This window comes from Lissotriton vulgaris, chromosome 6, assembly GCF_964263255.1.
Source record: "Lissotriton vulgaris chromosome 6, aLisVul1.2, whole genome shotgun sequence".
Taxonomy (NCBI): Eukaryota; Metazoa; Chordata; class Amphibia; order Caudata; family Salamandridae; genus Lissotriton; species Lissotriton vulgaris.
In genome coordinates this window covers 223,356,566-223,624,552 of record NC_141694.1, presented here as the reverse complement: position 1 = coordinate 223,624,552, position 267,987 = coordinate 223,356,566, and the positions used below count along the sequence as shown (strand labels likewise).

The 267,987-nt window shown below is 44.0% G+C and overlaps 1 protein-coding gene across 1 annotated transcript; it reads left to right on the top strand.

Moving 5' to 3' along the window:
- Positions 1-25,376: 25,376 nt before the first annotated feature.
- On the top strand, positions 25,377-201,789 carry LOC147707050 (WD repeat and coiled-coil-containing protein-like). Its single transcript, XM_086926267.1, has 3 exons — positions 25,377-27,342; positions 167,698-167,818; positions 200,548-201,789. Exons 1-3 carry the CDS (start codon positions 25,450-25,452, stop codon positions 200,739-200,741), a joined length of 2,208 nt encoding a protein of 735 aa, XP_086782393.1. The 5' UTR covers positions 25,377-25,449; the 3' UTR covers positions 200,742-201,789.
- The last annotated feature ends 66,198 nt before the right edge of the window (positions 201,790-267,987 follow it).

Sequence of the window (267,987 nt, the reverse complement as noted above, 5' to 3'; positions counted from 1 at the left end):
CCCCCTGGAGCCCCAAAACCCATACCCGCCCTGAACCTTAAATTACCCCTGGCACCCCAGAAGCCATACCCATGCTGAACCATAAATTCCCCCTTGCCCCCCAAAACCCAAACCCACCCTGAACCATAAATTCCCATCTGGCACCCCATAACCCATACCCACTATGAACCCTAAAATAGCCCCCTGACATCCCAAACTCACACCTGCCCTAAACCCTAAAATTACCCCTGGCACTATAAAGCACATACCCACGCTGAACCCTAAAATTAATCCCATGGCACCCCAAAACCCACACCTACCCTGTACCTTAAAATTACCCCTGGCACCCCAAACCCCATACCCATGCTGAACCATAAATTCCCCCCGGCACCCCATAACCCATACCCACCCTGAACCCTAAAATTACCCCTGGCACACCAAAACACATACCCATGCTGAACCCTAAAATGTCCCCTGGCACCCCATACCCACCCTGAACCCTAAAATAGCCCCCTGACATCTGAAAAACCACACCTGCCCTAAACCCTAAAATTACCCCTGGCACCCCAAAACCCATACCCATGCTGAACCATAAATTCCCCCGGCACCCCATAACCCATACCCACCCTGAACCATAAATTCCCCCCTGGCACCCCATAACCCATACCCACCCTGAACCCTAAAATTGCCCCCTGACACCCCAAAACCCACACCTGCCCTGAACCCTAAAATTACCCCTGGCACACCAAAACACATACCCACGCTGAACCCTAAAATGTCCCCTGGCACCCCAAAACCCATACCTACCGTGAACCCTAAAATTGCCCCCTGGAATCCCAAAACCCATACCCGCTCAGAACCCTAAAATTACCCCCTGGCACCCCAATCCGTAACCCACCCTGAACCATAAAATTACTCACTGGCACCCTAAAACCCACACCCACCCTGAACTCTAAAATTACCCACTAGCACCCCAAAAAAAAATAAACACTACAAACTTACACTACATTTGCATATTTGGAGGGGACTGTCCTCTTTGACGTTTCTATGTATGTAAGTCAAGAACAACATTCACAGTAACCTAGATATGCAGGCAATAGGTAATGCTGTGCTGAAAAATGCATTAAAGTTACTGGAACTTACACAAAAAACTGCTGCCTGCTCTTCTGATACTATACTGTGGAGTCGGGCTGATCAGCAGCACTGTGTCCTGGCATCCAGCCCCTCCCGAAAGTCTCACTGTGTAGATCAATGTGGGTCAAATGCACAGACAGCAGGGGGAAAGGGATGGCCAGTGCAGGTGAAGCTTTTCCTTTGTAAATTAATTCCTGCTGGCTGTGCACTTGTATGGAATACACATCTATACAAGTGCACAGACAGCACACCCTGTGCTAAGATGCCAGCAGAAATTCCTTTACAAAGGAAAAGCATCACCTTAACTGGCCATGCCTTCCCCCTGCTGTGCACATCTTCACACCCCATGCTCACAACCCATCAAGTGCTTAGGTGAAATCCCTGCCTTCAGGCAAGGATTTCACCTCTGCGCCACTCCAAAAGGAAACACAAGAGGTCAGGGCAGGGGGGTCGCTTCACTCGCTGAAACTTTTCAGAGGCTCGCTGTCTGGCTCGGGCTGCTGGGCCTCTCAGAAATCATTAAAACAATCACATTCTCGGATCGGATGCGCAGCCTTCCTGCACCATTTCAGTGCGTGTCATCTTAGCCCGGGCAGAGGAGGCGACGGGGGGGGCTGAAGCCCGGTGAGCCCAATGGGTGTTGCGCGCCTGGTAAAAATTACTATTCCAACTCCAGAGAGTGCATCAGTAGGGAAAGCCTTGGATAGCGTAGGGGTAAAAATTACTATTCCCACTCTAGTGAGTGCAACAGTAGGGAAAGTGTTGGATAGCGTAGGGGTAAAAATTACTATTTCCACTCCAGTGAGTGCAACAGTAGGGAAAGCGTTGGATAGCGTAGGGATAAAAAATACTATTCCTACTCCAGAGAGTGCAACAGTAAGGAAAGCGTTGGATAGCGTAGGGATAAAAATTACTATTCCCACTCCAGTGAGTGCAACAGTAGGGAAAGCGTTGGATAGTGTGGGGGTAAAAAATACTATTCCAACTCCAGAGAGTGCAACAGTAGGGAAAGCGTTGGGTAGCGTAGGGGTACAAATTACTATTCCCACTCCAGTGAGTGCCACAGTAGGGGAAGCGTTGGATAGCGTAGGGTTAACAACTACTATTCCTACTCCAGAGAGTGCAACAGTAGGGAAAGCGTTGGATAGCGTAGGGTTAAAAATTACTATTCCCACTCCAGTGAGTGCAATAGTAGGGAAAGTAAATACTTCATATATAAATATAAATAACATAAATATTAATACCAATTACAAAATAATTACAATATTTTACAATTTTATAAAATATATTAATTAAAATTACAAATATAAATTAACTAATAATAAAAATTACCTACTAATACTAATTATTTACCAATTACCAATAAATTAATTTACAATATAAAAATAAATAAAAAGAAGACACAAAAAAATATTTAAAAAATGTAATTACTTACAATTAAATTACTTCCCAAGCTATTCCCCAATAAACACACACCCACTACAGAAAATAATGTAATAAAAGTAACATTTTATCTGTTATTCAATTACAATAAATTACAAATTATATTTTAATTAATTACCAATTAATAATTAAATAGCAAATAATTCTAAATCAAACACAATAAATAAAATAACATATTTAATTAATTATAATTAAATTACTTCCCACCCTATTCTCCTATAAACCCACAACCTGCTACAGAATTATATTACACAAAAATTTTAAATTAATATTAACTTGCCTTAAATTCGATATTTTTGTTGTCTATATTCTGTCTAGTCGATATCATGTCCATTCTATATTTTTGATTCGATATTATGTCCATTCTATTCGATAATAACATTTTCTAGTCGATATTTTGGTAGTCTATATTCTGTCTAGTCGATATTATGTCTATTCTATATTTTTTACTCGATATTATGTCTAGTCGATTATAAAAACTCGATATTTTGACTCTATACCGTATTTTGGCACTTGTAATCCATAAAATAATCCAATAATTATCACATGCTGTGTACAGTGGGGACTGAGCTAGAAGTTTTCTAAAATTCAGCAAAGAAGGTTCCGCTTGCAGCTTTAGAGGTATTCTATTCCACAGCCTTTCTGCTGCAACAGAAAAAGCTCTGCGACCTACAGTTACATGATGGAAGTGAAGAATATTGAGCAAAACGGCCTTATCTGATATCCAAATGTGACCATGCGCTGCGGGATATTCCCTGTACCCATTATCACAAGCAGCGTTGAACTGCGTGAGATGAGGGGTTGGGTGCAGGGCATGGCCTATGGGCTGGCCCGTGCCCAACTCCCATTGGATGCCAATTCTCCAGCAGACCTCCTTCTCACAGTATATTTTTTAATTTGCAAAAATTATTTTTGCAGTACAACAGAACTACCTTGGTACTGTCGCCCAAGCATCACTGCACAACTGTACACCCAGTGTAGCTTGAACAATGCTGTGATACATCACCCATTGGAGTACCGTGGTATCTCACTGGAGGGTGTGCAATGATTCAGGTAGTACTGTGGTACCCACGGTACCATTTTAAATAAATTGATTGTTTAGGCCCTAGGTGGTTGGGGGAAGGGCAAGTGTCCCTCTGTGTCCCTTCCAAGAGTGCCAGGTGGTCAGGGCGGCCCTTTCCTTTGCCCTTACATGTTTTTTTACATGTTCTGGACATGTGCACTGAGTCCCTGTGTTCTCTAATGGCAGCCACAGCATTTTTCTTCAAGTTGCTAACAGCCAAATCCATCATTTGGATCAGTACCAATCCTGCATGACTAAAAAGGCCAACAGGAGAAAAACCTCTTACGGACAATCAGAGATCCTTATTTCTAAATTTTCAGTACTGTGTAACTTCTGCTGGGCTACCCATCCCAATATCACAATTTTTTTTTTACCGCAACATAACCACCCCAAATCCCATTTAATACTGATATTTCCTGAAAATGGCTGAATAGATTTAATGCACATAACAAAAAGCACGCTTTTTGAGCTCTAGCGTTCTGCCAAATTTGATGTAATTTTATTCAGCTGTTTGAAAATTAACAGGAAAAAAACAACATTTTGGTGACCCCTCATTTTCCTTGACCCCGGCTTGACTTATCACTCCAAAAGAACTGAGAAGGATTAACTACTTTTTGTTGAAAGTTTCATGAAGATTCATCAAATGGCAACAGAGATATTAGAAAAACAATAAACGCTCTTCCTATGGAAACTCTGACCCAACTACGACTACCCAGTGGCGAATGCAACTGTCTAAAAAATATGTGTGTGTGCTGGGGTAACCTTGGAGCTGGATGATTTTGTGATTTTGAGCACTTGCACTTTAAAATGGTGGCTTGCACTATGAGCGTCATGTGATTAAGGCCTCTTTGGGGGCCGAAACGCGTCATGGCGGTGCGTGGTGTTACTTGGAATAAATGATTTCATGCACGCAACTTACCTGGTCCGTGTTCGTCTTTGCCTTGTAAATTGGTATCCTGAAGACGGAGTTCTGTATGAACAGAACTCCGTCTTCAGGATACCTTAAGATGAAGAGAATATAAGAAATCAATACAAACTGATAAAAAAGTGTCATTCCCTTCCTCAATAATATACACTGTAAAAGATCATCATAAGATTAGCCTGTAAAATTCCCCCAAATTTTTTATAAATACAAGTACTTATTACATCATACATATCTTTAAAAACCTTTATATTTGGTCATTTGTAAAATCCTAATATCAGGTCCCTGGTGTTAGGATATTAGAGGGTATGATAGACCTAGTGTGAACATTGCGATATAAAATTACGTTCTGAGCTAGCTGAAAAAGCCCATATTCAATTTGCATACCCAATCTGTCCTATAAAGTCACGTTAAAGAGTGAAAGAACAAGAGGAGTGAAGTGTAAAGAGGGGAATAGTAATTAAAAGTTGAAAATTGAACACAAAAGAAGCAGCTACTGTCTGACTAATCAAGTTGCAGTGAAACAGACAGACATCTGTAATTGCTAATCCATTACTGTCACCTATATTTGATCAGGGAGAAGATTTACAAGCATAGGTACAAATCCTCACTCGAGTTGAGCCCGTTCGGGCTCTTGTTATCAACCTCGAGAATGTATCTGGTTTCTAGTTTCCTGAGTAAGGCCTCACGGTCCCCAGCTCGGCGAAGAGGGGGCACCATGTCGACAACAAAGTAGCTGAGGTGTTCCAAACTACTATTGTGGGTCTCTTTAAAATGCCTAGCCACCGGATACGTAGCATCGTTGTTGCTGATGGCCCTCATGTGCAGGAGAACATGTTTGTGGACCTGCAATTTGGTACTACCAACATATTGCAGGCCACATGTGCACTCCAGCACATACACAGCATAATCAGATTTGCACGTCAGTTTCTTGGAGATCACCCTAGGGACATCCCTAAAAGGGCTCCTGTAAGTCATTTTATTTCTTCCCAACTTACATGCTTTGCAAGAAGCTCATTTAATGAAGCCTTTAGTCACCTGTAGCCAGGAACTGGCGAAGGCTACCTCAGGACTGCTCTTGACGAGTATGCCGCTCATGGAGCGTGCTCTACGAAATGTCAACTCAGGATTTCTAGGTAGAGTGTGTCCTATGACTGGATCACTTTGAACAACTGACCAATTGCTGTTGATAATCATTCGCAATTTGTTGTGTTGGCGGCTGTACTGTGTGATTCATATGGGTGGTTCCAAGATGTCACTAGGACTCCCGGGTACCTCTTCCAGCTTTGGGCTTAGTGCTGCAGTGCGAGGGACATTATTCGCTTTTCTAATAGCTATGTCCAGCATGTTGGCAGAATAGCCCCTGGCTAGGAATCTGAGCTTGCTCTCATTCTGTGCTTTCACATATTCAGAATTCACACTGCAAATACGTCTGATACGCAGCATCTCCCCATAGGGGATGGTGACTGGTGGCATGTAGAACCGTGTAGCTTTGCGGTGTAACCGAGTTTCTAAGCAATTATTGGAAACATATACCTCAACATCCAAAAAGTTTACAGTAACTTTGCTGACATGGGCAGTGAATTCCAGATTGAGACTGTTGACATTTATTTCCTCAATAAACACTAATGCTGCTGACTCCGACCCCTTCCAAATAAGAAAGAGATCGTCGATGTAACGATACCAAGCCACTATATGGATATTTAGAATGTGGTCAAATCCTTCTCTGAGGACTTGCTCCTCCTACAGTCCCATGTGTAGACATGCATAACTGGGGGAAAAGCAAGCCCCCATCGCCACACCCCTCAATTGTTGAAACACCTGACTCTCAAACAAGGAATAATTGTTATGTAAACAGGTCAGGATCATGTCAGATAGCATTTTGTTGTATTTATATATATCCTGTGATCAAGGCCCTACGCGGGCTGAAACGCGTCATGGCGGTGGTGTCGGGCATTTGAAATAAAAATTTGCACCATCCATCTGGGTTCGCCTCGTCTACTTACAGAGCGTGATTGTGTCTGGAGGACGATTCTTGTTCATATATATATATATATATAAATATATGTGCAAAATAGGAAGCAGATCACTCTGGATAATTCCCAAATTTAACTGGAGAGCAGCTCCTATATAAAGCACCCTACAACACCAGTGACACTTTGAATCTGCTCACCTCAAATGTCTGTTTTTCAAGCAAAGTTTTTAAGCATAGGATTAGCACAGTGCCATTTATGCTGAGCTAGAAAGGGACAAAGCCTTTTGCCATTTATTCAGCAAAATATTTAAGCATAGGAGTAGCAAAGTGCTATCCATGCCAAGCTGTAAAATGACAAAAGGCCTTTACCACACCAGGCACAGTATTACAGTTTTGGACTGGTAAAATACCATGCAAGCCAATCTGGAATGTGACCCCTCATTAGAGCTCTGCACAGAGGTATAGCTTTGTACAGACGCAAGGGAATACCCAGTATAAGTCAAAACAATACCCTTTTAGGCAAAGAGTGCTGAATAACTTATGCAAAATAGGCAGCAGAGAACTTGCATAATTTATTTGCCACTCTAAGCCTGAAAAGGGGTAACAAAGGTTACAGGGATGTTATAGTTAGGCTCACATTTCACTCGTACAAAACCAGTGAAAATCAGCAGATATAGTTACATGAGCGAACTATAATTTACAGCCCCGCAAGGCTCTGCGTTTGACCTTACATATTACATCACTCATGACATGGTCATTGACATCGCTGTTGACTTCACTGATGACATCTCAACTAACATCACCAATGACCTCATCCACAGAACCACTCATACACATACTCACACACCCATATAACTACTCACACAGCCATTCACTCACCCATGCAGCTAGTAGCAAAACTACTCAGTCAACCATATATTCACTCACAGACCTTTTCACTCATCCACACAACCATTTATATACTCATTCACACATCTATAGTAACACTCACACACCAACTCATACACCTATACAGCCACTCACATAGACACTTACTGTGCAATACAACCACTCACACACCCACTCACAACCCTATACAACAACTCACATACCCATTCACAGACCCATACAAGTACTCACCCATAGTCACACACACCCACTCACTCAAAAAGTCACTTATACAACCACTCACTAACCTATACAGCCACTTACACAACCACTCACTCACCCACCCATAAACCCTCTGAACACAGCCACTCGCTTATCCATAGAAGCACTCACACAATCAGTTACATACCTATTCACACATTCATACAAGCACTCCCACGTATACTAATTCACCCATACAGTCATTAACACAGAGATACACTTTCCAATACAGCCACTCACACCCAAAGCACTTAACTAAACAGCCACTTAAACATTCACTCACTCACCTATACAGCCACTCCCACAGCCACGCAATCAGCCATGCAGTCACTCAGACACCCACACACTCACTCATACAGTTGTTTACACAGCCACTCACTCGACCATACAGCCACTCACACAGCTACTCACTCACCCATGCAGCCTCTGAGATACCCATTCACTCACCATACAGCTACTCACACAGCCACTTACTCACCCACATAGCTTTTCACCCCCCCACTTATACACCCATTCAGCCACTCACTCATTGGTAGAACAGCTACTATACAAATTTACCTTTTGTTGTTGGCGTAGTATATATGTTTAACAATCATAAACTCTTAGAAAAGACTTAAACTCAATGGATGATGTCATCAGTGATATCATCAGTGATTTCATTTTGTCATAAGTAGTGTCACTGACCATGTCATTTGTGATGAAATATGTGAGGTCATAATCTGGACGCAAACTATAGTTAGCTCAGATAACCGTAACTACTGAACTTCACTGGTTTTGTACGAGTAAAATGTGAACCTAACTATAACGTCCTTGTAACCTTTATTTTTTTCAGTTAATTTTAAGGATTTTACATTTTTACATTTTATTTCTTAACTGTAACTGTAACCTTTGACACCAGAGCTAGAGGGTCAGGGTATTCATACCCTGCCCCCTTTACTTTTTTCTGCATTTGTTTATTGGACTCGAGCCCTAAAATGGCTGCCAACACTTCCTGGTTGAAGTGTTGACAGCAATCAGAGATCTGCAGATCTCTGCATGAGCTTGTTATTATTCGCGGCCAAAGATATACAAATCTGGTTTTCCTTTAATTTCTCGATTACTGCTGAACGGATTTACAGCATATAACTGAAAGTGTGATCTGCTGAACAAAATCTACCTTTCTGCAAATTCGGTGTAATTCTGTCCATCGGTTCGGGCTGTAATCATGTTCAAATCCCCTTATATAAATAAAATGTCCGGGGGATGGGGTCCACTAGGGCCGATAACAGCTCCCCTCCCCTCAAAGACATACACAGCCCTAGGGGATGGGGACACCAAGGTCTAATAGAGCTCAGAGAGAGGGGTGCATAGTCCTGCTCCCCTTTATTTTTAGAAATGGCCCAGGGGGTTGGATCTCCAGGGCCTAACAAGGCTTGGGGAGCGGGCCAGCCAATCTCCTTCTCCTTTAGTTAAAAAACCGTATGGCCCAGTGGGATAGACTCTATGGCTAACCCCCCACTATGCACGACCAAAGGCTGTGTGCAGGGTGGCGTTGGCTGTATGGAGGGGGGGTTGGCTGCAGGGTCAGCACTGATGACATCTCAAATGGCATCACAGATGACATCAGCCAAGCTTCCCTTTCCAGCATATTGCTCTATAAATTACTGTGGCATTAGAGGCCTGACAGTAAGTACAAAATAGCTCAAGAGAATATTAGCCATCATTACTGCCATCCGGATACAACTCCCTTAGGTGTAGAAAGCATGCGTTATGTGCAGCTGGCCCTGGGGGATGGGATCCCCTTGGCCAATAATGGCGCTAGGAGGAGGGCCTTTTGAGACTTTTGGGGAGAGGATCCGCACGACGCCCCTCACTCTTTTTTTGAATTTTTTTTTAGAAGGTGGGCATCCCAGAGAGGCCCAGGGAGTGGGGCTTTGTGGCCTCCTCCCATTTTCTGAAATGTCAGCCCTGTGGTGGGCTCCCAGGGTGGGGGCCCGGGAGGGGGAGCCACGCAGGCCTCTTCCCCTATGAACACAGTCCCCGGGGTAGGCTACCTGGTCGTAATATTAAATAAATGTGGGCCCGCCTGCCATTTTTTTAGTGATCCTGGGAAAGTCTTGCCTTGCATAATTACAGCATTTGACAACCAATGGGGCATAGGGGGTCAAGGTGTCCCTACCCTGCCCCCATATTATTATTTTTTTGTATCTTCAGCACAGGGGACCCAGTCCCAGATTCCTGTAATGGCTGCCAGCGACATTTTACTCATGTTCCTAGCAGCCAATTAGAGCACTTGCTTTTGCTGGAGTCTGACTCCAGCGGGAGCGAGATGGCCCAAGGGAAATAAAGCTCCCTGTCCCAACCAGAACTCTACATTTTTAAACTGCCGCTCCCATGAGAGTCTCTCAGTACTCTTGCGGGCCACACCGTTCAGATACTTATATTTTTTTACCTGTAATTTCTCCAAAACTACTGAACAAATTTACACCAAATCACAAAAAGCACATTCTGCTAACCAAGATCTAGCTTCCTGCTGATTGGTGTAATTCCATTTAGCATTTCTGGGGGCGTAGCTTGCAATGCTTGCAAATTGCCGCACGGTAAAAGTGCTCAGCTGGCTGCACATCAATCCTGCACTGATCCTACGGTGCATTTGGACTGCAACTGGCTGTATCTATTTGTGAACTAACACCTGGTAACTAGTGAGTGGTGAAATCTTGTAACGGTCCCTCACTGTTGACCTGAGCGACTGGTACGATGTGTTGCTGGTGTTGCAGCAGTGCTGCATGTCACGGCGGAGCCGCGTGTCACACCTGGTGGTGATATCAGGGAGAGGTCCAGTGGTGTCTCCTCGCCCCCAACATTGTAGAGACAGATGCGGGCTTGGATGACCCTGTCCCTTGGCTCCCTTTTACCTGCGGCTGATGCCAACCCTGAGACAAGCCGTAATCTGGACTGGAACCAGATACCAGCAGGGGGCATGAAGGCGCGGCCTGCCCAAGGCTTAGATTGGAGGCGTGCGGCCTGGGACATCCTCGTTGTTGTGTGGAGCGGTGAGGGCACCTGAGTGTTAACTGTGCTCTGCGAGTGCCGGGCGCTGAGAGAGGAGGTGCCTGAGGATCATTCCCTCCTGCATGGAGGACCTGAAGTGGTGGCGTCACACTCTCCCGTGACTGGCATGCAGCGGGAACCGATGTAACAAGAGGGAGGCTGTTAACCACTGGCATATATCAGCACACAGTAGGCTCCAAGGACAGAGACCCCACATGCAGTTGTCGCCCTTTTGGAGGCTAGATTGCCACATTTTGATGTCTCCTGGGCCACTCATCATCACTGCCCATTGTACAGAGACGGGGGCTTGGACCGGTGGTGGGTCTCCCCCTCCCTGAGAGTGTTGCGATGATCTGGGAGCCCTGGGAGGTTGTTGTGGACAGTGGACGGTTCCCCCCTTGGTAGAAGGGTGAGAGGCATACTACAGTGCACATCACAGGTACAAAATTACGATGACTTATTGTCGGGATCTATTAGACTTCACTCTGCCTGTGCTGTTGGCTGTTTAACCCCTGGCGGAACCTTTGTGTATAGTGGCTCTTGCAGGGTACTCCTACAGTCTCAGCCTTGTGGAACAGGAGGTGTCGCTTAGTGTGCGCAGCGACGACTTCAGCCCCTGTGGGAGGTCCTTCTGTGCCTGGTGTGTGGCGCCTGGGTGTGTGAAGGATTTGACCTGCACTATCCTACTGGTGGCTTCCAGTACACTTGACTGTGCTGGCGACACCTTCCCTTGAGCAGAGAGTCTATGCGGTGCAAAGGCCTACCGGTCAAGGACGATCATGCCAACTTTTGTTTTGCGATGTACTGCATACCATCAGTTGAAATTTACATAGCGACGGGTTGGAGGTGAACACTTTCCGGCAGTGATGGGCAAAATGGATAAAACACAGTCAAAACTGCAATTTGACCCCAGGAAGATGCCAGGGGCTCAAAATGAAGAGGCTGTCTCCTCCAGTAATCGGGATACCGGCTTGAGTGTAGAAATTGATGAGAATTTGAAACTGATTCTTAAGGCGATGCAACAAAGGGCCATATTTACTAGAAACTGGTGTCGCCCCAAAATTGGTCACGCTGCACGCCGTCAGTTTCAAACCACAGGGATGCTCCGTATTTACAAAAATACGGCCCACCCTTGCATTTCCCCTAATGCTGGCGCTAAAGAATCTGCATAGCATTAGTGCAGGTTCCCTTGAGCAATGTTGCAAGGGTGCCTGCGCTGCTGGGGTGATTGTTTATGTGCATGAAGGGACACCATCTTGGATATAACCAATCTTTACAGGTGATTTTCTGTCTCTATGTGTGCTGCAGAATGCAACACACATGGAAAGAGAAAAATACTAGGAGAAATGAAAAATTTCTCCTCATATCGCCTGATGAAGACCAGGTTTTCCCTGGCAATACTTTTGGCATTGCCCCATGCCTTGTAAATATGGGGCAGCATCAAAAAGCAATGGGTTTTGCGGCAGAACGCCTACTGTAACACCCATTGAAAGCCACTTTCATGCTAAGTGCTGTCATGTAAATTATTTAATTTAATTTTATACTGAATCCTAAAATCTCCTTGCTACCTTTAACACTACCATTCCTTGAACCCTAAACCCCCTTGCTATCCATTAACAATATCTATCCCTGAACCCTAAAAGCCTCCTTTATACCTCTTCTCACTATCCATTTCTGAGCGTTGAAAATCCCTTGCTATCGTTTAACACTACTATCCCTTATCACTACCCATGCCTGAACACTAAAAAACCCTTGCTACCCTTAGCACTACTCATCGATGAAGACTACAAAACCCTTACTACCCTTAGCACTACTCTTCCATGATGAGTAAAAAATCCTTGCTACGCCTTAACCGTACCCATCCCTAATCCCTAAACATCCTGTGCTAAATCTTAACACTACTCAGCCCTGAAAACTAGAAAGCCCTTGATACGCTTAAAACTAACCTTCTCTGAATCCTAAAGAGCCATTGCTACCGCTCAAAACTACCCATCCCAGAATGCGAAAAACCAATTGCTACCCTTGACACACCCATTCCTGAATTATAAAGACTCCTTTATCATCCCTTCCCACTACCATGCCTGAATGCTACAACCCCCTGCTGCCCCTTAACACTACCAATCCCTGAACACTAAAAACTAATTTCTACCCTTTGACACCGTCCATCCCGAAACATAAAAACCTATTACAAAAACCAACACATTACCCAAACCTCAACACGAAAAAAATGCTTATATTTACTTTAAAATATTACAATACATAATAAATAAAATTATAATATTAAGTTAATAGTGCAATGTATTAGGAATATATGTTACACATTAGATAATTGTAAAATAATGTAAATCCTTTTATATTCCTACAGATGTGTATATATAACTAATAATTGGCAAGTGTTATTTTTAGAGGTGTTATTTTCAAAGATTTGAGGTACCACCCTAGTGTAATTACTGGCAGGTCACGTTATAGTCATGGTCGATCCAGTGGTCAAACAGTGCTAAATCTGTGAAAAACATAAGTACAGTGGGGGCCCACATGCCAAGGTTGTTTCATACCAAGGCTGTCTAGTCTTGACTCCACCTCATGCCTCTTTCTTTCATCACTCTACACTTCCGGTCTCTATGTTGCACTCCTACAGGCCCTTTTTAGTTTTTTTGCCTATCAGGCAGGGCAGGGGTTTGGTTGCGGAAGACCTCTCGTAAAATTACTGTGGACTTACAGCCAGCCCATTGCTTACCCTTGGTTGGCTTTATTGTCACTCTGGTTTGCTTGCACCTTATTCAATCGCTTGCCTTACTCTTCTTGTATTTGTTTCTCCCCTGGAATGAAGCCTATTTTTGATCCTTTTGTTTGACTGACATATCCTTCCACGGCTCAGATTTTTCTTTTCCATTCAGCACTCCATGAGAGTGCATTTGTTTTCTAGCGTTCTCCCTCCTATGCTGCTTGCCCCTCCCTGAAATACCAATCCCTCCCATGCTGTGTTGTTCCCCAACCCTCCCAGCTTGTCTAGGAAAGCACAGCAACAGGAATATTTTTTCTGGATATGGCTGAAGAGCGGACTTTATCACCTTCATTCCACATATTGGATGAAAGTACAAGCCTTGGCACATATGGTGCTGGGTGAAGGGCCATCTGCTTTGCAAGATACTTCTCCTGGAGGCCCATAAATCTGCTCCTGGGGCTACTACGGGGAACCAAATGCCTGAATCCTGTGTAAACGTATACAACTAGGGGAGCGCCTAAATCTCTAAACTTCAAAAAAAGCTTACATTTTTGAGAATAATTTGCCTAAATGTATTAGTATCTGGACTTTTTTTAGTTCTCTTTTTTCCTTAATTTGTAGAAGGTTCTCACGAGGTGTGAACCTTGCTCTCTTTGTTGCATGTTTCAATTCTTAAGGTAGCCTCTTTTGGCCATCTCGTCACAGAAGTTCGCTGCATGTCCATTAAAATCTGATACTTCTGTAAAATTTCTCCTCATTCTTAATAGCTGCCCCGATTAGAAAAAAGGCATCTTCTCCTTGGACAGACCTCTCCAACTTACGACCTATCTCCCTCCTGCCTTACCTGGGCAAGGTTACAGAGAGGCACGTGAACACCTATCTTTCTCAACATCTGGAAGCGACGGATGGCCTGGACTATTCACAATCTGGTTTCAGGCCAAACCACAGCACAGAATCAGCCCTTCAGACAGTGACCAATAACATCAAAATGGCACTGGATGAGGGCAGCTCCATGATTCTGGTGCTGTTGGACCTTTCCGCCGCTTTCGATACGGTGTCTCACACGGTGCTTCATGATCGCCTAGGTGAGGTGGGTGTGGAGGGAGAGGCTCTGACATGGATGAAGAGCTTTTTGACTGGTCGTGTCCAAGAAGTTAGGCTGGGCTCCCACAAATCCACGCTAAGGGAGCTCAATAAGGGAGTGCCACAAGGCTCATGCCTTAGTCCTACACTTTTCAATGTGTATGTGGCACCCCTAGCCAACTTAGCTAGATCTTTCGGGTTCACCCCGGTGTCGTATGCTGACGACACCCAACTCCTTTTCCCTTTAAAAACTCTCACATCTGCAATAAAAAGATCTTTTGCAGATGGCATGAGAGCCATTGCAGACTGGATGTCAACTAACTGTCTGCAGTGTAATGTGGGGAAAACGGAGGTCATGTGTTTTGGACAAGCGGCAACATATTGGTCATCTGACTGGTGGCCCGTGGAGCTAGGTCCTGTCCCCACTCCTAAGAGCTCTGTTAGGAACCTGGGAGTGCTCTTCGATCAGCAACTTACCTTTAAGGGACATGTTAATCAGGTTGCTGGCACCTGCTTCCGGGTTATTGGGATGTTGAGACGAGTCTTCCCCTACATACCAGACCATCACAGAAAAACGCTGGTGCAGGCTTTGGTCATCAGCAGGGTGGATTACTGCAATGGGCTGCTCCTCGGAGCTAACGAGGAGCAGCTCAGTAAATTGCAAGTAATCCAAAATACGGCAGCAAGGATTGTCCTGAACGCTCCAGCAAGGACTCCTTCTAATCCCCTGCTGTTGAGACTCCACTGGCTCCCAGTGAGGAAGCGAGTCCAATTCAAAACTCTATGCACCATACACAAGAGCATGATAGGAGAGGGCCCTAAATACATGGCTAAGATCTTTCAGTCCTACATCCCTGGGCGACCTCTGCGCTCCAGTCATCAGCAGCTCTTGCAGACACCAAGAGTAAAAAAGGCCAGACAAGGTGGCCGTGCGTTAGCTTATGCCGGACCAGCACTCTGGAATTCTTTGCCTGCAGAACTCAGATCAATCCCCAGTCATCTGAGTTTCCGAAAGACTTTAAAAACGTATTTGTATCCTGACAAATAACTGCCTTCCAGCTTCTGCACCCTATATTAGACACACTCTCGGATTTAGCACACTCTCGTGGTACAGCAATAGCGCGGAGATACCCCTTCGGGGGTCTAGTCCTGCGCTTTATAAGAATATAAAATAAATAAATAAATATGGGAGATTTAATTTAAGGCTTTTAGGGTGGGCACTTGTATAATGTAGGATTGTATTTTTGTCTGTCTCCTTTTTATGCAAAGATGTACGTAATTGGTTGTCCTCAGGTCTAATCTCGATATCCCAAAAAGTAATTTTTTCATTACTAGCCTGTATTGAAAACTTGATGTCTCTGTGCCGGTTATTGAGCCACTCATTAAAGAAAATCTCCCATATGGGCAGCTATTAAGAATGAGGAAAAATTGTACGGAAGTATCAGATTTTAATGGACATGCAGCAAACTTCTGTGACGAGATGGCAAAAAGAGGCTACCCTAAGACATTATTGAAACATGCAACAAAGAAAGCAAGGTTCACACCTCGTGAGAACCTTCTACAAATTAAGGAATAGAGAGAACTCAAAAAATTAGTTTGCGGGACAACTTAAGGCCCAGATACTAATAAATTTAGGCAAATCATTCTCAAAAATTGGCATCTCCTCCACACCACACACCAACATACTGTGTGCCTTCATCAATTCCACACCACACACCAACATTCTATTGCCCCATACTAGTGATAGCCAAATCTGGTGACTCAGTGCACTCCAGGCATCTATGTTTAACCCCGCTATCACAGGTTTATATCATGGTGGGCAGTGCTTTAAATGGGCTGGTACTCACCGGTACTGAGTACCAGCACTTTTTAGATTGATCACCCTGAGTACCAGCACTTCTCTTCCGCCGAGGAGAGTACCGGAACTCATCAAAGGCAGGCTCATTGGCTGAGAGTGCTGGTGAGCAGGAGTGGAACGTGTCTGGCAGCCAAGGTGCCACTTCCGTAGCAACGATCTGAGCCCCAGCCGAGCTATTTAGCAGGGCTCTTCTGAATAATGTCCGGTGCTCACCATCATGCTGTGCTTGACAGAGCAGGGACCGTAAGATTCATTTTACCTTTCTTATATGCCAACAAAGCTCAAAACTAGCTCTGCCAACCCTGCTTGCTGTTTCTGTTCCCCGGGTCACGTCAGGACCCACATGTACACACTGTTGCGGAGGAGCCATGTCCAGTCAGCACCCATGCTGTGGGCACCCAGGAATTCCCCTGCTGCATTGAGTTAAAGGAGGAAGACGGTGTTCGACAATCGATCACCTGCTCACCTCATCCTGACGTCGACATGATGTGCTATTGCTGTGCCCAGCAGACCCCAACTTCTGCCTCAGACTCACCACACCATCATGAGTCTCATAGTGGGAGCAAATTACACAGGCTGAGCCACTGCAGCTGTTCTCACTGTCTGACTCTCTGAAGAAGAGACAGGCTAGAGATCCACGCGGTGCCAGGCCAGCAACTCCTCTCGGTGGATCGTTCTAATAGCTGTAAAGAGATTCAGGTAAGTCAGATATTCATTTATTAATCTCTGGCAGATGACATTTAAAATGTTTATTACGAAAACGATTAGTGGGCTCCAGCACGGCATAGGGCCTTGCAAATAGGCACACTATAGCTGTTTGTCTCTGCTGAAAATGGGCTATGTTTTGTCTAAAGTGGCAGTTTTGCTGATTTATTAGTAGTGCAAAGTGTTTAACAGACCTTCTTTCACAGTGACACTACGAAGCAGCACCCTTTATTTTCTCAGCACAGTTAGACTTGCTAAGTCAAAGATAAGCCATGTGATTATTGTTCCTGCTGGAGAAAGGTCAGAGTTTTCTCTACTGGCAGTTTTCACTCTCACCATTAAGTAGCATAGAGGGTTAATATGCCTTCTTCAAAAAAGCATATGGTATTGTACTGTATTGTATGTGGATAGCTCAGTGAGTTGCTGTTTTTGTCACAGAGATCCCTTTGTTTCATGTGGTTTGGCCTCACCTGAAGCTGAGGTTGGGATGGAGGGTGCTGATTGTTTTTAGAAATTAAATAATAGCTTCAAAAGCACCTGCTGCAGAGTTTGACTTCCTTGTTACTCAAACGAGTCTGATTTCTTATATTTGTCTATTTTCATTGACTTCATACCATGATTTTGGGCGAAAGAAAGTGCCACTCTAAGTGTTACACATATAGTTGTTGCCTGACTCTCGTAAATCGATTGACTCTATGAAAATGTCACACATAAGCAATCTGAAACATTAAAAGCTATACTCAAATGGGTGTCATTTCTGAAATGTATATAATTTGAAAGCTGACTACCCTATCACCTCTAACTCTCAATGTGATGAATTGGCCAGATATTTTGTGGATAAGTTGGAAAAAATCTAAAAAAGCTTTGCCCTTACTGCCCACTTCGACAGGGGGGAGTGTGTTGAAGATAAAGCACTCAACAGGGGAATCAATACTCTATGCTCCTTTCCTCCAATATCCCTCACTGAAAGGGAGTCTCTGTCAGAAGATCAAATCTGGCTCTTCAGTCGATCCTTTGAGACTTGCTCAGTTTCGCCAATTTCATAATGTCATCCTACCTGTGGCCCGAGAATTGATCAATCTGTCTCTGTCCTCAGCATCTTTACCACCAGCCTGGAAACTTGCCAACAAAATTCCTCTCCTTAAAAAACCTTATTTAAAACCGTCCGATCCGGGCAATTACAGCCCCATCTCTCAGCTCCCCTTCCTAGCTGAAGCCACAGAATCTCATATAAATACCATTCTTACTGAGTTTGTAGAACAAAATAACATTTTGAATGCCTCTCAAAACAGTTTCAGGTCCTGCCACAGCACTGAATCTGCTCTGATGGCGGTGACCGAAGAAATCAGTGGTAGTCTTGATGAGGGAAAGTCGGCGGCCTTGATTCTCCTTGACTTAAGTGCCACATTCGATTCGGTTTCACATGAGATACTAGTTCGCAGGATCCAGGAGATTGAGATTGAGGGCTTGGCCTTAACTTGGTTTCGTTCTTTTTTGGAGGGTAGAACCTTCCAGGTCACTGTGCCTCCTTTCCACTCTCAGGAGTATGTTATTAAATATGGAGTGCCTTAGGGCTCGATCTTGAGCCCTTTGCTCTTCAATATTTATGTACAACCATTGGCGGTGGTAGCTAGGAGTAGAGGGCTGTCATTGGTGTCATACGCTGATGACACTAAACTGGTCATTGCTTTCTCTAAGAAATGTGAATCAAACCTTGGTAAATTCAAGGAGGATATGTTGGCAATTGCCAATTGGATGACAGCAAATTGTTTGCAGTTAAATGCAAGCAAGTCAGAAATTCTTCTGCTGGGGTGAGACAGCGATCTATGGTCAGAGCAGTGGTGGCCGGATAAACTTAAACCAGCTCCTATACCTAAGGAGGCGGTTAAGCACTTGGGCATATGGATTGATAGAAGTTTGTCCTCTAATAATCAATTTAAGTCAGTAGCCAGGGCCTGCTTCGGGCTACTTAGAGGTCTGAAACCTCTGTTGAGTTTCTTTGATCCTACTGTCCATCAGACTATCATACAGGCCACGATTTTGTCTAGACTGGACTATGGTAATTCTTTATATCTAGGAGCCAGCAAGTCCTGTACTCTGCGGCTTCAAAGAATACAAAACGTGGCAGCTCGAACTCTGCTGACTCTTCCTAAATCGTGCTCAGTGTCCAAGTCCTTATCCAAACTACACTGGCTGCTGGTATAGAGAAGAATCCAGTTCAAGACCCTTTGAGTTGCCCACAAAATTTTGTCTCATCGAGCTCCTACTGTCTTACCCAATATGTTAGTGCCGTACACACCGAGTCATTCTCTCGGCTCCGCGGATAAAAGGTTGATCTCTATTCCCCGTGTTTACAGAGCCAGAGCGGGTGGCCGCTCCTTTAAGTTGTTGGCGGCGAAACTTTGGAATTCTCTTCCTTCTGCAATTAGTGGAATTCAGGACCATCTAGAGTTTTGCAAAGCCATAAAAACTTGGCTCATTCCAGGGTAATTACCCTCTCACTTTTTTTTATCTGCTTTAAGAACGCTTACCTGGGTAGCACTGGGACGCCCCGTTGCTGTGGCAGCTATGCACTGTATAAAAACTGTAGCTAATAAATAATAATAATTCCCTCGTCTTCATTGCTTAATTTTGCTTGTGAGAATGTGTCACTCATACTAGTTGAAATGTCACTCATAATTACAATGAAAATATGAAAATGTCACACATAGAAAGCTTGGCAGCTATGGGGTCCATTCAGACGCTGTGCTGTCAACCACATTCACACTATCCTCTGCATTTGTGCAAACACAGGAATCATGGCAGTCCCCTGGCAGTGGCAATTAAAAAAGCCATGGTGAAGAGTATAACATGGCTTTTAACATACCAGAGTATTTTGTGTGTCTGCTTATGTTTGTGTGCTTACTTGCATTTGTATGCCTGTTTTTGTAAGAAAAAAGCAAGAGAGAGAATCAAGACACTCTTAGGATGTATTTTAAACACAATTTGTGTGTACATGTCTTTTCGGCGACAAAGGTTCATAAATGAAGTAGTAGGGAGGGTTGGTGGGTGAGAGTGAGTGGATGGATGAGTGAGCAAGGGTGGATGTATGGATGAGTGAATGGATGGATGGATGAGTGGATGGATGGATGGGTGAAAGAGGGTGGATGATTGGATAAAAGGGTGAATGATGGGTGGATAAGTGAAAGATTGGATGGATGAATGATGGATGAAAGGATGTATGATGGATGAGTGAAAGGAGGGAATGAGTGAAAGGGTGAATGGAATGAAAGGATGGATGGTATAAAGAGTGAAAGGGTTGATGGATGAGTGAAAGGGCGGATAAAGAGATGGATTAGTGAAAGGATGAAGGGATCGGTTTAAAGATGGATGGATGGATAGGTTTTCTTTGAAGGGTGGGCAGACGGAATGGTGAAAACTGAATGATGGAAGAAAAACTGAATATGAATAGACAACAGAATGCAAAGGGTAAATGGTGGACATCAGCAGGTAAAGGGTAGGATGAAAGGATGAATGGACAGATCGATGGAAGAGACAAGAAATATCTTCTGGGGAAAGCCATGATGATTTGCTTCATTTTCTTGGTGCCATAAGAGCTTTGGTTCGAAGTGGGGGTATTTTCACTTTCTTTCTACTCACGTGCTCAAAAATATATAGTATTGTGCTAAACAACAGCAATTAACAGGCATTAAGAAGGTGCTACTATTGAAAAAAAAGGGAATGTTAACATATTATCGCATTTCTCCTTCATTTTGTGTAATGAATTAACCTGCTTTGTTTATATAAACACATTTATCATGTCTTTTGGTGTGTGCTGCAACTATTATAGAAGTCGTTTAGTATCATGTCTTGCCCTTAGCCCCGCCCACTCAATACACTTTTAGCTCATTTTAAGGAGTATCTGCACTTATTTTTTCCCATTTAAAGCACTGATGGTGGGCCCATCAGCATGGTATGCTTCAGAGGCCGATAACACCAACACCAATGAGTTGGGTAACATTAAACATCCTTAAAATGTCTATGGGGCCGAGAGGTCTTCTTGGGAGTGCCCTTTGCACTCTTCAGATATGCACGTTGTTACGGTACAGGGCGCAATACAATTGTGGTTATGTAAAGTTATTTGGCTGCCCCTGCAGTCCTTTATTGAGGAAATGAGCGCAGGCTAACTTAATTGAAACGTATATTTGTAGCTACATAAATGTTTCCACCTAGAATAGAATAACAGTTTTATATGAAGTCAGGTGACTTTAGCAGAGCTTTTGAGGATGAGCAAACTGCTTACTTAAGGGTGAGGAGTGCCGACACTCAGCGCCTCCCCAGTCACACACAGGTTGTGGCGAGGCGCCCCTGGGAGGCCTCTATCTCGTACATATCCATAGGGCTGAGGCTGACTGGCGACCGTGGCGGGAGGGCGTTGCGGGGCCTAGCTTCATCTCTGATTCCAGCCCTTTAAATACGGCTCCCGTCTGCATAAGTGCACATAAAAGCAAAAACACATTGCATAAAGTTCGTGCAGCTGAACAGTTAATTATTCTGACCAATTACCTTGTCCCACAAAACTGTGCTCCTTTGCAACCTGAACTGGCGGCATTAGGCAATCGTGTGTCTTAATGCCATTAAATGGGACTTAGATTGAAAGGCGTGGAAGAAGAGATATTTACTGAGAAAGCTTTCGCCTGTTCCCAGTAGCGTAGCTAGGCCGTTTGCTGCCCACGGCGGCCGAATTTAAGAGCGGGCGCGGGTGCTGGCGAGAAGCGGGTGAGGGTGGAGGGCACGGGGGCAAGACTGGATGGGACCTTCGAAATGAAGATAAATCAGGAACAGCCAATAGGAAATGCTGTAACATTCAAGCTGTTGAGGATCTGCGTGCAAATCTTCACACATAGGGGCAGATTTACGACGAGTTCTGGGGTATCTCTGCAAATCAGCAGGGATGCGCCAGAACAGATGAGACACGTAATTCCCTCCCTGCGTCATTTACAATGCTGCGCACCGTGGTGCAAGGCTAGGGCGATGCGTTTCCTGTGGTGTTTGGGCAGCGCATTGCTGGAGTCGTGTCGCAAGCGCGACGCGGCTCCAGCAATGCTCAGGGGTGCCCTATGCCTAACCTGCTGCGTCACTCCTTACGCCTGCTTCAAGCAGGCGCAGGGTATTGATGCAGCATGGACGTAAAAGTGACTCATTACGAGGCGTTCCTGCAACAGAACGCCCACCCTGCGCTGGAACGCTCACATGAAACCTAACATAGGTTTCATGTGGTGCAGGGCTTTACAACATGACACATCTCCCTAAATGGATCACGTTGTAAATAAGGCGCAAGGTGGCACATGGTGTATGCCGCCTCTGCGTCACAGAAGTGATGCAACGGCGGCGTAAATGTGGGGCATGGGGCTTGTAAATCTGCCGCATAGGGGTATATTTATGAAACCTATGCATCATGCTTGCACAGCGCAAAGCGGTACATGCACGATGCAAACCTCTAAGTCAGATTTATGAAGCCATGCAAAGCCACTGTGCATGGCTTTTACAAATCTGGAGAAGGCAATGCATCTCAAATCGCTGTGTTGCTTCACTCTGCGTCAAGGGAGGCGTTCCATGGGCATTGCGCAACTATCGCTGTTTTTGACACATTCCCAGATTTAGACGGACCTGTAAACCTGGGAATGAGCCAAAAAGATGCACCTCCCCATGAAAGGTGTAACCACGAGAAATATCTTTATATCTCCTCGTTTTTTCCTCTTTCTATGTGAGCTGCATCCTACAGCACACATAGAAAGAGGAGAACGCCTCTAAGGATTGTTTTTTGAGCAGGAAGGTGCCCATTCCTGCACCAAAACAATCCTGCTTACAACACAGGCACCCTTTCACCATGGTGCAAGGGTGCCTGCGCTGGTGCTAGGCTGCCAAAATGGAGCCAGCCCAGGTGGAAAGGACAGGAATGTGCCTTATTGGCTCAAAACAGTGCATTCCTGCCCTTTCACTGTGATGTAGGGCAGCGCAGCAAGGTGACTTGCTGCGCTGCCCTTCGCCACAAATTTCATAAATATGGCCCATAGTCTATCAAGGTACTAACTACTAGGAATTCGGCTAAAGCAAGCATATCTATGCACTGTGTGGGGACCAGGAAAGCCTTCCGCAAATCAGAGCTGGTCTCTGATTCCCTGTAGAGCTGTGGACACAGGAGGGCTAGTTTCTGATACCCTGTAGAGGCTAAAGCACCAAGGCAAGTGTTTGATACCCTGTGGAGTTGTGGAGTATCCAATACCCTGTAGAGGCTAAGGCACACCAAGGACGGACACCTACCCCCTGCGGAGCATAGAACACACCAACGTTATTCTCTGATACACTTTAGTGGCCCCGGCATGCAAACACTAGTCACCTTGTAGAACCTAGGGTACACCAAGGCTAGTATCTGATAGCCTGTAGAGGCTAAGGCACACGAAGTCCAGTCGCCAACACCTTGCAGAGGTTTGGACATACCAACGGTGGTCACCAACACTTAGGAGAACATATTGTAAACCAAGGGTAGTTACCAACACCCTGTAGAGTCTAAGGCACAAAAGCTAAGTCTCAGGTACTATGTGGAGGTTAGGACATACAAAGGCTAGTTCAGAAGAGTCTCTGGCAAACCAAGGCTAGACTCGTAGTACCTCCAGAGGTGCACCAACACCAGTCACTAGCACCCTATAGAAAATAGGGCATGCCAAGGCTTATCTCGGACAACCTATAGAGCCTAGTACACCCAAGGATAGTCTCTGAAACCCTATATAGGCTAGGACAAACAAAGGCTAGTCACCAACACCCTGCACATGCAGGAACACACAATGGCTAGTCATCAACTCCCAGAAGAGCCTACAGCAAACAAAGGCTAGTCTGTAGCAACCTGTAGAGGCTAGGACAACCAAGGCCAGTGTGATATCCTGTAAAATCTAGGACGCACTAAGTCTAGTCACCAACACCAGAAGAACCTACGGGAACCAAGGCTAGTCACTAACAACTTTTAGAGCTTATGACACACCAAGACTAGTAAACACCACACTTCAGAGACGTTGACAGATCAAGTATTCCCTTTAATACCATGTAGAGCCTAGGATATGCCAACTCTAGTCTCTAACAAATTGAGAGTGCAGGAAATGCCAAGCCCAGTCATCTAGACTAGCATGGGATTCAGCATGGCCATCCAGCACTCTACAGAGCCCAGGACACATCAAGGCTAGTCACCAAAAGCCACAGATCAACAGTGGTATATGTTTATGCTCTTTAGTAATACCCTGCCCTCAGCATAGTTTTAAGTTTTCGCCTGCACTTTGCTTGTGAAATCTCTTGTAAAGAATTTTTTTTTAATTGGCTTAGAACCCATCTATTACTTACCTTTACTTACCATTGGTTGGCTCCCACGTCTGTCACCCTCATGTCCTTGCTTCCGATTAGACAATGCCTCCTCCTCGCCCCTGGCTTCCTCTGGTCTTTGAGTCTTCGTCCTGCCATGGAGCAGTGACCAAGTGAAGCTTCCTGTCTGAGGCCAGTGCCTTTCCACTGGCTTCAGACTCCTGCAGATACCCTTATGCAATTTTTCAACATGAGTGCATGTCTCTGCGGTCCCTCTTCTTCATCCCCTCCCTCAGTCGTGTTTCTCCTACAACCGCCCGTCATCTCGCTTGCCATTATTTTCAACCACCCCCTGCACTCCTCCCACTCGCTGTGGTTTTCATTCCACCACCCCACCCTCCTCCTGCTCGTCTCAAGCGGCTGTGCCACATGGCCTACAGGGAAACCAAAGCGATATGACGCGGTCAGTGCTGGCCATGTCATAGTGTAACACTGCTGTGCAACATGTAAACAAAACACTGATAAAGCCAGTAGATTTTGCAAAGGCAAAACCTACTGGCTTTGCCAATGCTCTTTTGTTTGGCTTCTGAGCAACAGAAAAAAAAATCCTTAAATAATGAAAAACATAAAAACACAAGTCAAAGCTTGACCTTTCTCTGTGCAAAGATTGCATTTAAAAGACAAGTGTCATGGTGTAACGCCATGCCACTGATCAGCTAAATAGGATCTCCCTACTTAATCCATTGAAGATTAGGCTGCTGGTGAGCTATTTTAAGCCATTATTTAGCACGAATGCCTAGGAAAAGACTATTTAGTTAATGTTAGGAGTGCAATTAGCTAATCCCTATTAGACGTCCTCATGACATTTCAATTCCCATCAGAAAAAAACAGGCTGGAAGGAGCTTTAGTGGGGATTTGTACTTAGAATAGGAGGTGTAGAAGGCATACTGGTAAGACTCGATTGTACAGACTCATTTCTACTAAAGCGCACTACACCGGAGGTAGCATGCTGCCTGGTGACTTTCTTCGCTTCAATGACTTTATTGTTGGCCTCACTGGATGCTATTGAAACACCATGGAACTGGGGAAGGCAAAGCTGCTACGAACTGGACTTAATGCTCTATACCATGCAATGCACCCTGCTCACGGCTTGGCCTGGACAGATGGCAGGCAAGTGGTGTTGACTGCTGTACACCTTCACAATAGAGAACCAAAGTTTGGAGCCTCGAGCGTTATTGGGCAGTTTGAACATGTGCATGGACTTTCCTGGGGTCCCGTATGGTCCCCCGATATCCCAGCTCTGCTTGCTGTACAGCATAAAAAACATGTCACAGTATGGCAGCTGTTTACCATCCCGTTGGAAAAGAACAAGCTTCTGCTTTCTCAAACCTGCGAACTAGGTGAGCCCTTTCCAGTGCTCCCCCAAGGCTGCGTGTGGCATCCGCAGAAGGATATGTTAGTCGTGTTGACGAAACAAGAAGCCTCGCTCTTGCATTCGGTGCGTTCGGACAACTCCAGCATAAGAGTGGACATTAAGAGTGATGGGTTTATCCACTGCGCTTGTTGGACCAAAGATGGAAATCGCATGGTCGTTGCCGCTGGCACTGCGATTCATTCCTTCATATGGGATGATGATCAGAAAACTCTCAATGCTTGCACTTTTTGTCCCCTGTTTGATGTGGGTGGTTACATATGTGCTATTGAGTCTACCCTGGATTCCCAAGTTGCTGTAGCCACAGAAATTCCTCTAGAAAAGGCCAGTGAATTGAACGCTGGGGTTACATTCGATGTTCCAAATTCTGCTAAGTCAGCATCATTAAACTCACAGGCTTCTCTTCTCTACTTGGGCGAGCGGCTTTCCAGAGACCTGCGAAGAAAGTCAATCGACTCTGAACAATCCATAGCCACTGACTCAGTGTTATCTTCATTATCAGCCCCAGTGGATCTTGCACATATCCTTGCAAATCATCGACGGTCTGATCCGAGTCCTCTTATCCATCTGAAGCGCCAGGACAACTTGAGAAAAAGCAGAGACTCATCATACCTGGTTCTTGTAACTTTTGAGAATAAGGTGACCACCACCAGAAAGGTCCACATCTCCAGTATTCTCATGCCTGACATTGTGACGTTTGACCCAAGGGCTCAGCTTGCAGCAGTGGCTTCCAACACCAGCAACGTCATCTTGGTTTACACTTTAACTTCATCGACCGTGCCAAATATCCAGCAGATCCACCTGGAGAAAAATGAACGAACCAAGGGAGTGTGCTTTCTAACAGACGATAGGTTGCTAGTTTTGGTGGGAAAACAGAAATTCAATGAACCAGCTTTTTTTCCATCGTCAAGTTCAGACAAGTACATTGTCCGCTTGGTTGTCAAAGAACTGATGCATCAAGATGATTCTTCAACCATATCCGATGCCTGCAAGAATCTCCTGATTGATTTTGATCAGGGTGCTAACTTAGCTGGAAAGGGTATGCCTCTTGAGATCGCTTCAAGGGAAGAGGGTCCTGTCAGTAGAGAACACCTGATTCCAAACTGTACCATTAGTAAATCTCCCAGTGGCCGGAGGAGGCTGGTAGACTTAGCTGCATGTAGGAGTGCAAGCTGTGAGCAGAGTACAACGTCGAGTGCTAGCGACTATGATGACATGAAAATATCAACAGATTCCTCCATGGTGGTGGAAACCCTCGACGCCGAACCCGTTAATCGGTTACTGGCCCTGATAAACACTGGAACAGTAAGTAGGGGATGTAGCAGATCCTCTTCACTCAAGATGCCATCTAGAAACAAGAACATGTCTGATGAGGGAGAAAGTCACATTTCTGGCAATCTTGAGAGGCTACGCGGTGGTTTCGCTCAGCTTGAGCAGCGTCTCTCTGAACTGAAAGGCTCCCCTAAAAATGGAAAGAAATGTATTTCAGCGTACCCATCAGCGCTGGAACCCCCATGTGTGTTCATCACTTTTCAGGTAATTTGCATCTGTTTGATTTCATGTTAAAGTAAAGTAATAGGTTGACATTAGAGGTATTGTAGAGGTAACTAACTTCTTTAATTTTCAACTCATACAAGGGGGATTGTGCTTCAACTAATCAGTGGCAGAGACCTGGGGTAGGCATGTCAGAAACTTTGTTAGGTCTGGAGGCCAAAATCTTTGTGGGGCTTCTCCTAGATCTTTGTGGGGCTTCTCCTAGATTTGAGATCCAAGAAGTCTTAATTAGGAAAACTTGTACTCTAAGGAAAACTTGTACTCTAAGGAAAGTAAAAACACAGTGTTTGGTGTCACCTAGTGGTGATGCCGCAATAGCTGGATTAGGATGAACGGCTCAGGATTTCTGTGTTATCATTTATAAGCATGCTGTAGCAGGAGTGTGTGGGCTCCAAATGATCGGGGTCCAAGGTGCGAAGAGCTCCGGTTGCCCTCCCCTTGTGATGGCCCTGCCAGTGAGGTGTACCTTTGTGTATGGCAATGGAGACAACAAGGAGCTCTGTGGTAAAGAGGAACAAACTGGGAAGCCCTGACGTGGTGCTGACAGCCTTATGTGGGAGGACAAGCCCACCTGGGAGAGGAACGTTTTACCACAAGGTGTACAGAGACCACCGGAAAGGGATGGCAGACACCACCAATAGAGGGAGCCAACATGTGTGAGACAGAGCTAGAGAGCGAGAGAAAGAGAACGAGAAAGAAAAGCGATCGAGAGAGAGAGAGAAAGAGAGAGAAAGAGAGAAAGAAAGAAAGAGAGAGAGAAAGGGAGGGAGGGAGAAAGAGATAGAGCGAAAGGAAGACAAAAAGAGAGAGTGGGAGAGAGAAAGATGGAAAGAGAGAAAGAAAGAGAGTGAGAGAGAGAGAGGGAAAGAAAGTGAGAAAGACAGAGAGAGAAAGAAAGAGAGAGAAAGAGTGGGAGGGAGAAAGAGAGAGATAGAGCAAAAGAAAAAGAGAAAAAGGGGAAAAAGAGAGAGATAAAGAAAGAGAGGGAGAGAGAGATGGAAAGAGAGAGAGATAATGAGAGTACAGACAGGCGAAGAGAAAAGTGGAAGCTATCTGAAGCCCAACCAAGAACAGCTGGAAAAGTAACAGAAAATGAGAAATTAATGGAGACTCTACCCATTGAAAAATAAATTAAATGCTAAAAAAAGGCACACATCGAGTCGGCTAGAGTTGAAACTCTGAGTGAAGCCAGGTGTAGAGCAGCTGTCAAGGGAACGGCCAAACGAAGCAGCCAGTTCAGTCTGGGCACACAGTTTAATTTGTTTAACTCTCCTGCTTCAGTTACGTAAAACGTTAAATTAATCTAGTAGCAGAGTAAAAAGATCTACATACCAACAAAGACAGGATCCAATGCCCAATCTCAAAGCACACAGAGAGATATTTCAAATATTTATGAAAAGTATCCATCGTGGTGACCTCAGTGACACAGAAAATCTCTAAAAACCTGGCTATTCATCCAAGCATACAAATAAACTGTTTCCGGCTCGGCAACCCCCTAGTACTCAGCGCCAAGAAACCAACCGGTGTACGAGCGCTTTACAAGTCCTTTTTAACATAACAGATCCAGTTGAAAACTTGAGGTGCTACAATGGAGTGAAAATGTATTGTATTGTAATTTCTTTTACATAGAGCTCAGTTTTCCTGATGAGGCATTGAAGCGCTTTACACCTGGCAGGGCGCTGCTCAACAATCCCAAATTTGTAGTTAATCCAGTGGTTATTGTTGGTTATTAGTATTATTCTTCTGCTCTCAAGAAAAGCGTTCCTTGCTTTTACTCCGGCTTCTATGTGGTAGATTAAATGAATAGGAATTAAGCGTGCTCGTTAGGTGGTGCGGGTATGTGAGTTCATGCAGATGGTGTGTGGGATTAGTAAAGGAGCTAGAGAAGATTAAGTTTTGTTACGTCGCAGAGGTAAGACTTTCAAAGAAGGAGAGATTGTGATTGTTTAGATGAGGAATGGGAAATTTTCAGAAATACAATAATATAGCCTTAGAGCCCTTTGTAGTGGGCTTTACCGGCCAATAAAGGCCCGCTCCACTGATTAATGGCTGGTAGAGCCTGCCACAAATGGCTTTAAGGCTCTTAGAACTCTGCTCCTAGAGGGCAGAAAGTTCTAATTTGTAAAGCAAAGGCTTCACAGAGCCTGAGGGAGTTGAAATCCCTTCAGGCTCGGTGAGCCCTTTTCACAGATATTGCTGTGAACAAACATTAGAATGTTGATGCTCCATGCTTCTACCGGCCATTGGAAGCCCGGAGAACTCCATAGTTTTCAATGGAGCGCTCAACATTCCAATGTTCTAACAGATAATAAAGCAGACAGGTTAGTGACAAGCAGACTGTTCTCAGAGAGAGGAGGTATGTAAAAAAGGGAAGGTAAGAAGAAGGTCATTCAAAAGGAAAAGGAGAGGTGGCAATCGTAAGTTTAAGTCAAGGTGAGTTCTTCATGCAGACCTTTAGGAATATAGAGGAGACTTTTTGAAATAGCATGCAGTCTGTGGATGCAAAACAGTAGAAACCAAACACATTATTTGCATGTGCGAATTTTGAAGTATTTTTTTAAATCTGTTGAAAACAGTCTGTCCATTGGTTCACAGCTAGATCACCATCAAGGACCATCATCAAGGACATATCATCAGCTCAATGGTTGGTAGTGTAAAGAAATGGCTGGATGCATGTGTAGGGAAACAATGAGAGATTTCGGCTGCGTTCACAAGGGAGCAGTAACCTCACGATCTTGGCATCATAGAGAATATGTGGGGTAAATAATGCAAACATCGAAAAGTAAATTCTACAAATGTTGGCGTAGATGTTTTCTGATGGTCAACCTTAAAGTTATGCACACAATTCTAGTTTGAGAAGCAATGGAGATCAATGTAGGTGTCCCTTGATTAGCATGGTACAAGATGGGGTAATGACAGGCCCCCTAGAGAGTGGAAATATGTAGGCTGAATTTCTGTGGCCAGAGGCTGGAGGCCCAGACACTGAAGTGCCCATGTTGTGGATACGCCTGCTTGGAACCAGTCCCAATAGTACCTGCTGAGAAAAGCATCACTTTAAACAAAGGCTGCATCGGGATGGCAGTCCGAGCAGACACTTCAAAGAGACTTTACAACCTGACTATAATGCCACTTATGAGTACATTAACAAACAAGGCAAGATCGTAATATCATCACAACATTTCATTTGTATTGTCTTTTCAATGCTTAACCTGCTGCACATGCGCTAGGAAACACAACACATTCAATAGTAGTTCACAGTGTTGTAAATCCCAGGACACGTACAGCAGATCAGGCACAAAAAAAGCATTGACAGTTTTTACACAAGTTACATGAACTAGAATCTGAACCTCAGAATAATACATTATCTTCTTCAGATTGACACAGAAGAAGTCAACAAGCAGAGGGCAGTGCCAACGTCTGTATCTAGACACTATGATTTACAGGGCACAGCCCCATTTTGATCACACATAAATAGATATATATTAACCCGTTTTAACTTATATCTTCCAACCATGAAGGTTTATTCTTCAAATTGTTAGTCAGTATTCAATCAACAAATTTGGCACTTGTTCAGAAAATATATAAATACAGCCGTAATATTAAGGTGTTCAAGTATTCTAAATTTAAGTATTATGAAGCAAGGGCTAGTAACAAACAATATTTAAAGAATGCACAATATCCAAATATTTGTCCTGTCAAGAATCCCACACTGTCTAGGTTTAAAAAAAATAAACAAATTATTGTTCAGTGCATAGCATACAAAAAAGATTTTTTGTAAATCATACCATTAAATCATTGTTGTAGGAGTATTGCACATAAAAAGCAATAATATACACATATACACATATACAGGACCCCCTTGGATTTCATATCAACATCTCCATATGTTGAAGCATAGGCTGCCATATTTTCAACCCAAGTTGTTTCTTCTGCATTGATTTCAAGCGATACAAACTATATTCCAGATTTAAAAATTGTAGAACTTCTCACGCCATATTTCATATGTTGGTGGCTCCGGTTGAAGCCAAAAAGAAGCAATACAGAGTCTAGCAACAGCGGAAGCCATAAATAAAAGATAACGAAACGGATAGTAGCTCTGGGTGGAATCAGAGTCTTCTCACACACCTAAAAGCATTATCTCTCTAGAGATACACACATTAACCCCTGTGAAATGTGACAACATTTTTGAAATGCCCCTTACAAATTGTCTTTAAACTAAAAAATCAAAAAATACAGGCACAATGTCGGCTTTCTCTGCCGAGCACCTTCTGCCGTCATGACACCACCCCCCCTCCCACTTCATCATTTTCACAGGGGTATAATATAGATTAAACACAGTTTTGTAATGTTGAGTGTGTAAATTCGCTGTCAGCATGACTTTGATAGCTGTATCGATCGATTGCTGTACATAAAAACCAGTCTTCCCAAAGCGTTCACCCCACTTTGCTTCCTGCAACACAATATCATCCCGTTGAGTCTCCACCATTATCCCGTACAATACCCCAATTTTAGCTCTTTTTATCACAGCTTCTATTAAGTCTTTAGACATTATTGGTGTGTGTCTACAATGTTTAACAAGATAATCGCGGATTTGCAAAAATTTGAAAAAATCATTCTTAGGCAGCTTATATTTTTCGACAAGGTCTGTAAAAGTAACAATAACCTCGTCACTATACTGATCCCCTAAACGTCGTATCCCCTTATCCCTCCAAGTAGCCATCTTTGCATCCCAAAAGACTGCAGGGAATATTTCCATGGAATTTAAAGGCATGTAGTAACCTGTACGAGTTATGGATATAATTTTGCGAATCAACTTGCATGCTTTATAAGCGGCAACTACAATTTTAAATCGCGTCCTTTTGAAATAGCTTGGTTCATAAAATTTAAACAGAGCCTCACTCGCCTGATTTCCTATCAACATTTGATATATATATTCGGAACTTCAAATGATCGTACTTCCACCTCCGTCACCAGATATTGCATATTCTGCAACAAACAAATTAAATAACAGAATGTAAAATTCGGTACGCCCCACCCCCCACAATCCAATGGTAATGACATAAACTTTGAAGCGCTGTAAGCTGGTTTCTGGCCCCAAATAAACCTGTCTGCTAGAGATTGTAACTGCAATAATTGATGTTGAGTCAACTCTAGCGGTACTGTCCTAAAATAATACATAGCCCTAGGGAGGTTACACATTTTTAAAACATTACACCGCCCAACCATTGATAAGTGAAGACACTCAACTTTTTCCAAACATCTTTTGGCCGAGGATAGTATATCCGCCCAATTGACTTCTACAATCTCTTGAAGTGCCAGCCAATTCTTTATTCTCAAATATCTTGCCTCTGGCATAACTCGAGCATTACCGAGGCATAACCCCTCCGTACAGACAACCTGGGTATTTAGAGATTTTCAGCTTGTACCCAGCGACTGCCCCGAGGTTTCTCGTCTGATTCTCTATTTCCAACAAAGCTTGCTCCGGATGAGATGTTATTACAACTATGTCATCTGCATAAGCGAGGACGCGAGTTTGGTGCTCCCTCACGACCATTGACTGTATTTTATTTGTTGTTTTCAACAGTTGAAACAATGGGTTAATATAAATAGCGAAAAGTAATGGTGAACATGGGCATCCTTGCCGAGATCAGGCACAAAAAAAGCATTGACAATTTTTACACAAGTTACATGAACTAGAATCTGAACTTGCAGAATAATACATTAACTTCTTCAGATTGACACAGAAGAAGTCAACAAGCAGAGGGCAGTGCCAACGTCTGCATCTAGACACTATGATTTACAGTGCACAGCCCCATATTGATCACACATAAATAAATATATTAACCCGTTTTAACATATATGTTCCAACCATGAAGGTTTATTCTTCAAATTATTAGTCAGTCATCAATCGACAAATGTGGCACTTGTTCAGAAAATATATAAATACAGCCGTAATATTAAGGTGTTCAAGTATTCTAAATTTAAGTATTATGAAGCACGGCTAGTAACAAACAATATGTAAAGAATGCAAAATATCCAAATAATTTGTCCTGTAAAGAATCCCACACTGTCTAGGTTAAAGAATTAGGAGAGGCGAGGATTTTTAAAGAGAAATTGAAGAAGGTGTTAGCATGATGTGAACCTCGGCAGAAATTCGGAGGAAAACGAGAGTATCTAGCATAAAGCTTTCTGCTCAGGGGAAACCCCAACCGAAAAGTCTATTATCTTCAAAGTTAGGGTAAATTCTGCACAAAACTAACTATGGAATACTAATTAAGAGCACAATCGAAGATTTCAGAACATCCATAAGCCGCCCCTACAGTCCTAGACCAATCCGGAGGCGGCATTTGCAGAGAACCGATAGAGTCCCTTAATTCCCACTCTCACGCAAGTAGGGACACATCTGCTTGTCCTTGAGAGCTGTATCTTCCAAACATACCGGGTACAGGAGGCTCCTTTCATCGTCATCTCTTCACCTTTACTGCCATCTTTTTCCTCCCAGGCCTCACTATCAGTCTAATACATAACAATGAACCTTTCTATAATTAACAAGGCACCTTATAACACACATGCAGTAAAAAAAGAAAATCCTACACTAGCAAGCTTAAAATGTGAAGTACTCAGCTATGACGCAGAGTCAATCTAAGTTAACTTGAGAATGAAAAATGAATGCACACTACAATATTATTAATCCTTAGCATGCGATTAAATAGATTATCATTCAGTTTAGCATAATTACAATTGATCTTCGCAACAGCTAAAGGGATGACTTACTACAATCTCTTGGTAAAACAAAGCACAGATTAGTGTATGTTAAACACACATCTGAATATATGAAATACACTTAAATGCATATAAATGATATATAGAATGTGGAGCCTACAACTATGCTGCTCCACTATCCCCCTCTTTTTCTCTACCTCTGTTTCTTTAGCATCAACTTGTTTCTCTCTCTTTTGCATTAACACATCTCTCTGGACCTCCTTCTACATTTCAACTCACTCCCCCCACCTTAACTATTTCTCTCAACCTTTATCTTTATAGATATCGCTACCACAACATCTCTTCCTCTGAAGAGCCTCTAACTCTGTACTAATCTCACCTCTTTTTCACATGTCTCTCAACTCCTTCTTTTTACTCTACACTACATTTCTCTTTCTACCCTTCACCCCTTCTCTACCTTTTATTCTTCTTCAGTACTCCTTTACTTTACCCGTCTTTCTATGCCTCTTTCATTTTACTATCTCTCTACTTTGCATTTCTTTATTTTTCCTCCAGTCTCTTTCCTCACTTCTCTTACATGTCTCTAATTCAACTTTTACATTACCCCTCTCTTTGCCTCACCTTTTTGGAGATTGTACTCCTCTTCCTACATTTCCTTCTCCCTACCTCTCTCTAATGCGCTACCACACTCTAAACCCTTAATCTTTCTCTATCTTTTGTTCTGGCTACCTTGCCTTTCACTGTTTCTCTCCATATCTTGCATATCTTTCTACTTCATCTCTAGCTTGAACCTTTATCACTTATGTTCTCTTGCTGTACTGTTCTTGTTATAATAATAATCCACATTTGTAAAGCACGAACAATCACCCGTAAGTGTCTCCAGGCGCTGGGGGCTGTCGGGAAGATTAAGCAGGCGCTGGGGGCTGTCGGGAAGATTAAGCAAGTTATTCAGAGTCACTGATGCTGGGTTAATCTGCCGCCCGGGATCGAATCGTGATCCCCAGATTCCAGCATCAGTCGCCCTGGCCGCGGCGCCACACCTCTTCCTTCTCTGTCCATCTCCAGCATCATGCTGCATCCCACTGCTCTTATTCAGCAGCATCACAGGCAACTGTCTAGCCAGTGAAGTCCACACATATAAAGAGCAGAAGAGGGATAGAGCAGGGGAAGAGACACTTGGAGAAAGTGTTATATCCTATGTTCCTTCATTGCTAATGCTTTTCTTATGTTTTGCATCCTAGCATCTAGTTGCTAGGTTATAGTAGAATGTTCTGCTCCTGATCTTCAGTTGAAGACTGGAGCTTGTTGGATGTGCACTCTGATGGATCTAATGCTGTACTTGAATCTTTCAATTAAACTTAATTCTTAAGTTTACCTTCTTCTCCTGTGATTCCTTGGATACAACATAAATTGGCGACGAGGTGGTCAAGTCAGCATTATCTACGAACCTACGCTCAAGATTTTAATTTTATTCAGATCTCTTCAGACTCCAGCGCTCATTCAATATTTTTACCTTCCTCCATGAACTCTAGTCTTCTGTCAACTTACTTCAAACTGAGTATTTTCAAGATACAACGTTAACTTCATATAAAAGTAAGCCTTTTACCTTTTTACTTGTGATTTGATTGCACCAGCGCCTGTACTTCCTATTGTGTCTTGATTGCACCAGCGGCTGCCCATTAATTCATATACTAATTCAGCTTTCACCCTAATTTTGACCTTGTTGTTATAAATCTCACAACAACCAGTGAAATGGTCATCTAGTGTATTGGCTATGACTTTTCTCAAGTCGGCTCCTTTAGTGATTTGATTGCACCAGCGCCTGGTTATTTCTTTCTACTGTGTTTTGATTGCACCAGCGCCAGACTTGTTTATTCTACTCTACTTTACTCATAAATTAACTTTCTTCATCTTCTCAGCGGCTGATATCCTAGCTGTCTCTGAAATGTGCCCTTGATTGCACCTGCGGCAGACCTGGCAGTGTATTTTTATTTTACTAAGTGTTGCTGGAAATGCCATATTCCCCATTTCATTTTAACTCATTTCGTCAAATTTTACAAAGTTAATTCCAATATACATTGTCTTCTACCTTGTAGAACTCTCGCTATTTCGAAAATCGCCATTACCGTTTCCCTTGGCGGTTTGTCCAGCACGAGAAAGACGCGCGCTGCATTTCTTCTCCTTCGCCCTTCATTCTCTTCATCAACAAAGCGCGTCATCTCCATTTGACGCTGGGAACTCGTCATCACGCACGCACAACGTAGCGGCCATTTTGTGGTTGCTTGGATACCTCCATCAACATCACGGTCTTCCGCGACTCGAACTTAGGATTAAAAAGGTACTTTATAATTATTCTACTTTTCAACAATACTACCATTTGAACTTGTGTGTTTTCTACGCTGACACACACAGCTGGTTCTTTACATTTAATACAACGCGTGTCTTCCATATTATCCAATGAGAAACTTGTTCGTGTGTCCTCTACGCTGACACACACAGCTGAAACTGCTTATTTAACACTACGTGTATTACCTACGCTGATACACACGGCTTTTAATTAATTTTTCAACATACAATACTTACTCGTGTGTCTTCCACGCTGATACACACAGCTGAAACTACTTATTTAATACTATGTATATTATCTACGCTGATACACACAGCTGATATTTAATTTTTCAACGTGTATCTTCTACGCTGATACACACAGCCAACACTATTGATTGACTTCAATGTATACGCTGTTACACACAGCTGATTTTTTGATTTTCACAATATAGTTTGACTTCAATGTACGTTATTACATTGATACTCACAATTAACACTATTAATTTTACATTTTATTACAGTTAGCATATACTTTCTACTAAATGCGATTTTAATTCTGTTATTTATTAATTCAAGATGGCTCAACAGACTGCAGTTCTCCCTTCTTCATTCCTTCCAGAACCAGGTACTCCTAAAATAAAATGGTCCCATTGGTTTAAAGCCTTTAATAGCTATATAATTGCCATTGATGCTGTGGAATTTCCTGCTGCTAGAAAAAATGCAATGTTATATAGTGCCTTGGGTGCTGAGGGTCAAAGAATCTTTGATCACCAACCCCCTGTTACTAGACCTCCCTCAGATGATTGGAATGAGTACACTGAGGCCATTGTCCGTTTAGAAAAATATTTTAAGGATGAACCAAGTGTAATTGTTGAAAGACATAGATTTTACACACGCAGACAAAGAGAATATGAAAAGATTGATATATTTTTAGCTGAGTTGAGAATTTTGGCTGCAACTTGTGAGTTTGAAGGCCCTATTGATCAGTATCTCAGGGATCAAATTGTTGTAAATTGCTTTAATAACAAAGTTCAGGAAAGAATTTTATGTTGTCGTAACCCTTCCTTGCAAGAAACTTTGGAATTAGCTAGAGGCATAGAAAGATCTGCTTTTGCTTCCAAAGAATTAGGCAATAATAAACCTACACATGTAGATTTAGTAAAATCTACTTCCTCAAAGAATTCTCAACGTAGTCAACCTCCAAAACTTGAATGGAAAAAGTCTGATAAACTTCCCATTTGTTATAGATGTGGATCAAAGTTACACCTTGCTAATTCAACTTCTTGTCCTGCCTTAAAAAAACAATGTACGAATTGTAAAAAGATTGGTCATTTTGCTACAGTCTGCAAGTTTAAATCCAAGACAATGTACCTTGAGGTCTCGGATCCTGATAATCTTAATACATGTGAAGAACAGATTGTAAAAAAAATATTGTTGTCTGTAGACATGATAGATGATCATGAAGATCCATCTATTTATGATCCAATATGTGATCTTAAAATTGGTCAGATTCTTGTTAAGGTCACTGTAGATTCAGGATCGCCTATTACCATCATTGCGGATTTCTTGTTTCTTAAACATTGGGACGAAAATTTACTCCTACCTCCCGATATACGTACAGTTGCATTTAATGGCAAAGTCATTGATTTATTGGGTTTCTTTAATGACAGTTTAACCTTTGAAGACCGTTCTATTGAGGCCAAAATCTACGTTTCAAAAAAAGGTTATAATGTCTTGGGTTGGAGAGATCAAGGTAAATTCCCTTTAGTGTTAAGACCTGGTACCAGAAATCCCATTTCTTTAGACCGTTCCATCAATATTAATGCTCTGGCTACTGAAGAACTTTCTCTACAAAGTATCATAAATAAATACAACAATGTTTTTTCGGACAATCTTGGATCAGTTAAAGGCTATGAACATAAAATTATTTTGAAACCTGATGCTGTTCCAGTAATTCATAAGGTTAGACATGTCCCTCTAAGCATTATGGAAAGACTGAAGGCTCACCTTCAACAACTGAGTAAAGAGGGGGTCATTGAAAACATCAACTCTTCGTTGTGGGTTTCTCCAATTGTAGTCGCACTTAAGAAGAACTGTGATGAACTCAGGCTATGTGTAGACTTAAGAGCTCTAAATAAAAATATTCAGGTAGATTGTTTTCCTCTCCCCCGTATTCAAGATATGTTAGCTCAGCTTAGAGGTACAAAGGTTTTCTCTACCATAGACTTACGAGCAGCCTATCACCAGATAGAGTTGTGTGAAGAATCTAAAGACTTAACTGCTTTCAACACTCCTTTTGGTTTGTTTAGATATCTGAGGTTACCTTTTGGTCTTGCTTCAGCGGCCTCAGTTTTTCAGAAACTAATGTTTCAGTTATTTGGGGAAGTTCGTGATGTCTTTGCCTACCAAGATGACATTTTGATCTCTACTAACACTGTGGAAGAACATCTTGTCAAACTTGATCAAGTTATTGGTATTTTAAGTGACCATGGCATGACTGTAAAAAAACAGAAATGCAAATTTCTCCTTAGTGAGGTTGAATACCTTGGTCATACCATCTCTCACAAAGGCATCGCTCCGAAACATGATCTTTTACAAGGCATTCGTGATTGCGCTCAACCCATTAACAAAGATCAATTAAGATCATTTTTGGGTTTGAGTGAATTTTATTCCAGATTTGTACAGAATTTTGCACATGTTAGTGAGCCTTTGAGGTCACTTACTAGGAATAATGTCAAATTCGTGTGGGATGAAGTACATAGAGTGGCTTTTGAGTCCTTAAAAGAATTGATCATACATGCCCCGGCTCTCAAACCGTTTGATGGGAACTCTCTCTCATTCATTACAGTGGATGCTAGTAATACCGGTCTAGGTGCTGTTCTGAGTCAAGCTGATGGTGGAACTGAAAATGTTGTTGCCTTTGCTTCCCGTCAACTCTCCCCTTCTGAAAGGAACTATAGTACCATCGAAAAAGAAGCTTTAGCTTGTGTTTGGGGAGTTAGACATTTTTCCACATATGTTTGGGGCCGTGAGTTTGTATTAATTTCAGATCATAAGCCATTGATTTTTATTTGGAATGACAAAGGCTTAAGGAATGCCAGCCCTAGATTGAGTCGTCTTCTTTCAAAACTTTATGACTTCAATTTTGTCATGAGACATATCCCTGGTGGAAAGAACTTCACGGCAGATTTTTTGTCCAGGTGTCCTTCAAGTGAATTGAAGTTTTCTCCTGTCCTTGATGACAAAGAAGTAGTAGTCAATCTTTTGGATGGACTAGTCTTAGCAAAGGATGTGATTTCTGAATCCGATTGGATTAAAGAATCTTTGCAGGATTCTTCTTTTCTTACACTTAAAAAATATATTGCTGAAGGTTGGCCTAGAGAAAATCTTATTGATAAGGATCTTCTTCCTTTTTCAAAGGTTAGGGATGAGTTAAGTTTGGAGGGTGATTTCCTTTTGAGAGGTGTCTCCCTCATTCCTCCTGTTTCTATTCGAGACAAGATTATTGAGATTGCTCATAAAGGTCATGGGGGGATCACAAGTACAAAAAAAAGATTGAGACTTCACTATTGGTGGCCAGGGATGGACATCTGTGTGGATACCTTCTTGAATGGCTGTAGTGAGTGTTCCCATGCAGAGAAATCGTTGCGGACTGTTAACAAACCCTTGTGTCCCGTTACTTTCCCTGATAGTCCATGGGAGAAATTAGGTATGGATTTTCTAGGGCCCATTGGTGGTTTAAACCAGGGTTTCAGATTTATACTCACCATTGTAGATTATCACTCCAAATGGGTTGCCTGTGAGTTTATAAAAGAACCTAATACTCATAATGTCATAAAATGTCTTAAGAAACTTTTCCAGTCCGAAGGAATTCCCAAGTTCTTAGTATCGGACAATGGGGTACAATTTGTATCTTATGAAATGAATAGTTTTTTGCATAATTTTGCCATTAAACACCTTACCACTGCTTTGTACTCCCCACAAGGCAACGGCTTAGTGGAGAGAGCGAATCGTGTCCTGAAGGACGCAGTCCAACTAGCTATTTCTTCTAGCCTTTGTGTTCAAGACGTTGTCTACGACAGAGTTTGGTCGTACAACAACACTCCACACTCAACCACTGGGGTGACACCTTTCCTCTTATTAAGAGGGAGACAATCCTTTAATGAGTTATCCCCTGGTTGGGTTGTTAGCAAAACATCTCAAGGTAAAGATGTTGTTGATCTGGATCTTGTCAAAGATAAGGTTGTTTCTGCTCAGCTCAAGTCCAAAGTCAGATATGATCTGGATAAACATGTAAAAGAAATTTCTTTAAGCGTTGGTGACAAGGTTAGAATCCGTAGACCATGTAAGGCCAAAGGCTCAAAGTTTTATCCAGAGACATCTATTGTTCAAATCGGCAAACATGCTGTTAAAGTTACTGGTGGTAAGTGGTGGAGTAAAAGGGCCGTTTCAAAAGTGAAGGGCTCGGACGTTGCTCCTGTTGATGTTTCAGATTCAAACGGTATTCCCAATGTAGTTGACCCTATCACTTTGTCTCCATGTAATCTTCCTTCATGTAGTTCCAATGTGTCTGATGGGGCTCTATCATTCTTTGACAATCCTAATATTCATGAGGAAGATTCCCTTCAATCCACTGCTTTGACCAGTTCTGATGACAATAACTCGACTTCTTTAGATAAAAGTGACGTTGCTTCAGGCCCTTCTGAGGTCTCTGCTTCCTGTTCAAAATCATCCAGGGTTAAGTTTACACCGAAATATTTGAGTGATTACATTACCTGATATGTTGTCCATTTGTAAATTGTTGTTTCTTCTTTTGTTTTATCTCTTTATTTTAATTTGTTTTGTTTTATTGTGGGAAAGGAGGTGTGTTATATCCTATGTTCCTTCATTGCTAATGCTTTTCTTATGTTTTGCATCCTAGCATCTAGTTGCTAGGTTATAGTAGAATGTTCTGCTCCTGATCTTCAGTTGAAGACTGGAGCTTGTTGGATGTGCACTCTGATGGATCTAATGCTGTACTTGAATCTTTCAATTAAACTTAATTCTTAAGTTTACCTTCTTCTCCTGTGATTCCTTGGATACAACAGAAAGCTATTAGATTTCAAGCGATGGAATGGTGCAAATCCTCAGAGCAGCACTTTGATGCTCACGGTTTCAGCACTAATGCCGGTAGTGAAGGGGGGGAGGGGTGCATTTGTGATTGCAATTATTCAGCAACTAAAGCTCCAAATGTATGCATTAGTCCTCCGAATATCTACCAAGGCTCCCTCAGTGCGTTTTTTCTGCATTAGAAGTAAAAGGCTGGTTAGACACTGAATTCCACATAAAATGCTGTTGCAAATAAAGAAATCTAGATCAAATTGCAAAACAAAATGGCTTTATCATTCACTGTTCACACTTGCTTTCTGTCGTATTTGGGTGGTGGACACCAGGCAGCTTGAGCTTCCGCCTGTATTTGCGCATTCCAGTTTCTGAAGGTATAATACATAAGTCAGATTGTTTTGGGATCATGAGGGCTTAAATTAGTGGAAATGGATAATACATTTTAAGTTCTTACAAAATGTATGTTGCCTGGTACCCCACAAATACTTAAGATGTCACTAAGCATAATTTAGCATCATATGATTATTTGGATACCAAGAGGTGGGTTGCCACTAAGAAGGCATGATATTTAGCAGGAACAAGTCTCCAGTTGTAGAACCTTTATGGCTAGAAGATGAGTGGGTAAGTGTGCCGGAACATACAACAGGAGTGGATCCCAGCTGCACACTGTTGCTACCCCGCACTCCACTTGGAGAACCCTGGTCTTGGGGTAGGAGGTCTGAGGGCTGAAGAGATTCAGAGACACTCGAGGGCCAGAGCATCTCAGAGGCCACTTAGATGCTATCCAGGCCCCCTATTGTGGCTGGTAAACCAGTCAATAAGCCTTGCTGATAGGCAGATCAGGCTGGAAGTTTGCACAGGCTGCCGTCAAAGGTGCAGTGAAGGGATTGCAGACTGAGAGGCAAGTTGCTGTGAAGCGAGATCAGGGTAGGAGTGTATTCAGGCTGCAGTGAAGAGAGATCAGGGTGGGAGTGTATTCAGGCTGCAGTGAAGAGAGATCAGGGTGGGAGTGTATTCAGGCTGCAGTGAAGAGAGATCAGGGTGGGAGTGTTTTCAGGCTGCAGTGAAGAGAGATCAGGGTGGGAGTGTATTCAGGCTGCAGTGAAGGGAGATCAGGGTGGGAGTGTATGCAGGCTGCAGTGAAGAGAGATCAGGGTGGGAGTGTATTCAGGCTGCAGTGAAGAGAGATCAGGGTGGGAGTGTATTCAGGCTGCAGTGAAGGGAGATCAGGGTGGGAGTGTATGCAGGCTGCAGTGAAGAGAGATCAGGGTGGGAGTGTATTCAGGCTGCAGTGAAGAGAGATCAGGGTGGGAGTGTATGCAGGCTGCAGTGAAGGGAGATCAGGGTGGGAGTGTATGCAGGCTGCAGTGAAGGGAGATCAGGGTGGGAGTGTATTCAGGCTGCAGTGAAGAGAGATCAGGGTAGGAGTGTATTCAGGCTGCAGTGAAGGGAGATCAGGGTGGGAGTGTATGCAGGCTGCAGTGAAGAGAGATCAGGGTGGGAGTGTATTCAGGCTGCAGTTAAGAGAGATCAGGGTGGGAGTGTATTCAGGCTGCAGTGAAGAGAGATCAGGGTAGGAGTGTATTCAGGCTGCAGTGAAGGGAGATCAGGGTGGGAGTGTATGCCGGCTGCAGTGAAGAGAGATCAGGGTGGGAGTGTATTCAGGCTGCAGTGAAGAGAGATCAGGGTGGGAGTGTATGCAGGCTGCAGTGAAGGGAGATCAGGGTGGGAGTGTATGCAGGCTGCAGTGAAGGGAGATCAGGGTGGGAGTGTATTCAGGCTGCAGTGAAGGGACAACAGGGCGGGAGTGTATTCAGGCTGCAGTGAAGAGAGATCAGGGTGGGAGTGTATTCAGGCTGCAGTGAAGAAAGATCAGGGTGGGAGCTTATTCATGCTGCAGTGAAGAGAGATCAGGGTGGGAGTGTATGCTGGCTGCAGTGAAGGGAGATCAGGGTGGGAGTGTATTCAGGCTGCAGTGAAGGGAGAACAGGGCGGGAGTGTATTCAGGCTGCAGTGAAGAGAGATCAGTGTGGGAGTGTATTCAGGCTGCAGTGAAGAAAGATCAGGGTGGGAGTGTATGCAGGCTGCAGCGAAGGGGGATCAGGGTGGGAGTGTTTTCAGGCTGCAGTGAAGAGAGATCAGGGTGGGAGTGTATTCAGGCTGCAGTGAAGGGAGATCAGGGTGGGAGTGTATGCAGGCTGCAGTGAAGAGAGATCAGGGTGGGAGTGTATTCAGGCTGCAGTGAAGAGAGATCAGGGTGGGAGTGTATGCAGGCTGCAGTGAAGGGAGATCAGGGTGGGAGTGTATGCAGGCTGCAGTGAAGGGAGATCAGGGTGGGAGTGTATTCAGGCTGCAGTGAAGGGACAACAGGGCGGGAGTGTATTCAGGCTGCAGTGAAGAGAGATCAGGGTGGGAGTGTATTCAGGCTGCAGTGAAGAAAGATCAGGGTGGGAGCGTATTCATGCTGCAGTGAAGAGAGATCAGGGTGGGAGTGTATGCAGGCTGCAGTGAAGGGAGATCAGGGTGGGAGTGTATTCAGGCTGCAGTGAAGGGAGAACAGGGCGGGAGTGTATTCAGGCTGCAGTGAAGAGAGATCAGTGTGGGAGTGTATTCAGGCTGCAGTGAAGAAAGATCAGGGTGGGAGTGTATGCAGGCTGCAGCGAAGGGGGATCAGGGTGGGAGTGTTTTCAGGCTGCAGTGAAGAGAGATCAGGGTAGGAGTGTATTCATGCTGCAGTGAAGAGAGATCAGGGTGGGAGTGTATTCAGGCTGTAGTGAAGAGAGATCAGGGTGGGAGTATATGCAGGCTGCAGTGAAGTGAGATCAGTGTGGGAGTGTATTCAGGCTGCAGTGAAGGGAGAACAGGGCGGGAGTGTATTCAGGCTGCAGTGAAGGGAGAACAGGACGGGAGTGTATTCAGTCTGCAGTGAAGGGAGATCAGGGTGGGAGTGTATTCAGGCTGCAGTGAAGAGGGTAATCAACCCTTATCCCGCATTTTTTATCCCGCATACCATTAGTCCGCAAACTATAATCCCGTAATTGCTTTCAGTCCGCATACCATTATACCGCATTTTTTTATAACGCATGTGCTTTTATCACGCATGCCTTTACAACGAATTACGTTGTAAAGGCATGTATGGTAAATGTATTTGCGTTGTAAACCACGACGATGAGAGAGGTAAGTGGGTTTGGGTTAATTTTTAAGGGGGGGGGTCGTGCTGGGGTAGTGATTGTGTAGTGTAGTGTTGTGTTAGTGTAGTGTTGAGTTAGTGGTGGTTGTTTAGTGTAGGGTCGTGCTGGGGAAAGTGTAATAGTGGTTGGGGGTAGTGTTTTGGGGGTAGGGTAGTGTTGTAGTGTTTGCGTAGTATAGGGTCATGCTGGGGGTAGTGTTTTAGGGTTTAGGGTAGTGTTGTAGTGTTTGCGTAGTGTAGGGTCATGCTGGGGGTTGTGTTTTAGGGTTTAGGGTAGTGTTGTAGTGTTTGCGTAGTGTAGGGTCATGCTGGGGGTAGTGTTTTAGGGTTTAGGGTAGTGTTGTAGTGTTTGCGTAGAGTAGGGTCATGCTGGGGGTAGTGTTTTAGGTTTTAGGGTAGTGTTGTAGTGTTTGCGTAATGTAGGGTCATGCTGGGGGTAGTGTTTTAGGGTTTAGGGCAGTGTTGTAGTGTTTGCGTAGTGTAGGGTCATGCTGGGGGTAGTGTTTTAGGGTTTAGGGTAGTGTTTGCGTAGTGTAGGGTCATGCTGGGGGTAGTGTTTTAGGGTTTAGGGTTGTGTTGTAGTGTTTGTGTAGTGTAGGGTCATGCTGGGGGTAGTGTTTTAGGGTTTAGGGTAGTGTTGTAGTGTTTGCGTAGTGTAGGGTCATGCTGGGGGTAGTGTTTTAGGGTTTAGGGTAGTGTTGTAGTGTTTGCGTAGTGTAGGGTCATGCTGGGGGTAGTGTTTTAGGGTTTAGGGTAGTGTTGTAGTGTTTGCGTAGTGTAGGGTCATGCTGGGGGTAGTGTTTTAGGGTGTAGGGTAGTGTTGTAGTGTTTGCGTAGTGTAGGGTCATGTTAGGGGTAGTGTTATAGGGTTTAGGGTAGTGTTGTAGTGTTTGTGTAGTGTAGGGTAATGCTGGGGTGTAGTGGTTTAGTGTAGTATTGTAGTGTTGTGTAGGGTCATGCTGGGGGTAGTGTATTAAGGTACTGTTGTAGTGTTTGTGTAGGGAAGTAAAGTGCTTAATGGTAGTGTTGGGGGGTCGTGCTGGGTAGTGTAAATGTAGTAAAAGGACTGTAGTGTAGGGTAGTGTTTGGTAGTGTATGGTAGGGTAGAGTACTTTCACTTACTTTTAAAACTTTTACAATGAGTATACCTTTAACATGCATGCTTTTACGTTGTAAAGGCATGCGTGCTAAAGGCATATTCGTTCTAAAAGTTTTAGTTCTTTTAGTTTGCGGCCTTATAGTATATGCGGGATGAAAAATGCGGGATGATGGTATGCGGGATGATTGTATGCGGAATTTCGTCATATATTCAGTGAAGAGAGATCAGGGTGGGAGTGTATGCAGGCTGCAGTGAAGGGAGATCAGGGTGGGAGTGTATTCAGGCTGCAGTGAAGGGAGAACAGGGCGGGAGTGTATTCAGGCTGCAGTGAAGAGAGATCAGGGTGGGAGTGTATTCAGGCTGCATCGAAGGGAGATCAGGGTGGGAGTGTATGAAGGCTGCAGCGAAGGGAGATCAGGGTGGGAGTGTTTTCAGGCTGGAGTGAAGAGAGATCAGGGTAGGAGTGTATTCATGCTTCAGTGAAGAGAGATCAGGGCGGAAGTGTATTCAGGCTGCAGTGAAGAGAGATCAGGGTGGGAGTGTATTCAGGCTGCAGTGAAGATAGATCACAGTGGGAGTGTATTCAGGCTGCAGTGAAGAGAGATCAGGGTAGGAGTGTATGCAGGCTGCAGCGAAGGGAGATCAGGGTGGGAGTGTATGCAGGCTGCAGTGAAAAGAGATCAGGGTGGGAGTGTATTCAGGCTGCAGTGAAAAGAGATCAGGGTGGGAGTGTATTCAGGCTGCAGTGAAGGGAGAACGGGGCGGGAGTGTATTCAGGCTGCAGTGAAGGGAGATCAGGGTGGGAGTGTATGCAGGCTGCAATGAAAAGAGATCAGGGTGGGAGTGCATTCATGCTGCAGTGAAGAGAGATCAGGGTGGGAGTGTATTCAGGCTGCAGTGAAGAGAGATCAGGGTGGGGGTGTATTCATGCTGCAGTGAAGAGAGATCAGGGCGGAAGTGTATTCATGCTGCAGTGAAGAGAGATCAGGGTGGGAGTGTATGCAGGCTGTGGGGAAGGGAGATCAGGGTGGGAGTATATTCAGGCTGCAGTTAAGAGAGATCAGGGTGGGAGTGTATACAGGCTGCAGTGAAGAGAGATCAGGGTAGGAGTGTATTCAGGCTGCAGTGAAGGGAGATCAGGGTGGGAGTGTATGCAGGCTGCAGTGAAAAGAGATCAGGGTGGGAGTGTATTCAGGCTGCAGTGAAAGAGAGATCAGGGCGGGAGTGTATTCAGGCTGCAGTGAAGGGAGAACAGGGCGGGAGTGTATTCAGGCTGCAGTGAAGGGAAATCAGGGTGGGAGTGTATGCAGGCTGCAATGAAAAGAGATCAGGGTAATAGTGTATTCATGCTGCAGTGAAGAGAGATCAGGGTAGGAGTGTATGCAGGCTGCAGTGAAAAGAGATCAGGTGGGAGTGTATGCAGGCTGCAATGAAGGGAGATCAGGGTGGGAGTGTATTCAGGCTGCAGTGAAGAGAGATCAGGGTGGGAGTGTATTCAGGCTGCAGTGAAGGGAGATCAGGGTGGGAGTGTATGCAGGCTGCAGTGAAGAGAGATCAGGGTGGGAGTGTATTCAGGCTGCAGTGAAGAGAGATCAGGGTGGGAGTGTATGCAGGCTGCAGTGAAGGGAGATCAGGGTGGGAGTGTATGCAGGCTGCAGTGAAGGGAGATCAGGGTGGGAGTGTATTCAGGCTGCAGTGAAGAGAGATCAGGGTAGGAGTGTATTCAGGCTGCAGTGAAGGGAGATCAGGGTGGGAGTGTATGCAGGCTGCAGTGAAGAGAGATCAGGGTGGGAGTGTATTCAGGCTGCAGTTAAGAGAGATCAGGGTGGGAGTGTATTCAGGCTGCAGTGAAGAGAGATCAGGGTAGGAGTGTATTCAGGCTGCAGTGAAGGGAGATCAGGGTGGGAGTGTATGCAGGCTGCAGTGAAGAGAGATCAGGGTGGGAGTGTATTCAGGCTGCAGTGAAGAGAGATCAGGGTGGGAGTGTATGCAGGCTGCAGTGAAGGGAGATCAGGGTGGGAGTGTATGCAGGCTGCAGTGAAGGGAGATCAGGGTGGGAGTGTATTCAGGCTGCAGTGAAGGGACAACAGGGCGGGAGTGTATTCAGGCTGCAGTGAAGAGAGATCAGGGTGGGAGTGTATTCAGGCTGCAGTGAAGAAAGATCAGGGTGGGAGCGTATTCATGCTGCAGTGAAGAGAGATCAGGGTGGGAGTGTATGCAGGCTGCAGTGAAGGGAGATCAGGGTGGGAGTGTATTCAGGCTGCAGTGAAGGGAGAACAGGGCGGGAGTGTATTCAGGCTGCAGTGAAGAGAGATCAGTGTGGGAGTGTATTCAGGCTGCAGTGAAGAAAGATCAGGGTGGGAGTGTATGCAGGCTGCAGCGAAGGGGGATCAGGGTGGGAGTGTTTTCAGGCTGCAGTGAAGAGAGATCAGGGTGGGAGTGTATTCAGGCTGCAGTGAAGGGAGATCAGGGTGGGAGTGTATGCAGGCTGCAGTGAAGAGAGATCAGGGTGGGAGTGTATTCAGGCTGCAGTGAAGAGAGATCAGGGTGGGAGTGTATGCAGGCTGCAGTGAAGGGAGATCAGGGTGGGAGTGTATGCAGGCTGCAGTGAAGGGAGATCAGGGTGGGAGTGTATTCAGGCTGCAGTGAAGGGACAACAGGGCGGGAGTGTATTCAGGCTGCAGTGAAGAGAGATCAGGGTGGGAGTGTATTCAGGCTGCAGTGAAGAAAGATCAGGGTGGGAGCGTATTCATGCTGCAGTGAAGAGAGATCAGGGTGGGAGTGTATGCAGGCTGCAGTGAAGGGAGATCAGGGTGGGAGTGTATTCAGGCTGCAGTGAAGGGAGAACAGGGCGGGAGTGTATTCAGGCTGCAGTGAAGAGAGATCAGTGTGGGAGTGTATTCAGGCTGCAGTGAAGAAAGATCAGGGTGGGAGTGTATGCAGGCTGCAGCGAAGGGGGATCAGGGTGGGAGTGTTTTCAGGCTGCAGTGAAGAGAGATCAGGGTAGGAGTGTATTCATGCTGCAGTGAAGAGAGATCAGGGTGGGAGTGTATTCAGGCTGTAGTGAAGAGAGATCAGGGTGGGAGTATATGCAGGCTGCAGTGAAGTGAGATCAGTGTGGGAGTGTATTCAGGCTGCAGTGAAGGGAGAACAGGACGGGAGTGTATTCAGTCTGCAGTGAAGGGAGATCAGGGTGGGAGTGTATTCAGGCTGCAGTGAAGAGGGTAATCAACCCTTATCCCGCATTTTTTATCCCGCATACCATTAGTCCGCAAACTATAATCCCGTAATTGCTTTCAGTCCGCATACCATTATACCGCATTTTTTTATAACGCATGTGCTTTTATCACGCATGCCTTTACAACGAATTACGTTGTAAAGGCATGTATGGTAAATGTATTTGCGTTGTAAACCACGACGATGAGAGAGGTAAGTGGGTTTGGGTTAATTTTTAAGGGGGGGGGTCGTGCTGGGGTAGTGATTGTGTAGTGTAGTGTTGTGTTAGTGTAGTGTTGAGTTAGTGGTGGTTGTTTAGTGTAGGGTCGTGCTGGGGAAAGTGTAATAGGGGTTGGGGGTAGTGTTTTGGGGGTAGGGTAGTGTTGTAGTGTTTGCGTAGTATAGGGTCATGCTGGGGGTAGTGTTTTAGGGTTTAGGGTAGTGTTGTAGTGTTTGCGTAGTGTAGGGTCATGCTGGGGGTTGTGTTTTAGGGTTTAGGGTAGTGTTGTAGTGTTTGCGTAGTGTAGGGTCATGCTGGGGGTAGTGTTTTAGGGTTTAGGGTAGTGTTGTAGTGTTTGCGTAGAGTAGGGTCATGCTGGGGGTAGTGTTTTAGGTTTTAGGGTAGTGTTGTAGTGTTTGCGTAATGTAGGGTCATGCTGGGGGTAGTGTTTTAGGGTTTAGGGCAGTGTTGTAGTGTTTGCGTAGTGTAGGGTCATGCTGGGGGTAGTGTTTTAGGGTTTAGGGTAGTGTTTGCGTAGTGTAGGGTCATGCTGGGGGTAGTGTTTTAGGGTTTAGGGTTGTGTTGTAGTGTTTGTGTAGTGTAGGGTCATGCTGGGGGTAGTGTTTTAGGGTTTAGGGTAGTGTTGTAGTGTTTGCGTAGTGTAGGGTCATGCTGGGGGTAGTGTTTTAGGGTTTAGGGTAGTGTTGTAGTGTTTGCGTAGTGTAGGGTCATGCTGGGGGTAGTGTTTTAGGGTTTAGGGTAGTGTTGTAGTGTTTGCGTAGTGTAGGGTCATGCTGGGGGTAGTGTTTTAGGGTGTAGGGTAGTGTTGTAGTGTTTGCGTAGTGTAGGGTCATGTTAGGGGTAGTGTTATAGGGTTTAGGGTAGTGTTGTAGTGTTTGTGTAGTGTAGGGTAATGCTGGGGTGTAGTGGTTTAGTGTAGTATTGTAGTGTTGTGTAGGGTCATGCTGGGGGTAGTGTATTAAGGTACTGTTGTAGTGTTTGTGTAGGGAAGTAAAGTGCTTAATGGTAGTGTTGGGGGGTCGTGCTGGGTAGTGTAAATGTAGTAAAAGGACTGTAGTGTAGGGTAGTGTTTGGTAGTGTATGGTAGGGTAGAGTACTTTCACTTACTTTTAAAACTTTTACAATGAGTATACCTTTAACATGCATGCTTTTACGTTGTAAAGGCATGCGTGCTAAAGGCATATTCGTTCTAAAAGTTTTAGTTCTTTTAGTTTGCGGCCTTATAGTATATGCGGGATGATGGTATGCGGGATGATTGTATGCGGAATTTCGTCATATATTCAGTGAAGAGAGATCAGGGTGGGAGTGTATGCAGGCTGCAGTGAAGGGAGATCAGGGTGGGAGTGTATTCAGGCTGCAGTGAAGGGAGGACAGGGCGGGAGTGTATTCAGGCTGCAGTGAAGAGAGATCAGGGTGGGAGTGTATTCAGGCTGCATCGAAGGGAGATCAGGGTGGGAGTGTATGAAGGCTGCAGCGAAGGGAGATCAGGGTGGGAGTGTTTTCAGGCTGGAGTGAAGAGAGATCAGGGTAGGAGTGTATTCATGCTTCAGTGAAGAGAGATCAGGGCGGAAGTGTATTCAGGCTGCAGTGAAGAGAGATCAGGGTGGGAGTGTATTCAGGCTGCAGTGAAGATAGATCACAGTGGGAGTGTATTCAGGCTGCAGTGAAGAGAGATCAGGGTAGGAGTGTATGCAGGCTGCAGCGAAGGGAGATCAGGGTGGGAGTGTATGCAGGCTGCAGTGAAAAGAGATCAGGGTGGGAGTGTATTCAGGCTGCAGTGAAAAGAGATCAGGGTGGGAGTGTATTCAGGCTGCAGTGAAGGGAGAACGGGGCGGGAGTGTATTCAGGCTGCAGTGAAGGGAGATCAGGGTGGGAGTGTATGCAGGCTGCAATGAAAAGAGATCAGGGTGGGAGTGCATTCATGCTGCAGTGAAGAGAGATCAGGGTGGGAGTGTATTCAGGCTGCAGTGAAGAGAGATCAGGGTGGGGGTGTATTCATGCTGCAGTGAAGAGAGATCAGGGCGGAAGTGTATTCATGCTGCAGTGAAGAGAGATCAGGGTGGGAGTGTATGCAGGCTGTGGGGAAGGGAGATCAGGGTGGGAGTGTATTCAGGCTGCAGTTAAGAGAGATCAGGGTGGGAGTGTATACAGGCTGCAGTGAAGAGAGATCAGGGTAGGAGTGTATTCAGGCTGCAGTGAAGGGAGATCAGGGTGGGAGTGTATGCAGGCTGCAGTGAAAAGAGATCAGGGTGGGAGTGTATTCAGGCTGCAGTGAAAAGAGATCAGGGCGGGAGTGTATTCAGGCTGCAGTGAAGGGAGAACAGGGCGGGAGTGTATTCAGGCTGCAGTGAAGGGAAATCAGGGTGGGAGTGTATGCAGGCTGCAATGAAAAGAGATCAGGGTAATAGTGTATTCATGCTGCAGTGAAGAGAGATCAGGGTAGGAGTGTATGCAGGCTGCAGTGAAAAGAGATCAGGTGGGAGTGTATGCAGGCTGCAATGAAGGGAGATCAGGGTGGGAGTGTATTCAGGCTGCAGTGAAGGGAGAACAGGGTGGGAGTGTATGCAGGCTGCAGTGAAGAGAGATCAGGGTGGGAGTGTATTCAGGCTGCAGTGAAGAGAGATCAGGGTGGGAGTGTATTCAGGCTGCAGTGAAGAGAGATCAGGGTGGGAGTGTATTCAGGCTGCAGTGAAGAGAGATCAGGGTGGGAGTGTTTTCAGGCTGCAGTGAAGAGAGATCAGGGTGGGAGTGTATTCAGGCTGCAGTGAAGGGAGATCAGGGTGGGAGTGTATGCAGGCTGCAGTGAAGAGAGATCAGGGTGGGAGTGTATTCAGGCTGCAGTGAAGAGAGATCAGGGTGGGAGTGTATTCAGGCTGCAGTGAAGGGAGATCAGGGTGGGAGTGTATGCAGGCTGCAGTGAAGAGAGATCAGGGTGGGAGTGTATTCAGGCTGCAGTGAAGAGAGATCAGGGTGGGAGTGTATGCAGGCTGCAGTGAAGGGAGATCAGGGTGGGAGTGTATGCAGGCTGCAGTGAAGGGAGATCAGGGTGGGAGTGTATTTAGGCTGCAGTGAAGAGAGATCAGGGTGGGAGTGTATGCAGGCTGCAGTGAAGGGAGATCAGGGTGGGAGTGTATGCAGGCTGCAGTGAAGGGAGATCAGGGTGGGAGTGTATTCAGGCTGCAGTGAAGGGACAACAGGGCGGGAGTGTATTCAGGCTGCAGTGAAGAGAGATCAGGGTGGGAGTGTATTCAGGCTGCAGTGAAGAAAGATCAGGGTGGTAGCGTATTCATGCTGCAGTGAAGAGAGATCAGGGTGGGAGTGTATGCAGGCTGCAGTGAAGGGAGATCAGGGTGGGAGTGTATTCAGGCTGCAGTGAAGGGAGAACAGGGCGGGAGTGTATTCAGGCTGCAGTGAAGAGAGATCAGTGTGGGAGTGTATTCTGGCTGCAGTGAAGAAAGATCAGGGTGGGAGTGTATGCAGGCTGCAGCGAAGGGGGATCAGGGTGGGAGTGTTTTCAGGCTGCAGTGAAGAGAGATCAGGGTGGGAGTGTATTCAGGCTGCAGTGAAGGGAGATCAGGGTGGGAGTGTATGCAGGCTGCAGTGAAGAGAGATCAGGGTGGGAGTGTATTCAGGCTGCAGTGAAGAGAGATCAGGGTGGGAGTGTATGCAGGCTGCAGTGAAGGGAGATCAGGGTGGGAGTGTATGCAGGCTGCAGTGAAGGGAGATCAGGGTGGGAGTGTATTCAGGCTGCAGTGAAGGGACAACAGGGCGGGAGTGTATTCAGGCTGCAGTGAAGAGAGATCAGGGTGGGAGTGTATTCAGGCTGCAGTGAAGAAAGATCAGGGTGGGAGCGTATTCATGCTGCAGTGAAGAGAGATCAGGGTGGGAGTGTATGCAGGCTGCAGTGAAGGGAGATCAGGGTGGGAGTGTATTCAGGCTGCAGTGAAGGGAGAACAGGGCGGGAGTGTATTCAGGCTGCAGTGAAGAGAGATCAGTGTGGGAGTGTATTCAGGCTGCAGTGAAGAAAGATCAGGGTGGGAGTGTATGCAGGCTGCAGCGAAGGGGGATCAGGGTGGGAGTGTTTTCAGGCTGCAGTGAAGAGAGATCAGGGTAGGAGTGTATTCATGCTGCAGTGAAGAGAGATCAGGGTGGGAGTGTATTCAGGCTGTAGTGAAGAGAGATCAGGGTGGGAGTATATGCAGGCTGCAGTGAAGGGAGATCAGTGTGGGAGTGTATTCAGGCTGCAGTGAAGGGAGAACAGGGCGGGAGTGTATTCAGGCTGCAGTGAAGGGAGAACAGGACGGGAGTGTATTCAGTCTGCAGTGAAGGGAGATCAGGGTGGGAGTGTATTCAGGCTGCAGTGAAGAGGGTAATCAACCCTTATCCCGCATTTTTTATCCCGCATACCATTAGTCCGCAAACTATAATCCCGTAATTGCTTTCAGTCCGCATACCATTATACCGCATTTTTTATAACGCATGTGCTTTTATCACGCATGCCTTTACAACGAATTACGTTGTAAAGGCATGTATGGTAAATGTATTTGCGTTGTAAACCACGACGATGAGAGAGGTAAGTGGGTTTGGGTTAATTTTTAAGGGGGGGGGGTCGTGCTGGGGTAGTGATTGTGTAGTGTAGTGTTGTGTTAGTGTAGTGTTGAGTTAGTGGTGGTTGTTTAGTGTAGGGTCGTGCTGGGGAAAGTGTAATAGGGGTTGGGGGTAGTGTTTTGGGGGTAGGGTAGTGTTGTAGTGTTTGCGTAGTATAGGGTCATGCTGGGGGTAGTGTTTTAGGGTTTAGGGTAGTGTTGTAGTGTTTGCGTAGTGTAGGGTCATGCTGGGGGTTGTGTTTTAGGGTTTAGGGTAGTGTTGTAGTGTTTGCGTAGTGTAGGGTCATGCTGGGGGTAGTGTTTTAGGGTTTAGGGTAGTGTTGTAGTGTTTGCGTAGAGTAGGGTCATGCTGGGGGTAGTGTTTTAGGTTTTAGGGTAGTGTTGTAGTGTTTGCGTAATGTAGGGTCATGCTGGGGGTAGTGTTTTAGGGTTTAGGGCAGTGTTGTAGTGTTTGCGTAGTGTAGGGTCATGCTGGGGGTAGTGTTTTAGGGTTTAGGGTAGTGTTTGCGTAGTGTAGGGTCATGCTGGGGGTAGTGTTTTAGGGTTTAGGGTAGTGTTGTAGTGTTTGCGTAGTGTAGGGTCATGCTGGGGGTAGTGTTTTAGGGTTTAGGGTAGTGTTGTAGTGTTTGCGTAGTGTAGGGTCATGCTGGGGGTAGTGTTTTAGGGTTTAGGGTAGTGTTGTAGTGTTTGCGTAGTGTAGGGTCATGCTGGGGGTAGTGTTTTAGGGTGTAGGGTAGTGTTGTAGTGTTTGCGTAGTGTAGGGTCATGTTAGGGGTAGTGTTATAGGGTTTAGGGTAGTGTTGTAGTGTTTGTGTAGTGTAGGGTAATGCTGGGGTGTAGTGGTTTAGTGTAGTATTGTAGTGTTGTGTAGGGTCATGCTGGGGGTAGTGTATTAAGGTACTGTTGTAGTGTTTGTGTAGGGAAGTAAAGTGCTTAATGGTAGTGTTGGGGGGTCGTGCTGGGTAGTGTAAATGTAGTAAAAGGACTGTAGTGTAGGGTAGTGTTTGGTAGTGTATGGTAGGGTAGAGTACTTTCACTTACTTTTAAAACTTTTACAATGAGTATACCTTTAACATGCATGCTTTTACGTTGTAAAGGCATGCGTGCTAAAGGCATATTCGTTCTAAAAGTTTTAGTTCTTTTAGTTTGCGGCCTTATAGCATATGTGGGATGAAAAATGCGGGATGATGGTATGCGGGATGATTGTATGCGGAATTTCGTCATATATTCAGTGAAGAGAGATCAGGGTGGGAGTGTATGCAGGCTGCAGTGAAGGGAGATCAGGGTGGGAGTGTATTCAGGCTGCAGTGAAGGGAGAACAGGGCGGGAGTGTATTCAGGCTGCAGTGAAGAGAGATCAGGGTGGGAGTGTATTCAGGCTGCATCGAAGGGAGATCAGGGTGGGAGTGTATGAAGGCTGCAGCGAAGGGAGATCAGGGTGGGAGTGTTTTCAGGCTGGAGTGAAGAGAGATCAGGGTAGGAGTGTATTCATGCTTCAGTGAAGAGAGATCAGGGCGGAAGTGTATTCAGGCTGCAGTGAAGAGAGATCAGGGTGGGAGTGTATTCAGGCTGCAGTGAAGATAGATCACAGTGGGAGTGTATTCAGGCTGCAGTGAAGAGAGATCAGGGTAGGAGTGTATGCAGGCTGCAGCGAAGGGAGATCAGGGTGGGAGTGTATGCAGGCTGCAGTGAAAAGAGATCAGGGTGGGAGTGTATTCAGGCTGCAGTGAAAAGAGATCAGGGTGGGAGTGTATTCAGGCTGCAGTGAAGGGAGAACGGGGCGGGAGTGTATTCAGGCTGCAGTGAAGTGAGGAAATATAAATTTTATGGTCAAGTAATGTTCCCTAACGGGTACCCCACCGTCTCCATGTACCAGCTTAAAGTGCATGTAACTTCCCTCCTGTGCCAGCTATGAAGACGCAAATACATTTGCGTCCAACGTTAACATGTCCTCTTTCAGACCCACCCTGAATGGGTTGAATATTCCGTTTCCAAGTATGCTATGCCAACGTCTTTTTGTAGTGTACTTTACACGTTTTTCAGCTCTGGCAAAGTAGGCCCTGAATTCTGCCATCGAGCCTTTTTCCTGCTTTCTGACTCCGAAAACTTCAGCCCAGGCTGTCTCTGTACCCGTGACCTCTGCCTTACTCCCTGTGCGGCTCATGGCGCTTAGCTCAGCCTGCTGCCTGCCAAGACTGTATTCAACCTTCGAATTATCTGTTCCGCTCCTCGAAAATGCATTCCTACCTACTAGTTTAAGTAAACATCCCCCCAGCTGCAGAGCAAAGGGCCCGGCTTCACTGTCTCCGTGTAAGTAATTCATAGCCTCTGTTACCATGGTAGGCCCATGCGCCTCGCATTCTCATGTAGACACTTAGGCGCTTATACACGCGCTCCCAGTTAGTATAGAATAGCTTCTGCCCCAGAGACCTTTCCGTTTAGATAGTATGGTTCCCAAACACCAGATATCAGATATGATAGAGGTACGAGTTGATCTGACATGCCAGACTTCTGTCTCTTTCCGCCAGTGTAAATGTCAAGTCCCCTGCACCCTCCAGTTGTACGTCAATCACACGTCATGCAGCTGCGCGCGCATCCAAGCCTCAGATTTCTGCTGACATTACAAGATTCTGCTTTTGTGCCACCCACTTGTGACACCTATCTATGACGTTTCTAGTACACACCTCTATGTTCACGCCTAGTTCACGCCTTCTAATTACGTATCACTACCACGTGGATGCTGTTATCTTGTTTCTCTCAGCTGTTACGCCTACTGTATTGGTTTCTATAATGCAACTTAAGTATATAAGCTATGTATTGTCAATAAAATATTGCTCTATCCCTTCCTGAACCCTTGTGGTTGCAGGAACATGATATCCAGTTCTAGAACCATTCCTTTTTAAGGAATAAAACCACTAAGAACTCTAACACCACGGACTCTGCCTCTTTCTTTCCGATTGAGTTATTATTGATTAAGTACTTACCTGCATAGAAATTAGGACGGTAAATCAAATATTTACCACATCATTTTGGCGCCCGAATAGGGACCCCTCCCCCACCCCACGCGCCGGTTGGTGCGTTGCAAGCTCTGTCCCCTGCCATCAGTTAGACGGAAACTACGCGTACTGGCAGGATTTCCTGTATCTCCCTCTGGCCCACGGAGGCGACGAAGACTGCGATCAGCACCCAGACGAGGCGGTGAGGAGTGCGGAGGATCCCGACCAGAGCCTAGCCGAAAGAAGCAAGGTCCGAGGTGTCAAGAGGCCCACCAGTTTCCGAAGTATCCACGTGTCGAGTCGAGTCGAGTCCAGTCCGGTCCAGTCGAGTTTTCCGAGGCCTTCTGTTTCCGTGCTTCCCGGTGAGTACCATTGCTGGGACGTATCAAGACGGGTTTGGGTACACAAATTCGGTCTGCACTGTTTTAGACAGTGTATCTGTACTGTTTAGCAGTATATCAGTTATTTCAAGTTCTTGCACTGTTCTTAGCAGTGTATCTGTGCTGTTTAGCAGTACATCCGGTATAGGGGGTAGTCATATATGTCTCAAATGTCTTTCATGTGATTAATGTCGTGGTATGAGTGTGACTGTTTTTAATGTGCATTATTGTGTTCTTGTGTAACTAGCTGTATTCAGTATTAAGTAGCAAGGATTGAGCGTTCAGTACTAAGTAAACAAGATGCCGTTTTTCAACAAGTTAAAGCAGATAGGAACTAGGAAAGGGATACTAGAGGAAGAAATTCCTATCCCCCCTAGGGACACTCCTGGAAATTTTATGTACCACAAGCATGGCTTAGATGCCATATTGTATCTAGATTTATGGGCCGATTATACTAAGCATCTAGACGAAAGACATAGATGGCCTGTCACCGGAACATGGGATGCCGAGTGCATCATGAAGGTAGAAGAAGCACTGTGGAAAAAGAAAGCCAGACAATCTCAGAAGGACGCCATAGAATTTTGGCGTAAGGAATCACATAAGCGTGCTGAAAAAGCACTCCGTAGAGAAGACAGACTTAAGGAATCAGATAAAGCCCAAGAAAACGAATTAGTTACTGAAGGGATCCGAGTAAAATCAGAGCAAATAGACCGCACACGAAACAATCTCGTAAATGGCATGTATCTCGTAGCCGAGGGTTCACCTGAGGCCACTTCAGAAATACCAAAAAATCTGCCGCCACCATTGGTTCCAACTAAAGTAAATCACAGGACTACTAAAGACATATTCCTGAATTCCTATCTAGAGGATGTAGCACCCGCTTACACCAATCTGCCTGTCCGCGTCCCGCCTACTGACGGTGACGGGGGTGGCAACCCGCCTCCAGACCATAACCCGCCATTACCGCAATCAGGTTTCCCCGTTCGACAGCCCATCGTTCCTCCACCTCCACCACTTCCCGCACCTAAAATTGATATACCGAAACCGCTTCTACCTGATCCTACTAAAAGACAAGTTCAAGTACAGATACAGACTCCACAGAGAGATAATGTCCAAGCTTCCGCCTCAGGAGGTGCGACCGGGGGTCACCAGACCCCGCCACCAACACATAGATTACACCTTAGGGATATGCAGAAGCATTTTTTGCTTCAATCACCCCGCCTCGACATACTCAAAGAACCGCTTCAAGTTTGCAGATACGATCCAGTGCCCGGCAAAGATGATAGGATGTTTTTAGCATCACTACGCTTACGACATGCTACAGATTACCTACTGTTTTTCTCAGGAATGAAAGAGCACCTAGATAGGATATATCATTTTGTCCAGACTGGGGAAGACCCTGACAGTATTAAGGAGGCCATGGCGCATCAGAAAGTTGACACTCAAGCATATATACTACGTTTTTTCATAAATTGCTTAATAAGAGAACGAGACAGGCCTGAGACAGAACAGGAGGAATTAGATGGACTCAACAAGTGGGGTCAAAATATATCCGAAGGAAAACATGATAAAGGGGGTTGCATAGCCAGTATGTACAAGAGAATAAGAAAAGCAGTGATAGAAATACACGAAAAAGAGAAAGAAAAAGCTTCCTCCGAGGAGGAGGAAGAACCTGAAGAACCAGAAAAGACCACTGATACGATAGCGTATGTAGGTAAGGGAACTTACCTTAGGAAAGGCATTCGTCCGGAAAGCAAGAGAGTTTTTCTCTCTGGCATAACAAAACCGAATTCTCCGGAACATCAGTTCCAAGAGACTGATAAAAGGCTTCGAGAACGAATGGGGTACCATGTACTCAATTCTATGGATGAACAAGAACTAGCCCGGTCAGCAGTATTATGGGCTGACAATCCGAACATATACAATGATGACACAGTAGCGCAGACATTTCTGAACCTTTCCCCAGACAAGCAGAAATTAGCAGGTGTATACATGATTCAGCACCTCCTCACGTTATACAGAAACCAACATTCTGATCCAGGTCCCTTACACGATACATTAGAAGCACTACTCATGGATAGATGGAAAGGCCTAAGTACCAAGTTAATACAAATAATTCTAGAACAACGACATAGATACAACACTTTCTTAAGTGCCGAATTTGTTCCCGCTCCGCCCCCAGAAAGAAAAATGTATCATATGGAGCGTCTGCATGGCATTGAGAGTCAGAACCCCTTACGAGAAGTACATCCAGTTATGGGTACCGATAATAACTTGAAACGTGTGTATGTACACACGCCCCTGACCAAGTTAGAACTGTTAGAAATGAAGAAACTAGTACCCTGTCATGATAAAGACCCTGCAGGTTTTCACAGAGAACTTAAAGACATGTTACTGATGGGGGATTACACATATGAAGATATCATGAAAATGTTAAAGGTACTGCTGCCCACGGGCATCTACGAGAAACTCAAGGAAAAAGAATGGGAGGTGGGAGACAAAAAGATTGTATGGGCAGAAATAGAAGACGAGGAGGAAAAACGTACCCCAGGGCTAGGCCTTGGGGAGAAAACTAAAGCATTACCAGGTTTGATAGTACAGGTTCTGCCAAGATTACTGACAACTAGAAAGGAAGATTGGGACGCAATCTCGGCCTGTAAACAGAAGCAAGATGAAGATACTAGTGACTTTTATTCAAGATTCGAGAAATGTTTCATTATTAATAGTGGTCTTAAACCAAGTAGCGAGTCGTACCCGCATCTTTTTGTATCCAAATTAGTGGAGATTCCATTGTGTCCGACATCCCGAAGCCGCTGGCCTTGTAGAGAGGCATAACCAGACACTAAAGACCCGCCTTGCTAAAGTTTGTAAAGAGAAAGGGGTCGACTGGATAGTCGCCCTGCCAGTTGCATTGTTCTATATGAGGATGGTCGCCCACTCGAGATCAGGACTATCCCCGTATGAAGTGGTCTTTGGCAGACCACCGAATATGTGGGGGACGCCCATACCTAAGAAAATTACCGATGTTGATTGTAATATGCTGACAGATTACCTTGCCTCCTTGATGTCTGCACTCCAATCATGTCGTTCACAGGTTGCCGCAGCCTTCCCTGACAACACTGATGTAAAGCCGCATGATGTCCGTCCTGGCGACCTGGTCCTAATTAGGAACTTCGACAGGAAAAGTCCGCTGGAGCCCCGCTGGAAAGAGCCGAAGACCGTCCTTCTTACAACGCGGACCGCCATCAAAGTTGAAGGCAGAAAGGGGTGGATCCATACAAGCCATATAAAAAAGTGTAACGAACTGATGCCAGAAAAAGACTCATCCACCCCTTCCAAAGACTGTATCGAACCTAGTGACTTTAAAGTTCCGAAACAAGAGAAAACTCCCCAAGAAGAGTACCGCATGAAACTCCGATCTAGCAAGTCAGACAGTTTAATTGTTTAAGTCCTCCCCTAGGTGAATCGGTTAAATAGTTTCTGACATGTATCCCCTAGATCGAGATAGAGAGAGAGAGAGACAACTCAAGAAACGTACATATTGCAAATCACTCCGTAGTCACTGTATAGTGACATTATTGATTATGTTTTTTCTAAGTCTTCTGATTATTGTTGCTAGTATATTGCTTCCTATATACTACCCTATTTTCAAGCGTGAACAATCTGCTTATAATGTCACTGCTGAACATTCTTTTAGTGAATTACCTCCCCACAAACTTTCTTACAGACTTGCGCTGCGCAACAACACATTCATTAGTATGTTACATCACTCCCATCAGACTAACAATGCTACAAACTGCTGGATATGTGGCCGACTCCCTCCCTACCAGAAATACAAGGGAGTTCTGCCCCTCTTTCCGTACCCGTTCACTCACAATGGCTCCTGCGGTGCATGGTTTAGAATAATTAATTCCTTAGATCCTGATGTCGCTGTTTTCAAAGGGAGCTGGGTTTGGGGAAACTTGAACTTAGTTCTGCTTAATGCCTGTTACCCTGACAAGAAGGGACTTCCCATTAGAATAGGAACTGATCTAGAAAATGAAGTATATGGATTAGGTAATTATACAATTAACCTTATGATTCTTACTGTCGAATCCGAAGCTGCACCAGTTCTCCCTGCTATGTCAGTATTACCAGTCACTGGTGATTTATGTGTCAGTAAGAAAGGTTCAGTACACTTAGGTCATAGTAAATGTACTACTGTGGTCGAATTCAGTGATCAAGGTAAATCTTCCTTTAGAGCTACTCGTCATTCCTACTTTGTTTGTGGTCATACCGCATACGTACGCTTGCCTCCAGATTGGGATGGTACCTGTTACATTGCATTCCTTCTGCCACCTGTTTTTCTAGCTCCTCCTGATTATCACAGAAATACAAATCTAGTAAAGAATAGGCTCCGAAGAGATCTCCCGATTGTCGACTACACTGAAACGGCATGGGAGCAGTACACAGATTTCAATAAAGGATTCTTTTTCTTCACAGGCCCCGTCCAAAATAGTAAACTAATACGCAGATTAACTAGAACACTTGAAGCAGTAGTGAATGAAACTGCCTCCGCCCTAGGTAACTTAACAGAGGAGCAGTCCGCCATGCGGGTTGTTGTTCTTCAGAATCGTCTTGTTATTGACGTCATCTTGGCAGATAGAGGCGGAGCTTGTAAGGTCATCGGGTCAAGTTGCTGTGTTTTCATCCCAGAAAACGCGCCAACGGTATATCAAGCTATTACACGTCTTCATAAAATTGCAAGTCAGATACATCAGAATCCAGGCACCTGGACTTGGTCCGGTTGGTTCTGGACAACGTTGGCCGCTTGGGGATGGAAGATCCTATCCTTCCTAGGCATTGCCCTTGTCATAGTATTCAGTTGCTGCCTGTGCCTACAGTGTGGGCCAGCGATTTGTGGACTGTGTGCCACATCGTGCATTGAACATTCCAGTCTTTTCTCAAAACGTGAAAGAAAGAAAGATGAGCAAATGATGTTACAAGAACAGACTGATCGATTCATGAGGATCGATATATCATGAAGGGTCCGTAGGGAACAAGGAGGGAATGAGGAAATATAAATTTTATGGTCAAGTAATGTTCCCTAACGGGTACCCCACCGTCTCCATGTACCAGCTTAAAGTGCATGTAACTTCCCTCCTGTGCCAGCTATGAAGACGCAAATACATTTGCGTCCAACGTTAACATGTCCTCTTTCAGACCCACCCTGAATGGGTTGAATATTCCGTTTCCAAGTATGCTATGCCAACGTCTTTTTGTAGTGTACTTTACACGTTTTTCAGCTCTGGCAAAGTAGGCCCTGAATTCTGCCATCAAGCCTTTTTCCTGCTTTCTGACTCCGAAAACTTCAGCCCAGGCTGTCTCTGTACCCGTGACCTCTGCCTTACTCCCTGTGCGGCTCATGGCGCTTAGCTCAGCCTGCTGCCTGCCAAGACTGTATTCAACCTTCGAATTATCTGTTCCGCTCCTCGAAAATGCATTCCTACCTACTAGTTTAAGTAAACATCCCCCCAGCTGCAGAGCAAAGGGCCCGGCTTCACTGTCTCCGTGTAAGTAATTCATAGCCTCTGTTACCATGGTAGGCCCATGCCCCTCGCATTCTCATGTAGACACTTAGGCGCTTATACACGCGCTCCCAGTTAGTATAGAATAGCTTCTGCCCCAGAGACCTTTCCGTTTAGATAGTATGGTTCCCAAACACCAGATATCAGATATGATAGAGGTACGAGTTGATCTGACATGCCAGACTTCTGTCTCTTTCCGCCAGTGTAAATGTCAAGTCCCCTGCACCCTCCAGTTGTACGTCAATCACACGTCATGCAGCTGCGCGTGCATCCAAGCCTCAGATTTCTGCTGACATTACAAGATTCTGCTTTTGTGCCACCCACTTGTGACACCTATCTATGACGTTTCTAGTACACACCTCTATGTTCACGCCTAGTTCACGCCTTCTAATTACGTATCACTACCACGTGGATGCTGTTATCTTGTTTCTCTCAGCTGTTACGCCTACTGTATTGGTTTCTATAATGCAACTTAAGTATATAAGCTATGTATTGTCAATAAAATATTGCTCTATCCCTTCCTGAACCCTTGTGGTTGCAGGAACATGATATCCAGTTCTAGAACCATTCCTTTTTAAGGAATAAAACCCCTAAGAACTCTAACACCACGGACTCTGCCTCTTTCTTTCCGATTGAGTTATTATTGATTAAGTACTTACCTGCATAGAAATTAGGACGGTAAATCAAATATTTACCACAGAAGGGAGATCAGGGTGGGAGTGTATGCAGGCTGCAATGAAAAGAGATCAGGGTGGGAGTGCATTCATGCTGCAGTGAAGAGAGATCAGGGTGGGAGTGTATTCAGGCTGCTGTGAAGACAGATCAGGGTGGGGGTGTATTCATGCTGCAGTGAAGAGAGATCAGGGCGGAGGTGTATTCATGCTGCAGTGAAGAGAGATCAGAGTGGGAGTGTATGCAGGCTGTGGGGAAGGGAGATCAGGGTGGGAGTGTATTCAGGCTGCAGTTAAGAGAGATCAGGGTGGGAGTGTATTCAGGCTGCAGTGAAGAGAGATCAGGGTAGGAGTGTATTCAGGCTGCAGTGAAGGGAGATCAGGGTGGGAGTGTATGCAGGCTGCAGTGAAAAGAGATCAGGGTGGGAGTGTATTCAGGCTGCAGTGAAAAGAGATCAGGGCGGGAGTGTATTCAGGCTGCAGTGAAGGGAGAACAGGGCGGGAGTGTATTCAGGCTGCAGTGAAGGGAGATCAGGGTGGGAGTGTATGCAGGCTGCAATGAAAAGAGATCAGGGTAATAGTGTATTCATGCTGCAGTGAAGAGAGATCAGGGTAGGAGTGTATGCAGGCTGCAGTGAAAAGAGATCAGGTGGGAGTGTATGCAGGCTGCAATGAAGGGAGATCAGGGTGGGAGTGTATTCAGGCTGCAGTGAAGGGAGAACAGGGCGGGAGTGTATTCAGGCTGCAGTGAAGAGAGATCAGGGTGGGAGTGTATTCAGGCTGCAGTGAAGAGAGATCAGGGTAGGAGAGTATGCAGGCTGCAGCGAAGGGAGATCAGGGTGGGAGTGTATGAAGGCTGCAGCGAAGGGAGATCAGGGTGGGAGTGTTTTCAGGCTGCAGTGAAGAGAGATCAGGGTAGGAGTGTATTCATGCTGCAGTGAAGAGAGATCAGGGCGGAAGTGTATTCAGGCTGCAGTGAAGAGAGATCAGGGTGGGAGTGTATTCAGGCTGCAGTGAAGAGAGATCAGGGTGGGAGTGTATTCAGGCTGCAGTGAAGAGAGATCAGGGTAGGAGTGTATGCAGGCTGCAGCGAAGGGAGATCAGGGTGGGAGTGTATGCAGGCTGCAGTGAAAAGAGATCAGGGTGGGAGTGTATGCAGGCTGCAGTGAAAAGAGATCAGGGTGGGAGTGTATTCAGGCTGCAGTGAAAAGAGATCAGGGTGGGAGTGTATTCAGGCTGCAGTGATGGGGGAACAGGGCGTGAGTGTATTCAGGCTGCAGTGAAGAGGGATCAGGGTGGGAGAGTATGCAGGCTGCAGTGAAAAGAGATCAGGGTGGGAGTGTATTCAGGCTGCAGTCAAGGGAGAACAGGGCGTGAGTGTATTCAGGCTGCAGTGAAGGGAGATCAGGGTGGGAGTGTATGCAGGCTGCAGTGAAAAGAGATCAGGTGGGAGTGTATGCAGGCTGCAATGAAAAGAGATCAGGGTGGGAGTGTATTCAGACTGCAGTGAAGGGAGATCAGGGTGGGAGTGTATTCAGGCTGCAGTGAAAAGAGATCAGGGTGGGAGTGTATGCAGGCTGCAATGAAAAGAGATCAGGGTGGGCGTGTATTCAGGCTGCAGTGAAGGGAGATCAGGGTTGGAGTGTATTCAGGCTGCAGTTAAGAGAGATCAGGGTGGGAGTGTATTCAGGCTGCAGTGAAGAGAGATCAGAGTGGGAGAGTATGCAGGCTGCAGTGAAAAGAGATCAGGGCAGGAGTGTATTCAGGCTGCAGTGAAGGGAGAACAGGGCGGGAGTGTATTCAGGCTGCAGTGAAGGGAGATCAGGGTGGGAGTGTATGCAGGCTGCAGTGAAAAGAGATCAGGTGGGAGTGTATGCAGGCTGCAATGAAAAGAGATCAGGGTGGGAGAGTATTCAGGCTGCAGTGAAGGGAGATCAGGGTGGGAGTGTATTCAGGCTGCAGTGAAAAGAGATCAGGGTGGGAGTGTATGCAGGCTGCAATCAAAAGAGATCAGGGTGGGCGTGTATTCAGGCTGCAGTGAAGGGAGATCCGGATGGGAGTGTATTCAGGCTGCAGTGAAGGGAGATCAGGGTGGGAGTGTATTCAGGCTGCAGTGAAGGGAGAACAGGGCGGGAGTGTATTCAGGCTGCAGTGAAGGGAGATCAGGGTGGGAGTGTATGTAGGCTGCAGTGAAAAGAGATCAGGTGGGAGTGTATGCAGGCTGCAATGAAAAGAGATCAGGGTGGGAGTGTATTCAGGCTGCAGTGAAGGGAGATCAGGGTGGGAGTGTATTCAGGCTGCAGTGAAAAGAGATCAGGGTGGGAGTGTATTCAGGCTGCAGTGAAGGGGGATCAGGGTGGGAGTGTATTCAGGCTGCAGTGAAGAGAGATCAGGGTGGGAGAGTATGCAGGCTGCAGTGAAAAGAGATCAGGGCGGGAGTGTATTCAGGCTGCAGTGAAGGGAGAACAGGGCGGGAGTGTATTCAGGCTGCAGTGAAGGGAGATCAGGGTGAGAGTGTATGCAGGCTGCAGTGAAAAGAGATCAGGTGGGAGTGTATGCAGGCTGCAATGAAAAGAGATCAGGGTGGGATTGAATTCAGGCAGCAGTGAAGGGAGATCAGGGTGGGAGTGTATTCAGGCTGCAGTGAAAAGAGATCAGGGTGGGAGTGTATGCAGGCTGCAATGAAAAGAGATCAGGGTGGGCGTGTATTCAGGCTGCAGTGAAGGGAGATCAGGATGGGAGTGTATTCAGGCTGCAGTGAAGGGAGATCAGGGTGGGAGTGTATTCAGGCTGCAGTGAAGGGAGATCAGGGTGGGCGTGTATTCAGGCTGCAGTGAACAGAGATCAGGGTGGGAGTGTATGCAGGCTGCAGCGAAGGGAGATCAGGGTGGGAGTGTATGCAGGCTGCAGTGAAGGGAGATTAGACTGGGAGTGTTTACAGATTGCCGTGCAGTGACATCGATTCACAAAAATGCCAGGGATAGTAGAAGTGACATCACTCTCCTTTTGACCCCATGATTACAACACTGGAAGTGTCATCCCATGACCTGATAGCTTGGTGACACTACAGGATGTGAAATAACTAGATCTTTGCACCAGATGACGTAACTGTTCTTGTAAAGATAGCTTGATCTGGGGGAAAGTGATGGCCACTAATATATGTGCTGCACTGAGCCCTGCGAAGTACAAATAAGCTCACTGAGCTATCTGGGATATATCCTACATACTTATTCTTCATGGTGTATTTTTGCAGTCATAATGGCTGATTTGTATTGCAAAATCCACTACTCTCTCTTGTGATTAGTGTATGAAATGTCACAATATAACTCCCTCCTGACAACTGAATATACAATTCTTAGCAAAGTCTTGGCCCATAGAGTACCCCCCATGGTTCCGGATCTAATGCATATATATCAGTGCGGTTTTGTTCCAAGCCAAGGAAATCACTTAATATTCGACGCCTCTATCAAGTGATGGAAGCAACGCAGAATATCTTCCCAGATTTTGGCTGTCTATCCCTAGATCTGCAGCAAGCCTTTGATTCCTTTGACTGGGAATATATGTTTATGCTTCTGCAGGCCTTTAATACATAGCCCCCATGCCTTCATAAATTGGGTTAGACTACTACATGGGGCTCCGACGGCGAGGGCCAAAACAGGTGCACACATTTTTACTGAATACATGATAGGGAACTAGGAAGGTATTCCCATGTTCCCTACTGTTATTTGTGCTGGCCATGGAGCCCTTAGCGCATAAACTTCAGCAAGAGGCAAAGAATGGTGCATCCGAAGTGGACACCAGACACATGCAATCTCCTTATATGCAGGCGACATTCTTTTTATTTCCATAACTTTTGTTTCGATCATAAGCCAATCACTGACCCTGCAGCCATTTGAAGCCTTATCTGACCAACAAGTCAACCATGCCAAGTCTTATGCCTTTTCCTTTCAAGATACAGTCTTACAGGACATGCTGACCATGGGGGAGCAGCCCATCCCAGTTGCCCGAAGCACATTTAGCTATTTAGCCATCCAGGTCTATAGGTCATTGGCATGCGTATTATACAGGGACCTTCTTTAGGCTGTTTCTGCACTCCGAGAGCAGGTAAAGTTCTGGGTCACCCTGCCCCTCTCGGTGACAGGTCACCTTGCCCTTTCATAAATGGTAATGTTGCCCAAATTACTTCCTTATTTTGTTAATCTTCCAGTAATAATCCCATGAGGGTTTTCTGGGGCTCTTGCAGGAGGCGTGTTAGCCCCCAGATATTACAACTATTGCTGGACAGCAGTGGTTTAGGTCCTCAATTTTCAGTCCTATTGCTTTTAAGCCCAACTGCAATGGCTTTCTTATTTGCTGACTGAAATACACCTGCAGGAGAATGATTACACACCCTCGATGCTGCACGCAGGCCATTTGAACAGCCCCCTGCTTCTGGGAGTTGTGCACCCCCTACTTCCAGACGGCCGTACTGTATTGGAGAGCTCCACTTCGCGCCACCCGCGATGTCACATCTTATGCACCCAACGTGCCTATCAGTGGTATACCTACTCCACTATGAGAATGGCATGCTATTATCACATTAGGTCTTTATACAACTCCATGGGCTATCAGAGACTCTTTTTATTACATAAGCCAACATTACACGTTATTTTCGTCTACACTGGTCACCGACAGGAGCAGAGCATACCACACATGCGTTTGTCCAAGCGGTACATGAGATGGGAACTGGTAGGCAGTCAGTTAAATGGCTCTATAAGTGTATACGCTCTCACTTACATTTGTCACTTACACCGCCGAGGGCCACATGGGAAACCCATACTTTACATATCTTGTTGTCCTGTGGCAGAGGACGGAGGTTGATAGCCTTACTTTATGCGGCCATGAAACGTGATTCCTCCCCCCCACCGGTGCCACCAGCGTGGGCGGCCTGGGAGGCGGACTTGGGCGCGCCCCTAGACCAGGGGCAGTGCAAGCGCATGGGGATCTTGACACGGCGGGTGTCCTATAATGCACGCTTTAAGCTTATCCACTTTAACTTTATGCACCGAACCTACCTCACCCCGAAATCGGTGAGTCGTTATTCGGAAGAAAGGAGGGACAATTGCCCCAGATGCGGCGTGGGAGGTGCGTGGTTTCTACACCTGGCCTGGGAATGTCCGTTGGTGGAGAGTTTCTGGACAGGGGTAGTCGGTCGTATAGCGGCTACTACGGGCCTCCAAATTGAACTATCCCCCTTGCACTGTCTGTTGGGATTGGTACCCAAACCTAGAAAAAGGAAACTTCCATTTAAATTGTTACAACTGATGTTGGTGCTGGCTAGGCGTAGGGTAGCCATCACTTGGATGGGACAGAGTTTGTAATTGCAAAATTGAAAAATAAAGTTACAAAAAAAAAAGAAATTATACAGGATATTCCCTACCCACCCCTCCACATTCCCACGCTGTCATACGGATGGCGCATGTAGTTGTCCTGCTCCATGCTGCCTCCTCATTGGGGTGACAGTAGAGAATCCCTCGTCTCCCTTATGGTGCATCCTTATTGGGGCACAATCGAGCACTCCTTGTTGGGACATTATCCTAGACCCAAAACACAAACAAACGAAACATGATTTGTAGACTAGACCTGGTGCTTTTGCTTCTTCCACTCTATTAGTGATTGGATGACGAGAGGAGGTTTGACAATGTAAACCAGCGTCCGCAGCGTCCGCAGTCAAAAGCCTAGGCCTATATGTGGATGACAAACTATCCATGGAAAAACAAGTTACCACGGTAGTGGGTACTTGTATAGGCCTGCTACGACAACTAAGGAAGATCTCTGCCTTACTTTCATTCTCTACCTTGAGACACGTGGTCTCAGCCACAATTCTGGCCAGGCTGGACTACGGGAACTCCCTTTACATAGGCCTACCCCAGCGGCTGCTGGATAAACTACAGGGGGTTATGAATGATGCAGCTAGGCTGATCTATAAAAAACCCAGGACTGCCCACTCTTCCCCCCTGATGCAGGAGCTACATTGGCTCCCGATTCGTCAGAGGATTGTCTTTAAAGGACTGTGCATCGTTCACAAGGCTCTGTATGGCAAAGCACCAGGATATTTGAAATCCCGCGTACTCCCCTATACACCGGGCAGGACTTTGCGCTCGTCGGACGCTACCCTCTTGTCCCAATCCCGCTTCAAACTGACCACGGTGGGGGGTTGTGCTTTTTCCAACACACTCCCAGCCTTGTGGAACAAATTGGCTCCAGAACTTAGGAAGGAAAGCAATTTACTATCCTTCAGGAGAAAATTAAAAGCTGTACTGTTTAGGCAAGCATGGAGCAGACCCTAGGCGCACAATTGGGATCAAGTGAATGCCATACCTCACTATGTAAATCTTGACAAACAGCGCTTAGAGACCCCGGTGGTTATAACGCGCTATATAAGTTAAATAAATAAATAAAATAAATAAATGCTGGTCGGCTGAGAACTCTTTGCTTTGTTTAGAGGAATACTGGGGGCTACATAAGTGGCCCGTAGCCATTGAGTGGGATGCCATGGTAGAAAGCTTCAAAGCATAAGATGAGGACATGGACTAATCCTGTGTGGGGTGGTGTTTGTGGCCCTGGTTGACTCTACTATCGATAAGGTTCCCTCCCCCCGACCTTCTTACATGATGCATATGTGGATGTTAGTCCGTCACTGAGCCAATAAGACCGTCTCTATTTATTACTCATTATTTTCAATTTGTGCAGTGTTAACTGATAGGGCAGATTTGGACTTTCTCTTGTTCTTGTTTGGGGAGATGAGAGGGAGGAGGGTTATTATACAGACATGTACTGCCTCCTGATGCATGTTACATCATTGGGAAGTGAAATGTGTGCCTGTAGTTACACTGGCTAAGCTATGTATATGTTAACTTAACTTCAGATGTACATAACCCCTGTTGCTCTTTAGCTAGAACCATTTGATAATCTTATATATGTCTGGTTCATGTTCCTCAATAACTCAATAAAATATATTTAAAAAAAAACAATTGAAACTCCCATTACGTTCCTCATTCACTCTCTCAGTCCCACCAAATATCTCTTCTTTCGCCCCATGACCCCATCTAGTTGGTTCAGGTTTGTTAGGCATGTTTTAGGTTCCCCCAAATACTCTCATTTTCACGCACATATGATCTACCTTAACAAATGCAGAATGAACAAGACTCTTAAAAACCTGTGTTAGTTTTCTATTATGCTCAATGCCCCCATTGATCAACATGCCAGGGGTCGCAAACGCAATGGCAGCCGTAGCAAAAGTCATGCTTACCATGGCCACTCCTAAATCACATCCATGTTGCAGTGTCGAGAGGCCAGGATGTGAGTATGTTTAAAACATGCAGTGAAGAGTCATCACTGTGAGTGTTTTTTTTATGTTGAAATATCTTTGTATTGATATTTTTGTTGCACATAATGCATATATAATTAGGTTACAGATTCTCGTTCAAGAAGCTTGTGATGTTACATTCTAATAGATCACATTATTAATCTGGTTGCATCATCAGGGCCCAATTGTCACCAAGTGTCTTAAGGAGTTTTGTAAGATATCCTCAATTCGATATTTCAATATGTTATAATTAAACATTTTAAACAACAGTTACACGTAGAACTTTTGAGTAACGGGAGCAGTCAGGGGTTCGTTTTGAGATTTCTCGAGCAGCTGCTAAACACTTCATAATAGCTGGTGTTCTATACTATGGATGGGGGTCTGTCAATCACTACTGTCAAGTCAGGGGGGTGAGGCACTTTCAGAGAGATCGTTCCTTTCCTCCTGTTGTGCTTGTATGCGGGTAGATGAGGGTAGGCATCCTTGTTCTGTGGATTACATGACATCAGAAGGGCCCTCTTCCCCTGGTATCCCACTCCCGCAACACCTCCGACATCAGGTCTGCTATAGGGTGGCGTCTAAAGCCTCTGTTGTCTTCCTCTGTCAGTGCCCGCTCTTCCACCCTTTCTTATGCTGTGACATCTTTTTCCCACTCAGATATTTTGGGACCTATTAAAGATGGCCACCTTAAGGCTATATGCCCTTTTGCCAACACTAAGGCTAGGTCTATAAATATAGTACCCACATTTTTGGTCTCAGGCCTAGCAAACAGACATCTGCTGTAAGGGGAAGGGTGCGGGCCAGTATATCATGTAATAATATCCTCGTGATCTGATGCCAATATCCTTGCAGGGCCGTAATTCCCACATCATGCGTGCAAAACCCGTATCTAGGGTCGCCATCTTGGGCATTGCTTGTCTGTCATTCCTAGCATTTTGTTGAGTCTGTGTGGGGTGACGTGGGGCATATGTAATAGATTGAACTGGTATGTATTTAAAGTTGGAGTTTCTAGAGATCTTTCTTTCTCTGTAATTTCTCTACCAAGCAGGTCCCCCATTTCCTATGTAATGCAAGCAGAGACTGTTGGACATCTCCCTGATAGCCCTGTATAACCATTTTACAAGATGTCTTGCTAAACCAAATGTTACCATCGATTGCAACAGTGCGTGTGTGCCTGGTTCTTGTGTACCTCACCCCAGAGTGTAGTAAGTGATTTCTGTAAACCATGGTAATTCAGAAATTGGCCTGGCAGCAGGTCGTAATGAGTGTTTAGGTCGCTAGTGGAATCAATTCTCCCTCCTGGTAGCAGTCACTGGTTGTCTGGATACCCGCAACAGTTCATTCTCTCAGCTGGGCTTCAGTAAAGAAGGAGGAAGTGTCACCACATGGGAGGCCCACCAAAAGAAGGTCCGGTGCGTATAATGGATTCCCCGTTGCCCGCTGGATACCTCTGTACCAACATTTCAACACTACTTTGAAAAGCGTGGCCTGGGGTTGGATCTCTACCTTGGGACATAAAGGTTTTGCGAGTAGTCTCCCCGTCTGGTCTGTATGTGTCGGGATATCCAAAGTCTCTAATCCTATCCCATCTAACCATTTGACCAACCACTGGAGTTGAGCTGCCAAGCAATAAACTTCGAAGTCCGGTGCTCCCAGTCCTCCCCCTGTTGGGGATCTATGCATATTAGCCAGTGACACCCTATGACGTCCCTCATCCCAAATCAGCTCTCTCAGCAATGTGTCTAGGTCCCTAAACCATTTCTTTGGGATCACTACTGGAAGATTTACAAAATAATATAACAGTCTCTGCAATACCACCATTTCGGATAGAGCCACCCTGGACATAGTGGAAAGTTTAAGGGAGCGCCAAAACAAAATGTTTGGTTTAAGGGAGTGTATTGCTTGCCCTAGGTTACCTTCTAGAAGGTCCTGTTGCTCATGGTACATCTGTATTCCCAAGTATTTAAATGAGCAAGCAAGGAGTCCAGTTGGTGTCAGATGGGAATGTTGGTGGGCAGGGGGTTGAGGGAGTGAGTGGAAAACATGTGTTTTAGATTAGTTCACCCCCAGACCTGTCAGGGTGACATATTCCTTCAGTATGATCAAAGCACTCTTGACCCCTTGGTTGCATTTCATAGGGGTAGGAGTATGTGGTCCGCATTTAGGGATATTATAAACTCCCTCCCATCTAGTAGCAGACAATGCTTCCTTCCCTCCTGCCCAAACCGTGTTTCCAGTGGTTCAATGGCTAAGGCAAACAGGAGGGGGAACAATGGGCAGCCTTGTCTGGTTCCTCTATGAATATTATATGGTGCCAAGATTATTCCACCTGTTCTGACCCTGGCCGTGGGGCAGGTATAGAGCAACCTCACCCATTTGATCCACCCCTCTCCCAGTCCCATATTTTGCATTACGTGCATCAGAAAGTCCCACGAATGGGAATCAAAGGCTTTTTCTAGGTCCACTGCCATTACTACTGCTTTCGGGTTTACAGCAATTTTGCAATGGTACAGTACATAATATAGTCTTTTAAGGTTCCCAGATGTCGATCTTGTTGGAATTAATCCATTTTGGTCAGTGTGGACTAATGCATGCATATGTGGGAGTATTCTTGTGGCTAATATTTTACTTACAATTTTGAAGTCCATGTTTAGCATGGACAGCGGGTGAAAATCTGAGACATGTGGATTTCCTGATTAGATTTTGGGAAGTGGGACCACCAGAGCCTCTCTTGTTGAGGCCTGGAGGCAACCGGATCGTAATGAGTCAGCATACAGCTTCTCCCTTTGGGGGGCTGATAGAGAACTGAAGGTGGAATAAAACTCTGCCGGAAGCCCATCTGGGCCCGGGGTCTCTCCCCAGCTATGTCTTTAATAGCTGTTCAGATCTTGCGGGCACTTATTGATTTCCCAAGATATTTCTGCGTGCCAGTGTCTATTTTATTCAAGTGTAGTGTGTTGAGGTATCTGTCTATGTGTTGGCTTGGCAGCTCTGTTGGCCGCTTATATAGTGTTGTGTAGTATTCTAAAGAAGTGGTATTGATTGTTTTGGGTGAGTATAGCGTGGCCCCGTCCTTACCCTTTAACCTACTGATAGGAGTGCCCCTGTTCTCTGGCCTAATCAGCCATGCAAGCAATTTCCCTGATTTCCCGCCCTTGATATGCTGTCTTTTCTGGTAGTCTTTGAGATCCAGCATGCTCCTTCTATCCTGTGTTATGTTATGTTTACTCCTGGCTCCGGATAGTTATCTCTGAATGTCGTCTTGCTACCCAAGTGTGGTTTCTAAGAAGTTAATCTAATTTTCTAATTTCCTGAGCTCAGTCTCAATATCCTTCCTCGCCCCTATGGTATACCCCATGCATTGGCCTCTGGTGACTGTTTTAAATGCGGCCCATTCGATCAGGGATCAACTTGCAATGCCCTGGTTCACATGGAAGTATTCTGAAATAAAGCTACTTAATGTGTGCTGGAAGCACGCGATAGCTGAGGCTTCAGGTACTGGGGACAGGGACAGGAGTAATGGGCTATGGTTTGATAGGGTGCACCACTAGTACTCAGTATAAGTTACCACCAGGCTTAGGTGCGTAGAGCAGACAAACATATCAAACCTAGTGTGCAGGCGGTATAGTGGGGAGTAGTATAAGTAATCCCCTGTGTATTCATGTTGTAGCCGCCATATGTCGACCTTCTCCCAATGCCCCATCCTGTTGCAGAGACCTTTCACAATTGTGCTCGCTAATGTTCTGTGCAATAGGGGAGGGGACCTGTCAAGGCCTATATCCGCCACGCAGTTATAGTCACCCCCCCAGTAAATGTCATGTGCTGCGACCCGATAGCTTGTGTAGGAATTGCAGTTGGTCCTGGTTAGGGGCGTAGATACTACCCACTGTCACCTCTTTGCCCAGAAGCCTGCCTTTAACAATCACGTATCGACCCTCAGATTCTACAAGTGTCTGTGTTGCCTCAAAGGAAGTCCTGAGACGCATCCAAACTAATTCCCCTCGGGAGTATGCAGAGTATGTTGTCACAAACAATTGCCCCTCCATTGTCTATGGAGGCCATGCCCCTCTTCCGCTGTTAGATGTGTTTCTTGGACCATTACTGTATGTGCTCCTCTACGCCACGTATACCTGTGTATGTTCTGGCATTTTACGGGGCATCCCATGCTCCTGACTTTCTAATATAAGAATTTCATCCCCCTAATACATGTGTTTGTAACCGCCATTAGAATCTTATGTTATAAACTAGTCCCTGTAACAGGTTGAGACTATGCCTAGACCCCCAAGTGCTCATCTTAAACCCAACACCCCTACCCAAGGGCAACAGCGCAACCACTAATAGTCCAAACCTGTAAACAAATGAATACGTTAAGGTAGAACGCTGCCTCCGATACATCAGGCAGAACATTATGCAAGGAGGAGGGGGGGTAATCATGTTAATGTAGTGTCTGGTCCTCATCCCGGTCCATCTCTTCTGTATGTTGTCGATTCCGCTGCTCTCCAAGGATTCTTGGTGCTCCCTACAGCGGTGCTGGCGTGGGTGATCCCATAGGCCTCTGCTCTCCGTTTGAGGCCCAATTTGCAACCTCCATTAGCACCCCAGTTGTGGTTTAGTCTTGGGTTTAGCAGGTCTAAATAATGTCATCTGCAGACCGTGGGATTGATTTGGGCAGTGGCGGGTCACTTCCAATTGAGTCTCCAGGCTCAGAGGCTGCATATTCGGAAGATGCATCTATGTCCCGGTTGCGATTGTGAGGTGATATGAGTTGTGCTACAGTTTGTAGCTCTGCTGGTCTATCCTGTTCAGTTTGGAAGGCTGTGGGTTTCTGTAATGGAGTCTTTCTCAATAGATGCCTTTGCCTCTTCCTGGTAGCGTGAGACAGTGTCTGAGGACCCTGTTTCTTTCTAGGTAGGGGTGTGCCCGCATTATATGCTTCCAGCCAGGACAAGGTCTCTTCCGGGGAATCACAGAAGTGCTGCATTTAAATTTATTTTAAGGTTTGCGAGAAACATTAGAGAGTAATTGATCCCTGCCTCCCATAGGGCTCTTTTGGCTTCCTGGAAAGATGCTTGCTGGGCCTGAACCTTGGCAGTGAAGTCTGGAAATATTAACACTTTGCTGTTGTCTGTTATTTAGGGGCTTGTTGCAATATATTGCCACAATCCCTATAGTGGAGGAGTCTTTGTATCACAGGATGGGGAGGTCTTCCTGGAGCTGGGGAGCGGGCTGGGACTCTGTGTGCCCTCTCTAGGGCGAAATTTGTGAAAGGTTTTCCGGAGATACGACAGAGCATAGCCATTTTTCCAGCTAAGCCACAGCTAAGCCACCATATCTGCTCCCTCTGCATTTTCAGGGACACCTATGAGTCGTATGTTATTTCTTCGGCTGCGACCTGCTGCTTCTTTAGCTCTAAAATTGTCACTCTGGAGGTGAGCTCTTCTCTTTTGATCAGGTTGCATTTCTGTTACTGTGGTCTCCACTTCCCACACTCTGTCAGTAAGTTTGTGGGTTCAGCATGTAGAAGGCCCAAGCCCACGGAGACCACACCAATATCCTGCTGCATGGCTGTTTTAGTATCGGCAATGGCCGCCAGTACTCTGTTTAAGTGCAAATGTAGCGAGTAATCTGCTCCTGTGCTCCCCCCTCACCCGTCTCTCGTGGCACTGGGGCGGTCTCTCTGGTGCTTGGGTGAGTTCCCCCTGGCTTCTGTTTTGGTTTAGGCATCTTATACTTATGCATCAATACTCTGAGCAAGATACAATCCTGGTTCTACTCTAATCATCTCAAACTTAACCCAAAAAAAACTGAAGTCCTCATCTACTCTCCAAAAAACAACAGGCTCCCCATTCAATCCTTAATGCCCTCAACTGATCGCTCTTCTTATCCAAATTAGTGAAATCACTTGGTATCACCATAACATCACAATAACCTAACTCTCAACAACCACATAAAAAACTCAGCTAAAGGAGCTCTCTTCACCCTCCGTCATCTCAAAAAATCAAACCCTTTATTCCCTCTGAAGACTTCAAATGGATTGTCCAGTCACTAGTACTCTCGAAAATTGACTATGGTAACGCTATCCTCACAGGAACACGCAAAATACACCTAGCCCCCCTCAGATCTGTGCTCCACTTAACGGCTAGGCTAATCACCGACTATAAAAGTTTTGACCTCATCTCCCCAGTCCTGAAGACCCTTAGGTGGCTTTCCGTTGAAGGTAGATCCTCCTTCAAGACAGCATACAATACGCATAAATCTCTCCACCAAAATACCCCGGCATACCTCACAAACAAACTCAAAATAGCGGGCTGCTCCAGACTGATGAGAAGCACCAATGCTCTCTTCCTTGTCCCCCCTTTGTTAAAAAAGAATACCACACAATCATGCTCCTTCTCCGGAAATGTCCCAAACATCTGAAATGCTCTCCCCAAGGACCCGCGCTGTAACCCCTCCTACCTCAGCTTTAAAAAAGACCTCAAAGATCACCTTCTCATCAAGTATTGGGGTCAATAATACCTGCCTCTGATCCTACCCTCTACTTTTTCTCATTACTATCTTCTCACCTAACCCCGTTTTTTATTTTTCTCCCTGTTTCCCTCTCTCCCTACCCCCTCTCTCCCCTTTCTTCCTTCTACTTCCTTCAACTCTCTCCTCCAAAAATCTGACTACTTTACCTCCTCTTCTCCAATTTTGATTCTTACCCACCTATTCTTATCTAATCATGCCTCTCCCCCAGTCCAGCCCAGAATCTTTTTTTCTCTCGCCTTCACTCTTTACCGAAATTTACCTGCACTTCTTCTTACTCTGTAAAATAGCCCCTGTAGCTCCTTTACATGTATATTGGCTCTTTGCCCATTTTTGTTTAATCATTTTGTTTTAATTCCGCCTGTCTGTTGAACAACTGTTTCTTTGTTCCTGTAATTTTTTAATAACATGTAAAGCGCTCTGATACCCCGGGTCGAGCCAGCGGTATATAAAACCTTTCAAATAAATAAATATTGTCTCAGTCCAGGTTCTGCAGGCCTCCCCAAAAGCTCTATGTGGCATACCAAGTGAGAGCTGAAGGGGGGTATCTATTGTTCTTGGCTTGCACCTGCCTGCGCACTGCATATGATGAGTTGTTAGACCTAGAGTGGTGACAAGCACCCACTGTTAGGAAGGCCTCGAGTGATTCCATATTGAGGAGGTCTGTGGAATGAGCAACCAATTTGCTTAGGCTTATTGGAGCCCTCTCCTCACAACTACCACTATCTCTCACCCTGCTCCGTACATGCAGTGCTCTGTACCTGTGTTACTTATTGCTCATTCAGGAGAGATGTAGGGCAGAGGAAGGAGTCATCTGTGGGGTCTGATCACGGTTCTTCACCTCTCCCCTTGGGGGCCCTTCAAGTGTGCACAGGTTCGTGTCAGGTGTATTGGGAGCCCACCTCCAGGTCCTCAGTATTACATGGCTTCCTACGGTCCCATTTGAATTTCAGGCGAACGACAGCTAAAATTAGACCATTTTTTGGATTTAAAATTCGCGAGTCACCTGCCTGAATCGGGTCTGGTGGCATGTATGAGTCATCAGTATTTTATTTTTGGCCGTTTTAGATAACACAAACAAAAACAGAGTTTGGAAGTCTGCTTCATACACATTTTTCTCTTGGAGCATTTGTTGAGATGCACAGGGTGTTTCAGAACGGAGGTGATTCGAACCTGCGTTTCTTACAAAGCAGAAGGGACCAGCTTTGCAAGTGTGCTACTGCAAGATTGGATGTCTGATCAATAGCAAAATATACTTAGTTTTTCCCTAACATGGCCAGTCAGTGCTTTGACAGGTAGCAAAGGTGACAAAGAGCTCAAGCGGCCTTGCCTGTCCCCCGCAGATTATGATTCTGCAAAAAAGGAATTGGGAGGTGGGAGATTAGCCTTGAAATCGGTAGTCTCACGTCTGAATCAGGGGGTCTGGCCTGTGTGGGTCAGGCAGTGAGTGCATACATGGAGAATGCAGTTAAAGTGGCACCAGACTGTAAGAGAGCGCAGGCTGCAGTGAAGCGACATCAAGTTGGAAGTGTAAGGGCGTTACAGGTATGAGGCATTAGGCTTAATTTGTATGAAGGCTGCATTGAAGAGAAAGAAGGTCAGAAGGGTGAGTATGCTGCATAAGTGAGTAGACATGTTAAGGGTGTAACCTCAGCCAGAGAAAATAGGCATAATGTGTTAGGATGATGAGCCTGTGTGGGTCCTGCTGTGTAGTGATCTGGCTGTGTTGTGTCTGGCTGCACTCTGGGATGAAGAGAGATCAGATTGAGAGTGTGCCAAGGCTGCAGTGAAGAGAGGCCAGGCCAGGAGTGTGTCTTCAGTTTGTAGTGAATGGAGATCAGGCTCTGCATGCGCTCAGCCTGCAGTGAAGAGAGATTAGGTTGTGAACTTATGGCTTTTGCTGTTAAGAGAGTTCAAGCGGCAAGTGTGTGCTGGCTGCTGCTGTGAAGTGCTTCAGGCTGAAGGTGTGCTGTACTGAAGAGATCAAGCATATATTGGCTGACCAGGCATTGAGGGCCAAAATCTGGGCCTGCCACAGACAGAGAAGTTGCATTAAATGTCGGCATCAACCATGGATGTTTGAGGACTATAATACAGCACCCACCAACACAGAGGAAGTCTACCCTTACACAGCCCACAAATCTATAGTACAAAAAACTACATATCAGTGCTGAAAAGAGTAGGGGGATCCTTGTTCTCTCAGCTATTTAGGGACCAGATCTGGGATCCAGCCAACCCAGGGAAACATGTTGAATTTGTCATGGTGCCCTTTTCTGACACCAGACAGAATTCAGCAGTGCCTGCACGTTGTCTGCATTCAGTTCGGAGCATCAACCCACAAGCATCGATGGTGCTTGTTTGTTTATTTTGACTTCCAGTGAACCCAAAACAAAGGACTGATTTAAAGGACCATCAGCCTTTTGTCCACGTATCACCGTGGTTGGAAACTATCTGGAGCCTATCACAAGAGCCAATGCAATGGAAGAAAACATGGGTAAAAACGTATCACTTCACAAGTATTTTAGAGGAACCATAAGCCAGATGTATCGAAGGGTTTTACCCATTCTGTGTCTAGGGGAAAATGTGTTCATACATATGGCTCTATGACTTGGAAGCAAGTTTTTGACTTTGTCCAACCCCCTATGTAGGAGTTGTGCATGCACCTTAAGAATGTACTATTTTTGGAGGAGCTTCGTGCGCAACCAAGATGGCTGCGTGAGCACAGGGCTCCCGAGACCCTCGCAGCCTCCTGTATATATCCTGTAGCTTATCCTGACTTTCATATATGTCCCCAGAAGACGAACCGCTGGTGAGGCGAATACTGCAACCAGAATCCGGATCGGACCCCGGGAGCCGGAGTTATGACGATTTGAAGATCGCAGCCTGCGCCTCCGTGATGCCCGGCTGTGGAGTTGGCATGGTGCCCGAGTTGTAGTTGAACAACATCGGCCTGAGGTGGCGGAGACAACCGGTTCGGCTCACTTTCACTTTCGTTTTTAGTTTGCTGGGAAGATCAAATACTGCGGTTTCAGCACTGCTGCCCGAGGGACCTCAGAGATCTCCATCTTTCTACCAAAGTCTACCTTTGCCGGGCATGGCCTTCCACTCAGCCCCTTGATTGCTCTTTTATCCCCCCGACCCAGTTCGGAATCATTTTCACTGTCTTCACGATGGCGGGGAAGCCGGAGGGGGACAAGCAGAGATCAAAAGCTACTCGACGGGGCAGCTATACCCAAACTAACATTATGGACCGCTATGCCCAGGCTAAGGTGTCACCTAGTGGACCGGGTAGGTCACTGGAGGGAACGAAAGATCCACTGACCTCAGCGACGGAGCCTATCCTACAAGACATCATGGCCGCCATTGATGGGATCAGATCGTCCCTCGGGGGACAAATGGAGACTCTTGCCCATAAACATGACACTGTGGGGATTGATGTGAATCTGATCCGCACGGACCTAGCGAAAACCAACGAAAAGGTTAAATCGCTGGATATTAAGACTTCTAGCCTGACGGACGACGTCATTGAGATGCAGACGGAGGTTCGCAAACTAAGGGCTTCCAATGATTTCCTTGCACAACGGCTGGAGGATCTTGAAGGGAGGTCTAGGCGGAATAACGTCCGTATTATAGGAGTTCCGGAGAAGGCGGAGGATTCAGCAACTGATCTTTTTGTGGAGAACCTGATCATGAATCACCTTGCACCCAAGGGGCTGAGCAATTTTTTTACTGTGGAATGAGCTCACAGAGTTCCGGGTGGACAACCCAAGACGGGTGTCCCGCCGCGGACTATAATAGCACGCATTTTCAATTTCTACGACAGAGACGCTATCCTGCAGGCTTCGCGTGCAGGCAGTCCCATAAAGTTTGAGAATACTACCATCAGTTTTTATCCGGACTTTACCCAAACCGTGCAGAAACAGAGACTTGGTTTTCTTGGGGTGAAAAGGAGACTCCGAGAGATGGGCCTCAAATATGCCATGCTTTTTCCAGCTAAGTTGCGTATCGAACATGTAGAGTGGACTTATTTTTTCGACAGACCAGACGTCGTGTCCGACTGGCTTGATACTCTTCCGGCCCACCATCCGCAGGACGGGCAGAGTGGTGGCGCGGAGGGTGAATCGATGGACCAGGAATAAGCCTTATCATTGACTGGTTCCTGGGGTATTCTGGAAGCTTCAGACTGTGGTGCACTAATTTGTGTAATGTGACTTTGTGAGGCGCTTCGGGGGGGTGCGGGGCTATTGTGGGGTCGTTTTCTTCCTCTACTTTACTTTCTGTAGATTAGTTTAGATGTTGGGGCGACAGGAACACTGCAAGTTGGGGTGGCTTTCTAGTTTTATGCAGGGTTGCAGGGTGGGGGGTGTTGTAACGGGTTGTTTGGTGGGGAGAGGGGTTGTGTTGTTCTTTCAGTTTCGTTTTCTGCAAGGCAATGTATTGCAAGACTTTCTGAGCGGAGCGCTGGGTTCCTCTTGGGGTTGGACTTTCTTTCTTGTGTGGGATGGGGGGTAGGGGGTTGAGACTTCTGAGTTGGAATGTGAACGGGTTGGGGGATAGGATAAAACATGGGGTGGTACTGCAACAGTTAAAACGTCACTCCCCAGATGTGGTCCTACTACAGGAAACTCACTTGATAGGAAATACATGCTATGCTATGAATAGGAAGGGGTATCGTTTGGCTGCTCATGCAGGGTTTTCCTCGGGTTCCTGAGGGGTGGGTATTCTTATTAAGAGCTCACTCTCGTTAGAGGTGGATGCAACAGTTCTCGATGATAGAGGGAGCTATGTCGTCCTTACTGGTCGTTGGGAGGGTAGGACCTTGTCCCTGGTATCTGTATATGTTCCTCCCGGTTTGCAGTCCACTACCTTCGCAGATCTGGGGCGTGTTCTCCTGGCTCTCCCCGAGGGGTCATTGATATTGGGTGGGGATTTTAATGCGGTTGTGTCTGGTACTTTTGATAGACATCCACCTAGAGACCTTAAGGGGGCGCAGAACTGGCTTTGTGGTCTTATCGATACCTTAGGCCTTGTAGACTGTTGGAGATTGTTGCATCCCACTCAGCGGCAATACACGTTCCACTCCGGTGCCCATGGTAGCCTTTCGAGGATTGACTACGTCCTGGTGCCTGCTGCACAGGTGATTTCTGTTGCTGAGGTTAAACATATGGCCCGAGGAATTTCTGATGACTCTCCTCTGTGGCTTTGAATTGAATTATCTTCGGCGACCGAGGGGCGGGTGGCCGATCAACCCATGGTATCTCCGTAATCCTAAAACTCGTAACAATTTGATAAAGTCACTTGACCTATATTTTTCAGAAAATGAGGGCTCTGTGTCGTCAGCAGTGTTGCTTTGGGAGGCCTTTAAAACAGTTCTCAGTGGTCAAGCCTGTCTTTGATTGCTGGCGTTAAAAAACTGAACAATGAGGCGGTGGTGAATGTCTAAACTGAAATAGCAGACCTTGAGTTGGACCTGGAGCAGGAGGTAACCCGTGCGAAGACACATATGTTAAGATTGAAACAGTCGGAATATAAGGGTCTAGTTACAGATGCAGCTAAGGCCAAGAGTCGAGAGCAACAGGGTCGTCTATACGACGTGGGAGATAAAGCAGGTAAATTGATAGCATGGTTGGACAAGAAGGACAGGGCTAGTCGGGTCGTGCCTGAGATTGAGAGGGTGAGTGGTATACGGGTTGCAGACTCGGTAGAGATTGTTGAGTGCTTCGGTAATCACTTTCGGACGGTATACTCCCCCGTGTCGGATAGGCCGGAGGAGGACTCTCATTTGTTGCTGCGTGACATTGCACTGCCGAGTCTCTCGGATGTTGATAGAGAGCGAATGGATAGCGCACTAACCGCCGATGAGGTTGCCCTTGCGATCCACTCCTTGCGGTCTGGTAAGGCCATGGGTCCTAATGGGCTGCCGATAGAGCTATACAAGTTGCGACCTGATAAGATAGCTCCCTATCTGAGAGATGTTTTTGGAGTCTCGTGAGTGTGGTTCTTTCCCCCGAGACCAGCGACTTGTGACGATTGTTGTCAGACATAAAGAAGGGAAACCAAGGGACAAGTGTGAGTCATATCGTCCTATATCTCTTTTGAAAGCCTAGCCTAAGATTCTCGCAAAGGTGTTGGCCAATCGCTTGATCACTGTCATTAGTGACCTGGTCCATCCAGATCAGTCCGGTTTTATTCCCCATCGTAACACCGCGTTGAATCTCAGGCGTCTACATGGAGTTCTCGCCAGGGCTGGGACGTTGTGCGAGCCGGCCATCTTGGCGTCCTTGGATGCCACGATGGCTTTTGACACCATTGAGTGGCCTTATCTGTGGGCTGCATTAGCTAAATTTGGGTTCGGTCCCGGCTTTATCGGTTGGGTCCGGCTTCTCTATGAAGACCCGCTTGCCCAGATTGTAGTTAATGGTCTAGTTTCGGTACCGTTTAGCCTCGGGCGTGGTACTCGTCAGGGATGCCCCCTATCACCGCTCCTGTTTGCCCTGGCCCTGGAGCCCCTTGCCGCCTGGATCCATTGGGAGCCCTCGATAAGGGGTATTCGGTGGTCCACTGATTATGAAGATCGCATTTCGCTCTAAGCTGACGACATATTGCTATATCTCACCTCACCCAAGAAATCGCTGATGGTTTTCTGTGATGTCCTGGCCTCCTTCGGTAGAAACTCGGGTTTCATTAATAATTGGGCAAAATCATATTTATATGTTCTTTCTGGCGATGTTCCCCTCCTCCCACGTAACTGCCCCATACAGGTGACACAAACGGGATTTAAATATCTGGGTATTTGGGTCTCTATAGACCCTGTAGCCCGGTATGAGCTCAATCTTCTCCCACCTTTAACTCGATTGCGGCAGGATGTCGCGGGATGGCGAAGGCTTCCGCTCTCGCGTTGGGACACGCGGCCCTTTTTAAGATGATGTCTTTGCCTCGCTTCTTATACGCCCTGCAAAATACGCTTGACATAGTCCCTGCTAGTTATTTTCGTAACATCGAGGGTCTCCAGAGGAAATTGATATGGTACGGTCAACCTCGCATTGCGCTGTCCAAACTAACGCTCCCGTGGTACCATGGGGGTATCGCCCTCCCGGACATCAAGCGATATTATTGGGCATCTCAGTTGGGGGCCATTAATCATGGTATGTATGGTCTTGAACTGAATCCCGCGTTTGCTATGGACAAATGGCCGCTGTCGGAGGGAAATTACTATAGGGCACTGTACTCGAAATCAGCAGTCAGGTCGTTGTCAGGGCCTACTAGGACGGCGGTTCGTGTATGGCATGATGCAACTGCTTCTATGGGTTGGAAGGAACGCCTGACTTTAGCGACCCCAATTTTTGACTCAGATAGGCTTGGTACTCTGTGGAAGACAAATGGGTTTGATAGATGGGACCTCATTGGCATTAGCAAGGTGGGAGACCTATGGGTCAAAGGACAAGTGAAATCGTTTGATACGTTAAAGAAGGAGTTTGAATTGGGGAACTCGGAATATTTTCGCTATGCTCAGGTCCTCCATGCTTTGTTGTCTGTCTTTTCGGTGGGGGAGACGATACCCAAGTCGTCCCCGCTAGAGGATAGATTATTAGATGGCCACGTTTCGGATAGTTTGTGAAAAATAAAACACCCAGGCAACATATAAATACTGGCAATGTTCAAGTAACACAAACGTGATAAAAAATAAAAATAGCACACTAAATTAGCATAGAAATCAATTTAATACATTGTATAAAAATATCATAAGATAAATCAATGATATATTGATTAAAAAACAATAAAAAGAGATATTTCACTTTCAGTAATTGATTAACAAATACATATTATTTAGACAGTACAGTGAAAAGATGGTTTTCGTCTACGCGTTTTGACACGTTCAAAGTGTCTTCCTCAGGACACTACCATCTTGTTACTGAAAAAAGACTGATCCAAACATTAACTCCTTATATTAGGACGTGACGTCAGCGATGGGTCAAATGGACAAAAAAGCGTCTGCAAAAACTGTATTCCCTGTATTAGAAGCTGCGTAATCAGCCAGAAGAGCACAAATTGACGAACATTATCTCATGTAATCCGTTAAAAATGGATACAGGTGATGATCTTTAAAAATTCCGCATTGTAAGTGCGGCTGGGACGTTGCCTAAGTGTTGTTGGCAAGCGCTGTATTCGAAGCTACGTACTAAGTCGAAAAAGCACGAATTGACGAACGCTGTAACATGTGATCTGTCAAGGTGGGTACAGCTGATGATCTTGAAATATTCCGCATTGTGAGCGCGGCTCGGCCGTTGCTCAGGGGTTGTTGGCAAATGCTGAGAAAGGTGCGTAGCACTGCTATTGTTACATCCGATTGATGAAGGTCTGACTAGTAGTTGTCTTTTTTAAAAACCGCGCGGTAAACCGGAGCACCGGAGCCTGCCGTCTGCTATCGACTGTTTATACAAGATAGCAGACGTCAGGCTCCGGTGCTCCGGTTTACCGCGCGGTTTTAAAAAAAGACAACTACTAGTCAGACCTTCATCAATCGGATGTAACAATCGCGGATTTTAAAATCACTAACTCATCAGCGCTATATCGAGAGCATAGCAGTGCTACGCACCTTTCTCAGCATTTGCCAACAACCCCTGAGCAACGGCCCAGCCGCGCTCACAATGCGGAATACTTAAAGATCATCAGCTGTACCCACCTTGACGGATCACATGTTACATCGTTCGTCAATTCGTGCTTTTCCGACTTAGTACGTAGCTTCGTATACAGCGCTTGCCAACAACACTTAAGCAATGGCCTAGCCGCGCTTACAATGCGGAATATTTAAAGATCATCACCTGTACCCATTTTTAACGGATTACATGAGATAATGTTCATCAATTTGTGCTCTTCTGGCTGATTACGCAGCTTCTAATACAGGGAATACAGTTTTTGCATACGCTTTTTTGTCCATTTGACCCATCACTGACGTCACGTCCTAATATAAGGAGTTTAATATTTGGATCAGTCTTTTTTCAGTAACAAGATGGTAGTGTCCTGAGGAAGACACTTTGAACGTGTCGAAACGCGTAGACGAAAACCATCTCTTCACTGTACTGTCTAAATAATATGTATTTGTTAATCAATTACTGAAAGTGAAATATCTCTTTTTATTGTTTTTTAATCAATATATCACTGATTTATCTTATATTTTTATACAATGTATTAAATTGATTTCTGTGCTAATGTAGTGTGCTATTTTTATTTTTTATCACGTTTGTGTTACTTGAACATTGCCAGTATTTATATGTTGCCTGGGTGTTTTATTTTTCACAAATTAATTGCCCTGACCCAGGAACCTTATTCCTTATCAGGGGGTCCTTGTTTTTTCACAAACCTTCCGGATAGTACAATCTCCCTTGTGTATAAAAAGCTGATTAATGATAGATCGGATCTTCTGTTGCCCTTGCGCGAACTCTGGGTCCGGGACGGTCTTGAACTAGATGATGAAGATTGGCAGTCGGCGATCTCCTCTCCCAAGGAGGTCGCGATCCCAGCAAGACTTCGGCTGGTTCAACTTAAAATCCTTCATAGGGTGTACGTCACGGGCCCTCGTCTGGTTCGCATGGGCTTCTCTGAGGAGGGTTTGTGTAAGCGAGGATGTGGTCTGGTGGGGACATTTCTACATATTATCTGGGAATGTCCTGACGTGGTGGCTTATTGGAACGGGGTGTATGATGTAATGGAAGAAGTTGCGGGCGCCCCCTCCTACCGGAGGCTAGACGCTGTTTGCTAAAAACGTCTGGGAACCCACAGACTATAACATGGCCCAGACCCGGTGGGCGACCCTGGGGGCCATGATTGCTAAACGTGATATCGCACAACTGTGGGGGTCCCAAAGACCGCCTACGGTTGAGATGTGGAAGGAAAACATGGATTGGTGCATGTTTCGGGAAAAAACGGTGTATCTGGCCTGGGACCGTCCCCGGAAATGGGGAAAAATCTGGGGGCAATGGAATAGGTTTCGAGGTGACATATGTACACCACCTGCTGTTGATGATATCGATATCCCACTTTCCCCCTGACCACACATTCACTGTTTGTAATATCGTCTGCTTATGGTCTCTCCCCTATGCTCCTCCCTCCCTACAACGATTGCTAATTATTTGATGTACTGTCTACCTGACCTCATGTGAACGAAGCGCTATGTATATTGTGTTTGCCTTGCTTGTTTTACTTAATAAAAATAAATATAAAAAAAGAATGCACGATTTAACTGTGTGAATGAGTATTTACACAAATATTGATTTAATTGGCACTTACTTATTTTTTTAACTTAATTATCTACATCACTGCAAATCCCAGAGTAGTGCATCAGAACGCTTTACATCACACACAGAGGCACAATAAATCATGCAAGTATTTAAATCAATGTACAGGAAATAATATGTAATACAATGAGGGACTATAAAGGGTAGGAATCACATATCGTTCATAGGTGGAGACATTATATTTTAAGAGAGAGTGGTCAGGTAAAACAGAGAGCCAGGATACACTCATTGATTTTGGTTTTCTATACTAACAAGTCTTTAGTACTTCCCAAAAGGACCCTTTTTTTAAATTTTAGAATAACAATAGATTGAAGAAAAAAATAACAAGGGCTTAAACCTGTGACTTACAGTTAGCCTGCATTTCCTTAATGTCGGTAAATTGATCACTGTGCTATATTAGAAGGATTGCAATTTATGCACTGCAATTAAAAAAATAATCTCAGTGTCAAAAGCAGTAGCCCACTTATATATCTACATAAAATACATATTTGTGATCTGTGTGTTACACAATGTGCTTTGCAGCAGGTACATTTTCAGTCAAAAATATGACTGGACAAAACACAAAACTGTACAGGGATTGCATTAACCACTGGAGTTATTTTAACACTGTTATAAACCCCTCAAAATTGCTGGACACGCAAAGATTTCTGCAGAAAGTGAATTAGCCCTGTAAGACATTGCAAAATACTGCCTCTTTTTGGCCAATTAAATATGCTAGAACAGATTTACTGTCACATATGTCCTTGTTAACAATTCCTTTGCAGCAGATTTTGTTTAAAATACATTTATACATTGTCTGTCACACTTTGCTTTTCAAGTTCTGCCCCTTGTGACTCCACCCTGTTTTCCACTGCTACATTGTGACCCCCAATTTATAGGCCATAGTAGTACAGTCCCAATCCCAGCACTGCTACATATAAAAAAGACAGAAAAGACCAGCGTTTCAGAGTTTGGTTCTGTGTTAATTTCAAAATTTTTACAGAACAGTGCTCTCCAGATGCCTCAAGTCACATTCCGACCTCTTGTATATACTCTAGTTTATTGTTGTTTCAGTGTCCTTTAAAAATCCTTGCTTGCGAGTGGTCAGCCCTGCATCATTGGCACTTCTTTTGTCTTTGTTTCCTTCAACGGGAGCAGGGACTCAGAAATGTATCATTACGCTTTGGTTGTTTATCTGTTCTTTTTAGGTCGAGCTGGAGAAAGCAATGCAAAGCATTGCGTCCAGCTTGACAACTAATGTTGCCCGCCTCCTGGGAATCTGAGACAGGGGTTGGGCACGCGTGGCGATTGGTGTCTGTGGACGCGCACCTCCAGGCCGGTGCCGTGCACATCTCCTGCCTCAGATTCCCTGATGTGCGCAAACACACACACACACGCACGCACGCAGGCACACACACGTGCGCACGCACACGCACACACACACTCGCACACACACACACACACACGCACACACACACACACAGGACACACACGCACGCACCCCCCACCTCCCCCACACTTACCGGGGTCTTTCCGCGTGTCCCTGTCTCCCTCGGCAACCAACGGGGCTCTCCACGACCACGGGAGCCCCGCTAGCTCACACGCAAATCTTCCGGCTGGCTACAGGAGCGGGGGTAGGCTCCCGTCTGCTTCCTGTTTGCGGCCCCGCCCTGTCCCAAAACAGGTTGCCTGGCTTCTTTTCCAATCCGGGCTGCGGCGGTGAGTTTTTTTCAATACGTGACTTGTTTAACATCAAAATGTCTAGCTCCATGTCAGTTTTTGGGCCTGAGTGTGTTCTTCAATGCATGTATGTCTCCAGTAGATTGAACCTGCAGCTGGAAGGGGTGCCGTAGGAAGTTCAGTTTGGACCTTTTGAGGGTTTTGAGAGTTGCTCAAAATTCCCTGATCGCGCCTTTGGTCTTGGAAGAGTTTGTCCTGCTCTGAGCAGCACCAGTTTCAGATGGTGAACCGCTGGGCGGCCTCTGGCGTCACTACAGGGCTCACCACACCCATCCTCGGGCTCACACGGGCGCCCTTGGGTGGCTGCCAGGGGCCTGCCCTTGGTACACAGATAAGAGGCCTGTGCGTCGGTGGGGATATTCTCAGAGCCTGCCAGGGGTCGGTGCGTCACTCCAGTGCTGGGGGCGGGGCCTGGCTGCCTTGGTGATGATGCTACAATCCCATCCGCTGCTCCAGGTCTAATTCTGGACCTGGGCACAACCGGTTAGTTTACTCTGCCTGTCCACAGCTCTCCAAGATCAAAGGCTGTCGCGTGCCAAGAGGGAAGTGTGTGTGTGTGTGTCTGTCTGTCTGTCTGTTCCCATTTCATAGTCAGTACTGTGCAAGGGAGTGTTTGGTGAGGTAACTTACTAGTGGGCTCTGTGCCAGACGACACCCTGGGTTCCTCCAGACCTGACCCTTTCACCTGCAAACTTTTGTAATCGCATAGTTATCGTCCTGTCTCTTCATCTGAAGTGAACTAAGTCCACAATTCCCAGCATGCAACGGGGTGTGAGTTGGATTTCCCGGACTGGAGCAGGGTGCTCAGTGACCTGCTTTGTTATAACTCCACGTGCCTGCTGCTGCTGGCTGCGTCTTGAATCCACCGGTAACACTGAGCCGTGCATACATTCAACGCGGCCCTAATGACATTGTTTTACTGTAATTTTTTAACGCATGAATCCAGCTACTAACGTTCCCAGGACCGCGTTTTGGGCTGAAACTAGTGTTAGAGCCGAGGTCTTAGGGCAACCACAGCCACTCGGCCACAGCCCGGAACTCTCCAGTTTCTGACGTCAGGAATAGAAGCGCCAGGCCATGGTTTTCTTTGCATTCTGGGACTTATAGTCCTGAAATATTAATAGGGTAAAGAGGACTACAAATCACAGTATGCAGAGACCAAAACCGGGATTGGCGGAGCCAGTCACACAAGGTCACATTTGTAGGCGGTAGTCCCAGAACTAGAAAAGGCGGGTGTGGTGGGTTAGAGCTGTCATTGCAGTGTCAGAAAGGGCAGTGGGGCTGGCAAAGAGTCAGTCAGAGCTCGGGTCTGGTAAAAACCTGCCCTCCCTTCACTTACGTGGGCAGAAAAGAAATGTAGTGTTTGTCGAAGACCTCCAGGCTTATATTCTTACCTTCTGCCTCCCCCATAAACATGCAGAACCCCACCCCCGTCCCACTTTGAAGGATTAAAACCCCAGAATAGACCCCACCCTATCTTCGCTTTCCCTTGATACATGATTCCAGTTCCGGCTTTTACTTTCTCAGTGTCTTTGCTCTGTCATGTGATGTTAATGGCATGTGCATAGCGCACAGTCTGTCCCTGGTACAGCATCGCAGCACTTTCAGGTCTTTCCAAGTAGGTGTCAGGGTTTCGTCCCAGACTGGAGTCTATTGTGGCTGGTGAAGTTGTGAAGTCAGCAGTGTAAATGTGTGTGTTTGTTTGTTCAGTGACTCTGTCTACCACAGTGGGTAATATGTGGGTGAAAGACCTGGGTGTTTGATGGGGGAGAGGAGGGAGAGCAGACCAGACTACCAGAGTTCACCCCCAAAACGGGCCCAGAGAGCCCCTGCCTCAAGGCTTTAACTTTAGTATCAACCTTTATAAGATTAGGAATGGTTTAATCGAATGAAATATGCCATTATTTCTCCTTGTTCCTGTCCCCCCCCTCGTTCCTGTTCCCCTACCCCTTTCTGTTCACCTCTCCGACCCCCTCAGACCCCTCCGTTTCCAAATATCCCCGCTAGTAATCTCCTGTTCCAACTGCTAATCCAGGAGATGCCTGGCCCCCCGCAGCTCTCTAGTTCGCGCTCCAAATCTGGAAAGCAGTGCAAATCGATTCATAGAGGCGGACAGAAACACGCACAATCAAATACAACTCACGATATTCACAGGCAACAATGGCACACAACAAACTACTGAAACCACAAAGGTAGAATAGATAGGACCATGCCCCGGGGCTGTCACCACAGTCAGTGGGCGCTACCCAGAACAGGTCAGCCCCAAACGAACAGGCCGAGAAGTAAAGGCCGTAGTGAATATGCCACTCACGCAAACCCAGAGCAATGGGTACAATCAGATAGCGCAATATCTCCATCTCAACGCAAAGGATCATGATGATCACATGTCTACAAAATCCTCATCAGAGGAAAAAGCTCAGACTAGTAGTGACCGACCATTGGAGAAGCAAACAGCTACAGCAGGAAAGATACTTTTTATCCCTAATTACGAGCCCCAAGGCACACAAGACCTATTAAATCGAGGGAATATTCTCCACCTTACATCCTCCGTCCTAAGCTTAAGCCACCTAACATCTGACGATTTATTATCAATCGAATTCATCACATTAGGGGACAATGTGGACAAGGAAGGCACACTCACCGCCTGGAGGAACATAGAAGTAGTAAAAAAGCATACTCACAGAAACACGCAAATTTGAAGAGTGGGGAAACACGCTGAAAGAAGAAATAAAAAAGGGTTATCCGTCACCCCTACTAAGAAGATGTGGGAAAAGAGATGACTGCAAAACCCGAATTACTCACTCAGTACTGCAAGGTGCCAGGGGGGCTGAAACTCCGACTAATGATCACTGGAGACAGACATTGGGCATTAATGATAATTGAACCCACTGGGAAGCGGGAGAGAGCAAAGGAACACTAATAAAGCTGCTCTCCTGGAACATCGCAGGCGCGAAAAACATCTTAAACCATAGTAGAAAGACAGCAACCTGGGACCAATATGACATAGCACTGCAAGAAACGTGGACAACGGAGCCAATTGATGTACCAGTAAGACTATGCTTCCATGAAAGCGCGACGCGTCCCCAGTGCTACGGGCGCGCAAGGGGGGGGGGTTATTTCAATATATATATCCACAGCACGGAAGATCAGAGCCTCACAAATGGCCATATCAGCACCAGATATGCAAATTATTAAACTAGAGAGCACAATAAAAAGCAATGCCAGAACAATCATCTTGATTAATTTATACACCCACCCGAAAAAATCGGCTAAAAAGGACCTCTTCGACCGTGTTGTCAATGTAGTAACCAACACCCGCCTTGAACAACCAAGTTGGGAGATTATTGTCACGGGCGATTTTAACATCAACCTTCTACATCCACCGGAAGATGAGGACAACATCTCTGTAGCAAACGAACTGTGGGATGTTGAACCCCAGGAGATTATATCTGTCAAGAAGACAGACAAAGTGGGTAGGCAACTGATGTGGGATTTTGAACGCCTTGGCCTACGGGTAATAAACGGAAAAACCTTTCATGACAAACCCCCTGCCGCTACCTATATAGGCCACAATGCAAGCTCCACCTTGGATTACACATTAGTAACACTACCCCTGCTAAGTCTAATTTAAAAATTCCAAATACTCTGCTCACTAGACAGTGATCACTCAATGCAACACATCGAGATGAAACTGAGTCCCTCCAGGCACGTAAAGGCACCAACTATTCCAGGCATAACTTCAACAATCAACCTGAAGTGGTTAAGGTGGTCAAGTAACACCCTACCTCAAATAGCGTTAGACGCTAAGAAATTGTTCAAAACATTAACTGCAGAAAAGGACCTATGTTCAGAAACCTGGTCTGACTTCCTGGAAAGGCTACCAAGGTCCAATAGTAACGCAAAAAAGAATACCTATCCGAAGACCGATATAAAACTCACAAAAACAGCACTCTCTATGAGAAAACAACTTCAGAAGCTCATAAGACGGGCACAAGGACTACGGACAACCCCAAGTATCTGGCAAGAAGTCCGATCGACAAGGAGGCAATACAAGAAGCTGGTTTGGATGGAAAAAAGGAACAAAGCTAACGACTTCTGGGTCAAATTGCTGCACAACATAAAAAATCAGACTCCAGGGCGTTCTGGATGCAAGTCAACTCCATTAGCAGAGCAGCTTAACCTGCAAATATGACATGCATCACCGAAAACGATTGGGCCAAACACATAGTCGATACATTCTCAATAAACCTAATGGCGAACCAGATCACAACGTCAACAACCGAATATGAAACGGCAAGAGCTATGAACCAGGAAAGAACGACTGTTACCAGCACTAATGGCTTGACCACCGGCCAGGAAGACATGAATCAATCAATACGGACAGACGACGATTGCAGAATACTAAAAATAATCAAGAAAGGCAAACAAGAGAGTGGCATTCCGCAGGCAATCTATAAAGAGGACCCCAAGTTCTGGGCATGCAAATTCAACATCCTGTTTCGGTCAATTAGCAACTCAGGTCGGGTCCCGGAAAGCTGGAGGGATGCCATCATCAATCCCATCTATAAAGGCGGAGACCGCAAAAATCCAACTAACTACCGCTTAATAGCCCTGATCGATGCGGAAGCCAAATACTACGCATCTCTGGTGCTAGCCGATCTAGCTCAATGGTCGGATATGAACAGCAAAATCCCGTTAAAGCAGACATGGTTTCGTCGCGGAACAGGCATTATTGCAAATGCAATGGCGTTATGCTTGATTGGTGAAAAAAGTCTACAAAACCACCAGGAACTTTATACCTGCTTCGTTGACTTTAAGGCGGCCTTCGACCGTGTCCACAGGAAATTACTATGGGCCAAATTGAAGCAGCAGGGCCTGCCAGACTCAGTCCTAACGCCGATCATTGACCTGTATAGTAACACTTGGATGCAGGTAAAGATCGACAACGGACAGAGGTTAACCCGGAAGATCAATACCTTTGATGGATTAAACCAAGGCTACGTCCTGGCCCCTCACCTTTTTAATTTATTCATGGCGGTTCTAACAATAAGCCTTGATCAGATTAATGCTCATCCACCGCGGCTAGGTAATCTTTGTATAACACACCTATCCTATGCCGACGATGTGGTCCTACTAAGCCAGACAAGAATAGGCCTGCAACGTCTACTACAGGAATTGACCTGCTATACCAAACAGAATTTGCTAGTAATAAACAGTACAAAAACTAAGACTATGGTCATAACCCGACGCCACAAAGTGCAACCAACCTTCACTATAGACAATGTCAAACTGGAAGCAGTTGAGAGTTATAAGTATCTCGGGATACTACTGGACAAGTGCCTTAACTTTGCTACGCATCTCAATAGCATGGAAAAGAGGAGCATGGTCCTATTGCACGCTTTCAGTAGCTTGGTGACCGAACTCAGAGGCCCTATGGTCTCCCCCCTCCTAACAATAATGAAAGCCAAGCTACTTCCAACAATAGCTTATGGGAGCGTATTACATCATGGCAAGAGTGCACAACTCTTGGACAAACTTCAAATGAAAATCTACAAGCGTGTATTTGTGTTACCAAAGAATGCATCACCCGCACAAGTCAGACTTGAATTCGGTTTGCAATCTCAAGTCCTGCTGAAAAAGTACGAGACCATAAAATTCTGGTACGATATATGGATGAACCAAGAAATTGCGCTGCACCGTGCCATGTGGGAAATAATCAGTAAAAGTCCCAACTCGCACTATGCCAAGTACCTTAAATCATCACTAGAATCAACTAATTTGGCTGCACTTTGGGAATCCAAGCTTCAAGTGCTTTCCTTTAAACAGTGGATAAAAAAGGCTGCCAACAGGCATTCGTTGATCAATGATAAAATAACTTTTAGTCATCGGTCCCATGCCTGGATGACAATTCAATCTTATAAAAAATTAGCACCAGCAGCCTTCCTAGACCTTGCTTTCTCGCCATTCATCAAACGGAAACACCTCAACTTAAGGCTGGGTAGCTTACCAACAAATGCTGAGTCACCAAAATGGAAGCCTCAAGAATGTGATGGATGTTGTTTATGTGGCGCAGGAAGACAAGACTTTATCCATCTGATCTGTATTTGCCCGGCCCTGATCCAGGAACGTCGGAGTTGGTTAAAGATCAAGTTTAAGGAATATGGAACACGCACCTGCCGGTCTGCGATCATGCTAATCCTGTGCTCAGTAGATCCGCAACTCATTTGCAGGGCAGTCAAATTCATTGACAATTTCGAGAAAAAGCAAAAAACACTGGCAAAGTCTTGAGCCCTGAACACTTTAACTTTTCTAACCTGAAAGACGTTCTCATTTTATAACTTGTTTTATTCACTCAGCAGTGTAAATTTTTTTGTGTTTTAATATTGCCGTATGTACATTTTGTAATGGTTTTTACTAACTATACAATAAATAGAGCAGGACAGCTAGGGAAATAATGCTGCCAGCAGGTACTTTTACCTACCTCACTTGGCCTTGCTGCCTCCTACCTATCTGCTCTCCGTGATATCTCAGGAGTCAACTGTGGACACTGCCAACACTCTAACAGCTGCCATTAATACATAAACAGTGAACAATACCAGCACAGCACGAACTAGGAGCAGCGTGCTACTGTAACCGCACAGCTGTGTCTACCGCAGTGATAACACCTTGCAAGCTGCATTAATAATGGACACTAACAGCACTACACGTTCACTGACAGCTGCCTTTCCATATTGGGTGGGCACAAGTATCCGCTTGCGACACCGTAATATGTACTCATTAGCCTGGCATATTTCTTTGTGACCTGAACTAGGTTGCTGCTTGTTGGCGTCTGCATTTTTTCCTAAATATGTCCCATATGTACAATTAATAAGGCCGAGTGTTTTAAGTGCTTCATTCCGGTTACACCAGTCTCTTAAAGTTTTCAATGCAATAGGTCTCGCATTTAAGCTATTAGCATTGTAAATGACAATGCCTTTTCTTTATATTTTAAAAACCAAAAACATAAATAAAAGGCATTGCCATTTACAATGCCAATAGCTCTAACTTGTTTACTTAGTTTCCTGCTGGTGCTTGGGAAGCTCCCCTTTTTATTTGCAGAACATTCTTGCTCTGAGCTTAGCTTTGCTCCAACGCTGTTTCCATAAACATGGCTGTAAATCAATCTGTTGTGTCCCTCACATTTGCTTAGCATTCAAAGACCGATCATCGCTGCTTGCCCCTCCCAACATATCAAACTCTTTGTCCCATTTTTATTTATCTATTTTTCTTAACAATCACACACAATGTTGAGCATCCAGCTGTATTTTCTCTCCGTTATTCTGCATGTACTTAATTCCATCACCTTCTCTCTCTCTCTCTCTCTCTCTCTCTCTCTCTCTCTCTCTCTCTCTCACACACATACACACACACAAACACTTTCTCTCGCTCTCTTTCTCTCGCTCTCTTTCTCTCGGTCTACCTTTTGCTCCACCAATGCAGCATCTAAAAAGAGCAAATACTTTTAGGGAAATGCAAAATTAAGTGAACAAATAAAAAGGCTGCATTACTGCCATAGAGTACCTGAAAAAGATTCTGGAGTCAGTCATTATTGAGAAATCATTCCGTGTTTTTGCCTGTAAACTTATGGACTAGAAGATAGGAGACAAAAGAGACCCAATTCTATGTCTGTTTTCTTTCAAATGGTATGACCCAGTGTGTAGTATTTGTATATAGTTCTTCAATTCCTGGCGACACAGCACCCAGGAAAATGTGCTGCATGACTAAACACTCACAAGGTCCCAAAACTGAGACCTATTGGCTATGCCTATGCTTGCTATTTTTTTTTTGCTGTCTGTGACTTGTAGTCCTATATTTATATCGGTAAAACAAGATTGCAAGTACAAGAATCCAAATGCAAAAAACAGGAATGTATTAGATTAAATTTGTATGATTCTATGATGAGGAGCGAAAGGTGGTGGAGAGAGAGAGAGAAATAAACCTATGATGGAATTTTTTATGCATTCTGCACAGGGAATCGGAAAGTAGACCGTAAAGGCTCTCGTTTTGCCTTGATATGTAAAATTATGCTAACCTTTGATAACTGAAATCCACAGTGGAAAACTGAAAACACCCTCCCTCATGCTGTGATGAGCAGCAGGGACAGTCTACTAAGCCTGCGCCTTGGCCAGTGGGCTCCTCCGAAGCTGACTCACCCCTCATTAAAACCTGCTGTGCTGTGTGCATGAGATGAGGCAGCACACCAGGTGTCTCTTTAAAGAACTTAACATCTGTCCATGTTGTGATTAGAGGGTTGGTGGAAAGAATGCACGACAATTTAATTATTGTGTACAATTGTCTTGAAAACCGAGACTGGTATTTCTCTAGCAAAAAGTACTAGAACTCTGTGACACTCTTTGAAACACTGGTACTGTCTGAGTCAAGTCAAGTCAAGTCAATAAATTTATATAGCGCGCTACATACCCAAAGGGTCTCAAGGCGCTTGGAGAAGGGTGGGGAATTACTTGTCAAATATCCACGTTTTAAGTTGCTTTCTGAATGCTAGGTGGTTCTGAGTAAGGCGAAGGTGAGTGGGAAGTGAGTTCCAGGTTTTAGCTGCCAGGTAGGAGAAGGATCTACCTCCCATGGTGGTTTTGTTGATGCGAGGTATAGTGGCAAGGGCTTGGTTGGCGGATCGTAGCTGGCGGGAGGGGGTGTAGAAGGACAGTCTTGTGTTGAGGCATTTGGGTCCGATTTCGTAGAGCGCTTTGTGTGCGTGGGTTAGGAGCCGGAAGGTAATCCTTTTATTGACGGGGAGCCAGTGGAGGTTTTTCAGGTGTCCAGAGATGTGATCTTTACGTGGGATGTCTAGTATTAGCCTGGCTGAAGCGTTCTGGATGCGTTGGAGTTTTTTCTGGAGTTTTGCGGTGGTACCGGTGTAGAGGGTGTTTCCGTAGTCCAGACGGCTCGTGACCAGAGCGTGGGTGACTGTTTTTCTAGTTTCGGTGGGGATCCAACAAAATGTTTTTTTGAGCATGCGAAGAATGTTGAAGCAAGATGAAGAGAGGGCGTTGACTTGTCTGTTCATCGAGAGTGAGGAATCCAGGATGACGACCAGGTTCCGTGCGTGGTCCGTCGGGATGGGTGCTTTTCCAAGGGCCTCTGGCCACCAAGAGTCATCCCAGGCGGAGGGGGAGGTGCCTAGAATGAGGCCTTCTGTTTTGTCTGAGTTCAGTTTCAGACGGCTGTGCTTCATCCATTCGGCTACTTCTTTCATTCCTTCATGCAGGTTGGTTTTGGCGGTGTTAGGGTCTTTGGTGAGTGAGAGGATCAGTTGAGTGTCATCAGCGTAGGAGATGATGTTGAGGTTATGTTGGCGTGCGATGGCCGCGAGGGGGCTCATGTATACGTTGAAGAGGGTGGGGCTGAGTGAGGATCCTTGTGGTACGCCGCAGATGACTTCAGTGGCCTCTGACTTGAATGGTGGAAGGCGGACTCTCTGGGTTCTTCCGGTGAGGAACGAGGTGATCCATTCCAGTGCTTTTCCTTGGATTCCGACGTTTCTGAGGCGTTGTAAAAGGGTGCTATGACAGACCGTGTCGAAGGCTGCGGATAGGTCGAGGAGGATGAGGGCGACTGTGTCTCCATTGTCCAGTAGAGTTCGAATGTCGTCTGTTGCTGCGATGAGTGCGGTTTCAGTGCTGTGCTTGGCTCGGAAGCCGGACTGTGAGGAGTCGAGGGATTTGTTGGTTTCGAGGAATGCAGCGAGCTGGTTGTTGACCGCTTTCTCGATGACTTTGGCCGGGAATGGAAGGAGTGAGATAGGGCGGTAGTTTTTGAGTTCGGTGGGGTCAGCTGTGGGTTTCTTCAGGAGGGCGCTGAGTTCGGCATGTTTCCAGCTTTCCGGGAAGGTTGCAGAGTTGAGGGAGCAGTTGATGACGTCTCGGAGGTGTGGTGCTATAACGGAGTCTGCTTTGTTAAAGATGTGGTGAGGGCATGGGTCTGTGGGGGATCCTGAGTGGATGGAGTTCATCAGACAGATGGTGTCCTCAGTGGAGATTGGCTTCCAGTAATTGAGGATGTTCAGGGGGGGTGGGGGTCCTGCAGGGGGTTGGGTGGGTTGGTCTTCGGGTCGGTTGTCGAAGCTGTTGTGGATGTCAGCAATTTTGTTGTGGAAGAATGAGGCTAGGGAGTCGCAGAGGGTTTGAGAGGGGGTGATGTCGTTGGAGTTGGCTGAGGGGTTGGTGAATTCCTTGACGATGTTAAATAATTCCTTGCTGTTGTGGGCGTTGTTATCTAGTCGGTCCTTGAAGGCGGCTTTCTTGGCTTTCCAGATCAGTCGGTGGTGTATGCGGGTGGCGTTTTTGAAGGCGTCCTTGGTGCTGGTGGTTGGGTCTTTTTTCCAGGTCTTCTCAAGGGAGCGACAGAGTTTCTTGGACTTCTTAAGATCATCGTTGAACCAGGAGGCCTTCTTGCTGCCTAGTTTGATTTGTCGTTTTTTCAGTGGTGCTAGGATGTCGGCGCTGTTGGATAACCATTGGGTGAGGTTGGTGGCTGCTTGGTCGGGGTTTGAAGAGTGGGCTGGGGGGTTTAGAAGAAGCGATGAGGAGATCTGGTCGATGGTGATTTTGTTCCAGTTTCTTTGCAGAGTGGGTTGGGCGTGGTTGTTGGATGTGGGCTTGTTGTAGGTAAAGTGAACGCAGCTGTGGTCAGTCCAAAGGAGAGCTGTGGAGTGGCTGAAGGAGACATGTTTGCTGGAGGTGAAGATAGGGTCGAGTGTGTGACCAGCGATGTGGGTGGGGGTGGTGACAAGTTGTTTAAGTCCGAGGTTGGCGAGGTTGTCCAAAAGGGTGGTGGTGTTGCGGTCGTTGTTCTTTTCAAGGTGAAAGTTGAGGTCTCCCAGAAGGATGTATTCCTCGGAGGGGAGCGCGTGTGGAGTGATGAAGTCCGTGATGTCTTCACTAAATTGTGCGCGGGGTCCTGGTGGCCTGTAAAGGAGGGTGCCTCTGAGTGTGGTCTTGGGGTCGATGTGGATCTGGAAGTGAAGGTGTTCAGTGTTGGCGAGATTGACGTCTGAGCTGGTTGAGATGCGGATGGATTTCTTATGGACGATAGCGATGCCTCCTCCTGTGTTGCCGATACGGTCCTTGCGAATGATCTTATAGTTTTCCGGGATGGCAATGGTGATGTCTGGGGCTGATGTGGCGTTCATCCATGTTTCTGTTAGGAAGGCGACGTCCGGAGAGATGGTGTCTAGTAGATTCCAGAGGTCAATGGCGTGCCTGTGGACCGAGTGGGTGTTGAGCAGGATGCATTTAAGGTGGTTGGGGTCGGATATCTGTTGTGTGTTCGTAGATGATGAGTTGTTCTTGGTGCTGTCGAACTTGCAGGAGTAGCAGGAGAAGGGTCCATGGGTGTGTCCAGGAGCGGCTTGGACGCAGTTGGGGGAGCGGCCAGGGTTAAGGCCTAGGAGGGTGGTGGCATCGTAATTAATGCGGGAGGGGTGGACATTACGAGGACCAGGGGCTCTGGCGCTGGGCGCGGTCCAGGCGCGGACGGGCGTAGACGGGCTTACCTTTGGCGCACCTTCGGCGCGAATGGGGCGCGGTCGCTGCGCGTGAACGCTGCGCGCGGGAGCAACTGTCATAAGAGGTTGGGGAGGGGGGAGGGGCGAGGGAGGATCAGATGGGAGGCGGTTGCGTGGTGGAGGGGGCGGTCTCAGGGCAGAACAACAACAACAGAAGCAAATGTCGGCTATAACGCGATTTTGACCCGGTTGTAGGAAGGAGCAGAGGTATGAGCTAAAAACGCTGATAAATGGTCAGCAAATGCAGGTTTTAGCAAAGGAGTACAAAATAATCAATTAATGCAGGCACAGTTTAGCACAAGCAGGCAGGCACGTTCTAGCGCTAGACGAGGGCAGCAGCGCTATGCAGGCAACAGAGAAAGTGAGCAGCAGCGTCAAGGAAGCTCAGCAGCGCAATGTGTACGATACCAGGCAGCTCAGGGCAGGAGTCAGCAAGGGCAGGAGGGAGCGACCGTACTCAACGAGGTCAAATAATAATAATAATATTCCACATTTGTAAAGCGCGAACAATCACCCGTAAGGTTCTCTAGGCGCTGGGGGCCGCTGGGAAGATTAAGCAAGCTATTGCCCAGAGTCACATGGTGCTGGGCTAACCTCCTGCCGGCGAGCGAACCGCGATCCACAGATTCCGGAGTCAGTCGCCCTGGCCGCGGCGCCACACCTCTTCCCTAGAGACTTCAGTGCCCGTATTATATATAGGGTCATGATGCACCTTACAAAAGATGCGACTGTTGCAGACGAGAGAGTATGCCCTATTATGATGAATGCGCTGCAAACTTGCTCGGCCCTGGGGGCAATGCATTCATTGAAATACGGAGCAGCTGTTCACAAGCCTCTCTGTGTTTCTCTGTGCAGGCAGCAACCCACCAGCATTTTCAAGAGGGGCCAGAGATCCCCCTGCAAGAGGGTACAGTGAGTGACTGCACCCGCCTGCATAGGGTTTCGTTAAGGAGGCACTATGCCAGTGTTACACATTTGTTTGGGCACATTGTCAGTGCACTTCCTTAGGGCATGCTTACCTCTATGTCTGCATCCGTAATACAGTGCTGGCGCAGAGGCAAAATGATTCCCTCATTAGTATGGGGCACGTATCCACGCAAATTAGGTAATGTTCTCTGATGCTAGCGCTGGTGCTACATGTGTGCTGCAGATGGAGCCACAGTACAATTTTTTGCCCCTTCTGTAATACCATAGTGCCTCGGGGAGCAAAGAGTGGGAGCACACACCCCTGGGGCACTATGTGTAATATGGCCCCTGGTTACCCTAAACTGGAGTAAAGTCAACTCATGCTAGATCTGCAGGAGACACTGCACCAAAGATTCTGAAAATGGTGCAATAAAAAGAAATGAGACTGCGAGATAGTATAGGCGGCAGTGAAGAGACACCAAGTTAGGGATCTCTTGAAGCAGTACTGAAGAACGATTTTGTTTTCCCCAGATTCCAAGTATTCTACTACTTTTCTCACTCCACAGGGGCTGTAGAAGTTTCAGGAGGAGGAACTTTGGACTGGGAGACGCTTTGCAAGTCTCTGGGTGTGTGTTGGGGGCTTTGTGAAGTACTTGCCCCAGGAGCCATCGGGGAAAGTCAGCGCCAGCGCCAGCCTCAGCCCCCCCTTTCCGCCCGCAGCACTTGAAATCACCTCGCGCCACCCGCTTCGTGGGAGACGCTTTGCCAGTGTCTGGGCGTGTGTTGGGGGCTTTGTGAACTACCTGCCCCAGGAGCCATCGGGGAAAGTCAGTGCCAGCGCCAGCCTCAGCCCTCTCTTTCCGCCCGCAGCACTTGAAATCACCTCGCGCCTCCTGCTTCGCGGGAGACGCTTTGCCATTGTCTGGGCGTGTGTTGGGGGCTTTGTGAACTACCTGCCCCAGGAGCCATCGGGGGAAGTCAGCAGCAGCCTCAGCCCTCCCTTTCCTCCCACAGCGTGTTAAAAGTAGTACGTCATCTCCGTCCCGCGGGACGCGCGCGGACGTGTGCCTGGCTAATCCCGGGCAAAGGCACGGGCCGTCTGTGGCCGTCAGAGGCCAAAATAGGCCGGACCGGGCCACGGCATTAACATTTGACTGACAAAATTAAGTAAGACTTTAGCACCAATTTTGGGTAGTGATTTGAAATCTATATCTTGTCCATATTGTGTTGGGTGGTGGCTACTGTATGTTTAGTGACCTCTACGCATGCTGATTTTATGTAGGGGCTTTCTAATTGTTTATTATTCTAGACAGAAGCTTGTGTTTCATGAATTTAGGCGAAAATGAATAAACCAAAGGAAGGCAAAGGGAAAGGGGTAGTAGGTACCCTGGATGCTTTCCTAGTAAAAGCTACATCTGTAATTATAAACGAAATCAAGTTAACTGAACGCAGGCTATCACTGGATTCGCAATGGCACCACAGTCGCCATGTTACCACCAGTACTACCAGCACAAACTTAGAGGAGGGACAGGTGGAAAGAGGTCCAAAATTTATTGAGCACCCCTTACCGCTGCCAGAGTCTCCCAGTATTCAAGACATTCCGGACTCCCTGATTATAAGAAATAACTCTACTGTAACAACAAGGGCACAAAAAACTAAACAGATAAGTGGACGTAGCCCTGCTGTTCTGGGTAAAAAAAGAAAGGGACAGATAACTAAGAGACCTCGTAAACAATACATATCTAAACACCCAGTAAAGAAGGGCACACAAGAGACCACTGAGTCAACACCAGATTTAATTACTGAGAACCACGATTCTTCATTGATAAATATAACACCTACACAGATTGCACCTACTATGCACCAGAGTATGAAGGAAACTTTGTGGTCCAAGTTGGAAGTATTGAGAAATGCCCATTCACAACCTATTTTAACCAAATTAGTTGATATCGAAAACCGGTTATCATGTTTAGAGAGTCGACAATTAAACACTAGTGCACTACAAACTGAATTGAGACCCGGGACAAATAAGCAAATGGGTAAAAATAGAAGTGGGGAAACTGCCACATTGGATTGCTCGGGGAAAAGTATGATACAGCTTGGGATGCCTAAGGGCCATATAAGTATAAACCCCACGATTAAGGATAAATTACCGGTGGCAGGAAACACGTAAAATGATGGTAGACCAGAAAAGATTCCTGTTACGGAACGTTCCCCACACCATTTGCATGTAGACAGTCCAGACCCAATCCTAAACTCACCACCCCAAACTACACCTCATATTGTTGTCTTAGTAAATGTATGCCCATTAACAACAGGGGAAGGGGAAGACTGGCCATCCTTGAGAAATAAATCATTGCATCTTATAAATGCCAATACAGGAATAAATTGTAATGTCTTGTTCTCTGAACTTATGCTGGCTCGAAGGGTCAGATGGGTTGGACCAAGTGAGAAATCATTAGAGGGGGACTGTATAGTTATAACCTTTAGGACCCCAGGGCTGGTGAGAGCAATAATTGATAGGATGTCCGATCAAATTATGTAGAAATCAAAAGTCATGATCTGCATATAGCCATGTCTGAACTGGGGTGGCAGAGTGGGCTAAAGAACGGTGATGGACTAAACCCAGATCTTTTGACTGGGTGTGAGTGTTTAATTGATTCAGATGCTCCATCCATCATCACCCCCTTTTGTACTGCTTTTGGCCGCCATAAGTGTGGCAGGGTATGCTCAGACATGAGTCCCTTGCTCACTTTGCCTCTGGATTCAAGCAAGCCGGGCTGAAGACGGCTGGAATGCCAGAAACCGGTCCTTGGAAGCTTGTTTCCGGTCCAGGGAAGACATGGCTTGGCAGTTCGGGCTGGACTGTTCCCATGAGGCACAGGGTCAGACTGATTTGCATATAGCCATGTCTGAACTGGGGTGGCAGAGTGGGCTAAAGAACGGTGATGGATTAAACCCAGATCTTTTGACGGGCTGTGAGTGTTTGATTGATTCAGATGCTCCATCCATCACCACCCCCTTTTGTACTACTTGATATAAATGAGCAACCACTTGCACACTTTAAGCATACCACACAGAGAGATGCATTGAATAATATTATTGTGGTAAACGATCTCTGCATGCTAGATATGTCGATTAGTACCCTAGTGATGCCGATACCAACTTTTCAAGGGACTGGGGGTCAAATGAGTGTAATTGATTTTGTACTGATTTCTAGTAGGTATGTTCATCTCATTGATGATTTTAGAATAGAAGTAAATCCTGCTAGTGACCACAATCCTCTTGTCCTAATGTTGACTACTGTTGTTGATAGGAAACAGTTCTCTGAACAACCAATGAAATATAGCCACAGTTATGGTCTTAGGTTAAAGTGGGATAGGGTTAATTCCCAAAAATTTGAGGAAACTATTTTTAGAGCTAATCACTCACAAGTGGATATCTGCCTAACGAGTACCTGTGAGCCTGAATTGATAGTTCAGAATTTTGAAGCTCTTTGCGAGAGTGTGGCCACATACCTTTTTAAACCTGTTGGGAAGGGCGATACCCGGGAGTATAAATGGTTTGATGCTGAATGCTCCGCAGCTCAAACGTTATTAAAGAAGGTGCTACATGGAGTTCCTTGTGATAAGGAAATGGTGAAAAAGGCAAGGAGAAACTATAAAGAAACCATTGATAAAATGAAATTGGAATTGAAAAAGCAAGCCTGTGATGACCTTGAGAAAGCCTCCGATTTGAGGGACAGTAGGTTATTTTGGGAGGTAATAAATCGCCCCTTCCTTAGTAACGAAATAGAAGTATGATTGTCCATATAACCGAGGAGAATTGGGAGACCCATTACTCCAGGATCTTTAACCCAAAGGGTGCCACTTTGACAAATGGTGGTGAGAATGAAATTGACTTTAATATTGAAACTGCACAACAACTTAGCCTCTCACTTTCTCTGGGTGTAGTGGAGGAGGCACGGAGAAAAGGTATTCCACTCAAGGCACCTGGTCCCGATGCTGTACCACTGGATCTTTTAAAAAATAATTTTGATGTATGGGCACCACTGTTGCTTAATGTCCACAAGGCAATTATTGTTGGGCGCATCCCGTCATCTTGGAAAGAGGCAGTAGTTGTGCCAATTTTCAAAAAAGGTGAATAAAGCGACCCTTGCTGTTACAGGCCAATTTCCTTAATAGACGCCTCTTGCAAGCTAATGGGGAGAGTAATATTGGCCCATCTGGAGACATGGGCAAACTCCTCTGGTCTTATTGTGGAGTCACAGTATGGGTTTAGAAAGGGTAGGGGGACTACTGAGCAATGTCTCAATTTGGCCCTGATCATGGGTAAGTACATGAAGGCCAGGGGTGTTTCTATACACCTGGCCTTCATGGACTTATCCAGTGCCTTCGACACTGTGTGTAGGGGGAAACTATGGTTACTAATGGAGTCTATGGGGTTTGAGGAGCCTTAGGTCACCCTGCTGCGCAGACTACATGCTGCTACTTCTGTGGTCATTCGATATGGCCCTGGGGGCAAAAAGACAGGGCTTATTCCATCAACCGAAGGTGTCCGTCAGGGCTGTATTTTGGCCCCTTTTCTGTTTTTAGTTTACACATATGGTTTAGAAATGTTTTGATTGGAAAAAGGTTCAGACTTTCCCAAAATACATGGCAAACAAATACCTTTATTGTCCTATGCCGACGATACTGTGTTAATGACTAACTGCAAATAGTATGCAAACATGCTTGAATGCTTTTAATGAATTTATGCTGAGTTTAGACCTCAAGGTTAATTTTACAAAATCTTTCGCAATGGTTTGTGGTCCAAGTGGGACAAAAACCTGTAGATTTGTTGTAGATAATTTGATCATTGAAAAAATCCCAAATTTTAATTATTTGGGAAATCTTTTTAATAAAACCCTGAGTTGGGATCCTTTAATAACAACACGAGTACAAAAGAACACGAGATCAATAGAGGCCCTTTTTCGCTTCTTAAGTAAATTAGGCCAAAAACCAATTGCTGAATTGAAGACACTGTATAAATCCAAATGCTTGCCTGTTGCGGCCTATGGAGCGGGGATATGGGGATATCATAAATGTGCACAATTAAAAGTTATGGAGAAAACAAGTTTCAAAACGTCTTTCATCAGTTCCGAATAGTTCTCCTAATACGTTTGTCACTCCGAGTTGGGTTTAGATTTCGTGAGTGACAATATCCATGTGTCCCCACTGCTCCTATGGGGAAAAATTTGGTCCTCAGAGGATTTGCAGCTTTCAAAAGAAATCCTAAAAGACTGTGTAAATTTGGACCATGCCATGCAGATCCCATGGTTATGTTATGTGAAGGAAACCTTTTATAAAATTGGCCTTGGAAATTTTTAGGTAACCCAGATTCTATCAAATTAGATACAAAGATGGTGATTAAGAATGCATACCGTAATATCTTGGGTTCGTCAAAAAATTACGAACAACCACTACACCAGGCAGTTATTTCACAGCACCAATTTTAATTATCGTTTACTACACACACGCAATGGCGTTTTTATTTGACTAGATTTCGGCTAAAGGCACTGCACTTTTTACTTGCTTTTCCGACTCAAGGAGGTTGGTGTGAGGGGCTACCTCCCTGCCCATGTGATAATGAAGCCCAACAATGCACTTTGCACTTTGTGCTCTTTTGCACCCTTTATAAAACTCCAAGAGATCGATTTATTAAACCCATCCTAAGGGAAATCAGACCATGTAATTTAAAAAAGGTTTTGAGCACTTAAGACCATTACAAACTGCTGCTATATGTAGCGCCATGCTTAGTTTCATTAGACTGGCACTTTTAATCAGGAATCGTTATTGATAGTATGTTTCCTGTTTTGATATTCTGTGTTTTTAACTGGAAGCTATTGAAATTCATGGAATTGATAATTGATATGAATACATTTAGTCAAATTGCACCATGTTTTGGCAGCTACCCTACAAAAATTAAGTGGGTTGATGTGAGAGGCTAACCCTCCTATACATGTGATGCTGTAGTTTGATAATGCACAGTATATATTACATTGGTTTGTTCAGTCCACAAAATATGCAACTAAAGTTTGTAAAATTAAGTTGGTTGGTGTGAGAGGCTATCCAACTTATATATGCGATATTGTGATTTAAAAATGCACAGCGCACTTTATACTTGTTAGTTTATGTCTTAAAGAAGTTTTTAGATGTTTCTGTTAGTATGTACCCTGTTTTGATTCTTTGTGTTTTTTAGTGAAAGCCACTGAAATTCATGGAACTGATAATTCATATGATTACATTTTGTTAAATTGCACTAAGGTTAGGCTGCAGCCTTACAAAAATAAGTGGGATAGAGTGAGAGGCTAACCCACCTATACATGTGATGTTGTAGTTTGATAATGTACAGAACACTTTACATTTGTTTGTTTGGCTTTCAAGGATATAACCAAAGTTTGTAAAATTAAGTTAGTTGGTGTGGGAGGCTAACCAACTTATTATATATGCAATATTGTAGTCTGAAATTGCACAGTACACTTTATATTTGTTAGATTATGTCTAAAAGAAGTTTTTAGATATTCCCAGGGGTATATCCGATCTTGAAGATGTTAGGAAGTCTGGAGTAATAGACTATTATAAATTGTTTCCTCCCGCTTTTTAACGTAATTTTTATCTTTAGACCTATTGGAATGATTTTTAAGATTATTTTATACAGAATATAATGTTTATTGATAATGTGCTTTTGATACTCTGTGTTTTGTGTGTTTGAATCTTTGGATATGAAATACCATTTGTGAATTTGTATGTTTAAAACGTATACTTTTATGATTCTTTTCGAATCGAATAAAGTTATTCATGATGATGATGATGATGACTGGCCTCAACAGTCTCTGTGTCACATTTTAAGGGCTATATAATTATATGTTAAATGATTCCTAAAAGATATTCTGATTTTCTCGAAGAATAAAAAGGAATGTATGCAGCTGGGAGTCAGCAGGAGAATAAAGGAAAATAGTTTGACTCAGACTGTAGGCAAGTGTAAATTGTTCTGGAACTAGGTGGACAATTGGGGGCTCACGGTATCCAGAGAAGGTTTGTTTCATAACGGGTCTTTGGTTGACGCTATGCAAAAAAAGTCCTGAGCTGGACAAGAGGTACTTACCTCTTTTGCTGGACTCTATGAGTATTGAGCGAATTTGTGATTAACTTTTCAGATATAATAGAGCCAATGAGAGTACTGATCAGAAAGGATGCATAGGTTTGTTGGACTGAAGTTCAACAGAAAGCCTTCAATCAGATACATTCAGAGATTGGAGGATTACAACCTTTTTGTCTGGGAAAGGGTTGTGTGTTGTGGTAATGTTTGATGAAAGTATTTATGAAGTCCAGTGTTATTGCAAAAAGCAGGAAAGGAATAGTGGAATATCATCTTCAATTGGGTATTGAAAAGGAGTTACTGTCCTGCATATGGGCCACAGAACATTTCACAAATCATATCTGAGGCTGTCAGCTTGTCCTCTGCACTGGTTATAAATTCTTTGTGGAGATACTGTCCCCGGGAGGGGGGCGAGTGGTGAGTAAACTAATACAGAGTAGTCACCCAATATGGGAGAGTTTGTAATCTCAGGGGTGGTGAAGTGTGGATTAAGGTGTGCTGAAGGAATGAAAGCTTCTGATAATATGTCTGGTAAAAATTGTGGCAGGGCCTCACTGGAGGCCAGAGAGTGGACACAAACCACACTGGATATCTGGCACTCAGTTCATGGTGGAGAGTGGAGTGTGTGCAAGTTCTGTAGCTAAGCTTCACTCTGATGATTCAATTGCTACCAAGGTACAACAGATAGCCGAAAGGTAGAATTAGCCGACTCAAGGATTGCGTGCATCGGCTTAGCATCACATGGCTCTGTAACTTCTGTATATACACCTAGCTTGTTACTTTCCATTTATTTTCTAATGGGAAAAAATGGGTTGGGTAGCATTTGCTTTGTCTTTCCCTTGTATCATTTCAGAATTTTCGATGCAGTGCTTAGGGGAATTGAGGCACACTATACCCTTGCTTTGTGACAGTTTCCTTCTTCTTCTTGCTTGCTACAAGTCCTCATTTTCATTAGATACTGGTTAGAAGACGTAGTGAAAGATCATGACAAGATTATGTTGAGACAACGGTGGTTATAGATCAGGTAACAGTGTCCGGATATTGTAACAGAGGGGGAATTAGGTCAGATGTGTACGTAAGTGGTAGGCAAGGGAGTTCATGCTGGGGATTTTGTTGTGCAAACTGCAAAGAAGCCTGATCAGGTGAGTTTGTGGATACACAGTAAAGCTTAATTCCTATAAATGTATTTTCTTGAATCCAGCATCTCTAGTAAAATAGACTGTGATATCACACGGATTGTGTATAAGTGACCATCAAAGAAGGTCAGTCTTTGGCTGAATGTGTGTAATTTTGATCTCTTATGAGGGTTCTTTTTGAGCCCATAAGGATAGTGTCTTGGCTGTGGAATCCACAGTCTACACGTCTCCCTAATGACCGTGAGACCCCTGGAGGATGTCGTAACAAGAGTGGCTGTGGCTTCTTCCCACATCATAGACTCTGGTTGCCTGTTGTCCCAGCCACATTTTATTTATTTATTTGATTTATTTGACCAAAAGAGGCTCAGGAGTCTGCGCACTGTGGTGCAGAAAGAACCATGCTCTCCACTACTACTCCAGACGGGATCTACAAACACTATCCATTTGCAGGAGAGTTCATTGGACTGAACACCTTTAGGAAACAACCCTGGCTTCATGATGGATCTTCAAGCTTATTATAAAACCAGGACTACAAGTCCCAGAATGCAAAGAGAAAACTTGACTGGATCAGTTAGTTATACATAGACATGGGAAACATGGCAGCTATATAGAGCTCAGGTGAGGAAGTACGTAGGACAAAAGGAGGAATGGCTGTGTGCTTTGATTTGGCCTCTGGTCCAGGTGGTTTAATGGCTTTGCTGCTGAATTGTTTCATAATAAAGAAGAACTGCCACACCCTGTAGGCAGGTAGTCGGATGACCTCTCAACATTGCTCTAAAAATGTGGATGTGGACTCTGGAAAGTATTATTTTAACTGAGTCCAAGGGAGAGAGAGAGTAAAAGGTCCTGGTGGCAAGTTTACTCTCTTCATCTGCTGATGAAGGTGGTGAAAAAGAGTTTTTGCTGGTGCTTCTGCAGAGCCTAGCTAAACCTCTTCACACTGCAAAATGGACCTTGTGGGTGGCACACTTCTCTCAGCACCCAAGCCCGGTCAGTGGACATTAGTGCTGGTAACCCCCAGGCCACTGATACCCCACCACACAACATGCTATCTGGACACACAGAGATTTGAGCCATGGCCCACTTGCTGCAACTTACTGGGCAAATAACAACTTTACTATTCCTTCAGCAGCTAGGGAGGGCACAGGATTTTTCTTTACAAGTGTGTACCTCTGCCATGTGGACTGACCCTCCACTTGGGTGAGGTTTCCCAGAGACAGTCACACTATGTGTCAGAAAGTTGAGGTTCCTCGGCTAAGACGGAGGAGCGTCACACCACTGCTTTCCAGACGTGAAATAAAGGAAACATAAAATTATAATAACTCATTGTTCTTATCATTTTATGTTTCCCTGCTGCGGTAGCTTTGCGGGCAGGGCTGCTCTGCTTACAGAGCAGGGCAGGGGAGGAGTGGTTTGCACTCCCTACGTGCGCATTACTGCTTGGCCGGCCCTCTCCATGGGAGTCATATTCCAAGAATGAGGTGTTTTTATGTTGGATTTCCAAGATGATTTTCCAAGCAGAAGTGGGATTGGGTGTCATCAGCCTACATTTAGAGGTTCACCTGCTGATGCTCAAGAAGAAGTGCCAGTGGCATATGCAGATGCTGAAGAGAAGACATGAGAGTGACAGTCTTTTCACTGGGCCCATGGGGGACTGATCATGCTTCAGTGGTCTTGATTGGCCCTATTGCCTGATATGCTAGTGTAGTGTAGTTCCTATATTCCCAATAGGCTCTGCGCATTGGAATAATATATCCATTAGATTAGACGTAGGACTGAAGTCGACTAGGTCTCTATTGAATATATTAAACTTAATAGTGAATGCCAGCTAGCTCAGAGGTCACTAGAAACTTTCTAGAATTCACAAGAAGGGATTAGTTCCTGACAACTGCATAAACATGACAACTTTTTAGCAAGAATAAGAAATGTATCTCTAGAGTCGCGGAAAGAATAGATAAGTATTTCACTCAGTCACTTGTGCATGCTTCGTTTCTACAGAGGAGTAGAGAAATAGAGAGAGGGGAGGTTTCAATAAAAGGTTTTATTGAACAGTCTTCTTTCTCATGCAAGAAAAGTGAACTGATACAATCGTAATGCAGACTGCAAAGTATAATGCCTACAGCGAGAACAATATTATAAAATAATACTGTAAGAGCATTGTATGGTTTCGAAACCATATATAAATACATACATAAATAACAATGGCTAAAAAGTACTCAACTGGTGCTCCTAAAATATGCCTACCCCAATGTACCTAACCTAAGTCTAGTACGCGGAAAGGAGTAAGTGTGGTGTAGCATAGGTTTAGTTTGTCTTTGCCAAGAATCTAACCAAGGTTTCTCTAGGTTCTAATCAGCTCCAGACCTTTAGTTTAGAATGAAGGAAGTCTGGTATCTAAGTCTAGGAACTCAATTTCCTAACACCCCGCAAGGGGAGCTTGGAAACACTGGAGCTGGATTCTCGCCGAGAGAAATGCAGCTTCTTGATCAGTGCGTCAGCTGGAGGGTCGGCTTCCTTCGGCACTTGCTGTAGCGAGCTGCGCCGGGCAAGTAGATAGTCGAACTGCTCCGAACCACTGTGTCTTGCTAGATCAAGTGAAGGCATATTTATACCTTGAAGGTATCTAGTTTGACGTAAAGTCGGGCATATTAACGTCAGGAAAGAACCCCAAAGGAATAGTAGTTCTTTGTAAAGTACATGAGTTCTTGGACAAATCAATATTCAAGCAAGGAAAGGTCCCTGACTGCTCAAGCCGATTTTCCAAGAAATCGTTGTGAAGTTTTGGTACGGGTGGAACTAGCCATTCCTGTATTTGGTCTGCATGGGGTATGTCTAGATAAGGGAATGGTTTCTATGCCTATATTAGGGCAATGTGAATTGTACCTATATAAGGGCATGAATCGCGAAAATGTACTTGGATCCTATAACGCCATACAACACCCATTCCGCTTTATTATGTACGATATTACTAAGTTCTAAACTCATAAACATATCTAAAACATGATGTTTTAAAACCCCACCCAAAATACATAAAAATGCATTTGAAATAGTTGTACACGAAAAGAGCATTTGTGCTGTACACATATAAAAGCAATGTTTCATTCAAGGCATATAAATGACATTTAAAAATCGTTATCCGAATGAATCATGAAAATACATTTATGAAAATGGCTCTTAAATATAGAAGAAAAAGGTCGAGACCATTCCATGACATAATATATCAATTGTTTGGTTGTGGACAAGGTCAAATATTGTCCCTTGGAAGTATTCAAAGAATAGTTCTAATTTAAGCAGATTACTTTGTGCCAAAACAAAACAAAATATCAATTTGGGAAGAAAAAATTCAAATCATAGAAAAATAGAGTTCCAAAGTTAGAAGTTTGTTTTGGAAAGTGAAGGTCGAAATCAGAGTCTCGCAGAACACTGTGTGCTAACTTCAAAAGTCAGTGTCATTGTTTGGAGAGAACATCAAATCTTCTATGCTGGTAAATAATTTGTCTACTACTGTAGGTGAAAGTTGGACTACCTCGTTAAGCAGATCAATTGCACATAGATGAGAAGCATCGCCGTCAGCCGCATTAGCAATGTTCGAAGTAGATGGTACCTGTGTGCCTGTTGCTCCATGTATCTCACCGTCTGCAGTTTGCGTCTGTGAGATCTCAACGAATGCCGTCATCAGGATTGGTAGCCGCTGGGGACAACACAGTGCATGAGCCGTTACCGGTTCAAGCAAAGCATCAACATCCGTTGGCAGAACTGTTGGGAGTGTCAGACAGATATCTACCACACATTCTTCTCCACATAGCAGGCATCGTAGAACAGGTAAGATGCAATCTTGCCAGATTGGTCGGAATGATAGAAACCACGTGGTATTTAGATCTCTTAAACGAGCCAGGCCCAGAATTTGTATCATGCGCTCACGACACTTCATTGCCAGAAGGGTGTTCTCCAAGGTGATCTGGGTGTCAATGGTCACTTGAATTGCCATATCAGAGCAGAATAAATAAAAATAGTATTCCTGCTACGAGACCCAAAACGAGAGGCAGGCCGCCAAACACAGTGCATGAAGTTTGGAAATAGGCCTAGGACTGCTTCAAAGGGTGCTAACAGTCCCGAAAAAATCGTCTCAAATACATGTATATACCACTCGTATCAGACATGTTTAAGATACGACCTAACATTTCTGAGAAATGTATGGGGCAATTTGTCGATAAAAGGGCATGTATCTCTGCAGAAGTCCTTGCAACTTGCAGATCATACGTCTTTTTGGCCAAGGTCAGTGGCACAGTTTTTTGTAAAAGAATGGCTTTCAGTCTGCTTAAAGTATCAATTCGTATAGAAGAGTTGTTCAGTGAAGGCCATAATGGCGACTCCCCATCTGTCTTAGTTTTGGGAAACAATACTTGCATACAGCAAGTGACCCTGGCTGACACAATTACGAGATAGGGGGGTCCTGGCAACATGCCTCAACAGCTGTGATCACTCAACATAATGTAACTCCCATTAGAGAGCTGCCTAAAAATTGGATCTATCGCTGCAGCTGGAGAACCTTGCAGGTGCGAGGATAAGTTGTTCGAGGAACCATCGCAGGCCCCGTGTAAGTTAATACCCTGACATAAGAGTGAACCACTAAGTGTGTTTTCACAATTCGTACCACTAAGAAACACTTCTTTTACCCCCACTCCAACATTTGTGTGTATAAGGTAAATCCCAGGATGTCTTGATGTATTCTCTACCCAACCTTTCATATACGCCCGCAGGTATATGTTTTAAACAATACTGAAAATGGAAAATCGTCACAGGCAGAGTGATTATACCATGTATTATCCATTCTATCGCTGGCTTCTGAGAAACAGTTAATAGTAATCTTTCCAGTTTTTAATTGCTCAGCACCGTATAGTCTGCTCCCCACTGTGCCAACGTGATTTGTTTATCTGTAAGATTAAATTCAGAAAACAATGACGTGGTGTTGATTAGACACATAGCCAGAACGAAGGTTTTGCAACGTCCAGCCCAAAAGCATTACAGAACGCAATTGGGACTGACCATGTTGTAACATGACCAAGTCCTGTTCCATTATGTCAATGGCAGAGGATACTATGCTTTCCAAAGAATATATTCTGGATGACAGAGCCGTTACCCCATTGTCAACTACAGAGAGAGATTTCTCTAAATGAATACGATCAATTTCTTGTATTCGTTCTGCAGTCTCTGCTTGCGTTTTTTTCCATGCTTCATTGTAAAGAGCATAGATACCAGCATATATAAAACGTTTATAACGCAGATTTGCAGGTCCTTGTAAGAAGCCCCTTAAATCAACGCCATCTTTAGGTAAAGATAAGTGTTGTTTTACTTCCTTTAGTGTAGATTTTTGTAGCCACTCAAGGCACAGCTTTTCCACACTGTATGATGTTACTATCCCTGGATGTTGTCTCTGGACATATCTTGGATCTAGCCTAGTGAATGTGAACCCTTGTGTCTTATTCAGGAATCTGTCTTGACAGTTGTTTGTGTCTGTGGGCCCGATTAACCAGTTTTTCCAATCAGGATCTGTTCTGTCATTAAGTAAAATAGTTTTTACGTTGACCACCCCCTCTGAAGTGTTACTGTTCTCAGGTGTAGGTGTAGGTACTGACGGTTTGTTTAAATCTTTTATTTTAGCTAATCCAAGACAAGATGTCTGTTGAACAGTGTCATTCAAAAACATTATTTGTTGTGGGATTATGCAGGCTCTATATAAAGCTTTTAAGCCCTGCATCTGCCAGTCTTTTGTGCCCCAGACAGTTGTTGTGGAGAAGTGTGGCTCACTGGTTAGAGGAGGCAGACCCTGATGAGCTCAAAATGTCCACAGACTCGATAATTCTCGCCTCGGTGCCTACTCGAATCATGGGTTCACACTTTGCAACTCTGGGCAAAAGCTTGCTTAATCTCCACTACGGCCCCACCGCGATGGGATGCCTGGTCTTCACCTTGGGGATGCCCAGTAGGGAAAGCCAGGACGGGTTCCCAAAGCAAGCGCTAAGAGACCTGTCGGTGATTTGGCGCTATATAAATCGAAATTAACATAACATAACAATGGTGCCTTTCCAAAAGTCAAAACCTAATGTAGACAGCTGAGCATAAAAGGCCGCAGAATAAATTTGCTTTGTATTTGTCAACATACTTTTCATTCCTGTTCTATTAACATTTTTTAAAGTAAAATGCTTCTGTATTTGAAACATTAAAACCTGAAAAGTATGAAAATTTGTCATAAAATGTTTTCGAGCTACCCTTCGGTGGCGTTGGACAATGTTCCCATTGGTTATAAGTTAATACATTTCTAGGATTTGCAGATTTATGCAAGAAATGATGACCATAGTGATTATAACAGTACATTTGTTCATAATCTGATGAACCTTCTAAGTATTCATGATTTGTAAATTTCGCAGACATTTCTAAGGCTGACATCATATTATTAACAGTCTCAAAGTCCCAATCATCAGAAAAGGTGCCGGGTGAAACAAAATCACTCAAAGAAACCTTGAATTGGTGTGGAATCTTCAACAGCTCCGCCGGACAAAGAATGTCATATTCAGATCTGTCCCAAGCTATACCTCCTGGTATAGGAATGGCTGTGATGTTTACTGCTGACAAGTCTCTTTGTTCACAATGGGGTGATTTATGTGGCTTGAGGAGTAAGCTGATGATCTTTCTTACTGTGTCCTTTGTACTATAGTTCCCACTGATCAGCATTCCCAAGGTAAATACCATAGTCAACCATAGTAGAATAAAAAGTACACCTGAAACAATCCATACTTCAACCCATGGTGAACCCAGATATGTCTTTTCCAGTTGTTGAAAGAGTTCCGTTGCTTGTTCTTTAAATGTTGTTTTAGCTGGCGTTGTTTCAGGTTCACTTGGATCCTCGGAAAACGTATCAAAGTTAATGAAATAGCCAGAGGCAGTTCTGTCAATTGTAGGGATTGGTTCCGGATTTGATGAAATCACTGGAATCAGTTGATCACTTGTCATATTAGTATACTCGGATGCTATATCATTGTAGACAGGTGTTTCTTGACAAACTGTTATTTGGGTCTCAAGAGGCACAAGTTCCATGGCTTTGTTACATAGTCCTCTGTTCTGTGCTGCAGAGTCTTCAAATGTTATCAGTCTCTCAGTCTGAACCTCTTGGATTGTAGCCAGATTTGGGCATCTGCTACATCTTTGGAGTCCACTCGACCTACTACTTATGATTAGCCACATCATGTGGGTTTACCAGGTCGATGGATACGAACCTGTTCTCCTTTTTTCCAGCAAGGGGCGGCAGTAATACTGTTCTTGATCCATGAATTGCTAAAACAGGTACTGATTGTCTGTATGAAGGCCCAAATTCCTTCTTATCCGCGATCTTTTCTCTGACCATATCCCCAATCTTTGGAATCCAGGCAGGCCTTGCTGAGACAGGTGATTTTTTTCAGTGGTCGTTGGCTTCAGGAATACGTTGCTTTGACTTTTTCTTGTTTCATTTAAGTCCTGCAAAATAACCAAACGGTCTTTGATATAAAAAGGTTTTTGTTCTACCACTGGAGTGTGACGATCAAGGTCCTGGACAATCATTCTAGTTCCAAAAAAGATTTCATATGGAGTGATTCCCCCTAGAGAACTTCTTGGTAGATTGTTAAAACTATGTTGGACACTTATTAGATGTTTAACACACCCGTCACCCGAGCCTAGTACCCTAGCTGTTCTAGATTGCTTTATGTCCCGGTTTTTCCTCTCCACAATTGAATTTCCCTCAGGATGGAATGGACTAGAATACCGCAATTCAGCACCCAGATTGGCCATGGCCTCCTTGTAAGCCTTTGAGTTAAACACAGGACCCTGGTCAGAATGTAGCGTGCCGACTGCGTATGTGCCGATAAAGACTCGCAAATCTTTTATAACAGTTCTGGTGTTAGCCGAGCGCTGGGGCCACATCCAAATGAATCTCAAGCATGAATCCACTGTGAGCATGATATATTTATAGTTACCATTCCTCTGTAAGGGACCGCAGTGATCCAGGTAAACGCAAGCTAATGGTTTATCTGAAAATAACAGGGGCGTCTGCGCCGGGCGTTTCACTGTAGAGACTTTCATCTTTTGACAGATTTCACATTCCAAAACATAGTTTCTGGTCTGTTTCCTCATGCACAGCCACCAGTATTGCTGATTTAATAATGATAGTGTAGCAGAAACACCTACGTGTGCAGAGGCGAGCCCTTCATGTGCTGCTAAGATTAGTCCTAATCTATGTTCCATGTTTGGAATTACTCTATCCTTCACTCCAGGGATTCGAGCAAACGGAACATTATTTTCATCAGTTATATACGAGTATTTGATTGGAAAGCCTTTTGGTAATGTTTTACCACTGTCTTTGCTTGAAGCATTGACAGCTTGCATTATTTTGCTGTCTATTTTTGTTTTTGAACGAGTGATTGCAGCTGCAAAAGCCGTTTGCACAGCTGCCTTCGCGGCTTCCTCAGCCAATGAATTTCCTGCAACGTGAACGCCATCACGTTGATGACTCAGTGTATGGAACACAAGAGCTTTTTGTACTTTTTTTCGCAACTGAACTACTTGTTCCCAAAGCAACTTATGCTTGATTGTGCCACCTTTTGCATCTTTGAAACCGTTTTCAATCCAGTTCTGCAAGTATTCATTATAATATTGAATGCAATAATCGGAATCGCACACTGCGAGTGTGGGGAATTCGCAATCAGTATTTTCGAGCGCCATCTTGAATGCCTGTAGTTCAGCTCGCTGAGCTGTACAATCTCCAAGAGATTGTGTTTTTTTGACCATAGGGCGTAATTTACCATCGCACCAGCGACCTTTAACGATTGCACATGCAGCACTAAAAGCTTGTTTACCCCCAATTGCGGGTTGTGCTGATCCGTCTGTATAAATTATACATCCGTACTGTTTGAGAGGCAGAATCTCAGTGGGCAGAGGACATTCTTGTTCGTATTGTAGAAATTCCTCTGTTTTTAAATAGGGGTCAAAAACGTATTCAACGTCTGTTGCAGCAAGAGAATTACCCATTGTATCCATCTCGGATGTAAAGCCTTTGCATTTGGAATGCTTGCTTTTGTTACTGCCTCTACGGCAGGTACAGGAGTAACGACCATTATGCGGTTTCCCTGTGCGAGGGCTCTCTCTTTTGCTACTGCAGTTTGAACCGCTGTCAGAATTTTTTCTGTGGAAGTGAATTTCATTTCTGCTTTTGTGTACAAGATTGATTTATAAGCAATTGGTACTTTTCCCCCTTCATTAAAGGTTAAGTACGTGAATCCTCATCTTCCTGGAATGATTCGGATCACTAGGTTGCGTACGTTTACGCGTGTTTGTAAATGTGTTGTTGCTAACATGTCTGTTTGCACTGAACGTAAAATTTCTGTGTGTTTTTGAGTCCAATTAGCTGTTTTGAAATCTGGTTTGATTAATTCGTAGAGAGATTTAACCATTTCTGCATAATTTAGAATTTAAGTTCTTCCAAAATTTAGGAAACCTAGAATTGACTGTAAGTTTTTCAGCATTTTTGGAGTTTGGAGCAGCGCACATTTCTCTAGAAAGTTTGCTGCCAGGCTTTTGCCTTCACTTGATAATTCATATCCTAGAAACAGGACGTTGAGGTGGGCAATTTGTGATTTTTTAAAATTTAATTTGTACCCTTCAGAGGGAAACCCAATATTATGGTGTTCACCCTGTTCAAGTGCCTATCCAAGTCATCGTCTGTTAGATAGATGTCATCGACATATGATAATACTTCATCATCATACGTTTGTAGTAACTCTGTTACTCTGGCTAAAAATAACCCTGGACTATTCTTGAATCCCTGGGGGAGACAACAGAATTGACGCTGTGTCCCCATGATTGAGAAAGCGGTCAAATACCTGCTTTCAGGTGCAATATTTTGACAGAAGAAACCGTTAGAAATATCTAATGTAGTTTTAAATTTTTACCCACAATGTTATTTATTAGTGCTGCACTGTGTGCATTTTGTACTGCAAAAGTTTTGCAACAGGACTTTTAATGTCTGTAATCCAAAACTAGGCGATATGTATTGTCTGGTTTGAATCCAGGAAACAAAGAACTGTTCATTGAAGAGGTGCATGTTTCAATCACCCATTGGCATTCAAGTTGATCTTAGATCTCCCTGACTTTGCTTTTTAGCTTCTTGCTTAACAGGATACTGCCTTTGTGCAGTTTGTTGAGTTTTTAACTGGATGTTATGTTGAGGAGAATCCTCATCCCATCCCACATGATTTTTATATAATGCAGGTGCCTGGGCGACTGCCCGTTTCCTGGCATATGTGTATTTTTTATGAATTGGAATATGGTTGGAAAAGGCTGGCATAATGATGTCTTCACCATGTGGGCACTCCCTGACAAATTCAGGTGACCAGTCTTGTTCAGCTACAAGAATGTCATTTATTTATTTTATTTATTTATACAATTTATATAGCGTGCAAATACCCTGAAGTGTCTCGGCGCTGCTTGACCCTTAGAGAGCTTCTCCCAAAAGAGTGCTCTTATTTTTCTAGTTATGTCCCCCTCCATCCGGAGTGTTACTTCATATACCATGTGTGGTACACTAACCCTGGTATCAGCAGTTTCAACTTGGATGTACTCATTCAAGTCCACTGTCTCCAGATGATCCTTCAAGATCTTGCGAGCTACGGTTACTTCTGCTGCACTGTCCAACATTGTCTGAGCCCACTCCCCGTTCTTGAGTTGTGTCCTCAAGATCCTCTGCATGTCTGATTTTTAGACCTGCTACCTTCTTTTTGGTGAATTGAGTTTTTTTATTTTTTGGAAAGTGTTGATCGTCTTTGGACTTCACGCGTTCTTCCTTTTGTTTTGATCGTCCTCTTTTTTCCGATTTCTATGATGAAGTCTGAAAGGTATGAGAGGAACTTGTATCAGTATCCTGATATCTATCAGGTTTCCTCAAATTATCCCTATTCCTAAGGTTATACCTCCTTTCAGGGGACTCTTTTTGAGGAGACCTACCGCGGGATTGAGAACTCTTCTCTTTAGAAGTTTGTTTAGTGTTCTCCCACTTCTTTTTAGGAACAGTGAGAGTGTTTTTAATAAAGACCTTTTCAGGACTTTCAGTCAGCTGGGGTTTTACTGGTTTACCACCTAAACTGTCTCTACCTAGTTCTTCATAGGATTTTTCTATTATTCTGGCTAGTTCCTGAGGTTGCTCAGTTACATCAAATTCTCTTAGTTTTTGGCGGATCGCCACGGATGCTGCTTCACCTTTAATATTAGCTAATATTATTGTTGAGACCTGTTTGAAATCTTTCAGTAATTTCATACCTAGATTTAAAGCAGGCTCTGCCCCGTATTAATTTTGAATCTGTTTCAGGATGTCTGTTATTACCGCCATAGACGGAACACCATGTGTTTTGGTGTAGATTGCATCAAAGACTGTACCCCAAGTGTTGCAGTCCTCCAGGTGTGGTGCGATCCCCATTGGTAAACAGATTGTTAAAATCCTGTGTTTCTCATGAGGGGTAGTATCAGGAAATACTGCCTCGGTTTGAGTAATTTTTTGAGCTATCTAGAATTGAATTTGTTCCCTTTTTGTGGGTAATTTACCAATGACTGATTGTATAGTCTGTGGTGTGATTTTATTTGTGTTCCCCTGGTAAGGGGTTTGTTGTGGAATCCTTACAGGAGGTTGGACTGTTAGAGTCCGCATGACAAATTGAACCAATTGTCTATGTATTTTGATTATTTGTTTTAGTTGAACTAATAGTTCTGCACCTGTCATTTCTTCAATGTCAGGATGTGGTGTATAGCTGGCTAGTACATTCGATGTTGCTCCTGGTCTACCTAGTGGACCGAGCCTGGTAATGTGATTTTGATGTTGTAGGTTGCTTTTTAAATGTGGTAAATGCCAGGCATGCCCGAATGCTATAGTGGGAAAGGAAATAGTGACTCCCACCCGCACTATCTACCTCTCTAAAATGAGCAATTGTAGGTCCTCCAATTGTATTTACATCATCATATGTCCATGCAAAATACCATATGTTGGTGAAACAGGAAGGGAGATCAGGTTGCGCATTGGAGAGCATAAATCCAACATCCGCACTGGCAAAAGAGGAGCTCCTCTAGTTGAACATTGGATATCCAAGGGGCATTCCGAAAACGACCTCAGATGGTCCATATTGGAAAAGATCCAAACTCCGGCAGGCACTGACCCCACATCGCTGAGAAAAAAACGTGAGGTCTTTTGGATCTTCTTTCTCAACAGCATGGAGAAGGGCCTGAACGAGGAATGCCCATGGGCGAATGCCCTACTGTAAATCTTGGTTACGTTGTGCCTCGTTCTTTTGGTCTGCCGATCGCCTTAAAGTACCCTAAATCCCTGCTTTATTTATTTCCTTTTTCTCCATTCAAACCTTTTTTCCTCCTCGTTTTTTAATTCCCACCTTGCCCATTTCATACTCAACAGAGCGCAAATATAATAAAAAAAGGGGGGGGGGGGTTTTACTCCATATATAGTGCAGGTAAGTATACCTTTACATCGCCGTATGTTTTGACCGCATCTTTATGTAAATAGCTGGAATCCATCTAGAACCAATACCCCCATTTAAATTATTGTGCCCCTTGGCGACCGTCCCATTAAAGTCTCATTATTGGTTATAAGATCCTATCTCCAACCTTTGTTCTGTAATGTTGGGTCCCCGTTATAAGATGGCCGCTGCTGTTCCTCCGCAGGCATGAGTACCTTCTTAAACCCGTCCTCTATGTTGCGTAGACGCTAGGATTCCCCCGCGCCTCCCCACCTGAACCTAATATCGGGACCTGCTTTCAGCATATATAGACGCACTCAAACGCCGTACGCACTGCCTGTCCTCGTGCGAGCAACCCGGACCGCCGACTGGAGACTGCCCCCTGCCAATGCGCCAGGTAAGCCCACACTGCTGACGAAATCGAGTAGTCTCTGTTCTAGCCCATAACCACCTTTACTGCATGTTCCCCGCATTTCGGTAACACACGTCTGTCGCCCTCTAGGTTCCATCCAGAAGGGACCCGACCTAATTCGAAAACAACTTGACGGCAGAACTGACGAATCCTCCCAAGACTTCCTCTTTGGTAGGCTGGCCCCCATTTTGAAGTTTACTTTTTGCCGGCACCCTCTGTAGCCTAATCCCCATTTACCCCTCCACCCCTCTCCTCTTTTTGTTGTAGATTAGTCTAACGTACACCCCCAGCCGGCGGCCCCCGCACTGACCAGAACCCAACCGTGGTTGTCTCCCCATCCTCAAAAAGGTACCCTCGAAATAATTCCCTATGTTACCTCGTGTTTTTTCTTTGAGTCAGGACGATACTTGTAGTTAGCGCTTAATTAAACTGCCATTTCCCTCGTTTCAGGTATATTCATTTTATACGGGTAGCAGACAAGGTCAGCATCCATCCACAGTCATCCATGATATCTCCCCCTTGATGTGAAGGTATGCCTTTAAAAATTGTGACCCGGTACCTTGCCTTTCCACTCTTAGGCAAGACCAGCACCGGGTAAGATAAGTATACTGATGTGCCTTTTCTTCCATCTTAGGGATACCTTACCCATCCATGCGTTACCCCCCTTGGGGTCGATTCCGCCACATTTAATAGGGGACAGAATTCCTTCTATCCCAGATATTTACCTACGGCTACGCGATCACTTCCTGGCACAAGCAAATTGCCATCTACCTGGTTAATCATACGCCAGCTCCTTCCGCTACCAGTAGGTAAAATTCTACACAGCACTATTATTATGCCAGACTAAAAGGAGATGTCCTCCGTTAATATCCCCATCAATGCTTTAAAGTGTCTTTTCTTTTCTCCTTTCTTCTAAAATGTCTATATATTGATGCGGTGCCTCCACTGTATAATTGTTGTCTCCTGGCCTAGTCTGGACGGTACAAACTGTTAGTCGTTATCTGTATGAGTATCTACGTATTCTTGTCTTATTGTGCCTTGAACCCACGCAAGCATGTTTCCTAAAATATATGTTTTTAATATGTTTCCCCATACAGAATTTCTGTACAGGTGTGGTTCCTTCTTCTCTACCCCACTTTGCCCTGATGAAGGTGTTGCCCCGGACGGGGCTACACACCGAAACGCGCGTTGGCGTCTGTTCCTATTTAGGAACCCACTGAACCAACCCGGACATTTGATCATCGGTCCCCCTGTCACCTGAAATCATCTCTGCCTAGTGTTGTAGGATGCATGATGTGCGAATGTTTTTTGTATGAATGTTAAGGGTATGTTAGTATGAAGTCAGAACCACCATTTAATTGTTGTCAAGATGCTTATTTATTTTGATGCTAAACTATTTATATCTATATACAATGATAATGAATTCATAGAAATAAAAAATAAATTTTGATAAAATCAAACTTGTTATATGATTTGCTTGGGTTCAGGACAATTTTTATAATACAAAGGACCTCTCCGAGGCCATGGACTAAAATTACTGCGGGCAGGTCCCCTTCTAGTGTTTGGTAGGTTGCTTTTAAACCAGAGCGCATGCTCTTGGTAAGTTAGTGGAATTTCAATATCCTCGAAAGGAACGTATTCCGTTGGATGTTCCTCTACTTTGTTGAAGTGAAACACATGTGTTACTGAATTTGCTTCAGGGAAGATAATCCATGAATAGAATACCTCTGTTTGCCGATATTTGTGTGCCTCTATCACAAAAATTACCCTACCACCCCTTGATGATTGGCCATTTGTTACACGTTTTATAGTGATGGTTTTCCTTAAATTTTCTGGGATGATTATAGCATTCAGGTCATCTTGTTGGAAACCTGTAACGTCTAAGCCTGGTAGGGCGGCAGTTGCTGCAGCTCCACCGTTCTTGGTGTTGTTGCCGTTATTCAACATTGTTTAATGAAAGTTGCAGAGCAAGTTTCAAGGAAACAAAGATAAGGTGCACAATATTTTGGAACACTGTATCCTTCAATGTTGAACAAAACCAAAAACGAATACATAGGATTTTCGTTCTACTCAGTTATGGCGGATATTGTATCCTTTTACCCACTCCAGGCGTCTATTGGAGTATTTTACGGGGAAAAGGGGTCTCTGAGAAAAGCACGACTGAGTTACTTTAGTATCTAGCGTTAAATTAGTGCCTTACCAAACGTTGGGCGCCATGTAGTGTAGTTCCTATATTCCCAATAGGCTCTGCTCATTGGAATAATATATCCTATAGATAAGACGTAGGACTGAGGTCGATTAGATCTCTATTGAATATATTAAACTTCATAGTGAATGCCAGCTAGCTCAGAGGTCACTAGAAACTTTCTTGAATTCACAAGAAGGGATTAGTTTCTGACAACCGCATAAACATGACAACTTTGTTTCCCAAGAATAAAAAATGTATATCTAAAGTCGCGAAAACAATAGATAAGTATTTCACTCAGTCACTCGTGCATGCTTCGTTTCTACAGAGGTGCAGAGAAATAGAGAGACGGGCGTTTTCAATGAAAGGTTTTATTTAATAGTCTTCTTTCTCATGCAAGAAAAGTGAACTGCTACAATCGTAATGCAGACTGCAAAGTGTAATGTGTACAGTGAGAACAATATTATAAAATAATACTGTAAGAGCATTGTATGGTTTCTAAACCATATATAAATACATACATAAATAACAATGGCTAAAAAGTACTCAACTGGTGCTTATAAAATACGCCTACCCCAATGTACCTAACCTAAGTCTAGTAAGCGGGAAGGAGTAAGTGTGGTATAGCATAGGTTTAGTTTGTCTTTGCCAAGAATCTATACAAGGTTTCTCTAGGTTCTAATCAGCTCCATACCTTTAGTTTAGAATGAAGGAGGTCTGGTGTCTCAGTCTCGGGACTCGATATCCCAACACCCCGCAAGGGGAGCTTGGAAACACTGGAGCTGGATTCTCACAGAGAGAAATGCAGCTTCTGGATCAGTGAGTCAGCTGGAGGGTCGGGTTCCTTCGGCACTTGCTATAGGGAGCTGCGTCGGGCAAGTAGATAGTCGAACTGCTCCGAACCACTGTGTCTTGCTCGAGCAAGTGAAGGCATATCTATAACTTGAAGATGTCCACTTTGACGTAAAGTCGGGCATAATAACGTCAGGAAAGTACCCCAAGGGAATAGTAGTTCTTTGTAAAGTACATGAGTTCTTGGACAAATCAATATTCAAGCAAGGGAAGGTGCCTGACTGCTTAAGCCGATTTTCCAAGAAATCTTTGTGACGTTTTGGTACGGGTGGAACTAGCCATGCCTGTATTTGGTCTGCATGGGCTATGTCTAAATAAGGGAATGATTTCTATGCCTATATTAGGGCAATGTGAATTGTACCTATAAAAGGGCATGAATCGGGAAAATTCACTCGGATCCTAAAACGCCATACAACACCAGCCCAGAGTTCGAGCTTGTGTACTATATTGTATGCTATATTGTATGCTTGACAGTGCCACAAAGAGGTTAAGGAATATCAGAGTAGATTTGTTATCCCTAATCAGGGAGAGTAGTAGCTCTCCTCTCATTCTGGCCAGTGGGCCTTCGGTGCCCTTCGCAGCTATGATTGTTGTCTTGTATCATAGTGAAAGGAGAATATCTCCCCAAATACTGTACAGAATCCTAAAGTATTCTACATAATATACTCAAACTTCTAATGGATTAGAGAAAGTGCTTCAAAACAGAGAGAAAAGAATGATTAATTCTTGATTTAAAAAAAAGCTTTGTATGAGTCAATGGAAAAAAACTAAAAATAGCACACATTATGAAAAGCAATGCTTTAATGTTTTTAAATAGTGTGTTACTTAAACGGGCCAGTTTGTTTGTACATCACAGGGTTCTCAAAGGAGGGCAGTCAAAATGATAACGTGTCTTATAGAGAAGCACAAACATGATGAAAATATAACAGACATAATGTTCCATACGGCTATTTTGTGTTGTCAAATGGGGCTTCAAGCATCCTTAAAGTGAAAGAATAGAATAATCGTGCATGGAGAGAATACAATAGGAGATTCTTATGTGACAAGACATGAACATGTCTACTGAGTGCAACATTGCATATATTTACAGAGAGAAATACATAGTTATGGGTCCATTTCACCCGGTGATTCCTCATTCTCTTCCCAAGTTTCACATGGAGATTTTGACTCCCTTTAGCAGCTGCTGGAGTCCCTGAGTGAACTATACCAGTTCCAGGGTAAATCCCCAGACTTGCAATTCGGATGATATTTGATTATGGGGAACAAACACCATGAGCATTACTGGTAACACACTGTAGTTGTAAATAGTATTTATGACACTAGACACCCTGCCCTCCTGAAACAATATAGACCCAATTCACACAAAATCGGAAATTTCCCACGTAGATTTACTCCTACATTTCGAGTAAATATACATTATTTCTACAAGGGTTTCATAGGGTATACAAAGGAAAACTGAATGATCATAGACTAGTTGTGGAAAATCTTTGTAAATTCTTAAATACTCACACGAGGAAGCATTTTTGCATGTGTAGGTGTGCAATTACCCATGGGAAAATATCTTACTTGTGTGAGATAGCATATGTTAATTTTTTTTTAGGTCTGGCTTGATTGCTGCTGTCACCAGGCCTAATGAGATTAACAGACAAATAGCTGTAAAAAGCAGTACTGAGAGAGGAGCATAGGCTCTGCCTACATATTGATCTTCCTCTCTACAGGTTTTGATTGGGCAAACCATGTGTGCTTCCATTGAATAAAAAAAGTGATTGTATTGAAATGTTTGCCTTGTTAGAAAGCTTATACTCAAGGCTGTATACCTGAGCTGGTTATGGGGGACAATCCATTAATCAATGCTGACCTCTTTATTATGTAGCGTTATAACAAAGACAGCAGGCCTGACTAGTTTATTGTGAAAAGCGTATGTGAAAGGCATGTGGCATTCATATGTGGTTCTTATTTTACTGTGTTAAAGGTTGTGTATAGTTATTCCATTACATGGAATCGCATTGATTACATTTAGGCAAGGGTTTTAGGGCTGGTTTTCCCTCCTACAAATCCTGGGGGTAGAAGATTTGCACTGAAATGATCCTCAACATTGTATATTATTTTATAATAATGTATATATATATATATATATATATATATATATATATATATATTACCTACTGGCGGTCGCCAGTAGGTAGTTATAGTTAGGATTTTTTTCAATGTTAAATCTCAAAATTCTATTTGGAATAACTTTGGAGCCGGTTGACGAATCTGCCTGAAAATTTCCACAAAATGGCCTCGTCGAGCTCCGGTCCTTCCCAGAAAGTTTGGGGGGGATTCGTCAAGCGGGGGCCGAGATAAAAGGGGGGTCCCAAAACGCGTTTTCTCCATGTTAATTTCCATAGGGCGGTCGATTTCACTTTTAGCCCGAACGGATGAATGGATTTCCACCAAACTTGGCAAAATTGTAGGGACTGGTAGCCTGATGTGCCTTTGCTATGTCTCAAGATATGTGCTCCAGTAGAATTTGAGTAATTTAGGTTTTAAAAAATATATATATCTGTAAGCGCGCACCGGTGCGCGCGCCGGCGAGCGCTCCGGTCGCGTCACGTGAGGTGCGCACTGAAAGCTGATTGGCTGTCGGGTGTCTGAAAACATTCGAAACAGACCGGAGCGGCCGCCATCTTGTGTCTCGGTAAAATCGAGACACAAGAGGTGTCAAAAACAAAGGGGGGAATTGACCATAAGGGGGCAGGGTAGACCCCCCCTGACCCCCTAGGTTTAATGTGGGGGCCATAAAAGGGCCCCGCGGGGTAAAAAAAAAAATATATTTTTTTTGATTATCGCGGGGGGCGCGCATGGTACGCGCACCGGAAAGCGCTCCTGGGAGAAAAGAGGATGGCAGAATTTTAAAATTTAAGTCATTTTATATAAATGGGAGGTAGTTCTGAAAAGAACAGTTTTTTATTCTTTTTGTTGTTTTATATTTTTTTTGGGAGTTTTTAAACTTTTTTTGCTTTTTTTGGTTTTTCTGAACATTTTTTGTTTTTTTTGTATTTTTTAAGGAGAGAAACAAAAACCAAGCATTTCAAACGGGCTCAACAGGAGAAAAAAAAAGGGCAACAAATTAATATTTCCTTTGGCACTTGTGGTTTTCCCAAGCACGATTAATAAGAGTGATGCATTGCTCACCATAGCAAATCATTTGACCACAAAATTTACAAACCATTTTAAAATTTGAAAAGTTGGTTTGTATGATGGAGCATGTCTCCCTAACTTCCAGTCCTGATGGGGTGGGAACAGTAGTTTTGGAGGTGCTGGCAGAAGATTGTACAGGGTTTTTGGCCAGTTCCCTGACCTCTGCCCTAGAATAGTTGTTGGGATGTTTTCTTAGCATATGCCTAATCATTGTGTGGTTGCCGAAGGAGTACTTCTTGTTGGGATTCCCCCTTGACATCTCCTGATGACAGATAAGGCAGGTTGCTTTAGGTGCATTCACTTTTTTTTTGTCACTCGGGATAGAAAAAAATTGCCAAATGATGTGCTCTTTTGGTTTGTATGTTATGTTGTCCTCTGGGACGGATCTACTGTCCTCTTCGTCCTCATCTTCCTCCTGTTCTGGATCTGCACCACTGTGAAGTTGAGGAGGTCCTTGTGGTGGTGGTGGTGGTGGTGGTGGTGGTCCAGAAGATCCAGCAGCTGCAGCTAATGTAGCCATTTTCTATAGATAAAAGTAAAGGTCTTCCTCTCTCAAAGCAAAAAGGTAGAATAAGGAAAAAAGGTGGGGGCTTTCCTCATTTTGAAAAAAAAATATCCTGAACCAATGAGAAGTGTTAATTTTAGGTCACATGACTAGGGGTTTTATTATTATGAAACCAAAACTGTTATGAACCAATCAAAAGTGTTATTTTTAGGGCACATGACCCGACGCGCTTACGCTACGCGCCCAGGGGCGTGCCCGGGGGCGTGCCCCGGGTCACGTAGCGTAAGCGCGTCGGTGCGCTTACGTCGTGCGTTTCACGCCTACGCGGCTACGATCATGTTTTCGTTTGCGATATTGGCGCTCACGGGACGCTCCCCGGAGCGCGCCCGGGGGCGCTTTTCGGAAATACGCTTTTCGGGGCGCACTCCGGGGCGCGCTCTGGGAGCGCTCCCCCCAAAAATTTAAAAAAAAAAATGGGATAATTGTAGGGACAGGTAGCCCTATTCTGAAGTGGTTTGTAAAAAAATTAACTTTATAAAAATATGTATTGTGCTACATTGGGCTTAATATATGTTAGAGCCAAAATGTAGCCCAAAGTAGCCCAATGTAGCCCAAAGATGGCCACCAGAGACCAAAAATTGTAAATGTAGCCCAAATTTCAACTAGATGTAGCCCAACTGTAGCCCAATGACAGAATGTACCAGAGTGTTAAAAAGAACAACTAGAGTGCTAACAGTCTTATTTATAAAGTGAAACTTATAGTTAGGAATTAGCATTAACAAAACCTATGAAATTCACTGAAAAAACCATAGGTTTCACACCAGTTATAGTTAGGAATTAGCATTTAAAAAACCTATGAAATTCACTGAAAAAACCATAGGTTTCACACCGGTTATAGTTAGGAATTAGCATTTAAAAAACCTATTAAATTCACTGAAAAAACCATAGGTTTCACACCAGTTATAGTTAGCTGGAAATTTTACTGATATAAAACCATTGAAATTCCCACGTTATAGTTAGTCGGACTCACTATAACTTGCGCGTGCAATGCACTGCTGATGACATCACATATTACATCACTCATGACATGGTGAGTGACATCACTCATGACATCACTGATGACACCATCCTTGTGACACAGTGACAGACCTCCTCTCAGTGTAAAGTAACCCTTGAGACACATATTCAAAAATAGAAACTGAAATTTTTAAAAAATGGACATACCTATATCAGTTACAACAAGCAATTCTGTACTTCCACTATCTATATACACATCCACTCATTCACCAACAGTTCTATATAGTCACTCATACATATACTCACTCATCATATGAAGAGATACACCTATACATCCTGTTACACACCGACATTCATCCAAAAGTTACTCACACACATATTCACACGTGCAAATAAACTATTGAACAACCATTTATTTGAATATAGAGTTATACACACACTTCCACCTTACTTCTATTGAAAATTACACATATTTATTCTCTTAAACAATCACTTATAGAAACACATACTTATTTAAACAGGAACTCTTACAATCTCTTACTCTCACATATACTCACTTATATCCATCAATATTCATATATACTAGATTAAAACATATGTAGTTACTGATAAAGACACTAGTGAGACAGTCATTCACTCACTAACGAACACATATAGACACTCATCCACCCATACAGTCCTGTACATATGCTGTCTTCAAAACACATACAAACAAAGAGTCAGTCACTCATGCATCTATGTGCTAAGTAATACCCCCACCAAACCATATAGACACTCAAACTGATACTAATAAAAATATCAAATAACCCATATACATACGCATGTAGCTACTTATCAACACATGTAGCCACTTATACACAAAGTGAAACACTAATATATGTATTTAAATATTTAAACCTAACTCACTAATATTTATTTTTCAGAAAGACACATATTCACTGGATGGTGTCATCAGTGATGTCATGAGTGATGTCACTCACCATGTCATGAGTGATGTAATATGTGATGTCATCAGCAGTGCATTGCACACGCAAGTTATAGTGAGTCCGACTAACTATAACGTGGGAATTTCAATGGTTTTATATCAGTAAAATTTCCAGCTAACTATAACTGGTGTGAAACCTATGGTTTTTTCAGTGAATTTAATAGGTTTTTTAAATGCTAATTCCTAACTATAACCGGTGTGAAACCTATGGTTTTTTCAGTGAATATATATATATATATATATATATATATATATATATATATATATATATATATATATATATATATATATATATATATTACCTACTGGCGGTCGCCAGTAGGTATATATAGTTAGGATTTTTTCTCTATGGGATTTTTGAAAATTCTATGTCTAATAACTTTGGCGTTTGTGGACGGAATTGGCTGAAATTTTCAGGAAAATGGAACATTTTGTTTCTGAGCAGCCCCTGACAATTTGGGGGGGTTTCATCAAGGGGGGGCCGAGAAAAAAGGGGGGTCCCAAAACGCATTTTTCCCATGTTAATTTCCATAGGGCGGTTGGCCTCACTTTTAGCTCGAACGGCTGAATGGATTTGCACGAAACTTGGCAAAATTGTAGGGACTGTTAGCCTGATGTGCCTTTGCTAGGTCTCAATATATGTGCTCCAGTGGATTTTGAGTAATTTAGGTTCAAAAAAATATATATATCTGGGCGGAGCCTAACCACACATCTGATCTGATTGGCTGTCAGCACTTCATCCAAGAAGTGTTGGCAGCCATCTTGGGACCAATATACATGATAGCACCTCATTAAAAAGCATTGTAGTTAATAGAGGGTTTTAGGACTTTAGTTACATTATAAATCATTTGTTGATGGTACCATACTCGTTTTAGGAATTGTGGTGGGTTCTAAGGTGATTTTACCATGTGAAAAAACCTTCTGCTGTGATATCATGAATATTGTTTGAAAGAAAACTAATATCTCATGATTTTCCCACAGTGGTTTGGAAGGGGATCTATAAGCTAAACTGAAAGCATATTTTCTGTAAATTCACATTATCTTTCTCAGTCATGTGAAAATGAAGTCTGACATTCTCAGTAAAACATGTACATCCAACAAGGACAGAGACTGTCAGTTGATTCCTTTGTGTTCTACTGCAGCCTCCTAGAGTGTTCTAAAGAACAACTAGAGCGCTAACAGTCCTACTTATTACAAAGGTATGGCACACCTGAAGCCATCTTGATTGGAATAAAGTGGTAACTCTTAAAACATTTAATTTAAAAAGAAACAACATGAGGGGGTATATTTTGCCATAGAAAGTATGATTAGTGCTGCAGAATGAAAAATTAGGGCACATTTTGAGTGACTTCTCAAATCCTTTTCTATTTCATTAAAACATTCTGACATGCAGTCTCCCAAAATGGCCACCAGAGACAAAAGAGCCCAAATGTAGCCCAAATATCACCCAGATGTAGCCCAAGTATAGCCCAATGACAGAATGTCCCAGAGTGTTCTAAAGAACAACTAGAACGCTAACAGTCCTACTTATTACAAAGGTATGGCACACCTGAAGCCATCTTGATTGGAATAAAGTGGTAACTCTTAAAACATTTAATTTAAAAAGAAACAACATGAGGGGGTATATTTTGCCATAGAAAGTATGATTAGTGCTGCAGAATGAAAAATTAGGGCACATTTTGAGTGACTTCTCAAATCCTTTTCTATTTCATTAAAACATTCTGACATGCAGTCTCCCAAAATGGCCACCAGAGACAAAAGAGCCCAAATGTAGCCCAAATATCACCCAGATGTAGCCCAAGTATAGCCCAATGACAGAATGTCCCAGAGTGTTCTAAAGAACAACTAGAGCGCTAACAGTCCTACTTATTACAAAGGTATAGCACACCTGGAGCCATCGTGATGGGAATAAAGTGGTAACTCTTAAGACATTTAATTTAAAAAGGAACAAAATGAGGGGGTATATTATGCAATAGAAGGTATTATTAGTGCTGCAGAAAGAAAAATTAGGGCACATTTTGAGTGACTTTTCAAATCCTCTTCTATTTCATTAAAAAATTCTGACATGCAGTCTCCCAAAATGGCCACCAGAGACAAAAGAGCCCAAATGTAGCCCAAATATCACCCAGATGTAGCCCAAGTATAGCCCAATGACAGAATGTCCCAGAGTGTTCTAAAGAACAACTAGAGCGCTAACAGTCCTACTTATTACAAAGGTATGGCACACCTGAAGCCATCTTGATTGGAATAAAGTGGTAACTCTTAAAACATTTAATTTAAAAAGGAACAAAATGAGGGGGTATATTTTGCCATATGAATTATGATTAGTGCTGCAGAAAGAAAAATTAGGGCACATTTTGAGTGACTTCTCAAACCCTCTTCAATTTCATTAAAAAATTCTGACATAGTCTCGCAAGATGGCCACCAGAGACAAAAGAGCCTAAATGTAGCCCAAATATCACCCAGATGTACCCCAAGTATAGCCCAATGACAGAATGTCCCAGAGTGTTCTAAAGAACAACTAGAGCGCTAACAGTCTTACTTATGACAAAAGTATGGCACACCAGAAGCCATCTTGATTGGAATGAAGTGGTAAGTCTGAAGACACTCAATTTAAAAAGGAACAACATGAGGGGGTTAATTTTGCCATAGAAAGTATGATTAGTGCTTCAGAAAGAAAAATTAGGGATCATTTTGAGTGACTTCTCAAATCCTCTTCTATTTCATTAAAAAAATTCTGACATGCAGACTGAAACATGCACTTTGAATACCAGCAGCAGACGTCCCTGGTGAGCAGTAGCTTTACTACAGTGATCTAATGTGCAACTAGAGTGCTAACATTCAGAATTTATGGCAAATGTGTGACACATCTGAATGCCTTCTTGATGGAACCAAAGTAAACAAGCATTGAAAATGCAATAGATCTTGCCCTCGTTTAAGTTAAAGCCATTCTGTTTGTAATGAGGTGGCTTTTTAGCTTTGCTTTTATTAGTGTTTTTTCAACTTTCATGTAAATAACGCACCGTTTTCACCAAATCGACTTTGCCCAATCACACCCTTCCCTTCGGCCAACAAATCCCAAAAATTCGGCACACCTGCCGATCCACTCTCCCTACAGCTCACCCAAGCCCCGTCCCTCTAGCGCAACTGGAACACCCCAAATTCACCTTCTCCATGCGCACCAAAAACTCCCATTGAATAACATGACAATTCGCTACTCCGCACAAAAATTGCTCTTTAAAGCACTTCCACTGCTCCGATCCGCTTCAAACTTGGCTGGAAACTAGTTCCAGCGATTCCCTAACATCTCACCAAAAATCAGCCCAATCCATCCACTGGAACGGGGACGAATTTCAACCCGAATACGCGCCCCCCGCAAACACAAAAAAAGCCATAAAACGGCCAAATCTCGACCAAAAACCGCCAAAATCCCTCAAAACCTTGCCAACACCAATACGCACGAAACTGAACCGGCCCCTCAGCCCTAGGCTCCGGGAACCCTACTTAATTGACCCAAAAGCCCTAAAAAAGCAACATAATACACACGAAAACGCCCTAACAACCCTAAAATGCATATAAGTATATGTATGCATGCATTTATGTTTGTATTTATATAGATATACAGATGATATATGTTTATATATGTATGTATATATATATATTCACTGAAAAAACCATAGGCTATAGACCATATATAGTTAGGAATTAGCATTTACAAAACCTTGAAAATTCACTGAAAAAACCATAGGTTATAGACCATATATAGTTAGGAATTAGCATTTACAAAACCTTGAAAATTCACTGAAAAAACCATAGGTTATAGACCATATATAGTTAGGAATTCGCATTTACAAAACCTTATTTTACTCACACAAAACCATTGAAATTCCATATATAGTTAGTTGCACTAACTATATATCGCGCACCCGCAATCCACTGCTGATGATGTCACATATTACATCATTCATGACATGGTCAGTGACATCACTGATGACATCACTGATGACATCTCAAATGACATCACTGATGACATCACTGATGACAACATCCAGTGACTGTATGTTTCTGTAAAGTTAAAATATGTCTTACATATTGAAGAATGAGTGGATGTATAAGTGTCTGGATGAAGGATTTAGTAGGTGCATGACTGACTGTATGAGTGAGTGATTAAATGTGTCTCACTGAGTGCATGGGTTAGTGACTAAACTGTCTTAATTTGTGCATCATTATGTCTGTTGTTCTGTAAACTGTTGCATGTGTTGATAAGTAGCTATATGAGTAACTATATGGGTTATTGATTGGTTGCCCAAGTATTTGTATGGGAGACTGAGTGTGTGTGTGGGTGGCTGGGAGGTGTATGACTCTGTGCATAGATGTGTGAGCAGTTGATTCACTAGATGTATGGTTTCAAAAGTGCATGTGGAAACAGCTGTATGGGCGGTTGACTGTGTGCATGAGTGTATTGGTGAGTGAATGGATATCTCAGTGCTACATGTCAAAGTAAGTACATATGTAAAACACAGTACATGTGAGAGTTGACATATATAAATACCTGTGCATAAGAGCCAGTGAATGTGTGAGTGGCTGTATGGATCATTGTGAACTTGTATCAGGGATTGTATAAGAGAGTTAATATGTGTTAGTATATGTTTGAATAAGTAAAGTTTGTATAACTGTATAGTTGAGGAAATGGAGGTGTGATTGATTCTTTGATTGACTGACTAGGTGTGTGAGTAACTCCATGGATGAGTGACAGTCTGTGAGTGTCTGTTTACACTGATTGTATCTAAGGTTATATTAGAGTCTGAAGAGGTTCATCGTATTATCACATGAATGATATCATCAGTGATGTGATCAGTAATGTCAAATGAGATGTCATCAGTGATGTCATCAGTGATGTCATTTGAGATGTCATCAGTGATGTCATTTGAGATGTCATCAGTGATGTCATCAGTGATGTCACTGACCATGTCATGAATGATGTAATATGTGACATCATCAGCAGTGGATTGCGGGTGCGCGATATATAGTTAGTGCAACTAACTATATATGGAATTTCAATGGTTTTGTGTGAGTAAAATAAGGTTTTGTAAATGCGAATTCCTAACTATATATGGTCTATAACCTATGGTTTTTTCAGTGAATATATATATATATATATATGACTGTATGCCTGGCGGTTGCCTTTTTGGAAAGCTTATTATGTATGGTAGGCTTGAGTTGGTAAAGGGAAAAAATGATGCAGGCTATAGGGCTGATTGGTTCATTGGTAAAGGTTACGTCAGCTGCCATAGGTCTGATCTGATTATGAACCCTTATGAAAAAGGCAGTAGGCCTGACTTACTTATTGTGAAAGGCATATGTTAAAGTCAATCGCCCTTTATAGATGGATTATTATTACATAATTGTAAAGTTGGTAGACAAGCATTTCATTATCTGGAATCTCACGGATGACCATATTAGAGAAGGAATTTGGTCGTGGTTACCCCCTTCAACATACCCTGGGGGTTGAAAGATGTATACTGGGACATTCCTTGTTAAGGCTTCGTAGGAGGGACTGAATATTGTTTGTCAAGTGTAAGAGCATATATATTTCAGACTGAATGACTTATGCTCAATACAGTTAGTTATGGTGACAAGACAATAATAAAGGCTACAGGCCTCGACATAAAGGCTACACGCCTCGATGGTTCACTGTTTGGGAAAGGCTATGTTAGATGCCATAATGAAAGCTTAAGGTAATTGCAGTCGCTTGACTTATTTACTGTGAAAGCTTATGTTAAGGCCAACAGGCATTCAAAGAGGGTTATCTTTACACTGAATTAAAGCCTGTAACAGGTATCTTGCTAGGTGTAACTTCACAGATTACCTTGTTGGGCAAATGTTTGGTGTTCATTATTTTAATGACAAACCTTGAGAGTAGATCATTTGCACTATGATAATCTCCATTAAGCTCTCTTCGGAGTGGCTGTATGCTATTTTTGTACAGATTTGTATTCGTGGCACAATTTATGTCGGAAGTCCTGGATGTTTTCTGTTTATTTTTAAATGCTATGAAAAAAAGGCAACAGGCCTGATTTATTTATTATTAAAATCAAATGGTACAGCAATTAGGCATTTTAGGGTGAATTATTACTATGTCGTGGATAGACTGCACAACACCATTTCACGATAGTCACTTGTTGCTATGTTTAATTTTTTACATATCAAGAATATTTTCTTCTTTCTACTTTTCTTCTTTTATCTTGTGTATGCTGTTGAGTTCGTGTGCGCGTTTTTTTGTGTGGAGTACATGAGTGGATGTATGGGTGCACGGGTGAAAGGATGACAGAGTGCATGTATGATGATTTATTGAGTGTCTAAATGCACTGGTGACGAAAGAGGTACTTTCATCAGATCTGCTAGCATTGTCAAGGCATGTTTACTCTTTTTCCCCTTCCATATAAACAATTTTGAGAGTGTTCAATTCTCAAACCCTTCCCGGAATTTGGTTCCCTTTCCATACCCATTCTAGAAAAGGATTGACTCCTGCTCTAGACGTACAGTTTCAATCATTTTCAGGCTAGGAACGGGTCAGATTAATGTCTGTGAATACCCACAAACAGGTGAGAGTTCGTGTTTAAACTTTTAGTGCATTTTTGCCCTAAAACCCTCACTGGCAACACTTGGGAGAAAATGTGCCCACACAAAAAGGGCTTCTTATTGAGTATTTTATTCGTAGAATTCTGAAGTACATTCTGAATCACAAATGTTGCTTTGCGCATATTAAGGGTGTTTGGACTTGTACATTGGAGGCTCGTAGAGCTCCATGATTTGGAAGAAAGGTTATAACCAGGGTTACTGGAATCATGTGATTGCTTGGCCACAGTGATTTTCGCACAAAAATAGATTTGCTGAATTTGCCACATATTTCATCATCTGCTGCATAATCTGCAGATTAAAAAAAAAAATTCTTTCTTAGTTTAAATGGTTCAAAAGTTAACAATCAACATATGCTGCTGTGCAGTGGAAGGCCCTTTGCAAAGGTTGACAGGTCACATTTCTGTTGATTTTTTCTGTATTTGTGTGTTACACTGGTACTAATGAGATGCAACCCATGCACAGACAGTCTTAACAAGCGTATAAAACACAAAATAATGAAGTAATAGTATCACAAAATCTGCTGCATGAAGCTGCATAATTTGCCTTGTGTTGCAGCATAATTTACGCAACTTTGCCACATAATTTCGCCCTCCCTTGCCGCATAATTCCAGTGGCCCTAGTTATAACACAAACATCCATGAAACATTTGCACTATTCACATATAGGGCCAAAAACTTGAGTTTAGCCCTCAAATACATGCATTGTAAGGATTGAAGATGTAATGCCCAAGAGTAGTATAGCTAGCAATGCCAATCTTCCACTTGTTCCATCTCAGGCACTCAATAGTAATACGCAGGTTAGAAACCTGATGAAACATAATGGGAGGAGGTGAAAGAAATGACACCAGAAACATTAGGTATGAATGGCACCCACGCCAACCTAGATCTTCCTAGACCCTCTGTTTGGATTTCTTGAATAAAAGAAACACAAATTACAATTTGAGACTTATACGATATGAAACATACAATCTGTTGAATATTCAACTCCAGTGGTGCCTTAAGACTTAGCTCTGTCTTGACAAAGAAAGATAGTGAATGGCCCCAATGCAACCTGGGATCATAGCTAGAGCTGAATAGGTACGGAGCGGCTAGGAGAAATGAGATGGAGGAAGGCGGCTCTCTGGAAGAACAATCAAGTGTGCAATGTATTTCCTGAAAGATGTAGCATCTCAATTGAGAGGCTCCCAGGATGGTCAACGTAGCACAAGTATCACAACAGCAAACACAGCAAGAGTTTAGCAAGCAAAGGAAAGATTTGGCCAGGCTAGCAACCACAAGAGGAAGATTGCTGAAAAAGCATCAATCCTCCAAATGAAGGTCTGTTAATGGGGCAGCTGGTTGGGAATTTCTGGGTCCTGGAAATCCCTAGATTGAGGCGAGAAGTAAATTGGGAAGTTTTTATAGTCTGTGGTGATCCGCACTCGATGCAGGTTGATCTTGTACGGAAGTACCCAGGATTGGTGGGAAATCTGGTGGTCTTCTGGTTTTACCGGCTGAAGAAGTTGCTGTGGTTGCGTTACCATCTCATTCGTCCTGGCTTTTTTAGGCACCCTTCAAGCATCTGGATCTGCAGCACCAGGAAAGCTTACAGATGAGCAGCTCAGCAGGAGACTGGTGCCTCTCCATTGAAGCACCTTTACCTCCCTAGGATGAATATCAGCAGTGACAACCAGACCCACCCAAAAGAAAGCATTCATCTCTAGCACTGGGTGTTGTGTCCTCCTCAGGGAGCTTCCTTCCCTGGACTATGTGTTCTGGATGCTGCTGCTAGATCAGGATGTCATCCGACATAGGGAGTCAATCAAGGCTGACTGCTCTATCTTTCCCTGTCCATTATTCCTTGTGGTGAGGTTTACCATGGATATGGGTCTCACAATGATCAGGGCCTCAGGGCCTCTTGAACCCACACTTCGAGACACCCTGACAGATGACTGGGTCTTATCTTCTGTGGAAGGCAAATGGAGCTGCACCTGATCATTGGAATTCCTTTTCTGATCCAGCAGTGACAAGACCATCATCAGCCCAGAAATGTACCCAATACCAGGGCACAGGCTGGATGGTGGGACAATGAAAGATGAGGACTCCCCTGAAAAGTAAATATCACACTGCTGCCCCAAGGCTGACACATAACAGCCACACCATTACACCAGTTTTCTGGACTGTTTAGAATGCGGGAAGACTGGCCTTCAAAACTCGTCATGTCTTTGTTCAATACTATGCAGAGATGTGAATTCAATGCTCTGATAACTACACCTCCATGTTCTTCAGGCTCTATCTAGTGTGGATGATTTAATTCATAGAGTCTGCTCTCAGGTTGTGGCCATGGATTTCCTGGTGTGTGAACTTAAGAAGGATATTTGGGTCCAAGTCCCCACACATATTGAAAATAGTCCAACTTCTTTTAAATTTTATTCTCTGAGCCATTGTGATCCTATGACGCCCTTTAAGACTAGTGGTGAAGTGGGCCAATTTCTATTTTGTAGTCTTTGGAGCACTTTGATTTCTTTCAAAGGGGTCCCAATGTACCTAATGTCACAGTGATATAGTTTGCAAAACACTGATACTCTAGTTTGTTTGATTGTGTGATATGGGAGCTCTAAGCATCAAAAGGTTGCAGTTGCTTTACTTAACTACAGAGTAGTAGAGCTCTTAGTTGAACCATGCTTCAACAATTTTTAATGTCTGTGTGGTAGAGGGTTAATGCCCCCACATCTTCTGGCCATTGCAAGATCACCAGAAACTCCATATCAATCTTCTGCTTGTGAAAGTATAAGTGTAAGTTGTAAGGTGATTGTCGTCAGATAATTTTTTTTAAAATAATGAATAAATACATGCAGCTGTGTCACCACTGATCCAAACTTATACCTGCGGATTTCCACCAGCCGCGGTCCTTGCAGATAAGAGCAGTGGGGCGGTCGGGCTCGGTGATTTGATGGACAATGACATGGGAAAATTAAATAAATAATTAATTTGCCCTGGTAATCGTCTCTGTCAAAATCCCCCTCAAAGGGCCCCACCGCTCTTACCTGTACTGGTCGCGGCTGATTTCCACCCTTCTTCAAATACATATACGTGCATACATACTTTCTGTAGTATATTCGAACATTTCATTAAGGTCAATATAGGTTCCTGTAAAACTTGCAGTGCAGGAAATATACGGCCCCATCTAGTATGAAGCATTTCTGATCATGGGAAAAGAAGAGGCCTAGTGACACTGTAGTGCTGCAAGAGTGTTTTTCTATAAATAATCAAGCAAGCAGTGTTTGTGTGACCAGTAATTTGAAGTAATGCATATACACTGCTTAATAACTTTCAGTCTGGATTCTGTCCAAACACAGTATGGAGACAGCACCATTCAGGTACTAAATAACGCTCTACAAATCCTTGCCTGTTGGTATTGCTTGTTCTCACAGCAGGGTCCAATACCCTTGACTACCAGTACCTCAAACACATCCTATCTCTAAGAAGCAAATTCAAAGGTAAAGTCCTGAATTGTTTTCAATCCTTTCTGTCCTCAAGATCTCAGTATGTAATCCTAGACTCATTTGAATCTCCCACAATGCGAATCAAAGTTGTTTTCCCTCAAGATCTATACTTTCATCATATCTCTTTAACCTCCATGTAGAACTCCTAGCCTCTGAACTTCAAGACTAAAGCATATTCAAATGCTAACATGCTGATGATAAGAAACTCTGCTTAGGTGTCTCCAACCCTGCTGGCCTACACAACCTAAAGATTTTTCTTAAAACACTAACTGACTGGATTCCCCTCTCCCTAAAATGAAACTCCAAAAAAAAGAAATCTGTTCCCCTCCAGTCCAAAGACTTCACCCCTATACATGTGTGACTAGAACAACAACACTCTGTGGGTTCTAACCCACTCTGATGCCTCATACCAAATCTCTGGTCCTTCTCATAGATCATCACCTCAACCTAATAGATAACATTGACAGACTGACTAGACCCTCATCATTTCCACTACACCTACTTAGGAAATTAAAACCATACATTCCTCACTCTGACTTCAGAGCAATAGTTTAGGAGCTGGTTCTGAAACATTTAGATGGAGGAAATTCAATATTGGCAAGTTTTCTATCACCTCTGAAATCTGGCCTATGTGCAGCTGCTTGCTTAGTCACAGGAGCCAGAAACTCTGATCACACAACTCCCATCCTAAAACACCTTTCCTGGCTCTCCAAATGTGCATTGTCCCTTGAGCCATTTATGTGCATTCTCTTAGGACTCACACGGAACTCTGCAGCCCAACTTGGATAAGGCATTGCATTCCTGGGCTGTGGTTTCCCCATTACCTGAGACTGAATCTAGGATTTGGAGTAGACTTCTTCCTCTGTACTTCTAGGATGAAGTTGTATTGCATTGGAATGGAGAAGAACTGGACGAACCTGCAAGTAAACAAATAGTCCTAGCTGGAGTGTGGATGGAGGCTTATTCAAGAATACTAGTCTACCCTTGAGGCTTGACTTGAGAAGCATCTATGACAGTCTGTGATCATCTGAGGACCAGGGACGGTCTGCAATGATCTTTTGGTCATCCTTTCCAACACTGTTACCCAACATACCCTGTGAAGATTGCTGTTCCCCTGTTCTAGCCTAATAAGGATATAGGATTTTGATTTCACCCTAAGAAAAATTTGTGTTATGTGTATTTGTAACATGCATTGTCACTTACAAGGGTATCCTGGTGCTGAGCAGGTGTGTGTTCCTTTCCCTGCCTATGGTAGGTTGTTATTAGAAAAGCAACGTCTTCACCTTCTTGCGGAATTCAAGAAAAGAGGAGGAGCCTCTGATGTAGAGTGGGAGGCCGTTCCATGCTTTTGGAGTAATGTAAGACAATACCCATCCTCCTAATCTGGTTCTGATTATGTGTGGAATGTGTTTGAGTATGATTCCTGCGAACCGGAGCTGTCGAGGTGGTGGGTGAAAGGAAATGCAACTGTTCAGGTAGGTGGGGCCTAAGTTGTGTAGTGTCTTACATGTGTGTGTGAGGAGTTTGAAATGAGTACGTCTGTGTATCCAGAGCCAGTGGAGCTCCATGAGGAGTGGTGTGATGCGAGTTCTGTGTGGGAGGATGAAGATGGGTCTATCTGCCCATGGTTTGTAGTCTCCTAATAATAATAATAATTCTGAGTTTTTAAAGCACGTGGTTACACCTATCGGTGTGTCCCCGCGCTATCAGGACTGAGCAGCAGCTAAGAGAGGTGGCACAAGACCTGCACTGGTGATTTAGGACTTTGGAAACAAAAAAGTTTTCTAGTGAGAAACTAGTGAGTTGCTTAGTAATCCTGGCGAAGTCCTGTAGTCCAACCTACTATTGACTAGTGTGTGAGTGACATTTTTTCTAGTGTTGGTTGGGAGACATTTGAAAATTTTCCTCAGCATCTTCAGGTTGTAGAAGCAGGATGCAGTGACGGCGTTGACTTGTGCGGTCATGTCCAGTTTGTTGTTGATGATTATTCAGAGGTTACTGCCATGGGTGCTGGGTGTGGGTCTGAGTTCAGTTATCCACCAATTGGATTCCAATGGTGGGGTGTTCTTAACGAAGATCACTACTTCTGTCTTATCGGTATTGAGCTTGAGACAGTTGGCTTTCATTCCGTTAGCGACTTTGGTCATGCAGGCAGTGAACGTGTTTCTTGCGCTGGGTATCTTATCTGAGAAGGAGAGAATGAGTTATGTATTGTGATATTGCAGAGGATGTTGATGTTGTGTGAGTGGATGACATTGCATTGAAGAAGGGGCTGAGCAATGAACCTTGAGGCACTCCACAGATGTTTTGCATGCTTCCATTGAGTAAGGTGCCAAGCTGACAGCTTGTGTTCTTTCCATTAAGAAGGAGCAGATCAAACAGAGGGTGGCTCTTTGGATGCCAATCTCGTGTAGGCGCCTGATGAGGAGGGTGCGTGAGACCATGTCAAATGCTGCAGAATGGTCATGGAGAATGAGGGCTGCCATGTCTCATCTGTTAAACTGCATTGAACAGCACACATATAAAGCAGGAAAAGTGTTAATGGATAGTTTTGTATGGGAAGGCTCTTTTTCTAGTACAAAAACTATTCTTTACAGAACACACACACCCTTGTACTAAGGAGCAAGGTTGTGTGTGTTGGCACATGATAGTCTAAAGTGCACTAGTGCAAGGAAAGAAAAATAGCGCCATATCTTAGTAGATATGGCACTGTTCTGCTTTCTCCCTTTCATGCAATACAGCATAAATATTTTGTACATCTAGGCCTTGCTTCCCTAGGTTGCCCCACTAACTGGACACTACATTACTTGGAGATGACAGGTGTTTGGCCTAATTGAAGCTACCAAGGCTCAAACCAGCTGAGTTATCCCTTCTTGAACTTAACAACATTGAGAAACTTGGACAAACAGCAAATATGTCAGACCACATTTAATACTTTGCATCCACTGCACACATTAAAAGACTGGTAACCAAAGATTTCAGAAAACTGATGGAGGATCCCAGTCTACAAACCACATACGTATATTACCTATAGACCACAAAATTATAGTTTAATAGTGTCAGACAGCCTGGGTGCTGTTTGGGAGATCATCTCAGCCTCAGAGGCTGCTGGGAAAGTTACATTTTTTGAAGATAGCTTTGGCGGCATAATGTCTTGTGTATGTAAATATATCATACAGTATCAAAGTTCCAATCTCTCATCATCTGCAATGTAAGCCTTGATTATGTAAACATTGTAATCTCAAACCCAAAGACTGTTGGGAACCAGTGAACCAGTCCAGGTTCCTAGGCCCTTGGATGCCAGTGGTAAGCAGCAATTACTCAGCAGTTAACAACCCAATAATCACTGTCTTCTACAAGACCTGTGGATTGCCCTGACAGAAAGTCACTCAAATGATATATGATTATATTACTGGTTTCAAATGAGAGTGGTAGCCTTTTTTACAGTATATGAGCAAAGGACAGGTGAGGTAGATATAACTGGTCTATAACATCTATAAGAACTACAAGGGACATGCTGCTCAATTTCAAGACACCATGAAGAAATAATGGCATCTCCAAAATAAGCCTCCTTCTGTCTTCACCTCCTTGCACCTCCATCCTCCTGGTGAGTGTTACGTGGGTCGTGTGATTTGGGGATGGCAGTGAAATTATTCTGTGACTTGGAAGGCGATTTATAGTTGACAAAGAATCATTGGAAAATGCTAGTGTTACACTTTTGTGGGTTAATTCAAAATGTGCATTATCAATATTTTGCAGAGCAATTAATCTACACTTCACATGTGAATGCCAACATGAAGCTATTACAATTTAAATACATTTCCTATGATATATGTTCATTTGGCTTAGGCTAAAAAGGCCTTACCTAAGCCTTGACGCTATCTTGTCCAAAATGGATGTCGTACCATCAGGATTACTCTTTGTTTATAATTCTGCCTGACACTACATGCAACAAAAATCATTTTTATATTTCTGAATAACACTGTTCTTGAAGTGAGCCTGCTAGAGGAAGCTTTAGTAACAATTTCCAAGGGCCTTCCTCTTGCATGTGCTGTTGCATTCATTCACAATGGCTCACTGTTGTTTATGTAACTAGTTTTTTTCTAACACCTCCGGATGATATTAGGTCAGAATGGCCAAATCAATATTCACGTTTTGTGTTAGTGCTAAGGTGATAGAGTTATAGGACGAGTCATAATACTGTAATATGATTTGTTGAAAATTTAACTTCTTGCTCACACGATTCTGATTCCGCATTTTCAATGCTTTCTTATAGAGAAATCAGCTTGAATTTGGGAGTGAGCCAGACCCTTTATGCCTTCTACTAGAGATGCTTCCCGATTTGTAGTTGATTTCGCTGCACATTTCGGACTTATGGACCGATTACAATGTCGGTCGGAAACTCTCCTGACTGACTCGGTCTCAAAATCGTTTCCAACTGACTCAGGTAGTCCAACCGACTGATTACGATGTTTCCAAACACCGTTCAGTCGGACTCCCATTGACTTCAATGGGAGCCTGTGTTATGACCGACAACACAGGCTCCCATTGAAAAAAGGGGTGGTTGTGGAAAACCTTTTACCCTGTGGCAGGCACTCATGGGCCTGCTCCACTGTGCATGGATGTAAAGGGGAGTCCCATAGGAACCCCTATGGGCCCCAACTGGGGGCCTCCAGGTGAAGGGGGGCCTGTGACGGGCCCTCAAAGTTAGTTTCCAACAGCCTTTATGTGTCCGACAGATTCAGAAAGGCTGTCAAAATCTGACACTGTAATCGGTCGGTCCAAAACTGTGTCCATAGAGCTGTATGATTTGGCTCTGAATGGCTCAGGGACTCCGAGTGCCAATCGGAACCGAGTCGGACATCCCGAACAGTTTCCATGCATCGTAATCGGTCGGTAGGAAACTTCTCTGATATTGTCGGAAACATAGGTTCAAAAACGGTTTAGGGAAATCTGATTGTCAGCCGGAGGTTTTCCGACCGACATCGTAATCGGCCCCTTAGTCTATTCCTGATTTTGCCTATTATTCTGCATTGTTTCTATTACTGAGAGCCTTAATAGCATTGACGCAGTGAATTTAAATAAAACCATTGCTGCATCTGCACTTTACAATCTCTTTATTGTGCTTTTGAATTTTTGGGATAAACCTTTGTGGTTTTCTAAATTCAGCTCTGCCTCAACTTACTTTTTGAGGCAGTCATTTCCTTAGTGACCGTATTTGGAAATTCTGTCTAAAACCTTGTCTCTGGAACACATTGCCTCATGATTTGATTATAACACCATCCCCGATCCACTCAACAGCAGGACACTCAATTAAGATGTACATTTTCTAGGGGTACTATATATTCATTGGCTCTGCGAAATCTACTAGATGTAATTTATTAAACAGGTATATTCATGGCATTTAAAAGCTGACTCCTCTCAAATTCTGCTTATCAGCTTCAAAATATTTATTTATTTATTGCCATTAGGCAAATTAAAAGGAGACACTAATGATGTGAGCCAATGAAGAAGCTTCAAGAGGCATTCATGTAGTAGAAAGGGCGATGCCAAAACTTCTGAAAATGTGAGGATATGAAGTGAAATAGATGATCATGATGTCAGTCTTGTGGGCATAATTAGTAACCAAAACAGGTAATGAAAGACGCAGCGGGAGAAGCTTAAATAGTGACAAGACGTGACTAGTGATTAGTGGGGGTATGGAGAGAGAGACAGCAAAACATGCTAGACACAAAAGATGACCAACCAGATATGTGATATCGCAAACAAGGGTGGGAAGTGACAAATGCCTAGAGGACATAGAGTATCAAAGAAGAAGTGAGAAACTACAAATAGCAAGTTTTTTATGTCACCAGGAGATAAGACTGGTACATCCACAACATTGTCTAGTTGTCATAGATAAAAGGTGTATGTTATGCTTTTTTAATGATGAGAAGAATGGGACTTCACCTTACGTCCATGCTTCCTACAAGACCAAAGGGGCATGGTATCTGCAAAGAGCATGCATTATTGTATGGACTTCTAGAGTACAATTTCCCAACTTCATCAAGAAAAGATAAAAGACATAACATTTGGAAAGAATAAATATACCTTGTTCGCTGGGAGCATTAAAGAAGAAGGAAAGATGCAGTATACGTAGATGTGACATAAAGTGACACTAATCAGCAGTGAACAATACTTGTATAAAGGATGAACAATATTAAGAAGAATCATTAGCAGATAGAGAGCAGCAGAGGAATCAGTATTGGAGGAGAATGGTTTAAATAAGATGTAGCAGAACTAAGAAAGAAAAAGACTGTTGATCATAATAAAAACAGGATAAGTGGAGTGGGGAAGGCATAAGAATTCATTTGTTGACTGTGGAATGAATAAAAGGAGTAAAGAGCTGAAGATGTATATCCTGATTTAAGTTTATTGGAGTCCATGTGCTGTTTATTGCACCATATAAATAACGTTACCCTAGGGTATGTTACTTATCGGTGTGATAAATAGAACCAATTATGAGTTTCTGGGAGACAACATGCAGATTTTAGAGCTTACTGCACCAAAATGTGCATTGTATGTTAAATACAGTACCCTTTTCTTCTCTCAGATCCCAAAAGGTTTGACCAGCCAATTATTTTTTAAAGGGTGATATATTTATTGCACTGGGGTAATTATAAGATGCAGTAAATACCACTTGACTCAGAATTCCGATACCTGCTCAAACAAGGGTTCACGTTGGTGTCTGAAAACACCAAGCCCCTTGGAATCATAGTGATAGTGTCTACCTGGAGAATTTGTGTTTTTTAGCAGAAAGGATTCTGTGTTTTTCAGTTGTAAAGATTGTGCTGCTTCTAGGATCGTCCAGGTAGTTTTAATGTCTGGAATAAGGGCACAGATATCGCACCATTTATTGTTACCATTTCTTTTTTTTAAATATACATACACTGGTTTTTAGCTCCACCCAGAGGAATAGTCCTTTATCACCTCATGCTATTGGCTGTTTGGTGCATCATTCATTCTTTAATTTGTGAGGGAGTTAAGAGTGGAAAAATGGACCTCAATTCACAGAAATGGCAGGTGTTGTGGAAGTAACAGCACAAGCCATTTGACCTTTACTTTCACTCACACAAACACACTCTCATCCGCAGGCACACACACAATATCTATTTAAAAGCATTTTTTGCCTACCTCAGCTCCCAGGGAGTTCCAGCTAACTATACTCCAATGTTATAACACTAATGGATTAGGAACACTATTAGTGTTATAATATTGAATAATATATAACATCATATTATTCACTATTAGTGTAATAAATAATTGACAGAAAACAAGAAAAGTGGAGTCTCAACCAACGGCAATAAGGAAGAGCTTCCCATGTGTTCTGGGCACTGATTTTGCCACCTCTGAGCCCGGGGATCACAAAGGCAGTGCCAGGAGTTGCAAGGGGCAAGCCAGGGCTCATAGCTGTAACCCCTAAATGACGTCCTTGAGTGTAGACCAAAGTCGACAATATTACAGTAGCGTAGAACGCTGTTATGAAGGTTGACATAAGCTCGATGTCAGCAATGTTTCAGAGTTAGTACATAGAGGTTGGTTGATTTTGGCAACACTGTAGGTTGACTTAAACTCTTGAAAAGCCTCATTGAATCTGACGAGTGTAATTTCTGGAGGGGGTGATGGGTTTCAAAGATACAATTGATGGTTTGATGGAGAGGAATGACTGACCTGGCCATGCATGTGGATGGGCCATCCTGTTTCAGGTACAAAGTCTGTGTGTGAATATGAGGTGCAGTGCATGTCCCGCTGTGTGTGTTGGGCCGCTCACAGCCTGTTGTCAGCATCCCACCATGGGTCACACTCTGAGTTTTCTACACACGTATAAAGACTATAACATAACTGAAAAGCAAGCACTTTAGAGTTAAATTCAGCAGCTGAAATTATTAGACGTTGGCATGTGGATTTGTGGATGGTGAGGCAATATCAGGACTAGCATGAGGCCTTACTTGTGCTCTTTGCACTGGCTTCCGGTGTTTGAACGGGTTCAATTTAAAGCCCTGGTCATGGCCCATTGTGCCCTGCATGGGCTGGGCCCCACCACTTACAGAATCGCTTTGCCTTTTACACCCTAGCACGTCATTTGCGCTCTCCCAGCGCCTGGCTCTGGTCCCCCGCAACCAATGTCAGAGGCTTGGAGGCAGCTCCTTGGCAAGGAAAGCGGCAGTTGCCTGGAACGCTCTTCCTTTCACACTTCGGAATATCCAGGATCCACGCATCTTCAAGAAGAATTTGAAAACGTATCTCCGTCTAATTTCCTGTCCGTCACCTCTTTTTTGCTCCATGCCGGGACACTTACGCATCTGCGTGCGATACAAATGAAAATAATATAACATAACATAACATCTGACACAATGGGTTGAATCATGCTTCAATGCATTGTTGTTTCGATTTTATTCAGTGCCATTTGCACCTGGGCTAGCAGAGGTGGAACAACACTAGCTAATTTTAGAAATGGACCAAAGGCTGAATGTTTTGATTTCTAGGTATGCTTGCCAAGCACAGTTCGCCTGTGCTTTGTGGCTCAGTTTGCCACAGGTGAATGTGCTGGGGAGCCTTATTATGGCATTTATTCGACAAATCACATACTGCTGATAGCAGCACGTCTACCTATTTGATGCGTATCGTTTCTCGTTATAGAGTAAGACAGCCCAATTTCGGCTTCCTTGCATGAATAAGTGCCAGTTGTTTTAACATTAAACCATATAGTAAACTCCTACACCTTACAATATCCCCGAATAGTCTGGTCAGATAAAATACCTTTCAGTGGCTTAGATTTGTTGTGTGTTTCAACTGCAGCTCTATATCATGTGTTGGAAATGGGGTTTCTGGTTGGCTAAGGTATCCACTCATGCCAGGCAGAAACCGCCACTCAGGTCAGAGTCAGCCAGATACACACCAAAGATAACCTGTGCACATCCTCTGGTAGGTTTGCACAGACCAGGTAGACTTATCTACAGAGGCAATGTGTAATGCATTTGAGCAATACACTCACAAAGTAACACAATAAATACACCACAAAAGAGACTCCACACAGGGTTTATAAAAATAGATTACGATATTGTAAACACATCAAGGCCAAAATAATAGAAATACAGTGTATACTTGTCAAGATTTGCACTTGTCAAAACAGTACACTCTGTTTTGCGGAACACAAGGTCACAACAATGGGAGTCACCTAAGAACCTTTTTACAGTTCTTATTTTACATTTATACAGCCACGTAAAGCACCCTCCCCTTTACTAGGGGCTTTATGGGAGTGCTGCTAATGAAATTGCAATGATCCCAGTCAGGGAAAGCCCACAGAAACTCTCAATGTGGCCACTCTAAACTGATGGGGCAAAGCGTGATTCCCCTTGGGGCCCTCCACAGAGGCCCCTACTATAAACAAGTAATGTTCCCAAATTACAGCGTGTCCGGACCCCACCTGGGCCACTCAGACCGCTACTCCTAGTGCAACCAGAGCCCCCATGAGGGAGCATGGGGCAGCTTCACTTGTTATTTGTTTATTGGATTTATACAGTGCATGGCTACCCCTGGCACAGTTCCCCAGTGCTATGCTACCAAAAAAGATCTGGCTACACATTAAGAAGGTGGTTCCTATTCCAGGAGGTTTAGAACAACCAAGTTTTCAACCTCTTCCGGAAAGTGAAAAGGGAGTGACAGGCCCTCAGATCAGTGGGGAGGGAATTCTATAGCTTTGGGCCTAAAAAATAGAAGGCTCAACATCCTTGTCAAGATCTCCTTATTCCAGAAATACCCCACAGGTCCCTCAGGATGGGGTGTCAGAGATAGTTCCAACTGCCTGCTACTCGCAGGTCGGCTGCAGGGACCACATGGGTCTAAGGATACCAACACACAGTACCTTCCTTTCTCAGTGAAGAGGAGGCAATGTGTAGAGGGACAGGCTCAGCAGTCTGTCAGGAACACCAACCAGGTGATTCCTATTTTGGTTGGGGTTCCTCCTGTGGGGGTTCCAAGAGTCGATGGCCTCAGTCGTACCACATGTGTCTCTGCTCACAAAGGGGGTGGGTTGAGGCAGCGCTGACGCTGTCCAGAGTCTCCCTGTTACCTTGGCAATGCGTTTGTGGAAAGAAGGCAGCAGATACCAGTAGAGGGACACACCGATCCCGGAGAAGCCTATTGAATCTACATGCACTGCCTGTGCAGTGCGAGTCCAGCAAAGGAAGTGACAATCCTTAGTGAGGCACTCCACCTTTGAAAAGGTCTTGAACCTGGCAAAAATGGTTGATCAGCCCCGCGCTTATCGGGCTAAGGCTACACTGCCGGACTCACCAGTCGCAGAGTCCCACAGCAGAGGCAGGAATCTTTGGTGGCCCTGAGATTCCAAAAGAACAGGGGGCAAGCTAACAAGCCCATGGAGAACATGAGGGGGCACAAAAGCAGGCAGCAAGCAGCAGGTCAGCTCATTCAGACAAGTTGCAAAGTGGCAGTCCCTCCTGCAGCCCAGCAATAAGCAGACCAACACGACAAAGCAGTTAGCAAGAATGTCTGTTTCTCCTGGCAGCACAGCAGTCCTCCTGGCAAGGAGCAGATGTATAGCCAGTAGCATCTGGTTACAAGTCCAAGCATTGTCTGATTAGATGGGGTCAGAGCCCGCGTACTTATACCCAAAAATGCCTTTGATGAAGGGGGTGACTTCAAAAGAGCCCTCAGAATTGCACAAAGATCCCTTTCAGCCCAGCCCTTTCTTCAGACTATCAGTCGGGGTAAATCAGCCCTTTGTGTGAGTGCGGAACACAACCTATTTAGCTGTAAGTGTGAACCACCTCTCCCTCTCCCTGTCCTGGAAACTATCAGTATTCAGATGAATGCAGATGTATCCCGTCAAACCCAGCCCTTCCTGTGTAGTGGTTATCTGGAGAGAATGCACAATGTGTAGCTGTCACGCAGCCCAGACGAGTACTGGCGACATGTTGCAAAGCACAAAGAGTTATTAACATAGAGAAATGCCCACTTTTTAAAAGTGGCATTTATAAAAAAGTAATGTGAAATCCAACTTCACTAGTATGTAGGATTTATCACTGGTATTCTAAACATACCAAACATGGCAACACCACTCCTTTTGAACAGGAATTACCACATAAAAGTATATAAGGGAATTCCTAATGCTAGCCCATGAGAGGAGTAGGTCTCTCAGAAGTTAAAATCAAAATAGGCTGTTTGTCACTACCAGGACATGCAAAACATACCTTAGGGGTAACCTATGTGTAATAAAAGGGGATTTTATAACTTGGCAAGTAGTTTTAAATGCCAAGTTGAAGTGGCTGTAAACTGCACACACAGGTCCTGCAGTGCAGTCCTGAGGTAGGTTTGAAAGGCTACTTCTGTGGGTGGCTCAATCAGTGCTGCAGGCCCAATAGTAGCATTTAATTTACAGGCCCTGGGTATATGGTATACCACTTTACAAGGGACTTACAAGTAAATCAAATATGCCAAACAGGTGTAAATCATTTATACCTAGTTTAGGGGAGAGAGCATCTGCACTTTGGACTAGTTAGCAGTGGAGAAGTGCCTGGAGTTCTAAAGCCAACAGAAAGAGTGTCAGAAAAAAGGGAGGAGGAAGGCAAAACATTTGGGGACAACCCTGCAGAAAAGGCTAGGTCCAACAGAAAGCATTTTATGTTAGGTTGTGTTTCTGAACCAACTTTGCAGACTCCATCTGGCAAATAGTTCTGATTTTTCATTACAGAAAACGTGGTCCCCCCTCAAGTTGTGTTCTCTCACAAAAGCCTTCATGCACGTTTGACATCCTTTTTAGTATTAAAGTCTGTCACCTATTAAGTTTACTTCCACACGTTTCCCCATACAAGGCTTGACTATCATTGTTGGCATTCATCTTGGATTTCACACATTTTAAACTAAACATTTAAACTCTTTTCCCAAATTATAATTATAATACTTGAATTCAGGACAGCTAATCATTCAGTTGGAAAAGGGAAAGAAGACAATATACACTTATCCATCAAATAAAGATTTTCCTTCTCTCACTCCTTCCTTTGCTCACCTTCTCAAACCCACACACATTTCTCTCTCTCCCTCCATTTGTTGCTCCCTCCCTCTTTCTTTCTTTCTTCATTTGTGTGTTTGTTTCTTTTTTCTTTCTCTCCCTCTTTCTCCCTATATTAGCTGCTTTCTCATACACACTTTGTAGATAGGAAAATAGTTCATTCTTATTTTGAAACAAACTTTGTAAAGTGTGTTTTCCCAACACTTCTCCATCCAGTTTGACGCGTGTTTACAATTTCTTTCACACCCACTGTCTCTCTCTTTTATCCTCTCACTCTCATCGTCTCTTTTCTCACCTTCTCCATCTCTCCTATTTTCTTTTTCTCTCCCTCTAACTTCTGCTTACTCACACAGGCTGTGAGCATTCTGGAAAATGTCTCACACTTCTTAGTTTCAGTTGAATTTCTTCCAACCAAACCATTGTCAAGTGTGCTTTCCCTAAAAGTCTTTACCAGTTATTGCTAAGCAACCTAACTTCCGGGAAAGATGTTGGTATGACAGCAGTAGGTGGCCTATTCCAGGTGGGCTCTGTGGCCAGCTTCCAAACATTGGTTGGTGATTTTGGGCTCCAGGTAGGATAATTCTTAACACATTGGAGGGTGACAAAAGCTCTACCTACGCACAAATAGTAGCAAGAGGTACAACAGGAACCACCAATTCACAAACTGTTACAGGTCCTTCATATAAGAGAAGAGGGGGGAACATTGGCCAGCTGGCTATACAGACCTCTACTGAAACACATTGTGATCCCATTAGATTCCCCTAAAGAGAAAAGGGAAGCAGATATCAGGAAAGTCTTTAAAGATAAAGAGTGGGACAATGTATTACAATACTCAAAGTTTTCCGAAATGTGAGATTCCAGTACCTAGATTTCAGCATCAGCAGGGAGCATAGTTTAAAATATATTTATTTTATTATTTTGAAATATCAACACAATAAACAAAAACCAAAAAATAACAATCCAACTAAACTCAGTAGCTATCAATAGAGCAACCACAACCCAGTCTCCTCCCATCGCTCTGCCACCCCTCCCCGTCACATTTAGAGGGGTGATTCCGAATGTGCATCCTTCCCCTACCCACAATCCCGGACCACACCAGTAGCTCAGTCTTCTAAACTAATGTCTAACAGGGAGCACATTTGACTCGTCTTAGCATAAGCAATATATTCAAGTGTGCCTCATCTCAATCCCCTAACCTATTTTATTCACATGTTGTTGACCTGCCCCACCCTGGTGAAATACTGACCGGATATGACAGAGTCCCTCCCAAAAGTGACAGATGACAAGAGCCTGTACAGCATTGAAGAGTGGACACTGGGGCTTTCAAGAGACCTGTAGGTTCTTGGATCTGGTCCTATTAATGGGATCAAGAAGGATTACGTGAGCGAGGAAAGATGCAGTGGTTTCTCCTAGTAATAGATGGATGAGCAGAAGGATATTATGGACAGAAGCAGAGAGTAGATCATGTCATACAAGGAAAGACGTGGGTTACGGAAACATGGCATAACACATAACTGTGACAAATTAACTGAATCCCTAACAGAATTCTTCAAACATGACATACACCAACACAAATCACCCCTGGCAACACATATTTCTGTATGTACACCTGATTGTGTGTCTATGGAAGGATTATCCAGGGCTACATATGGTCTTAACAAGTATCATAAGTTAATGGTGGCCTTAGATTTGGTAACCTCTGAACTTTCTATCAATAACCCCTTACCGCAATATATATGCACATGAATATGGAATAAGTATTTGTCCTCTACCGCCCCATCCGTCAGTCCCCCATCTGACTAGTTTTCTTGTATGGTTACTTGTTACCTGTCTAGTTTGTGTACTATAAAGGCAGAATGAATAATTAGACTTTTGGCAACTTAAGTGCTTATCTATATAGAATGTTTTCGCTAATATAATGAAGAAATGCCCTTGTTTGAAACACGTATGATATGGAAATGGCAATAAAAAGATGGCTTAATAAAATTTGATTTCCTTCAAACGTCCATGACACAATTTTCCCCAAAACTGGTGTGCCAGGTCTCTCCCACGAAGTACTGTTTTCAGGCCAGATCTGCCTGTAGTTCTTATGGCTCACTGTTTAGTAAGTATAATTTGTCAGTATTTGCCCTCACTGACAGTCTTGGATTAATTTCCTGGCAAAATTCCTCAAACCTATTGTTTTAAACTAAATTGAAGTTTCGAAATTATATCTGATGTCTACTTGCTTGGCAACATGAGGTATGGACTACTCGTCTAGCTAAAATAATGTTGTAGTTCATCTTCTTTTAATGTGTGGTCTTTCACTCCCTTATGGCTTTCTTCCTCTTTTAAATAATGTTTGTTTTCTATATTTACCTTTTTGGCAAAAGACTCTAACTTATTCTATTAATATGAATTAAATTATGTCAAGGTTCATATACTTCAAACACGGTGTCCTGCCCATCTGGTGAATACTCTGTACTAAATCTTCTTTTCACTAAGCTTCTAAAAAAAAAGAGCAATCACTAGCCTCCCCTGCATGTGTTTGCAAATTAAGAGGATGCTGCAGATGGGGCTTCCAAGAACCACACAAACCACTCCATGGAATTTCAAAATTCACTGAAACTCATTCTATCATCACTGTCAATGACATGCATAAATTTACAAGTGTGCCAGAATCAATTTACTCAGAAGTTTTGACGAATAATTATTCACAAAGGTTAGGCACTGAGGCGTCTTCAAATGCCATTAGCTAAAATTTACTTACTAATCGAAACTGGGGCGCAATACTTGACAAGAATATAATTTATTAGCACGCCAATTAAGAGAAGTTTGCCAGCTTGATCAAAATTAATCGAAAGGCAAACCAATGGTAGCTCTCCAGAACATCCCTGGAGTGAGACATCTTTGCACCACAACTGTTGTGAAAACGCAACTGCATCCTTTCTCAAATAGAGACAAGCAATGACAATGCCAATAGGTCTGGCGTTAAAGAAATATTGAATGATAATGTGAAGCATTACAAGTACATAGTATTGGGATGAATATCAATTGTAAAAGTAAAGATCAGTAGAATAATATTGGTGTAGGATAAAAGGTCCGGTGACAGCTGCACTGTCCAACCAGAATAACGCAGGTTAATGCTTTTCTACCATCTATGCTGCTGCCAAATAAAAAAAAAACATACATCCAGGCACTTTAATAGCATTGCAAAGTCATGTGCATGCCCCTGAAATTTATGCTCAGGCAGATGGATAAATACACAAAATGAATACAGATGTGTGGAGGGCAAGCACATTTTTTTGTGGAAGCTCCCAAGTTCTCCCAAATCAAAACATGTATCCTGGCTCCCAACATGTGGGCAGAGCCAAAACCCCTCTCTTGTGATGCTCACATAATTTTCTGGTGACAGCTGTGCAGTCAAGCCAAGCCATAAAAGGGTTGTTGTGACAGAATCAGGAGGAACTGGGTACTAATTAATGCAGACATGAGATCCATAGTAAGATGGTTTAATCCAATAAATGACACAAAGGTGGAGATGGTTTTCAGATGAGCTTGTGTCAGGAGGTCTCAGAATTGCTAGTAACCCTCACTGTGATTTAAGATTTCCATATAGAAAGGCTATCATTATTCTCATTCTTAAGTCAAGAATGTGCCTAATTACACAGAGACCTTCAGCTCTAGGACTTGGAGATAATACAGGTTATTGACTTTAAAAGCTCTATATCAGTCAGATGGCTGTTTTGAATGTTTGAAGGATTCTTAAAAACGTTTATGGTAGAATAGTGGAAATGGAAAATACCTATTAGTCCTGAAACCCATCAACCACACAATACAGGTACACCAAAAACACTTTCAACGAACCAGGCTTCTAATGTCTACCTTTTAAAACTGATTCAACCTCGGCCCAGTGAAATAAAAGTGTTTCCGGGAAAGATAAATTCATAAACAAGGTTTGTCCAAACAGAAATGCCTCTCTTTCAACCTCCTTGTCCATTGCCACATCAAAAAATCCTACAGTGGAATCTCTTCAGACCAGTGGATAGGTAGGAGATTTTTCAACTGCTTCCCTCTCTGGATAAGCCCCTCCTATATGGTCTGGCTTCAGGTGCGGGTTGCGGGGGCCAGTACAGTATGCAGTATATGGTAGTTGCTTTTATGGGAGGGCTGAAAGGACATGCCTCTTTTTGCATGATCCCCAAACGTTTTGGACTAGTGCTACTGGTTTTTTGATTCTGAGAGTACACCAAGGCCCGTTAACCAGAACTAAGCGCCAGTGTTGTAACCCATTACAAAATGTATGTTGATTTGGCTACCCCAAATGGCATAGGCTCACTTTTAAGCCCCATATATGGTACCGAGTGTACCCAGGGCATGTAAGACAGAGTGTCCCCCCAGGGTTGCAATACTGATGGTGCCACCCTGTGTGTCACAAAGTACAAAATGGCTCCCAACCTGCCAATGCAGCCTGGAAGAGCAGTCTTAAAACTGCTAGTTCAGCTTTGCCATTGAAACCATAACAGAGCCCCCACTTCCCTTAACAATATATATGTCTCCCGTAAGAAAGACCTATGGAGCGCTAAGGCAGGGAGTTGTTTAACATTAAGTAGGACATATACTTTCAATATGTCCTAATAGCAAAAAGCACAAGTTGCCCTTTTTACTGCAGAAAGATTAGTAGCCTCATTGGCTAACACAGAGTTACTGGCTGACTTCTCAGTCCGGTTAACTTCTGAATGGGACAACTAAAATTGGTACTTCACGGTATCAACTTATTCATTTCATTAACCCAAAATTGATCCCAAGTCAAATTTACTGTCACTTTTAAGAAAAGTGGACTAACACAGTAGCTTTCCAGCAGACAGCCTTCAGCCCTCCTTGCAAGTAGTGTGAACGACTCCCAGACTCAGGAACCATAGTAGCTTGCTACATAGGAAGGAGCTACCTCACCTTTGCCGAAAGCCACGCAGGAAGTTGGCACAAAAGGCATGCTTTAAAGGTGAAGTTGCTTTTGATGCGGAAATGGCAATCACACTCATTTTGGGTTGCCCGTTTGATCAGGTAGGCAGGCTGGTGGCGAGTACAGAAAGAGAAAACCAGTGGCCAAACATGTTCTAACATGGGCGTGTACCCCACAGGTAGCCACAACTAGAGGGTAGGCTACCAAGCTCCTAACATCCAGTGAAGGGCCCAGGCATCTTGAGAGTGAACAGAATAGTACACTCTGGGATTGCTAGATGCCACACATAGCCGGAGGTTGCCAGGGCAGGAGGGACTCTGGCAGCCCATTGCCTAGTGACCTCATTATTCCCCCCAGGGCACTTTCTGGGCATGAATATGGCACACCTGGCACCCGGAACCTCAAATCATGATGGAACTAGAGAAAGAACTGAAGCAGGGGTGCCCTGCTACATGGAAAAGAGAGGCTGCACCGACTACTAGACTGCACCTGCCGCACCTTGGGCTAGCAAAAACAGAACTCTGTCTGTGGTTCCTGGCTCGTGGGAAAGTTACTTCCGAGCCCCAGACCAAAGAAGTGACTCCAAGGGACAGTCCGCTGACCCCCTGAAACAAGCCCAAGGGCCATAAAAGCTGAAGTAGTCCACTTCGGCAAATCAGTAGCTACATTCTTCGAATCGCTGCTGACCATCGTCATGCAACCCAAGACACTGATCTTTGATGGCCAAAAGTTGCACTTGGGCCTGCTGGACTTGGAAGTGTTGTCCGAGTCCATATTGGTCACCAAAGATATGCACCGGCCTTCATCAAAGAATACTGCTGGACCCGCTGTGTATGGATCCATAGCCCAGTTGCAGCTGGCCTTCTACTGGTTTAAAGACGACGTTGAGGGACATCGACCACTGTGGTCAAAGTCGCCCTACTTTATCCGGGAACTGAAGAATAACCACAAGGACACCCCCATCGACCGCACAGCACCCAGAGCATCTCTAAGCATCCTCAGGATTCTGCTTCACCAGCCTCAGGACCACTTCATTTAGTCTATGGCGGTCCTAATGTAAAGTGTAGAACTGTAATTTAGACTGTATTGGTGAACAGGTAACTGTCCAAATAATCCTTACTGGCCACCCTGACCTTCTTCCTGTTTGATTTAGTTTGTCCCACTCAGGCCAGAGTAGCCATACGCAACTCTTTCAAACTTTACAACAATTTCTAAAAGTTATGGTTACTGATGCTTAATTGTGCTTTGGACTAAAGAGCTGTGATTTACCTTTTACTTAAAGATCTAAATCTCTGGAACCTTCTGGTGGATTTTGCTCTACTTGATGTCCAAAAATTCATAGAAATATAATGTATTTTTACAAATTGGTGTTGTATTTCTTTTGTGTTGTGTGATTTTCTTATTCCGTTGTTTGGTGCTTCAAAATCCTTTACACCAGTTTGTTTAAGCCTTGCTGCTCGGAGCCACACCTATGAAGGGTTGAGCTAAAGGTTTTACCAATGATCCTGACTGGACCCAAGTCCGTTTTGTGAGTGTATTACACTGTAATGTCACACAACCACACAATATAATGCACCACAATCCTCACAGTGGCATGAAGAGATGAGACTCGGGTAGTAACCTCATGGACGCCTGCAGTAGCAATTGTGGATGGTGTTAGAAGGTGTGTCATTGGATGGTATGATCTAATTGATTTAATTTGACTACATATTTCTTATAGTGCACAATTACTCCAGAATGGATCATGCTGACACTCGAAAGGTATCCCAAAACCACAGAGATCTATCACTTATATGAAAAAGGTGTGTCTTCATCTGTTTGTAGATATTTAATAAATTTATATCAGCTCGCACATTTGTGGGAAGACAGTTCCAATCCTTAATTGTAACCACTGACAGAGCTCGTCTCTTCTTTATGAATTTGGGAACCACCAGAAAAGGACGAAAATTAGATTGAAGGGTGCATGGAGGAATGTACCATGTAAGCACAAATATTTATTCGGTGTTAGGAGCAATGGTTTGCATGGATGACCGAATTACTCTAGGCCGAGAGCTTCATTATTCAAGCTTCTCCAATATCCCTACCCCTTTGGCTACAATACTGCACTGCTTATACATGGGTTGCATCCAATATGAGACAGGTGACAGATTATGTTACTTGCACACTACTGCAAATGGAGCGCTTGCAGTTCTGCTCACTCAGGCTTCAAAATTTACATTCATGGGTCCAAATGAGACACACATTGCACTAGTTCAAATCCGGGATTCCATCATCAGGGTCAACCATGGCCACAATCACAAAAAAATATGAATGTGATTATTATCACATTTTATGAAAATGTCTTTACCCCATTAAATTTACTGTGATTGGAGGGATCTCTCCTTGAGGACTTTCTTACAATGATGCAAATAATGTGCAAATAAGCAGCGTTTTGGCATCCTTCTGAAATACAGGTTCTGCCGCATTCCCAAAGCATTTTCTGCTTAAAAGGGTCATTTACGTGTGGCGAAAAGTTTAATTTGTAGTCTGAACTTTTTAATACTGAATCACAGAATCTGGTATTGCAGAGTAGTAGACAAATTTTAAATTCTGTGGTGGCATGCATGGTTTTTTGTGCTCTTTAAAGGAGCCCCATGCCATCCAGAGTCAACCCAGAAGAGGTGGGCCTCCCTAGGAGAGGAGGGAACTGCTTCTCCGAGCGGGTCTATGGGAGGGGATGGGCCCCACGAGGAGGAAAGGCAGCTGCTCTCTCCAAGTGGGGTCTATGGAAGGGGATGCGCCCCACCAGGAGGAGAGGCAACTGCTTTCTCCAATTGGGAACTATATGAGGGGACGCAGGACAGATGATGTCAATGGCCTCCGTGCCAGCGTCTATCTGAGCAACGGAACAATTCCTTGGTGGCAGTACTAGGCCTGCCACCCACCCTTGAACAGGCAACAGAGCAGCTTCGTGAAAGCAGGCAGAACCAGGCAGCTTTGTTTACTTTTATGGATACTTGAGCTATGTACAGTCACTGGGAGCAGGCACAAAGAGGGAGCTCAGGATAAGGCAAGGGGGAGACAGAAAGGTTAAGAGCTTTCCTGGGAAAGACATGATTGAAGAGAGAGTGGAAAGCATCTAGGAACTGGTGCAGCCAGGTGGAAAAGGAAGGTGAGGAAACTCAATAATAAATAGCATGAATATAGGAGTTCTTTGAGAAAATATGTTCAAGTCTGGAAAGTTAAAAGGGTGGAGGAGCGATCAAGCTAATAGGGGTCAGTCATGATGAGGGAATGGAATTGATCGTGCTGTTAGAGATGTTGCTAGGTTGATAAGCTGAAACTTAATAAAAATTGTTGGCATTTTTCACAAACACATGCATCAGGAGTGGTCCTTCTCCCAAAGCAAACTACTGTCCCCTGCCTCTGGTAAAGCTAGCCATGACGAAGCAGGCTTCACTGCAGGAAGGTGATATTAAAGACCCTACAATGCAAAAGGTCTGCATTTCTCTGCATAGAAAGGTAGACTGATTGAAACTCTCCAAAAAAGGCTTGATACATATGGCCCTAAGTGTTTATTTTTTTGTGAATCACACCTAGTGGTATGTTCAGGTTACATTTTTTATTGTTAACCCTCACGTATGTAGAAGAGCTTTAGCATTAGAGCTTTCAGTTTATTAAACATCTGCATAAGTAGTTGAAGTTTTATTAACAGTATTATATCAATCAATCAATCAATCATTGACACTTATAAAGCGCGCTACATACCCGTAGGGTCTCAAGGCGCTGGGGGGGGGGGGGGGGGGGGGGGCGCTACTGCTCGAAAAGCCAGGTCTTCAGCTTCTTCCTGAAGGAGAGGTGGTCTTGGGTCAGGCGCAGGTCGGTCGGGAGGGAGTTCCAGGTCTTGGCGGCCAGGTAGGAGAAGGACCTTCCTCCTGTAGTCGCTCTTCGGATGCGGGGGACGGCGGCGAGGGCGTGGTTGGCTGATCGGAGGTGGCGTTTGGGAGCGTAGAAGTTGACTCGGCTGTTGAGGTAGCTCGGGCCTTGGTCATGTAGGGCTTTGTGTGCGTGGGTGAGGAGGCGGAAGGTGATTCTTTTGTTGACGGGGAGCCAGTGAAGGTCTTTCAGATGTCCGGAGATGTGACTGTCTGCGGGACTACAAAGAAGCTGCTAACTAATTAATACAGTGGCACATGATCATGCTGAAAAAGGAGTGACTGGTCTTAAGGCAAGACCACTTAGGAGGAACTCTCCTGATGTCCCGGACTCCACCACTCGCCCTGTCAATTTCACTCCTTTTCAGTTACCAAGTGCCCTTGGGTGTCGGGGACCAGGGGATTGATAATGATATGTGCTAGGCGTATGTTCTGAGAAAGTGGGAATCAGAGGCGTCGGGCAACGATTGGGGGTAAGGGGGGCAGAGTTGGGTAGTAAAGAAAATAAACATACCTCCTTGCCGCCACATCTCTTCTCGTCATCCCTCCTCATCGTGACTCTGCTCTGGCCTGAAGCAGGAAGGACCCGGCTCCCCTGAGCCAATCACAACACTGCAGTGCAGCGTTGTGATTGATCTGAGCTCCGTGGCTTTGCACTCAGCCATGTACTGGGAGCCTTGGCATGTTTTCCACGCAGGCTGTAATGCAGCCTGCGTTGAGAACACGCAAAGTGCGCATGACGGTTTGGCCGACCTGACACGGCCGGCCAAACTGTCATATGCACTTATAACGTGCATACCACTCCCTGTGGGTGCCTGTTATCCCCCTGGCCCTGCCCCCAAGACTGCGGGTCACAAAATAAAACAATAATAAACCACAGTTTATTGTTGTTTTTTTCTTTCTTTATGCTGCAGGAAGTGGGGGGGAGGGTGACACTCCTTCACCATAGCCTAGGAGCTGCCGCTGGTGGGAATATTGAGGAACCCTCTGACTGTCTTTGCGCTACGTACAGTGGAATAATTCAGATATTATCTTGAAGTGGGGTAAATGCATAGCAAATATCTGTGAACACCTAGGTATGGAAAAGGTGTATGGGTGTTCACCCTTTTTGAATTACATGTCCCTGAATACTCCTGCCATTTCCAAAGGGATGGTCCCTTTTTTGTATCTATGGGTAACCTAAGACTGGAAATGCTACAGAAACGTGGCATGTAATCTGCATGCGTCAATGCAACCATGATATGCAGAATCTAATGGCCATATGTATCATAGTTCTGTTTTGCGAATTCTGAATAGCGATTTTTAAGGAATCGCTATTTAGAAATCGCAAAACGGTATGTATGAAAAAAATCGAATTTTTTTGCGATTCCTTAATTTTCCTTATTTGCGAATTCGCAAGTTGCGAATTCGCAAATAAGGAATCATTTCCCATTCATTTCTATGGGCAAGGAATGATTGTGAAATGCATTTCATTTTGCGATTCGCAATTTGCTAATCGCAAAATGAGATTGATTTCAAGGGTGCAGGGGTGTCTCAAGGACACCCTGCTGCACCCCTGAAATCAGCATGTGTGTGCATATGGCGCACATACATGCCCTATGGGCATGTATGTGCGTCACATGCCACATTCAAAAATGCCAATTAGTGTATTTTGAAAAGAAATCGCAATTTACCACCAACTGAAAGTTGGTGGTAAATTGCGATTTCTTAAGCTAAATTCGCTACAGTAAAATGCTTCATACATAGCATTTAAGGAATCGCAAAATTGCAATTCCTTAAATGCTATAGCAAAATAAGGAATCGCAAGTATTTGCGATTCCTTAAGATGCGATTTTTTGATACGTATCAATTTATGCAAAATAGCCTTTCGCGATTCGGCGAATTTCGGCCTTTGCGAATCAAAAAAGGCTTGATACATATGGCCCTAAGTGTTTATTTTTTAGGTTACATTTTTTATTGTTAACCCTCACGTATGTAGAAGAGCTTTAGCATTAGAGCCTTCAGTTTATTAAACATCTGCATAAGTAGTTGAAGTTTTATTAACAGTATTATATCAATCAATCAATCAATCATTGACACTTATAAAGCGCGCTACATACCCGTAGGGTCTCAAGGCGCTGGGGGGGGGGGGGGGGTGCCGCTACTGCTCGAACAGCCAGGTCTTCAGCTTCTTCCTGAAGGAGAGGTGGTCTTGGGTCAGGCGCAGGTCGGTCGGGAGGGAGTTCCAGGTCTTGGCGGCCAGGTAGGAGAAGGACCTTCCTCCTGTAGTCGCTCTTCGGATGCGGGGGACGGCGGCGAGGGCGTGGTTGGCTGATCGGAGGTGGCGTTTGGGAGCGTAGAAGTTGACTCGGCTGTTGAGGTAGCTCGGGCCTTGGTCGTGTAGGGCTTTGTGTGCGTGGGTGAGGAGGCGGAAGGTGATTCTTTTGTTGACGGGGAGCCAGTGAAGGTCTTTCAGATGTCCGGAGATGTGACTGTCTGCGGGACTACAAAGAAGCTGCTAACTAATTAATACAGTGGCACATGATCATGCTGAAAAAGGAGTGACTGGTCTTAAGGCAAGACCACTTAGGAGGACAATCTAAGTAGTACGATTGGAACATTCAGAAGTAGAATTTTTAAATTTCTCAAGTTTAAGTGCGATCAACAATTCCTTCTGGTTGTTAAAGCTATGAAGCACTGAACAAAAACGTGCTTCACAAGGAACAAAACAGCTCACAATCCCTTCCACTGATATTTTCAGTGATCATGAGGTCACGAGTTTGAATCCCAGCAAGGCAGATTCAACCTTTCATTCTCCTAAGGCCAGTAAATTAAGAATCATCAAATTGAGTACAAAACATATCTATTGCTTATAGTGCTTAGAAGCAACAGCTATATAAACATATCATTATTATTATAAGTGATGGCATGGAACCCCAAGAAAATGTTATTGTCAGTTATTTGATTCAAGTGACATATTTCCTCTATGGTTTGGTGAGTTAAACATAGTGTAATATTTTTAACACTGTGGATGTATTAATATAGCAATATAGCCCCTGCTGTGGGCTATATCGGTCGGTAAAGGCCCTCTACTTGAGATATAAGCCTGAGTTGCAGGCAAGGGCATTTCATGAAGGAATGGGTCGTCATTGATTGGTATTACTGTACAGAGAAGAACTACTACGGAGAAGTGTGGCTCACTGGTTAGAGGAGGCAGACCTGGAAGCAGAGGTCAGCCCGGGACCAGGGTTCAATTCCCGGCTCAGCGGGGTCTTGAGTCCTAAAAAATGTCCATGGACTCGACAATTCTCGCTCCGGTGCCTACTCGATTCACGGGTTCACACTCTGCGACTCTGGGCAATAGCTTGCTTAATCTCCACAACGGCCCCTTGCGGCGAGATGCCTGGCTTTCACCTTGCGGATACCCTGCTGGGGTTATCTCACAGGGGAATACCAGGACGGGTTCCCTAAGCAAGCGCTTAGAAACCGCTCGGTGATTTGCGCTATACAAATTCCTGTACATTTATATTTACAATGCTATTAAAACATTGAAATGTTGAGCACTCCAATGAAGACATTGATGTACTCCGGACTTCGAATATAGCCTTGGAGCCCGACCTATCCGGCTCTACCAGCCACTAAAGGCCTGCTCCAGCGTTAAAGGCCCAGGCCGTAGGCGAGGGCCTTTAACAAGGGAGTGGGCCTTTAATGACCGGTAGATCCAGCTAGGAGGACTCTAAGCCTATTAGAACATTCTGCCCCTAAAGGGCAGAATGTTCTAATTAGTAAAAACAAAGGCCTCTCGGAGCCCGAGATGGTTTAATTCCCCTCGGGCTCCAAGAGGCCTTTATTCAAAGCAGCAGCTGTGAAGGGAAAACAACATTGGAATGTTGTTCTCTGGGCTTCTACCGGCCAGCAGTACCCTGAGTACTCTGACTACAATGGAGTGCTCAACATTCCAATGTTCTAATGGCGGGTAGAACAAATGCCTCACTGAGCTCGAGAGGATTTCAACCACATCCATCTACCTGAGGGCATTGTTTAACTAATTAGAATATTCTTCACTCTAGAAGAGGAATGTTCTAATAGCCTTATAGCCCTCTGTAGCGGGCTATACCAGCCATTAAAGGCCCGCTCCCTTGTTAAAGACCCTTGGCTTCAGCTCGGTCCTTTAATGCTGGACCGGGCCTTTAATGGCCGGTATAGCCCGCTAAGCTGAGTTATAAGGATATATTAGATCACTCCAACAACTGAGGGTGGAATGTTCTAAATGAAAAAGGGAGAAACAGAAAGAAAACATTTGGAATGTTGGAGCAGACTCTCTGCACTAGCCATTATTGATCCTCGGACACTACATGGTTTTCAACGAAACTAATAACATTTCAATGTTTTAATTTCCTAAAATGAACTGATGATTCGACAGATGTTCTTTGGAACTTTAAAACCAAACATTAAAATGTTACTTACCACTTTAATTATGGTCAGCATAAGGATTCTTGGTCTAAGCATGTTTGGGAATTGTGGTAGAATCCATTAAGCCTTTAAAACTCTGCTTTTCTATCTGTTCAGTATTTCCTTAGTGCCACATATAATGTACGTTCTGGGGTTGTTATTTCCTGAATGTGACAGGGTTTAAAGGTAATGCCTTGCAACTTAGCACTAGCCCCTGAGATATCTGGAAGTTGGCTCTACTTCTAGATAGAAAGATACGTGCAAGTACTCATTATATCTAGCAAAAGTATTCATTATATCTTGCTACAAGTATTCATTATATCTCGCTATGTCAACAAGCATCGTGTTAGGGATTACATTGTAGTTTGAAGCTGCATTAACATCTAATAATATTTCCCCATGTTTGTCTTCTCAGAAGCCTGTTTCTGAGGGCGCTGTGACGGAAGACACAAGAGCAGTTCTCCTCTGCGATGGCAAACTTCAACTGAGCACAATTCAGGAGCTCTTCCGGCTTCCGGTTATCGAAATCAAACATGGTAAATTGGCCTGTCTTTCTCCCACCCTTGTCAAGGCTGTGACACACATTGAATAGTGTCACATTGTGTGTAAGCTTCAATACTTGGTGAGCAGTCTCACCCTGGACCAGCCCCGCTTGGTGGCATCTCAGTCCTGGTGGCCTGGTGCAAAGTGAGCCAAATGTCCAACCACAGAAGAATACTGCTCCAGGGCACTGTTGAAGATCCTTAAGTAAAACCTGTATCCATGGAAACACCACTGAAGTACCACAAACAAAATACAGACTGTCTATTATGATTTTTTTGGTCTCATAGTGCTTGGTAATTCCGTACGGTCACCTCAAAGCACTGAAGCTGCAGGGAAAAGAGGATTATTATTTCCCTCCAACTGTATAACCGTAATATTCCTTTTGCACACTTGGCTCTCCAAGGGAAGCGAGCTGGGCAGTCGAGGAATACTGCTGAGATAGTAGAGAAGTTGAAATTCAGATCCTGTAGGATACAAATAATTACTCTTAAAAGTTAGAGCAATCGAATTTACATTTGTTTTTATGTAGTCACTTGTAGGTAGGACAGTAAATGTTGGAAACAACACAAGAAGCAGAAGTTCTCAGATCCTCTTGTGGTTGAAAAATTAACTATTTCACTATTATCACCCCTATGCTGTGAGGTAATTTATAAAACAAAGAAAAGAACATGTCGGCGACTACTGTTTCTTACTAAGAGCCTGTATGCTGAACAGCAGGGTTGCAGATTTGGCGTTCCACTGCCCTACCTTTTCCTACGTCTTTATCTCACTCCTGCACGTTTTTATTCTCCTTCCTTCTTTCCTTTTTTGCCTTTCTTTCTCTTCTTCTCTACATTAAATCCGATAATTAAAAATAAGTTGTGGTCGCCAAAGACTACTGATAACCCCCACCTGCAACCTATGGTACAAACTAAGCACTAACTATACTACAATAAGATGGAGCTCTAGCCTCTAAGAACAAGATTTGTCTATGAGACACGCTGGAGTCACACAAGTCAAATTCTGGGAGTCTTGGTTTACAATAGGCTTTGCTTAAACATAGCCACCAGAGTGAGTCAGAAATACCAACCAGAAGGCAATAAAGTATCTATTGGCTAAGACATGTCTGCCATCTTACCTAGTTTCTGAACACCCCTGGTGCCAGGCCGTAAACCCCAATGAGTGTAGTTTGGCCAAAACAGATTAAAAACTAAGGAGTCCAAAATCGCACCACCCAAACTGTAATTGGGGTCCCACTCAAGTCCAAGATAATCTTTGAGATTGTCAGTGAGATAGTTCACAAGTCTCGGTGAGCGACTCACTAGATCACCAAGGAAAAATTTGAATGGGAGGTCATTTAGGGGATCCAATTCAAGTCAAGTCAAAGCAGAGAGACTGCATGTACTGGCTGGAAAGGACTACCACCCTAAGAAAAGTCACCATGGTGTAGCAAACTTCAGGAGCTGGCCAATGTGGGGAAAGTGTTAAATCGCAGGATCACCTCAGTCTTTGCGGACACCCACCCATCCAAACAAGTGTGAACAAAAGTGATAGCAGGAAGGCCAATGCAACTATGCAGCATGTTGCCACATACAGGACTGAATCCCCAAGGTGACTAAGTAGTGTTTTGCCCTTAATTACCCAGAAACTACTCCAAAACAGGAACTGTGTATATAAGAATCCCTAACGTCTACCAGTCTAGTGTTCCTTTCTCAGTCTCCATCGACCAATTTTCTAGCACCTCGAGCCCCACGGTTCTATCGCTCATCTGAATCTTGACACTTTACTGATTCATATAACAATTGCTATAACAAATGATATGCCTCCAGAATATCTCTACGCCTCAGACTTTCTTGGATATTGCAGAAACACTTATATTCCTGGAACTCAAACGTAGTCAAAATCTACATAATTGATATTACTTGGTTTTTTGTATACCCTCACTCCCTTCACAGATAGAGGCAAATTCTGTTTAGTGGGTGCAAGCTCTCTGGTTCTGATATATATCCTAGTTTCTTAACATTCATTGTGTTTGTGTAGTTCACATTAATGCCAAGGAAATTCTTTCCTAAGCACATACAGCTACCGAAATACAATATCTGCCTCGTGAAAATATCAACAGTCTCTTAAAGTGATGAGAATCCTTCCCATTCCTCACATGAATGTGAAACAAAAATGTCTAGGTTTATACTCCTTCAAGATACTCTCTGAAACATTGCAATATTTCAATGTATCAGCTTCACATTCACATCAGGATTTGGAAAGGAAACACATCTTTGGCTCCAGCAGCAATGTATCTCAGTTTCAAAGCAAGGTTAGTCTGAACCAGCAGAAAAAGTCAAAAATATAGGATGAAAAGGAAAGAACTTGTGTGCTCCTCTGTGCATTAGAATGGACAGATATGAATTCCCCAAGGATCAGGGATGGTATTGGATGGGTTGGGGCAATGCAGGCTCATTATGTTAGCAGTCCTGGAATTCATCTCTGCATATCCCTTATCTCTGCTCAAAGATAGATCTAAAATCAATTCTGATTAGTTGGACTGCTTGGTCCTCACGGTTCCTCTGTGGCTCATCACCTCCAAGGCTTCCCTCAACTGGGCCTTATTCTTTGCCTTCTTGGTCCAAGACCTGCTCATCTCCTCATGCCAGGCAGTAGATCTTCCCTTCCTTCTACCATTGTGGGACTCGGTCAAAGGATTTTTCTCGGATTTAGACCTAAACCTGACCTGGAGGGAAATTGGATCCAATAGCAACATGGCCTTGTTCCTTGTAAATGCTGCTGTGTAGAGTTTCCTTGAAATCCAGCTAAAGCTCAGTGTTTGACTGTGTGAGGCCAGTATTTGCAATCTTTTGAGGGTTATGGAAGGAGGTCAAAGCATTACCTTTCTTTGTAATTTCAAGTAATTCTAATCTTGAGGGAGTGCATATTTACAACCTTTTTCAGAAAACAAGGGCGATGCTGGAGCAAACATAACGAACTTTGTGGATCTGAGACACTCTCAGTAAAGGTTACAGATGGTAGGTGAAGACTCAGACAACATAAAGGGAAAGTGGAGATTAAGTACTGAGGTATCAAATTGCTGTCTGTCAGTAAAGCAGACGTTTCCTTTTCTTACGGAATTTCAGGACATGGTTCCAGGGGCAGGTTCAAGCAGATTGTCACTTCTGTAGGGAATAAAAAAGACTATTTGTATGGGAACCACCATTTTGCGCTCATGTCCACTGTGTCCTCCATAGGATGCGATTCACCATGCACAGATTATCCTATGTACACAGCAAACATGACATTTTCCTCTCATTACACACCAAACACCAATGGGGGAAAGTAAGGGCCCAATTTTTGGGGGAAGCATCCATTATACAGAGGAAAGGCTGCTAGGCTGGAAGATCGTCTTCTCTCCAGGTGTACAGGTAAAAAGGTCCCATCCCTGAAATAAGATCAGCTATTAAAAACATTCAGTGTTCACATAGCTTGGAGGGCCCACACCTATGTGTGGAGTGCACTTTGTTTGGGTGCACCCAACCCCCTAATAAATCTAAAAACACATGAACTCCTCTAGTCAACTCAAAGTTGTGTTTCCCCTGGGGCAGAACACAAAACGCAGGGAAGGACAGCAAAGCTTAACTGGAGAAGAAGGGTGGTACAGGTTTCAGAGTCATGCACATACTTTTTTTTCACTACACTACACAGGCCAGAGAGGCATGAGTGCACTTCTATGCAAAATGTCTATGGAAGACCAGTGGTGCAACACACAATTATACACACCAGTGACTTTGGTGACATTTGAAAGTGGTAGGGTGTAAACATTGGGCATGATTTTTATATAGCAAGCGATGTGAACAAGTTCTATGGACAAACCCGGGGTCCAGGGGGAGTCCCTCCCATGAGAAACAAATGAAACAAGCATTAAAAATGCAATAGGTCTCGCCTTTTGTTAAGTTAAAGCCATTTGCTTTGCTATACAAAACCATTAGCAAAGCAAATGGCTTTAACTTAATCAAAGGCGAGACCTATTGCATTTTAAATGCTTGTTTTATATATACCTTCATAAGACAATATGTTGTCCATACCCAACTCTTTTACTCTGGATCAATGCCATATAGGACCCACATATTAAATCAATGCATTCACGAAGAGATGTATATACATCTGTAATGACACTTAGAGAAATGTTTAATCTTCACTCCTCAAAAAATATTTAATGTAAATAGATACTACATGTATAGATGTACTTCCAAATTGAGTGTAATAAGTATTGAGTGAATCCGTTGGTTTAATATGTGGGTCCTATATGGAATTGATCCAGAGTAAAAGAGTTGGGTATGGACGACATACTGTCTTATGAAGGTAACATGTTTTTAGAGAGATTGGAGAGGGCACTGAGCCCGAAAAGCAAATAGAAAGATCGAATTTAGACCGCATAGACACTGAGTTTAAACATAGTTTTCAATAATTGACCGAAGGGGGCACTGAGCCCTTAAAAGCAAATTTGAGATCAAAACACAGAACATGTAGACACTGAGTCTTAATAGAGGTGTTAACATGGCAAAAAGAGTTATAAATGCGAGTGTGGGCAATTACTCACAAGTGTTGCAAAAATGTAATGGCATGTGATTCAAAATTACTATGAGAACTTCGGTAAACAATGATTTTGAAAATGTGCTTGATTGTACATAGAGACTACCTATCCCACAATGCCTCATAATGGGCAATGTGGAAGTTTGGTATAAAAAGGTCAAAGCAAAGAGGGACTATCGCTATGTTCCGCGATCAAGACCAATATGGTTGAAACGTGTAGATGGAGTAAGATGGCTTGATAGATACACAAATGAAGACATTTATGCATCCCCTCAGTAAAGTGGTGTTTTCAGATCCAGTGTATTCTTTCAACAAACCTGAAATAAAATATTGCAGCTCCAAAGACCGCGTATTCCGCTCTGCTATCCCACGTGCATGCCAAAAATGAGGCTGCGGAGGGGCTGCGGGTCCATCCATGGGAAGGAGAGCAGATACTTCTGCAATGAGGCTTTAGAGAATAGACGAAGTGTGGGAAAAACCAGCACCCCCTCCACCATGGTGGCGCTCGTCTGTGGTTTCCGGGGTTTCTCTGGAGGAGATTGACCTTGCTCCACACGACTCTCTGCATATGTTCCTAACGCAGTGATTTTGTTGACCTCTGGCTGTCGTATACAGTTGCAGAAGACTGCGGATGTGACGCAAACAAGCTACAGACGGCGAGGTGTACAGAACTCAGGCCCCCCGTTTGAGGCTGAGCGTTCCCACACCGCCACTTCTGCTCTGCTGGTTACCCGCACACATTTAAAGTTCATTTAATAACCCCTCCGACGGCTCGACGCAGCTGGGGGGTCAGCGGATGGAAGACAGGGTCAGTCTCCTAGGTTCCGATCCCCTGGCCCTCCATGGGACAGGAAATATTTCCCATTGATCGAAAGAACAGATACATCAAACTGGAGCCAGAAAATTATACCAGTAGATGTGGAATCCGTTTCATGACAAGAATATAAAACAGCTTCATACAAATTCCTAAAAAACCAGGCACTAAGTAACCCTCCTGCCTGGCCCACAACCCGCTTACTCGCAGCAACCCGGAACGCAGAATGGTTACCTGCGGCAGGGATTGTAGGCACTTGTGCGAGGCTCCGTGGGTCTCCGGGGTGTTAGATCCTTGCAGGCGCTGCCCGGGAGAGGAGCGAAGAAGCCCCTCCCGCCCGGCGTCGACGAGTCTTCCGTTTCCAGGCAATAGGCCCCACCGGCACCAATCCCAGCGCGGCTCCTCGTCTGACGTCAGAGGAGCTGCGCTCGGGATTTCTGAGGCACCCGAAGTTCCCGGGCTGCGGCGGTGTTTACGGGGAGGCAACTTTGAATTTCCCTACAATGCCGCTGTGGGAGGCGGCGGTGATTTCAGACAGCGCTCCTTCTGGCACAGAGCTCCACAGTGCCTTCCCATGCGTAAGAGGAGAGGAGCCCGGTGAGTGGGGTTGAGGGTGGGGGTGTACGCGCGTGTGTCTGTTTAAGTGTGTCTGTGTGTGCGTGCGTGTGTCTGTCTAAGGGGGGGTGCGTGTGTGTATGCAGAGTGTGTCTGTTTAAGGGGGGTGCGTGTGTGTATGCAGTGTGTGTAAGGCTGTGTATGTGCGCATGCGTGAGTGTGGCTTTGTTTGCGAATGGGAATATGAGGCACGGCGACGTGCGCGCTCCCGAGATCAAATCTCGGTGAGAAAAAGCGCGTGGAACTCTGCTGTCCACATTCCCCCAAAAGTAGCAACATAAGTTGTCTCGCCTGGACGCAAAAGCTTCGCTTTTGCTTTCGTCTAGTCGAGACCTAAAAAAGATTGGCAAATTGTGCATTTTAAAGCAAATGAGTGTAGCGATAAAGCAAGGCTTATTAAGTGGGAATGTATAGTCTTGAAATATTAAACACATTAAAAGCTGCCCCATATCTTCTTGCATTAATTTGTTCAACAGTTACTGTAATGTGTAAATTCTTCTGCATGACAATTTTAGCCCTTTAAAATGTTGCTTGCCCAGTGTCTTGCACTGCATACAGCATTAACTTTGGAAGAATATGCTCTAACCAGACTTTGAGAAGCACCCACAGATGCTAGCTATATCCAGTCATATAGAAATATGTGCAGGCAGGTCTTTAAGTGAGATGAAAAAGGTGGGCCCTCTCTATAAAGGAACAGCTAAATAAATGTATGTGATTCGCATAGTGTACCATCTGACCGGTATTGTGGTTTCTCTCTGAGATGTCATTTTATTCAGATAAATGGCACAGCAACTGACATACGTCTAAAGTCTGTCAGTATGATTGGCTTTTTTTCACTGGGTTTTAGCTGTTTAAGATAAATGAGTAACAACAATTATTTCCTATAAACAATTAACATTGAAAATTTATAAATTCTGAAATAGTGAGTCTGCGAATTAAATAGCATTGATGCCTGTGGAAGGAGTTTTTGCCTTCAATTATGTGTGCTTTATGTTAGACATGTATCCTCTTTTTCTCTGCATATCTTGTCCATCTGCACATCTTCAACCACCTCTCTTTCCTCTTCAGGATCCTCTTTTCACACTTCGCCAAATGCCCTTCCTCGCATCTCATTCACTTCACCACCCCAACATGCACTGCACTCTCTCAAATGTAAGCCCTTTAATTTCTCTTACTTTAGCCTCGCATATATTTTGACATCAGTGTACCCCCTTCACACACATATCCACAGAATTTCAGTTGCAAATGGAATACACACACATTGGTCTATGTGCTCTGCAGAGAGGCCAACCCATTCAATTCAATAAACTTTATTCGATTTTCTCTTTTTTTTAAACCCCATAAAAGTTAGACAGATACATACTTGAAAACATTGTTATTAACATAAAATAGAAAGGAAGGAACATGCTCCATGTCTGCACAGTGAATCATTCATAAGCGAGTCTGAATAAGTATGCTAAAAGTCCATAAAGTGCCTAGATCTCAATGATGCTTTTAAAAATCCTATAATAAAAAAAACAGACATCCTTCAACATTTGTAAATACATAAGTGCTGGTCTGATTTGATTAAAATAAATTTTCTTTAAAATAGGAACTAAGTGATACCTTCTAGGGACTGCATACAGATTACATAAAAACATGAAGTTCAGCAAATCCTCTGGAGACTTTCCGTCGCAGCCACAGGGAGCTAGCACTTGACCTCTTGATGTCCCCTTGGGTCTAGCCAACAATAAATGAAAAAGATTCATCCGGAACCTTGTGAATAGAAATTTCTCATGTGTCGACAGGGAACCCATGAGATATGGTTCAGGAAAATGCATTATAATTAAGGGGAGGTATGCCCAGACACTCGGTTTCTGTGCCTCTTCTGCCTCCCGATCCAATCGCCTTTGGCTCAAGAAAGCTATTTTTATTAATTCCACATCCCTTTTCGCAATTATATCTGAGTTAGAGAATAGAACGTCCCGCCCAATCTATTCAAACCCTCTTTTAATATAATTAAGCCAGGGGATGCAAGCCATATTGTCAAGCGACAGACTCTTCTAAAATCGCTTTGGTAAGAATTAAATTAACGTTTAACCAACACTTTAATCAAAAGATCAGGGGGCGCAGAGCTCGAGTGTCACTTAGGTAGGAGACCCCCAGTTCCTCATGAACTACCAGGTTCGAGGTTCCTTGTGGGACGCACAATAATTTTTTTAGAAACCTGTTTTCCAGAACCTGGAGAGATTTCGTTGTCGCGTGCCCCCAGATCTCACTACCATAGGTTGCTGTCGCTACACTTTTGGCTTGATAAACTTGTAACATGGCTCATGTCGGCTTCTTCCCCATTTTAGAGGCGAAGTTAAAAATTGCTGCATTGACCCGGGCCAGATCCCCTTTTTTCCTCTGAATCAGGGGGTCCCATTTTAATTGATCATTGAATAAGACCCCTAGATAAGAGAAAACACAAATTTCCTCTTAGTTTGTTTCCCTACTTTCATGATATAGGACTTCGAGTTGTTAATAGTTAAGTCCCAGTCAGTCATAAATCCCAAGAAAGCAGTTAAGAGAGTCTTTGTCAATGTCAAAGGTTTTTGTATAGCGCAACAATTCACCAGAAGAGGTCTCAGGGCGCTCTTTAGACCCAGTTAAGTTCTCGATATTAGGACAGCGTCATCTGTGTATAGCAGAACAGGAATACCCCGCCGTCCTACGTAGGGAAAATCAGCCGCGGTTGCCAGCAGCACGCTTTCTAGCTCATTAATGTAAAAATTCAATAAAAATAGCACCAGGATGCAGCCCTGCCTTACTCCTTTCTTGACCTCAATGTCCTTGGTGACCTTTAAATCCTGAGAGTAGCTAACATTAGCTGTGGTCGAAGAGTGCAGGTCCTCAAGAAAGTTGACAATGCTGTCTTCCACCCCCATTGCCCCCATGTACTGCCACAGCTTGATCCTGTTGACACAATCAAAAGCGGATGACAGATCCATGAAAGCAAGGTGGATGGTGCCAGAATGCGCAACAGTATATTTACTCAGTACCGTGTATAAATTGAGACATTGAGCAACGGGCCGAAAGCCGTATTGGGCGTCCGACAAAATCCTATTCTCATCTGCCCATGCAGTCTTTTTAAAAGGACCCGACTCCCCACTTTGACCAACGAGTCGATAAGCGAGATAAATCTGTAGCAATGAGTGGTATTTCTGTTACCCTTTTTAAAAACTGGAACTATTGTGGAGGAAGCCCAGGACTGGGGACACCCGTTCTTTGCCGCAGCATTAAATAGGGACTCTAGAATCAGGGCCCAGAACGAGGGATCTGACTTAAATAAGTCAGGGGGATCCCATCAGCAGGGCCGGACTGGCCATTGCGGGCACCGGGCGTTTCCCCGGTAGGCCGCTAGGGTGGGGGCCGGTTTTGGGCCCCTGGGTCCATTTTTGTTACCGGGGGTCGGCAATGTCGGCCCCAGTAACAAAACCGGCCGTCGCAAACTGCTCAGCTGCACTGCCCCTGACCCCAGGGGGGGGGGCAGATGAGCAGTTTGCCAAGGCCGGTTTCTGTTCTCAGTCCGGCCCTGCCCATCAGGGCCCGGAGCTTTGTTGATGGTTAGCCTTAGGATCCCTTCCTTAATCTCACTCCTGCTGAAGCTGATCACAGCATCCTTCCTGTTCCTGGGTTCACTTTGGTTGAGCTCAAGCGGGCAGTCAAACATAGACTTAAAATGAAAAACCCACTCCTCCTCTGTGATGTGGGCCACCATTCCATCCCCACCATCCTTGTAAAACAGGGGCCCATTCACAACACTCCAGAACCTTGAGCTATTCCTCAGTGTGCTGGAGTCAATCAGCTCTTTCCAGGCTTCTTCCTTCATGGTTCCACTGCGTTTAGCCAAGGCTAACTTGTAATCTGTTCTCGCACCTCAAATTGAATTCTTGGTTTGGCCGCCAGAGCTTCGATCAGCCACTTAGCTGATTTGGAGCAGTGGGAGTCAAACCATCTGGAGCCATGTGCGGCAATGCCACCACCCGTCACACATAACAGTTTCCCTACTTTTGTTGCTAATACTTCATAGGCACCAAGAACTTCGTTTGGGGTAGATCTCTCAGATGTACATAGTTCCAGTTCATGGGCACAAGATAGCTTCACATTATTATAAAAAATATCAGGCGATACTTGGGACCACTTTAATCTACGTTTACCATCTGTCGGTTTAGGCATGCCACTAGGGGCGGCCCTATGTGGTTTTACAGCTAATGGGCACGACACATTAATTGATACAGGATTATGGTCACTAAATTCACTATCTAAAATAGTAAAACCATTAAAAAAGGATTGTAGCGACGCAGAGATAAGGTTAAAATCAGTAAAAGTTCCTCTATCATTCCCTTTGAATGCTGGTGTAGGGAACTTGGGAAATGGTTCGGTTAAGGACATCGTAAATACCATATCAAGATCATTCAGCATGTCATTCAGCAATTCCCCTTGAGGGTGGTGTTCAAAATGAAAACCCGACATACGGGGGCAACCTAACTCAGAAATGCAAGAAATTGAGGGGTTACCACAGGGTGAATATTAAAATCCCCAGAGACCAGGAGGTTATAAGAACCTGAGCCCATAGATTTTTTACAAATCCTCCCAAGTTGGTAATATTACAATCCCCTGGCGGACAGGCCACCGAGTTGTAGAGGTTAAGGATTCCCCATCTAGTGTCCCCCCTAATTGCTGACAGTGCCAGAATTCCCTGATACAGGGTTAAAATCACCTGCAATCTGCAATCCACAGCCACGGAAAGGTAAGTAACCAAGCCACCCCTTGGCCTGCCACTCGCCAAAAGAGTGGCCGGAACAAAGAATGCCTTGTAGCCTTCTAAAAAAAGATTGCAATCCACTGACCATGTTTCTTGTAGGCTAATTATAGTATATTGTTTCACGAAACATACCCAACAGGGATCTTGGAATTTGTTTGCCAAACCAGCAATATTCCAGGATAAGAAATTGTTGGGCCTCACGTCAACAAGCATCAGGGCTGGTTCCAATAAAGTCTGTGGGAGTCTAACTAATGGGGTGCCGAAAGCTACAGGAGCCCGCAGTCAATCGCAATTTTCCAACCCAGATAGAGCTGCAAATCTATTTTCCACCTCCAATGTTTGAGGGTTATGTTACTGTCCCTCATCTTCCCATGCAAAATGAACTGGGGCTGGAAGCTGTTGCCGAGGAGCTTGTATGTTTGACCATCCTCCTAGCTGACGTGCCCTATGGCCCTGCTCTGACATCTCCCTAAAGCGAACTGGGTTATAAAAGTAACCCAATGGGAGAGCCTTGATGACGAAGCCAGTTAATGGTGTGAGACTAAAATCCCTGGATAAAATACGCACAGCCGTGAAGGGGTTATCAAAATTTGCGATGACACAATCTCCACTGTCCATTTTACATGAGTTCCCTATCCAATTGACCCTTCGTGCCATTAAGATATTTTTAGATACACGGTGGCCCAAAGTGGTGTTGTGTGATAACCAGTGAGTGAGTTTGTTCTTTAATTACACAAAATCTTCATTAACCCTGGTTGTGAGTGGAGGTACATTCCCCAGTACCACTACATATGGGGTAGATTCAGGTGGGAGGTCTATTTTTGGGAGGTTCGGACTATGATGGTCCTTTCTCTCCGGCCCCTTTTCCCTGTAGGACCTAGATGATCCTTTTCTACTAGGGGGCTGGCAAGAAATAGCCCCCATGTCAGGGCCACTAGGCCCATTGGTGTTACGCCTGTTCTTTTCTTGTGCCTCTCCTTTAGCTATAGTTCTTGTAGTAGCCCCTCCCTTTACCCCCACCATGGTATCTCCTTTTCCCCTCCTTGCTTTATCAACAATGTTGATAGGTGGACTCACTACCAGGGTGGGTAGCGGTTACAGCTGGTAATTCCCTCTAGTTGGGCTAACCCCCCCTTCAATTGCACATATTTGTTTAAACATAGGGTCTAGTAGCTTGGATAGGATGGTTTCTAACCTTATCCAGAAGTTCCCCTCCTCGGAGCCCATAGATAATTGCCCTGCCATAGTCTGATTCATAAAATGTAAGGTACCCTTACTATCAACACTTGGGGGCAGGGCAGATGGTGTGGGCCTGCCATGAGTTCCCTGAGCTGATTTTGAATTTGTACACCCTCTGCCCTTTTTTTGTGGTGGAAGAATCATTATTGCTGGCTGATTTAAGCTTAGCCATCTGCCCTCTGGTAGTTCCCTTGGGTTGCACAGGAGTGGGTTCATGCTCCATTGAGGGACAAGGACCAGAGTTTATCGTAATGACTGAGGGTACAGATAAAGATGGACTATAGATGTCTGTGGGCACAACCTGGCTATTTGACAGAAGAGGGTCAGGAAGTGTGGGGGTTAAGGAAAGTCTGCCCATCGGGGATTGTGGATCTAGAGATAGCCTTCGTTCCGTCAATTGTATTTCGTGCATGAGGGCAGATTCCGCCCTCAGAATGAAGGCGTCTAATGTACCTACCACGCTATTCCCCTTAATCACTTTCCGCACCTCTCCAATGCAGCAGCTGTGAGCAATTCAGTGGCGGTGCACCCTGGGACCACGAGTCCCACCAGGGCAATGCGGCGAGCACAGTAGGTTCCCTCGCAAAACAAAAGCCTGCCCGACAGCAGCCCAGGGCAGCAAAACAGCATTTCAGGCCAACCCACTGACAGACACTTTGTTTGGCTTTAGCCTTAGCACCTGGGTGCTCAATCAAAATCCATCATAAACACCTGGCATGGCTCAAGCTTCAAAGTATGCACAGAAAAATATACAGATAAAGAACATTATAAAATAGCGAACGTGTGGGGAGTGCAAGATTAAGTAAAGCATGTTAAATAAGAGAGGAACTAAATCGCTGAAATGCATTCCCTCAACGTTTTTAATATTCATGGCTTGCAAGTCAATCCATGTTTTTAGCATCACTTACTATTACCGAGAACAAGACACCAGAATGTTGTATCCACTCTTTCATATGACGAAGGGGTGGGATCTACGTCTGTGAATGACGGATGTTTGAAATCACGCAGGGATGATGTCTCCTACGCCCAAAACTGTGACGCTTATTGCGTCACTGGCCTGCAGTGTGCATACAACCAGAGACCCCAATGACAATGAAGGGCTTTAAAACAGAAAGCCCTGTGTCACGTTAAGACAGTTGATTTACTGCCTGTCTTCTGTCTCCTGCTTCAGAGCGAGGCGTGGCAGGCAGCCTAAAACAAACAACACAGACTTAAATACATCAATTTATTTAGAGATACGATCGTATGTCTAAATATATCGATCTATTTTATATTTTTTTATGTAAATGTGTAGGAATTTTCAGAGGGGCGCATCTCCACAGCCCTAATGAGAATCCTGCCCCACCCCTCCACAGAATGTGGTGAGGAGCAGGACACGCCCATATCTCTCAGGTTTGTTTAGCCTTAGGAATGATAGAGGGTCTCCTAAGAGGTGAGCCAGGCCTGCACTACAGAGGTTGCAGGAGTCTATGTTCCACCCCTAGGCGTTTCCCTCATGCCGGCTTTATCTCATAAATATGTTTACCTGGCGGTGGTACTCGCGCCCTCACTTGTCTTGTGTAATAGAATAGAGGTCTCGATTACTAAATTTCCCGCCTCTTTCACGTTCCTCTCCCAGTGCTGGCTAACAAATAACTATTACATAAGTTAAAACTTTGACTTTTGGTCGAATCTCTCACGTCGTTTCCCTGCCGACTTGTTGTTTGAGTCTCAGCTTTCATTTTGTGTATTGTATGAAATACACAGCGGGGAAGTGATGCCAGCAGAGCCGGGCAAGCTGTTAGGAAAAACACGCACGAGGCGCTTGTAGCCAGAAATATCTGCACAGATTTTCCCACTTCCGGAGCAAATGAAGGCATGTTTTTTGTTCCTTCAGGGAACAGAGGAGCTCCCTCTGAGATGACTAATTTCTGAGCTTGATGGCCCACAGCAATCTGCGCGCGCTTGTTTCTGTGGAAAGAGTCAGCAGGGATGATAAGGGCGCCAATCAATAGAAGCAGGAAAGAAAAAGAAATGCTGTTAGTCACATAACATCGCAATAACGCGCAGGGAATTGAGTCTGAAATAGGAACGTGTTTACGTCATTGACGTAACTAGGGTTCGCCATGACTAGGCTTTTTTTGATACGCCTGGCACGGCCCATCTTGACAAATTGAATTGATGAAGAGGTCCTGAAGACAACAGCAGGAATAGAATGTAAACAAGGCTCTGAGACGAGTTTACTTTCTCTATTTCACATTGGTGCTTTTACTCTGGGACTTCAAAAGGCAAATACAAGGATGTGGATGGGCTGATACTGCAAAAAGTAATTTTTTTAAGGCATAACTTACGTGCTTTTTAAAATATTTTTATACTCTGTGCCTTTTTATGCTATTGCTTTTGTGAATTATTTTAGGTAATCATACAATAAAGATTTACTTACTGCAAAAAGTGTCAATCCTGCGATGACATCAGAAGACCAAGGGTGTGTGATGTCACTACTGGCATTCTCTTGATTCCACGTCGAGGGTTCACATATCAAATATAAACAGTCCTCCACTCCGAAAGCAAGGCTTCTTTGTGTGTTGTATTTAAAGACCTCTCCCCGCCCCGCTTTTTAGGTACTTTCCCAACTGCGTCATGCATCACCTCAGCCTGACGTGATGCCTCTTGGGTTGCTCCCAGCCTCTTCAGGCAATCCTACTGCTTCTGCATGTGGGTGGTTTGCAGAAGCAATGCCTTCTGCGTGCTTGGCGTTGCGCCTCGTGTCGTGCTCAAATTTCCTTGTGGGTGGCGTCAAGAACACACAGTACGAGGGCTAATCTGGCACGTGGTGGTCGCTGCGCACAGGACTCATGCTTCACCTCAGTGGGGAGGCCCAACAAAGCCGCACCCGATTTGGAGTTGCTCCTGCTCCCTGTGAGTGGGGACCTGGAAAGGCAGTTTGGATTAGACTGTTCCGATTGGATGAGGACCAAGGCAGAGACGCATATTGTTGGACTCTCTCATTAGTGGAATTGGCAGGGGGTGAAGTGGCAAAGATGCACTGTGAGCGACACAGGGTCAGGGCCGGGTCTAGGATCTGCAGGGATTCCGGATAAAAAGGGAATGTGCAAAGCCCCTCTAATTTACATAAGTGACACAGCTCAGGAAGCTGCTTTGTGCAGACTCTTGCTGGGCCACAGCTCCTCCTCCCAGGTTCCTACAAGCACCTCTTTTACAGCTCCTATCGGGCTGAAGTTGTGAGAATTGCTTGTGGGCTGAAAGTTAAAACTGTAGGGGCGCCAAAATGCTTTAAAATGGGCGTCCTGCAGTGTCTCTGAATGGCCTCCTTGCAAGTGGTACAAAAGGAAGAGTCCCTGCCCTAGGCCGCCGAACACCATCCCTGAGAGGCCCAGGAAAGGGCCCCTCCCATGGACCCTAATTGCAAGGAGATACCTTTCTTTCAGTTGGGTCGTCAGGGAAACAAGTGGACACACCACCGGTAACTAATTAGCTGTGGTAGAGAGTAATCCAAGCATTCCACTAGTAATTTTTTCTTTTTTTCCCCTGTTGTTGCGTGCACCTATGCTGCACCACCAACCAGTTTGTGTTATGTGTGACTATGATAACCCTGAACCAACCAACAAAAATATACTTCAGTGCTAGTAACATTTGCATTTGCATCAGGATAGAACTGTCAGAAGAGGGATAGAGCTGTTTGCCGCCAGCCCAGGGCTCTCTAACCTCTGAGGTTTCTCAGAGTGGGGGCGGGGAGGGCGGTAGCCCCAAGTGACTGGCTCCCTTTATCCACTCACCCTCCCACCTGTTCAGGAGTGGTATCCGGACACTGGTCCTCCAGCCCAAGGTCTGTACCCTTAGGCTGGGAAGGAGTCAGGGGCGAGTCTGTCCACCTCCTGCTACCCTTTTCGGAGTACTGTACACTCCTTTTGGGAGTGGTACCCCCCAGAATTCAGAACTGACACGGAGCTTGTGACAACCATTCTGCACAATTCTCCCACCAGTTCAGGAGTGCTATCCTGCACCTGATCCCCCAACCCAGGGTCTGTACCATAGGGGGCGGGGGGAGTCCTCCCACCCACTCCTGGGAAAACACATTTTTCATGTGCTGTTTGATAGTCTGCCTGGCTATGGTCTCCTGACCCCAGTCCCTCTGAAAGAACATGGCGCCATCCTAGGCCAAACATGGTGTCATCAGGGTCATTCCTGGGGTGCTGTGACTTCAGAGCTTGCAACCCCTGACCCACCGGTCCTCCTACTGGGGACTGTCTCCACCTCTCACTCATTCATCTGGACGTCTGCATCTTCCACTACGGAATGGTACTGCCAGACACCAGAACTGGTGAGAAGCTTCTGGCAGTTGCCTCTCAAATTTCCTGACACTGTGGGGTTCCCCACAGGGGATGGCCTCCAGGTACAGACTAGGCTCCCTCCCTGGCAACCCCTCTGGGTACAATCCAGGGTCTGCAGATGGGTATTGGGCACCTTGGGCCTCTGTCCCCCCCTCTGTCCACTCTGAGAAGGGACATGGGAACCTCTACTCATCCCACTACACTGGGACCTGTCTGGGTTATTACAAACCTTGCCTGCCCTCAGTTGGGGGAACCTGAGCACTCTCTTTGGGATTGCTCCCCAGTGCCTCTTAAGACCCTCTGGCACTCACCCATAGGTCTGCCTCCACTGCAAGCTCCCTGGGGTGAGAACCTTCACACTCCACCAGGTCTTGGCATAGCGCTGGAAAACGGTGACTGAACATATGCTCTTTGGCAATCAAATTGTACAGCCCCTTATGTGCGTTCATCATACACCCTTCACCCAACCATCCAATGCCTTGAAAAAGTGCCCCACATTATCCCCCATCTGCTGAGACAGTGTCTGACTGCCCCTCAAACTCAACCTACCCCTCTGGAGTGACTCCTTGCTCCCTTACTGTGACTTCCTCCGTGGAGGTATACCTCTCCCTGTCACTCTCTTCTATAGCCAGTAGTGTGTCCCTCCCACCACTTGGAATAAGACTCCCCATGCCATTTCTCCTATCCTTCTCAGGGACCCTGCAACCTCATATACCTGAGCCAACTGGTAAATGCCACCCCCCTCCTTGAGGTTAGACACCAAGTGTCTGGGTGTGTGGACCTTTTCTTCAGTACTGGAAATTGTATTTTCACTGCCAGCATCTGAGCTGGACTCAGCCCTCCTAGCTTCCAATTCTAGTTTCCTCAACTTTAGCTAATGAGCTAAAATCATTTCCCTTTTCTCCATTTGCAGTTTCTTTCTCACCATATCCAAAGTTTTCTCTTTCATGCTTCAACCTTTTCTAGTGAGGCCTTAAAAGAAAATGTGAGAGCCTTGCAGAACTTTTTGAGCTGAGGCCATGTATAGGTTTCAAACCTCTCCTGCTCAAACACCAAATTTACTGCTACAGCTGATAATGGCCCACCAGACTGAGAAATGTTTGTAGCAAAAACTCAAGAGTTGCAAAAAAGCAGAAAGAGAAAAAATCCAGCATGCTGGGGTGTAATGAGCTGCTATATGGAAGTAGTGTACACCACTCGTATGTAATACGCAAATACAAGTTCTATCGCCACAGCTGATCACCAATGTTAGAAATGGCGTCTCTAGTTGGCAGTGGCTTGCACCCTGTCTAAGTAGGGACCCTCACTCTAGTCAGGGTAAGGGAGCCACATAGCTTAGATAACCACTGCTCACCCCCTTGGTAGCTTGGCTTAAACCGGCCCCAGGATGCTTGTTTCTTGTCTAGGGAAGACATGGCTTGACAGTTCGGGCTGGACTGTTCCCATGAGGCACAGGGTCATGACTGATTTGCATATCGCTGTGTCTGAACTGGGGTGGCAAAGTGAGCTAAAGAATGATGATGGATTCAACTCAGATCTGTGACTGGGGGTGAGTGTTTGAAAAGTTTCAGCACTCCGTCCATCATCTCCTTGTGTTTGCTTTGTTCTCCCTAAGTTGGCAGGGTATGCCCAGACGTGGGTCTCTTGCTCACCTTGTCACTGGATTTAAGCTAACCTGGCTGAAGAGGGCTGTTAGTCCGAAACGGGTCCCAGGATCCTTGTTTCCGGTCCAGGGAAGACATGGCTTGGCAGTTCGGGCTGCAGGGCCGGACTGGCCATAGCGGGCACCGGGCGTTTCCCCGGTGGTCCGCTAGGGTGGGGGCCGATTTTGGACCACTGGGGGCCGTTTTTTTGTTAGCGGGGGTCGGCAATACCGGCCCCCATTAACAAAATCGGCCGAAACCGGCCCTCGCACACTGCTTTGCTGCACCCCCCCTCACCCCAGGGGCGCTGGCTGACAGTGTGCCAGGGCCGGTTTCTGTTCCCAGTCCGGCCCTGTCGGGCTGGACTGTTTCCATAAGGCACAGGGTCATGACTGATTTGCATATAGCTGTGTCTGAACCGGGGTGGCAAAGTGTAAATGTAAATGTGTTTGAGCTTATATAGCACACAGCTACCCACAGTGGGTTTCCCGGCGCTTGCTTAGGAAACCCGTCCTGGTATTCCCCTGTGAGATAACCCCGGCAGGGTATCCACAAGGTGAAAGCCAGGCATCCCGCCGCGAGGGGCCGTTGTGGAGATTAAGCAAGCTATTGCCCAGAGTCGCAGAGTGTGAACCCGTGAGTCGAGAAGGCACCGGAGCGAGAATTATCGAGTCCGTGGAATTTTTTAGCCCAAGACCCGCCGAGGCGGGGAATTGAACCCTGGTCCAGGGCCGATCTCAGCTTCCGGGTCTGCCGCCTCTAACCCCTGAGCCACACTTCTCCAAAGTGAGCTAAAGAATGATGATGAATCTGTGACTCCGTCCATCATCTCCTTGTGTTTGCAGTTGGGCGGTTGAGGGACGGGGTGCTGGGGGTAGTGGAGCCGGACTTATGAAGGCCAAGAGTAGAGTGAGTAAATAAATAAATAAAACTATTTACCTTGCGCTGGCTGTGTCGCTGAGTTGGCCGAGTACCTTTTGTACCATTTGTACCATCTCATATGGTACAAATAGTACAAAGGGTACAAAAAGGGGATCTTCAAGGAATTCTGAAATCTTGAAAATACATGTAGGATGGTTAAATCATAATAGTGCCTGATGGTGTTAGGAAAAGTTTTCAATGTTGGATTTATTCTGACACTTTATCTGTGGTCTTCCAAGAATTTTAAATTGCATCTAAATTATCAAGAATTTTGGCAGTATTACACAGCATCCCAAGCCACAAACCAATACATTCTAGTGATATTACATTGGTATGTTTTCAAAGACTGGTACTATTATTAGGGATGTTACAAGGGCAGGTATTATCTTTGTTGCTATTAATGCTTGCTAAATGAATGCCGATCCAAGGACACTATCTGATCAACAACAATAGATATACTAACATTTTGTTGGAGTCAGACAAATTTGATTCAGTAAAATCTTCAAAACTGAAACCAGTGTCTAAAGTCAAATCTGCGGATTCACTCTCCTAATGTCCAGTATAGGACTGTGTCTAGTCCCAGAAAGTGGTCATTATATATGTTTTACAACTAGTATCAGAATGAGATATGTGAAGCCCATTAATGATGCACCACAAATAATTATAGCACCTTAGCTGATGATCTTCCTTGAGCGTGATTGTGTTCAGTTACCCAGTTTGTATCTTCTATGGCCTTAGTGATATCCCTGATGTGGCACATAGCAGCAGAATTATGAGATACAAAGGAATATCACTGATTTGTTTACTGTCACGTGGAGATTGTCCGGGTGAGATTCCAGGGCAGAATAAGGAATTACAGGGGGAATCAAATCCAGAGCTACCAATTTCTAGAGTACTTCCTTGGTTTGCAGGATTACCTCAGAGACTAAGCCCCCCCCTTCCCAGTTGCCCAATTACCCCAGGTATAAGTCGTTAACTGGGGGTAGACATAACGGGTCCAAATCCAAGGACCTCTTAATGAGTGAGGTAAAACTGTGTATATTTTACCAACTGTTCTCCAGTAACGTGGGGAAAAACAGGTGACTGAAATAGGCCTCATAAAAGCTAATATAATGCCGCTCGAAGGCGTGGACACTGGGTGAATCTCTCTTTTCCTTTTGACTACGGACCAGCGGAGGCAGAGCAAGGAACTCTTACCGATTGAGGGGCAGAGTACTTCAGGACCAACAGCCGGTTCGGGACTGCAAGGACCAGCGGGCCTTGCGTGACATCATTGGCCGCAGCTGGGGCCTCTTCCCGCACCCCTCCTCCTATCTATTTTAGCTACGCCTACATCCGCGCACGCGGGACGCGCGCGGGCGAAGCCCGGGCCAAGGGCGGACCCCTTTAAGCCCGTTCAAGCTCGTACAAGGGCGAGGCGGGCCACCCCCATTACATCTCAGCAACGGGTGGCTCCTACTGTTTGCACCGTGTACCTCCGTAATTGTAATATTGTTGTGATATAATTGTAAATGACAGCCAAGGAAGCTAGTAGTAAGATGGCTAGTGTAAACCTAATAGGTTCCATGGACAAATTCATCACCAGGATTAATTCCGCCATTGATCAGAGTATCCCAGTCATGGAGAGGCGGGTTTCTCAGGATCTGGCACTTGCCAGAAGATCTTCGATGGTTCCAATAGCCATTGCCAGGACTCCGGCCAATCATTATAGTCCTTCTAACCCTGATGTACTTTCCTTCCTGGAGTCTTTAATTTCCGACCCGCTGGTTTGTGATATTGACAATCTTTCTGGACGGAACCAAACCACGGCCTCTGATTTGCTTTTGATAAGCCCCCACGAACTACCTACAGAGCATAGTCCCATCAAGGAGCATAACGCTAGACAACTTTGGGAAAGGCGTCAAGGGGCTATTCCAAAAACTAAACAGCGTCTGGCCACTACTAATGCTCAAAAGTTGGAAAAAGTAACCAAACACAAGGGAAAAGCTCCAATTGACAAAGGGCAGGCCCCCGAGAATACTAAGGCAATCGTACACACTCCTAATGTAATCATGACTCCTGCGAGATTGCCCCCGGAGGCTAACGGGTCAGAAAGTGGGGTACTTAACGGGTTGGATGTGGAGGACCCCAATAAGTTAGGAGATCTATTCAGACTTCTTCTCCACCCAGTTCTTGAGAGGTTAACTAAGACTGAGGAAAAATTAGATAGGATTGGTAATGTGTCCTCTGGCAAGACTGATTCATGGAAAAAGGCGAAAGAACCTAGGGTTGAAGCCCCTTCTACTAATCTTTTGGGAGTGGGAGCCGTTAATGATCCTATAATCCCGCTACCCAAGTCCTCGGACATACTGGTTACAGCTGCTTCCTCTCCTAGTTTACAAGCAAAGGTTCCGGGTGCAACACAGAGTAAAACGTCTCGAACAAACTTGGGTGATGGGTCCCCGAAGGAATTATCTGCCAGAGAAGGAATTAATATTGATCTTCCTCCGGAAGTAAGTCCTTATCTGGTAGTTCTAGCAGGAATACCAGTTTTGGAAAAAGGTGACCATGAATCATATGCATCTTTACGCAACAAGGTTGTGGCCTGGCTTAACAAATTTAGACCGCTACCTATGCATATTGTGAGTAGAATATTGATGGTCAATGGGGTCTCATGGGTGGGACACTCAGTCAAGGACATTAGGGGAGACTGTATCTTAGTCAACTTTGACGATCCCAGGACAGTAGGACACATTTGCAACTGGAAAAGTCATGGTCTAGGAACTTCCATTCTAGCACTCCCACTGTCCTATTTTTATCCTTCCGGTTTTCCTCCTCCCACAGATGACGGTTGGACTTTAATACAACAGAGAGATGGGAGATTTAACCTTGGGGGAAACTGGAACCGTGGAGATTGGTTAGGCCCCCAACTTGTAGCTTCTTTTATCCCCTGCCAAAACCGGTATAGCGGGCTGGAAGCTGTTGACTGACTTCCGGTACAGGTAGGGGTTTCTCCTGTTTCAATTGTCCCCCATAGAACCATCGATAATAGTCCCCTCAGGTTACCAGAACTCCATGGTACTCCATTCCCAACCTTGGCCACTCTAACACATGGGGGTAATAAGGATAATGTCCAAGGTTTAGATCACCCTTTGGGCTTGATGACTTCTCTGGACTCCACTGTTCTGGTAGGTAATGGTAATGACGGGCTCACAGAGCCTACAGTGCCTGTATTGGCTTGCCCTTTGATTCCAACTGTGGGTAGTGACACAGGATCTGTCCAGGGGTTAGTCTCACTACACGTTGATGTTGTTCCCATTAATGGTTATAACGGTAACCTTAACATTATCTCATGGAACGTAGCGGGCTTGAGCAAAAAAATACTACTTCCTGATTGGAATAACCTCATTGATAAATATGAACTGTGCATTTTCCAGGAAACTTGGTGCCTTGAGCCAATGTATAAGTCTGGCTATTCTTCCTTTTATGTTCCAGCTATCTCTTCTGGGCGGGGTCGCCCGTCGGGCGGACTGTTAATTTGGGTCAAAATTGCGTTAAATTGTAAAATTATCCACCACCAAAGTACATCAATGGACCTGATGAGGTTAACGATTAGGGATTCTCAGGCTACAGTGACCCTGGAGCTTTTTAATATTTATGCCAGAGGTCTGCAAGGGGGGGCTAAATCTCCGACTATTTCTGCGTTGGAAGATTTACTCCTAAGTTGCCCCACTGACTCCCTGTCCCTAATTGCCGGCGATTTTAACTGTACCTTCGAACCGCTGGCTGTGTATGGTGCTGGAGGATTTCACGATGAGGATGGTAGATGGGGCATACCGCAACTGACGATCGTGCCAATGAAAATATAGACACCGATTGTCATTCAAATTAATGCCCTATTAATGGAGCATGCCCTAGTAGCTGTTAACGGGCACACGCCATCTGATTTCTCGGGAGCCCCCACTTACAATAGGGTTTCCTGCCAAAGCAGAATAGATTACATCTTGGTTGACAAGAGGCTATGGAAATTTGTGAGTGACATGACTGTCATCCCATCTATCCATAGCGACCATAATACCTTGTCCCTTTGTATGCGGAACCATTTGTTTAATGGGAAACCTCAGTCTAGTAGCAGACCGAGGATGCTGACCAGGGAAATAATACCTTTCAATTGTAGAAGATTTATCAAATGGCAAAAATTCATCTTAGATGAAGTAAAAACCAGCTCCCTTGGGGAAATTGTAAGAGACCAGACTGAGAAGCTCTCCGCAATTTGCATTACCGAATTGGAACCCTGTCAGGCTGATGTGATTTATGCTGAAACAATTGATATGATGGGCGCTCTCCTCCTTGATACTCGGGCCACAAGCCAACCCAGGAGCAGGAAACCTGCAGCCAAGTGGTATAATCAGGATTGCAGGGGGGCAAAATCAAAATTAATATCTGCCATTAAAACTCGCGATGCTGTTGAGGTTCGCTTAGCCCGATCCCAGTATAGGCGAGCATTACTTGTGGCAAAGAGGGCTTGGGATGACTCCCATTGGGAGGAGTTGAAGTTGGCTAGTCAGTTTAAAAACGGTGAGCGGTTTTGGGCTTTGGTCAGAAGCTCAATTGGTGGCGACACTGAACCAATACCCAATCATATCACTGTTGGGGAAGGTTTGACCACTTTAGGAGTCTGTATGAAGGTGAAGGGGTAATAGATAAAAGTGGGCCCTTTGGACACGATTCATCACTCATGACAAATACTTTGTCCTTCATCGATCCTGTAGGGCAAAAAGAGGTTGAGGCAGCCATTAACAAAATTGTATCTGGGAAGGCACCGGGCCAGGACGGCATCCCAGGCGATCTATTCCGTGCAAATATCGAGCAAAGGGCTAAGTTCTTCACCATTTTGATTATTACCTTTCTTCAGGGGTCTCCGGTTCCGAGCTCTTGGAAAGGGGCTGAGATGATCCCAATTTATAAGAAGGGACCAAGGGGCGACCCTGCCAACTATCGTCCAATCAGCCTTATTGATGCTGGTCAGAAGGTGGTTGGCAGGGTCCTTCTGGAGAGGATCCTTTCATGGGCGGAGGAGAACAACATCATCTCCCCATTCCAGGCAGGTTTTAGGGCGTGCACAAGCACTGTTGACCAGGCATTTAGGCTGGTTTTGTTGCACTGGAAGATAGTAACCATTGGTAAGGGTGGTCTGTATCTGGCCTTTATTGATTAAAGACCGCGTTTGACCTGGTTCCCAGAGAGCGACTGTGGACGGTTTTGCGGGAGATGGGGTTTCCTTTGCCCATTTAGAATTTGTTGGCCAGTATGCATGATGGAAATTATTCATGCATTCGGTGGGGTACACAGGAGCAGAAAACCGACAAAATCCCGGTAAATAGAGGTGTCCGCCAGGGATGCATCTTGGCGCCGACCCTCTTTTCGTTATTTATTAAAGGGGTTGTTTCATTTCTGTCTGATATTGATGCTGATGCCCCTACCCTGGCCGTGTCAAAGTCCCTGCCATGCTCTTTGCGTACGATACGCTATTGGTATTTAAAACACCAATGGGGCTCCAGAAGCTCTTAGATCGTTTCTGTACATTTTGTTACTTAAGGGGCTTGGCAATTAATACAACCAAAACCAAGCTCCTTTATTTTAATCCTAGCAGGAAAGCCAACTGTACTCTTACACTTGATGAGGTGCCCCTAGAGTGTGTTAAAACATTTGACTATCTAGGGATAAGGATAGCTGATCAATTGAAATGGCACCCACACATTGAGAAAATGGCCTTGAATTACAAGCGTGTTCTGGGAGTCATTGGGAGGGAACATAGAGCCTCAATATCCAGGCCCATAACACCTGCACTGGAGATTTATGCTGCAAAAGCAGTAGGTAGTGCATTGTACGGAGCTGAGCTCTGGGGCTTCAACAACGTTGATCCCCTTGTTACGGCTGAAAATAAGTTCTTCAGAGAGCTCGTTTCATTACCTAGGGGTACTCCAACCAAACCACTCCAGTGCGACATGGGACGCCGATCAATTAAAGATCTAATTATTTTGCGCCCGCTTCTCTATTGGGCCCATTTATGGCGTACACCTGAGCTATCTAGCTATGCAGCTGGCCTAAGAGAAGTCATGAATATGCAGGGGTCCCATAAAATTGTTTGGCTTACTAGGGTAAAGAAGCTTTTACTGGCTATTGGTTTTAATATTGCATGGGAGTCAGGTGTATCGGTGTCAAAACTGGAAATCAAGAGAGCTTATTGGTTATGGGTTGATGTTCAAGATTATGGAGATACCAACCTGGGCAGGTTGACAGATGAGTTCCGCCTACACAAGACAGTACATTGTCTTGAACCCTATCTGGATTTCTTAGCACATTAGCTGCTGCGCCTTTTATTCATAATTTTAAGGTGTTTTCTGTGCTTTTATCTTGCGGCGCTTAAAGCTACTTATTAGCGCTTTATTGCTCATCTTGCTAGCGCTTTAAAAAACTCTCCCTTGTTAGCGCTTCTGGTCAGTATTCCCCGAGTAACTTCATTTTGTCGGCGTCCGTAGGCCGGGGAAGTTTGAGAGGCTCACCTGCATCTAAGTTTCCATCTCCTCGCACTCGGCGAGGCCAGACAGTCTAGCTGGGTCCGTCATCTTGGGTTGGGCTGTGAGGCGAGGCACTCCGCGGCCATCTTGCGTAAGGCAAGAGGCTAGTAGGCGGTCCTCCGCTCAGCGTAATAGTACTTTAAGATGGATGGATCGACGCGCAGCGCTCGCGCGCAGCGGGCGCGTCGTAGGCGCGCCGGAGGTGCGCCAGAGGTAAGCCCGTTTGCGCCCGTTCGCGCAACGGACGCGCTTAGGGCCGCTACCTCTGGCCCCTCTAGTTCAAACCGCATAGCTTACACTCGGAGTGAGCTCTTCGACCTTAGACCTGGTCAGGACCCGGTCAGACCTTCCACCTCCAAGCCAATTACCTGTGGTTTGCTTAATGTCAGATCCCTCTGCAAGCACCACACGGAAATAGCCTTCCTCATTGAGTCTGAACAGCTCGATGTCCTCTTTCTCACAGAAACGTGGACTCGGGAGGACTGTGAGGTCGAGCTGGGCTTAGCCTGCCCATCAGGCTATAAAATCAGCCATTCACCGCGCCCACTCAACCGAGGAGGGGGTATCGGATACATTCATAGAGACTCGCTTTCCCTCTCCCAGTTAAAAATTTGCGAGGTACCGGGATTTGAACTGATGGGTTTCTCAGTCAAACAGCAGGAGTCGATCTGCTGCTCGGGTGTCCTCTGTTACCGTCCCCCGGGACCAGCACCATCCATTGCTCTTCTCATTGACCTGATTTATGAACTTGCCAGCTCCCACTCCAGGTTATTAGTCCTTGGAGATTTCAATCTGTGGGCAGGCAGCTCGCTGGACAATGCTTTTTTCTCTCTTAGCCAAGCTTGTACAGATCTCAACTTAGTACAGCTGGTGAACGCCTCCACGCATCAGAAAGGCCACATTTTGGACCTGGTGTTTGCGGATCCTCAATGGGCATCACTCGTGGATATTAAGTGCCAATATTGGACGGACCATTTTCTAATTAGGTTTTCCCTTTGGTCGGAGGACCCTACTTCGCGTAAGGCTGGACTACCTCTAGCTAAGCTAGAGAGACCTTGGTCCCGCATTCTAAATACGGTTCCATTGCCGAACATCCTTGACGAGGACTTCAAACTTGGCAATACAGTCGAAGAAAGTTATACCCTCTTCTGTCAGTCTATAGCTAGCTCGCTGGATAAGTTAACGCCCCTTCGGAAGTCGCGAGGGAGGGTGAACCGAGCTAGTCCTTGGTACACGAGCGAACTTCGCCAGCTCAAACTTGACTGCAAACGTGCGGAAAGGGTCTGGAGGAAACAGTACCTAGACTCTGAGAAAACCGCATTTAGGTCTGCTATGCACAAATATAAAGCTCAAATTAAGATAGCGAAAGCGACCTTTCTTGAACTCACTCTGAATCAGGCCCCAAACAAGGCTCAGGCCCTTTTTAAAATTGTTAAGGACCTGGCTCACCCCACGTGCGTGGCCAGTGCTGTTCCTTCGTCGCAGGCTCTTTGTGACTCTCTGGCGGATGCCTTTGAGGAAAAAATCCGTAAAATTCTAGCTGGCCTGCAGGACCCACGGAATTCCACCACTGAGGCGGGAGCTCCGGAGGAGTTGGCCAGTCGACCCCTGCAGAGGGCTATTAATCTCTGTCAGGAAGCTCCGGTCATGCCCTCCAGTCGACCCCGACCAGATGAGCAGCCTCCCAGCTTGGGAGCTCCGGCGGCGGAAGCCAGTCGACCCCTGCTGAGTAGCCCTCCTCTCTTTTGTTTGGATCAGGCCCTCAGCTTGGGAGCTCCGGCGACTGCGGCCAGTCGACCCCTGCTGAACTGTTCTCCCCTCGCTGCCCCCGATTCGGCTCCCTGCTTGGGAGCTCCGGCAATTGTAGCCAGTCGACCTCAGCAGGGTAGCCTTCTTCTTCCTCCTGTGGAGCCGACTCTTAGTCTGGGAGCTCCGGCGAGCGAGGCCAGTCGACCCCAGCTGAGTGGCCCCTCTGTCTCCACTTTGGATCAGGCCCTCTGCTTGGGAGCTCCGGAGACCGTAGCCAGTCGACCCCAGCAGAGGAGTCCCTTTTCTTCTTCCTTGGAGCCGACTCTCAGTTTGGGAGCTCCGGCGAGCGAGGCCAGTCGACCCCTGCTGAGTGGCCCCTCTGTCTCCTCTTTGGATCAGGCCCTCTGCTTGGGAGCTCCGGAGACCGTAGCCAGTCGACCCCAGCAGAGGAGTCCCTTTTCTTCTTCCTTGGAGCCGACTTTCAGTTTGGGAGCTCCGGCGAGCGAGGCCAGTCGACCCCTGCTGAGTAGTTTCCCCCTTCCATCCCTGAAGGAGTTCGGCGACCTAGCCTTGACGATTTCTTCTGGTTCGCCTTTGGATCCTCTCCCTCCAAGACTATGGAAAGTGTTTCAAGAGGACCTCTTCCAACCCCTGCACGCTATCTGCTGTCAGTCATTTGAGACAGCTACTGTCCCAAGCTGCTGGAAGAAGGCAGTGGTATCCCCGCTGTTAAAAAAACCTACGCTCGACCCTGCCTGCCTCTCTAACTACCGGCCAATCTCCCTGCTTCCTTTTCCGGTTAAAATTATGGAAAAGTTGGTCACCCGCGCTCTGTCCAGTTTTCTAGAAGGGAACAGCTGGTTGGATGAGACGCAATTTGGCTTCCGCCCAGCGCATGGGACGGAATCCGCGTTGGTGACCGTGCTAGACAATCTGCGGGCGCGAGTCGACAGTGGTCGGGCAGCATTTTTGGTGTTGCTCGACATGTCGGCCGCGTTCGACACGGTCAGCCATCCCACCCTGATTTCTAGGCTGGAGAAGTGCGGGGTCAGTGACAAAGCCAGGGACTGGTTAATCTCCTATTTGGACTGCCGTCAGCAACGGGTCTCGTTACCCCCCTTCAGTTCAGAGGAGCGGAGAGTGGGACAAGGAGTACCTCAGGGCTCGGCCATCAGCCCCATACTCTTTAATGTCTACCTCCGCCCCCTAGTCCAGCTTATCAAAACCTTTGGTATCTCCGCATTTAATTATGCGGATGATACCCAGCTGGTCTTTTCTCTGGAGGGACAGGACGCAGTCTCATTGGAGACCTTTCACCGGTGCATGCAGGCGACAGCGGAATGGCTCCGGTTGAACTCGCTACAGTTCAACGGAACGAAGACGGAGGTCTTACATTGTTCCGCGGATCGGGTTCCTCGCGATCTACCAGTGGACTTTTGGCCTCCGTCCTTCTCAGAGACAGTGTCTGCGGCACAATCAGCGCGCAATTTGGGCGTCACTTTTGGGCCCAACCTGCAGCTGGATCTACATGTGAATAAGATCTCTTCAACATGTATGATGTTGATCCGCATGCTGCGTAAGGTCCTTCCTCTCCTCCCTGTGCAAGCCAGACCAGAAGTAGTGCGTTGTACCATCCTAAGTCGACTTGACTATTGTAACGCACTACTTCTGGAGGCCCCGGTAACACTCCTGGGCAAGTTGCAAAGGGTGCAAAATATTGCTGCTAAACTCGCCCTTTCTCGCCCCTACCACAGCTCTTCCACGGCAGCACTGCGAGAACTCCATTGGCTGCCAGTTCATCTACGAGTGCGCTACAAAGCAGCGTGTATTGTGTTTAGGGCTGTTCATGATCTGGGCCCCATTCCTTTGCGGCGAATGTTTGCCTGGTATTGTCCAGCTAGAGCTTTACGCTCCTCGTCATCCAGGCTACTGGTAGTCCCGCGATTCCAGAGAGTGAGGATGGGGGGCCGCTCCTTTAGAGTAGCGGCATCCAAACTCTGGAACTCTCTGCCTTTATCCTTGAGAAGCCTTGGAGATTTCTTACCTTTCAGAAAGGCTCTAAAAACTTATCTTTTTCCCAGGATAGGCTGAGCTATTGCTTTCTCACTGAGTACGGGTTAAGCGCCAGGATGCCCTTTGTGGTGACAGGTTGCGCTATACAAGTATGCCACAATACAATACAATACAATTAGAAAACCCAGAGATAGGGCACTTTACATTCAGTTCAGACTGGGAACTCTTCTGGTTCGTGAACGCACTTGTAAGTGGAAACCACCCAACCAAACACCTGCTGATTGCCCGTTTGTACCGATGCACCTGAAACTATCCCACACTTTTTTTTCGTATGTCGCGCTTATAATAAACCCAGGTCAAAATGGTTAAAACCTGTTTGCCGCCAGCTTGAGACCAAGAATCACTCTTCTGCCCTCAGAATTTTGCAGACAGATCCTAACACCACCCTAGCTTGAGGGGTGGCTAAATTCCTTAGTTGGGCGTGGGTGATCAGACTGAAAGACTTACGTTAATTTCACAAGGTGACTATTTTTTAACTGTGTCCAAAGCTGTAATTGGTTTAATGATCTTTTACTGTTGTTCTCCTGTTTAAGTGTTTATCTAATGTCTTTTAAAAATGAATTGTATTTTTGACTGCCAATGTGCTTTTTAAGATATTTCATATCGAAATAAAGCTTTGTACTACTACTAATATAATTTGTTTACAAAAATCTGGTTGCCAATTTCTTATATTTTAAATTATATTAGTATTGCATTTACTGTTAACCAGCCATATATGTTGAACATTGACAGGTAGTTTGACAATGTTGCTATGGCATGCTTATTTAAAACTGCCTTCGGCAGGTGTTGTTATTTAGTATTTTTGTACCTCCAGGATTTGAGCAAGATAAACCTCATAATTAAATTATGAGGGATGTGAAGTTGTTTATATAAAATATCTATATGATTGAGATTTCTAAAACAGGATTTCTACTCAGACACTTGCGAATGTTGGGGATTTTAAACAGGCAGAATACTGGCAAATACATTAACCAATTCTAGTGAAAATAATATGTAACACATAGGTAGCATATTGTTAATAGACTGGACAATCAAATTGAATGAATGAATGAATGAAAATTTATTTATATTGCGCAACTATGCCCAGTGGGCGTCAAGGCGCCTAAACCAAATGAAAAGCTGTAAGCAGACAGAAACAGAGCCTACTGGTATGCCTTAATAAAGAGCCAAGTTTTCAATGACTTCCTAAAGAGGTCGAGGGAAGGAAGTAATTTGATTTCAAGGGGGAGTGAATTCCACATCAGAGGTGCTAATATGGAGAAGGCTTTGGACCCCCATCTAGCCTTCTTGGCTCTGGGAATTACCAGTTGGTGTTGCTCACTGGATCGTAGACATCTGCTCGGAACATATCTGGTAAGTAATGAACCAAGGGCATCAGCCGAGCCTGCAGATAAAGCCTTATATGTAAGGCAAAGGAGTTTAAAAGTGATCCTTATTATGCTTTGCTTTTTTGAATAGACAAGATCATTGGAAATATACCACGGAGACCTATTAGGGTTGGTAGTAGTAATTGTTATTGAATATTAGAATATGTATTTGTAAGCGTTTATTTATATTCCTGTTTGCTTAGAGCTGTAAATCAAGGTAGATTTTGATAGAGATACCTGGCCTCAAATATACAAGTTTAATTTTCATATAAGAAAGAAGATAGTTGGATAAAGTAGACTGTGGATCTGAAACTTATAAAAACAATTTCTGTCAGTTGAAATTCAAAACTAAATTTCAGTAAGGGCAATTTTAGAAGCAGCTATATTCAGCATTCATTTAATTTCTGATGAGAACATTGGTGTTCTAATTTTACGAGGGGGAGAGCATTAGTCTGACCCCTTCTTTGACTGGTCTTCACTTACCTTATGATGAATAATTTTTACAGATAAAGAAATTAAATTTATTAGACTACAAAGTATTTACAAAAGAGGCCACCAGAAATCTACATAGCGACTATGTACAATACATAAACAATAAAGGGCTTGTAATACAAATGTAAAGAAATATAGGCAATACACCGTCTGAATTCGGTAACACTTCATAAAAAAACAAGAGTTTTTGAAATCTGTGGTTAGAGTCACTCATAATAAGTGTTCAAAGAAGCCACTTTCACTTGTAGGAGCAGACTCGATTAATCATGGTTCTATTCTGCATGATTTTCAGGGAAATTAGCTTTCGTCTAATTTTCTGAGGCAAATGCTCAAGAGCAAACTAAAGCATGGTGCACAGTCTTCATCCACTTTCCACTATTTAAAGCATGCATCTGATGGTAAAAAAGAATCCAGCTCCTTGAAAAGTAATTCTGTTTAATTTAAAGTGCTCACAGTATGATCATGCCGATTTCCTCTTAATACTTAGAGGCTTGACATAGCCTGTTTACCGAATGCCTTTGAACATAATTGTAAGATTAGATTTAAAAAATACTCTACTCCAGAAATATGTTGCTGTAAAAGGGCAACTGCTTTAGCCTGCACGTATGTACGTTTGACAATGTTGATCATCAAATCTTGGCCAGGAAGTTAAACCGCCTTGGAGTCCCACAGTTCTTCTTCCAAAACTGATCATAGGTCACACTAAAGCTTACTACATGTTCATTTTGAAGGAAGCAAAAAAAAACAGAAAACATCTCGAAGCAAGGATGTGTGTTAGCTCCACTTTCATTTTCTTTGTAACCTGGGGCCTTCCACAGTTACCTTGATCAGACCTTTGCATTTACACCTCAGAATGGAACCACTATTCACTTATTTTTTTATACTTGCTGATGATTTTATATTTATTGACAACCGCCCACTGGTAATTACATTTATTAAAGATATTTTCACATAAAATCGTCCAATTACCAAAACAGAACCAAAGTGAGGTCATATATCGTAAGGATGAAAAACAAATATAAAGGAAAAAAATACAATATGCGTATTTGCGGCTAAAATTGTACTCACTTTGGTATATACATTTTGGTAAAGTTGAAAGGAAGGTGTGAAAGAAATTATTCTCTTAAGATGGTTGATTAGAATTGGTGGAGTGGGTGAGCCTCTACAAACTGGCGGTTTACCTGCCCCTACCAGCGTTGTGTTCACCCAGCTTAGGTGGATGAAGTGGCATGTTTATGGCAGCAGACCCTCAGTTGGCTCCACAATCAGAAAACATTGAGATGCAAGCCCGTGTGCCAAATGTCTTTCTGGTCACAAGCCTTCAATGGAAGTTGAAGTCCTGGACAGGGAAGTCAAGGAAGAGAAGTCTAGGAAGAGCCGCCCTGCTCTTCTTAACCCAGGGCAATCGTCAATATACCACAAACCATGATGCAAAGACATCCGTATTTATTTCCACTCTCGTAATGTGTTTGCAAGGGATGCGTATGGAAGTGATGGGGTCTCGAATGACTAGACTAATAACATTGACACTATTGTAAAGCTTATCTTTCTCCTGTTTTTCTGTTGTAGGTTCTTCTTGGATCGTCCTCACTGCAGACAGTGATGGTTATATCCCTTTAACCTTCAGAAGTGCACAGGAAATTATCATCAGGGACGCAAGTGCCAGTTTAAGAGCCTATGACAGCTGTTCTTCTAATGTATCGGAGGCTGCCAGCTCTACTGAGTCGACCAACAGTGCAGCACAGGAAGCCAATAGCGAATAGCAAAAATTTGCATCTCTATCTTTGATAATAGAAGATGTGAGATGTAACATAATGTGGCAACACTCGGACACAAGGAAGAACAAAAGTATTATAAAAATGCATGAAAAATCTTGTAATCCTGTACATAGATTTTTTGTAAAATCCATCACAATTGTTTATAAAGACCTGGTATGTTGTTGAACACCATAAATGCAATGCTAACAAGTCTCAGAAGTTAAATTACTATAAACACAAAATTCATAATTGTGTGTTTCAGTCATCCTCCAAGAAAGCTGCAATTAACCTTCCAATACAATTTCCTGTCATTCAGAAAATGGAACAGAAAGCTCAAGTCCCTAAATTTAATCGTTTTCAATGTGAGGGTGTTGCAGTAGCATATAATAAATATGTACTATTTTTATACATTTTTGAACACTAACTAATATATATTTATATTTGTACCTCCTTTATTTTCTTTGGAAAGGTGTTGCGGTACCAATGGTTGACCATGTGTAGTACTGGACTTACTACAAAAGTGTAAGATATTACAAAAGTATAAGTTTCTACAAAAAGGCTGTTTGTGAATACCAAAAAGTAGAAAAAACTTACTCAAAAGTGTAAGCTTACTCAAAGGCGTAAATTTATCCTAATGAATCGGTGCCTCAGTCTTTCATTGTGGTCTTTTTTATTTATGCATTTATATATATATGCTCTTTTATTGAGGCAGGCAGAAAGGAATCTGAATATATCATACCAAGAAGTGCATAGTAACACTGATGAAAAATGAGTTTTATGGTCAAATTATAATTTTTGCAGCATAATTTCTTAAAGACAATGGCTAATGGTCTTAGGTTTTACAAGCATATCCAGTAGTTCTGGTGTACCATTTGGTATTGTGAGACTTTTCTCAGACCCATAAAGTTGGAGGAACCATCTATCTGTATTATAGGTGACAAATGTGCATGTGCCCCATACTGACCAGGATACTGGGTACTTGGACTTATTGGAAAGGTGGTCTCCAAAGTCTCTTTGTCACAATGTGGTTGCTTGGTCCAGCTCAATGCAGGTGGCGTGCAGGTTGATATTATATATACTGTATACCATAACTATTACATTTGCAATAAATATGTAACTTCCAGTCAGAGTTGTTACTTGGTTAAATCAATAATAGTTGAATATATGTGGTAAGTAACAAGGAGTAACACAAAACATACTGGTTGTCCAAATTGTACTCCTAGGTTACTGTTCGTAAGCAGATGCTTACAAATTCCAAGGATATAATTTGTCATATGAAACATGGTCTGATGTTACCCTATAATAGTGGGTCTAAAAAATTATCATCCCGCCACAAATTATGATTCTCACTGTGCTATTTGTGATTGCTTCAGTGATCGTTAAACAGTGTTAATCCCCAAAAGCTCAGAAGCTTCCATTGGGTTCCCCATCAAGCTGCAGCCATGCTTCTGTGTGCAAAAGCCCAGAATAGGACACTTGTGTAGTATACTTATGAACTCTGCCCTGTCAGGATTTCCATCCTGTAGATGCTCCTGACAATCAGGGAAGTCTTTCATGGCAGACATTGGATCCCCATGGATCTACTCCCTGATGGGATGGAGTATGTAAAGAGGGTTTACCCAAACATAGTCACAGGGACCTGGGTTCAATAAGTACTGAGAGGGAGGGGTCCCAGCTTAAGTGTGAAGTGATATGAATAATTTCAAGCAATGAATTACACAAACAATAAATGGTTCCACATTGTTTTAATCACAACGGGACCGAGTATACTGAATATATACACGAGCAAATCAATAATACAATTGGTTGTACAGTGCCCCAGGAAGAATAAGGGTAGGGGAAGAGGTAGTGATAAATGCTTTGGTGAGGATAAGGTGATAGACAAAGGTACGTGACAATAAAATCATGTGAGTTATGGATACTGTATTATCAAGTTTTTTACAGTGTAGTGGACCAAAGGTTCATCACATTTGAATCAATAAATCATACTCCGAGGTTCTTCGGCGTCCTGTGTCCGATTCATTCGGCAATTCCAAGTCGTCCGGACTTCTCATTCATTGCGGGTCCCGTGGGCATCTCCCTACATACCGGGAACATTCTGTTACCGCACTCACTGCCAACAGCATCCCGTGGTACTATTGATTTTTACCACGCGGCACGAACCTCCTGACTGGATTCAATTAGATGGTGGCCGTCTACCGCGTCCTTCTGACTACGCTCTTACGGTTGTCCGCCCCCTCCCCTATCTGTCCTGATGAAGACCCCACAGCAAGGGCACAACCGATCCCTGCAATAGAGGGTCGAAACGTAGACAACCACCCACTGCATCTTCAACTCCACTCCAACATTCATTTCATTCATTGTTATATGTGGAGTATGATTTATTGATTCAAATGTGATGAACCTTTGGTCCACTACACTGTAAAAAACTTGACCCATTTATTGTTTGTGTAATTCATTGCTTGAAATTATTCATATCACTTCACACTTAATCTGGGACCCCTCCCTGATGGGCTGGGCAGGTCTGAAGTCTTCCTGCAGATCCAGCCGTAGCGGGGTGCAGCTGAATCTGTGCCCTATTTCTGCTGTATTTTACGGAGATACTGTTAACTCCATGCTACTGCTCCAAGGCCTGATCAACCCAGAAGGTCACAATCAAGGGAGAAGACATGATGTGACCCCCAGATCTGTTGCATTGCATCTGGGTGCAATGTCCCAACTAAAAAGAGGCGACTATGAAAACAGAAGCAGCTCGGCGGGTGAAAACTAGAGCACAGGCATCCTGCGGCTTCATCCGCGACCAGAGCCAATTCACTTATGTGTTCGTAGGAAGTCATGAAGAGACTTGAGACTTCCTGCCCACAGTAAAGCAGTGGTAAGAATGACTGCCTCGGTTGTGCTTCTAAGCCCCATAGAGGAAACAGGGATACTCTTTGCCTAGTTCATACCTCTACAACCAGACACACAAGACTGGAGCACCTAGGACTGCCTGTGTGGGGGGAGGACACTGGACAGGGAGGAGCAGCACCCTCTGGAGAACCTAAACAGGAATACAAACCCTGTATTTGTTGTCCATAATTGAACTGTGTGATATTTACTGTTGTGCATGAATAAAGGGTTTGCTAGGGTTAAAAGAGAAGCATTACGCTGACAGTGAGTTTTATTGCTAGAACAGATGGTTGCCAGTAAAAAGTAATAAGGTATGCATGTGCACATACTCCATAAAATCACAAAAGCAAACAGATATTTAATATAAGCAGGTTAGGGTAATATGGATGTGTAAGGTACTTGCATACATCAAGCAAATGAAAGGTTCTGACTCTGAGTGGTAAATTGCCTTTGTGTCAGAGGAGTGGGAAAAGATTTACAGAGGAGACATGCCTAACAGCAAAAATCTGTAATTCTCAGGCTCCTACAAACATTTAAGGAAACAATTCCTGAACTTACCTAAGCATCTAAATACACCAACATGGAGCAAGCATACTTTATTCAGAAAGTATACATATAGGCACCAATTAGTGCAGTTCTTTCAAACGGTGTGCAGAAATATCAGTCGTGTATATTCCAAGAGAAGTTTTTTCCTGGAAAGTATTGAAAAATAAAAGTTCAAAATGCCACAAAATTCCAGAGCTTATGTATATGTACTGAGTTGTTTGTATTCAGTACACACAAGTGTGCAAGGACATGGGTGCCTGTGAACGCCATACATAGTACATATGTTAATGCGGTGAGTGTAAATTCGTGTTTATTGCCATCTTTGAGTGTGAGGAAGGATTTATGAGAGGTAGAGCTTGGAGTGGGCCACGAAGCCCCTCTGCTCCCAAAACAATGATATAATAAATATATTCATCTTGGCGAATCTGCATATATAGTTTACGCAATGCCAATGAAAATCAATGTGGCCCATTGAAACATGTTTTTTAAACACTAAGCTAATAAAATTACATTTACACTTTTACTACCACAGTGTAAAGGTCGAGCTCCATGTTATTACCACAGTATAACTTAAATGTATGAGGAAATATAGCGTGAAGTCTCACCAATTCAAGAACCACTTCACACAAGAAAGCAGAACAGTCCTTTCTTGCAAGGCCGAGTTATTGTAGTTCTCTCGTTCCACACAGATGTAACCCTTTTGATCTGATTATGAGTAATAACACTATGTACAGCTGCATATATACTATTTATCAACACATATGTTTGTACACCTGAGCAGCGAGACACTACCTGCGATTATCCAATTATTTATAAACCACACACAGGTACGTGGATAATTTACTTGTTGCTTAATTCACACATATGTTTCCATATTATTGTGGATTGCCCCCCCCCCCCACCCCCCACACCTCAATTTGACCAGTACATTGCTATTAAATATACCAGGTGTGAAGCTGACTAGATGGGGAGGGCAATTAGAATCCAATATGCAACTGGCCCATTGGATGGTCCCGCAATTACTGTTGCACAAGTTAAATGCATTTCCAATTTACTCATATGTAAATTATATTAATTTGGTAGCAAGAAACCCTGCTGACTGCTTCTAGCTCGATTGCAAAACCGAAAAACGATTAATAAATTATTTACAGGTAAAAGCCCCCCCTTTATAGGCAGTGAGCGTCATGGCCGTGATCTGCTGGGGTGCACTGCTTGCTTACTAAAGTATAGTTTTATTCCAGGTTCTCTTGAAAGTGCATTAACTCCTTACAAATGGCCGCCACTAAGGGAGATTAACGCGTGTAAATCACCAGCTTACTAATGGAGGGAGCAAACACTGTAAAAATCACTGCAGCCAAAAATAGCCGTCTTACGTCTTCCTAAGGAAGGTATAATCCAATTACCATCCTGTTAGCATCATATTAGTATGCGTCGGCTTTCTCTGTGTACTTGGGCCTTGCATGGTTGCTGCTGCTGGTCACTGTCTGATGGGTGGTAATTGGTGGATGTTTTCAGCGTTGTCAGGAATAAGGCACATCTTCACGAGGTTTGCAGACTTTTCTGCCATTAAATTCTGTTTTACTTTTAGTTTCCAACACAACATCAGAGTAATAAAAAAACGAAAATAATAAAGTAGTAATAATTACATTTAGAAAAGGGTAAAATGAATTACTCTCAGTCCTGCCTGGATAAACTGGAAATATGTCTATTAAGTGAGGGTGGTGTGCATATGTGTCTGTGTTTATGTGTGTGTACATGAGAGAGAAAGAGCTAGAGAGGGAGAGAGAGAAAGGAGTGCAAGTTTACATAGAGCGCACAAACATTGAGGAGAGGTTACAGCAGAAGCAAGGTGGGGGCAGAGTCAGCCTTTGTTAAAATAGCACCCTGGCCATAGAGAAATTTGGTGGCCTAGCTGATGACAAACGCTACAAGATGATGTAGGGTGTGCTGAAACTTTTCAAACACAGTCAAGAGATCTGGGTTAAATCCATTGTTCTTTTGCTCACCATGCCATTCCAGTTTGGACCCGACCATATGCAAAGCAGTCTTTATCTTGTTCCTCATGGGTACAGTCCAGCCTGAACTGCCAGCCAGGTCCTCCTTGGTCCAGAAACCAGCATCCTAAGCCCATTTTCGGGGTATCAGGGTGTAGTAACCACGCTCACAGTGGTATGAAGTAGAAGCGTATTTATTCACAGGTACATCTATATAGCTTCACAGTAACCTCCAGCTTCTCAAACTGACTACAAGGCTTAGAACTCTTTACAATGTCACCCTATTATATCATTGGGTTCCATAATAGAAGGAAGACATTCCCACACATTTCCTTACAATTGATAAAGAGAACATAAAAGAATATTTCACATATCAATAAAATTAAACCATTACAATGTTCATACAATTGATTAAAAAAACAATGAATATTACCACATAAATACAATGAAAATAGAACTACTATTCCATAGGATATGGAATATGAACTTTACACAAATTACCCATACTGCACTCTCTTCAACATCCAATTTCACTACAGATCCCATCACTTTAATCACTCTCTGAGGCTGAGAATACTTGCTTTCTCCTTTTCTGACAAATCCCATCCTTCTCGCAATAACCCAATCACCACACCTCATTTCAACATCTTTCACACTCTTCCTCCTATCGCCGCTCCCTTTGTTGCGCTCATGAGACTTCTTAACTCTTTCAGCAATACACTCACGATCCATCCAAACTTGATTTTTCTTCTGCAACCACACAGGAGACTCCTTGGTTGCAGGTTCTCTGCCTTTGAGAGCAATAAACGGGGAAACTCCAGTGACGGAATGGGGAGTTATCCTATGTGCCCAACTCATCTTGTTTAATTCATTTCTCGACATCAATCCATTAGTCAAGGATAACTGAACATTGTCTACAATTATTATATTAACCCTTTCAACTAGTCCATTTCAGTCTAAACAACGCTACTCTATCATGTTTGATTCCCAATTCATCAAGAAATTTAGACATTACACTAGACACCAATTGCACTCCATTATCAGTGACTAATGTTCTAGGAATACCTTCTTCTAAAAACACTTCCTTAAGAAATTCTATCACTTTCATAGATGTGCTATTCTCAACAGGTTTGATAGTAAACCATTTACTATGGTAATCTACCAGAACAATTAAAAATCTGCCTTTCAATTGGATCTAAAAATCCAAAGCTAATTTCTCCCATGGTCGATCAGGGACCTTTACACACCCCAACTGTTGCTCAAGAACAACTTTACACTTATCACTATTGCTACATGCACAGCAATCTTTAACAACCTGCTCCACTTCCATATCCATTTCAGGCCACCAGAAACACTGCCTCAATCTCCTTTTGCTCATGCTCCTCCCTAAATGTCCTTCATGTACTGTCTTGCTCTCAAATCCTTAGGTGGAACAATCCGATTGCATCTTAAGACTTTATCAGCTTGAATACTTAACTGATCTTTCACCTTGACATACTGCTTCAATTCCTCACTTAAAGTTGAAACATCTTTCCAACCACCACTCATCGCACACTTTTACTCTTTGTATACTTCATCAGCACTTAACGCCTCAGTCCATTCTTCATGTCTCAACTGGTGTAGACAAAGAGTCCACCTCAACCATGAAGGAAATCCTTTCCTCATCATTAATAGGCAAGTGCGACAAGCAGACAGTTACCACATTTTTTTTTCTCTGACAAAATCAATCATAAAATTCATATCCATCACTGATAACAACCATCTAGAGATTTGTGGAGTCAAGCTCCCTTCCAAACCCTTACCTCCTTTAAAAATGTGTAATAGAGGCTTGTGATCTGTCCTAAGCATGAAAGGTAGTCCCCAAAGGTAAAACCTAAAATGATTCATTGCCCAACAGCAAGCCAGGGCTTCTTTTTCAATAGCAGAATAAGATCTTTCAGCACCTTGTAAATGACACGATGCTTACCCCATCACTCTTTCCTCATTATCAACTTTCTGAGTTAGCACAGCCCCCAAACCCACATTGCTTGCTTCAGTTGTTAACATGGTCTTCATCGTAACATCAAGTGACCTAAAGTAGGTGCACAAATCAACGACTCCTTAACATTATTAAAAAACGATTCACACCCCTCACTCCACTCAAACTCCGCTCGTTTCTTTAATATTGCTCTCACTGGTTCGACCATATCAGAGAAATTTGACACAAACTTGAAACAGTATTCGGTAAGACTAAGAAATGATCTCAACAACTCTCTATCATTAGGCCGTGGAGCATCAAAAATAGCTTTTACAATACTTTTCTTTGGTTTGATCCCACTGGCAGAAATCTCTTCTGAGTTGGAATTTTTCCTTTTTGATGGTTAGCCCATGTTCAGCAATCCTCTTCCACATTTCAAACAACAATTCATCATGGTTTTCAAAAGATTTGCCCCACCACCAAAATATCGTCTTGAAAACACAAGACCCTTTCCATTCCTTAAAAAATATTGTGCATTATCATTTGGAACACCGCTGAGGCTGATGCCAGTGCAAATCGCATTCGATGATAGCTAAAAGCTCCCAACGGTGTAACAAAGGAAGTTAAGGCTTGTGATTCCAGATGTAAGTTCACTTGATGATAAGCTGCAGACATATCTAGAATGGTGAAAACTTTCCCACCTCCCATCATGCTTAACATCTCTGCAATATTGGGAAGTGGTTGACGATCCACCCATATATTTTTATTTAGATCTCTTAAATTAATACAGAGACAAATTTTGTTTTCTTCTTTGGGTGCGACTACAATTGGGGCGAGCCATTCAGAGGCCTCAATGGGTTCAATGATCTTATTCTCTAACAATGTGTTAAGTTCTTGTTGGAGTGGCTCTCTCATTAGCCATGGATTGGACCTCACCTTATGTACCACCGGAACAGCATTTCTTTTCAAAATTATATGATGTGTGAAACCTTTCAACATTCCTAACTTGTCATTAAATACATGAGGAAACAATAACATTTCTTTCTTTCCCCACTCCAAATCAGCATTATGCATTGTCTCCACTACCATTAGCGGCTCTTTACTTTTGGGATCAAATATCATTTTAGATCCTTTTGGTGGCGCCACCCCAACAGGTTGGAACCATCTTCTGTCAGATACACACTGCCATGTACACCATTGTTCTTAAAAATATGTCTCTACATTCCATCCCTACAATGTTTATTCTCTTTCCACCATAACCTACCGCTCTTATGTCAAGTTGCTGCAATGTACTCATGTTTCCATTCAAATCTTTCTAAAAAATATCTTTAGATATAATGGTAAATAAACTACCGGAATCTACTAACATATTGACCTGAGTATTCCCCAAAGTGATATTGCAATGAGGTTTCTCAAATTTTCCGGTGCTTTCCTTTTGTACTATCAATTTTCTATTGTTTTGTACAGTTTCATTTTGGTTAGAGGTTTCACTAAAGGTCTCACTTCCATCAAAAGATAACAGAATGTCTTCTTGAACCTCCCCAAGATTCTCAATGTTTTTCACACTAGAATGTTGTGGAAGGCGTATTTTTGTTCTGCACATCTTGGCTAAATGACCCTTCTTTCCACATGACCTACATGTCAGTTTCTTGCCCCACATGCAAAATGTGTAGCAATATGCCCTGGACCCATGAGCGGATTTTGCGGATTGGCAATCCGCGAATTTGCGGATTTGCGAACTCGCAATCCGCAAAATCCGCGAATTCCCGCGAATTTGCGGATTTTTTTTTTTTTTGTGTTCGCCCGTGTTTCTGCCAGTTCGCGAGGGTTTTTACAATTTCGCAATTTGCGAACTTACCTGTCGGGTCGCAAGTTTTGCGAACTTGTTGTTTCTACGTGTCCAACCTGTTTGGGACACTCTTCTTCATCACTGCCACTCTCTGTCACCACTGCCACTCTCTGACTACTCATGCCACCCTCTGGCCCACCCATGCCACCCTCTGTTTCATCACCACACCCTCTGGTTGTCCAGTGTACATTATTTTCGGCAAAGCAAAGCACACCTTCCCTGCCTCAAGTGACCTGAATTAATTTGGGGCTGATTAATGTGTCACAGAATATTTTTTTAGCTGGCACCTGCTTCCTTAGTGCGCCCTGATTAGTGATCTTTTGCACTTGCTAAGTGCTTTCATTGTTGCAAAATTAGTTACAACACCTGCCCTGCCCCAACTGACAATAATGAATTAGGGGCTGATTAATGGATTTTAACTTCCAGCCTGGCTCCTGCTTGTCTCCCTTAGCTGTAATTCATGACCTTTGTGGCATATGTGTAACTATTCTGAGGTTCAGAGCAGGGTCACATAATAGTTTCAACTGGCAACTGAACTCTGGAGGGGCCCCTCAGGAAGCACTACAGGAAATGGCTACTAATGATGTGCCTGAACTTTTGAACCTGGTAAGTAGTTACTTTCAGTTTTGCTTAGATCGTATTTCTGCAATTTCGCACTTATTCGCGGGGCGCGAACTCACGCGAACAGTGCGAGCAGTGCGAGCAAAATCCGCTGCTCGCGGATTTGCGGATTTTGCAGGAAATTCGCAAATCTCGCGGATTGCGGATTTCCCGAAAATCCGCAAAATCCGCGAGCGGAACGGATTTTCCGCCCATGCCTACCTGGACCACCAGACCTATAACATGTAATTTCTTTCTATCAATTTGCCCGTCTACATTAGGTTCTACAATTTTAACTGGTTTCTTCTAGTTTACTTCTTGTACATCAAGTGCAACAACCTCTTTATCTGGATATTTGACATTCAATTCTCCTACATCAAATTCTTTCATCCAGACAGCAGTATTCTCCATACTCTTGGCTATCTGTATTACTTCCTCCAATGTTGGGTCTAAGGATAAGAGTCTCTCTTTAACTTTTTTATCTTTTGTACATCTCACAAATTGATCGCGAATTAGAGATTCCATTAAACCTCGAAATTCTCGTCACAGCCAAACCATGTAGTGTAGTAACATAACTCATTATGTCTTCATCTTGAGCTTGCGAACGACAAAATAATTTATGTCTTTCAAAAACTACACTCAATTTTGGTGTAAAATGTTTTTCTAACATTTGTAAGGACATATCATATACATTCACTGGTTGGAAATCACCAATTCCTAAGGACACCTCAGGAAGGTCATCATAAATTCTTCTCCCTTCTGTTCCTAAATGATGTAATAGTATTGCTTGTCTCCTCAAAGGACCATATTTATCTCTGCCAATCGCCAACATATAAGTAAAGAATATGTTTTTCCATCTTTTCTAAGGTATGCTTAATTCTCCTGGAGCAGGTACAAAACTAGGCGGAGCTGCCATTCCTTGTTCTGCCATTCCTGAAACAAATTTAAGTTAATAAACTCACACAATTAACAAAAGAAATAAATGACCACAATAAATAAAAATAAAAAATAAAAATAACAATTTAAAATAAATATCTAAAATAATAAATTTGAAGGTGGTGTCATCAATAGTTGTAAGTCTTTAGTGGTTATTTTCAATGCTTTATTGACTTGTTCCTGATATTCTAGCAATGTACTCTTAAAGTTTTCTCTCTGTTTTCACTTTGCTTTTCAAGTAGTCTTCTTTCTATACATATGCTGTAATGGAACAAGTCACATGTTCCAGTGACGTTTGCTCAATCATGTGGAGAAGGCGGCGGTAAGTATCCAATACGTTTCTCCCACAATAATCATTTTTTTTTACAGTAAATCAATTTCAATCATGCAGCATTACAAAGCAGCTTTTGTGCGTTCGCTTGTACTTTTGTTATGTAGCGTGTCACGTGTTCACTTGTACGCAAGTGAATTACGTATGTGCAATGTCTCGCGCTTGTGGCTCAAGATAAGTAACGGGCGCTACCTTGCGCTTGCTGCTTGAGGCAAGCAAAGGCCTCACTCCTCACCCCGAAGAAATATAGGGGCCCATTATGATGTCGGGCGGATTGCCTCCGCCAGCCTGGCGGTAGCTACCACCAGCCTAGCGGTGGCAATCCGCCCGACATCCACGCTCGTTTCCCCCCCGCCATATTAGTATGGCGGGGAGGACCTCGGCGGACTGCAAGACCGTCCGCCGCTTTTCTGCCCTGGTCGCCTTGCGGCCGGGGCGGAAAAGGAATAATATGGTGGCAGTGTCTATTAGACACCGCCAGCCATATTACAATGGGCATGGGCAGGTGCCTTTCCTTGGCGGTGATGCCGCCACGGAAAGGCATGCGGTCTTCACTTGGGGGGGCCCTGCGGGCCCCCAAAGTGAAGGAAGGGTGGGGGTGCACACGGGGGGGTACCTGTGATACCCCCCTGCATTTGCATATACAATACTGTAGGCACCGCGCAGTGCCTGCCGCATTGTGTATGCAAATGCATACATGCATTTATGGCATTGTGGCGGGTGGTGCAGAGAACACCGCCCGCCACAATGTTATAAATGCAGGATGCGGCCGCCACTGTGGCGCCCGCATCCTAATTCCACCCACGGGATCCCCGCCCTTAGGGCGGGCAGTCCCTAGTCCCGATAGGATGGAAGGCGGACTAAGTCCGCCCGTCATCCTAATGACCCCCATAGTAGCAAAGCAACCTCAAAAAAATTGTCCAATGTCGAAATTTCAGAAGCTTAAAACATGCTTCACTTAAAACAGGCTCCAAATAAAATCTGTTAGCCCAACGATTGTACTTGACACAATAAAACTCGATAGCAATTTAGGGTAGGCGATCCAAAAAGGAAAGTACATTGGTTCAAATTCACAATACTTAAGGACAAAGCGGTATTAAGGCGCAAGTCTCTCCCGTAGAGTTTTTTAATAATAATAATTTCTTTATTTAGATATAAAACATATCTTTACAAGGTCGCACAAATCACATTGTATACAATTTGATGAAGTAAAAGAATGATTAACAGAGAAGCAAACAATAAAATGTGGATTAAAGCATGCCAGTTAAAACATTACAAATTGAAGATTAGCCCTTCCGGTCTTTGCAAGTTCTATTAGAATGCATATTCAGATTTAGCGATGAGCAGAGACCTCAGCAGTGTCCATTTTATCTAGGTTACGGTATACTTGCTGAATAAATTTGGCCAAATTTATGTTTAAAATAATATTATCTAAAGAGAAAGCAGCAGTAATGGCATGCCTACAGGACCGAACCCCCAACCTGTTCCATTCTGGCTTAAGCAGACGCTTGCGTTGAGAATTAAATGTAGGGCAGAGGCAGAGTTGTTAATTAATTAACAACATATCGAAATAGATGTAACTCACAGTTTTCAAATTTCGAATTCCCCCAGGAGAATCCTTCAGTTTACTCCTTTTCCAGGGGTGTAGTAACCACGCTCACAGTGGTATGAAGTAGAAGCGTATTTATTCACAGGTACATCTATACAGCTTCACAGTAACCTCCAGCTTTTCAAACTGACTACAAGTCATAGAACTCTCTACAATGTCACCCTATTACATCATTGGGTTCCATAATAGAAGAAAGACATTCCCACAGCCCCTCATCAGCCAGGATAGCTTGAATCCAGTGGCTACAAAGATTCACGATGTAAGCCCGTCCTGAAAAATGTATCAATTAAAATGCCACGTTATTCCATTCATCAGTAGTGTTGATTCTGTTGTACACTATATTACATCTTTTGATGCAGCGACACTGACAATGTTGCAGCAATTGTCCCAAATACCCACCTCGTGAAGGGAGGACTTGTTGATCAATTACTTGCCTAATCATGTCCAATTCAGTGCGGTTAAATGTCAGAAAATGAGAGACCAGAGGGGCGTTCTCTACCTTACAGTGAATCCTGCTCTTATGTTGTATAATCCTGGTGGTCATAGCCATCTGTGTGGTCTGTCCAATGTAAAGTAAGTCACATGGACATATATGGCATATATAACATTGCTGGGGCAACAATTACTGAATTGTTTCAATTGGTATACTTGTGTTCCCACCCTAAACTCCTTAGTGTTCCTGGTTTGAGTGCAAACAGAGCAGTTCTGGCATCTAAAGTGACCAGCCACTGGTGGAAAACCCCAGGATAAATGATAGATTGATTTATGTTGGTTTCAGGGGCGGCTCCTCCGGTGTGGCGGAGGAGCGTCACCCCACTGCTTACGCGCAGTGCGAGAAGCTAAATCATAAAATGGTAATAACTTTGAAGGGCAGGGCAGTGGAGTAGTGATTTGCACACTCCTGAGTGCCCAAAGGCTTTTTGGGCGGCTCTCTTGGGCCACCCAGACCAGTCATGCGCACTCTGCCCTTCTCCATGCAGGCTGCACTGAAACCTACATTGAGAATATGCCCACCCCACTAGCCCGTGGTTGGGCGCTGTCTCGACCAATCACAAGTGGTTGGTTTTTTATTAATTTTTTTAAGCAAAAAAAGAGTGTCATATGGTTTAGCAAGACCACACGAAGGAGCGAAAAGAATTGAAAAAACAATTTCACTTAGGTCGGTTAGGAAAGCCCCACTCACCACCTGGTGATGACATGCTTCATCATTGGGCTCCACTAAAGAGGCCGATTACCTCTTTAGTGTGCTTCGATGCAAGATCTACTGCGGAGCAGGATTTTGTCAGTTTAGGCGTGCAGTGAAAATAAACTAAATGGTAGTGAGGAGATTGAAAATGTCTTTAGTGTATCCAAAAATTATTTAATATGTGATCACTTAGGACATATTTTAAAAAAATTATGTGTAGGAAAGTAGTCCACAATTAATTGTGTGGTTATTTCCTAACACCTTTGCGTATGGATGGTAAGGATGGTCTCGTGTAGTTATGAAATCTGAGACCGAAACGTCGACGCATTGACACTTTTTTGCGGATATCATCTGACTATGTATTGTAAATAAATGTATATAGTTGATAACTGATGTATATAGGGCATACATTGTATATATTGTCCATATAATACGCAAAGGTGTTTATCATCACTGCTCATGAAAAAACTGAAATAGCAGTTCTTTGTTTTTGTTGCCATTCATGAAATGTCATATTGACTTTGCCTATGCTTATTGAATAATTTATTCACTGATGATATAAACTCAATGAATATACAAATACTATCTCCGGTTGTTTATTGAATGATGTTCATTTTTATGACATTATTATAAATTGCTAAACAATAGGAAATAATTCCTTCAGGAACGCTTTTGTTGTTGTTATTGAATATAACCAGTTCCGGGGGAATATTGGGTTGCCCTTTTTTGTGGTTGGTTATATTACTGCCAGGATTCAACTGCTCAATCACAGTCCACAGCATGTCGTTGGTGGTGTGATTGTTCTCAAGGAAATGTCTGCTCATTTTTGTAGTTGCTTTTTTACACCTGATGTTAGATCGGTGTTCACAGATCCTCTGTTTAACTTTCCTACTTGTCATACCCGCATAGCGGAGATCGCATGGGCAGGTGATTAGGTATATGATATTTGGAGAGTTGCAATTGGTATGATCTCTCTGCGTCCAAATTTTCCCTGGTTCAAGTGTAAGGGACTTAGTATGCGTTGTGAGATGGCAAACGCTACAGTTTGAGCAAGGGAAGTGTCCCGTCACTCTTGATAGGCCCCATATATCAGTCACAGATCTTAATGTTGCTGGGGTAATTTCCTTGGGTTGCGTATGGACCAGAGCATCTTTCAAGCTGCGTCCCTTCTTAAAGGAAAACAGAGGTTTTCCCAGGTTCTGTTGGTACTAGTTAGTATTTTCCAATTTTTGTTGATGGACTTTTTCATAATGTTTGAGAGGGTGCTGTATGTAGTTACACAGGTAAGTGGAATCTCCTTGGGGTGGTCAGTCTTATCCTCAAGGAGAGCTTCCCGCGGTTGGTTGCGCGCTCTTTTGTAGCCTTTATTCAGAGCTGCCACTGGGTAGCCTCTTGACTTCAGTTTCTCTGTTAGGTCGACTGATTGCGCCTTGAAATCTTGCACGTTGGAGCAGTTGTGTCTAATTCGTAGGTATTGACCATACAGTAGGTTTTCTTTTAATGGGCGGGGGTGAAAACTCGTAAACTCCATTAAATTGTTTTTTGCAGTGGGCGTGTAATGTGTCTTAGTTGACAGGCTGGTCCCTGTCACAGTGATCGTCACATCCAGAAAGATTGCCTCAGTTCTACTGGTTGTATGGGTGAACTTAAGATTTGGATCTAAAGTGTTGATCCATGTGAGGAAAACTCCCAGTTGCTCATCGCTGCCTGTCCAGATCGTTAAGACGTCATCAATGTAACGTTTCCAGACTTGAATGGCTGGAGTAAAGAGGCCGTTAGGTGGTAGGATATTAATGTCATTATTCTTTACAATATGATAATCAAGTATGCTTGACTATATTGACAGTATTTAATCTGAATTGAATTCTCTGTTCTAAATAATTGTTTTTGAGTTGTCAATAAGTTTCCATGGAAGCTGATAATTCCATTTCTCCTATATTATCATTATGTCAAGGGCATCATCTCACAGAAGGTAAATAAGTAAAGATGCATCAGGATGACTTTCTACTATCTGTTTATTCAGGAAGATTCAACATTGACCAGATAATGTTACATATGTTTGGAACAGAGTGTGATGAGCCAGAGAGGAACTTCATGTCTGAAGAATGAGACAAGACATGCCATACAGAATCAATTCACCTACTTCAGTTGAAAGTTAAAGGGAGGCATGGTTAGCCTGCTCTTTCTGGGCTTATCAGCCTACCTTCCATCAAAGATGGGAGTAGCAGGTGATGCTATTATATTGAACAGAGGCAATATGGTGCACTATTTTCTTCTGTTCACACTTTTTGTAAACATTGTAGCTACTATTCTGTTTGTTTTTTATTGTAATTTTATTATAGTTGCTTCACAAAACATGTGTGCACTAGGTTAGGATTTTGATTTTTAAATAAATCCTTTAAAAATATCCATTGGTCCTAGTGTTTTTGAGCGTGCCTTTCTATTCTGAAAGAGGGGTTGGATTCCACTAATTATCCTTGTGATATTTTATAGGATTGCTCATTACCTGAAGCGCATCTCATGCAAGTATTGCTCAGTGGGTTGCGGGTAGTTGCAGTCCATAGCTTTCTGTCTTATGTTGGCAAGTGACAAAGTCCTTAGTGCCAGAGGGGTCTAGAAAGTCTATTCATGGGCTGTGTACTGAAGGATCCAGAAAATGTATCAGTAATAAATAGCACAGCACTGGCTGCATGTACAACTGAAAAAAACACAGTAAGAAAAGCAGTTATGGTTCCGGCTAAAACACCTAAAGCCACTGAAATTTGTCAGTTATGGTTTAAAGTGCACACAAAACATATAGTAACTAATGTCATTCTCCATGTTTTAGTCTTACTAGATGGGCTGGTTTTCCTGTGCCATTGTCAAATTGTTGTTTTGAGGATGGTAGGCAATGTTAATTATGGGGTGCATTGCATGCACCGTAAACCATAGGTGCTGAATTTCAGCTGTTTTACGTCTTTGAGCCAGAATCATGACTTCTATACAGGTCTGGTCCTATTTATTTATTTTTGGGGAGGATCTGTGGATCATTCCTAGGATCCACAGATCAATGGAAGAAGTCATGGGCATGATTCTTGTCCTGGATCAATGGATCCTACACAGGACTCACAAATCACAGGACTCACAAATCTTGGCTGCTCTACCAGGTCTTTCATGTACGCATGTACTTGAATACATGTATTCCACAGCTTTTTCTTTCTTTCTTTTTTTTATTCTTTAAAGCATGGGTGGTCTTTTGGTGATAAACTTTGTTCTCATGGGCAGCCAATCGGATTGATTGGATTCACAGATCCTGCTCTTGCTCTGAAAGGGACAATGGAGAATTCCTTCATTTGTCGAATTTACAGATTCACAGAGATATACAAGTGTTAACAATTTCAGCCCCACTTGGTAGATTATTTTAATGCTTATATTTCAAACCCTACTGAGTGGATTTACATCAAACCAGTTAAAGATCGCTTTCTGATTCATTTTGTACTTTTGGGCTGTAGATGTGTGCAATCACTTGTGCCCTCCTTAACTTTTTTCCTGTGGATGAAACTTAGTATGCTAAAACTTAGGAGGCTGAGTACAATTGCAAAATCATCAATCTGGTCAAAAGTTATAGGCAAAACAAAAAAACACCTTTTTAATAAAAATGATGTCTAAACCATAACTATACAGTGTAGTATAGCTATAAATGAGATTATGCTATCCAAGAGCTCATAGAAGTTTAAACAATACACAGGTTTCCTTTAATTTATAAATTAATACTTTATGGCGACAGTACTCCACAGGAAACATAAACAAACAAAATAGAAGGAGATAACTGGAAAACTGCTGAAGAGAAGGATGTGCCATTTAGAATATCAGCCCATACTCTGAACACACCTCGAATGGAAAATACATAGCACCGTTGCAATGCAGCATGTAGCACCATTTCAAAGCTTCAAACAACTATTGTGTGCTAAGGTTTACTTACATTGTAGTTAAATGTATAATCAGAATCTTTCAGCCAAAATTGAATATTTCTGTATTTGATTAGGGTTCATAAACCTAGTAGTCTTTGGTTGGGGTTTGCAAACCGAGATGTTCGTGAACACCTAAACAGTAAAAGGATATACAAACATCAATGTCAATGACACCTGCTGGGGAAGGTGACCCAGCCTTAGAGTTGGTCGACTTTGTAGACCAAGTGGGGGCACCAACCAAGGTTGGCGGATCAATGATAATATAGATTTAAAGCAACAACAGTCAGAGTAGAGAAGGGTGTTCTTACCAAGCAAAGTTACCACTGTCTCAGTTGCACCTGTAGCACTTGATCTCTCCGGAAGGTCTGCAACCGTAGCATGACTGGCTACCGGCACTTCAGCAGGGCCAAATACTTAGCCCTAGCTAGGAGAAAGTGGACAGCGGGATGTGTCCCCAGTTTTTAAAGCAACTTCAGCAAGGTGAACGCCTATCCTTAAATCAGAAAATGTTCCATGACCTGCAGGGCCGGTCCAGTTTACACTTCCATATCTGGGCAGTTGAGTAGGTGCCCACTGCCTGTCATTGTCTATGGCAGGGGTCTCCAAACCGGTCCTGGAGGGCCGGATCCATGCCAGATTTTTTTGCATATCCCCATTGAGATACATGTAGTAATTTTAAAAATCTGGCATGGATCCGGCCCTCCAGGACCGGTTTGGAGACCCCTGGTCTATGGCATCCTTACAATTTTGAAGGGTCAGCAGATCAGACTGTGCAGACCTTCCCTCTTCAGAGAGGAGTCTGAGAAGGCTTGCACCTCCGTCTATGTACAGGGCCTCACATGGACCCGTTAGATGTACATCTGTCAGGAACCTAAGTGTCTTTTCTCCAGTCAGAGTAAATACAGTGAAAAGAGCACTACAACTAAGCTGGAAAAGGGGTTGCCCTCTGTGGTTTGTACTCATTTTCCATCTTGCAAATGCCATACTTACATTTAAGGCAATTACCGCAATTATTCACAGGTAATTGTAAAGGCAGGGGCACTGGTATTTTTTTATAGGCTTTTGAACGTCAGATTAAATATAGAGGGCAAGAAGCATCTGCCTAGTTGTCAATAGTGGTGAGTGTAAATGTAGAGGGCAGAAAGGATCTGCCTTGGTGCCTCTAGGAGCTTAAATGTAGAGGTCCAAAACACCTGCCCTGGTGCCACTAGGGGTGAGTGTAAATATAGAGGGCAGAAAACATCTGTCGTAATGCCTCTAGGAGCTTATCTGTAGAGGCCCAAAAACATCTGCCTTTGTGCCACTCAGAGTGAGTGTAAATGTAGAGGGCAAAAAGCATCTGCTTTGATGCCTCTAAGGATTCCGAAAATTAGACATTATGCTGGCACCAGGCAGGACCTAAGCTCAGAGGGTTCATGGTCATGGCAATACTCCCTAGAGACTATTGATTAGGAGGCCTCTCAGGATACTCCAAAAGCATGACCTTCAGAGGCATTAATAAGCTGTCCCTCACAATTGTAAGATCCATAACCTATTGCTCAAATATAAACTACAAGAAGAATTGTAGAGACCAAAGCACAACATTGTGGGGTACCAAAGCTTCTATTCTTACAGCTGTATATAAGGCTATTCAACATTGGTGACTACATTAACCAGATTAAGGGGCCGATTAGGATGGCGGAAGGACTTGCGTCCGTCCGCCACCCCTGAGTAGGAGGGACCGTCCGCATGGGCAGCGGCGGTCCCTCCATGGCAATTGGGATGTGACCGCCACCCTGGCGGTCACATCCTGTATGTTTTACATTGCGGCGGGTGCTGCTTGAAGCAGCACCTGCCGCAATGTAAAAAATGAAAGCAGTGCATTTGCATGCACAAAGCGGCAGGCACCGCACAGTGCCTGCCGCTTCGTGCACGGAAAGGCAGGGGGGTACCATAGGTACCCCCCATGTGCACCCCCCACGCAACCTTCACCCAGGGGGCCCGCAAGGGGCCCCCAAAGTGAATGTCCGTATGCTTTTCCACGGCGGAAAAGCCGCCGCGGAAAAGCATTACTTTCCCTACATCCTAATATGGCTGGCGGTGTCTGATAGACACCGCTAGCCATGTTAGTGCTTTTCCGCCGTGGTCGCCTTCTGACCGCGACGGAAAAGCGGAGGACAGATTGTGAGACCCACCAGCCATCCTAATTTGGCGGTGGGTCTTTCAAGCCTCCTCGGCGGATTTCCCGCATCCTCCGGGCCGGTGGTGGCTTCCGCCGGCCCGGAGTATGCGGGAAATCCGTCATCATAATGACCCCCTAAGTTGGAGAAGATAGTGTTTGCGGTTAAGATGATGCAATGGCATTCCAAAGATCGAATAAAGAGTTCTTGTACAAAACAATGCTGCAACAAACAAATTGCTCTAGGGAATTCCAACATGAAAGCAATGTTTCTAAGAAAGTTATTTGAGCAGGGCTGGTGTAAATGCAGGAGATGGTGAAATGCACCCAGTGCTAGTTATCTCAAGAAAAAGTTAGCACTCCTCTATGTAACTACTGTATACTTGATAAGAACTTTAGGGAACACACACATGAGATTCCGTTAACTGATTAACTTTCTGGGGCTTAGCTAGACTCTGTTAGTACCTTTCCACTAATTGGGGTGGAAGAACATGTGAGTAGACTTTCAATCATATTTGTCGATTAAAGCCCAGCTATTCAGTTTCAAACTCAAACACTTAATTGGAGGCTTCCACTCACCAGTGTTCCACCAATGGTTTAATCTACCAAAGTATTAGTGTTTTCTCACATCAAATACATCAATGCAGATTATCTTAGAAGCACAAACATAAATGATGAACTACTGAAAAGGGACATAGATTATGACAAAAAGATTGCAGCTGCCCTTGTAGAATCGTCAACATATCTGGTGATTGGTCAAGTGCACTGGCCCCTAGTGGTCTCCAGCATAATTGCTTACCCAACAAGCATTTTCTAGTGAGCCACCCCGTTTGCTTCTGCATTTCCACTAGCAAATCAAGCTCCATCTCTGCTCTACTTCTAGTTATCCCTAAACCTTGGTAGATGCATAGGCAATGGTGTGCCCTATTTTTTAGATATATTTTTTCATATAGCGCATCAATAACATAGGAAAGCACTGCACAGGCAATCTGGAGTACATCTCCAGTGCAAGAAAACCCCTTAGGGAAGTGTGCACAGGTGGAGGGTAGCACTTTGCATTTCAACATAGTGAATATTTGGTTACTGCAACTATTCTCTACAAACAGTAGCATTTGTGTACAGATTAAAAGGAAACAATATCATTTAGCAAATGAGTTGATGTCCATCTATTTAATTCTCACAATGCTCCACTTTATAAGAAGGGATTGCTACATGCAGCGTGTGGCAATTTGGTTCTATGAGAGTTCTGTGCAATGTACTCCTGCGTTACTTTCAAATGTATCCGTGTTGACTAGATTACATCAACAATTCCACTGAGTATCAATTTTTGACAGGGCATAAAAGAGTACTAAAGAGTAGTTTGCATGCTTAGCATTTTTTGGCTCTAACAGGAACTATAAAGTAAAATATTTTGTTATGCCAGCCATGTATGTCAATTTTATTATTGTAGGAGTAGACCAAATTTCAACTTGAAGTTCGTATTCAGTTATCCTGAAGAAACCTACTGCACCAAACACAAAGCTAAATAAGAGGCCATACAATTTTTAGAAATCTAATGTAAGGATATTTATAAGCTTTAATTGATATCTTTTAAATAGAGAGTAAGTGAAAAAACAAAAAACAGAAAATAATTGAAATAACGATTTGGGTAATTTAACAATATTTGAATGCCCAAAGTATAAATATAGGGAAAACATCTGTTCTCTATACTGCGAAGCAGATGATTAGCTTGAAATACAACTATAGTTTTTTCATTGGCCAATGTTTTACAATAGAATACAATATCAGAAAATATCTTTCATTCCAAAATAACTTTTTTAAACCTATAGATCAATGTATTTATTCCTTGCACGACCACATGAAGAGAATCTATTCTGTTGTAAGTGTTGATGTTTCAGCCCATCCAACAATAATGGCTGCCTTGCTTAGGACAGACATTCAGAATAGTAAAATTATTCGGGGGGGTCGCCAATTCGTTCATTCGTAATAAAGGGACCCAGCTAGAATTACATGTATTCGGATGAATACACAAGTTGGTTCATATATAAAAAATGTTAGACACACGCAAGGGATATTTCAGGAATGCCCATAATAACAAAGGGATCCAGGTCAGATGTTACTGCGAGCCTGGTGAACACCAAGCAGATTGCATGGCTTTGTTTTGATGTCACGTACCCAGAACACCGTGCAGGTAGTGCATAGTGTTAGACTGCAATGGGACCTGAGTTGATGAAATACGTAGTAGATTATTCAGGTGACGGGACTATGGTGGGGCAGTGTTCACAGTGTACCGTTTCAAGTTGGGCTGGTTTTAAGATATACTAGTGGCTACTTTTAAGAAATTACTTAAGTACAGAATTCCATGGAATTTCATCATTCAGTCTGAGTAGATGGGTCCCCAGTCTATAGACCCACCTCTGCTCTTTTTCAAAAAGACGATTGGTTATATTACTGCCAGTATTCAACTGCTCAATCACAGTCCACAGCATCTCATTGGTGGTGTGATTGTTCTCAAGGAAATGTCTGCTCATTTTTGTAGTTGCTTTTTTACACCTGATGTTAGATCGGTGTTCACAGATCCTCTGTTTAACTTTCCTACTTGTCATACCCACATAGTGGAGATCGCATGGGCAGGTGATTAGGTATATGACATTTGGAGAGGTGCAATTGGTATGATCTCTCTGCGTCCAAATTTTCCCTGGTCCAAGTGTAAGGGACTTAGTATGCGTTGTGAGATGGTAAACGCTACAGTTTGAGCAAGGGAAGTGGCCCGTCACTCTTGGTAGGCCCCTTATATCAGTCACAGATCTTAATGTTGCTGGGGCAATTTCCTTGGGTCGCGTATGGACCAGAGCAGCTTTCAAGCTGCGTCCCTTCTTAAAGGAAAACAGAGGTTTTTCCCAGGTTCTGTTGGTACTAGTTAGTATTTTCCAATTTTTGTTGATGGACTTTTTCATAATGTTTGAGAGGGTGCTGTATGTAGTTACACAGGTAAGTGGAATCTCCTTGGGGTGGTCAGTCTTATCCTCAAGGAGAGCTCCCCGCGGTTGGTTGCGCGCTCTTTTGTAGCCTTTATTCAGAGCTGCCACTGGGTAGCCTCTTGACTTCAGTTTCTCTGTTAGGTCGACTGATTGCGCTTTGCAATCTTGCACGTTGGAGCAGTTGTGTCTAATTCGCAGGTATTGACCGTACGGTAGGTTTTCTTTTAATGGGTGGGGGTGAAAACCCGTAAACTCCATTAAATTGTTTTTTGCAGTGGTCTTGTAATGTGTCTTAGTTGACAGGCTGGTCCCTGTCACAGTGATCGTCACATCCAGAAAGATTGCCTCAGTTCTACTGGTTGTATGGGTGAACTTAAGATTTGGATCTAAAGTGTTGATCCGTGTGAGGAAAACTTCCAGTTGCTCATCGCTGCCGGTCCAGATCATTAAGACGTCATCAATGTAACGTTTACAGACTTGAATGGCTGGAGTAAAGAGGCCGTTAGGTGGTAGGATATTAATGTCATTATTCTTTACAATATGATAATCAAGTATGTTTGACTATATTGACAGTATTTTAGCCCCTCCCTCTTTAACCTTTACATGCAGCCACTTGCAGCAGTGGCCAAAGAGTGGGGTCTGATGCTGGTGTCGTATGCCGACGACACCCAGCTGGCCATCACCCTCACGGAAAGCCCCTCCATCTCGGCCTCCAGATTCAGGGATGGCCTTGCGGCAGTGGCCCAATGGATGACGGATAACTATTTACAGCTTAACGCGGGAAAAACGGAAGTGCTGCTCCTTGGCAAAAACACCAGCCACTGGAATGAGCACTGGTGGCCGTCATCCCTAGGCCCCATACCCCCCCTAAGTCTCTAGTAAAAAAACTAGGAGTCTGGATGGACGCATCACTCAGTTATCAGACTCACACCAAGAAAGTGGCCGCCACCTGTGTTGGTCTATTGAGGAGTCTCAGCCCTATACTTGGCTTTTTCGACGCGAAGGTCCGTCAGCTTATCGTCCAAGCGACAATCCTTTCTCGCTTGGACTACACCAATGTCCTCCTCCTAGGCACCAACAAAGGAGAAATAGCAAGACTGCAACGCGTGCAAAATGCGGCGGCAAGAGCTTTAGCCGGCCTTCCCCGCAGATGCTCAACCAGAGCTACCATCCGCAAACTACATTGGCTACCCGTTGAATCCAGAATTCAACTCAAAGCCCTCATCATGACCTTCAAAATCTTTAAACTGGGAAGTCCTACTCTCCTATAAAATCTCCTCACTCCTTACGTTCCACGACGTGATCTGCGTTCCTCCAACCAGTACCTCCTGAACGTTCCCCGCACAAAGCTTTGCCGCATTGGAGGCCGCTCCTTTAGGGTCTTAGGACCTAAGCTTTGGAATGCTCTGCCTCCTAATATCCGTTCCCTAGAAAGCCTCCCCACTTTCCAAAAGGATATTAAGTCCCTCCTTCCCAGCTTAGGTGGGACTCTGTGATTCTTCTTAGCGCCGGGACGCCTCTTCGCTGGGGCAGCTGTTTGCGCTATACCAAAACCGAATAGAATAGAATAGAATAGAATATTTAATCTAAATTGAATTCTCTGTTCTAAATAATTGTTTTTGAGTTGTCAATAAGTTTCCATGGAAGCTGATAATTCCATTTCTCCTATATTATCATTATGTCAAGGGTGTCATCTCACGGAACGTAAATAAGTAAAGATGCATCAGTATGACTTTCTACTATCTGTTTATTCAGGAAGATTCAACATTGACCAGATAATGTTATATATGTTTGGAACAGAGTGTGATGAGCCAGAGAGGAGCTTCATGTCTGAAGAATGAGACAATACATGCCATGCAGAATCAATTCACCTACTTCAGTTGAAAGTTAAAGGGAGGCATGGTCAGCCTGCTCTTTCTGGGCTTATCGGCCTACCTTCCATCAAAGATGGTAGTAGCAGGTGATGCTATTATATTGAACAGAGGCAATATGGTGCACTATTTTCTTCTGTTCCCACTTTTTGTAAACATTGTAGCTACTATTCTGTTTGTTTTTTATTGTAATTTTATTATAGTTGCTTCACAAAACATGTGTGCACTAGGTTAGGATTTTGATTTTTAAATAAATCCTTTAAAAATATCCATTGGTCTTAGTGTTTTTGAGCGTGCCTTTCTATTCTGAAAGAGGGGTTGGATTCCACTAATTATCCTTGTGATATTTTATAGGATTGCTCATTACCTGAAGCGCATCTCATGCAAGTATTGCTCAGTGGGTTGCGGGTGGTTGCAGTCCATAGCTTTCTGTCTTATGTTGGCAAGTGACAAAGTCCTTAGTGCCAGAGGGGTCTAGAAAGTCTATTCATGGGCTGTGTACTGAAGGATCCAGAAAATGTATCAGTAATAAATAGCACAGCACTGGCTGCATGTACAACTGAAAAAAACACAGTTAGAAAAGCAGTTATGGTTCCGGCTCAAACACCTAAAGCCACTGAATTTTGTCAGTTATGGTTTAAAGTGCACACAAAACATATAATAACTAATGTCATTCTCTATGTTTTAGTCTTACTAGATGGGCTGGTTTTCCTGTGCCATTGTCAAATTGTTGTTTTGAGGATGGTAGGCAATGTTAATTATGGGGTGCATTGCGTGCACCGTAAACCATAGGCGCTGAATTTTAGCTGTTTTACGTCTTTGAGCCAGAATCATGACTTCTATACAGGTCTGGTCCTATTTATTTATTTTTGGGGAGGATCTGTGGATCATTTCTAGGATCCACAGATCAATGGAAGAAGTCATGGGCATGATTCTTGTCCTGGATCAATGGATCCTACACAGGACTCACAAATCTTGGCTGCTCTACCAGGTCTTTCATGTACGCATGTACTTGAATACATGTATTCCACAGCTTTTTCTTTCTTTCTTTTTTTTATTCTTTAAAGCATGGGTGGTCTTTTGGTGATAAACTTTGTTCTCATGGGCAGCCAATCGGATTGATTGGATTCACAGATCCTGCTCTTGCTCTGAAAGGGACAATGGAGAATTCCTTCATTTGTCGAATTTACAGATTCACAGAGATATACAAGTGTTAACAATTTCAGCCCCACTTGGTAGATTATTTTAATGCTTATATTTCAAACCCTACTGAGTGGATTTACATCAAACCAGTTAAAGATCGCTTTCTGATTCATTTTGTACTTTTGGGCTGTAGATGTGTGCAATCACTTGTGCCCTCCTTAACTTTTTTCCTGTGGATGAAACTTAGTATGCTAAAACTTAGGAGGCTGAGTACAATTGCAAAATCATCAATCTGGTCAAAAGTTATAGGCAAAACAAAAAAAACACCTTTTTAATAAAAATGATGTCTAAACCATAACTATACAGTGTAGTATAGCTATAAATGAGATTATGCTATCCAAGAGCTCATAGAAGTTTAAACAATACACAGGTTTCCTTTAATTTATAAATTAATACTTTATGGCGACAGTACTCCACAGGAAACATAAACAAACAAAATAGAAGGAGATAACTGGAAAACTGCTGAAGAGAAGGATGTGCCATTTAGAATATCAGCCCATACTCTGAACACACCTCGAATGGAAAATACATAGCACCGTTGCAATGCAGCATGTAGCACCATTTCAAAGCTTCAAACAACTATTGTGTGCTAAGGTTTACTTACATTGTAGTTAAATGTATAATCAGAATCTTTCAGCCAAAATTGAATATTTCTGTATTTGATTAGGGTTCATAAACCTAGTAGTCTTTGGTTGGGGTTTGCAAACCGAGATGTTCGTGAACACCTAAACAGTAAAAGGATATACAAACATCAATGTCAATGACACCTGCTGGGGAAGGTGACCCAGCCTTAGAGTTGGTCGACTTTGTAGACCAAGTGGGGGCACCAACCAAGGTTGGCGGATCAATGATAATATAGATCTAAAGCAACAACAGTCAGAGTAGAGAAGGGTGTTCTTACCAAGCAAAGTTACCACTGTCTCAGTTGCACCTGTAGCACTTGATCTCTCCGGAAGGTCTGCAACCGTAGCATGACTGGCTACCGGCACTTCAGCAGGGCCAAATACTTAGCCCTAGCTAGGAGAAAGTGGACAGCGGGATGTGTCCCCAGTTTTTAAAGCAACTTCAGCAAGGTGAACGCCTATCCTTAAATCAGAAAATGTTCCATGACCTGCAGGGCCGGTCCAGTTTACACTTCCATATCTGGGCAGTTGAGTAGGTGCCCACTGCCTGTCATTGTCTATGGCAGGGGTCTCCAAACCGGTCCTGGAGGGCCGGATCCATGCCAGATTTTTTTGCATATCCCCATTGAGATACATGTAGTAATTTTAAAAATCTGGCATGGATCCGGCCCTCCAGGACCGGTTTGGAGACCCCTGGTCTATGGCATCCTTACAATTTTGAAGGGTCAGCAGATCAGACTGTGCAGACCTTCCCTCTTCAGAGAGGAGTCTGAGAAGGCTTGCACCTCCGTCTATGTACAGGGCCTCACATGGACCCGTTAGATGTACATCTGTCAGGAACCTAAGTGTCTTTTCTCCAGTCAGAGTAAATACAGTGAAAAGAGCACTACAACTAAGCTGGAAAAGGGGTTGCCCTCTGTGGTTTGTACTCATTTTCCATCTTGCAAATGCCATACTTACATTTAAGGCAATTACCGCAATTATTCACAGGTAATTGTAAAGGCAGGGGCACTGGTATTTTTTTATAGGCTTTTGAACGTCAGATTAAATATAGAGGGCAAGAAGCATCTGCCTAGTTGTCAATAGTGGTGAGTGTAAATGTAGAGGGCAGAAAGGATCTGCCTTGGTGCCTCTAGGAGCTTAAATGTAGAGGTCCAAAACACCTGCCCTGGTGCCACTAGGGGTGAGTGTAAATATAGAGGGCAGAAAACATCTGTCGTAATGCCTCTAGGAGCTTATCTGTAGAGGCCCAAAAACATCTGCCTTTGTGCCACTCAGAGTGAGTGTAAATGTAGAGGGCAAAAAGCATCTGCTTTGATGCCTCTAAGGATTCCGAAAATTAGACATTATGCTGGCACCAGGCAGGACCTAAGCTCAGAGGGTTCATGGTCATGGCAATACTCCCTAGAGACTATTGATTAGGAGGCCTCTCAGGATACTCCAAAAGCATGACCTTCAGAGGCATTAATAAGCTGTCCCTCACAATTGTAAGATCCATAACCTATTGCTCAAATATAAACTACAAGAAGAATTGTAGAGACCAAAGCACAACATTGTGGGGTACCAAAGCTTCTATTCTTACAGCTGTATATAAGGCTATTCAACATTGGTGACTACATTAACCAGATTAAGGGGCCGATTAGGATGGCGGAAGGACTTGCGTCCGTCCGCCACCCCTGAGTAGGAGGGACCGTCCGCATGGGCAGCGGCGGTCCCTCCATGGCAATTGGGATGTGACCGCCACCCTGGCGGTCACATCCTGTATGTTTTACATTGCGGCGGGTGCTGCTTGAAGCAGCACCCGCCGCAATGTAAAAAATGAAAGCAGTGCATTTGCATGCACAAAGCGGCAGGCACCGCACAGTGCCTGCCGCTTCGTGCACGGAAAGGCAGGGGGGTACCATAGGTACCCCCCATGTGCACCCCCCACGCAACCTTCACCCAGGGGGCCCGCAAGGGGCCCCCAAAGTGAATGTCCGTATGCTTTTCCACGGCAGAAAAGCCGCCGCGGAAAAGCATTACTTTCCCTACATCCTAATATGGCTGGCGGTGTCTGATAGACACCGCTAGCCATGTTAGTGCTTTTCCGCCGTGGTCGCCTTCTGACCGCGACGGAAAAGCGGAGGACAGATTGTGAGACCCACCAGCCATCCTAATTTGGCGGTGGGTCTTTCAAGCCTCCTCGGCGGATTTCCCGCATCCTCCGGGCCGGTGGTGGCTTCCGCCGGCCCGGAGTATGCGGGAAATCCGTCATCATAATGACCCCCTAAGTTGGAGAAGATAGTGTTTGCGGTTAAGATGATGCAATGGCATTCCAAAGATCGAATAAAGAGTTCTTGTACAAAACAATGCTGCAACAAACAAATTGCTCTAGGGAATTCCAACATGAAAGCAATGTTTCTAAGAAAGTTATTTGAGCAGGGCTGGTGTAAATGCAGGAGATGGTGAAATGCACCCAGTGCTAGTTATCTCAAGAAAAAGTTAGCACTCCTCTATGTAACTACTGTATACTTGATAAGAACTTTAGGGAACACACACATGAGATTCCGTTAACTGATTAACTTTCTGGGGCTTAGCTAGACTCTGTTAGTACCTTTCCACTAATTGGGGTGGAAGAACATGTGAGTAGACTTTCAATCATATTTGTCGATTAAAGCCCAGCTATTCAGTTTCAAACTCAAACACTTAATTGGAGGCTTCCACTCACCAGTGTTCCACCAATGGTTTAATCTACCAAAGTATTAGTGTTTTCTCACATCAAATACATCAATGCAGATTATCTTAGAAGCACAAACATAAATGATGAACTACTGAAAAGGGACATAGATTATGACAAAAAGATTGCAGCTGCCCTTGTAGAATCGTCAACATATCTGGTGATTGGTCAAGTGCACTGGCCCCTAGTGGTCTCCAGCATAATTGCTTACCCAACAAGCATTTTCTAGTGAGCCACCCCGTTTGCTTCTGCATTTCCACTAGCAAATCAAGCTCCATCTCTGCTCTACTTCTAGTTATCCCTAAACCTTGGTAGATGCATAGGCAATGGTGTGCCCTATTTTTTAGATATATTTTTTCATATAGCGCATCAATAACATAGGAAAGCACTGCACAGGCAATCTGGAGTACATCTCCAGTGCAAGAAAACCCCTTAGGGAAGTGTGCACAGGTGGAGGGTAGCACTTTGCATTTCAACATAGTGAATATTTGGTTACTGCAACTATTCTCTACAAACAGTAGCATTTGTGTACAGATTAAAAGGAAACAATATCATTTAGCAAATGAGTTGATGTCCATCTATTTAATTCTCACAATGCTCCACTTTATAAGAAGGGATTGCTACATGCAGCGTGTGGCAATTTGGTTCTATGAGAGTTCTGTGCAATGTACTCCTGCGTTACTTTCAAATGTATCCGTGTTGACTAGATTACATCAACAATTCCACTGAGTATCAATTTTTGACAGGGCATAAAAGAGTACTAAAGAGTAGTTTGCATGCTTAGCATTTTTTGGCTCTAACAGGAACTATAAAGTAAAATATTTTGTTATGCCAGCCATGTATGTCAATTTTATTATTGTAGGAGTAGACCAAATTTCAACTTGAAGTTCGTATTCAGTTATCCTGAAGAAACCTACTGCACCAAACACAAAGCTAAATAAGAGGCCATACAATTTTTAGAAATCTAATGTAAGGATATTTATAAGCTTTAATTGATATCTTTTAAATAGAGAGTAAGTGAAAAAACAAAAAACAGAAAATAATTGAAATAACGATTTGGGTAATTTAACAATATTTGAATGCCCAAAGTATAAATATAGGGAAAACATCTGTTCTCTATACTGCGAAGCAGATGATTAGCTTGAAATACAACTATAGTTTTTTCATTGGCCAATGTTTTACAATAGAATACAATATCAGAAAATATCTTTCATTCCAAAATAACTTTTTTAAACCTATAGATCAATGTATTTATTCCTTGCACGACCACATGAAGAGAATCTATTCTGTTGTAAGTGTTGATGTTTCAGCCCATCCAACAATAATGGCTGCCTTGCTTAGGACAGACATTCAGAATAGTAAAATTATTCTATTGTAAAGCAGTACTGGAATATCAAACCCCTACATATCATTTACTTAAGTAATAGTGCATTTTGTAAAGCATTGAAATTAAGGAAATTATTTTCACCAGCCTACAAATTGGATCCCTCTAACATACTTTTAAGCAAAAATATACATCCACAGTTAAGAGCCTGTGACTCAAACAATTACCCATATTTTTGATTATTATGTATGCTGTCATAGAGCCATATCTTAGGAAAAAGTCACATTATATAGAACACTGTTGCAGAGCTCATCTCTTGCTATTTAATTCATCAGCACCTTCCACTAACCACTTCAAACTGCTAAGGACTACAAGAAACACCTACTACAGAAAGATCAGACGATCAAAAGCAGACTTCTTCAGTAATCAATTAGACCAAGCCAAGAACCGTCCCCCAAAAATATTTAACCTAAACAAAACACAATCTAAGGGTGCATCTCACTCCCCTATGCTAACCCAGACTCACTACCCAATTGCAAAGATTTTGCCTCTTTCTTCACTATGAAAACTGAAAACATAAATACGGACCTACTGAACGACTTAACAACTCATACTGACATGCACATGGACACTTCTTCTCCCCATCCGGGATTCCCACCCTTATGCTCACCAAAGTTCAACCTAAAAATTAACGCCTACTGGTCCTCCTTCATCACTTACAGTCAAGAAGCTATATTCAAAATGCTCATTGCTCTGAATCCCTCTAACCACTTCAAAGACCCTCTTTCCGCAAACTACTAAAAATACTTAATTCCACTGTTACTGCCTCTATGGACCAAGATCATAAATCCCTCTCTCCTTCAAGGAATCATCCCGGAAATCCTTAAATCTGGGCAGGTATCCCTCAACCTAAAGAAGCCAACGGTTGACCCCTCTGACTTAAATAATTACAGCCCAATAGCCAACATCCCTACTTTGGCCAAACTCTTAGGAAAATGTGTTCACATTCAGCTAGGCAACCACATATACCATTTCAACCTGCTCAACCAATATCAATTCAGCTTCCGCACAGGGCTTAGTACTGAATCAGCCATGACACACATCATAGATGACACGCTAAAAATCTTTGACCAAAACAAAGCTTGTCTGCTAATCTTGCTTGACCTTTCTTCGGCCTTTGACACCACCAAACACAACAACCTGCTAGACCTACTGAAACATGGAATATGATTATCTGGATCATTACTAAATTGGTTCACTTCCTTCCTTCAAAATAGATCGCAAAGATTCAAGTTTGATCAATCCCAGTCCAACCCCATCCCAGACACTTTAGGATTCCAGCAGGAATCATTCCTCTCTCCTACACATTTCAATTTATTCATGGAACCTCTCTCCAAAATCCTCAGCTCCTCTAACATACATTATCACATGTACGCTGATAATACCCAACTATGCTTAAAGATCCGCATACTAGAAGACATCAAATCTCTCAACTTAACGCTTCAAAAGATGCAGACCTGGCTGGCCGAAAACCACTTGAAACTAAATACCCTCAAGACTGAATTTGTCCTAATCGCTCCTCCCACACAAGTAACCATCATTAAAGATTGGCTGAAACACCTAACAGCACTCAAATGCCAACCTATTATTATCGACTCAGCAAAATCGCTGGGAGTAACTCTGGCCAGAAATCTACATATGCAGACTAATTTTCAGATGAACACCTTGGGAAAATTAAAGCCCTTCCTACCCGCAAATTACTTCAAACTGGAAGTTCAAGCACTAGTAATCCCAAGAGTGGAATAAGGGAGTGTCTCTCTTTGAGGTCTTCCCAGATCGTTGACGGCCCACTAAGAGCCTCAATCAACGCAGCTGACAGACTCATCACAGGCTCCAAAAGAAACTGTCATATCTCCCTTGACCTCAGATCCCTTAACAGACAAAAACTTGCATGTATGATGCATAAAGCCATACATCACAACACCCCGAGTTACCTGACACAGAAATTGGTGCATTCATGTGGCAACAGAGCCTCCAGGAGCTCCAGTAACCTTCTACTGAAACCACAACGATTCGCCAAGAAGAAAACATACAACTGTTCCTTCTCGGGGATGGCGGCCAGGATTTGGAATGCACTTCCCCCAGAAACCAGACTGAATCTCTCCACTGCATCTTTAAAAAAAGAAGTGAAATCTCTTCTTATGTCTTAATTTACTTGATCCATGTTTATTACCTGCTATACGATTCTTGATTTGTATGAGACATATTTTTATTACTCTATGCTTGTTGTGTTTACACAATTCTTGCTTTGTATGAGACATATTCTTATGACTCTATGCCTGTTGTGCTTCTTACATTTACCCTGTAAAGCGCTCTGATATAAATAAATAAATACCAGTAACATTGATCAGCAAACTCCCCCCTCCACCCACCACCCTCTTCCCAGACAACTGTCAGCCGGTGAATTAAAAAAAAAAAAAACAGAGTCAATGGCATATTTGCCCAGGACCACATCACATCTATATCCATTAGGCTATGTCCTGGCACCGCCCCCACTATCTCCCAGTATCTCATGGAGACCTAGAAGCAAATAACACCATTAATGATAGTTTATCTCCGAGTTAGATATATTTATAAATTCTCCCTAAGAAAATACCTGTATCCATCCGCCCCATACCTTATGAAATTTTATGGGAACAATCTCTGCTGGCGTATGTGACTTTTTCTGCCCCATATACATATCAATGCCCCGTCTCCACTCTGTAATGTCGGTCTCCCCTCCACCTCTCAGTACCGGGCTAGTTCTCGCTTTGCCACTACAAGGCCTAGGCCAGAGAACAAGAGATTGTCCCAAGGCAGGTCAATGTCATTTGGAATCATCAGGAGGATGAATTTGGTTCTAGCAGGATCAATGCTGTCAGTACTTTACTAAGTTCCTCAGTGATTGCTACCCGGTAGTCCTGGATTAATGGGGATCCTCAAAATTGTGTGGAAAAGGAACAGTCACTCTGTGACACAGCAAGCAAGGTAGGTGCTGTGCCCTCCTCATAGTGTGCAGTCTCCGTCTTTCATTTCGGTGAAGGATTATAAATTACATTAAACATAATCTTGATTTTATTGCTACCTTCCTCGGGTGCATCAGGGCCACCTCCCAGTCAATATCTTCCAGGTCTTCTACATCCTCAACCCATTTCTTTCCTATCCTACGTAGGTGTCGGGCACGTTATTATTTAGGGTTTATAGGTTAGGGAGATTGCACCCTTTCCCAGCTCCTCTGTTGGCAGCTGCCCTTGCAATGGGGCGTGTTCTGGAATGCCCTCTCCAGGTAACCCCTCGGCCTGCTATGCATGCTGTATCTGTGCTTACTTCAGAAATTGGTTAGCATTTATCCCAAAGTCGTGCTGAAGCAAGGAGAATGACATTATGTCTCCACTCGCTAGCAAATCTCATACCTTGGAGATCCCAATAAGATCCCATGCCATGAAGTCCTGCAATTTCCGCATCTCCAAGTTCCATTCCCTATCCACAGGGGTGTTTCCCACGTGGGTCTATGGTGTCAGCCTAGACACTTCCTAACTTTAATCAGGCTGCTGAGACTACTTTAGTGGCTGGGAGAAGACGCTGCACTCCTTTGCCCCCATATAGATAGTGTAGGCAGGACTTTTCCCCCCACCTATCCGTTCTAGCCTAAAAGTGAAGAGATCTTGTGTGGCAAATAACCAGTTGTTGATGCTGATTTAATTGGCCGCCCAGTAGTATGCTTCCAAATCAGGTAGAGCTCATCCCCCGTTATGCTGGTTACGTTATAGAGTTATCAGGGCAATTCTGGGGTATTTCCCATCCCACAGCAAGTTTCGCAGGTCACCCTCCAACCTAATAAAGAGCTCTGGAGGAATCCGATAGAATGTGTTCTGCAAAACATACAATAATTTTGGGAGCAAGATCATTTTAAACATGACTGCTCACCCCAATAGCATGAGGTGCAGCCCTCTCCAGCTCTCCATCTCTTCCCAGCAGGCTGTCGCTGCCCTACTCAGGTTCCAATTGAAACAGAGTTCCTTACCCAGCGTCATGAAAATTCCTAAGTATTAAAAGCTGTCTTTCGCACATGTCAAGCGACGGCGTAATTGGGACATGCCTATCCCACCCTGTGGAAGGTAAAGCACCGACTTATCCCAAATAATTCAATGGCTGGTGTAACTCCCATGCTCCTCGAACAGGTGAAAGATTAAGGGGGGGGGGGTCGTGGACTGCTCTGCAATATAGAGGAGGATATCATTTGCATAAAGTCAAATTTTCTCTTTGTCTAATGTTGTGCTCTTTTAACTCTATCTGCTAAGAATGTAACTATTTGCCTCCACTTTACCCTACTGATCATCTCCAGTTTAGGAAGGAAATGCAAGCTGCTCTAGAAGTTCTCTGGGAAATTATTTGTGCCTTGGGTTAAGGAGTACCATGTGTGAAAATGGAGCCAAGGAACCAGGGACCAAATTAACCTAATTTCTCAGTGACTACAATTGGCCTCTACACTTACTGAGCATTACAGAAGGGTCAGCACTTATTGGTGCAGTCTTATCCATATTAACTATTGCATGTTGAAGAAAGTTAGCACCTGCGCAATAGGATGTGATTATTCCCTCATTTATTTGTGTGCATAGCCCATATTAATAAAACATGCACATATTCAAAAGGGATCTTTGGAACCAAGAGGTGCCACATGTTTAACACTCCCCCAAGAGTGACATTTAAGAGAAGGCCATGATGATCCCAGGATTAGCCCAGGGAACAGCCCTTTAGTGTGCCACCTCTGTGGGGGATACAGTTTGTGCAGTTTAACCATGTTCCAAAATGAAAGACACTGGCAATGCGGCAAGCACCACTCTGTCAACAACTGCATTGAATTCAGCACAATATGACAGCCTGCTGATACCTCGGGATCGGTTTGCTACACAAAAAAGGTCCACCTCCCAATCACCTCAATTCTGCTTGCTGTTAAAGCACAGACTCTTGAGATTACGCGAGGGAAGGAAAGGCTGGGAACATCAGGGAAGGAGACCTAGAAGCAAATAACACCATTAATGATAGTTTATCTCCGAGTTAGATATATTTATAATTTCTCCCTAAACAAATACCTGTAAAATAATAGAACAGAATAGAATGTAGAACATATATGGATGTAGATAGATATATCTAGAACATGGAAGTCTGTTCCAAATGAGATATATGATTAATGATTGTACTGTGAAAACAAAAAAAGCAACACAAGATCAAGAATTAGAAAAATATTAATTCCATCCTATTTTTGTTGTTTAGTAAAATATTCTGTAAACTATTCACATTGAGTGTTACCCACCATAAGAAAGCTCTTGCCAGGCTTCACGAGGGTTCGGGGGGGGGGGGGGGACAAAACCTCACCCTCACTCTATTGGCACCCCTTGTTAATTGACAATAACAAAACAAACAAAGAAAATTAATTCTCCTATACTGAGGCTCTTGATATTCCTCTTAGAAGAGCTCATACCATACTTCTTAGTGATCGGATTACCACAGTTGTAATAAGCTATTTTATTCTTCATTGCCTTATCTGTAAACCCCAGGAAAAGTATATTTCTTAAAACGTGTTCCTACTGTTCCAAACAAAACACAGCCTCACAAATGGCACTTTATTTCGAATTCATTACCATCATGAGCTCTCCTTTATTCACACAGTGTGAGCCACAAAGAATTGTTTCCAGAAAGGAAAGAAATTAAATACAACTTAACTTTCTTTAAGAATGGTTTCCATAAATGAAAGAAATTAATACAACTTGAGTTTCTTTAGGAATTGTTTCCATAAAGGAAAGAAATGAAATACAACATGAGTTTATTTCAATATAACTACAGAAAAATCAAAGGTCACATGAAAGGGCAGACTATCCATCCATTAATCAATCCTTAGCAGTAATTCATTTCAGCTGAAGATGCTGCTGCCTCTCTTAGACATTCTGAGAAGTACAAAATAGCAAGAAATTGAAGGAGAGCCAAGGAGCTCTCAACAAGGATTCCCCTCACTTATGAGTGGGGAAAAAAATAGAACCAAAGAAGGTGCAATGGCACCCTTTCCCACCACAGATGGTTTACGATTATCCACTGTCGAGATCCATGCTGAAGAAAGGAATATTCTGCAACATGGATCCCACTTCCTGCTGAGGCTATGGAAGTATGGATGAGATGTCTACACAGTACCATGGGACATGTAGTCTTCTGTGATCACGTATGATTATTTGCCATTTATATAATCAATATTCCTGACTCCTGTTTATATATTATCCATGATGATAGGGGGAGAGTTTGTTTCATCAAAGTTAGACTGCTCATATTTACTGGTGTTCATTCTTGCTGGTGTTCAATGTTCAGAGCACATTGGACGTGACACAATATTATAAGCAATGAAACAAAATCCATTTGCATCAAGGCTGCCTGGATTATTGAGGAGCATCAGACTGAAGCCCCCACTGCAGTATTATAGGGCAGTAAAAAGCAAAAACAACCCACTTGTCTCTGCTTTACTGAGTGTATGAGGAAGGTCTACAACACTGATGATAGCACAGGTATGGGGAAGTGAGTGCAGAAGTGTTCATCTCCGTGTCAGGTGGCTGCATGTGGAATAAGGATGGTTGGGCCTGGATAATTGGTGTGATTCTGAATCCTAATCAGGAATCCATTTCTATGCAGTGCTAGTGTTTTAAATATACAGTATAAATTATCTTGGGAAGAAGGAGGTGAATTAGAAGAGTGTATAATTAGTGAACAGTCTATACTATTCATGGCCACCCCATTTATTAGCCTATTTTCATGTATTTTATTTTTGAGAAGGGCCAGAGATTCACCCTTTGTGAAGTTTTCTAACAAGTCTGAGACATTTAGAACTTAGTGTAACCAGGCTCTGGTTTTCTGCAGCCAGAAACCCCGCCTTAGGTGGGTAGGAGACGTCTGTGGATATTCAGAAATCCTCAGGAGCAGAAAAGGTATCACCTTATTCAACTAGGGTTTATGAAGTTCAACAGTTAGAAAGTATACCCTGAAATTGAAAGTACCTGAGCCTTTATATACAATGCCTGATGAAGTAGCATTTGATGCAACCACCCACTTGCTAACAGGGTAGACATTATGTTTGTTATAGGAGCAGGTCTAGCTTATATCACTGAGGGATTTTATTCATGGCTGGCAACAGATGCTCTAAAACAAATGAGAGGGACCCCTTTTGCACCAAAGGTATAGGGTTCTGTTATCAAATCAAAAATAACAATGTATCCTTTGGTGGACCATATATTACTCCTTATTCACATTTATCCAAATCAAACATACCACTCAATGCAAAAAGAACACAGAGGGAGGAGTATAGTTCTGTACTCAAAAATAGTGTGCCAACACACAAATGTGGTAATAGAATTTGTACATATCACACTTATAATAAAATCATTAAAAACAATTTGTCATGATAAAAACAAGTGTCACAAGAAATCTAATCACATATATTTCAGATCTATAGCCAATAATACTAGTAGCTTGCAGCAATTATGTTGATGCAAGATTAAATATAAGTAGAGAGATAAAACAGATAATACATCAAGATATTAACAAAGATAGAACTCATGATGTTCCTGAGTAGATTTCCGCATACCTTAGTTATATGTTATAAATCTAGCTCCATTGGCATTAGTGGGACAGTGGTCCTCAGTATTAACCACTTATAGTCCACATCCTACTAGGGATCAACAGAACATAGACGTTACTAGGAACAGGTTAAGAAAAGTAATAGACATCTATCATCAGTTAAGGCAGTTTCTGCTACACTAGCAGGCAAGCAATGTAGCTGGTGTAGCTCTGACTGCGGCATGGATTTCTATTACAAATCCTTAAACGTTAATTACAATAAAGGGGCTTTGCACACCGAGGCAGACTGAGATACCATTCTGGGTTGCTAGTAAAACATTCTAGTTGAAAATTGCAGAACAAGCATGGGGTAATCACGGAGAATGACAATGGAAGCGGTACCTAACATTTAACGACCTGAGACTTGAAGGAGTATGTTTGCCACCTTATATACCACTACACATGGTGTCACTTGCATAGGAGTTCTATTAGAGGTTCTCAGATGGAGGAGGATGTTGGAGCATGCTGCATCTCAGCATTATATCTCGGTAGATAGGAAATTAATTTGGAATATTGACACTGCTGTTAAAATCACTCTTGGGAATTTGGAGAGTGATGCAGCACTTTCGGCTATTTGTGAGACATGCACTGCAACTGTGTCTAAAGAAACAGAAGTGGGGTTACAAAACAAAACGTCATGAAGTTTACTTTTCAAATGGTGGGGATGGTCTTTGAACAAAATGATCTACTCTCAACCAAAATGTAAAGTTGATCATAGGGTAAACAGAAAAGTGAACAAGTTATATCAAAACAACCCAAATTGTTAATTCTAAAAACTGGAATTAATTCAGCAAATAGAGAAATCAGTAGTACCCTAAACAGGAAGACCAGAGAAATAACAAGTTGAGGCACAGAGAAGATATATCAGTTTTTGATGTGCACTGCTCTCCCATTCTACCTGAGTACCCAGTCATATCAGGGAAATGAGTGTCAGGCACTGGCCTCTGACAGGTCTGTTTTGTCTCCTTCTTGAAAAAGGGAAGAACCTCCTTAGCAATCTTATAGCTCTTGACTGAAGATGGTTAAAATTCTAGGAATCAGTAAGACTCCAAGTCACACCTGACATCAGGAAAGATAAAAGAGTCAAGGAAGAATGCAGGGGAATAAATCCAGGAGAAAGTCAATCTTCTGAAAGCAACAATCTGAGTACAAAAATAGTTTCACAGGGGTGAAAATGGTTTAAACAATAAGAGAAGAAATATGTTTCATTGCATCTTTAAATCTTGACTATTTCCATAAATATGGTAAAAAAGGAACTGACATCACATGCAAAGACCAAAATCCATCTTAGATTGGGAAACCTCAATAATGAATGCCCTATGGTCAATCCACCTTCTTGACAAAGGCTAGTTATAAGGCTTGTCCATACAGCATTTCAGAAAGCCATAGCATTAATTTGTTGAGTGAAAAAAAACCTGCAGATGACGTCCTTCTAGGTCCACTGCTGCTGCTTTTCTTGCCCGCCATTGCAGCAACTCGTGCAGCATTCCTCCTGTTTACCACAGCACAGAGATGCCAAGGCGGTCTGGGATATTATGTCACAGAGATTCAGTAAACAGAACAAGTTTGCATAGTTCATCAGTGATTTATTTCCTCACGAATACATGAGTTAAATTTCAGACAGTCGTAACAATGACACAACAAAGATTTCCTAATTAGAGTTTCAATTCCTTGTCTGGGTAGCACGGAAACAGCCAACACGCGTTTCGTCACCACGTGACTTCCTCAAGGCTTGTAGTGTAGTAACAAAATGAGCCTTGGACAATATTCCAGTTTGTAGCTTTAGATTCTCGAAATACCGAAGATCCCTTGTCAGAACTAGTAGCAGAGAGACTTATAATGTAGTAGCAGATGAGCCTAGGAAAGGTCCACATGGAGCTCTAGAGTCTCGAAATATTGTGCATCCTTTATCAGAAATAGTAGCGGACAGGCTATGAAGATTGATTCAGTAAGTAGCAAGGCCTCTCTTGTCTCGTACTAGTATATGCACCGTGAATCCTGAGCAGATGTACACTAAGCAGCAATTTACAATTTGGCTGCTCGGGATTCTCCCAGTTCGAGCCTTTCTTTTACATATAAACTCAGGATGTAGATCAGTTCCTAAGTAAGAGAGAATAGGAGGAGGAAAATTAAAAGTAAATTGGTTTCTCTGATGTAGCTGCTAGTTCAATATTAGAAGTCCAATTATGGAAAACAACCTTACAACGCAACTTTTACAGCGCACTACCATTACAACAAAACTTTTACAACGCAACATCCATTACAACGCATGCCATTACAACGCAACCATTACAACGCATGACACTAAAACGCATACCACTACAACGCATGTCATTACAACTCAGTCATTACAATGCATACCATTACAACGCATAGCATTACAACACATAGTACCCTTACACTATCCAACACTTACCCTACTGTTGCACCCCCTGGAGTTAGAATAGTAATTTTTACCCCTACACTATCCAATACTTACCTTACATGCAATGTAATGTTATGCGTTGTAATGGTATGCGTTGTAAAGGTAGTACGCGATGTAATGGAATGCGTTGTAAAGGTAGTTTTTAAAAATTCGTTGTAATGGAATGCGTTGTAATGGATGTTGCGTTGTAAAAAATGCGCTGTAAAGGTATGCGTTGTAACGTCAAACATCCCCAATTATTAAGTACTCCAAAGTCCATCTCTGTTTAGCAAATGATAGAGTTCCCTGCGTTAATTGGTACATGATGCAAGATGGGGTCACGTGTTGCGGGTGCCGTGATAAGACCCTTTACTAATAACTCAGGCGACCCCAGCAGCCCGCGTCCGTCAGTTTTCCGTATCCGGGATTCTAATATTGAACTAGCAGCTACATCAGAGAAACCAATTTACTTTTAATTTTCTTCCTCCTATTCTCTATTACTTAGGAACTGATCTATATCCTGAGTTTATATGTAAAGAAAGGCTCGAACTGGGAGAATCACAAGCAGCCCAATTGTAAATTGCTGCTTAGTGAACATCTGCTCAGGATTCACGGTGCATATACTAGTACGAGACGCGAGAGGCCTTGCTAATAACTGAATCAATCTTCATAGCCTGTCCGCTACTATTTCTGATAAAGGATCCGCAATATTTCGAGACTCTAGAGCTACATGTGGACCCTTTCCCCGGCTCATCTGCTACTACATTATAAGTCTCTCTGCCACTAGTTCTGACAAGGGATCCTCAGTATCTCGAGAATCTAGAGCTACAAACTGGAATATTGTCCCAGGCTCATTTCGTTACTATACTACAAGCCTTGAGGAAGTCATGTGGTGACGAAACGCGCGTTGGCTGTTTCCGTGCTACACAGACAAGGAATTGGAACTCTAATTAGGAAATCTTTGTTGTGTCATTGTTAAGACTGTCTGAAATTTAACTCATGTATTTGTGAGGAAATAAATCACTGCTGAACTATGCAAACTTGTTCTGTATACTGAATCTCTGTGACATAACGTCTCTCTCATGATCCTAGGGTGCTTTCTGTGCTATAGAAATTTATCTAAAAACTGAACACTATACATGGGGTCCTGTCTTTTGTGTATTTTGAATAAGTAATTTTGTGTCTTGTTCTAATCGATACTCTGGGTAGTGGGGTATCTTACCCTTAGTGGCACCTACCAGAATTGGAGAATTGTGAAGAATTGTTAGTTAAATTGTACCCATATCTGATAACACCTTTTTCTTTGAGTGTGCCATTATATCCACCACTACCGTGTGTGGTTCTTCGCGGTCTGGGATATGTACATGTTCAGCGTTCATTCACTCCAGTATTCCAAAACATTTGAGCTTGAGAATCAGGAGCTCTTCTTCATTGCTTGAACTCATAAATCCTTCGGTAAACTCTGGACATGACTCTTGACACAGATGTTAACAGTGAGAAGGGAGAAGCCCATCAGCAAAGGAAATGGGATGAAAATGCTTCAGCACAAAGCAGAACTCCTAAAAGAAGACCATAGTAGTAGACTAGTAAGACAGCAATCCACACAAAAAAGGCTGCTTATGATGAGAATAGACTAGGCAGTTACACTCATGAGCACAGCAGGTGAAAATCTTGTTTCACTTAGACCTCAAGCACCATCAGATAAGGCCAAGAATGGTTATATCCAGGTAGAAACACCAGATTGGCACTTAGCTGAACCAGACCTAACTTACAAAACTCAAATCTACCTAAGCGGATATGCAATTCAGCCTTGGTCCTGCTATAACAGTGACAGACCAGCCTGAACTGCCAGTATGGCTGTTTCCTGTCTGACGTTGCATGTTAGGCAAAAAATGTTGGACTGGATTGCGATGCACAGTAATAGAAATCCCCATCTTGTGAAACTCTGTTCTACAGCACAAGTAGCAGTGTATTTCCAGAGCCATGATTATAGGACACTCTATTACACTATTTATGGGTAGAAGATGCAAAGGTTAAGGTATTGCCCATTGATATTGCAAGGGCTCTGATTCCTGACAGTTGTCATATATTCAGATTGCATATCAAACAATATTTAGGTTGAGGTCTGTTGCATCTAGTGCAAGGCCTGGACACTACATTGGGAACAAGGAAGATCTCTGGGAGATCGGTATAATATTGGTAAACTGGGCTAAAGTTCTCTACTTTAGGATTTCAGTTTGTACTGCAATAATAATTTACTCTGCAGATGTCAATAGCTTGTCAGCAGTTGAATATGGAAGAGATTAATAGGTTATTGGGGCACTTTGTCCTTCATTGTACAATACCTATGTAAAACCTGAAGTGCTAGGAACAACCCTAATAACTAGGTTCCATTTGCTATCCCTTGATTACAGAATTTTTAATGTATGCTGGGACTGAACCTGCACTTTGCTCTGAAGATGAATCACTTGTTGTATCTTATGCAAACCCTCTGATTCTTATATATTGCTGCAGCTGGTTTTGGGCTCATTTGGGTGCGCATTCTTTGCCTCAGAGAATGCCTCAAGTAAAATGTCTTCCCCATAGTCTATTCCTTACACAGTGCTAAGGTCAGTCTACCTCAGCTAGGATAATGTCATTTCTACAGTCATTACACATAGGATTAGACAGGGTTCTCTGGTATAACTTCTCTACCTTCGTGGCATGGTGCAAAGATACTGGTATATGGCCAAAAGAACGACTTCACTTCAAATGTTGTTGAGAACAATATTACAGACAATCATTATTGTTCATTAGTTCCATGCCCAGGTCGACCGCTGGAATGGCTCCATGCTTATTATGAAGTTCCTTTAAAATTTCGAGTTTATTAGCAAATATGCTCTTTTAAATAGGCCACTCCTGAACAAGTGGTACTATTCACATAATACACATAAGACACAGGGTCTGATTCGCAAAGGTAACTTACGTGTTTGAATAATTGACACGTTTCAGAAAGTTTTTCTTCTTTTGGCTAGTCACAAAATCAGAGGGTAATTTACTACTAAAAAAGGGTAATAAATCCAGCACCATACATGGATAACTATTGGTGCTACAACAATACCACTGAAAATAATCTTGGTATGGAATTAAAATAAATCCCCACAAAAAAATGTTGTTAACTTAAATTAGGTTATATTAAATAGATAGAAATATGAATACATTTATTTTAATGTAGACATATATATTCAGATATACATACATATATATCGAGAGAGAGAAAAAGAGAGAGATGAAAAGAGGTAGATCTTACATATTAATTAATTGAAAGATATTTCAATACCCTGTGTTAAATGTAAAAAATAATGTAATTAATGTAAAATATTTGTATTAGAATACAACTAAATTAGTTTGAATTAATTCTACATATCACTTTTACTAATTATTCAAGCATAATAAAAAAAATGATTAAAGGGGGAATTTTCTTTTTAATTTAAACGTCCAAACATAATTTTAATTTAATATATTTCAATTAATTAAAGATTTATTTCAAAATTAAGTTAATAGTGTTGTAGCTTTTGTTGATCTACAATTCAAATAAATATATAAAATTAATTTACATTAATATTTAATATAAAAATATTTTTTATATTAATTTTCAATTCAAATCAACTCTTTCATTTTTCCCTGTACTTTAAATAGGGCTTCTAAATAAAACTGGATAGAAAATGATGTTACATTAAATTAGAGATATTCAGTCACAAAATGAATAACATTATCCAACTTTTAGAATATTGTATGAGAAGAGGTGAAGAGTTATGAGGATTGCTGGAGTAGAATGGATGTGGGGCTTTCAGAACTGTCTAAACACTCAAAGAAAGTTCTGATACTGAAGGTTTAAGAGTTGTTTTAAAATCTGGTGCTTAACATTATGAACACTTTTGCACTTCACAAAACTGCATATTTTGTGCTTTGTAAAATGAGCTCAAAACTAGGCCCTGTCTCCATCTTGGATTTCTCGTAGACGTGTTTTAATTTCTCATTCTAATACTTCACATAGCAAAATGTGCAGTGATACTTTGTGAGCACATGCCCATCTTGGAGAGCCTGGGAATCCATTTATTTTATAAGATTGTTATTGTTTGGCAAGTGTCCCGGGGGCATCCAGTCCGGGACATTGGAAAACAATGACTGTATTGATTGGACTATGCCGGTTTTACCTCTCCCCTCACAGCAACCCAAAACCTGGAACCCCGGCAGGAACAACCCTCTTCCGACAGCCAGAGGAATCGGGACCATGTTACTTTAACTGGGCTGAATTCGCGGAAGATCCCGCTCCCTGGGACGTCACAGTGGGTGAGGCTGAGAAACCAGGAAGAACGGAGGAGAAAGGAGACCCGACACGAGCGAGAGTAGGAGAGAGGGAAGAAGCTGTGGAACGAGCCGAAGAAGGTCGGACTGAGGACCCCAGAAAAGACGGGACCCTGCAACAGACGGTAGAGCCAGGAGGCGAACGTTTCCACTCTTCGCCCAGCCACTCGTCAAGAGACGCGTGGCTCTCAGGGTGAGCAGGGAGGAAGGCATTCAAACTCCAGTAATTCTCACTCCGGCAACTCCCCTCACCACTCCTTTCCCTGAGCACTTCTCGGCACGCAACAGCTGTTATCGGTTGCTCGTATTTCACCTGCTTGAAATCGTTTGTGCAGCGTGTGCTCCCTCACTCCCCTTCCCTCGTAGCAATAGTGCAAAACCCCAGACTGAATCCAAGTCCTTGTTTCTTTTATTTTTTTATTGCTTTCCGGACCGCGGCTGACTCGGGAGGAACCCTGGAGTGGAGGAAGAAGGGAAGATCCTCTCTAAAAGGACAGGCGACCACAGACAAAGACCCCAGAAGAAAAAAACTGTTGAAGCCAATAAAGGCGACTTTAAAACCAATACCGGTATCTGTGAGTTCATCAGTCCCGCTTACACTGGTGGAGAATGCGGACATAGAAACATCCATCTGTCCCCAAAAGATGGAAGACATACTGCAGCACCTAGTGAAAGGACAAGAGCAGTTAGGGTGGGCTGTCGAGCAACAGTTAAACTCCGCCCAAGCTGACAGAGAGACATTTAAAACTACTATTGCCGCACAAATTGAAGGGCTGCAGAAAATGATAGGAGAGGCCCGACCAGTGCTTACCGGGAACCTCGAGGCCACCCTCCTAATCCCTTGGGAGTATCGCTCCAAAAATACATACCTGGAGAGGACCCCGACGCGTTTATATTGAACTTTGAGAGGGTTGCCTATGCGTGCGGCTGGCCCCTGGAGAAGTGGCCATTTTTTCTCGCACCCCTATTATCTGCTGATGCTCAGGCGGCATATCAGGTAGCCAACGCATCGGGGAACATCCCCTATGCCACTATCAAGACCATTATCCTAGACCATCTTGTTCTCGATTCGGAGGCTTATCGAGTAAGGTTTAAGAAAGAGCGAGCAACACCAGGGGAATCCCCAAAGACTCTGTTTATTCATTTGAAAATGGCGGCTAACAAATGGCTCACCCCGACAGTGTCCTCCAAGGAAGAGATCATGGACAAAATCTATTTGGAGCAATTCTTGGAGGCACTACCATACAACACCTAGAAATGGCTGTGGCAGCATCCCGGTCTCACCACAGACCAAGCAGTAGAGATGGCGGTAACATTTGCGAGAGCTCAACCACGCTTACCCCCGTGGGAACCAGAGAAACCTACCAAAGGGGTAGCAACGAGAACGGACAAGAAACCCAGACCGAGCAGTGAGTCATACCAGCCTCGACCTAACAAACTAGAGATACCCAGCTTCAGGGGGCCACAATGTTTCGAATGTGAAACCTGGGGCCACATCGACCGTCTGTGCCCGCAAAGAAAGACGCAGGAGGAACCCATGGAAGTGGGATATCTCCCCAAGACTGTTCTATATTCATCAGAATTGGGAGGAGCATATCATGTGAGAGTAAGGGTAAATGGGGAAGAGGTTAGGACGCTGCTGCATTCAGGCTGCAAAAAATCTGTCAGAAAAAGGGTATTCGCTGAGGCAAACCAGGTCCTCCCCAATAAATGGGTGTATATTAAGTATGTCCATAGGGTTATAAAGGAGTATCCTGTAGCCCACATAACACTAGAAATGACATGGGGAAAGGCCTATACCGTGAAGGTGGGGGTGCTTGAGACTGTCCCAGAAGAAATAATAATAGGGATAGACAATCCCAACTTTCTAGAATTGTTCACGCACGCCCTCCAATTAACCACTCACCAAAACCAAAAGAAAATCCCTACTGCCCCCTCTGGGCCTGCTCTACTTTCCCCTGAACCCTGGGCCACTGATCGAAGCTTTAAGTTTGCGCAGGCTAACGACACCTCACTTTTTAATGCTTGGGAACAGGCTCATGTGACACAAGATATCCCGGACCCCAGATTTCCCCGTTTCCTTATTAAAGAAGGGCTCCTATAAAGGCAAGGGGATAAAGGGGCCCCGCATTAGCTTCTCATCCCTCTATGTTTTAGAGAACAGATCATGTTTTATGCACATACGCATTTATTGGCCGGACATATAGGGAGCGAAAAAACAACCCAGAATATATTGAAGCATTTCTACTGGCCTGGATTTTACAAAGACATCAAGATCCATTGTCAAACCTGTGAGGTCTGTCAAAGACATGCACATCGTCCACCCGCCATGCCCCTGCAACCCCTTCTGATCATAGGCACCCCATTTGAGAGGGTGGGGATGGACTTGATAGAGCCTCTACCTAGAACCCGGAGGGGTAACCTATACGCATTGGTCATTATAGATTACGCCACCCGGTTCCACGAAGCCTTCCCCTGAAAGCCACAACCTCCCGAGCCATAGCTGAGAAGCTGATCAAACTATTCTCCCGGGTAGGGTTCCCGCAAGAAATTCTAACTGACCAGGGAACCCCCTTCGTCTCCTGGTTGATGCGGGAAGTGTGCAAAATGCTCGACCTCCGTCACATTAAAACATCAGCCTACCACCCGCAAACTGACGGACTTGTTGAGCGCTACAATGGCACTCTCAAGTCCATCCTCAAGAAGATGCTGTCAGTAAACGGGACGGAGTGGGACCGCATTCTACCCTTGGCCCTTTCTGTCATTAGGGGACAAACCCAAAGTAGTCTTGGGTGTTCTTCATTTGAATTATTGTATGGCCGACAACCAAGAACACTTCTTGAAATGACTAAGGAGGCCTGGGAAACCAAGAAGCCAGAGAAGAACGCACGATCTTGGAATACAGCCAGTCCTTAAAAAAACAACTAACCAAGATGAGAGAACTGGCCTACTCCAGCCTGGTGAAAAACCAAGAGAAACAAAAGAAAATATATGACAAAGGGAAACGATGGAGGAGACTAGAAGTGGGGGATTGGGATCTAGTCTTACTTCCCTCCAGGACAAAAACATTCCAATCAGAATGGATGGGACCCTACAAAGTGACTGGAACAGTGGGAAAAACGAGCTATAAAATCCAGCTCTCCACACAGAAAACCCATATTTATCACATCAACTCCTTGAAAAAGTGGATAGGTCCCGTACCCAAGAGCTCTCATCTCGTCGTACCCACGAAATCTCCCTCTACGTCGACACTGAAGATGTTGGTGATAAATGACGAACTAAGAAAAGAAGAACAGGAAGATATCCAGACCACCCTGCTCCCTTTTGCCCCCTTATTCTCCGATCTACCCGGGAAAACCACCGTAGTGGAGCATCGAATAGAAACACCGGCGGGGGCTGTGGTAAAACAGAAGCCATATTGGATACTAGCTGCCAAGAGAGTGGATGTGCGCAGAGAGGTACAGGAGATGTTGCGTCATCGCCAATAGTGTTGGTTCCTAAACCCGATGGAAGCACTAGGTTTTGTATGGACTTTAGGGCACTGAACCATATCTCCTCTTTTGATGCTTACCCGATACCCCGCATCGATGAGCTCATAGAAAAACTTGGAGAAGCCAGATATATCAGCACGTTAGATTTGACGAAAGGCTACTGGCAAGTGCCATTAAGAGAAGAGGACAGGAAAAAGACAGCCTTTGTAACACCCGACGGGCTCTATGAGTTCAACGTACTCCCCTTCGGCCTGCACGGAGCGCCTGCAACGTTTCAGCACCTTATGAACGCGGTACTACGGGAATATCGATCATTTAGTTCCGCCTATATAGATGACATCATAATCTTTAGTCCAACCTGGGAGAGCCATATGAAGCCCATCCAAACGTCCTCGCTTCCCTGGAAAAAGCAGGCCTACACATCTACTCAAAAAAATCACGCATTGGCTATCAGAAGGTGAAATACCTAGGGTATATTCTGGGCCATGGCGTCATTGAACCCCAAATAGAGAAGTTACTAGCGATTGCTGAAACTCCCTTCCGCCAGAACAAGAAAGAAATGAGAGCCTCCTGGGTCTAATCGGCTATTATCGCTGATTCATTCCGGCTTTCTCAGAAGTAGCAACCCCTCTAACAGACACCCTGAAAAAGGAATCCAAAAATACAACCTACCACTCCCCTACCCCTGCCATGTGGAATGCTTTCAATACCCTAAAACGAGCCATCACCACCAGTCCGGTATTAACACCGCCAGACTTTACACGTCCCTTCCTTTTACATACGGATGCGGGGGCGGTCCTTTCCCAGCTAACAACTGAGGGGGTGGAGCACCCGATACTTTACATAAGTAGGAAGTTATTTCCACGGGAGTTAAAATACCCCACCATTGCGAAAGAGTGTCTCGCGATAAAATGGGCAGTGGATAAGCTAAGGTATTATTTGGAAGGATATCCCTTTACACTCTACACAGACCACGCTCCCCTTAAGTGGTTGAGCCAGAACATCTCCCAGAACCCTCGGGTCAAGAGATGGTTCTTATCATTGAAACCCTTTTCATTCACTGTATGCCTTCAGAAGGGAACGATTAATGCCAATGCCGACTACCTTTCTCGGTTTCCTCTTGCCAATCGGGAGAATCCGGGGGGTGACATGTCCCGGGGGCATCCAGTCTGGGACATTGGAAAACAACGACTGTATTAATGGACTGTGCCGGTCTTACCTCTCTCCTCACAGCAACCCGAAACCTGGAACACGGCATGAGCAACTCTCTTCCAACATCCAGAGGAATCGGGACAGTGTTACTTTAACACAGGGCTGAGTTCGCGGAAGACCTCGCCCCCTGGGACGTCACGGTGGGTGAGGCTGAAAAACCAGGAAGAACGGAGAAGGAAGGAGATCCGACGCGAGCGAGAGTAGGAGAGAGGGAAGAAGCTGTGGAACAAGCCGAAGAAGGTCGGACTGAGGACTCCAGAAGAGATGGGACCCTGCAACAGACGGTAGAGCCAGGAGGCCAACGTTTCCACTCTTCGCCCAGCCACTCGTCAGGAGACGGTGGCTCACCCAGGTACGGGCAAGAGTCTCGGGGTGGGCAGGGAGGAAGGGATTCAAACTCCTGTAATTCTCACTCCGGCAACTCCCCTCACCACCCCATTCCCTGAGCACTTTTCCGCACGCGCAGCTGTTGTCGGTTGCTCGTATTTCACCTGCTTGAAATCATTTGTGCACGTGGGCTCCCTCACTCCCCTTCCCTCGTAGCAATAGTTCAAAACCCCAGACTGAATCCAAGTCCTTGTTTCTTTTATTTTTGTATTGCTTTCCTGACCGGCGGCTGACTCAGGAGGAACCCTGGAGTGGAGGAAGAAGGGAATATCCTCTCTAAAAGGACAGGCGACCACAGACAAAGACCCCAAATCTGCATTACCCTATTATAGACAAAGCCCTAGAAGAAAAAAACTGTTGAAGCCAATAAAGGCGACTTTAAAACCAATACCGGTATCTGTGAGTTCATCAGTCCGGCTAAAAGCAAGCTAGATTTATATTAGCACATCCGATAATAGAGAATTGGTCATGGGACGTTTCCCCTATTTGTGCGCTGTCGAATTACACATCGCACCATGATTGTCAGGTACTGGGGTTTGTAGCTCTGGCTGCAACATTAAAGTAATCATGCTGGCAGTGGCTGCTGTCTCTGGCATGACAGCATGACAGCAGCATCGTGATTGGTCTGAGGACCCTGGTTCAGCTCTCAGACAGGGAGTGGGAGCCTGAACGTGTTTTCCACACAGGCCGTGCAATACAGCTGGGTGCAGAGCATACTAAATGCGCATGACTGTTTGGCCGGCCCAGATGGACGGTCAAATAGTCATGCACACTTATAAAGTGCTCACCACTCTTCCCTCTGGTGGCTGTGATGACAGCCCAGCCCCACTCAACCAGTGTTTAATTTGTAAAATATTATGTCCAGGTGGTCCAATTTTTGTAGGAGGCCACACCCACTTCTCCCAGCTCAACCCACTTCCTCCACTGGCTTAACCCACTTACTCAATTGGCTCCACCCACTTCCTCACTGGCACTGCTGAACGCCAGATGTAATACCACCGCCCATATCAAGAGCACCACGCTCCAAGAGATGTATGCATACGTCAATTTACAAAATTTGAAGATTACGCCACTCAAATCAGTTTCAGTGTAGTACACTTATAGAGTATAATAACACAATGGCAGAGTTCTGTATCTTCTTGTATGTTACTTTTATTCCATCCACTTCTTTTAGCCTTAGCCAACACGTGTTTCATCGCTTGGGGGGATTACCCAGTACGACTTCCTCAGAGCTGTAGTCTCAATTTGGTTGAATATATAGACCTCATACAATCAATGTCGATTGAGAGGTCAAACATCCAAAATTCAGCATAAATTAATGTTCGGCGTAGAATAGTCAAAATCCAACTGTGGAATTGACAGAGAAACAGAGAAAATCCTTCTCCCAAAAGGTATCACACTGGTCCAGTGTATATAGTATATAAAATCAGTCCCTGTATTCGGGTACCGAGAACCACAGCATCAGGGTTCCCTCATTTGGGGCCTGACAATTCAGAAGCCTATTATTCTTCCGGGGATTGATTTTTTGTACTATATATATTGGACCAGAGTGATAACTCTTGGGAGAAAGACTTTCTTTGTCAATTCCCCTATTAGATTTTGACAACTGGGTGCTGCTGATCACTGCCTCACCTGAACTTGGCACAGCTATCACATGAACCACCACATGGCTACAGCTTGTGAACGCAGACCTAGGGGTCCAGGCGAAGGCATGAGTGGACCAAGCACCGCTGTTTATTACTGTTGTATAATAGGTTCTTCCCTCCCCATGTCCCCTGATGTGCTTCGAAACCTCTTCCTCTCCACTGTGTGTATATTCAAGGATTAGGTGATTTTTTTGGGTTGACCAAATGGAGTTTTGACTACGCACTCGGTGTTATTTAGAACAGTGAGGTATTTTTAAGAACAGAAGAGACACGAACAACCATTTACTAAAAAGAGAAACATTTTGGATTGACTTTTTATGTACCCTACACCCGAAGGGGTTAAATGAACGGATCGAACTCAGTTGCTTTCTGTAGTACTATCTGACAACAGCAACCATAGAGGGTGCCCCCTGCACTCCAGATGATCGGAATTGACATGTATAGTTCTTTTGCAAAATGTTTGTATAATATATGTTTGTATAATATATGCATCAATCAGATTGAATTATTCATTACAGATTATCATGTTTCCCCCGCATTAAGTCGTCGGTAAAAATCCACCGGTTTCTTATATATTGTTTCACACAAAAAAACCCTCTTCCGTTTTTTTGAAATATCCTTGTTCAAAATCTTTATTCACATCACATTCAGACACAGGCAATGCTTGCGTAAACAGACTACTTCAAGGGCACACACGTAATTGACATCACATAGAGTTTACGCGCTCCGAGCGTCACTCTGCGGAAATAAACAAAGCGGTCCCACGTGACCGGCATATATACCATAGAGACACCGGGCAGAGAGAGCGACGCACGCCGACGGTTCACCGTTGGAACTCACACGGACTAATATTCGGTAAGATCTGATTAGAAGCCTTCACGGGTGGGAGATAAATATTCGCTACATTTAGCCAAGGTTGTAACACCAGCGCGTTCACTTTTCTCGTTACAGAACACAGCATTGCACACAAACCATGAGGGTACAGGTCAGTTACTAAACGCACGTGTATTTATATCTCCGATTTAAACACGGGGGTATAAGGTACCACACCATTTTTTGATTACTTTGTACACATGAGGAACTGTTTTCACGCCGGGGAACTGAAAAAAAGTGTTTATAATTAATTGGTGACAGTAAATGATTTATAAAGGATGTATTTTGCTTGCTTTCAGACTAAATCGATATACTATTAGTAAATGAATATATTTTGGTTTGCAGACATAAAGTCCCCTGAGGAAGAGCTGTGTAGCTCGAAATGCATCGGGCAATGCTTAAAATGATAATTACAACATTGTGATTGAAACGAAAATATTGAAGATGAATATTGAAAATTTCATGAGAATTAAATGAAATTCATCAAACAATCGAGTAATGGAATTTATTGAATAAATTGGTTCACCGTTATTTGAAAATACTCAACAGAGTGCGGATGTGATTGTGAATCCTGTGATACAGGAAACACGCATTGACATTGATTAATTGACCCTAAGGCTCAGAAGGGCATCCACACCCAGCACCAACGACACTCCAGAAACTGTTCTTAAAAATACCTCACTGTTCTAAATAACACCGAGTGCGTAGTCAAAACTCCATTTGGTCATAACAATTTAGCGTCTGAGCAGATTGACTACTGCACCGCCATCATGCAATTCGACGAAATAGCGCATACAACGACAATAAGAGCCGAAACATTGGTGTTCAATGAGGACGACACCAACCGAATATATTCACTAATAGAGGAATCCGACGAAATACGTCCAGGCACTGGAACAAGGGAAGCAAACATTAAACAATTACTGTACATGTCAAAAAAGATCATGAATCAACGACTACATGCGAGCACACTAATAAGGTACCACAAATCGCAGCGAATTCCACGAGGATTAAGGATATCACTGAAGTCAACATTATGCAAAAACAACGCAAGATTCACGGAGAGATGGTATGCAATACTGAACAAATGCTCACTTGATCTCATCCTACTAATAGTAGAAGAATTGGCAAAAGTATTAGAGGACCTGACTAAGGAAATTGATCTTTTAAAAGAAGACCTGAACAAAATGGTAACCAAAGAAGAATGGGACCAGATCCTCATAGACACAACCAAAAAGGTAGAGGAATACACTAAGGAAATAAATGACCGCAAACTAAGAAAATTTAAAAGAGACACCACTGATTACCGCCTCGGAGAGGTATACACCTGGGCTGATATATATGCCAGAAGGAGGCAGCAAAGACCTAACAATGACAAATCGACAGATGAAACATCTTCTGATGATTCACAACCAAGAAGAGGATTCTTTGATAACAAAAGACCAAGGAATGCCCCAGGAGGCAGACAAACTCAAGGCACAGAGTCATCAACACCCAGTACCTCTGGGACAACAACCACCGTAACCACATCAGATCAAACGTCTTTTTTAGACAAAGGTCCTGGACCTCAAGTAGAACCCGGCGGGGGAAAAAGACAAACAAACACAGAATCAGTGGCACAAAACACCAGGAGTCAGAGACCTTAGTCATTAACATATCCAAGCACAAGATGACACCTAATGAAATACAAACCCTACAGAAGGGTTCATCGTATGTACCAACGTACCACTCTAATCTACTTGAAACCAAAGTATGTCTGTATAAATTTCTCAGATCCTTAAGATTACGGCATTTCTTTTCAAACATTGTGGAGACACCTATACCATCCCATAGCAACGTCCTAATGGGCCTAAGAACCAAAAGCAAATTCAATCCACCAGTCAGTCACAAAGTATTGGATGCTTACGAAAAAGTCATAACCAAGGAAATTGAAGAAATTTTCAAAAAACCTAGATCTAAACAAATGAACCTATCTCAAAAGGACAAACAAACATTACAAAATTTGGCCAACAACAAACAAATCACGATCCGACAAGCAGATAAAGGTGGAGCACTCATCATCATGGACACCGAGTACTACGAAGAGGAGGTGGATACACACGTCAAAGATCAAGAAATTTACATGGAGATGACAACAGATCCAACCAAGGAATTTGAGAAAATCCTGATCAACATTATGGAAAAAGCCATAAAAATTGGCGTGATAGGCCAAAAAGAAAAAGAGTACCTGGTGAAAGCAAACCCTGCTATACCATATATATACATGATCCCTAAGATACACAAGCACGCCACCAGACCCCCACTACGACCAATTGTATCTACAATAGGATCTATACACGAACCAGTTGGAAAGTTTATTGATCGACATCTACAGAACATCGTACAGAAATCTTCCACATATGTGAAAGATACCACCCACTTTTTAAACATCTTGGAAGAACACAAAAATAACTTTACCAAAGACATGATCATGGCAACAATAGATGTGAAGTCATTGTACACTTCTATACCCCACGATTTAGGCATGATGGCCATTGAAAGCTTTCTGGTTAACGAGGAGAAGAATGAAGATCTGAAGGTATTCATATTGGAATTAATCCACTTCACCTTATTCCACAGCTATTTCACATGGAAGGAGAAATTCTATGTACAATCATCTGGAACATCGATGGGAAATTGCGCAGCACCCACCTACGCCAACACGTTCATGCACAGATTCGAACTAGACAATATACTGAATCAACAAAATTGGATTAACAACTTGATCCTATACAAAAGGTACATCGACGACATATTTGTCTTATGGAAAGGAACAACAGAAACTCTTCTCATGGCCTTACAGCAACTCAATAACATTCATGAAAGAATCCAATTTACCTTCACCATCAACAAGGATGTAATATCCTTTTTGGATGTATCCATCACCAACCACGAAGGAGAACTAACCACCAGTGTCTTCACCAAATCAACGGACAGAAATAATCTGCTTCATTACAAAAGTTTCCATCAGCCATCTTTAAAAAAACACTTACCATTTTCTCAATTGATTAGAATCAAGAGAATTGCGTCAACTCCAGAACTATACAACAAACACAAAAAAGAAATTCTACTCAAATTCAAAACCAGAGGATACCCTGAGCCCATCCTGGAAGCAGCTGCGGAAAGAGCGGACAAACTACAGAGACACCATCTGCTAGCGACACAAGTCAAACCAGAAACACAAAGATCAGTGTTTGTCTCAAAATTCTCAACAAGAAGTTTTTCTATCAAAAAAACCATAATGAAACATTGGCCACTACTGGCCCTAGAGGAGGATTTCAAAGGACAGTTCAGCAACGCACCTATATTTGCATACGAGAGAACCAAAAATCTGAAGGAACTAATCAAACCAACACAACACAAAGCTTCTGACGTACACAAAGGAACAGTTCCTTGTTACAACTGCGGTAATTGCTCAGCCATAATCAAGGGGAATGTAATTAATCATCCCACAAAAGGTACGCCCATCACTCTTAAAGTATCAGGCACATGTGATACCAGCAACGTGATATATCTATTGAAATGTCCATGCGGCCTAGCATACGTGGGAAAAACCCAGAGGAAAATCAAAACCCGAGTGGTTGAACACAAAAGTAATATAAGGTTAAAAAATCAGAAATCCACAGTTGCGGTACACTTCAACGAAGCGAAACATAATCCAGCACAATTGAAATTTTGCCTGCTAGAAAAAGTTGAGAATGTGCCAGGAAGAGACACGAACAACCATTTACTAAAAAGAGAAACATTTTGGATTGACTTTTTATGTACCCTACACCCGAAGGGGTTAAATGAACGGATCGAACTCAGTTGCTTTCTGTAGTACTATCTGACAACAGCAACCATAGAGGGTGCCCCCTGCACTCCAGATGATCGGAATTGACATGTATAGTTCTTTTGCAAAATGTTTGTATAATATATGTTTGTATAATATATGCATCAATCAGATTGAATTATTCATTACAGATTATCATGTTTCCCCCGCATTAAGTCGTCGGTAAAAATCCACCGGTTTCTTATATATTGTTTCACACAAAAAAACCCTCTTCCGTTTTTTTGAAATATCCTTGTTCAAAATCTTTATTCACATCACATTCAGACACAGGCAATGCTTGCGTAAACAGACCACTTCAAGGGCACACACGTAATTGACATCACATAGAGTTTACGCGCTCCGAGCGTCACTCTGCGGAAATAAACAAAGCGGTCCCACGTGACCGGCATATATACCATAGAGACACCGGGCAGAGAGAGCGACGCACGCCGACGGTTCACCGTTGGAACTCACACGGACTAATATTCGGTAAGATCTGATTAGAAGCCTTCACGGGTGGGAGATAAATATTCGCTACATTTAGCCAAGGTTGTAACACCAGCGCGTTCACTTTTCTCGTTACAGAACACAGCATTGCACACAAACCATGAGGGTACAGGTCAGTTACTAAACGCACGTGTATTTATATCTCCGATTTAAACACGGGGGTATAAGGTACCACACCATTTTTTGATTACTTTGTACACATGAGGAACTGTTTTCACGCCGGGGAACTGAAAAAAAGTGTTTATAATTAATTGGTGACAGTAAATGATTTATAAAGGATGTATTTTGCTTGCTTTCAGACTAAATCGATATACTATTAGTAAATGAATATATTTTGGTTTGCAGACATAAAGTCCCCTGAGGAAGAGCTGTGTAGCTCGAAATGCATCGGGCAATGCTTAAAATGATAATTACAACATTGTGATTGAAACGAAAATATTGAAGATGAATATTGAAAATTTCATGAGAATTAAATGAAATTCATCAAACAATCGAGTAATGGAATTTATTGAATAAATTGGTTCACCGTTATTTGAAAATACTCAACAGAGTGCGGATGTGATTGTGAATCCTGTGATACAGGAAACACGCATTGACAGTGATTTTTTTGGGTCCCATATACTCACCCCAGCCTTGTTTCCGTCCAGCAGCAGCCTCACCCTGTGTCCCCTTTGTATCGAATTTAACCCACCATTAACCCTAATACAAACGTCAGTGCATGGCAGAGGTTTGAGGTCCCACTGGCTTCTTCAGGTGGGCTGCTTAACTTGGCCCAGTATCCGCTAAGAACAGCAGCAGTTCCACAATATACGGCTACCTTATACCAGTTGTGGCTGGCACCGATCGGAGGTGGGGGGGAGATAGGACGCATGAGGTAGAGCAGAGGATACAGGAGGCAGGGGGAAGTGGGGAAGTGGCTAAGAAATTTTTTAATTTAAAACGTACATTATCTGCGCTTCCTTGCCTATCTATCCTCCGTAGTCCTCCCTCACTCAGAATCAGTCACAGGAAGCACATCCAGGCTTCCAGTTAGCAAATCACAACACTGCCTTAGCAGCTTTGTGATTGGTCTGAGCACTGTTTTTCGGCGCTCAGACGCTGGTTGGAGGCCTAAGCATGTTCTCCACTTAGGCTGTAATGCAGCCTGCATGGAGAACATGCCAAGTGCGCATGGCTGTCTTGGGCGGACGACACTGCGTTCCAAGCAGTCATTGCACTCTTTAGGAGGGTGCAACCACTCCTCCCCTGCCCCCTCACACAAAGCTATGGGCAGAAGTAGGAGAAAATAAAATGAGAAATAACATAAGTTATAATTTTATTTTCTCTTTCTTTCACTGCAAAAAAGCAGTGGGGCAATGCTCCTACACATTTGCGGAGAAGCCTGAACTGCCTTACACCCTGGGCACTCCGTGCCTGAAGAGGATATATTCTCAGTATCTCACGCTGGACGATATAGGCTCAATGGAGTACATTAAATTGTGCCAGTTTAACTAGATATCCCAAGGGTATAAGATATTATTAGTGTCAAGCCCATGTCACTTATTTCCCTATTCAAGTCATAAGACAGTTTTTCTCTGACAGTTATGAAATCAGCTTTTGTTGCTCTATATGTTGGTAGTATCTACCCATTATTATATTCTCCAGGTCTGTGTGGGGCTGCGGTGCTTGAAATCTTTCAGTGACTCTACAAGCAACATGCAACTTAACCTATATGATTTGATGTCCCATTACTTGCTTCACAATTTATACTACTGCTAGCATCATGTTACAAAATCATTACTTACTGGGACTGCCTTTTAGTTTTAATTAATCTGAGGCCTGCTGCACAACACATGGCTTGCTTCTTCTGTCGTCAGCTGATTAGCGCTGCAGCTGCGCAGTATGGTAGGGTGGGCCGCGGAGAAAACACTGGTTATTGGTCTTACTCAGGAGATGGAACACACTTGACGATTCGTCAAAGGGGGACAGGGCCGGGCTATTATTATATTTTGCAAGCAGTCATTGTTAGCGGACTAGCACTACTAAGAATGATTGGAGTGACCTGTAACTTACACTGAGGCAGGACCCAGGCAGTTTCTGGCTGAGTGTGTGTGTGTCTCATAATAAGGTGGGCGTCCACGGCGTCAAAATTTTAATATTTTGCACACACAGTCACGTTTGATATCAGCTGTTCACCGGGGAGACCCATGTGAACATAGTGAGCAGGCAACTGCCAATATCGCTTGTAGACCTGCCCCTGACAAATAAGTGCCGGTGCTAAGTATCGGGAACCACCAGCACAAATTAAGCACTGAATGCAACCTAGCCCGGCCACTGTGGAAAATTAAAATGTAATAACTTTGTGTTATTATCATTTTATTTTTTGTTTTTGCACTGCTCAGAACAGTGGGGCAAGGAGACGCCGCTGCAACGAGGCTGCGAGCGACCATTGACCCTGTTCACAGGCAGGTCGCTCCCCCATGCCGCACAGCACGACCCGTGTGCCCGTGTCCCTGTGCTCGCTGTCACTGCCACTGCCATAAGTCTGAGGCCCCTCTGCCCCCCTGCCTCAGTTGTTTCCACTACTTAATTGTTGTTACTGTTTTTGCCAAATTGTTGTTGTTGTACTGTCTCTGCCCTTTGTCCCACTTTCCTCCCCAGTACCCCTTTATGCCTTTTGTGCCCCTTTACCTTTTGCCTTCTGTGCCCTGCTCCTCGCCCATTTTCCTGCCGCTGTGTCCCCCTGCTCGCCCATTCGTCCCGCTCCCCCTACCAGCTGCTCCTCCCTACCAACTTCCCATACTATGGCGGCTGCAGCGCGGTGAGGAGAGCGACCCTTGACCCTATTTACAGGCAGGTCGCTCCCCCATGCTGCAAAGCACCACCCATGTGCCCATGTCCCTGTGCTCGCTGCCACCGCCGCTGCCGTATGTCCGAGGCCTCTCTGCCTCAGTTGTGTCCACTGCTTAATTGTTGTTACTGTTCTTGCCAAATTGTTGTTGTTGTACTGTCTCTGCCCTTTGTGCCCCTTTCCTCCTCTGTGCCCTTTTTTGCCTTTTGTGCCCCTTTACCTTTTGCTTTCTGTGCTCTGCTCCTCACCCGCTGAGTCCCCTGTGGCCCCGCCCCCCTGCTAGCCCATTCGTGCAGTCGAACACCTGCACTTCCAGATCCACACCGACCCCAACACAATACCCACATAGTAATCCTCAGCTACCGACCCCCTTGGCCCCCGACCGCAATTCAGCTACTCCATCGCTGACTTCGTCAGCACGCACACACTTGCTTCCATGGACTACATCCTCCTCAGAGACCTGAACTTCCACCTCAAGAACACCAACAACGGCAACTTGACCCCCCTGCTCCACAATCTCGCCAACCTCGGACTCAAACAGCTCGTCACGGCTACCACCCACTCCGCCGAACACATGCTCGACCCCATCTTCTCCGCCAGCAACCACGTCACCTTCGGCCACACCACTGAACTCCACTGGACCGACCACTGCTGTGTCCACTTCACCTTCGAGAAGCCTACTACGTTCCACATCACACAACGGGCCCCCCACCGCAGCTGGAGCAAAGTCACCGAAGACCAGCGAGTCACCACCCTCGCCCGAAACCCACCAATGGACACTACCAACACCGACTCCGCCGCCATCAACCTCAGGCAATGGATCGAGGACTGCGCCAACACTCTCGCTCCGACAAAGAAACCCTCAAACAGATGCACAAACAGAAAAGCCATCTGGTTCACCGCCGACCTCCAGGCATCCAAGCAGGCCTGCCGTAGGCTTGTGAAGAAGTGGCACCACAAACAGACATCGGACAGTAACACAGCCTACAAGAGTGCCATCTGCAGACACCACCAACTCATACGAACCTCCAAAAGGACCTCCTTCAAAGAGCGCATTCAGAACAACGCACACAACAGCAAAGAGATCTTCAACATCGTGAAGGAACTCTCCAATGCCAGCTTCAACAACATCCCACCATCACAAGACCTCTGCGACTCCCTAGCCACCTTCTTCCACCGCAAGATCGCAGACATCCACGACAGCTTCAGCAACCAAGCCCCCCCAACAGACACAGACACCTCAGTCTCACCGCCCCCCAGCCACATCGACCCCCTGCTCTCCTGGACCCACGTCAATGATGAAGACACCATCAAAATCATGAACACCATCCACTCCGAATCACTATCAAACCCCTGCCCGCACCACATCTTCAACAAAGTAAGCGCCACCATAGCACCCCACCTCCGCAAGATCATCAACAGCTCCTTCAAGACCGCCTCCTTCCAGAAGAACTGGAAGCACGCTGAGATAGATGCCCTACTCAAGAAACCCAAAGCAGACCCCAAGGACCTCAAGAACTTCCGGCCCATCTCCTTCCTCCCTTTCCCGGTGAGAAGATTGTCAACAGGCAACTTACCTCCTTCCTCAGAAAGAACAACATTGTGGACCCGTCCTAATCCGGATTCCACAGCAACCACAGCACCGAAACTGCTCTCATTGCCGCCACCAACAACATCAGGGCCATGATCGACAATGGGGAAACCGCGGCCCTCATCCTCCTGGACCTCTCGGCCGCCTTCAACACTGTCTGCCACCACACCCTCCGCACACGCCTCCACAATGCAGGGATCCATGACAAGGCACTGGACTGGACCCAGAGTGTCCGCCTCCCCCCATTCAGATCTAAAGAAACCAAGATCATCTGCGGCGTACCCCAAGGATTGTCTCTCAGCCTGACACTCTTCAACATCTACATGGCACCGCTCGTCAACATCACACGATCACATGACCTTAACATCCTCACATAGGTCAACGATACCCAGCTGATCCTCTCCCTCACCAAGGACCCCACCACCGCCAAATCCAACCTCCATGAAGGAATGAAAGCCATCGCCGAATGGATGATGAACAGCCGCCTAAAGATGAACTCAGGCAAGACGGAGGTCCTCATCATCTGATCCACCCCCTCCGCCTGGGATGGCTCCTGGTGGGCGGCCGCACTGGGAGCTGCACTGACGCCCACTAACCACACACGCAACCTGGGAGTCATCCTAGACTCCGCATTGTCAATGACTCAGCAAGTGAACGCCGTCTCCTCCTCCTGCTTCAACACCCTCTGCATGCTCCGCAAGATCTACAGATGGATCCCCACCAGTACCAGAAGGACAGTCACCCAGGCTCTCGTCAGCAGCAGACTGGACTACGGCAACGCTCTCTACGCAGGAACTTCAGCCAAACTCCAGAAACGACTACGAAGCATACAGAGCGCCTTTGCACGCCTCATCCTCGACGTCCCTCACCACAGCCACATCACAGCCCACCTGAAAGACCTGCACTGCACTGCGTCAACAAGAGGATCACCTTCAAACTCCTCACCCATGCTCACAAAGCTCTCCACAACCCCGGACCAGCGTACCTCAATGAACGACTCACCTTCTACATCCCGAATCGCCAGCTTCTCTGCGATGACCTCACCCTCGCCCTCCGTCGAGCGACCGCCGGCGGTAGATCATTGTCCCACCTCACCGCAAAAACCTAAAACACCCTCCCCATCCGCCTACAACAGACCCCGGACCTGCTGGCCTTCAGGAGACTCCTCAAGACCTATCTGTTCGAGTAGTAGCAGCACCCCCCAACCCCGCCCAGCGCCTGGAGACCCTCACGGGTAAGTAGTGCGCTCTACAAATGTACTGATTGATTGATTGATTGATTGATTGATTGATTGATTGTATAATTATTCACAAGCGATAAAATGTATATAAAACAAAAATCCTTTAAGAGTTTAAATTGTTTAAATTGAATTCTATGCCATTCCAGTGGGTTATGGGCATTGGGGTTTCCCATTTTTTAAATTTTTCATTACTCCATTTATTAAATATTCTCTCAAAAAATGAGTACACTGCTCATTTTGCAGCATAAATGGTATCTCTCAAGGGGAGTTTCTACCACAAATTGCCATGACTCTCGTCGCTCTTCACTTTCATTCAGTGGGCGTGTTCAATATATTTGAGTTATACTTAATACTGAGATCAAAAGAGTTCCATTTCTTATTGCACCGATTCATCATTCCCTTCGATGGGATTTCAACATCATACTGTTCTAATAAACTTTGTTGGGTTTTGCTCCTGTTCCCAAAGAACATTTTATTTTGACACTTGTTGGATGCCACAAAGTGATATACATTGATTTGTTTCAATTTGCGCCCATTACATTGTTCTTGCCCTCACTCTTAATATACATTTCAATAGTATAGGTACAATTTAGATTATTTTCAAACTAAATGTTGATTTCTTTAAATTTCGTTTTCTGTACTGTCCATTCCACCTACCCCACGATGGGCTCTTGTCTTAATATTATGCCATTAGTTATCATAAGTTGTAGCTAATATTTACCATTTCTTAGGAATGATACCTTTTGGATGCTACAATTTAATGCAAAGGTTTTGGATTTCCTGATATGCATGGTCCATGATACCCACTGGAGGGGTGTTTTATGATGATGTGTGTTGTTTTCCTTTGTGTTTGTACCAGATGTATGTGTATCTCTGCATCATTGTTTAATCCTTTTGGGATCATGCATGTGAGATAATGTATCTTGATTCGAATTGTCTCAGGAACCTTTTATGATTATTCACACAGGTATGAGTTTGAACACGTTTGAGTCTTTTTTTCAGGGTGCATCCTTACCTTCTGTCCTGAAGAAGACCTGGCCTTGGAAATAATGAGCCCCTTGGATTTGAAATGTCGACTATATGTGCATGGTTGGCTGTAGACATTACATTTTCAGCATGCATTGGCAAAAAATTAGAACATTTATAAGCGTCTTTCTCTAAATATACAATAAGCATCCACGTTTTTCCATAATGGGAGTTCTTACTTCACCTTTGCCACAACTTTTGGCCACAGCATCACTTTCTCTTTGCTTTGAATGGATAACCTTTTGTACAGTTTTTGGTGTTACACTGAAAAGTAGTTTGACTAAATGAAGATCCTTCAGGGTGATTAAAGAGCTGCGTTTGTGTAACAGTTTTTCATCACCTGAGGATGATTCTGCCTCCAAGTAGATAGCCCAATAGGTTGCTAAAAGTTGTGACAAGTTGATCCATAAGAACCTTTGTTGTCTGAACAGTGTTACTATTGTTATATTGTGATGTCTTGAAGTCGCTCAGGGTCCTACTATCCAGAGATAAAACAATGGGGTCACAGATCCAAGTCCCATCAGAGCATGTTATAAAAAAACTTAAGTATTATTGTTGGTAATGAATTGTTCTTTAGTTAGTCTTTATCTTTTAACAGGCTTTTGATACAACTTTTTGACAAGTAATACTTTAATATTTCATTCAAAAAGATTTTTACAATATAGGCTCATGAGTAGCCAACAGTTACCAGGTAGGTGACAGACTGAGAGTATGATGAGGTGATTTTGGAAATGTATTTTGTAAAATAAACATAAAAGTCCAAAACAAATGGCTTTGAATGTTGTTCAAAAAAACGATAACAATAATTCCTTACCACATAACAGCCTCAAATTCATAGGAACCTGACAAATTACAGTACAAAATGTCCTCCGCTTTGTCTGAAGGGTCACCACTTTGGATATACTATAGCATTACCCATCACTTAGCTAGCCTATCTCATTATTCATGGTCAAAAATTCCCTGAGCTAGAAATGATGCAAGTAATAGCATCTCCTTCCAACTTCTCACCCCAGACGTTCCTCATCTGCTCATCAGTTGTTTGAATGAACTGTGCCCTGAACCTTTCAAATTGTTCCATTGCGTAGAACCAAGAAGTTTACTTTTTTGAACAAAATAACTTTTTTTTAAAAAACATTATAAGTGATAATACAATTTACCTCAAACTGCACACAACAAGAATCAATACGTGTCCGTTATTTTCTTTTAGACAAGACGATAATTTTTATATCAAATGAATTTTTTATTTTTTTTATTATTTATATAAACTGAAAAATATAATACAATGAATAATAAGGTAATCACAACAACACAAAAATAGTGACTGATGTGAAAAATAGTGAATGAACCATCAAATTCATACAAAACAGGATAACACAATAAAACTATAAAAGGTCTCTGTCCCATTTTGATCAAAAAATAAAACTTCTCGGTTCTACCAAACGGAACCATTTGTAGTTCACAGCACTATTACCCAGGTTCAGAGGGTCACAGGGTCACCTCACTGATCTCAATAATACTGAGCCTGTCAATAGCAGTCGTCCTCCAATACATAAAGACATATGAGTAACATATAGTGCCTTTGGCTGCACATTAAAGTTCCAATTAGTTTTGTTCAAAACTGTCCAGTCGATCCGCTAGCCTTTTGACTCGTTCTATGACCGAAGTCAGGAGAGATTTCATCAGTTGCTCTATCTGGGTGATCAGGGGGATATCAATGGGTACAAACACGGCAGGTGCCGTAGTCGGAGCGTCATGAGGTTTGGCTAATGACGCACCGAGAAACGCCACCTCCGTGTCACCCTGAATGCAGCCTACACCCACCCCTTTGGGCTTTTGATTTACTCCCGCTCTTGTGCCAACTTTCCTAATTTTCCTATGGGGTTTAGAGTGAAAACCTTTGCGGGGGCTAATATTCCTTTTCCTTTTGGCGTGGGGGATTCTGTCTGCTGCATAGGATAACACAACTGGTGAAGTAGTGGATTCCCCGTTGCTAGGAATAGTGGTCAAGGTAGGCATAAAGGGAGGGACATTCAAAGGCTCCTCAACCGGGGACTCTTCCTCGATAGGGAGATCCAAATCTAAGAAGCTCTCCACCCCATCAGGGCTAGGTGACAGAGCTATTTTAATCGGCTTTTCCAAAGGTGGGCAAACATTCGAGTCAGGGTCGGTTGTGCATAATACAGGGGGAACCGAGGCTAGAAAACCCAAAGACGCCCGCCTTTCTAAAGGGCGTTTGAGGAGTTCAACAGATAGCCTACGCTCAGCAAGTCTCTCGGCTAGGGCAATCTCTCTATCAATCTCACGAGTGGCCCTGGAGAAGTATTTATCTAAAGGCCCCAGGATTGTAACCCCTACCGTAGAAGGTAAAGGATAAGGGGCCCGATGTAGGTAAATCTAATTTACCACTTCTAAAATACCGAATCATACCGATTCGGTATTTAAGAAGTGGTAAATTAGAGGGGGGGAAATGTAGGTAATTCTGATTCGGTAAATACCGAATCTGTAAGATTCGGTATTTACCGATTCTGTAAATACCGAATCGGTATCCCCCATTGATTCCTGTGGGCCTTGTAGCCCATAGGAATCAATGTGGAATACCGAATCGGTATTTACCGATTCGGTAATTACCTATTCTTGCAAGGGTGCAGGGGGTGTCCCTTTGACACCCTCTAGCACCCCAATTACAGGCTTGTGTGCCATGTGGCACACATACATGCCCTATGGGCATGTCTGTGTGTCACATGGCACAGGTGTGCATGCACAGATGTGCATGCACACCTGGATTCGGTATTTTACCACCCAATTGGATTGGGTGGTAAAATACCGATTCTTAAAGCCCTGTGGCACTCTGACATGTGCCAGCTACATCTGCATTTACAGAATCTGTATTTTACCGAGTCTGTATTTACCGATTCTGTAATTTTACCGAATCGGTAAATACAGAATCGGTAAAATACTGATTCTGTAAATGCATGCCCTACATCTGAAAACCATAATACCGGTCGAAAATGGCCAAAATCTGCCTTTTCCGACCGGTATTAGGGCTCCTACATCTGGCCCTTAGTGAGGGGGTAGATGAGTGTGCAGACATTTTTCACAAAAGTATCAATTTAACTATATACCACAACGAAGAGGCACACGTCACTGATAGTCACTAGTAGTAGTATCCGTACGTGGTGGTCAGCAGGACGACAACTCACTGTGCCCTTAGGTGATCAGGTCCAATAGTTTGAGAGCAGGATGTCAGAGAGTTGGCCCAGCCCAGCCTCCTGCAGCCCCTGATGGCCACAGACGGCCCGCCCTTGTCCCGGGCTTCTCCCGGGACGCTCCTGCACGCTCCCGCGTGCTCCCGCGCAGAGGTAATCTGCTCCTGTTAAGAGGGGTATGGAGAGGGTGGGGTCGTGGCAAGCAGGGAGAGCGGACCAGGAGT

What these genes read in the sequence shown, in the direction of transcription:
- LOC147707050 (XM_086926267.1), top strand. Translation starts at nt 25,450, where the DNA reads ATGGAACTGGGGAAGGCAAAGCTGCTACGAACTGGACTTAATGCTCTA. An exon ending in GTGTGTTCATCACTTTTCAG is followed by an intron (nt 27,343 to 167,697) that starts GTAATTTGCATC and finishes TTGTCTTCTCAG; the next exon opens with AAGCCTGTTTCTGAGGGCGC. An exon ending in GGTTATCGAAATCAAACATG is followed by an intron (nt 167,819 to 200,547) that starts GTAAATTGGCCT and finishes TTTCTGTTGTAG; the next exon opens with GTTCTTCTTGGATCGTCCTC.